This window comes from Cotesia glomerata, linkage group LG2, assembly GCF_020080835.1.
Source record: "Cotesia glomerata isolate CgM1 linkage group LG2, MPM_Cglom_v2.3, whole genome shotgun sequence".
NCBI lineage: Eukaryota > Metazoa > Arthropoda > Insecta > Hymenoptera > Braconidae > Cotesia > Cotesia glomerata.
Genome location: NC_058159.1, coordinates 23765498 through 23997504, shown reverse-complemented (window position 1 = coordinate 23997504; position 232007 = coordinate 23765498). Strand labels below are relative to the sequence as shown.

General features: G+C 27.6%; 20 protein-coding genes and 3 long non-coding RNA genes across 41 annotated transcripts; 13 read left to right on the top strand and 10 right to left on the bottom strand.

Annotated features, from left to right (window-relative positions):
- Positions 1-1947: 1947 nt before the first annotated feature.
- On the bottom strand, positions 1948-20473 carry LOC123275533 (rho GTPase-activating protein 190). 5 transcript variants are annotated; one of them, XM_044743695.1, is made up of 23 exons: positions 20057-20469; positions 17864-18105; positions 17312-17772; positions 14984-15894; positions 14432-14641; positions 14284-14295; positions 13894-14080; positions 13703-13818; positions 13431-13583; positions 12767-13005; positions 11516-11888; positions 11155-11406; positions 10810-10988; positions 10525-10708; positions 9585-9793; positions 9069-9476; positions 8344-8577; positions 7944-8126; positions 7685-7737; positions 7195-7591; positions 4872-5003; positions 2629-2776; positions 1948-2546 (listed from the first exon to the last, which is right to left on the bottom strand). In XM_044743695.1, the coding sequence occupies exons 3-23, from the start codon at positions 17492-17494 to the stop codon at positions 2348-2350; spliced, it is 4962 nt and encodes a 1653-aa protein (XP_044599630.1). In that variant the 5' UTR covers positions 17495-17772; positions 17864-18105; positions 20057-20469; the 3' UTR covers positions 1948-2347. The 5 variants fall into 5 exon arrangements, with proteins under 5 accessions (XP_044599630.1, XP_044599632.1, XP_044599634.1 ...); XM_044743697.1 differs by having other exon boundaries at positions 9585-9775; positions 17312-18105; XM_044743699.1 differs by having other exon boundaries at positions 9336-9476; positions 17312-18105; positions 20057-20466.
- A 593-nt stretch (positions 20474-21066) lies between these two features.
- On the top strand, positions 21067-24755 carry LOC123258786 (transcription initiation factor TFIID subunit 12). Its single transcript, XM_044718998.1, has 4 exons — positions 21067-21228; positions 21314-21423; positions 21532-21724; positions 24601-24755. The coding sequence occupies exons 2-4, from the start codon at positions 21340-21342 to the stop codon at positions 24726-24728; spliced, it is 405 nt and encodes a 134-aa protein (XP_044574933.1). The 5' UTR covers positions 21067-21228; positions 21314-21339; the 3' UTR covers positions 24729-24755.
- A 233-nt stretch (positions 24756-24988) lies between these two features.
- Positions 24989-33021, bottom strand: LOC123258785 (DNA damage-regulated autophagy modulator protein 2). Of its 2 annotated transcripts, XM_044718997.1 has the most exons (7): positions 32760-33021; positions 31611-32257; positions 30686-30807; positions 30150-30376; positions 29435-29573; positions 29091-29242; positions 27333-27731 (listed from the first exon to the last, which is right to left on the bottom strand). In XM_044718997.1, the coding sequence occupies exons 2-7, from the start codon at positions 31691-31693 to the stop codon at positions 27645-27647; spliced, it is 810 nt and encodes a 269-aa protein (XP_044574932.1). In that variant the 5' UTR covers positions 31694-32257; positions 32760-33021; the 3' UTR covers positions 27333-27644. The 2 variants fall into 2 exon arrangements, with proteins under 2 accessions (XP_044574931.1, XP_044574932.1); XM_044718996.1 differs by lacking the exons at positions 29435-29573; positions 30150-30376; positions 30686-30807; positions 31611-32257; positions 32760-33021 and having other exon boundaries at positions 24989-27731; positions 29091-29219.
- A 1399-nt stretch (positions 33022-34420) lies between these two features.
- LOC123258723 (28S ribosomal protein S29, mitochondrial) lies at positions 34421-39563 on the top strand. Its single transcript, XM_044718908.1, has 6 exons — positions 34421-34566; positions 34728-35057; positions 35184-35276; positions 37384-37520; positions 38772-39119; positions 39209-39563. The coding sequence occupies exons 1-6, from the start codon at positions 34554-34556 to the stop codon at positions 39449-39451; spliced, it is 1164 nt and encodes a 387-aa protein (XP_044574843.1). The 5' UTR covers positions 34421-34553; the 3' UTR covers positions 39452-39563.
- Positions 39564-39886: 323 nt separating this feature from the next.
- Positions 39887-43839, bottom strand: LOC123258722 (sequestosome-1). Of its 2 annotated transcripts, none has more exons than XM_044718906.1 (3): positions 43486-43827; positions 41783-42840; positions 39887-40248 (listed from the first exon to the last, which is right to left on the bottom strand). In XM_044718906.1, the coding sequence occupies exons 1-3, from the start codon at positions 43658-43660 to the stop codon at positions 39991-39993; spliced, it is 1491 nt and encodes a 496-aa protein (XP_044574841.1). In that variant the 5' UTR covers positions 43661-43827; the 3' UTR covers positions 39887-39990. The 2 variants fall into 2 exon arrangements, with proteins under 2 accessions (XP_044574841.1, XP_044574842.1); XM_044718907.1 differs by having other exon boundaries at positions 40232-40283; positions 41750-42840; positions 43486-43839.
- Positions 43840-44571: 732 nt separating this feature from the next.
- LOC123259263 (glutamate receptor 1-like) lies at positions 44572-54272 on the top strand. 3 transcript variants are annotated; one of them, XM_044719607.1, is made up of 9 exons: positions 44572-44787; positions 47748-47857; positions 48650-49149; positions 50324-50644; positions 50966-51128; positions 51234-51442; positions 53016-53105; positions 53390-53550; positions 53640-54272. In XM_044719607.1, exons 3-9 carry the CDS (start codon positions 48679-48681, stop codon positions 54001-54003), a joined length of 1779 nt encoding a protein of 592 aa, XP_044575542.1. In that variant the 5' UTR covers positions 44572-44787; positions 47748-47857; positions 48650-48678; the 3' UTR covers positions 54004-54272. The 3 variants fall into 3 exon arrangements, with proteins under 3 accessions (XP_044575542.1, XP_044575543.1, XP_044575541.1); XM_044719608.1 differs by having other exon boundaries at positions 47734-47857; XM_044719606.1 differs by lacking the exon at positions 44572-44787 and having other exon boundaries at positions 46681-47857.
- Positions 54273-59646: 5374 nt separating this feature from the next.
- On the top strand, positions 59647-78792 carry LOC123260202 (probable serine/threonine-protein kinase ndrD). 3 transcript variants are annotated; one of them, XM_044721211.1, is made up of 6 exons: positions 59647-60277; positions 61481-61763; positions 61806-62554; positions 73113-73349; positions 75621-76889; positions 78267-78792. In XM_044721211.1, exons 2-6 carry the CDS (start codon positions 61519-61521, stop codon positions 78479-78481), a joined length of 2715 nt encoding a protein of 904 aa, XP_044577146.1. In that variant the 5' UTR covers positions 59647-60277; positions 61481-61518; the 3' UTR covers positions 78482-78792. The 3 variants fall into 3 exon arrangements, with proteins under 3 accessions (XP_044577146.1, XP_044577145.1, XP_044577144.1); XM_044721210.1 differs by adding an exon at positions 61017-61264 and having other exon boundaries at positions 61481-62554; XM_044721209.1 differs by having other exon boundaries at positions 61481-62554.
- Positions 78793-80474: 1682 nt separating this feature from the next.
- Positions 80475-82347, bottom strand: LOC123260204. Its single transcript, XM_044721214.1, has 4 exons — positions 82125-82347; positions 81738-81965; positions 81420-81633; positions 80475-81085 (listed from the first exon to the last, which is right to left on the bottom strand). The coding sequence occupies exons 1-4, from the start codon at positions 82189-82191 to the stop codon at positions 80551-80553; spliced, it is 1044 nt and encodes a 347-aa protein (XP_044577149.1). The 5' UTR covers positions 82192-82347; the 3' UTR covers positions 80475-80550.
- A 2515-nt stretch (positions 82348-84862) lies between these two features.
- LOC123260203 (mitotic apparatus protein p62-like) lies at positions 84863-90385 on the top strand. Of its 2 annotated transcripts, none has more exons than XM_044721212.1 (6): positions 84863-85007; positions 85701-85795; positions 85887-86081; positions 86875-86964; positions 87053-87221; positions 88851-90385. In XM_044721212.1, the coding sequence occupies exons 2-6, from the start codon at positions 85720-85722 to the stop codon at positions 90115-90117; spliced, it is 1797 nt and encodes a 598-aa protein (XP_044577147.1). In that variant the 5' UTR covers positions 84863-85007; positions 85701-85719; the 3' UTR covers positions 90118-90385. The 2 variants fall into 2 exon arrangements, with proteins under 2 accessions (XP_044577147.1, XP_044577148.1); XM_044721213.1 differs by having other exon boundaries at positions 84879-85007; positions 85704-85795.
- Positions 90386-90968: 583 nt separating this feature from the next.
- LOC123259477 lies at positions 90969-93348 on the top strand. The gene is made up of 3 exons (XM_044720018.1): positions 90969-91375; positions 91450-91740; positions 92898-93348. The coding sequence occupies exons 1-3, from the start codon at positions 91243-91245 to the stop codon at positions 93275-93277; spliced, it is 804 nt and encodes a 267-aa protein (XP_044575953.1). The 5' UTR covers positions 90969-91242; the 3' UTR covers positions 93278-93348.
- Positions 93349-93529: 181 nt separating this feature from the next.
- Positions 93530-95605, top strand: LOC123259478. Its single transcript, XM_044720019.1, has 2 exons — positions 93530-94195; positions 95309-95605. Exons 1-2 carry the CDS (start codon positions 93653-93655, stop codon positions 95537-95539), a joined length of 774 nt encoding a protein of 257 aa, XP_044575954.1. The 5' UTR covers positions 93530-93652; the 3' UTR covers positions 95540-95605.
- Positions 95606-96721: 1116 nt separating this feature from the next.
- Positions 96722-99207, top strand: LOC123259077 (salivary glue protein Sgs-3-like). The gene is made up of 3 exons (XM_044719344.1): positions 96722-96734; positions 97712-97798; positions 98510-99207. The coding sequence occupies exons 1-3, from the start codon at positions 96722-96724 to the stop codon at positions 99091-99093; spliced, it is 684 nt and encodes a 227-aa protein (XP_044575279.1). The 3' UTR covers positions 99094-99207.
- Positions 99208-103404: 4197 nt separating this feature from the next.
- On the bottom strand, positions 103405-105076 carry LOC123259404 (probable U3 small nucleolar RNA-associated protein 11). Its single transcript, XM_044719901.1, has 2 exons — positions 104946-105076; positions 103405-104232 (listed from the first exon to the last, which is right to left on the bottom strand). Exon 2 carries the CDS (start codon positions 104216-104218, stop codon positions 103457-103459), a length of 762 nt encoding a protein of 253 aa, XP_044575836.1. The 5' UTR covers positions 104219-104232; positions 104946-105076; the 3' UTR covers positions 103405-103456.
- A 3351-nt stretch (positions 105077-108427) lies between these two features.
- Positions 108428-139709, bottom strand: LOC123260016 (myosin heavy chain, non-muscle). Of its 3 annotated transcripts, XM_044720914.1 has the most exons (9): positions 139256-139709; positions 138498-139179; positions 121633-121789; positions 119130-119248; positions 117747-117770; positions 117481-117510; positions 116935-117027; positions 111825-116860; positions 108428-110611 (listed from the first exon to the last, which is right to left on the bottom strand). In XM_044720914.1, exons 2-9 carry the CDS (start codon positions 138852-138854, stop codon positions 110479-110481), a joined length of 5949 nt encoding a protein of 1982 aa, XP_044576849.1. In that variant the 5' UTR covers positions 138855-139179; positions 139256-139709; the 3' UTR covers positions 108428-110478. The 3 variants fall into 3 exon arrangements, with proteins under 3 accessions (XP_044576849.1, XP_044576851.1, XP_044576850.1); XM_044720916.1 differs by lacking the exon at positions 117481-117510 and having other exon boundaries at positions 139256-139708; XM_044720915.1 differs by lacking the exon at positions 139256-139709 and having other exon boundaries at positions 138498-139249.
- Positions 139710-141303: 1594 nt separating this feature from the next.
- Positions 141304-143150, top strand: LOC123259293 (probable low-specificity L-threonine aldolase 2). Of its 3 annotated transcripts, none has more exons than XM_044719656.1 (5): positions 141304-141359; positions 141721-141759; positions 141823-141940; positions 142003-142086; positions 142154-143150. In XM_044719656.1, exons 2-5 carry the CDS (start codon positions 141727-141729, stop codon positions 143038-143040), a joined length of 1122 nt encoding a protein of 373 aa, XP_044575591.1. In that variant the 5' UTR covers positions 141304-141359; positions 141721-141726; the 3' UTR covers positions 143041-143150. The 3 variants fall into 3 exon arrangements, with proteins under 3 accessions (XP_044575591.1, XP_044575590.1, XP_044575592.1); XM_044719655.1 differs by lacking the exon at positions 141304-141359 and adding an exon at positions 141407-141605; XM_044719657.1 differs by lacking the exons at positions 141304-141359; positions 141721-141759 and having other exon boundaries at positions 141841-141933.
- A 369-nt stretch (positions 143151-143519) lies between these two features.
- LOC123259076 (leucine-rich repeat-containing protein 45-like) lies at positions 143520-146753 on the top strand. The gene is made up of 4 exons (XM_044719343.1): positions 143520-143523; positions 143854-144049; positions 144538-146496; positions 146561-146753. Exons 1-4 carry the CDS (start codon positions 143520-143522, stop codon positions 146631-146633), a joined length of 2232 nt encoding a protein of 743 aa, XP_044575278.1. The 3' UTR covers positions 146634-146753.
- A 1040-nt stretch (positions 146754-147793) lies between these two features.
- LOC123259631 (hybrid signal transduction histidine kinase I-like) lies at positions 147794-182200 on the bottom strand. 2 transcript variants are annotated; one of them, XM_044720249.1, is made up of 2 exons: positions 181887-182200; positions 147794-151202 (listed from the first exon to the last, which is right to left on the bottom strand). In XM_044720249.1, the coding sequence occupies exon 2, from the start codon at positions 151155-151157 to the stop codon at positions 149448-149450; it is 1710 nt and encodes a 569-aa protein (XP_044576184.1). In that variant the 5' UTR covers positions 151158-151202; positions 181887-182200; the 3' UTR covers positions 147794-149447. The 2 variants fall into 2 exon arrangements, with proteins under 2 accessions (XP_044576184.1, XP_044576183.1); XM_044720248.1 differs by lacking the exon at positions 181887-182200 and adding an exon at positions 162459-162722.
- LOC123259075 (prion-like-(Q/N-rich) domain-bearing protein 25) lies at positions 176336-190859 on the top strand. The gene is made up of 6 exons (XM_044719342.1): positions 176336-176528; positions 189294-189349; positions 189437-189527; positions 189966-190217; positions 190287-190532; positions 190590-190859. Exons 1-6 carry the CDS (start codon positions 176336-176338, stop codon positions 190850-190852), a joined length of 1101 nt encoding a protein of 366 aa, XP_044575277.1. The 3' UTR covers positions 190853-190859.
- A 2734-nt stretch (positions 190860-193593) lies between these two features.
- Positions 193594-196820, top strand: LOC123259666. The gene is made up of 3 exons (XR_006508296.1): positions 193594-193631; positions 196103-196402; positions 196490-196820. It is a non-coding gene; the product is annotated as an uncharacterized LOC123259666 (long non-coding RNA).
- A 6949-nt stretch (positions 196821-203769) lies between these two features.
- Positions 203770-208374, bottom strand: LOC123259667. The gene is made up of 3 exons (XR_006508297.1): positions 207646-208374; positions 205272-205401; positions 203770-205143 (listed from the first exon to the last, which is right to left on the bottom strand). It is a non-coding gene; the product is annotated as an uncharacterized LOC123259667 (long non-coding RNA).
- Positions 208375-209501: 1127 nt separating this feature from the next.
- On the bottom strand, positions 209502-209701 carry LOC123259665. The gene is made up of 2 exons (XR_006508295.1): positions 209608-209701; positions 209502-209533 (listed from the first exon to the last, which is right to left on the bottom strand). It is a non-coding gene; the product is annotated as an uncharacterized LOC123259665 (long non-coding RNA).
- A 14178-nt stretch (positions 209702-223879) lies between these two features.
- On the top strand, positions 223880-226760 carry LOC123259652 (decapping and exoribonuclease protein-like). Of its 2 annotated transcripts, XM_044720284.1 has the most exons (6): positions 223994-224038; positions 224080-224417; positions 224505-224728; positions 225174-225541; positions 225671-225907; positions 226633-226760. In XM_044720284.1, the coding sequence occupies exons 2-5, from the start codon at positions 224128-224130 to the stop codon at positions 225869-225871; spliced, it is 1083 nt and encodes a 360-aa protein (XP_044576219.1). In that variant the 5' UTR covers positions 223994-224038; positions 224080-224127; the 3' UTR covers positions 225872-225907; positions 226633-226760. The 2 variants fall into 2 exon arrangements, with proteins under 2 accessions (XP_044576220.1, XP_044576219.1); XM_044720285.1 differs by lacking the exons at positions 223994-224038; positions 226633-226760 and adding an exon at positions 223880-223941 and having other exon boundaries at positions 224128-224417; positions 225671-226082.
- Positions 226274-229350, bottom strand: LOC123259644 (coiled-coil domain-containing protein 112-like). 2 transcript variants are annotated; one of them, XM_044720272.1, is made up of 5 exons: positions 228930-229350; positions 228741-228844; positions 228395-228664; positions 227138-227756; positions 226274-226993 (listed from the first exon to the last, which is right to left on the bottom strand). In XM_044720272.1, the coding sequence occupies exons 1-5, from the start codon at positions 229091-229093 to the stop codon at positions 226732-226734; spliced, it is 1419 nt and encodes a 472-aa protein (XP_044576207.1). In that variant the 5' UTR covers positions 229094-229350; the 3' UTR covers positions 226274-226731. The 2 variants fall into 2 exon arrangements, with proteins under 2 accessions (XP_044576207.1, XP_044576206.1); XM_044720271.1 differs by lacking the exon at positions 228930-229350 and having other exon boundaries at positions 226274-226677; positions 226760-226993; positions 228741-228911.
- Between the last annotated feature and the right edge of the window lie 2657 nt (positions 229351-232007).

Sequence of the window (232007 nt, the reverse complement as noted above, 5' to 3'; positions counted from 1 at the left end):
CGAAGATAGAAATTTGTTTTTTTTTCTTTATAAGATTCATGAGAATTACAACGAGACAATAGTCAATAAACTTAGACAATAGATGCTTCAAGTACACAGTGAGGAAAAAATAAGTCAACGATCGCTCATCATTTTTTCATTTGCATCGAATTTGTTTAATTATAAAACTTCAAACGCGACACACATTATCACTTAATATTTTTTTTCATTTTTTCAAATTTTTTTCTATTACACTGTTACATGTTATATTATGTATGTACGAATGTATAAAACCTCGATACTACTAAATTGGAACAATTACAAATCACTGAGTATTCATCAAGTACTCAATGGTATTCTTAGAAATATTACATTACAATTTTTGTATTTTTTTTTTTTTTTTGTATTTTAGTATAAATTTAACACTGATCAAGCTTCCAAGCGTCTATGCAAATCCTCGAAGACGTAATATTTAACTTTTGCATTTGATTATTCATATAACTATCAGATGTTAATTTTTAGTAATTCATTAACACAAAATTAAAATTTTTTCAACCAAAAATTTAATATCAATATTAATCACTAAGATTATGATTAAAAAAAAATTAACTAAATATATTTACAGATTCACAGAAAAAAATATAAACAAATATATATTAATTACAATTAAAATTTGCAAAAAATTTTGTTCCTACAAAAAAAAACATATGTTTAACATCTGATAATTGAAACAAAAAAATTAGATTAAAAAAATAATCTTACACAAAAAGCATGACATAATATTAAACATCCGTCTTCAAAGCAACAAAAAAAATTTCTCGAGCATCACGCGATAAATATTCCCACAAAAACTTAAACAAAAAATATTTTTAAATTCTAGTCAAAAATTTAACTCTAGCTCCAAAATTCGTTAAAAAATTTCTTCACTCATTAAATTCTTCATCTTGAGTTTTATCCTTTTTAATATTTTTATTTTCATCATTGTCTTCATAACAATAATAATAATAATCATCACCATCATCATCATTGTTAATCTTTATTTTATTTCAAGGACAATAAATTGCCTAAACACATTTGCATTGTTACGATACTTGGAGGCAGTTATTGTGCGTCATTATTTAAAGACCAGCATTACTATAAAAAAATTTTTTTTAATCTCAAATGTGGTCAGACATCAAATCACCAAAAAGGGCAATTGACTATTCATTTTCACAATACCAATTTGTATAAATGGCACATATAGTGACAACTATTGTCCACATTTGCTTGACCGAGGCATTTTGTCAGACTAAGTACTCGAATTATTATTATTATTATTATTATTATTATTATTATTATTATTATTATCATTTATTATTTTGTTTAATAATAACCTTGACCACTTTCAATGTCAAACCATCGACAGCTAATCACTTTAGTCTACTTTATTATTTTATTTTTTAATTTATTATTTCGGGACAAACGTTCTATGCCTGAGCCTGTTTTTTTTTTCTTTATTTACAAGAATTTCAGATGCACTGACATGTTTCTTTTTTTGCTATGGATTGTCCATAAAATTGGTTTATGAGTAAAAAGTACTCTTGGTTTGGTTTACTTAATCACTCAATCATTATAATTATTAATTATCAATTATAATTATTAATATCATTATTAAAATTATAAAACGATTTACATTAATATTAAAATCGTTTTATTTACTTAATCGTCATTTATAATTATCATTTTTCTTAATTAGACGGAATGGTATAAGCAAATAGATTATATATCACCGCCGTGCATCGATATCTACTTCTATTAAAAATAAGATACGATTGGCATGGCACAACCTAAAACATGTCTTTTTATTATTTTTATGAAATAACTTTACTATTGATTTAATTTACAAATTTTACCTTTTGTTTTTATTTCTATTATTTATCAACTTTAATGCTGATGTAAGCATTTTTTTTTATTTTAATTTTTTTGATATAAATAAATTGCGAAAAAAAAATTTGAAAGACGCTAAAAAATTATTCGCAACTTACATCCTAAAAATGATTAGTATTTGAAATGAATTAATAAAACCGTCAATATATATAATATTTCTAAAATACATGCATACTTATATGACACCATGATTGACTCGTTGTTATAACTCGACCGATGATAATATATTTAAAAATTTTTTGACGCTTCAAATTATGACCGATTTTTTAACCCAGTACAATTGGACTAGTGCAAATTTATTTGCTTTGTATATTTTAATGATTATTATTAGTATTAGTATTATTATTATTAAAAGAGGAATAAAACCTCTGTGATTTAAAAATGTACTTTTTTCATTAATATAGATCCTAATTTGTTGTATATTGATAGTGATAGTCCATTACTAGACCATGACGATAGCTTCTTTGTCACAGAAAAGAAAGGGATACTGATCGATCATCGTTTGAACAACGTCCTCCAAATAAGGTCTCATGGCTTCAAATCTACCCAAGTCGTTAAATTCTATTGGCAATAACGTCGGCCACCAACAAATTGCCAAATTTTTACTATCCATGCTATTTAACTTACAGTTCTCAGCCACCCTGTAAACATTTTGTTTAATTAATATAATTAATATAACAGTTAAAAACAACAATAAAAAAATATAAAATAAATAATAATTACTTTACGAAATGTTGAAATATAAATTTCAAAACATCAAAATTAACTGGGTTTAATTGGTTAAGCATTGATCGTAAGGCGAGTAATCTACAGCTAGGATCTTCCATATTCATACCCGTTGCAGACATTGGCTTACTTGTACCCCTTGCACCTAAAAAAAAAAAAAAAAAAAAAAAATCATTTTTATTATTTGATTCTTTAGAAATTTGTAAATTTTTTTATAACCCATGCAAAAAAAAATTCTGATTCAGAATGAATTTAAGATTGAAATTCATATTTTGACATGAATATGAATTAGTTTTGAGATCAATCCAAATTTGAAATTGATTTGTAAATAGAAATTAGCACGTCTGTAGAACTTTCGATCCTGCTTCAGAATTTTAATAAAGACTTAAAAATATTTAGGATTAATTTTATATATAAAATATTCTTAAGTATTTATTAAAATTCTGAAGTAGGATCGAAAGTTCCACAGATGTGCTAATTTCTATCTACAAATCAATTTCAGATTTTGATTGATCTCAAAACTAATTCATAATTGTGTTAAGGTACACGGAAAGAACAAGATGACACTGGATATAATTCTAGATTATACTCAGTGATATCTGTGGTGAAAAAAATTTCAGATAGTAGCTAGCAAAATCTAGATTATACTGCGTGGTATCTGGATTACACTCATTGTAATCTGGATTATACTCATTGTAATCTGGATTATACTATCTGAAATTTTTTTTCGCTCAGTATAATCTGGGATGATATCCAGTGTCATCATGTTCTTTCCGTGTAGTACTACCGTTACCACAAGAGTCAAATCCCGAAACCTAACTTTATTTGATTAACGTAGTAGATTTCCCTATACTAAATTACGTTGGAAAAAGAGAGACAGAGATAAATTCTGAATTTTTTTTTTTAATAAATATTCTTATATTCTCGGAAACCATAGTGATTGTTATTAAATATATTCTAGATGTTATTTTCTCTCGTTGTCTTAATTTTTATAAGAATATGAACGTCCAGTTTTGTGAAATAAAATAAAGTCTGTGATTCTCCATAAGGATCAATGGTAAAAGCAAAAATATGTAAATATTAATATCTTTTTTTCAGACTTGTCAGGCTTCCAAAAATTTTACTATTTAATTATGATATTATAAAGTACCAATAAGGTAAAAGCCCCAATTATTGACGGGGGTCTAAATATTGACACCCTAAATTATTTTTAAATATATTAAATTATCTGTAATAAGAATAACGATCAAATAAATTTTTATTAAATTCTAATTAATTAAAAAATTGAAAAAAATCACATTCAGTTCAAAATATTAAATATTAATTAAAAAATAAAGTTAGCACCAGTTCATCAAATCAGCTTACGAGCGTCTATTTTCTTAACAACTTTGGTTAGAAAAGCATTTTTTTAACTGCCGAGTTTAAATTAATTTTTTCATGTAATTATATGATCTATTTTTTTTTTTAATTAACAATATATGAAATATTTATAAAATTAAATAATCGAAATTAATTGTATGCTTTATGATATTTAAATAATGGGAGTCAATAACTAGTTCATAATTTTTATGGTGAATCCCATATTGACAGCCAGTCGACAGCGCTATGACGCCTTTTTTTTTAAGTATAAAATACGTTATATACGCGATTATATTCAAGGCTTTTAACTGTCAAATAACTCGGCGTGTTTTAGTGTTAAATAAGTTTTTAAATAAATATATTTTTCATAATAATTATTCATTCATAGAAATTATTATTAACTTTAATAATATTGATTACTTTGTATCGTTTTTGATAAATAACAATATAACCAAATGATTCGACGCATGTGCAGTAGGGGCGTCAATAATTGGGGTTACGGTATGTCAATAATTAGATCAATCAGTTTTTTAACCCGTCAATAATTGGTGTATCCAGATCATATATTTAATTATTTAAAATTAATTAGTAAATATCACTGATTATCATTTTAAAAAAAGAAATTGATTAGTTAAAACATTACTGAAGACATTACCACAAACAAAATTCATCGATATTTATATTTGATTGCTTAAAAAAAATGAAATCATAACTTTGTCTCTTATAGCGTCAATAATTGGAGCTTTTACCTTATGCCAAATTTCATTCAATTCTGAACGTCAATTCTAAAACCGGTAGTACTACCTTAAAATATGAATTTCAATCTTAAATTCATTTTGAATTAGAATTTTTCTTTGCACGGGAACTAAAATAATACATACCAGAGATATTTTCTAATTCAATCATACGTTCCTTGTCAATAAGTGGTGGTAATCGCTTTGAAAAGAAGTCCTTGAGTGCTGTTGCAACTGCGTTTACCGGAATGTCCAATAGATGTATATCAACATTACCATCTGAAACAATAGAATTGGGATTACATTAATTAATTTATTTATTTTACAATGTTCAACTTCAACTTTGTAACAAGATTATACATAATCTTTGATGACATAGAGGGATTTACTAAACTAAATACTTTTAAACTAAACATCTAAAGGTTTATTATTCGACTTCCTATTGTACAGTTCATGAATTTAATCTTTGGAATTAATTGTGTCGAAAAATAATAAAATTTGTTTCTCTAAAACCCTTTTACTCTATTCAACTATTGTTTCAGGTAAAACTTACAAAAGCAAAATCAATTATAAGGAAAAAATAGTATAAGCGCATGAAGGTTTTAACATTTAGTTATAATAACTAAAACTATACGCAAAGGTTATGGTTAATTATTCCTACTTTCGGTAAAACGCCGCATAAACTTCAAAGGTCTCAGTTCATTTAATAATAAAAAGTAAATTATAATTATTAATTACATACTTTCACTGTGAACTATAGAGAAAGGTCTTTTGTAATTTTCTATATCGAGTAATAATTTAGTTTCATTTACAATTCTAAATATATTATGCCATAAAATAAGTAAAAATCAATACTGAGAAATTTTTATACAGTTAAAAAACAATGCATCACTTGAAAGTAAGCGTTATATCTTGCAAATTATTCTATGTATTATTTTTAGATTTTTTGCTGTCATTATTGCACTTCGCGGTTATGAACAAAAACAGTTGTAATTTAGTCAATCGTAAAACGTTGCCAAACTTTATTTCAAAACAAAATACGGAAGTGAATTTAATAAAACACCGCAAGGTTCTACCTACAAACTTTAATATCTTTTTTATCTATCCAGTGGCCTACTTTTTTTATGGTATCATCAAATGAATTTTCCATTAGTTTTAGATATGAATTATTCGATTGAAATTTTATTTACATTTCTTTTTAGAATTTTTTATATGATTTTTTAATTCTTAATGTTTATTAGGTAGACTTCGTAGAAATCTATCTATTGCATTGGTCCATGTCAGAATTCACTTAAAATTCGGTCATAACACCACCTAAGTAGTCGAGTAAAGCTCAAAAATGGCATTGGCTTCAAAGTTTATATATGTAATATAACCCGGCTTGTGGACACGATAGCTCCTACAATTCTTGATGAATCTTAATGAAACTTGGTACATTTATTCCTTGTATGAATACCTTGAATAAGTTCGAAGATGAGCAAAATCGATTGATTAGTTCAGAAATAGCAGCCATATAAAATTATCAAAATAGTAAAAATTGAATTATCAGTCACTTTATCAGTAAATAATTTTTGATTACAAAGAGACAACTAATTTCTGAAAAATTCACATGAAAACTTATGAAATTATTTTTAATTTGATCTATAAACCATTTATTTTACAATAATTTTTAGCTATTTTATTTGGGTTAAGAGTCATAGTGAACCAATTTTAGGTAGATGTGTGTTATAATTGACTTATGGTTGTGATACCACCGAAAGTTCTAAACGCATTACAATGAAACTTGTTATACTTATTTCTTGGACTAATATTTCAAATTAATTCAAAGATGAGGATAATCGGTCGATTAGTTCAGAAATGGTAACCATTTAAAAATAAAAAATTGTGAAAATTGCATTTTTGGTCACTTCATCAGTGAATAACTTTTGATTAAAAAGAGATAACTTATTTTAATCTAAATATCTAAATTGTAAACTTAATTTTCAGTTAAATCATTAAAATCATTAAAATCAAAATTATGAATGTTGCAAACTATTAGCAATAATTTACATTCAAATTGTTTCTTACAAAAATAGTATTTAAGCAATATTACTTTTACTCTAATTTTATAATGTTTAAGTATATATAAGTTTTAGTAATCCTGTTAAAACTAAAAAATTAAAAAATTTAAATATGAATTGTATTCACATAATGTATATTTTTTCTTTTGTCTTTTAGCCAGTGAAGACTTTGGCATAAATCAATCAATTCAATTCAATTCAATTCAAATTATTTTTCAAAAATGTAGATTGAAGCTTATGAAATTGCCTTTAATTTGACCGATAAAAATTTACTCCAAAAGTTATTGGAAAAACATAAAGATAATTAATTTCTGAGAAATCTACCTTTCATCTCGATTGAGACCGAATGGCGTTTTTTATATTATAAAATTTAACGTTTTAAATTTAAAATATAAAAATAAAAAAATTACCTTCTTCGAATTTCTGGAAAAGTAACTCAACATGAGCCCGATTTCCAGGAACCCTGTAAATTCCCTCAGAATCCAGTCCCTCTTCTTCAATAAACCGCACGCACTTTTCCAAAAATAAGGGTATCCGGTTTGTTTCACTCTGTGCGAAATCTTCAATGAGTGACAATTGACTTTGACCCGTTAAAGAGGCACCTGCGCCCCCAGTACCACCAGGTCCTTTGGTTTGTTTAATCTTCTCCTGCTTCTTTTTCTCGCGCTCTCGCTCTTTTTCTGCATGTTTTTTGAGTTTCTCCTCTTTCTGCCTTCGCTTTTCCAACTTCTCGTCCTCCTTAGCCTTTTGCTTGTCCTTCTTGCGCGTCAGCTTGTCACAGTCCTTACCCTTCGTTAATATTCCAAACTGTAATTTTAATCACATTTAACACTCTCATTTTACGCTCTAACTTTACGCATTAATTATCCTACAAAGATACCAAAATATTAAAATACTTACACTAGGTGAATTTATTTCCCGAGGTGAAGAGACGTCCAGACTGGATTCATCATCTGCAATAAAATTGATAATTATTAGGATTATTTTTAAACATAATTAATTCATGCAAAGATGCAATTTACAAGGGAACAAAAATAATAATAATATTAATAGTAATAACAATAAAGTATTAATATTAAAATAATAAAAATTGAATTTTTTTGTCACTAGTGACTACAATTCAATTGAATTTTTATTTTAATTTTATTTTGGGACTCACAGGACACACTGAACATATCCTGAGTCACATGTTTTAGGTTGAAGGGATGCTGCAGCGTAGCCGCTGAATTTCCAAATCTCTTTCTCACACTAACCGCACCGGCATGTTTATTTGGTTTTAATCTTGATCTTGTACCGTGCTCTGGTTCACTTGACTCAGAACTATCTGGTGTTTCACTTGATACTATTGAATATATAATAATAATAATAATAGATTGACTATACTATCTTGGGTAACTTTATGTCATTCAAGTAACACATAGATAGTCATAGGTATTTACATTAATATATAACATTTATACTCTGTTATATACACAGTAATAGTATATATTATTATATATCATATATTATGTATGCATTATGTTATTTAATATAATACAAGAGGTAGCTAATTATCTTACCACGTTCAGTTGGATCAATACGCCAATTCTTGTCGTCCTTGGTGAAATTGATACCAATGCTACCGTCTCCACTGACCATACTAGCTAGAGAAGGTACTTTTGGAGTTGCTACTGGTATTGCGGTACGTTTCTTACGTGTCCGCTTGTAACTCGAGGGTTTTTTATTCGTCTTGCTGAGAGCGTCCGCCCGCTGACGCTCCAGTGAACTCCACTCCGAGTCGGAATCGCTGTATGCTGTTGACAAACAAATAAATATTTAGTATATTTGCATAATAAAATTATATTGCATCTAGATTTATAAAAAATTGCTGGATAATTCATCTTTAAAGAATTAATATCAGAAATAATGAGCTTTCAGATAAAATTACTACATAAATTTTTATTTTTATTTTCATTTTTTTTTTTTAATGTTTAAAGCTCGTTATTTCAGTTTCAATTTTTTACGTCATCTATTGGGAAAAGGATAAAAAAATGTCAGCTGTGAAAATTCATACAAAGGTTGTGGAACGCCTAAATTATTTAAAATCTATAATTCAAAACTTTAAAATATATCATATTGAATAGTGAGATTGGAAAATAGACTGAAGTAATATTGAAAAATTTTCATATGACGATCAAAAATAAAATGAGATAACAGCCTTTTTAGTAACTGTAAAACTAAAATCGATGGACGAATTATCAACAATTTTATCTATTGATTAACTTTTCAAATAAAAGAAACTTACAAGGTTGACCTTTTTCACGTCTATGCCGTAATTTAGATTTATTATTCGAAATAGAATCCTGCACAAGAGCGTACGCATACTCTCCCTCGTAAGCCGGATAAAGATTAGTCACAACGTCTTTGGGATGAGCGTACTCAAGATCTACAAGTTCCGGAGTAGCTAGCGGCGCATGGCCCATCATTTTCGAACCATGCTCCATTTTTTCTCCAACACTCATACGTGCTATCGCATCCGTCACGTTAGAAAAGTCTTTTAAATTTATTTTACCCGGTTGTTTTAACGTTTGGCTGTTGCCTTTCGGTCGTGACTTTGTCTGCGAGATGTTTCTACGGCCTGTAGTAAATGCTCGGTGCGAGTACGTGTTTGATACTCCATCGTGATGCATATTGAATGTATCTTTCACCCATCCTATTCAAAAATAAATAAATTACCATTTAAATAAATTAAAAGTTCAAGTTTACATAAAATATAAGTATTTCTTTTTATATTATTTAACAGATAAATAATTAAACAAACCTGTTAACTTATTAGCAAAGTCCCCGCCTTTGAGTAACTCACGTTCTCTTTCTTCCCGATGAAAATCAACTTGACTGTAAATATCACTGTCATCGCTAGGTGTGGCCCGATGATCATTAAATTGTTCATTCAATACTGTATCTCCGAGTTCACCATCAGGCGTCAATTGCTCGTACGACTCCGATCCACTTCTGAAAGTTACAGACATACTGCTTTTCATTAGATTTTTAGATTACAATAAATCAGTTATTTTTAATAATTACTAATAAGGTAAAGTACCCAGTAGTTGAACAGGTTTCAAAGTAAAACTTACTTGACCCTACTTTTAATATATAAAGATGTAATTATTAGTTCAATTATTAGTTCAAATTAGTGATTTTCATGAAAATATTGAACGCTAAAATCTAATATAAAAATTATAGTTTATGTCTTTGCAAAAAATATATGTTATTGATGATATACCGTTTTTTTTTACTGATTGTTCGGTTTACGATTTATTACTTTTTTCATGAAAAAAATAGCATTTATCGGCGATTCTCGACATGTCAACTTTTAAGTTAATAAAAATATAATTGTTTTGATTTATAATTGAAAAAACTTACAGAAATCAATTACTGTATCATTTAATAATTATAATATGCGCACATTACTCATAATAAATTTAGGGATTTTGTATTATAACACAATTGAAAAATCTGTTCAAGTACTGGTCCCATTTTTATAAGTGTTCAAGTACTGAGTACTTTACCTTACTAAATCTAAGCTCATTATTTTTTTTAAATAAATAAATTTAACCCTCAAAAGTTCAAAATTAGAACAAAGTGTATCTTTCAAGGGTTAAAAAAGCAATAAAAAATTCATTTTATCAAGCTTAAATAAATTAAAATTTTAATTAAAACTATCTTCAATAAATAAATAAAATTATTTGTAGATGCCTTACCCATCGTCTGGAGTCTGAAGATGATAACTCTCATGCCTTGGTGGTGGCATCGGATGTAATGCCGAGTATTCCAAAGTACCTTCACCACTGTCATTTAAATTACTGGGTTCTTCCATATTAAAAGCTTGCTCGATTTCGGGTTTTTTCTCCCAAACTTCCTTGAAGAATGGCGTGTAAAATGCCGCTGTAAATAATTGATTAATTTATTTATTCATAATTAATATATTTTTAATTAAAAAAAAATTTTTATTTTAACAAATACAATAGAATATAATTAGTTATTACTTTTTTGTTGACAACTAGAAGCTGAAGTCATGAAATGCGCTTGAAGTCGGTCTGCGGTTGCGTTTCCTTCAGTGATAAGCATATGAGATAGATCATTACTGAAGAAAGCGTTTGCACCGCCGGTGTCCGTTACTGCCATTATTTGAATTGGTAGATTTGGGATGTTCATTGAAAATGCACTGTTATAGACATACAACAAAAATTATTAATTTTTTAATCAGTCTAATTAATTAATAAAATTTAATTTTTAGTATCATTAATTTTAAACTTGACAAAAGTTGGTGAAACATTGTGATTAATTTTGATACGAAAAATTAAATAAAAAATAAATAAAATAAAATATACTTGAGAGTTGCTAAAGAAGCTTTTCTTTTAGTTGAGTAAACTAAAATAAAGCCATGAACTAATTCATCACGAAATGCATTAGCACCGTGAAAGCTCGATATAATAACTTCAACACGTCGCTTAGAGTCGCCGAGAAATGTTTCAAGAACAATTGACTTTTCACCGCTTAAAAAACAACACTGATGGCTTAATAGAGGACCCAGAACATTTTCCACTGAGTAAGGATCACCGCAAAACATACACATTATTATTCTGTGTAAAAGAGAAACAAAAACATTACGGTCAATATATTAATGTATGAATATTAATTACTAATTAATCACATTGATAATGATAATGATAATGATAGTTGATAATTGACCTGATATCGGGTTCCAGGCATTCAATAACACTTTGGTAAATATTTAAAAAACCAGCACGATGATTAATCGACTGTATGAGCTGCTGAAGGGCCTCTTTGACTAATGAGTGAGGAAAGCGCTTATCTGGCTCCAAATCTTCGACACAGACGTCGATGAACGGACACTGTAAACTGTCAGATAAATTTTGTCCCTCCTCCCGTAGTCTCATTGCCTCCATTTCGTCAATAGTTATGTCAGGTACGAACATTATTACTATTGGTAATCCCTGAAATGGCAATCGATCTTCCTGCTCCAAATTTGAAAGCAATGTTTTTTCCAACGACAACCGTATGTATTCAAATGAGTCTTCATTTGCGTAGATACAGAATGAACCTACAATGAATAATTGTTTGTCATTGTAATATCAAACTTTTTTTTCTATTCACTATAAACAGTTTTCTAACTCTGATAAAAAAAAAGCACTATTCGGCGAGGCCTAATATGGATAGGTATCTACCATATTAATCAGATAGAGATTTATTTAACGATTATAGAATAATTGATAATAAAGATGAAAATACGTTTATTAAAAATTTCTCAAATTAAAGATAATTGTATAAATTTGACGATTAATTGAATAGATTTTAACTATCTCACATGGCTGAAAAATTGTAAGAAGATAAAACCTAAAAACATGTTTATTAATTAATTTTTAAAAATTTTTCAAGTCACAAAATAAATTGAAAAAATCATCAAAAGTGGACAAATGATAGCTTAAATTAAAGATAATTAAGTGAATTTTGAGATAAAATTAATAAATTTGAACTATATTTTACAGTAAAAATATTATTTCGATACAACTGAGAATATTAAAAATTTTTTGAAAATGAAAAAAATTTTTTAACACCCACAACTCCGAAACTAATTTTGTTCATCTACGCGAACTTGATCTCGGTATTAATTCATGGAAGAAGCCCACAAAATTTCAAAGTTTCATGGGGCGTTATATCATATGTATAATAAACTTTTGAACCAATGCTATTTTTCGGCATAACTTGACAAAATAAAATATATTATAACAAAATTTCCTTTAAATTCTAAAATGAGACCGGCTACAATAGTTACATTTATAAATAAATCTACCTAAAAAAAAAATATCGTTATGAAATAAAACACCCTAATGTAATTTTGATGTTATTGTTGTTGTTTCTATAAAATTACATAATGACATTGCTCTTAAATTAATATACAAGCATAAATTAATGACTCACCATGTGGCATAAAATCCGACGTTGTAAATGAATTGTGCGGTAATCCAACGTCACCGTCAATAACTCGATAACCGAGTGTATATAACTGACAATCAATTTCCACTTCATCGTCATCTGTTTGCATTTTTATTTCCTGAGCGAATTCACTTCCAAGTCCATTGCTACCTAGTATTACTAAATTTAATTGATTATTTTCGGATGTTAATTGCCATTGACTGCTGTGATTCCATGATGACGGTCTATAAATAAATGATTCATTAAATTAATAACTAATAGTTTCCTCTAAGACACTATTTATTATTATTAAACATTCAATTAATATAAACTAGTTGAATTTCACTTAAATTCTATTTTAAATGAAAATTTAATTGATTTAAAAGTTTAATAAGTCTTTAATAGAATTTCAATAAAGTTTAATATCTAGATAATCTTTCACTAAAAAAAAGATTCAACTATTTAATAATTCAATCGATTACTTTTAAATATTTTATTTTGCCGAGTTTAAATTTCAGTTTATTCGTAGAAAAATATATGATTAATATTAGATATCTTAATAATATAGTACGAGATTTAAACAGTGCTATGTATTATTAATTAAAAAAAAAAAATTAGTTAATATTTTTCGATAATAATGAAAAAAATAATGTCTATGTCAATAATATACCTGTGAGCCTTAGTGCCAAGTATTCTTTCAATAAGAGCATCCATACAGTTGGGAAATGCCGGACAATGTTCTCTAATTGGACAATGAACGAAACCAAGATGTTGGAAAAGCATCAATTTTCTATCCTGATCAAGTCTATCCAATGTCTTGTACCTTTTGAAATAATAATGAAAACATAATTAGTATAGTTTATAAAATAATAATGATTAAATATTACAAGGTACAGTTAAATAATTATCAAAAAAATAACTAGAATAATACTATGGAATTACCTAAAGTCATCTATTAAAGCGTCTGTTATTTCCTTAATATCATCTTGCGTAATAGTGCCAGACGGAGCTATGCTTTTAAAGTGATAAAACAAGTCCGCGTGCTCGAGTAAAAGTTCCTGGTAAATATGAAATATTTGATAAATATAAACAATAAACAATAAAAAAATATATAAATATAAATATTTTTATACTTGAAAATTATGTTTAGCTCTCTCAATTATTTCTTTCTGATGTTGCTCGTAAATTTCTTGACAATCATGATGAGAAAGTGCTTCAAAACATTCGCGACCCATGAATAGTACTCGTACTTCTGACAAATGTTTTCCAGGCGTTACGTACCCAGTTTCCTCTAGCAATTGTTTAAATTGCTTTTTCCATCTGATAAAAAAATATTATGTATACAAATATAAATATATACATAAATACCAGATATTACAACTTTCAAATCATTTTTTACTTCAATGCTTTACAATTTATAATTTCGTAAAAATAAATTATAATATCAAATTAGTTTCCTAAGCATGCTATTAGTGAGACAAATGATTAATTAAATTTAAGCAATTAATTAACTAACAAATTACCTCTTTGGAAGTCTGCTCAAAGAAACGCCACCCAAAATAAAGCATAAGCATTATTATATTACATTTTTAATTACTATAATTATAATTTATTATAAATGGATAACTATTCATTTGATGAAATAATTAGCAATTAAAAAATCATAATTACTCTAAACGTCTTTGTTCCTGTTGCAAAGCGTTGATGTGATTTTTAAAGACTGTCTCAGCTTCCGGTGTCTCAAGAACTTCATATGGAATTTTTGAGGTATTATTTTCACCAAAGTCGTAATCGATCCACGATATGTCTTCAGGACATTCGTAGAAGTGTTGATGAAAATCTGGATGTTCTTTTATAAATTGTTGTACTGTTGACCATTCTCTATTAAATTAAAAAATTATTTACTTCAATAAAATTATCAATATATTAATAAATTTTATACTTTAAAGTTATTTTATAATTTATAGTAATTTTTATTGCTAAATAAATTTGGGAAATGGAATTTTATCGCTTGAAGTTTTTATAATAAACTATTAATTTGAAATGAATTTTTTTATTGCTACTAAAAAATTAACTGACACAGCAATTACGAGACTCTGCTAACTACTCCAGTTTTCCGATAAAATTTATTGTAAGCAATGACATGACATTTTTAATTTATTTTAAATATTTATAGATTTTTCGAGTAAAATTATCGAAAAAATAGATAGTAATAAAACTTACTCATTAATAAGACTGGAAATGTCAGGACAAATTTCATGAAGAATATCTGGCAACATATCTAAATACCCTTGTATTTTTTTGGCTATTTGTTCATCCTTCAACTTTTTAATATGTCGCCTGAATAGCCTCTGCGTAGCGTCGATACCAAACAATTCAACAAAGTTATTAAACTCTTTGTGCTGAGCAAGTTTTTTCGAAGCTTGTGACCATAGTGCGCGGTAATCCGTAACATGTATACGAATTAATCTTTGCAAGGATTCTGTTGAAGCATCTAATAGCTCTTTTCTTAATCTAGCGGCTTCACTAAAAGGTATTATCTTACTCCTAACTTTAGTTTTATCAATAATTTGTGCCAGGACTAGAAATGCAGCATCAATATTTATGTTCTCGTGAGATGATGTTTCGACAACAGAAATAGAACTCTTGTACTCTTTGCGTGATATTAATTTTTCAGCCTCCTTTACGTACTGTTCATTAGCGTCGTCGTTTTTGGTAGTCACTAATACAATTGGTTTTTTAGTTTTTATCAAATTATTCAGAATATTCGATACTATTTCTATTTGTTTTTCTATTGAACGATTCGGTACCACGCTAACGTCAAATACACATAAAAAACCATCGATATTTAATTTACCATCAGGCAATACTTTTTGTTCGTACTCTTTCTCTATTCCTAATTGATTCTTACAAATGTACATTAATTTTTCAGCGCTGGTTATTTTAGTAGCAGCGCATCGCTTGGCATACGGCTCCATTTTCCCGCCTTTGAATGGTTGAAATGATGCATCGTCTATGAATTCTGATTGTTCTATTACTTGAAATTGATACTCTGTTCCATCTTCAGCAACTTTTGTCACTTCTCCCCAGTATAAAAAGTGATCATTATTTACAACACGACCACTGAAATCCGACTGAAAAAAAAATAATCATTTATTTAATAAATATATACATTATTCAAACCCTTAAGATACCATTAATATAACTATAAAAACTATATAAGAAGTATAATTCCGGCTAAAAAAATTAATCGATCTCTTTTAGTGCTATAGTCTGTTTTTGATGGGCAATTCCGATTTATAGCACTTTACGCAAAGCCTTTTTTATAGGCGGATTCAGAAAGTTAAATTTAATAGTGGTGAAAAAATCGAGGGATATAGTTTTTGTTTCATTTTTCATCGTTAGTATCAACCATAAACACTAAAGCACATTAAAAATAATCGAAATAGCTTCTGAGGAGCTCAAAATGCCGATATTACAGAGAATTGAATTTGCAAAGGTTGAAATGAAATAAACAATATTGAATTTTAATTTTTAAATACTTTCTGAACAAACTTTAAAAATAACTATAGAATATAAAAAAAAATTATTTTATTTTTATTTCCAGTAAAAATATTTTAAAATTAATGATTGTAAGGTATTTTTAGATTGTTTTCTTTATTTGGAAAGAAAATAAAGTCATCTGCACTAGTATTAGAAAAAAAAATAATAAAAATTAAAAAATAACATTTAGAGAGAATTCAAAGTCAATGCTGTGTATGATTGCAGCCATAAATTAATTTTTTTTTATTTTGAAAAATGTGCAGAGGTTCATTTAAAATTACAAAAAAATCTAAAAAACTTAAGAATTATTTTAAGTGATTTCAAAACTAATTCCGAACTACATAAAAACGTATAATTAAACATTTATTTTAATTAATTTTTAAGTCATGATAAAATATTGACACAAGTGTATAGTACTCTAGTATACTTTATCGTAATTAACAATCAAATATAACATAACATGAAAGTATTAACGTTAAAAATAAATGAAGAAGAGTTTAAACATAAATTAAAACGCCAATAAAACAATAATGACTAGACATTTTAAATTAATTTGTCCATCAATTACCTTTTGTTGAAATACCTTTTTCTATAAAATATCGATGTAGCTAATTACAGTTTGGTGATATTGAATGAATCGTGAAATTGACAAAGGAGTAATGAATTATTTCAATAAGTTATTATTATACTATTGAGTATAACCAAGTACATTACATTGTTTGATAATACAATACATGAGCCATGCTATATCACACGATTAATCAAGTAATTCATCAGAAAACGATATAATCTATTTTAAACTAAAATTTATATTGATTAAAGATTTATTTATTTTTCATTTCAATTAGTCAAGATATTTACATGATGGACATTGAATTCATCGTCATATTGAAAAAAAAATCAGCCAATATTCTACCAACTTACAAAATAAAAAATAAACAATTCTACTCAAAAATTATGCTAAAAAAATTAATAAATTAATGTGGAATAAATGTGATTATTAATTACCTGTGATAAGACAGAAATATGATCAACACTATAGTCATCGCTAAGTGATCTCATAAATCGATTGCAAAGACATGACTTCCCAACTCCAACTTGTCCTTTGTCTTTTTCAGTACCAGACAAACCAACGACCGCAATGTTAATACACTTAACATTATCACTTTTACGTGCCATGTTAAAACTCATTTGTTGTTATAACTATAATAATTGTTATAATAATTTTTTTCAGCTTAATTTAATTAGCTAGCTGTTTATAATTAGCAAAATTATTATCACTCGCCACTGGATTTCAATGTTAACTCTCTTAGACACAATATGGCCAGCACATCCCAACAATTATTGTTAACTCTCAAGTCTCTGCAGCTTTAACTATCTTTGGTCGTTGTATTGCAATCTTTATATAAAATTTAAAAAAGTCCCTTTTGGCAACATTTTTGCCATTTTATGTTTCTAAAATCACTACTCTAATAGTAATATTACTATTATTAATTTTATTATTTAATATTATTATTGTTATTATGGTAGTTATTAATTTTATGATTAATATTATTGTACCTCATTTTAATTAGATGTCATCACTTAATCCACTCATTAATTCTTGTTCGTAACATCACATTGATATATTTTAAAAAAATTCGTTGCATTTGTTATTATTATCAATTTTTTATTATATTATTTCTATTATTTAGTTAAATAATTAATTAATCACTATTAAAGAGCACGATTACACGCTTAATAATTATTTAATTTCAAATAATGAGCAATGTGATTTTGAGAATGGCACTGTGTTAATTTACCTGAAATAAAATAATTAAATATTGAAGTAAAAAAATTCTCATGTATGTTCATATGTACACAACATATGTTTAATGGAAAATTTTAATTAAAAAATTCCATGCATTTATATTCTACAGCTATTATCATTATACTTTAATATTAAATTATGTTAGTGTTGATTTTGTGGTCGTTATAGCATCTTTTTATTCTTTTATTGTCAAGGAAAAATAGTTTAGATCTAAAGAAATGAATTACATGTTCTACTTAGACTTTTATAGAGAATATAATGCTTTTAAATTAGATCAGATGACTAACAATTGCGCTCCAAAACTCATAGTTTGAATTTATATGGATCAATAATTTTTTAAACGTTCATGCAGTGCTTGTGAGTCGAATAAATAAAAAAACTGTCTACATACTTCATTTAAAGTTTAAATTTAAAAAATACATTAATTTTTTAACTTATTTAAAATATTAATTTTATTTTTTATTCAACCATAAACTTCATGCATGAACATACTGAAATTTTCTCTCCAATTTCATCAAATCTAATTTATTTTTTCCAGACTAAGAAAGTTATAGTGTATAATTAATTTAATACATGCGTTATTTTAATAATAAAGTAATTAATTAAGATAATTTGAACTGCAGAGGTAAATAATTTATTCAATTAGTTTAATGTTTTTGTATTATAATTAGTAATTACACTATAGTAATAGATAAAAAAAAAATATTAAAATTAAAATATTGGTTTTTATTATGAATTAAAAATATTTTTATCAACAATGGTTAATTAATGAAAGAGTTTCAAGTGAAAATTTATAATGGAATATTTTAATTCCAAACTAATTTAAATAATTTTGATCCAATGCATAAATATAACGGAGCGATAGTTAATTTTTTTATTAAATTTAAACAGAGGGATAAATAATTTAATTTATCAAAAATTTAACCAATTGTTATTTTGAATTATTAAATTAAAAGCGTAGGTTTTGATGAAAGAAAAATAAACAAATTAGTTGTTTGTGTGATTCATAGAAATTTGAATAAAATGAAACGCAATAAACATTTTTAATCCAAATAAAACTCTATTTTTAAAATAACACGGCTAAATTTATTTTTTAGTCACTTTATGTAATAAATGAAAGTAACTGATGGATTGGAAATAATTGATTTTAAAAAAATTGAGCGTCTACAATAATAAAAAACAAAGAAATGAGTAAATTTTTATAATTAAAACTCAAACAATAAAATTCATTGAAACGTAAATTAATAACAATAGAGTGTAAAAGTGTAATAAAACAGTATTTGACATTTAAAAACCAATATTTCAATAAAAATTTCACGGTCACAATGAAATACTATCGATATTCAATGGCAAATAAAATGAAAATAACTAAAAATAAAGCGCCTTGTCAAGTTATAATTACTGATCACGATCACAATGACATTTTTTTATTATAAAATTTAAATATCGCATGTATTAAAAATCTATCGATTACTCGGTACACCCAATTTTAAAAACACAAACTCGGCAATATTTTCAAAAATAATTCTTGTTAATAAAAATAAAAAAATTAAAAAAGTTAATCGAGAAAACCGCTCTTTACATATTCAATTATTTAAGCCGAATAAAAGGAAGCGTAATTACAATTTACAATTTACTGATAGCATTTGCATACTCAAATGTGGCTCTAAAACAATATCCTGAAAAAAAAAAAAAAAAACTATTAAAATGACAGGCATGGATAGATCAATATGCTTTTGTACACAACCGTGAAATGTTTCAATATACTAATTAATAAAATTTTTTTTTTTTGATAAAAAAAAAAATAATTCTAAATTTCAACTAAGTGCTTCGAAGTATCAAGGATTTTTAACGGGTGGTTATTGTTAATAAACAATTGAGTCAAAGCTGAAAATAAAATAATAAAGTTCTAAGAGAAAAGTTCGATATTGCAATACACTGACCTGTCTGGCACGCCAACCGGCCGTTTTCTTGTTAATTTTTATTTTAAATCCACAATTACCTTATTATTACACTTATTTACCAAAAAATAATATTTGTTTAATAAGTCTATAAAACAACAGAACTTCTACTGATGATAATGTGTTACTGTTTAAGTAATTAATAGTTGGATTTATTGTAAATAATATCACGTCAAATGTGTAGATTATTAGTGGTACTGAGCGGAGCCATCTTGCTCTGCTGGGTGGGCTCTCACTATCAGAGCACACCACACTGTGAACTGGGATTTATGTTTTCCTCTCGGTTAGTATAGTACTTCCAGCATTTACTCCATTAATGCCTCCAGTGGAAGTGGGACAGATTTATTCAAAAAACTGAAACAGAATATTATTAAAAATAATTATCTCACTCTGCTCCTCTCGCTTCTCGCTCATACTTATCAACGCTCCGAACATTTTGTTATTATTTTATTATTCAATTTAAATTTTGTCTATTTTATTATTCATGCCGTTATTATTTGCTTTTTTAATAATCAAATGTATGTAAATCATTTTATTTACATGACTGGTTAATAATGATAATAATGATGATAAAAAAAACTTCGGATTTTATGAATGAGCCTAATGACCGTGAATTCATTCATGTTAATTTTATTTTTAGGTTATGAAAATTATTGTTTAACAAAATTTATTTATTTATTCATTATTTTTTAATTAATTATTTATTCATTATTTTTATAATTATTATTCTGATAAAATAAAAAAATTTTTAAAATGCATCGAATGTGTGCCAATTTTAAAGTTATTATTTCTCATAATTAAAAAGTGTTATTTAAAAAATATATAATAAATATATAAATGGGTTAAACTTTTGATATTTTTGTAAAATGTAATTATGAAAAATTTTGTTTTTGAAACTGAAAAGCTGCGCGCGCTTGACACAAGCGCTCTCGCGAGAAATTTGAAAACTAAATAGCGCGCGCATGCGCAGTTTTGTTTGGACATGTTACGCTTGATTTCTAAATTTCTAACCTAAAACTAAAATATTTGTATGTATAAAAGTGCATAGTGCGCATTGAGCGTATTTAATAATAAATATTTAATATTTAATACAATTATTAACAGAAAAAGTTATAAAAATTTTTAGAGGTGTTAATATTAAGTATTTATACAAGGTAAGATTTATAATTAATTTTTACGTCATATATATGAGTTCAATTGTTGATTTCTGAAATAATTAATGTTTTTTAATAATGACAGGTTACTTTTAAATTTTATCAATTACAATGGCTGATAATAGTTTCGATCATGGTCAAGCTCAAAATCAAGAACAAGGGACAAAGTTAAGTTCATCAGCTGAAATTCCTCAAGTAAGTTTATGACAACAGTACTTGAAATATCTCCAGAGCATTCAAGTACTTAATATTACTATATACTAAGTTAGTGAATAAATTTATTAATAATATGATTGTTTTCAGTTTTTAAGCAAATCAAAATTGCAAGATTTAGTAAGGGAAGTTGACCCTACGGAGCAGTTGGAAGAAGAAGTGGAAGAAATGTTGCTCCAATTAGCCGATGACTTTGTGGAAACTACAGTCAACGCGGCTTGTCTTTTAGCAAAACATAGGCATGCCAACACCGTAGAGGTCAAAGACGTCCAACTTCACCTAGGTAAATTATTTATTTTATTTAAAATTTTATTTTATAATAGTTACATCAACTTATCAATACCAGCTTCTCACTGTTGGGTCATTTATTTATTTATTTATTTATTCATTTTACGCCAAGCGGCAATATACATTAAAGATATAATAGTATATTGTGTGACTAGGGATGAAACAAAACGATTTCAGACCAGAGTGAAGTTGCCTGGCATCACTCGGTCTGAAATCGTGTTTCATCCCGCGTCACACATTATATTTTTCATATAAGTTGCATTAAAAATACTAGTTTCAATGTCTGGAGCCAACCAGAACTAGATAGTTTCAGACGAATAGCGAAAATACCCTTTTATTATAAAACTTATAATAAAATAGAAAGTAATGGTTTATTTTTTATCAAACATTATTCGTAAATTGAATAGTTTTCTTTTGTCATTCTTATTTACGCTTAATAATAGAATTATGATATATCAATACAGTTAACGGTTAGAATGACAATTATAAAGGTATAAAATAAACAAACAATTGATAGGATTGAAAATAAAGGTGCAACTTCATCTCGTAAAACTCAATTTCACCCTGAAGAGAATTTACTATTTGGATGTTTTTATGTTTTGTGTTTTTATTTATGTCAAGCATTCATATAAAATTTTATTTTTTTTGGTAATTTGAGTTGCTTGTGATTTGTTTCTCTATAAACTATCAAAAAATGCAATTATTTTTTCCTCACCAGTCATACCTATGCAATAATTTTTTTTTTTCTAATTACTTTAAAGTCGTGATAAATTACTACGTTGTGATAGATTATGTGAATAAAAATAATGACATTACAAAAAATAGTATTCATCTAATATGATTATAACTCAATTAGTAGTTCAACTCATGTGATTTATTTTTCATTTAACGATTGCAACTATTTTTATTTTCATCACAAGCTATATACTTCTGCACATACAGTTGTCGTCATTGATTTGTAACGGTTGGCAATGATTCGAGTAAAATAAAAAATTCTCAATTTGGACATCTCTCACTAAAAATTTCAATTAATAATATGTTTGGAAAATAAAAAAAATAAACAATATCAAATAACTATAGCTAAATATAAAGACATTTACTAAAATATTAGATCATATCATTATACAAAATTAAAATTAAAAAGGCCTAAAATTAGAAAATAGACCATTAAAGCAATTAAAATTTTTTAAAAATGGAAATATAAACAGAAGAAACAAAGGAAATTAAAAAAAAAATGACAAGCCTAAATTCAGACAATTCGAATAAAAGACATCAAGGTTATTTGACATATACACAAATGAACAACTCTGAATATAGAAAAGCTTTACAAATGAACATCTCTAATTATGGACAAGAAAATTCGGAAATCTCTCAATATGGACATCTCTCATTAAAGAAAATAAAAAAAAAAAAAGTACAATATTTATAAATTAAAAAATTAAAAAATAAGTAATAGTTCAAAAAAACATGCTTTAACATATAACCAAACTAAAAAGTAAGAATAAATTTTTTGGATAATTCAAAATTAAGTTAAAGTGATTAAAAAAAAAAAAAAAAAATCATTTTTATGTATACAAGTGTGGGGATCAGATAAAAACATTTATTCAAGGGTAATATACTCTGCACCAAGACATCTTCTTCGGAGAACTTTGCTGAAAAATTAATTTTTATTAATTATAGGTAATGTACGATTCTTTAATTTTTAGTTAGATTTTTGAGGGGTTAGTGCCGATTGAGTATCAGCACCGGCACGTGCCAGAGTCGCGGCTAATTGCGCGGTTGTAATTACCATTACGCCGGTACACAATGATCCGTTTTGATGATACTCTGAATTTGATGATTAAGACGAATCGCCCGCCATCTCGTCGTCGCTCAAATTGTCCAGGTCATAGGAGTACGCGGTTGATGCAGCGTTCATCGCTGATGACTAGAGTCAATGACGAGGGTTATTTATATCAAACTTTTCTTTCTTGACTACTAACGTGATAGTATAATAAAATTCATAATGATCCGTTCAATAGATCGATTTCTAAAAAATCTACCTAAAAATAAAAAAATCGTACATTACCTATGATTAATAAAAATTAATTTTTCAGGAAAGTTTTCCGAAGAAGATGTCTTGGTGCAGAGTATATTACCCTTGAATAATTGTTTTTATCTGATCCCCACACTTATTTACATAAAATTATTTTTTTTTTTTTTTTTCAATCACTTTAACTTAATTTTAAATTTTCCGAAAAATGTATTCTTACTTTTTAGTTTGGTGTTATGTTAAAGCATATTTTTTTGAACTATTACTTATTTTTTAATTTATAAATATTGTATTTTTTTTTTTTTTTATTTTCTTTAATGAGAGATGTCTATATTGAGAGATTTCCGAATTTTCTTGTCCATAATTAGAGATGTTCATTTGTAAAGCTTTTCTATATTCAGAGTTGTTCATTTGTGTATATGTCAAATAACCTTGATGTCTTTTATTCGAATTGTCTGAATTTAGGTTTGTCATTTTTTTTTGATTTCCTTTGTTTCTTCTGTTTATATTTCCATCTTTAAAAAATTTTAATTGCTTTAATGGTCTATTTTCTAATTTTAGGCCTTTTCAATTTTAATTTTGTATAATGATATGATCTAATATTTTAGTAAATGTCTTTATATTTAGCTATAGTTATTTGATATTGGTTATTTTTTTTATTTTCCAAACATATTATTAATTGAAATTTTTAGTGAGAGATGTCCAAATTGAGAATTTTTTATTTTACTCGAATCATTGCCAACCGTTACAAATCAATGACGACGACTGTATGTTAATCAACTGTTGAAAAAAAAAAAAAAAAAAAAAAAAAAAAATGATAATTTATTATTGAATTTCAGAACGAAGTTGGAACATGTGGATTCCTGGATTTGGCACTGATGAGGTGCGGCCGTTCAAACGTGCAACAGTCACGGAAGCACATAAACAACGCTTGGCTTTGATTAGAAAAAATATAAAAAAATATTAACTATAGACATTAATTTAATCTTAAAAAATCTTTTTTATAAATATTAGTTATAAATATAAAAAATAATTGTTTCTCATTTTTTTAAATATTTATTAATAAGAAATAATTAAAAGAATACATTGGTTATAACATAGATTTGAGTTTTTTTTTCTTTTTTTTTTTTTTTTATATAAAATAGTTCTAATTACATAAGCGTTTATAGAAAAATTTTAGCACCTATTTTATAAATTTAAAATATATCAGTTATTATTTTTTTTTAATTATTTACTATTAGACTAGGTTGATAGATAAATAAAGTGATTGTAAAATATAATTTATTTGCAATCAGGCCTTTGGAATAATTCACGGCACTTATTCAATTTTTTATTTTTATAATTGTGTAGGCTCTATGAAATTTTAAAAACAAAAAATATGTGTTTTTTTTTTTTCATTCTATCCACACTTGCAGACTTATTTTCAAAGTTATTGATATCTACATACATCTTTATTTTATTACAAAACTGAACAAAGATTTTTCTACAGCCATTGAATTTATTAATACAATATGTTTTTAGTGAAAAATATCATTTTTATCTGCAAATTTTGGTAAATATTAAAACACAAACAATTTTCACTAATTAATCTTAAAAAGTACTGAAATAGTTCTACATTTTTATATTTAAGTTTTAAAAAATTTAATGGAAATAGCTAACTTTAATTAGTGAGTTTAAATAATAAAAAAAAAGTAACCATGTTTTAAAAAATTTTTGATATTTTTTTTCGAATATTGTTTGAATATTTAGTTTATTTGAATAGTTAAAACTATTGCCATTTTTGCTCATAAAATATAAGAAAGAATCAAATAAAATATTTATAATTTACAAAATAAAGTTTTAAAATTTCAAAGTTATCTTCCATTCGCAGTATCAAAAACTCCCACAAAATCACAGTTTCTCTAAATTAAAATTTATCATAAAAACTCAACCTTAAAATTAATTAACAAATTAATTTAAGCTCCACAATCAATGGCTCAAAATCAGAATCACATTAAAATTATTCGCGTAAAACATACTTATCAAAAGTAACCGAGCGAAATGTGTCTTCAACGATATCAGCAAGACAACGCACTGCTTGAAGTAAAGCCGCTAACAACAGTGAAAAAGACAATGACAACAATTTACTCGGCACAAGAGCATTATTATCATTCGCCTGCAATTGATTTTTCATGGAATTCTTCAATGGTTTGTCAATCACCTTCTTTTTATCATCTTCACTCTTGGTCTCGCAATCAAAATCCTGGATCATTAAATTTCTTCCCTTGCTATTACAAGCTTGTAATTTTTTGAAGGACATAACAATATCCTTTGTCGTCGTGACAGTTTTAAATTTCTTCCTCAATAAATCACTTTTACCATTTATTTGATTCAACAACCCATCACTGGAAGTATTATTAATACTTCTCCTGCAAATATCGCGTTTCTTCTTCCTAACTTTGAATCCATTATCACGCGTATATTTTTCAATAGCACCCTGCGATGAAGTTTTTCTACTATTTATTAACGAAGAAAAAGTAGAAATACTATTACTCTTACAAAAATAATTACTCAACGAATTAATACGTTTCTTCTTACCCGAAATTTCTTTAACCCTCTTAATATCATAGTCTTCATTTTCATAGTCATTATCATTATCATTATAACTATTACAACTATTATTATCAAATGAATTGCACAAATTTTTACTATTTATCAACTTAATAGATCTATCTAAACTATTACTACAATTCAAATTAATAAAGTCACTTTTTATTTCACTGAGCAGTTGAATTTTTTTAAAATTATCCTCAATCAAAGTCTGAGATTTCTTCAGCAAAGAGGAATATTTATTGTAGCTAAAATCATCGTTATCCAGACGACAATCATGCCGAGGTGAATTTAAATAAATATTCTTCTCAATGTCGATATCGCTGTCCGAGTGTGAAAGCCTCAAGCAACTTCTAACCAACGAGCTGGTACTGTTATTATCAAAATAATTGCTGTAATTATATTTTGAGTTTTCACTAGAAGGCCGTTTGTAAGTACTCAGAGGATTTATCTGGTATTTATTTACGTAATCATTATTACGATTGTAATTGTTGATAATAAATCGGTTGTTCAGTAAATTATTGAGCTGTGGTATCTCAAGATTTTGAACGTGAAGTAAATTTTGTTCGATATTCAATAGGCTTTCTTCAATCTGAATTAGGCACTGCTCTATATCACAGCAACTCATTTCGGTATCGATGTCCTCGTCACTTTTTATGGAAGCCGCTATTGAATTATCGGTGCTATTGCTGTTACTTGTGCTTCTAATTTCAATATTATTGTGGCTTAATAGCATTTTATCCTCATCTTGGTCATTATTCAGATCCGATGAGAAAATTTGATTATAATCTTGATTATTTGACTCGGTTAAACAATTTATTATTTTACTACAACTATCGCTACGGGGTAACTCAAATTCATAATTTATGGAAGATTTTTCAAATTTATCAGTCGTACCGTGATTATAATTTAATTTATCACTTTTTTCCGGAGTCAAAGTCCCGTAAATTGTCTGGCAAACTGCTGAAGTCGAAGTTGTTTGATGTGATTCTGTTGTTATTGATGACAATAAATAATTGTGATTAGGGCTATCATTGCAATTGTAATGTCGGCTTTCCGTTCTCAATCTGCTGACCGCTGGATTAATTTGCGAATTCCCGGAATCGAATGTTTTGTAAGCTTGCGGACGATAATCGGCCTCCGTTTGGAAGCCGTAAGTCATTTGGACGTTGAGCAGTCGCGAAGATTCCGAATCCCGTAGTGGAGTATCCTGGCTGTGAATTTCGACGTACGGAGTATTCATCGGAGACTCAGACAGGAGATTCACGTAACCACGGGAACTGTGAATGAGAGATCAAATACTTGTTGTTGGACTGACTGAGTCTGGTGATGCATTGAATAGGCCATACATTTTTTTAGCGTAGTCTTCTTTGTAAGTTACCTGAAATTTTTTTTATATTTATTTATTTATTTATCAACATACGCCTATCGGCAATATACATCAATAGAGAGTATTAAAATTAAATAATATTAATTTAAGAGAGAAATTAATTAGAATTTAATTAATGAAAAAAGAAAAAAGTCTTTGTAGTTTATACATAAATGAGCAATTGTTTTTTTGTATTTCACATATATGCACTAAATATTTAGATATACTTATTAATTTTATGCAATATATATACATTAGTTTTTAGATAATGATCAAAAACTGACTAACCCACACTTAATTCAATAAGCGAATTATATTTTAATGAGTTACTTATAAAGATTTTGATTTAAAAGGTCATTAGTCATTGTCACCAGCAAAAAAATTTGATTGAAAAGAATAACTTTTAATTTTGTATTAACAAAAAATTTCTTTGCTTTAAACATTAAAAAAATGACAATAAAGCAGATTCTTTTTAATTATATTCATAGGCAAATAAAACTGTGAAGTAATCACATTGAAATTTTAAAATTAATCTTATTTACTTTTTACTTGACAAAAGAAAAAAAAAATTGAATTGAAATCTTTTAAATTTCTATTTATCATTAATGATTATTAGGTGATAAATTTATGTAACATCTTCACCTAGAAATAAAATTTGAATGTACGTCATGAATTATGATTTATGAGTTAAAATTTCGTAAATAATAACTTATACTTTATTTCACGGTCATAATATGAAGGAAAAAACTATTTCGAAAGATGAATTTAAAGTTGACCGTCAAATTATTAAATAATTATATGCTAGGTAATTATAAACTATTTTTCGTTTCTAACTCTGAATAATTCATTTTTTTTTTTTTTTTACTTGAAAAACAAAAAAAATTAATTTTAATTAAGAAAGTATGAATGTTTTTTGTTAATAACTAATTTCGCATGCAAAATAACTGATAATTGATAGATCGTATTTTTTTTTGTTTAAAGCTAAATATGCAATTAAAAAAATAATAATCATCGTTGACAATAATGATAAATTGAAAAAAGAGATGTATGAAAGAAAAGTTAAGTAGGACATGGTCATGATTAAAACGTTTACATTCTATTAAACAATGATACATGAATTCCTTTCATATAAATTTCTATCAAGTTTAAAAAAACAATTATTAAATTCGACCTTTAAAAATAAAAAAAGGGAAAATAAAGGTGAATTTATTAAATATTTTAACGACCGGAGCTGGATCATTTTTATTTATTCAAGTAACTGATGGCTTGTTGAGTGGAAAATTAAAATGTCAATTTAAATCAAAGTCTTGCTAGTTAAATTTTAATGGTTTATTAAAATTGAATTATTAATTAAAAAAAAAATTTAATTACCTTAGGATAAGTCATTTCTATTTCGCGAAATTCGTGGGTGAAACTTAGAAGAAATATACAAGTCGCAATAGCGAGAAGCCACTCGGAGATTGTACTCAGAAGATGCATTTCCCAACCACCGTCCTCCGGAGACCATGTCCTCGGATTGTTTCCTGTTTGAATATATAAAAAGGTATTATATTTCTTTATTAACATATCAAAAAATATTTAAATTACACCCATTATAATTTATTATTTTTCGTTAACGATTTAATCTGGAGTTTTTATAGAAAGTGTAATAAAATATTAAGTAGACCTTGAGTTAGTATAATATAATATTTTTTCAACAATTATTTGAAATTCACCTTTGTAATCTTTTAACGCAAGTCCAGCTCCAATAATAACGACGAAGAAACTAATAGTACAAAAAATTGATAATCCCAGTCTTAAAATTGTTATTTTCGGTGAGCAGCCTAAAGGTTGAAGTCGATATGAATAGACTGCCTGCAAATAAAATATTATTGTTATTAAAATTAATCAAATGGAATTTAATTATAAAGTTAAATTATCATCAACTCTAAGAAAAAAATTTTTAAATATTCTTGGTGAGACATCTTAACTTCAATTTTGTTTGTTTTCATTATTATTCACTTATGAAACTTAATAATTTTCACTTAAAAGTTTCTTGATTATGTTGAGTATATTTTATAATTGACTAATGAGAATATATTATTGTATTTAAACATTATTTGCATATTGAATTGAAATAAGCTATTTGCTTGTGAAAAACTCGTAATTATCAAGCAATTAATATTAATAATTAAAATTAATCACAAAAAAAATTTATTTTGATGCACGTTTGATAATTATAAATTTTTTGTTTTTAAAAATTATAAATTTGTCTTTGAATATTGTTTATAGTATAGATAATAAAATTTAATATTCAATTTCAGCAAATTGATTTCATCATTATTTTAATTTTAAAAAGATTGATTAATTTTTTTTAAATCAAACAGTGTTATCTTAATTTTTTAAAATCAAATCAGATAAAATAATGATAATTTTAATAAAAATATTTACTTGTAACGAAATGTAAGCAGTCCCACAGCCAAAACATGTAAAAGCACCACATAAATGTATAATTAAATTAGAAGTTTCTTGAAAATTTCCAGCTATAGACATTCCAATTGGTGTAATCATGCCAAGGATCAATGTAATTTTATTTATTTTTTGCCAGTACGCTGACAGTTGATAAGTTGAAGAAATTTCTTTCAATTGACCGTATCTAACGTAGACAGAAATAGCCACTGAAAATACAAAAGTTTTTATTATTATTTCTATAGCAAAAAGTAAATAATAAATTAATCGAATTTTTTTTAAACAGGCGTTTAATTTAAAAAATAATAATTTTTACTTATTTCGTGAATTGAATAAATATTTATTCAGCAAAGTTAATAACTCAGTAATACTTCATTATCGATAAAAAAAATCGTACTTAATTTTAAATTTTACATTTAATATTTAAATATTAAAGGAATCAATAACTTTAAAGTTGAGTTGATATAAAGAAATATTTAACTTCAGCTAATTCTGGTAAAGAAATATAACATACTCACTTATAACAGCAATAATATTTAAAAATTGTGCAAATAAACAACTTTCTGGTGGATAAGTGCCCGTATCTGAAATGTAAGGAAATCCTGGGACAACATGGCCTTTTATAACCGCAATAGTATATCTATAAATAGTTTAAAAAATTATGATCAATTTTATAAAAATAAGAACAAAAAATATTTATAAAATACACTAAGATTAATTTTAAAAAATCAAATTAATAATTTATTTTAGAAGTTTTTAATAATATAAAGCTTTTAAAATGAAGATTTTATGAAACATTGTACAGAAAATTTTTTTCACTACTTCCTGTATCATGTTTAATTTAATTCACTGAAAATAGATTACATCCGGCAATCTTTTGACTTTTATAAGACACATTACTTATTGTTAAAGAAGAATTATTAATTTTAAAAATATGCACAGTATGATTTTAAAATATCCAGATAGACAAGGATTAAATTTTCCTTTATCGTTTTACATGTCTGAAAAAATTATGAATTAACATCTTATTTGATTAAATAAAAAAAATGTCTTCTTTCACTGATAAAAAATTATTTCAAAAGAAAAATTTTGAATGAAAATTTTTAAGCCAAGTAAAATTTACGAAATCAAAAAAAAAAAAATTTCTTCGCTCAAAAATTTTTCAGCTTCACTCAAGATCATCAATTTCTTCAAAATAATTTTTTTAGATGAATATTTTTTCTCTTAGGTCAATTTAATTTTTTTATCAGTATTAAAAATGATTTTTCAACCAAAAATATTTTTCATAATTTTTTTTAACACTTCATTCACCAAAAGAATTTTTCAGAGTCTTCTACTTTAAGTACAAATTAAAATCAAATTAAATAAAAAAAAATTAAACTTTATAAAATTAATCTCAGTGCAAGTATAAATAATAAAACAAAAAATCTAAATAGTACTTACGTGATAATAAAACTTGCAGGTAACGAAACAAACATAAAAATCGGCAAGTAGTGTAAGTTAGTAAATATTTCTTGCTTCTCCATGACAACAACAAAATAATGACTTAAGAATTTACAATGTAGAAAGAACAAGATTATAATGATAAGAAGAGTGCAGATTGGCTGCAAGAAGACAACTAAGTACCAACAAACTACAAACCGATGTTTGTCCTCGAAGAATGTGTCAGGGGTATCGGTCTCTACGGAAAACCGATTGTACTTCTAACCACTGACACTCGGATCAGTACTGAGTCTGATTAATTAAAGCCCGTCGGTTCTCGACTCTACTCAGTCTGCATCAGACTGAGTCAAGTACTACGTTTGGTTGTAAGATACCATACGACGTGCCGAGGACAATGCCCAGTCAATATTAAATAATAATCATTTGCTCTCGGTTCTCGTTAGCTTCAAAATGTCATGTCTCTGATTGTTGTATTGCTGCGATGTCTTCCATTTACAATAAAAATAACAATAATACGATCCAAAATAATTATTCCGACTGGCCATTGGTTTTTAATTATAAATATTCATTAATTTATTATTTGTTATTCTCTCTATGTCTTGTTATTATTAATCTTTTCATTAATTTGTCGCGACGATATCCTGCAACTTAATAGATTAGATTCTTTTATTATATATTTTTCATGTTCTCTAGACGTAGTTGTTTATAAAAATTGTAAGCGATAACACTTAATAACAATTTTTATCTACGAACGTGACTTGACAATTTAATAATACACAGAAAAAAAAATTAACTTGAATCAAGTAAATAATTTTGAAGAAGTTCAGTTTCTTGATTGAAGCAGAAAAATTCTTAGACATAAATTTTTCTTGGTTTAAGTAAATTTTACTTGATTCAAGACAATAAAACTCTTCAATATTATTTTCTTGGTTCAAGAATTTTTCTCTTGATTTAAATTAATTTTTTTTTAAGGCTTTATTTTCTCTTTTAAAAAAATAAAAAAAAGTATTAGCTAAAATTAAAAGGTTTGACTTTTTTTTTAAAATTGCTTCATGTCACGTTCATTATTTGTCACTAAATGATTAGATAAATAAACTTCTAGTTATTGTTATTGTTATTATTATTATTATAAATAAAAAAATTACGTACCTGTAATGTGTTATCTGACCTCAATTTATTTTATCGCAAATATTTTCCGCAACTAGTATAAGCGTAATCCATTTATTTAAAACCTTTGGTTAAATAATATAATACAATTACGTTATAAGTAACGATGTATAATTGTTTGGTGGTGAACTTTTGTACTGTCGATTTTTATTGACACTCTTTTTATTTATTTATAATGATAATGGTATTAAGAAACGAAGAAAAACAACCCTTAACCTCGAGCAAATTCTGACTGAGCTACGAGAGTGCGCAAACATACACCCACGTAAACGCCCATGCTGCTTTTTTTTATTATTCAAATTATTATTTAAATTATCTTATAAAAGTATTTTTCTTTTGCGGGGTGAAGAAATACACTTGAGTTTTTTTTTATTAATTATGCAAACAAATATTTCTTCTTATTTTTTAGCTTATAAATTTGATAAACTTTATAAAAAAGATAATTTTAAACTTTTAATTATTTTTGTAAAAATTTTACAGTTTAGTTACGAAAGCGTGTCATTGATTTTTTAGTAATTATTATAATTATGTTAACAAATTACTACATTAAGAACCTGCATTATTGATTTAAATTTAATAATTTTATTGCAAATATTTTAATTATCAGTTAAAAACAATTTATGTGTTTTTTTAACTTTTTCCGGTCACAATGCACTTTGCAACATTATTGGATTGTCTTTTATCACTAAATTATTTTATTAAGTTATACTTAATCAAAAAAGATACTGGCAATCTATTAATATTACTTCATTTAAGTATAATTCGACATTTGATAAATACATTTTCGGTAATTATTTACAAGTGGGGTCAAAACCATGCTGAGCCATGTTAAAATTTTTTTTTTTAATTGTTCGTTTTTTTATGTACTTTTCAAAAAAAAAATATATAAAAAACATCAAAAAAAGATAAAAAAGAAATTTTATCCAAAAACATGAAAACCAAAATTTTTTCCAACTTTTAAAGGTAAAAAAACTATCGAAATCTTTATTTTTTCCTTTCACGACATTTTTTATCATAAAAAAAATTTTTTATCAAAAAAAAAAACATTATTTATCATAAAAAAATTAAAAAATGTTATTTTTTCACCTAGTTATGGTCCAAAATGAGGTTGACCCCACTTGTAAATAATTACCATATTTTTTTCTACATTTTCACTAGCGCTAATATTGAAGTAAATAATTATGAGTAGGTTTTTTGTGAATTTTTCCTATAAACTATAAAAATATATTATCAAAATTATGTAAAATATTTCAATACCAAATAATAAAACTAAATCAAATGTTAGTAAGAAAAATAGATATGGAAGTACATCTATAACAATATTAAATTTACAAATTATAAATATAAATAATTCATAAATAAATTAAGTCAATAAATAATAATTTTGAATTAAAAAAAATAAAAAATTTTGAAGTGTATTTTAAATAGCACATAAGAAATTTTTTTAAATTTGATTTTAAAATGAAATAAAATTATTTATTAAAATATTTACATTATATATTATATATTATATATAAAAATAAATAAATTAATTAATTAAATGTAATTTTTTAAATATTTTAAAATTTTTTCTACAAAAAAAAATGTACTAGAAAATAAAATTCATAGTTCGCGGGTAAATAAGGCCGATGACGTCATTTAATTCTTGAATCCCTCTACACATGTGATCAAAACAGTGAGCAGGAGCAATGTATTGAAGTATAACCTATTTGTTGTCTATAAATTTAAATTTAAACTATATTTTAAATAAACAAGCAACAAATAAATATATCAACAATGATTCCTACAAGTAAGTAAACTAAATAATATTTTATTAATAATAAATTACAGTTTTTTTAGTAGTTTTAATTTTGAAATAATTAATTGGTGTAATTGAAAAACGAAAGATATTGCTTGATAAGTAATCAGTAATCATAATTATTAATCAATCTAATGAATTATTATTTTTAGGAATGTTACTGAGACGTATGTCGAATAATGTGCGACACCAATCAATATTATCTCAGAGAGCCGAAGTACAACAAGAAGAGCCGATCCGAATAATTCGCACCACTGAAGATAATCCCCAGAAACATAATCGCGACCACTTGAATCGCTTTTACACGGTACCTAAAAATGCTGTGAGTCAAGTAATGCCTCGGACATCAATGCCAAGACGTCTTCATATTCAAATAAAAACATTTAGGGAGGCATGTATTATGGTACGGGAGCCGGCTATTGAGCTGATATCATACCTTGAGCAGACGGATTACTCCAAGCCTCCAAATAAATATGTGCTGTGTATCCTTTAAATAATTGATCATTTATTTTAGTTTTATTAATTTATTTATTTATTTAGAGTATAAAAATTATTTTATAATTGAAATTATTTTTCCTTATTTATCAGTCATTATTTGTGATAATTAGACGGACCGGTGGGAAGCGGTAAAACATTGACGTTGATGCATCTATTACACTATGGATATGTTACTCAGAAGATTTTGGTCCATATACCCTGGAGTAAATATTTATATTTAATTATTATCGTTTGTTGAAAAATATCATTGCTGGATTCAGAAAATGTTATGATACTGAAATTAGCAGGCACTTGACAGTTTTTTTTATTTTTCTTGTAAAATTTCACTAAGGTAAAAGACCCCATTAGTGGCAGGGACCCCATTACTGACACTTTCTTTGATTTTGGTATTTATTCAATTAATGAAATCATTAATTTCAATAATGAATATATTATTTCTAATCTTTAAGACTTTTAGATCAAAAAAATTTTTAATTTTTATTTCAAGTAGAACATTTTTTAATTGAAAGAAAAAGTGCCACTAATAGGGGTTAAAGGTGCCACTAATGGGGTCTTTTACCTTAGGTATAGAAAATTATTGGTAATTATTTACTAGTGGAGTCAACCCATGCTGGACCATGTTAAATTTTTTTTTTTATTGATCAGAATGATCAATTTTTTTTTTTAATTGTTCGTTTTTTTATGTACTTTTCAAAAAAATATATCAAAAACATCAAAAAACGATAAAGAAGAAATTTTATCCAAAAATATAAAAGCCAATTTTTTTCCAACTTCTAAAGGCAAAAAAGCTATCGAAATCTTTATTTTTTCTTTCACAACCTTTTTTATCATAAATGCGACGTAAAAACAAGCAGAATCAAAAAAAAATTTATAAATGTTAATTTTTCACCTAGTTATCGCCCAAAATGAGGTCGACCGATCCCACTTGTAAATACCCGTATAAAAAAATCATCTGATATCATGATGAGGTTCATTATAAATATCATAATGAATATATATCAATATTCATTTGAAATCCGTAAGAAGTAAAATATTTATGTGAACGAATTTTTTTTAAGTAGATTAGTATAATTTTCATTTTTTCTGTTACTCAGAGGAAAAGTATAATAATTGAAAAAAACAATATTTTTATCATGCACTATACTGTTAAACTACTTTACTTTTTAATTTCTTTCTTGATTTTCAGAACTTAGAAGAATATTTACGAAAACACTATCTTGGTTTAAAAAAAATTTTTGACTGACAAAATTTTTTCGTCTTAAGATAATTATTTTTTATTTTGAAAACAATTTAAATCCTCTTAAAAATTTCTTTAATTTAATTAATTTGCATTATTTCCTATATATAATTATGACTCAATAATTTTATCACTTCATTATGAATTCATGTTGATATCATAATAATTTCATAATCAAATTACTAGAAATTTTCTTTTTCTAACAATAAAAATACAAATTGTACAATTTGGTTAAAGAAAAAATTTGTTCCCGTAATTATTTTACTTATTACGTGTATCAAATGTATATTAATATGGCTTTTATATGAATCTCATATTTGTGTCAAAATATGGGATTCATTATGATATTCATAATGAACCTCATCATTATATCGGATGATTTTTACACGGGTATAATTATCAAATTATTTTTAAAAAATTGTACTTATAATTTTTTAGAGATTTTAAAGATAGAATTTTTCAAATAAATTTTTCTTGCTATAATTTATTTGTTAAAAAAATTCTAAAAATTATCAGATATTTCTTAATTTCAATATCATTAAATATTTGGTAATTCATCGATATTCTGAATGTTTGTAAATGCAGCAGACAGTTATTAGATTTTAGGCTAAACTATTACAGTCGACGCTCTCTGTATTTGACCATATTCTTCCTCTGTATTTGACGATTTTACACAGCTCTTATGGACAAGGACGAGTCAAATACAGAGAATGGTCCTGTACGGGCGAGTCAAATACAAAGAGCGTTGACTGTAATCTAAAAAAAGTACAATTATAGAGAAATATAAATATCACTTCAAATTTTTTAAATTTACTTTATTCTTTTTTAATTTTATTAATTTACTTGATAATGAAGAAGTACTTGAGTATTGTAGATTTAAATTGTTATAATTAACATAATCAATTGATATATTTTACATAATTTACTTTATGAATTTATTTAAAAAGTATTATTGAGAATTATCAGAATCGTAAATGATGAAGATAAAAAAATAACATTACAGATGGTAACATAATATTTAAATTCCTAATTAAAAAGAAATAATTATGCTAACATATTTTATTATTTAACAGTCCCAGATTGGTTTAGAAAACGAGGACCGTCAAATCCGTGTCAACGAGTTGAAGGGTTGTTTGATTTACCAGTCGCTGGAGCTCAATGGCTAGTACGTTTCAAGTCCCAAAATAACCACTTGCTGAGTAAACTTGATGTAAGTATTTTGTTTTTTTGTTACTACAAAATTTAACTCACATTGAGAATTTTCCTTAAATATTTAAAAAAAAAATAAATGTTTTTCAAAACTTTGTATGTCAAACATTGTATAAACTGGAGCAAAATATTTACTTTTGATAGTTAATTATATAGTGACTTATCATAATAATAATTTTAAATTAAACACTTTGTATTAAATTGTATGTAACATGGAACCCGATTAATGGCTTTGCTGTAGGGTTCATTGAACTTATAAAAATAAAATAAAATAAAAAAATAAATGTGATGAAAGTCAAAATTTTAAAGATAAGAATACCAATAATCAGAAATAATTTAACTTTAATATAGAGTTATTTAAATCATGTTATCTTGTAAAAAATTTTTTTTACTTAGTTTAATTATTTACATAACAATTTTATTTTAAATTTAATTACTTTGTAGATTTTCATCCATGTTTTACGAAATATTAGATAACAAATATTGGGAACGTGGACAATAACAATAAAATGTTAAATTTTAAAAAATTTAACATATTATTATTGTCCACGTTCCCAAGATTTGTTATCTAATATTTTATATTTAATTTTATAAATACTAGCAACTATAAAAACTATAAAAAATTAAATTTTGCTTTATTAAATAATGACTTTTGTTAAATTGCACTGTACTTTCTTAACTATTGACGTTTTTAAAGATATAAACTCATCTCGATGTTACACTTATCAAGAGCTATCATTTGAGTACCCACATGCATTTTGATATATTTTTCATGTATACATATTTATAATATATATAAATATATGAAAAATTGATGTGGGTACTTAAATGAAAGGTCTTGATGAGCGTAAACATCGGAATGAGTTCATATTTTTAAAAATATCAATAGTTCACAAGATAAAAGGTCATTTCTTAATTATGTATCTAGAGATAGAGCATTTTCGAATGCACTCTAAAATACTTGTCATAATAAATTGACTATCGGTGAGAATGATATGAAACCTTGAAAAGGGACAATTTAAAGTCAAGACCTTTGCAATAACACTAAATTTCACTAAAAAAACCGATTTTATCATATGACTATCCTGAACACAAAATTTTTCTTGTTCTCTTAATAATATAGATTTTCAGTACTGAATATATTATTTAAAATATTATCATGATTGTTGAATTAGAAAGAATCATATATAATAACACAAAAAAAATAATAATAGTAATAATATATTCATTATTAATTGAATGTCAAAAACAGATCCGACTATCAAAAAATTACGTCTGGAACACGAGAGAGCAAAATTCAGCAGGAACGCCACTGCAAGACATGATAGATTTTGGAATAGGACGTGGCAAATATACATGCGATGTGATCGATGCGCTACTCAAAGAGCTTAAAATAGCAAGTACTTCCGGACATTGTAATACTCTAGTTCTTCTTGACGGCGTCAATGCATTTTTTGGTGAAGACACTCGGGTAAAAGACTCCACCTTCAAACCTCTCTATGCACAGCGCGTGTCTTTGACTCAATCATTCTTGGATTTCATAAAATACGATTGGTGCAATGGTGCGATTATTGCAACAGTTGATTCACTAGCAGTTAAGGTACTTCAATTTTCTATAATTATAATATGCCAATATGATTATTCTATTTTATAATCATAATGAATTATTTTATTTTGTTCAAATTTTAGGGCGAGAATCAGTTTGATTCAACATACCCTCGGTTTCTTCTCGGCAAACTAGGTTTCGAGCATCTGGACCCATTCTTACCAATCGAAGTCCCTAATTACTCAGAAGATGAGTTCGATGCTGCTATCGAATATTTGAAAGACAGAATATGGATTAGAAACTTAACAGAAGCTGGCAAACGTGAATTGGAACTATTGTCCAACAGAAATCCTTACAAACTTATGAGACTTACAGCGTCTATATAAATTATAATTATTAATTTTAGTTAGTTTTTAAACTTACTGTTTTATAATCAATTTATTATTCATAATATTAAATTGCTGAAAAATAAATTTGTCTATAGCAAAAAAATGATTATAAGGTAAAAGACCCAGTTATTGACACCGGCCTAGTTACTGACACTTGTAATTTTATTTTAATAAAAAAAAAAAAAAAAAAAAAGAAAAATCAACTAATAAATTAATAAATCTAAATTTTGAATTATAAATTTTAAGATAATTGTTTATTTGAGAACATTTTATTTTTTTAATTAGAGTAAAATTGCAAGTGTCAAATAACTAGGCCAATATCAATAACTGGGTCTTTTACCTTACAAGGAACTTTTTTTTTATAAAATCAAAAATGATGCAAATAAATTAATAGCTGGGTCAAAAATATTTAAATTAGGAAATAATTACAAATTTTTTTCATTTACTACATGTTTTATTGCAGTACCACGTACAAATAAATGAATAATTAGAGGAATGCAATAAAGTGTTTACCAGCGGCACTAATACAAACATAATTAGCGGCGTTGCAAAGCATCAAGAGCACGGACAATGTCACCCTCCTTAGTAACCAAAAGATTAGTAAGCCATCCGCTCTCGTTTGAAAATCCCATCTGGATCATTGCTTCAACAGCTTTCTGAATTTTAGGATCAGAGTGATAGAAAACGGGAGTAGGGTTTGCCTTCGGTAGCTCTGGATAAATAGACTTTGAAGATGACAGTGAAGACTCTTGGGGAGCTGACGGTGCTGATTTTTCTTTTGGCTCTGGAGTGACCTGAAAAATTATTTTACATTAATTATAATTAATGACTAGCAATCTTGCAGTCAATATGTGACTTCCGTGACTTGTGAACTATAAATAAATAAAATTTTGCTTTATTAAATAATGACTTTTGATAATTGCACTGTACTTTTTTAACTATTGACGTTTTTAAAGATATAAGCCCATCCCGATGTTACACTTATTAAGAGCTTTCATTTGAGTACCCACATGCATTTTGATATATTTTTCATATACATATAATATATGAATATGTATATAAATATATGAAATATTGATGTAGGTACTCAAATGAAAGGTCTTGATGAGTGTAACATCGGGATGAGTTTATATCTTTAAAAATGTCAATAGTTCACAAGATACAAGGTCATTTCTTAATTATGTATCTAGAGATAGAGCATTTTCGAATGCAGCCTGAATACTTATCATCCTAAATTGACTATTGGTGAGAATGACATGAAACCATGAAGAGGCATAATTCCAGGTCAAGACCTTTCTAATGATACCAAATTTAACCATAAAAACCCATTTTATCATATAAATACACTGGCCAAAAAATTTTTCTTATTCTCTTAATAATATAGATGATCAGTTGAATCATTTATTTGAGAAACCCCATAAGTCAGTGTTTTATGGGGTTTTTCAAATAAACATTCAATCTCAAAACTCCAAAAATAAGTTTCCTTTTTTTTTTTTTTTTTTTCCAAAAAAACTTTTTCTGAGTAGAAAAAATTCAGTTCAATACAAAATACTTCAATTTTAATAACTTTTCCGATATTAGTTTAAGAAAATTAAATAATATTAATTTTTTATTGTTCGATGTGATTTCACTGACTTTAATTTTAAAATAATTGATTATCAGATAATTAGAAACTAAATTCACTTTTAAATACTTGAATTTTAATGAATTTTGCAATATTTGCGTAATAGATTAAAATTAAAAATATGTTGTTTTATTGTTGACTCTGATTTCACTGAGTTAAATTCTGAAATTAATGATTACCAAATAAAAATACATTATATTTACTGTTAAATACTTTGATTTCAATAATTTTCGCAACTTTAGTTTTATAAAGTTTGGTTGTGATAATTTAAAATTTTGTATTATTGTTGACTCTCAGCTCACTAATTTGAATTTGAAAATAAATGATTATTTATTATTATTTTCGTTAATTGTCGTTTCAATACATATTTTATACTTTATTTCATGAATATAATAAATGATTGACGGAGAAAGATTGATAAATTAATGATTTTAGTACTATTTTGTTCGTTTTGGTGAGAAACCCCATAAGTCAATCAACTTTAAATCATTATTATTAATAGTAGTAATTAACAATTAAATTTTTTTATGCTCGAATCTTTTTTAGGGATGCTAACATTATTATTATTATTCATTTGTTCATGATGTTAATGCAAACTTAACCTAGAAAAATGTTTTTTGCTTCTCCTGAAAAATTTAGTATTTTTGACTTATGGGGTTTCTCAAATAAACGATTCAGTTGTATTAGTAATAATGATAAAGTACCTCTTTAATGACAGTCCAGTCCAGATCATTTTCATTATCGCTAGATGAGCTCGAGGGTCCTTTGCTGGCACTGCTTTTTTCAGCACTGACTTGCTCAGGAGTTTTAGGCCGTGATGGAGTTGCTGAATTAGTAGGAGTAGCTGGAGTTGGTGACGAGGTTTTAGACTTCTCAGAATTCTTAGCAGAAGGTCCAGCAGCTTGAGGCTGCTCGTTGGTTTTAGTAGCTCCAGAAGTAGAAGCAGGAGCGTCGTTAGTTTTTATTTGAAAGTTAACGTCAATTCCAAGCGGGTCCAAAAATTGAGACAAATTTTGTCCCACTAATTTAAAGAGCTCAATGTGTGGATCTTTTCTAGCATCCTGAGATTTAGATTGCTGTTGTTGCTCTTGTTGTTTCTCCTTAGGCTGCTCTTTAGCTTCTTGAGCTTCAGCAGGTTTGTCAAAGCCCGGTTTCTTCATAGGACATTCTGCGGGAATATTTGCCCAATCATTGAGATAAGCTGCGAGCGAATCAATCCAACCACCGGCATCAGTGACCGCAGCAGCAGCAGCTGCAGAGGCGGCAGCAGATGCCGCGGCAGATGCTGCATCCGAGACCGGACAATGACGACGTCGTTGAGACCGCGGGCATTTCTTTGATGAATCGCCAGTATTTCCACAAATTCCTGCGGGTTCTTCGCACTCGTCAACCGGAATGAAGTTCTTGCGAACGAATTTATTCATGTGACGCGACAAACGTCTTCCGTGGTGCGCCTTCCAGTCAACTGGAGTGACGATGCGCAGCATGCAGTGATCGGAATGGATTCCATGGCCATGACACTTTGAACAGAGATCGTAGTCCGGGCATTGGACGCACTTGAATCGGTAGCCCCGTACTACTCCGTTACATCCATCACAGGATATTCCTGGATGCAGGATGCTCGATGACTCGGATTCTGGCTCCGGTGAATAGTCGGAGCGCAATTTTACGTAGAGCTTACGAACTGATTCCAAACCTGTCTCGTTCAAGGCAATCTGCAATTCTTCATCGCTTGATATCACTACGTCATCACCATCAGAATCTAGAAAGTTATATAAAACATATGTTCATAATCATACGGAAAAAATAATACTGATAATCATACTGTTTTTTTTTTTTTTTTTTTTTTTTTTTTGTCATAAATAATAATATTAAAGTTACCTGTCACTTGACTATTTTTTAATTTTATTTAACAAAAACATTTGTTCCGAAAAATTGGATATTTAATTTATTAAATTTTCTAAATGTCAATTTCTTTTCTTATTATTTTTATGCAATAATTTATTTATTAGAAAAATTCTCTAAATTATTAAATATATACTAAATTAATTTTCATTAAATAATATGAAAAAAAAATTTTTTCTTTTTGTGTATATGTTAAACCTTCTTTTTTTATTTTTTTTTATAATTAAAACTCATGATTGTTAACTTAAGTATGATTCATAAAAAAAAAATTATCTTCACTGTTATAATAAATATATTTAAAAAATGACACTGGAATATCAGCAGACACTTGTTCAATTTTTGGTTTTTTAAAAAAATTACTATTAAGAAAAAAGTTAAAAAAAATTTATTCATAACAATTAAAAAAAAATTTACTAATGAAGTTCTAAAAATAATTAGGTGTCAGCTAATACAAGTATTATAAAAAAAAAATCATAGTTTAAAATAGAATAAGTGTAATTACCTTTCCAGAATATCTCGAAACGTTTACCACGAATGTTGGGAAATATATTTTGTAATTTTTCACGCAAATAAACGTAATTTGTCACTACGTCAGAATCAATACCAAAGCGCCGTATTTCTTGATATGAAGCATCTGCTTCATGATGCAGATAAACTTTGAAGCTGACAGTTGCCATTATTTTGATGCAATCTTTCAAAATGTCAAAATCAATTGCTGATTTATCGCAACGTTAGTAAATAGGTGAGTGTTGAATAACAATTACGTAGTAGAGTAATGGACGTCTAAATAGTTAACTGTGAACTGATAGCCGTGAATAGGCATCAGCTGTTTTTATACACAGACTAAGATCGATAGAGAAGGGGCAGAATAACAACAATATTTAACGCTGACTTGTGTATTTATGAACGGCGCCATCTTTGTAAACATTTGAGACCGGTTATTTAATTATCTTCAGTGCAGTCGTGATCGTAAATGACAGTTCACAATTCACAGTTTACGTATTGATAACGTGTTAATGAAATCATTTCTCGGAGAAATTTATTAGTCATTAAAGGAGTTTGCTTAATTTAATATGTTAATTTTTTGTTCAAGATAAAGCGCCATCTTTTTGGCTGTGAAGACTATGCGCATAGAAATTCAATTGATTTCTATTTACATCACATTTTTAATTATTAATTATATTAAATCCAGTTGTAATTGTTAAAAAATTATTATTTTAATAATAACTAACTCTGAAAAATTTTTTTATTTAATTACATTTAACATAAACAAAGTAAATATTTAAAAAAAAATAAAAAATGCTCCTAAAAAAATGAAAAAAAAAAAAACATGAAAATTAAGCATATATTTAATAATTTAAAAAATTTTATAACAAATAAATTATGGCAAAAAAAATTGACATGTAGAAATTTAAAAAAATTAAAAATGCAATTTTTTAAAAATAATTCTTTGGAACAAATTTTTTTGTTAAATAAAATTAAAAAATTGTGAAGTGACTGGTAACTTTAATGTCAAAAAAACCTGCAGTGTTTTTTGTTTAAATAATTTAATTTAATAGTATACATTTAATATGTAAAAATTATCTAATGCTTAAAATTTGTTAAATTTGTGAATTTTTAATTATTGAATGATATTTTTTAGGAAAAAAAAAATTGGATTGAAAAAGATGATGAAATATTGAGATGTTTGAGGAAAATGACCGCCATGTTTGAATGAAACGCTGAATTTGAAGGATTTATCACGTGTACCACTACCAATCGTCCACGACTTTCACAGTGTGATGTCACGATCAGCCAATTAAATGTACGCTGATGTTCTACAGTTACTTTGTTGTTTTTTTTTTTTTTTTATTATTACGCCGATCTTGGTGAATCATGACCAACATGAGAGTTGATGATTATGAGCGATACAAATAGAGAAAAAGTAGTTGACATGCTCGAGTTGGTTCTAGAGAGTACGCTCGTTATTATGTCTATTAACTAACATTGCATCATAGAATTTAATTTTATTTATAATTTAATTTATTTTTTCTATAAACGTAAATAAAAGTATTTAATTTTCCGTTAAGATGCTTCGAACATTAGAGCTTGTAATTAAGAAAAAATAGATGATTGCAATCACTTAGTAGAGTTAATTATCAGAGTGCAATAAATTGTAAATAAATATTTATTAAAAAAATTGGGTGTTTAAGACGTTATGTCAGGCGGATGAAATAGAAAGTCTCGAGAAACTTGCTGAATTTTCTCGATTATTCTCAACAATGACGATGCGTTTATTGATAAACTCTATCGTCAGGGTATGAGTAATGTATCAACATACGTACCCGCATCGCCGAACATGGGTTTCATTTTTTTTTTTTTAAGTTATCGTATTGACATTTAAAAGCCATTGTTATTGTTAAGAGAATGTTAATTTTAGAGTTACAAAAACAAGCAAGGCTAAAATTTATGCAAGTAGTTTGATGATAATTAAATTATATAAAACGTATTCTTATATTTCAAGTATAATATTTATATTTTATATTTAACATGAATTGGTTGTCTTGTTTTCATTTTAATAATTTTAAAAATATAATTTATACGCATTATACGCATTATAATTCAATTCACCTATGGTGTTAAAAATATTTTTAAATTTTTAATTATTTTGTTAAAAATTTCATTCAAAAATGAAATTGTTCAACGATTTTTTTCTGTGGTTGCTTTTAATACACACTGAGAAAAAAAAATACTTTTACTCAATTAATAATTTTTTGGTTCAAGAAATTCGATGACGATCAAATATTCTATTATTATTAATTATTAATTTCTGAAGAGAAGAGCATCAATATTTATCTTTGGATAATAGATAAACAAGAGAATAGCTTTATTTAAATTAAGTAAAAATTATTTCAATCAATTTAATAAATTCTTGAGCTAAAAATATATATTCTTGAAAATTTTCGAAAACATGAGTTCTTGTATCAAGAAAATTTTTTTAATAAAAGTATTTTTTTTTCTCAGTGTACAGTAAATTTTTTTTTTGTAAATAATTGCAGTAACAATATTTTATTCAAGTATTATTATACAACATTTATGTGATAAAATATATATAAAAATATTTTTTGTTTCAATCAAACTTTAATTTTTAATTATAATAATAAATATACGTATGTAATAGATAATTTTGTGTGTTACTAGGTTACCTTCAGGTGATATGGCAGCACTAGCCAATAATAATTTTAAAAGCCTCTATTGAACTGTCATAAAGTTTCCAGTCAAAATTTAGAGTAAAATATTGAAGATAGAAAAAAATTGTACGAGATGTTTTTTTATAGAAAATTCAATTTTTTAGAATTGTGATCCTTATCAATTCTGTTGTATCTCTTATTACTTAGCTATAACTTTAATTCAATGTATCAATTTGAAAAATTAGGGATTCTGCACACTTTGTGCACATTAAAAAATTTTTTCCTGAGCTTTTACTCTGATAAAAGGATTTGTTTATAGTTAAAAATATTGATTAATATTTAATAAATGAATATCAGATTTATTAAATACAAACAAATCATTTTAAATACTAAAAAATATTTGTTTAATACTAAAAAGTGGTTTCTAATAAATGATTTGTTAACTATTAACAAATATTTTTTAATACAAATAAATCCTGCTATTAGTGTAATTTCCCAAAACAAAACTTTAATTAAAAATAAAAATCTCAAGTAGACTAATGCCCAAATTTATTCATAAAAAAAATAAAAAAAAATTGTGTCAATTGTATAAGAAGTATGCGGAAAAGGTTTAAGGATGAAAATTTTTATATAACACGTATTACTTCTATTGTATCAATAAACATTAGACTTTTATTTATTAGATAATCCGACTAATATTTTTATTCATAAGATTAAACAGAATTCACGTAATAATTAAGGCTAACGTACGAGCGTAAATATTTATTTACATTTTACTGTTCACTATTTACTGTTAAAAAACTAATTACTAACGAGATAACAATGTGAATAAAAGTCAAAGAATAATAAAAAGAAAATAATAATTTAAAATGGTGAGACTGAAATAATTATAAGTCAAAACGGCAAACAATTATTGCCGGTGGGAAGCTAAATAATATTAAGAAAATCTTGTTATGTTTCAAGTGCTATATTCTATCATTATTATTATTATATTATCTGTGAGATAATTGGAGCGTTACTGCATTAGGCGTTAACGTTAACGATGGAAACAGGGCTGACAGGATGTTTATAAATTAACGATAGACTTTATGTCTTTCTATTTTATTTATGAATTATCGATGTGTTGAGAAATGTCTCACGTCATTTTGTGCTAACGCAAATTTTTATTTTTATTTACCAGATAAACAGTAATACACATGTAATTGATTTATCTTCAATAATAGCGTGTAAGGCTTTTATTTTACTTTGTAAAATATTTGACCTAGAGAATGTTTTTATCGGCAACCATCGCTTGTCAACCTCATTATTAATTTATCGCAATAAATGCAATAGAAGCATGCAAACCGTTAAAACATGCGCGAACTATGTAACGAGGTGTGAATATAAATTTATCTTAGATAAAGTTTCGTCCTGGATAAAAGCTTCGATTTTTATTATTCATTATTTTATACGGGATATCAGTATACTAAATTAAAAAAAAAAAAAAAGTTCATTTTTAATATTACTACGGCTCGAACGGCTAAATGATGATTTTTTTATGCCCGGAGTACCGGGAAATAATTATTGTCGTAATTATGAAGGTAATTTTGTCAAGCTCATCACAATCGCAATCCTGCTCGCTGGATTACCGACCACTTGTATTAAGCCTTAATAACGAGTATCGAACATCCGGTATTTTGTTTACGTCATCGAAAAATTATTTATGTAAGTATTGTTTTTTAATATTTAAATAATTGTAGCTTAGAAGATTGCGCTTAGATTTGTTAATATTTATAATTAATTTATAATGATTTGAGTCGGTTATTAATGATTATTATAAGCAAAGATAGTTCGACGGATTTTTAAATGTAATTGGGATATCAAATTTTATTTGATGTTATATTCTATGGAAAAAATAACGTTAATTAGAGATAAAAATTTTTATCGGTTTATGGGTCATAAAATAGCGATTTTGGATTTTTTTTCTTTTTTCATTGAAATTGGTAGGAAATTTTTAACGACTGTTAAAGAATTTATTGTCTCGTAAATAGAGATTTAGTAGTTAAGATTTTGTTGGGTAAAAAATATTTATCGGATCGGGTTTTTGAAAAGATTATTTGGTTTATTTTTATGTTAACTTTTGATCAATTAATATTATTTGTTGTAAAATAAATCAAAGAAAATTATAGTAAAAATTTCAATTTAATAATAATTGAAAGAAAAACAAAATTTTCTTTCCTTTTAAATGGAGTAAATTGACACAAAAAATTTAGTCATTTAAAAAATTAAACATACTCAATTTTTGTATTAATTTTTTTAAAACTTAAATTTATTAAATTGATCTTTATTTAAATATTAAAAATTATTTTAAATAAAAAATAAAAAAAAAAAGTTTTGTCAACTTTTAATTGATTAAAAAATGTCAATTAATTAATTTTATAAATCCTAAGATTGATTATAAAAAATTTATTATCTGTTAGTTTCATTAATTATTAATTGAATCAATAAAATAAACAGCAGATGAATTGTCCACATTCGTCGGTAATATGATAAAAAACATATCAAACAACGGGATACTGTCAACAGTAATAGACTACAATGAATTAACAACCGAGATTGAATATTATGAATCAAAAATAACACGTCCGCTGTTAGTATTTGTCATCAATGAAGAACGAGATTTAATAGTACTCGAAACACTATCAAAAACAATAGATATGAATTATCCAGTCTGGCTGATTATATTTACCGGGTCATCGAAAAATAATTCAATGTGTGATTATTGTCTCAACACGAGCGTCAATGAACTATCATTGAGCTTCCGAACAGAGATGATCGTGTGGTGTTGTTGCAATCCAAATTATCTTCACGAATGGTGGTCGATTGACGGAAAAATTTTTCGAAAAGGTTACTTTGGTAATTGGTCATATGAAACAGGAGTACAGGGCGTCGATAAAAATTCGCTGTTTGCGGTCCGTAGTGCTGTTAATGCGCCTCTTCGAATCGCATATGTTACGGTAATTATATCAATTATTAAATTTCTTTGTCTAAATAAATTTTATAATAAATAATAAGGTGGCGCAAAAAAGACTATTTTTATTTTTCAAGTCTTCTATGAAAATATGCTATATAGTTTATCGTGTTTTAACAGCCCTCTGCGAACATCAGCTCAATAGTATATTACGCACCGAGGGAGGAAAGTAGAACATTCCAACCCGCGTGTAAAATTGTCTCCCGAGCTGAAGGCGAGGGTAATAAACACGCGGATAAGGAGATCCTACTTTTTTCGCTGGCGCGTATACTATTTTGCATCATATTTGTAACCAAAAATTTAAACTTTGTGCTCTTATATAAAATATATTTTTGTGGGAAAGTTAGTGCAAATGTCAAACTGTTCATTTCTTTGTATAATGTTATTCCGTAAGGTAAAAGTCGTACTTTCTTTTCGCAAAACAGAGCAGAAAGTTTACTTTCTGTGCAGATATGATAAAAAACATTTTTCTTCAAGGTTGCTCAAGATTCTAAAAAATTTTCAAAATCATTTAAAAATTGGATTTTTTTGTTTTTTAATTTTTTTTCGTCATATTCAAGGTTTAAAATTATGCACTCTGAAAAATTTCAAGTCGATATTTTGATTCTTCAAAAGTTGCTCAGCATTTTTAAAATTTTTAAAGCAGTTTACTTAAAATAATTTTTTAGCCATACTTCTGAATATGAATATGAACGAACTTTTTATTTTTTTTTCCTAAAATTTATATATTAAAGAAAAAAAATAAAGTACGAAACACAAATAAAAGTCAGAAATTCAACTATTACATTGTAATTAGCAAATATATTTCTAACATCGAATAATAAATCAATTTACTTCATTGTTTTTTTTTTTAAATCAATAATTAGATACAATTTGAATTGTGACCTTCCAATTTTTTCTTAAATCAAAAAAACCTGTAAATTAAAAAAAATCTTAGACAATTTTTAAGAATCACAGTATCAACTTGAAAGTGAAAGAATATATGTAATTTTTAGCATTAATAATATTACAATAAAAAAAATTTTTTTTAATTCAATATTTTATAAATTTGAAAATTTGCAAGGATCCTGAGCGATTTATAAAAAAATTTTTTAGATATATATAGCTTTTAAAATATTAATTAAAAAAATGTCACATTAATAATTAATATTATTTTTCAGAATTCAGTATTTTTCAAGTACAAAAATGGAAAAATGGGTGCATTCATGGGTGATATACTTAGCGAATTAACAAAGACATTAAACATCACGCCGCTGATGAAGAGTGAAAGTATTTTTGGGATCTATAATAAAGACGAAAAAACATGGACAGGTATGGTGGGAAGTGTTTGGCGTCGTGATGTTGATATGGGTGTTGGTGAAGTAACAATGACAGTTGAAAGACGTGAAATATTAGACTTTACATTACCATTGATTTTATCACCCTGTCGTTTATACTTCAGAGAACCAAATAGCACATTACAGTGGTCTGCTTATTTTGAGGTTTATATTTTTATTATTATTACCATATTAATTTATTCTAAATTAAGTGGGGTCCTTACATTAGAAGGTCTCTACTCTACCAATGAGAGGATGTTCTCATGATATTTTTAATCATGATCTTTCATAATAGAGTTTTTTCTTTCTCGAGTGGTCTCTTTTAAAATAAGTCGTTATCGACAGTCATCTAATTTGTTTTTTGATGCGTTTTAATTGTCCATCATTGGAGTATGCCTCATGCCGTATAATTATTATTATTTTTATTTTAATATATCAATCATGTCTGCATTAGCTTGCCTTTTATCTAATTTAAATACTTTCAAGGCATTTAGCAGTGATATTTGGATGATAATGATTTCGATGATTGTCCTGATTCCCGCTCTAATAACGTTGATCAAAATACATCAAAGTAAAAAAATGATTTCTCATATCATTGCCGAGAATTATCTCAATGTTTGGGGTATCTTTTGTCAACAAGGATTGTCTGGTAAAAATAAAAAATATCTTTATAGATTGAAGATTACAGTCACAAATATTTTTTTATCATGTTGACTGTTTATTATATGTCTGAATTATTCGATTGTATTTACAGAATTTCCGGCGAGAACATCGCTGAGGATAGTTTATTTTGCGATGCTTGTATCAGCGTTTATACTATCAGCTGCATATTCAGCCGCACTTATAAGCTTTTTAGCGGTGTCTCAAGATAAACTGCCATTTTCTTCTTTGGACGAATTTGTAGAGGACGGAACTTATAAGTTTCTTGTTCTCAAAGATAGCGCTGATTACGATTTAATTACTGTAAGTTAAAAATATAATTATTCATTCACATTTTAGCTATTATTTCATCAATTAATAATTATTAACAACTTGCAGTCACTGTGCGACTATCGAGATTTACAAATTATGAACAAGAAAACTTTGGCTTAATGATTTTTTTATAATTCTAATCACACTATACATAGTTTGGGTACTTTTTAAATAAATTTTAAAAATAATTGTGCTATGACAGGATCAATTATAAATAATTTAATGGACAAATGTGACGGAACAAATTTATAGAATCAGCATACTATTTAAAACTCCTTCAAAAACTTATCAATAATTGACTATCGCTGAAAAATATATAAAACCGTGAAAAGCTTCTAATTTTTGTCAAGATCTTTTTAATGATACCCAATTTAACTATGAAAATTCCTTTTAAAATAATAATGTGCTTGTCACAAAATTTTCCTTACTCTCTCAATTATTTAAATTTTTAATGACTATCGCTGAAAAAATATAAAAACCAATTTACAATAAAAATATACCCGTTACGAAAATTTTTTTATTGCCAGTTTTTCAATCCGGGATAAAATTCTATCCAAGATATAATTATTACTGTCAGTATACCTATATACCTAAAATATATAGATATATTTTAGCATTGAAAAAAATTCTTGATTCGAGTAGAATAATTCTTTAAAAAATTTTTCTAGATTTAAGTATTAAAGCAAATTTTTAAGGGAGTTGGGAAAGAACGGATAGGGGAAAGGGGGGACCTACTCAGTGGGAATTTTTTTTTTTTCCGTAATTGAAAAAATAATCAGACAGCCCAGACTGGGAATCGAACCCAGATCTCTCTGTTACGCGCCAAGGGCTCTACCAGTTAAGCTATCCGAGACAAGTACTGACTACTTTATTCAGTCACGTATGTAAGACCCACCGAGCAAACAACGCCACCGTCCATCTTACGGTAAAGAGCCATATTAAAGCAAATTTTAAGGGAGTTGGGAAAGAACGGATAGGGGAAAAGGGGGGACCTACTCAGTGGGAATTTTTTTTTTTTTTTTTTTCCGTAATTGAAAAAATAATCAGACAGCCCAGACTGGGAATCGAACCCAGATCTCTCGGTTACGCGCCAAGGGCTCTACCAGTTAAGCTATCCGAGACAAGTACTGATTTAAGTAAATTTTATTTAATTCAAGGATTTTTCGCCTTGATTCAAGACAATGAAACTCTATTACAAAATTATTTTCTTGATTCAAGAATTATTCTCTTGATTCAAGTTAATTTTTTTTTTTTCAGTGTATAAATTAATTTTTGGCATATAATCACATTCACATGCACAAAACAAAATAAATAAATAAACAAATGACGTTTATCGCGAAATTTGGATCTATTCAAAACTACTTCGAAAACCTATCATAATAAATTAGCTATTGCTGAAAATCATATGAAACATTGAAAAAGTATAAATTCAGGTCAAGACCTTTCCAATGATATTAAATTTAATTTAAAAACTTATTTGATCATATAAACGCGCTGGAGACAAATTTTTCCTTATTCTCTTAAATATATAGATTTATGTTTTTTTTTTCTATTTTTAATTTAGTATTCAAAAGATCCGATATGGGTGGAATTGAAAAAATTAATGAAAGCTGAGCCACTGTTACCACCATCGGTTTATGAAGGATTCTATCAGGTTTCATTTTTCTTTTATATTATTGATTGTTAGTTTGAAAAAAATTTTAAGTTATAAAAATGAACAAATAATTTTTTTTGAAAGAAGAAAATATTTATAAAGTTATTATTGGAGTAATTTTATAAAAATTAAAGTTATTTATTATTTTTTTAGTAATGAAGAAATATTAACTTTAAAAAAAAATGTTTTTTTTTATTAATAATTGTTATTACTTTTTTAAAACGTCTTTTTCCCGTAAATTTATTTATAAAAACTGCTTTTAATGATATTTATTTATAACATAGGTATGTATAGAAAAGGCAGCATTCTATGCAAGCGATGCTATGAGAATGTCAATGAATAATACTTTTCCATGTGATATAACGTACATTGAAACAGGAAGATATGATAGTCTTGCCATGGTACTACCTCATAAAAGTCCTTACACCGGAATACTTAATCATCAGTTAACTATATTTATACTAATACTTAAAATGAAATATATGTTCATTTATAAATGCATTATATTTAATGACAAAATAATTATCGTTTTAGGATTCATAAATTCCGAGATAGAGGAATACTGAACAAATTCATTCAGAAACATTTCAACAAGAAGGAGACTAAAATTAACACGTATAACGCAGTAACGATACGAGGTGTTGCGCCTATACTTGTTGTTTTTACAGGTGGAATAACTTTTGCAATCATTTTACTTGTTATTGAAAAAGTTATTTTTTTTTACGCTCGTTACACGGCGACAACGCGATCTGGTAGTGTAACGCCGATTAATGTTCAACACTTTCAACATTCTTTCTCTTTCAAGGTAAAAGGACATAACAATTTTATCAATGGTGCTACTAAGGTCAATAATGATAATGACAAATTTTTATTTCCTCTAAAAAATTATTATCCGTAAACAATTATATAAACTACGATGTGTAAATATTATAATTACATTTTATAATAAAATGTGTTGTTGTTATATGGAAAAGAAGAAAACGTATAATAATTAGAAAAAATAAACCGAGTTATTATTGTTATTTTAAATAACATTAAGAGAAAATTCTTACTCGAGTGTAGGTCGTAGGTCGGAAGTAGCAGCCTCAATGTTCTATGCAAATGTTCAATTTATGACTGACAAAGTGATAAAATTATGAAGAATAAAAAAATATATATGAAATTGATTTCACACAAAAATGAAACTTTGATGGTTATTTTTGATAAAATATATGAAAAAATAAATAATCTAATGTATTTATTGTATATTATTTCAATACATTAAAAGTAATAGTGTTTTAAATGAAAGTCATTTTTTATTATACATTATGTTATCTGTATAAAATGTTAGAACAGTAATTGCCGGTTTTCTCATCATGATGAAATATATTTTAAAGTTAAATTTATAATCAATGTAAAAATTTTTTTAATTACGAAAGTGTTTAATTCTTGATAGTTTTTTTTATACTCAGTAACCAAGTATGAATTGCACAGAAAAATTAATCATTGAACTAAACATAAATTAAACATTGAAAAAAGAAAATCTAAATAATTATATTATATAAAATTTTTAAATGAAGTAAAATTTACTTGAATTAAAAGAACAATTTCTTAAGCTCAAGAACTTTTCTGCTTTTCCCAAGATGGTCAAACTCTTCAAAATAATTTTCTTCGTTCAAGAATTTTTCTAAAGAGAAAAAAATTAATTTATTTCTTTTTTTCAATATGAATAAAAATACAAGATAAAGTGTGAAAAAATTTTTAAGCAATTCCCTTTTTTTGTTGTAAATTCAATGTTAAATTCTTCAATCCATAATAAAGTTATTATAGTTAATATATTTTTAAATATTCATTATACATTTTCAGCTAAATGTCAGAGAAAATAGGCACTATATGAGGTCTGTAATAAAAAATAAAAGTTTTAATTTCAGTATAATAAATTGAAAATTTAATAACAATGATTATAATCAATAATTACAATAACAATGATTACAATATAATTATATTGTAATCGGAAATATTGAGTAGTTAATAGATGGTTTGAAAAAATAATAATTGAAACATTAACTAAAATGATTGACAATTGTTGATTATAAAATTATAACTATTACTTACTGCCTAGAAGCAACCATCAAAATTTGAATAATTATTGACATCAGTCGGCGTAATTGTAATCCTAGCTAGATAATCATTCTATCAATAGTAATAGTAGTAGTATTCGTGCTTGTAAAAGTAACAGAGACTTATGATGATTTTAACCTGGGCAAAGATATGTTATACTATAAACTTCTTAATAAACGTAACAAATCATTCATTCCAGTCGTTTTTCGTTGAGGAATTTCAACGTGTCAGAGATAAATAATAAATCATAAAGAATAAAATAATGATAATGAACAGTGGTAGGGATACTTTTAGTGCCGCAAGACAATTATTCTGATCGTAAACAGTAATATTTGCCACATAAATTTGAAAGTTACAATCTCAAAAGAGGATTTATATTACGGAGATATTGTAAACAATATTCATTTTAATAATATTTACTGCAAAATAATTGTTACATAATTTGTTGGGTGATAGTCATTAAAATTATTTATCGATATTTTAAATTGGAAAAATCGGCAGGTATGTTACTGGCTTCTATCGTTAAAATATTAAAAATTTTATTACTGTATAATCACGGCTGTAACAACTGTAAATTTAACGTTAAAATTTTCTGAAATTTTAGAATTATTATTAATTTGGGATTAAAAAATTCTACTTTTTTTTAGAGAAAAAAATTTTTATTCTTCTTTGTCTCCAAAAATTAAAAATTTGATTATTTGTCTTTAAATTTCAAATTAAAAATATTTATCATGTGTAATAATTAAAATAAATTAGATCTTAATATTCATAATAAATTTTAAGGTGTCAAAATAAAATTTTATCATATTAAAAATCTCAGATTTTATAAAATTTCCGAGACTTCCTGATTGCATAAAATCCTTTGAAAATTTTCCGATAGTCGTTGTTTTCACGGTTTGTAACCCTGTTCTCTGAATTAATTAAACGATAAATTAATTTTATAAAATTTAAAATACTTTTACTTATTTTTCAAACTTATGTACTTGAATATTTTTAGAGAAAGAATAAAGGCTTCAATAGAATCATAATAAAACCAAAAGTGACTGATAATTAAAATATACAAGCATCTGAAAATACTAACTCACCCAATACGAGCAGCTGGATCTTCTAAGCACATAAATAACTTTCGCCGCCGCTGGTTTACGCACTGAATTAATTTAACGTAATTCAGGGACAAAGACCCTTTGGTTAAAGATTTAACGATAGGCACAGAGCTATAAAACGAGTGATCCAAAAGTTATTAACATAAAAATCTCATATGCGCTTCAAATACCGATCAAGGGTTAAACATATTTTAAAATACTTTATATTAATTCAAAGTGATGTATGTATGCGGGTCGTAAAATAAAATAATTTTTTTTGCAAGGACTATTGAGTAGGAAAATATTAAAAAAATTATAAATCATAAATGTCAGAGAGTTGAATTTAAAAATTTAAAAAACTAGTGACCAGTGTATTATTGTCTGGAAAGTAAATTACGAGACTAATTGTAAGATAAGTGTATAAGGTAACAATAAAAGGTACAGATTGTTCATGATCCCGGATATGGTTAAGCACGCGTTCCGCTTCCGTTTTTTGCCATAACACATCCATGCAACGGAAACGTCCCCATCAAGCTTAAAACCCTGCACAGACTTATTAAAAATTCTACTCGCATGCTTCCTTTCAAGCCTACGACCAAAACTGCCTACCAATAAATATATGTATACACATTTATTATTACTATATCTATATCCACTTACACTCGAGTATAATTCACCCGACTCGCTAGATTGAGTACCACAATAATAGCAAATCTCATGGTCAGTGAACCCTTTAGCGCCGAAATTCTGATGCGTATCATCCTTCATCCTATCCCTGAAGAATAAAATAAAATAAAATAAAAATTTAAAAGGAAAAAACCCGAAACGTGGGTTACAGTCAAAGTTTTACTCAATACCGTGCATAGCACCTACAGTTTGTGAAGACACCAGTGGAAAACTCAACAATTTATTGAGGCGCTCAATGAATTTACATGCAACCGCACAATAGATCGTGTGTAATAACGTTACATAGCTAATCAACGCACCGCCATAAATGGTAACGTTTTGATCCCGAGAATGTTTGTATATATTAACATACTGAGGTTTTAAAGCTGCAACTCTTTTACAAGAGTAAACGGCCTTGGGGGTGTGCCGTTTGAACACCGTCTAAACAAGTTAATATAAAACTTATTCTTAACTTCCCACTCGTCTACTTCTCAATATAAATATACTTGTAATAAATTTATCGCTTAATAAAATTCCAGAGTTGCCAATTTTTATTTTTAAATTTTACCGTTTTTGGTTTAATTTTTTTTTATTTTTGAAAAATAGATAATCAAATTTTTTTTATACATAAATTCTGTGTTACACTTCTTCTGTGTGTTACACTTAATTGAAATAAAATAAAGACTATTTTATCTACATTTTTAAAAAAAACTAGTTGAACCGTTTATTCTAGAAATTTAACATATTTCTTTGGTGCGTAGGAAGTTTTTTAGATAAAAACATATACAAGAAAAAAATAAAACAAACTATTTACCGTTTCACGCAATAACGCAGCACATCGAATGCGAAATTGTAAACATTACAGTTTCAAATACGTAAGAATTTTATTGGTTACAAATTTTAGTGCAGAAGCAATTTTCAAATTATAATTGGAGATATTTCTTCTTTCATTAATTTATATCCAATTAATAATTGATAGTCAGCAAAAAATTAATTGGAAATTTTTTAACGCAATTACAATGATGAAAAATTAACTTAATTTAAAAGAAAAATTCTTGATCATCTTGAATCAAACAAATAAAATTCTTTAACTGATTTTTCAAAAATTTTGCTGTTAAATTAAGTTAATTTTTTTATTAGGATACCATTTATACTAATCATTAATTCCAATGATACGATTGTCGGAATCTATCGGCTATTAACTATTTTCCACAATAATCTACCACCATTCATATATAAATCCCCAGCTCTAATAAGGTGAATGACCCTTTGGTAGGTATATTTGAATTCTTTATTCCCCATTTGTACAAACAATTGACCAACACAAGGAGTGTCAAGTGTCCTCCCGTCTGTTAGAGTAACACTATTGTCCTATTGTACATAAATATTAGAAAGGTATATAATAGTATCGGCGATAAAAACTAGCTCAAACATTCTTATTCTCCGACCTACGACTTTTTAACCGTCTCTTTCTTCACTATCTATGTTCTGTATATACATAATACCTACTACACTGTTCAGTTACCGATTATTAATAATATATAATGTAACCTATAACTAATACAGTGGAACAGTGCAGTGGGAAAAATTCTTCACGGAAAAAATATACATAAAATAAAAATTTCTACATGCGTATCTCCGTCGAAAACATTTATATGAATTATTTTTTATATATGTCGCTTATTATATGTATTGTATGTGAAGATAATATTTATATTACAGAAAGTCGACAAAAATTTCAATTTTACAGCTAAAATAATTAATTTATTTATTTATCAATTAAAAAAATAATATTGAAAAAAAAAATTTTGAATTAAAAATTTTATAATTTTAAAGAGTTAGATTATTTTAAATCAATAATAATTCTTGAACTAAAACATTGTTCTTGATTTAAGTAAATTTTACTTGATTCAAAAATATTGAAAACGTTTTTAGTGCAAAATTTTTTTTTCTTTGATTTTCTTATCAAAGTAAAAAATTCTTCAGATACAAAAAACTTTTTAAAAAGATCTAAATTATTTTTAACCAAGAAGAAATACTCTAAAAAATAAAATAATACTTCAACAAAAGCAATTATCGTTTTCCTAAATACTTTCTTGACTGAAGAAAATTAGTTCTCGAGCAAGAAATGAATCTATATCTGTGTATATATATTTTTTCCATGAATTTCCAATACAAGTACAGGTAAAAGCGGTTCTGATAATTTCATTAGTTTAATATCTTGTTCTCTCGTAATGTTAAAATTACAGAGTCAATATAATTTCCAGTCGAGCACAGTAGCGACTGTTAACCAGGAGCAAATGAAAACCTGTAAACAAATATTCATTACTTTAAACACGAGCAATTTATAAAAATCCCAAGAATCGTTACTAATAAGAACTTGGATAATTTATTACAAAAAAAAAGGTAAAAAATAAAAAATAGTTGTTTTATTGTATGATATAAAAATGATTTAAGGTGAACTTGATGTGTTAAAAGATAGAGATGAGTTGATTCAGTGTGGTTGTCGTATTATGTGTACTTGCTCGGTGCAAACGGTTAAATCATACTATAACCGGGGATCGGGGATAGTAAACCTTGGGGGCCAGTGGGGGACAAATAACGAGGCGTTGCGCATCGTGCCCCACCGTTTGGTGTGGTTCCCCAGCTGGCTCGCTCCTTCGCTTTCAGGTAATAATTCTCCAGCTCAGTCGCTCTTTACTTCTTACAGCACTTACAGCTACAGCTAACCTGTCTATACCCATAGAGGAACATTACACGGTTTACTGCTAACTGCTTGCAGCAGGCACCAGCCACCAGCCACCAGCACCACCAGGAGTAGAAGTAGAGAGATGCCGATGGAAAGGAAGAGGTGTACAACCAACACAACACACACAAGACAACACACAACACAGCACAACACTACACTAGTAAAACTTGGCACCGCGCCATTGCGTTTCCTTTTCCCCGAGCTAAGTAAAGCTAGTGTAGTGTAGGCCACATCATCATCATCATCATCCAGTAGACTTTAAGCTACCAAACCAACAACTTATTCCATCCTTTATATTTTCATTTAATCCTTAACTCTTAATCTACAATATACTCATCTCATCTCAACTCAACTCCTTGCTCCTTACTCCTTTCTGCTTGCTGTTTGCTATATACTTGTTACTTGTTACTTGTTGCGAGGATTATTTAACACTCAACACTACAATTAGTAACGTCATAGATTGTGTTAATATAAACTCGACTCATTATCCTTGGCTCGTTAGTCGCGATGAGACAAGTGGATGATATACACGTGGGACGTGTCATTTATTTATTAATCCTTTGAACCATTTATCGGTAAGTTTTTTTTTTTTTAATTTATTATTTTTTTTTTGTGATTATTTGTGATACTGAAATTAATACAGTTGACAATTTTTAAGATTTTTTTTTAATTATTTTGAAAAAAATTAAAAAATTTTTAAAAACTTTCAATGCAATTTTTTAGAATTAATTTATTAGTTTGAAAAAAATTAAAAAATTATGTCTGTTTATTTTAGTGATTATTTATTGAGTTTTAAATTTTTAATTATTATGAAAAAATTAAGAAATTTTAAAAAACTGTCAATGAAATTTTTTAGAATTAATAGAATTAATAGAATTAATTTTTAGAATTAATTTATTAGTTTGAAAAAAATTAAAAAATTATGTCTATTTATTTTAGTGATTATTTATCGAGTTTTAAATTTGTGTTTTTTCTTTGGAAGTTTATAAAAAAAAATATTTATTAGAAATTAGGAAACGTTTTTTTTTTTTTTTTTTTTTTTTTTTTTTAACAAAAATTGAATATTCATAAAGTGAAAATTCAAATAAAAATTTTACCAAGTTTTATAAAAGTGACAGTTAAAAATATTTGACTTAAAATAATTAAAAAATGGATTTTTTTTTAATAATAATAATATTTTTCTGATAAGAATAAAAAGTTCATAATTTAATATTTACTTTTAAACATATAATAATATACTACATAATAATATTTTATATAACTAACAAAGTATTACATTATCAATAAATAAATAAATAACTATTTTATATCCAGGGTTTAAAATAACAAATTTGTTAATGTGAGTGATAATACTAATAGCGGATGATTAGAGCCGATATAATAAATAGTGAACATCTTAACTAGTGTCGTAACATATCTTTGGCATCTGGACGACCCACGCGAAAAGTCACTACCAGCCCACGTTATTTAAACAGTAATATGTAATAATATAAGCATGTAATGTAATACATATAATCACAACCTACGACCTTTGCCAATATACCTAGCAGTGAAAAATGTGTGTACGTATATAATAATAATAATAATAATAATATAGAGATACTTTTGAATTGGTATATCAGTAAAGTGGTGAAAGTTAATATAAAACCCTTATCACTCTAGCTTGATCGAATTTCTCGGCACTATGCATGCTTGCTTTCATATTTCGAGTATTTAAATTAAAATGGATTTATTGTGCAATGTGTTCATTAAAGAATGTTATGTGTTTTTGATTGCAGCTGTAATTATAGAGTTTTATAAGGCAACAGTGGCAAAAATGGTGTACCGAGGGCTTCTGCAAACAGACGATCCGAGAGACGCGCCTAAATTGGTCCGAATAACTCCTTTGCGTTCAAGCCGACATGATGCATCAAAAACATCAACGCGCACGCAATATTCATCAGCAATTAATCATAATAGCTGTAAAAAAAGTGATGGATCACGCGGAGTGTCTGCTGTCAAGATGGACGCCAAGATATCGGCTCCTAAATTGAGGAATATCAGTGAAATACGTGAAAGTGTTACGAGTAAAATAGTATCTACGCAAAGTATTAATAGTAATGCTAATAGTAACAATAAAAAAGTTAATGTTAATAGTAATAACAATAAAAATTTATCGCAATCCAGCAGACTGTCCCAGAGCTCAATGCTGGCTAATCTGAAGGACCTCGAGCGTCTTCGCAGCTTGTCATTGAATGAAAGTGAGCGTGGTAGTAATAATAATACGACAACAAAATCATTGTTATCGCCTTTAACAGGTACTATTAATCAGAGTGAGGTGAGCAAGACCACGCGATTGCTAGCACAAAAAATATTAGAAGCAAGCCGTCTTGACTCTTCTACTACTATTAATCGCACAGCCCGTAATAACACGATACTAGGGAAGAATAATTGTAAGATCGAGAAAATAATAGCTCAGGCACCAGCTGGTTTACTGACACCCCAGTCATCCGAGGAGCTGGAGAAAGAAATAAGAGAAATAAGAACAAATTATACAGTGGTGCCAATCCAACAATTTCAACATCAGCATCAGAATCTTACTAAGAGTTTTAGTCTCAATCAGAATCAATGTCAAGATCACTTGCAGGAGCTGGATCAAGATCAACCCAAAGCACCGGTAAGAAGACGTCGGGAACAACGACAAGCATCTATCGATCGCAAAGAATATCGTACAAGTGTACATACTGCAAGACCGGATATATTAGATGGTTTAATAAAAGAGTCTGATCGGCAACTCGAGCTATTGAAAACCGATCTTCGTACTGAGAGTTCGACGACACTTAATAGTGACTCTGAAACTGAAGAGAAAAAGGGTATGTTCAATTTTTTTTTAGTTAGTGGTTAGATTATTATTATTATTAGTTTTATTACTATCATTATTATTGTAGTAATTGAATAAAAAAATTTCTTGACATAAGATACTGGTGTTTTAAATAAAAATCGGTAGATTATTGAACCAAAATTTAAATATTTTTATTGATAAAAAAATTAACTTGATTGAAAAGAAAAAAATTTGAACTTGAAAAATTGTTTTTAAGAAATTGGAATTTACTTGAATCAAAATAAATTTATTAATTGATTCAAAACAAAGAAAATTGTCAAAATTACTTTTTAGGTTCAAGATTTTTCGTTTATATCAATTTAATTTTTTGGAAATAAGTTGTCAAAAAAATTTTTTTCACCAGTAAAAACTTAAAATTTTGGTTTAATGATTTGTTAATTTTTTATTAAAATTTCCTTATCCTATACCAAGAAAAATATTTTTATTCTTCACTCCAAAAAAAAATTTGATACGTCTTCAACAAAGAGTAGAATTATTAATTTATTTCTAACTCCAATAATTTGTTTTCTTTTATAAAAGTAATTTTCCTATTAACGTCCAAATCAATTATTACTTTGTTGATGTAATTGGTATTAAATCAAGTATGTAAGAGGCTGATTTTTTTTATCGAATAGAGACGTGATTTTCATGTGGAAAAAGCAATGTTAGGGTGTAAGGATGTATTTTTGGCTGTAACAGAGGACACGAACCCCTGGGCAGGAATCAACGCCCCAATATTGATCCAAAGTTCTTCCTGTCTTCCCCACTCTAGTGCCTTTGGATGAACAGAGTTAGCGCGAGCTTGAATACTACTAACATTACATTACAATGAATCGCCCCCTCTCCTAAACTAATACCATCCCGATGTCGCCCATATGCCGGTTGCTGGCGCAGTGCTATCTTAGCTGTCAAACTGTTTAGTTAAAGCTTAATATTTAAATTTTATAAATTCTCAAAATATTTTATACAATACAGAATCCATCCAAAGAAAGGAGTTTCAATGACTCAATACTCAGTAATTCCGTCTCATAATCATTATCCTACCGTTTAAAAGTTAACATGCCGTTTACGTCGTGATGATACATCTAAATGTTTACAATAAATCGCTTTTTTAATTTTTCTTTTTGTTTAAAATAAACTTTGCTTAAATGCCGGTTTGTGGTTCTTGAAAAATGGTACTGTGCGATGTCTGCGAGAGTAAAGGTGAGATACTTTCTAAAATAAATAGTTTTTAAATGTTAATAAGTCGCTTTCTCGTTCAGATATTTATTAAGTGAATTTATTAATTGCCACAATGATTATCGTTATCTTAAAGGGTAATTATTTATGTCAAAAATAAAAATAAAAATACAGACTTTTTTTTCGGTATCTACGCCAAAATTGTGTTACACTGATAATGATTAGCAAAAGTAGATCTATTGTTCTTATTTGGGGTAAAATACATGTTATTTTCTTGAAAGCAGATAGTTTGTTGTAATGAATAGGCGCCTCTGGTTATCATCAGTCCCGTTCTCGTAAAAACACAGGCTATCGAGAAAAAAGTGCACGATACGATGCAGTTGTCTGCTATCTTTCAAATGCTATATATACACTTAGATATATACACACATACATTTACCCTCTAGTCAGTATATTTATATATATTTACTAACATGTAACCTCGATAGACATCGTGTCGGTTTAAGTTCTCATGCTGGTTAAGATGAGAACGGAATATGTATAATATTATAGTACATATTATAGAATTTAATTTTAATTCCACACATTATGCGGGTGGTTCTATTGTCAAATCATCCTCTTTTTGTTAAATCAATTTAAATTACCTATCTTTTAGTTGTTTTTTTTTGTTCTAACGCGATAATTATTTATGCCGGTAATAATTATTATATTTTTATTAAATTTTATATAATTAATACCATTTATGGGTGTTCAAAGCCATTTTTTATGTATCGGTTAGGTACTAATTATGGTGATAATTAAGCTGTCTGACGGGAAAATATTATGAACAGAAAAAATTAGTATATGACTAAGCAAACTAATGATACTTTTTTTCTTGTTATGTGAGTCAAAAATTAACTGATAGTGAATATATGTGTTACTCATACTCATAACCATAGCGTACCCGTTTCATAATTTTTTTAAAGATAACTTTTTGTTGAGAATTATTCGTATGTGTGGGATATTTGATTAGTAGACAAAGAGGCTAAAAATGATTTATATGTTTTTATTTTATGGTAAAATCGGCCTTGAAATTTACAGATCTTTTATTAATCTCAATTTTCCATTAAAGGAATTAATAGCCTTCAATGGAAAAAAAAAAAAAAATTAATATTTAATATTAAAAAAATTTATTTTTTAAACATCCAGTTTCATTTTTTATTTTAATAGTCTGGATACAATTGAAAAAAAAAAAAGTAACAACTATCAATGACAAGAACAAATTTTTTTGAGCAATAAAAAAAAAGTTATTATGGCTTAGGAATTTTTTTAAATTAAAATTTCTATTAAAATATTGAAGATAAGGATAAATTATTAAGATATTATTTATAGGAAATTTAATTATCTATAAAAATGTAGGAAATAAATTTTTTCATATCTCTCATTCTTTCCACAAAATATTAAGTCAAAGTCAAAATTCTAATATTTCAAATAGTGCAAATTTAGAATACAGCTAAGAAAATTTCACACCGAGATCATGTTCAATTTCTCAGTGTACTATTTCATTAAGTTCGCAGTTTTATAAATAAAAATACAAAATAAACATTTTGCTCCAATGTGCGAAACGAGCCTACTGTAATTATCGAGTTACGTAATTGTAAAAATAGTACAATCTAAACTCGTGAAATTAAAAGTTTAAAATTTACTTTCAACTGCATAAACTCTCGAAATTCCAGAGATATTATTAAGAATTCTAAAACTGGCAGCGCTACACGAAAAAAAGTACTTTCTACAGTCACAGGCTCAAAGTGCCGTATCGCGAGTGAAACTTTAATTTTGGAATTTCCTTTTGAAATAAAGTAAAAATAGGTATATGCAGATGCTCAACAAAGTTTTAAACTTGAGGCAGCTGGCGACAATTAGTAGCATTAAATCCTACTGGATTGTTATCTCACAAAGTCAGTTTTACTACAATATTATAACCTTTAATTAAATTCTTATAATTATTCTAATTAGTATAATAACGCGCGGAAAATACTTTGATAATTATTTATTACTTAGTCTTTCAATAGAATAATTACGTCACAACGTCGCTGAAATTAACCATATTTATATTAATAGAAAAATTGTTATCCATACATTAAGGCAATAATTATTTTCAGTGTAATTTACACTCATTATTGAATTAATGGTACCAATGATAGGCAATTTCAGTTTTATTTTTATACTACTCAATTAAAAATTTTCTATGTAAATAATAATTATTTTATTAATTGCTCATTGTGAACAGTAACTTATTATGAAAATTGAAAATAATATTTTTTTAATTTACTGTCATTAGTTTTAAATTTTAATCTTTATCTTATCCGCGCCATTAAAATTTTTTTCTTTAATTAATAATCTTTAACTATTAAATTCTATGTTTAGCAAATTTTTATTATTTTTTAAATTAAATAAAAAATTCATTTTAAAAAATCAAAAGTATAAAATGTGATGAATATAGCTTTATAAATAATTTATTAAGAAAAATTTTAGCTAAATTTAATTTCGGAGTAATTAAAAAAAAAAAATTATGACTAATTTCATGTTAAATTTTAAAATAATTTTATTAATTTGAATGCATATGAACTATAAAAAATAAAAGTAAATAAATTTCAACTCCACTATATAAATAATAAATTTCAATAACTTCCATAATTAATTTTATTTTCATGAATTAGATAACAACCGTTAGATATATCTACTTAAAAAGTCATAAAACTAATATTAAAAAAAAAAAAATTATTGCAATTTAATATGTTTCATTAGAAACAAAAATAGTCGTGTTAATAATCTTGTAAGTTTTTTTCAATTAATTAATTACTATAATTCAACTGAAATGAACATGTAAAAATGGTACAGTAAATGTATATGCATGTATATTGTTCATATATGCAAACCGGTAATATTAAAAACCATAAAAGAATTTAAAAAAATCGTGTAGGTAATAAACGGTTTTAAAGACCTTGAGTAAAGTAAAAATTGCAAATGCTACATATTAAAGCTTAATAATCAAGGGCTGTTATTTTTATTATTTTTGATTTCGCTCTCCTTGACAGTAGATTCACAAGGCCATTGACGCGTCACTCTTGCAGAGCATTGCACCACGTTCCGTCGTTAAGACTCTGCTCTCAACATACTTTATTTATGCACATACAAACATACATTCATTCACATATACATCCTCTTCATATCAACAACTATCCATATAATACATACACAAATCCATCTTAATATTTAGCCATAAACATACATATTCAATTTGAAACCCATACACACAAAATAATACGGAATACAGTAGATTCGTTGTAGCTTGTAACTCGCTCACTCGTGTCTTCACAAGAATAATCGGGTAACTGTATACAGACAATGGCTGAGGCCAGTCGGTACGCATCGTTGACTCTAATTATGCAAGTAGTTCTCAACTTACCGCTTATATTACTAATCTAATGTACACCTCTTACTCTGCTTACTTATCAATACTTTTAACTTATTTAACATTAACATTACATTTAGTTATTCATTTATTTATGTATGCATCGATTTTTGACGCAAACTTTCTATTGTGTGGTAAAAAAATCTAATTCTCAAGTCAACTTTGTTTAAATTTTGTTACGTAGATTAACTTGATTTGATTTACAACAAACTGAGTCATATACGTTTTAAATAATTAATAAAAATTCTTTGTAAAAATTCTACCACCGGTATTGGATAGAAGCTATTCCACATAATAGATTAGTATAGCGGTAATAATATGTTACTTGATAAGCAGAGTTTTCTATTTTTTATTTTTTTGAAAAAAAATTAACTTAACCGGCGACGGTAGTTACAGAGTATACAGATATAGATACAGGGTATTGTAACTATACATGAGACATGGCACACCCGACAATCGCTTACGCATTCCATTCACACATGCAACAGCCACGTACTTTTGTCCTATTGTCAATAATATTTTTATTTATTTTATTATTTATAAATAACTGATTTTCTCACTCGTCAATACGAGCGTTGATTTTTCAGAGCTCTTTTTATTCAGGTAAACAATTATATTTTTACGCAATAACGCTGTACTGGTTATTGTAATTGTAATTATATACTTATGAAAATTTATGTCATTGAAAGGGATGGGTAATTTGATTTTATAAAAAACAGAGCTCATATTTTTATGGGTAAATGGTCTTTTACATAATCCCTGTCCCGTTATTATTGTTGCATCTATTTATAAAAAAATAATCAATACATCTTTCAAGCTTTGAATTTAAGATATGGATTATCAAGGATCTCTGAGGAATTTTTAAAATTTATCTGGTTATAATTTTGGTGACACACCAACATATCCATCGATAAAAAACACCGTAACGAAATATTATCGCTGCGCGTCAAAATAAGTATTATTCTTTTGACGAAAATAAAAAAGAAATGAATCAAAGGAAAAAATCTTGAGGTATTTTTCAGTAACCGATTAATCAAAAGAGATTATATAACACCCTTAGAGTAATTTCAATAAAGAAAAATTGAATAATATTTTTATAATAGAAATTTGAATTCCAGCTGGGAAAAATTAATTTTATCTATTTAATAGACAGAAAATAATTTTAGTTATAAATAACTATGTAATTGACTTTTTGATCCCCATTAAATAAAATTATATTTATTCTTGACACAAGAAAGTATAAAATTAATAGTAGTTTAAAAAATTTTCGATAAATAAATATTTACATTATAGTTTTTAATGTTTTAATTACAATAATTAACTCTAAATGTTTTTTTGAGTGAAAGAAATTTTTACTAAAAATAATTTAAATCGTTAATTAAAATCACATCTTGAATAAATAAGAAATAAGTTGCTCTCTCTGATCCTTAAAATATTCTTGATTATTATAATTTAATAACTTTTCAAAGGAGGCTGTGTCTTAAAAATTTTTTTCTTAAATTACTGTAAAATAGTGTCTGTTGAAGATGGAAAAAATGAATATCCGGTACTCAAATCCACAAGAAAAAATGACTTGTTTGAAAGAGCCGTCATGGCCAGATCTCCCCTATATAAAAAAAATATTAAACATTAAGTATATTATTGAATAGAGGAAATGAAAAGTCGAGTATTACATTTATTACAGACTCTAAAAAATTTCTTGTTTTTATTCTTCTGAATTATTTATAAATATTAAATTAATACAAAAAAACATATAAAGGGTATTAGGTATTTTTTAGTCTCTCATAAAACCTTTAATTAAATACGTAGTACTTTTAGCGTTTAAAATAAATAAATTTAAAATTACGAGGGTTGAAAAAGGTTTATCTTCATATAATATCAGTATACTTTTATACGGAGTAATATATATAATATAGGTATATAGTGCTATCCTAGGGGGATTATGAATAATGAATTTAAAAATGTTATTTTATTTGGACAGAGTTCTGCATCAATTAACCATATAAAGAATGGGGATAAAGAACGGTTTTAAACGCACGTGGAGAGAAATTATATTGTTATTAGTTATTATGTGACGGGTGATGGTATATAGAGCTTTATAAAAGACAAAGGAACCGCTATGTGACGAACTTAATTGGATTACTTAAGGTTATGGGGTGACGTGAGAATTCTCTGTTTATTTTTATTCTTACTTACATTGTTGCAAAGTAAGTATTATGATGTAGTTTTTTTTCTTGGTATGGAGTAATAAAATGGTAATGATAATGATGAACTTAAATAAATGTATGGTGGTTGTAAGCCGTAAGTTGTAAGGCTAACTTTTTCTCAACCATGTCCTCGACAGCGTGAATCGTGACATTCTGGCTGAGTATTTCTATGACCTCTACTTATACTTTCTATTTCCTGAAAATGTACAATATACAATATACCAGACACATGCCATTAGTATAAGTACTGTTTAGTGGATTTCTGTAGATGTACGAGGTATGGAGTTTTTGTGTCGGATAAATACCTAAGTTAAATGTTTACTGATATGATAAATTCGGGGGATTAATTGCCGGGTTGTGGAAAGGACTTTTAGGTCGGGACTTTAGATTGCGCACTGATTAGATTATTTTGGAATTTCCTTAAGTGACGGGAGAAATTGATAAAACGAAGTTCTTCGATTAGGTACAAGGCTGTTTTTTTAGGGATTTTAAGATTGGAAATCTTCAAGTGTTATCAAGTTTTTTTTTTTAAGGTAGTTTTAGTTTGAGATTTTATTATTTTTTGGATTTATCTTAAATTTTTTAAATTTATACTTTGGTTATTGTAAATTAAAAATTTTTTTAATAATGTATTTTATCATACTTTCTATAAAAAAAAACCTAAAAAAAAATTTTTTTTTTTTTTTTAAAATACTAAACATGAAGGATAGTTTTTTTTTCACTTTTTGAAGAATCTATATTAATTTTATTATTAATAACAATTATATATTTTTTAGCGAGTATTAAAGCAAAATTATGAATCATTTTAAAAAATTTTTTTTTAATTAATTAAAAAAAATTTTTTGTTATTATGCTTATGTTGTGGTTAAGAAATTTTTATTCACATCAAAATTAGAAAAATTTAGTTATTAATTTCTTTTGTCTAAAAAATTAACTTCAAAAGAATTATCATAATTATTGTTATAAATTAATAACTTTAAATCACTATATCGAGATAAAATTATATGTATTTATTTGGAAACATAACGAATATTTTTTCTTTGGTTTAAAAAAATTTTTTTAACGCTAAAAAAGTATTGAACTTACTAAAAAATTCAGTACCTTGTGAAGATTGAAATAAACAAAAAAATTTACTGTTTTTTTTTTATTGATTATGAATGTAAGAATAAAATAATGTCTCAAATGATTTAATTAATTAAAAATCATAATAATGTAAATAATTCATTATTATTCGATTTTATTTTCGTAATGAAAAACCTATTCTTTGAATAATTGACGGTAAATAAAAAAGTAATGACTTGCAAATAATAGTCAATAACGCATAAAAAAATTAGCTTAATTAACAAAATTTTTTCTATCAATTTTCAATGTTTTTTTTTTTTTGAAAATTAATAAATTGTAATTTAAACAATGACTTGCTCAAAATTTTCTCAATAACGACATAACACTTAAAGAGCAACAATGATTGAAAAAAATTCAATTTTTTGCCGAATTTTTTTCCTTACGATTCAAATAATGATTTGCAAAAAATAATTTATAATAAATTGGAGCAATAATTACAAAGAGATTTTTTTTTAATGAATAATAAATCATTTTTTAATTATAAATTGGAAATACTGTAAATAATGACTTTCAATTTAATTAAGTCAATAATAAAGCATAGAAAAAATGCAGAAAACTTTTTTACATACGAAACTATTTAAATAACTTGCAACTTTATATCGTAATTTAAACGAGAAAACTTTCCACTAAAACAAGTGGCATTTGTTAGAGTTTAAAACAAGTCTAGAATAAATAATTAATCCTGATGACTACACGTAAAAAATTTAAATTTAAAATAAATCCTCTTGTATTTAATTACCAGCAGTCATTAATTCCATTAAATCATTCAGCGAATAAAAACTGTAGCGAAAACTAATTAGCAATAGATTTTTTTTTATAAAATTAGCATTAAAAAAATGTTTAACAAAAGTTTTAAAATCCGGAAGTGCAACTAATTATACAAGGGTAAGGATTTTAAATAAATAAACAGTAAGGTGTGCCTGCAATTGTTTGGAGCAATAATGCATGCCGGTCTGTATTACTCATAGATGCACGTGCATCGTGCACAACCACTGCACACACAACAACACAGACACTAACAACCATAAACCATCAAGAAAAAGATAAAGATACTCGATGTACTACTGCCGATAAAGACCCACTGAATAACTTTAAAGCTGCGCGCGGCTGCTATGCTGCCTCTCTATACCACACATACTTGCTTACAACTCAAAACACACATATATATATACATACAAAAATATATATATAAATATATCCCCACATAAAGCCATGTGTATGTGTATGTCGCACGGCGTCGTTTTTCTTTAGTCCAGTCTTGAGCGCGAGTGCGTACAGTGTAGTTGAGTTTTTTGAATTTGAAAAAACACCGTACTGTTTTCAACCCTTCGTTCTATAATTATTCTATCTTTATAAAATTAATTCACGGATAAATTGTCAAAGGATCGAGGACTTGTATCTTAGATCTTGACCTTTTATATAAATATAGAATATAAACATTTTTTTTTTTTAAATAATATTATTAAGTAAAAATTATTTTGAAATAATGGTGGCAATTGTAGTTGGATTTTTTTATTTTTATTTTCAAATTCTTCGATTTGAAATTCAAATGGTTGTTGAACCAAATCAATATAAACTTTCAAAATTTGTTTTATAAATTAAAATAATAATAATAATGTGTCAAAAAAAATTATCAGTTTAATTTGATCAAATTTTAAAAACACAATTTTTATGTCAATGGAGGAAAAATCATTTTAAAAAAATGAAAAATCAAAAAAAAATAACCGGAAATAATATGCTGATGGCACACGAAGAATCGAGATCGTCTGATAGAAATCAGTGGTACTTAGAGAATAAAACAACAACTGTTTTATAAACCCCGGTCTTTATTTGTTGGTGAAGCTGAGTAACAGCGTGTATAAATTTGCCGTTGGATAAAAGTGAAAGTATTCTTGTAAATATATCTATATATATATATATATATATATAGATACTTAAATGTATTGAACAAAACTATTTATTCGGTGGCTGGTAATAATGTCCGAAAGATCATCAACATTAAACTCATTTAAAGAGACCAAGAACAATGACACGATGAGAGATAATAATTTACGACGGAAGAAAAAAAAGAGTTAAAAACTAATTATTTAAAACCTTATATTATCTTTCTTCTCATTATCATCGTCATAAGTCATAATATTACATAATTATTGCTTTTGTGTCGATAATAATAAACACGAGGTAAAAATCGTACTGTCATGTTGGAACACTTAATTTGAAATTATTAGCATAATTAATGAATTTAAAAGGAATAAGTTCACTGGTTGGTTTAATTTAAAATCGTTCGAGTGGTTGTGATGTATTTCGTCTGGCATTTAATATTTATTGAATTAAAAGCGACTTTATTCGGTGACCCCCAACTATTTTTTTAAATTTCGACGTCAACGGCATAGTTAATCGGCATCAATTATTTATCAAGGCGTCGTTTATTCAAAAAAAAGTCATCGGACGATTGAGGCCAAAAGATGGAAACTATTATCAATTGTATATATTATTTATTTTGTTTTTCTAATTATTTTTTTTTTTTTGTATTGTATGCTGATTAAGAGAGACTTTGATTTATGACGATCGCTTTTTTTGCTATGTAGACCTCAGTCTGTGGAACAAGAGTATCAGTCAGAGATGGAGGAAGCTGAGGCGCAGATGTTCTGTTCAAGAGATATCCGAGCATCAGGATGAATCATTGATACAAGGTGCTTCCAGGGTTGGTGTTATTCATGGCGTCAGGTCTACGCCGACTAGTAGAGAAGCCTCTCCGGCACCCAAGTCCAGAGATAGATGTTCACCAAAGAAATTATTGCAAACAAGTTCATTGAGATTGCCGGGTAATTTTTTTTACTCTTTATTTTTTAAAATAAATTTCACTGAAATTCTCAATTTTTTTTTAACAAAAAAAAACAATTTTTTAAACTTATCAAATTTTCTATTTCTGCATTTTTTTTGAAAATTTCTTCTCAAAAATAAAATGTCAATTTTTTTAACTTCAGTAAGATTCTACTTTTTTATTATTATTAATTAAAAATAGTTAAAAAATTGTATAAGATAATAAAGTATTGTAAATTTAACATGAAAGAAAATTTTTGTTACAGTTACTTTACAGAGAAATAAGACTCAATATTAACCAAATTTTTTTTCTTCCATACCAAAAAAATTTGAAGAAAATTAAAGATTAAGAAAAAATTATTTTACTTGTAATACGCGTTGGATTCATTGATAAGTTACAATAAAAATTTTACACAAAAATTGTAATAAATTTAAATAATATTCGAGTTTCTATTTTCAAATAAAAAAAAAAACTTTCCAGGAATTCGATTGTTTAGAATAAGTTTTAAAAGAAATTTAAACAGTCTCTTGTTTTGACTTCATTTTACAGTCTTGGACCAATTTTAGAACTTTTATTTTAAGACACATTATTAAAATCATTTTATAGAGTAATACTCAGCAGTAAAAAATTCTCCAAGGATGGACTCAGTAAAAATAAAAGTATTTTTTACTAATATCGCAGTAAAAAATTTTACTATTATAATGAATAAAAGCACCTTGAAGAATTTTGAATTTATCTAAATATTCTAACAGTAGCATGAAAAGTAAGAAACTTGATTGCACTATAAAAATTAAAGTAAAAAGGTACATAGTAAAACCTTTAAATATTATAATAAAAGTGAGCACACTAAAACTTTAAATGGTCAGTAAAAATTTTTACTTAAAAATTCGTGTTAATTGAAATTTTATTGATTTTTTTATTTATTACTCCGTAATCGTACAAATCAAGTTATTTTCGTCTGAAAAAAATTTTCGTCTAAAAAAATTTTTTCGAACAGTGTCTAACTCATATTTTTATCTACTTCTAAAGTCAAATAAGAGACGAAAATATTTATCATGTGATAGTGAGAAGTATAATAAAAAAAAAGACTAAAAACGTTTGATTCTTATTTTATTAAAATCTATAAATTTAGTATTTTATTTTAATTTAACCCTATAAATTAATTTAAATAGATAATTAATTACGCATATTTACAGTGATAAATACTTATGGTTATTATTACAACTAATCTCGCTGATAAAAATAGTAATAATTAAATAAAGACTCGAGTATTTTCTGAAAAAAAATGTTCTTTGAGATTATTATTGTGATCGAGAGAACTAATAGACCAGTCTTTCATCACTCAAAAAAAAGCAACACATAATATAATAAGTCTTATAAATGGGCTCTCATTTTAAATAATTTTATGATTAATGTGTTTTGTTGATATTAATAACTAATTTTTATTTGTTAATAAATAAAAACATCAAACGCTATTTATCAAAGTTGAGGCTAAGAAAAATATTAGTATTTTTAAAATAAGTTTGTATAACGTCTACAGAATCATCAACACTAAAGTATATGGAATGTAAAAAAAAAGTCAAGATCGTTGGACGTACTAAAATTCTCATGAAAGTAATTAAATGTTTCATTAAAGTTGTTTGTATTTTAGTAAAGCGAAACCTTGGAATTTTTTTTTATGAAATAGTAATAAGTTACTCCAAAAATTGTTAAAAAAAAATTCTTTTTAAATTTCAACTTTTTATTTTTTTAATTACAAAATATTCTTCCATATACATTGTAGACAATTTATTAAAAAAAAATTTTTTTTCTTTGAATACCTGATGAATAAAAACAAATTTTTTTCGCGCCCACTTAAAGCTTCTTTAAAATAAAATAAAAAATAGTGTATAGTATCAAAGTTCTTAAAATTTTTTTTTTTTACTAATCTTGTTTTAACGTCTCTTCTTAAAACTATTAAAATAATCATTGTAGCAAGTAGAATAATTTTCCAATCAATCGCAACAATTTACAAAAATGACGTCAGTTCTAAAACATAATACATTGTCAAAAATTTTTCTACAAAAAGTATTTAAATAGAAATTTAAAAGTACCTATTGTTATTTTCAACACCTCATGTAACATTTAAACTCAAACCCCATTTTTTCCGTGTAGTCTGTTCTTAAAAGTTTATTAAAATTCAAAGAAAAAAAAGGCTACAAAAAGCATAACATAAACCAGTAGATGAGTAATATGAATAATTTAGTTATTTATACATATGTATTTATTGCAGGTACTAGTAAAGGGATCGCAGACATCCAGAACGTGCTGAGGAGTAAATTAAGCAAGATAAATGCCGGCATAAGGAAACGCAAGGCACTGAGCGTGACTGAGGTGTTTCCGCCCAAGGACAACGTCTCCAATTTCTACGTTCCAAGTCCCCTGTCGAGTTCAACCAGTGAAAAATTCGATACACGGGTCTCCACGGATCACCAGCTTCACCAGGCCTCGCTGTCGGCGTACACGCTCAATGAGAAATTGACGACCCTCGCGGAAGCCAGCGCGCCCAATTCTCCGAGGTATCCAGCCGAGGACGACAAGAGGACCTTTTCTTACTCAATTACTGCTAACAATAATAACAATAATAGCAGCAATAGTAATCATAATCACAATCATAATCATAATCATAATCATAATCATAGTCTTAATAAAAGCAGCAATAATCATGACCATGAAGATTCTCTTCTAAATGACAGCAATGATTCGCGGATTTACGAGACCGGTGTTTTCGTGGACACTCTGCGCAGAAGCAACTCGGAACACCGCGGAACTGATCATCACGCGTATGAAAACGTTCCGTTCCAAAGATGCCGGCGCTCGGCGATCTACTCGCCAACGGACAGCGGACCAACTGCAACGAATTTGCAGCGAGAAAATACGCCTGCGAGTAATCGGCGACCTGCTGATAATTCTTACGAAAATGTAAGGTTTGAAAAATCGCTGTCGAGCTCCACGCGCTCGAGAAGGCTTTCCAGGGACGACGATCTTGATGAAATTCACATCCCAAGAATCAGTCCCAGGAAGAGAAGTACTGATTTCGTTATCGGCGGGTCTGTGGCCAACTACTCGCTGATAAATGGAAGCAGTATTTATGGAAACGTCGAACACGGACCTTCAAGTTTGGGAACTGATAAAAGCCCTGGGAAGAAATCCGGCAGACGACTGAGCAGCAGAAGTGTCGCGAATATTGCTGGTTCCTCAGGACCTGGGCTGAAAACCTGGCAAGGACAGGAGACTGACGAGGGGCTGAACTCTGACAGCGAGCTGGAAGACATTCAAGAGGTCGAAGGTGAAGAATCTCGGTTTTGTACGCTCCCGAGGCCGGGAAAAGGCACTGCTTCTTTCACTATTCTCACGGCGAGGTTTTCTAAAGGTCCGGGACACAAAGGACTCGGGTTCAGTATTGTGGGGGGCACTGACAGCCCCAGGGGCAACATGGGAATTTATGTTAAAACTGTCTTTCCTAACGGACAGGCCGCTGATTTGGGAACTGTCAAAGAAGGTAATCTTTTAAACGATTTTATTTCTTTAAATAACATGAGAAATATATCTGTGACATGCAAGCTGTTAAATTGGCTGGCATGTGTGTGATTTTCTGTTTTTTATTTATAGTTACATGTAGGTTTTTCAGTGTGGGGATTGGAATGTTACTTTTGTAGTATAGATAGTGTTTTTTTTAAACATGTGGGAAATTTATTCGATGATTGATTTCTGGTTTTTAGTAGGCATTTAATTATTGATGAGATGAGTGACATGGAAACTGACATCTGTGTTATGATACATCGTAGTATAACTGTAAAAAGTTTTTAAATTTTAATTCTGGTGGATTGTATAAAAGATGATATTGGTTTTCATTTGAATAATGTGCTTTGAAAATTTATGTATAGAGTTAGGCTTTAAAAGTTTGAATTTTAATAACGTTGTTGAATTTTAAACTAGTAGTAAAATTTGAATAGAGACTATGGTTGTTATAATATATTCTTCCCAATTTTTTTTATGTTTTTTAAACGATGGTAATTCAAAAATTTTAATAGAATATTTTTTTTCAAAAAAATAAAATTTGATTATTTAGAACAAAGTAAAAATTTTGAATGAAATTGAGTGAATTTTAGAAAAATAAATTCAATTATTAAAAAAAAAAATTATTAATAAATACAATTATAAAAAAAAAAAGTATGATGTCACTAAAATTATAGTAATTAGTGTTAATATATTATTCCCAATTTTTTTTGTTTTTTAAATGATATAAATTAAAAAAAAAAAAATTTGAGTCAAACAAAAAAATTATTTAATCAAGTAAAATTTAATTGAGTTAAAATTTTTTAATTGTACAATTTTTCTTGAATTAATTTAATTTTTTTTAATCAATAAAAAAAAATAAAATTTTAACAAAATATTTTTTTTTTTAATTTTACATAAAAAATTCGAATATTTTAAACAAAAAATTGACGAAAAATAAATATAATAATTAAAAAAAAAAAAAAAAAAAGTATGATGTCACTAAAATTATAGTAATTAGTGTTAATATATTATTCCCAATTTTTTTTGTTTTTTAAATGATATAAATTAAAAAAAAAAAAATTTGAGTCAAACAAAAAAATTATTAAATAAGTAAAATTTAGTTGAGTTAAAATTTTTTAATTGTACAATTTTTCTTGAATTAATTTAATTTTTTTTAATCAATAAAAAAAAATAAAATTTTAACAAAATATTTTTTTTTTAATTTTACATAAAAAATTCGAATATTTTAAACAAAAAATTGACGAAAAATAAATATAATAATTAAAAAAAAAAAAAAAAAGTATGATGTCACTAAAATTATAGTAATTAGTTTTAATAACAGTATGATTGTATTGACACTTGTGTTTTTGTATTACAGGCGACGAAATACTGTCGATAAATTCAAAGCCACTCCACGGCATGACGCATGCAGAAGCAATTGCTGAATTCAAAGCGATAAAAACCGGCGATGTAATATTACACGTGGGCCGCCGGGTGTCCAGAAGAAAAAAAGAAAATACAACAGGAACAGCAACGGCAGTAGCAGCAACGGTCGCCGGGAGTTCGAATGTGGTACGACAAGCTGTCGAGTGAGCAATCAACCGAGGAAGCGATGGAATCGCTTTTAACGTTATACTCTTAACGCTATCATTACGCTACTGAAATTATTATTCATTTATATATATTTTTTACTTGTACGATAATCAATTTCCGTTGACGTTAATGATAGTTAAATTATCGAAGTTTTTGCTATCAGCCAACAAATTTATCCAACGCAGTTATTATTTAACTTGAATTGGCCGTTGCTTATGATCAAGCCATCCGATATTAAATCAACGATCAAATTTATTACATTAATAATTTATATTTCAATAGGAGCCTAAGAAGAAATCGTACGATCCAAAGGTTTTTTTTATAAAATCTTTTTTAAAATTTTTATATTATTACTAAATTAAATATTAATTATTAATATTATTATTAATTATTGTATACATATATATATAGATATTTATATTTATATAATAACTATAATCACCCAAAGATTAAATCCAAAAATATTTTTTACTGTCACGCAGATCCGATATTTTTTTCTCTAAAAAAAAAAGTAAATTTTTTTCATTGTTATTATTATTAATTACTTTTTTAAAAATGACAAACGATATTGTTTAATATTAGTTATCTAGTCGACTAGTAATATTTTGCTCTGGAAGCCGATATAAAAAAAATTTTAAATCGCATGTATATCATTAATTTTTATCATTATTATTATTATTAATTATAATAATCAATTATAATTAAATAGATAGATTTATAAGGTGATGAAAAAATGACAATTTTATATATTTCTTATATAATTTTAACTGAGATAAGATAGTATATTAAATTAAATAATTTTTTATAATCAAAAAATAAAATATCAAATTATATAGAGTTAAAAAAAAATTAATAGACGTCCGGTAGAACAAAAAAAATATAATTACTGCCAATAGATTTTGTCTTCCAAAAATCGAAAATAATAAAAACATTCCACTTAAAGATCGTAAATTAAAAAATTAATAGTTTTTAACAAAATAAAGGACGTAATAATAATAAAAATCATGAAACTTGACTATCTGTAATCCAATAATGCAATAAGAGAAACGGGTGCTTTATTCTAAAGGAAATAAATAATATCTAAAAATTGTTTTTTAATTAAGCATCGTAATTGATAGAATGAATAGACGAGTAATTTTTGCAATAGATTAAAATGTATGTTAAAAATGTGCAACGACGCCGATAAGTAGAATAGTTTTATAATATTTAATTAACTGACGAACAAATATGTCAATGATTATTTAAAATAAAAATTAATAAAACTTTAAACGTTAAATATTGAGTGTAATTAAAATGCTACTTTCTACAGTAATATTTTTATTGATCAATACATAACGATATATCTAACATAAAACACTAATTATTAATTAATTATTTTAGAAAGATAATAAAATACAATGCGCAAAGAAATATATTTGTAAGAGTTATTCATTTGCGGTTCTGGCGTCTTACAAATTTTTGGTTACTGTAAAAGTTGAATTTTTTTATTGTAAAAAATGTTCTCATATAATTTAAATGATTTTTTCTTATAAATTTTATTATTAAAAAATTTTAAAATAAATAAATTAAAATGGTTAAAAAATTTTTGACGCTTAAAAATAAATTTTTTATCAATTAACGTATGAATAAATAAAATAACTAAAGAACATTTTAAACAATAAAAAAAATGGTTAATTACCGAATTTCCCGTAACAAAATTTAGTTTATCAACAGAGCGTAAAAAAAATGTCACGGACAATTAACAATGAAAATTTTCTCCATTGTATCATTCCTAAAAAAAGAACAACAACAATGATGATAATAACGAACCTTAGAATAACAGAAATGAAAATTTTAAACCAATCGATTTATCATTCTGAATAAAGTATAGCTTTCTAACATGACGATTGACTGGAATTATAATTCCACTTTCTATTGCTTATCATACTTATTATTATTATTATAATTATAATTAATATTATTACAACTATCCTATACGTTATTTTAAATTCCGTTGTCTTGAGGTTTTTATTTAAATTAAGCATTAAGTATATGAATTTTTAATAACTGGGATATAAATCTGTCAAGCGTCACACTTCGTTAACATGCTGATGAATATTGTAAGCACGTCCACCGCGACGTGACTCCCTTGGTACAATCGGTAGATTTATTTTATGTGGGCTGTCAACTGACTGTTGTTTCTGTTGTTTTTGTTGGTGAGCGTAAACAAAAGTCGTCCTGCCTTCATCAGCGTGCCCGATTCTCGCCGATTCTTTAACAATATTGTCCTGTGCACTCAGTAATTGTTTGAATCTCTCATCACTTTTTTCTTCCAGGGTAAGATAGTGATCAAACATACGGGCATTGCGTTCCGTTTTATTATTATTATCATCATCGTTCGAATTATTTGTTACTTCTTGTCTTGAAGCAGCAGTTTCTTGTGTATGTTTATTGTTGCTGGTGAGATTTAATCGAGGATTGAGATTGAGGCCGAGCCAATGTGAAAAAAGTGCAATGCCTTGTTCAGCGCTTGCTGATACCGCGGCTAATATCGCATCGGTATTAATTTCTTCATCATCATCTTCTTCTTCCGGTGTATCAGGAGCTTCTGTTGTGCTTTCGATGCTGCGTTAAAATAAACCAACCATCAAATAAAAAGTAGCCAAAAATTTAACAGATATATCGACGTTTTAATTAGTAAATTGTCTAACTTCATTTTAGAGAATCTTCTATTTGAACGAAAAAAACAATTAGTTCAAAATTTATTATCACTCTAAAAAACCATTTAATATCTAATAGAGATATAATATTTAGGTTTGAATTATTCAAATAATTTATAATTGGATTATTACTACATCAAAATGTTAAAAAATGTCACCCTCTATAAAAAATAAGGAGTTCGACCAATTGCTAATTAGACCGTCGATATATTAAAAAATTAAACATAATTTCTAGTTACCTTTCTGGAGGAGTCTGAATTTGCTTAACATTGTGATTAAAATTAAAGCAACCGACGTGATAAGTCGCCTGTGGGGATCGCATCAATGCTGGTTCAATAACCAAACAGCCATCGTAATCTGATTGGTCGTGTCGCTTGATTGACGTAAACTTGGCGCACAACTGGGCCAAATCCGAAAGTAGATTCATACAGGTCGGTTTGTTAGCCGCGTCCGCTGTTCAAATAATACAACAAATTACATTAGTCTACATTGTGTCACGTACAAAATAACAATAACAATAATTATTATTTATTCAATTATAAATTAGTGATAGTGACCTATCTTTATGGTTGCGTTGTGTACAGGATTGTCGCCGTAATTTAGATTCAACGATACGTTGTCTTCTTTCTGTCTAATATTTACACAAGCCGGGCCACCGAGATCGATCGTTGACGTTAAATTAAGATCGACGCAACACAAACAACCGGATGTTTGGCAAAGACACTTTGATTGAGGCATCGATGATCTTCCTTCTGTTTCGTGTAGGTCCCATGACAAAAGTGTTTCTATATTTCAAAAAAATTAAACAAAAATTCAGGTATTAAAAATAATCTTTAAAAATTAAAAATTTTTTATCAAAAAAAGGAAATCAATTGTAAAAATTTTTCCAAAATTTCCAGGTGATTTGTGATGGTGGCAGTCTAATTGTAAAAAATTTTTCTTACCGAGTATTCCAGCAGATGATACAGCGACGATAGCACAAGAAATAATAATTAATAACTTGATGGCCATATTTTGGTGATCTTAATAGTTAGGACAAGTTGGGACACACGCGATTAGATATTAAGAGTTAGTCTTATAGTTCACAACACTGTCAGGCAGTCAGTCAGCCAGCCAGCCAGCAACACGGCCCAGAACTCAGACAGACTTCTCTTGAGTCTCTCGAGAGAATCAAGAGTAGAGAAGAGAAGGTAGCCAGGTATGAGGTATAAGGTAGAAGGTAGAAGGTAGAAAGAGGTACAAATAACCGTCAAGGATCGGCGCCACTCCTGGTGAGCGCCCACCAACCAAACGGACCCAGAACCAGAGACAACTGTCAGAATAAGTGTTTAATGACAAGGAAATGGTGAAAATACATTAACATTTAACTGGCCCAGCGATAAACACCTATCCGGAGAAGAGTTTCTGGGTCTGGGAGAGAAGAAAAGAGAAGAAACGTTTATTATTATTTTATTTACCAAAAGGCGCTCCGGGACTGTAATTAATAATTGTAATTGAGTTATATTTAATAAGTTACGGGTTTTATTTTAAATAATAGTGGGGAGGATTTGGATTATTTTAATTTTTAATGTCAGTGTGTATAAGGAATCTTCTACTGAGTTGACACTGTATGTTGTCATTTCTGGTGTGTGTGTTAGCTACGAGCTGGCGACTCCACACTCTACACCAGAAGATATCCAGGTGTTGGGTGTCTGTACACATGAGATGCCTTATTTTTATTGGAGGACAACTGCTGGTGAGAGTACGTCATTGGATGAGGATTATTTTCAAGTTTAAGCAGAGGGATTGGAGGCTACGGGCAAGGAACCTCATGTAGGTTACCGGGTGACCCTCTTCTGGTGAACCCGGTACCAGTTGTCTCGACCCAACACACTCCTACGTTTATATAAGTATTTATTTTTACTATAATTTTTATCTTTTTTTTTTAATTGTCATAAAGAAATTTGTAAATAAGACGTTTTCAATTTTCACCCACTGTAATCTTCAATTATAAACAAATTATACTTTATGTGTTTCCAGAAGCTGCGAATAACTAGTTTGGAGTGCAAATAAATACATTACTGGGGAAAAATACTTTATGCATTAACCTGGATGTCCGTCAAACAAAAATTAATGGACGATTGTTGACTCTTGATGTTTAAAATAATAAAAAATATACTAAAAATTTATTCTTTATTTTACGGATAGTAGATGTTTGATTGAGACTAAACAGACTAGAATAATAACAGTGCAAATTTGTTTTTTAATTTGCAATTATTGAACTAGACCTCGTTATCTGTTCATGAATGCTAAATGAAGAAATTCAAAAAATTATGACTATTTTGAGACTGTCATATTAAAAAAAAAAATAATTGTACGAATTTTTATAAATATTTATTGAATTTTTTTAATGTAAAAAAACTACTAATGAAAAAATTAATAGTATTATTATAATTATTATATCTAATTAAATAATTTAAATAAAAGACATCAACCCCTATAGTTAATTACTCGAGACAACTAGCAGACAGTTATTTCCAATTAACACTAACTATTATTATTATTTTAATGGTCAAGTTTTCTTAATAGAGTATTCTAGAATGCCGGTAAAAAATAAATGCCCAAGGTTTTGTCTTGATTAAAATTTTTTATTATCCAGTAAACCAAGAAATCAATTAACGTCTGTTTGTTTTGTTTTTTTTTCTTCTTGTAATTTAATTACTTAATTTTGCTAAAAAAAAAAAAAAATATTTCCCCGAGTCCTGAAAGTTTAATGAACTTCATATTTAAATATTTTCTTTTACGTCAGTGCTCAACACATTGCAATTTTTAAAAAAACTCATTTAAATTTATAAACATTTCATTTTTTAAAAGTAATTATATTCGACAAGTGAGTAGAGGTAAAAGTGATTTATATTCATATTTATAAATAACAAAACCTGATTCAATTAAGAAATCGTAATACCAAAAATATGCATCGCAATCATCATCTTGATCTTCATTGCTATCATAACAACAGCAGGTCGATACATACATACATAAATATTGACAAAGTTAAAACGGAAGGACAATACTTTTCCTTATACTGGATTCCGGGGTACGATAAAAGATTATTAGCCAAGGTAAACCGCTTCGGGCCACTACTTTCTTCGACCCACTGACCAGAGAAAGGTAGTAGACGATGTGTGCCTCTCCAAATAAAATACTAAATCCATTCTACTATAACTATTTTCAAATATCAGCTTATATCCATCCCATTATACGGTACCTGTCCATAAAAAAAAATTTTTTTTTTTTTTTAACATAATCTTCACTCTAGCGGACTCGAACCCAAATCAGTAGTTTCTAAAAAAGTTGATACAAAAATAACAGTGAATGTATTACTAATGCAGCGATAAAAGTTTTATTGGCATACCATTGCATCAAGCTTAAACTTTATGTCCATCATTGGCCAGCATAATGACAAAGTAATCAGTTCAGGCTCCATTCAATACTTAGACTTATAAACAATTAAATATACAAGTCAGCAGTCGACAGCCGACAGTCCTTTCTCGCTTCCGCGCTTCGAACTCTAAGGCATCAAGTCATATTTATATTACCTAGAAGCACATAACATTAGAATGCTTAATAATTAAATACGGTAAGTAATGGTATTTGTCCAGTGGAGGTGGCTTGACCGACTTTAAGAGCAACCTTACCAGGGGGAGGGGAGCCGGGTGGCATCTTCAGTTGGATATTCGACTTCGTAAGATTAACAGTTTTAAAAGAGTTTTAACCGAGAGGATACACGACTAAGTGTTAATATTTTTTTCTTCCAAGCTTGATCAATTAAAGTTCAATTATTACATGTAAGTTTTGTTATTACTTGTTTTTTTAATTTCTTCTTCAACTGTAATTATAATGTTAGTTTCTTTCTTTGAAAATTTGAAGATAGAATTTAATTTTGATTAGTTTTTAGAGCAAAGTGCCCGGAAATTAAAGAAGAAATAGATAACTGTATGTGCAATAAATAGCAGTTGACCATTTTTAGTTAGATAATAATAATAATAATGGCAATTAAATTGGACAAGTAGCACCATAAGCGTGATGTATGAGGACAGAATGTTTCAAAGTCGTAACTGAGCTAGTGGCTTTGACCGTGACCGTGATGTAGGCCAACCTGTTGAGTTTTGTAGTCAAGAAATTTATATATGTATAGAGTAGAGTAACATCTAATGAAGAAATAGAAATTTAGTTTTGTTACTCTGTGACACGTCATATATTCAGACATAAGAGCTTTTAAAAAAAACGGTTAAAATATAATAATAATAAATGTAAATTTGCTTGAAATAATCTTCATTGTTATTCGCTCCATAACTATCAGGATCTTTTTATCTTTCTGCTATTCAAATTCAAACTATTTAACTCGGTAGACCGTGAATTTTCTATGCTAACTATTCTTCTTGTTCTCATTCTTATTTTGCATTCTTGTTTGTCAGAAGTTAGAACACTTGGTGTTGTTAGTTGTTACATTTATATTCATATTTATTTTGTTGTTTCAGAAGATAAAAGAAGATAACAATGCGGTTGTCCACGGTGTTTGAGTTACTGCTAATTTTTTTATTGATAGCCTTCGCGGCTTACGGAAGAGTTATCGGTAAGTTTTTATGCTTAGATCTTAAATATCAATAATACTGAAAGAAAAGTATGAAGCAAAGAGTTATTTTTATTGAGGAGATTGATTTTAGATCGAGATGAAGCTACGAGTCTCAGAAGAGTCGCTAGAGCTGCTGAAGGAAGGGTGAAACAAGGAAATTTGGGTGTGTCGATTATGTCACTCAAGCAAGCCACTGAAAATCTTAATAATTATTGTAAATGTGATAACGATGTTTGTCAATGTTGTCGCGATTTTCATATTCCTGTTGTAGTACTTAAAGGACCAGGTATGATTTTTATTTTTTATTGAATCAAGTTTTTAGTAGAAAATTTATTATTTATGTTTTAAAGAAGAAGTTGCTTTCTTTATTCTTTCTTTATTTTTTTCTCTATCGCTCATTTTTTATTAAAAAAATTAATATATTTAGAATTTATTAAAAGTTACTTATTTAATTTTACTTTGGATTTAATTATTAAACATTTAAAATTTAGCCAAATTGGGCTTAAAAATTTTTTTATTTCATTTTTTTATATTTTTTATGGACAGTGAGCGAAATTTTTTAATTTTTGATTTTTTTTTTAATTTTTTGGTCATTAAAAAATTAATTTTATTCTTGAATTTTGAGCTTGAAGACTTAAAGATTAGTTCAAGCTGAATATTTATTGTAAAATAAAATTTACGAGTTTGAATAGATATCCTACTTTCTCACTTAGTGTGATTTGCTATTTAAATAGAAAATTGAAAAAATAAAAAGAATAAACGCTTTGTATTGATAAAATAAATATTTTTAGTAAAACTTTCTAATATCTTAAAAAAGTTTAATGGTAAAAGCGTTAAATAAAATACTAAATTTTATCAAATAATTGAAATTATTTTTATACAATTGAAAATAAATTACTATGATGAGTAGAGCCGTAATTTTTTTATTTGAGAGTCGTATTAAAAAACAGTTAGCTAATGGGCTAATAGGAAACGGAATTATTTTTACCGTTAGGAGTTAAATAAAAAAGTTGAGCCATCAACTTAGACACTCTAAGATTATATCTATATTTTAGAAATATTTTTTTTTTATATTTCAGGCTGCGCCTCTATAAGGTACTTTGAGAAAGATAATTTGGAATTTCAGTTGAGTTTCGGTGATAATCTTTTGTCAAGCACCGTTGTTAATGGTAATTATTCTAATTCTTTGATATACTTTTAAAAAATAAATTATATTATTCATGAAAAATAATAATTATAATTATTATTACATTATAGGTAAAAAACCTCGAACAATTTGCGTACCGATGCCTGGTGGTTTCTCCAAATTCTGCGGAAGAATATACTCAATTCAACGGGAATCAGACAGTAATTTCAAAGCATGTCTCGGTTTAGAATTACAATCAAATTATGAAGTTGAAGCATCACTTCGTGTTAGCTGTTTTAGGTATTTATTATTATTAATTAATTTATAAAAATACATATAATTATATATTAAATATACACAAAAAAAAATACTTTTTAATTTTTCATTTTTTTGAATAAATAATTATTGACTATTTTTTATTAAAGTCAATTTTTATCAATATTACAATAATTATTTAAAAAAAAATAAAAATTACAATTATTGCAATTAATCATACTTAAAAAATTACATACCCACTTTACAAAAATTAATTTTTAACTTCCTGCTAAGAAAATTGAAAATTTTCAAAAGTCGGGAAGTTATTGTTTTCACCCCGTTTTTCGAAAATCGAGTTTTCATCAGATCTCGACGTTTTGAGGTCCTAGGAAGCTTTCCTGACTATTTCCGCGGTGATGTCGCCGTGTCTGTATGTGTGTGTGTGTGTGTGTGTGTGTGTGTGTGTGTGTAAATCTCTCATAACTTTTGAACGGATCATCCGATTTGATCGAAATAAGCGGCTTTCTGAAGAGAGTTCCTTTGCCCCTAGAATTCTGATACTAATTTACAGAATTTGAGTCGATCAATTTTGAGAAATCTCAAAAATAAAATTTTCAAAAATTCGTTTTTTTGAAATATCTTTTAAACGGCTGAACTGATAAATTCCAAGAACTAATCAGCTCTTAACCTCAAAAAACCACGTCAATTGCCACCAGCCCGGTCAAAATCGGTTGATTTGTTCGTGAGATATCGTTGTCGAAAAAAATTGAAAAAAATATTTTTTTCAGAATTTCTATGAAATTTTTAGTCTGACCAGTAGTTTACGCTTAAAAATTTTTCAAAGGACTCAAAAAACTGCGTTGAATACCGTAAACCGCGAGAAAATCGGTTAATTCATTCAAAAGTTATTGCGGTTTGAAAATTCAAAAAATAGTCTTCTACGAAACTTCCACTAGCCTTTTGAGCTTGAAGAGCTCAAAAGCACAGAACGGCGATTTATTTGAGCTCGGAGAGCTTAAAATTACACAAAAATTATATTTTTAAGCTCGAAGAGCTTAAAAAATAAGTGAATTGTTGAGCACTTAGGTATGGAGGTAGCGGGAACTTGCAGGGATGGTCTTTAGGGTCAACCGTTTTCCTAATTTTTTTTAGTTAATATTATTTTGTAAAAAAATTATTTTTGATTAATACTCAATTTAAAGTTAAAAATTAAAACTGACCGATCAAGAAAAAGTAATTTATTATTTTAATTTCACTTAAAAAAAAAAAAAAAAAAAAAAAACAAATTACATAATTATTAATATTAATTCAGAACAATTCTTATAGATCCTACACGGAAAGAACAAGATTACGCTGGATACCATCCCAGATTATACTGAGTAAAAAAAAATTTCAGATAGTAGCTAGTATAATCCAGATTACAATGAGTATAATCCAGTTATCACGCAGTATAATCTGGATTTTTCTAGCTACTATCTGAAATTTTTTTTCACTACAGATATCACTGAGTATAATCTGGAATGATATCGAGTGTCATCTTGTTCTTTCCGTGTAGTTTTAATTAAACAGCCCATAATTATTACATTAATTATTACTTGCCAGTAATTATCAACATTAAAAAAATGATATCCCATCATATTAATTTACAAATTAAAAATATCAAACTTCTTTCAGTTTCGGTCCCGAGGGTTTGAAATTACGCCCTGCGGAAGCTTTCCCTCCAACAGAACTAAGCGAGACTGAAGACGAAGATGACGACGATGACATCGAAGCAATATTCGATTACGATGACGAAACCGACAACAAAAAAGACATAAATCAACTGCCGTCTAAAAACACCGCGGTAGCAGGTGGCATTCAACCAGCTGACGAAGAAGAAGAAGAAGATGATGATGATGATGATGATTATTCATTAGGCCTAGATGCTATTTTTGACATCATAACCGGAGATGACGAGACTGAGAAGAAGAAGAAACCAGCTACTGTAGCTCCGTCACCTCTTACTGTTCTTCCACTTATCAACAAACCAACTCGTAGACCGATTGTTGCTCATCCAACCACTAAAGCTCCTAAAGTTCAAGCCGAAACTTCGACTACTGAAGCACCGATCGTCGAAATCGTTGGTCCAGTTGGTTTCAGTGCTGAAAGTTCAACGGAGGTTTCTTTGAAAAACGAAACTGAAGTCGCGGAAGAAGAAACTACTGAAGCTATCACCGAATCTTCAGTAGCTTTAGAAGTAGAGTCCAGCACATATGTCTCTGAAATGAGTGATTCTAACAAGACAGAAGCAGTACTTGAAGCTGCTGCGTCTGATGATAACAAACAAGTTGTCAAAGTGGAAAAAGTGCCGGCGATTAAAAAAATAATTGTCGGGGTTACTGATAAGAAGACTAGTATCACTTCAAACAGCGTTAATGCGATAAAAAACGACGTGAAGAAACCTGTAGCCAAACCTGCGAAGCCGGATCTTGTTCCTAGTGCTGATTCTCACAATACTGATAGTGAAAATGATGATGATACCGAAGATATTGAGGATGATGATGAAGACGACGAAGATTTGCTCAGTGAAGCTATAAGTGACGACGATGATGAGGAAGAAGAAACGGAAACTAATGAAGATGAAGAAGATGATAATGATAAGCTCGAAGCTTCTTCAACGGAAGGTGACATCAAACGACCAACTGATGATAATCATGAAGAAGTCAGTGATGAAGATTTACTCGATGACGATGATGACGATGATGATGATGAGGAAGAAGCTAACTTGATGTCCGAGATTATTGGTGACGATGATGATGATGAAGGTGATAAAAAGAAGAAGAAGAAAAATAAAAATGTGTCGACTACTGAAGCTTCTAAAAAAGACGAATACAGCATCAGCGATATTTTGAACAGAAAAATTAGCAGGCGTGGAAGACAAAGCAAGGTTATGAGGCTGTAAATTTATTTAAATTTTTTGCGTTGTAGATTGAAATTATTTTACCACCGGACTATAGTAGAAAAATTAATTGGGGGTTTTTGGTACCTAAGGTATCAAGGAAATTTATAATTTGGGTAGTATTTAATTATTTAAAGTGCAACGAGTTATAGGTCAGCCATATTTTAATTACTAAACTCTTGTAAAATAATACATGTATTTATTTATTTAATTATTTATATAATTATTTAATGTATTTAAGTAATAAAATAAAAGCAATGATTAATTTTTGTATGGATTTTTTCTTTAATAAAAATGAAAATTTTTTTAGTAAAAAATAGAAAAGTATAATCATAACATTTTTTTTTTTCAATTAAATTTTTCAATTCAATGAAAATACTATTTAAAATAAAATTTTTGCTGGTAAATTAATTTATCAGAATTCTTTAGATAAGTTTATAAATTTTTACAAGAATTGTGCTCTTAAAATTTATTGAAAATTTCTTATCTAAAAATAATTTATTTATGAAAAAAAAGTGTCATTTTTTTATTCAAAATTAATAAAAAGGCCAATGCATTTAAAAGAAAATTAAAATGAAATAAATTTACATTAGAGACAATAAAGATTATAATAAATTTCTGACAGCGATAATAAATGTAATTTACTACACTAGATAATTATAAAACTCAAGTAATCAACTTGAACTTGCATTAGACAAAAAGAATTGTAAATATGATTAACTAACAATTTAAAGTCACCTTTACTATTGTGATTTGAATACTGTCTAAAAAACTAATAATATCATATATAAATACTAGCATTATTTGTTATGTATGTGTGTCATCAAGAGGATAAATCAGCAAGACCACAAGCATTCGGAGTTAAAAGAGCGGTTTGCAAAACTTTCTCTGGAAAGTTATTCATTTTTTTTTATTATTTTTATAATGTTACATAGGGAGTGTGTATATTAATGTGTGAGTACCATCCTCCCTATAAAATTACCTCTCGAACGGTACATAACAGGGTAAGCGGCAGTACTTTTCAAGCACTCGTAAGCTTATCATACACTTGACTGAACTTCTACTTATCTGTTGTTTTAAAATAAACGCTTTTAGTTTTACTCTTTTATTTATTTTTATTCTTTCATAATGTTTACCTCAAAATTGTTTCATTTTTATTTGAGTGGTTTATCTTTTTTATTGATAACAGTGTTTTTATTTCCCGACTCCGTTCAATCACAATCTAACGCAACGATTACGCCGTCAACTAAAAAGTTTCCATGTAAGTATATATTATAATAATCATTATTTATAATTAATTTTCTTCAAGTAAATCTTTTGATTATTTTTTTTTAGTATTGATGCCGAAGAAATCAATTTATTATGATTTGAGAAGTCGTAAGCCGTATGAATTAGAACTCGACGATACAGAGAGATTTCCAGATTCACCTTTAAGATATGTATCACGCAGTGCTAATGGATGCAGCTGCAGTAATTTGACATGTGGATGCTGCGCTGGTGTTAATTTAGAATTTTTCAATTTTGACCAAAAAGCTTGCTCGAATATCACAATGGTTCCCGAAGAATTTGCTATGGATTTCCGGCTAATTATTAATGACAATGAAGTTATGAAACAACGTGTCACTGGTAAGATCACTGTAAATGTTAATAATTTTATTTTTACAAATTTTTTATTTTTAGTGTGAAATTAATAATTTATTACATAAGAATTGTGATTACAAATATTTTGATATTAAAAATTACAATAATTTTTAATATTAAATAAAAAGAAATATAACTTAATTAATAATAAAAATGAAAAATATAAAAGGGTATTCTGGTTTAGAAATTTGAAAAAATCAATTTTTCATATTTTCAAAGCTTAACCCTTTAAGAATATGTTCTTAGAAGGATTTTAGAAAATTCGAATTATTTTAGAAGATATAGCTGTTTTTCTGACCTGGCATCTAAACCGGCCCGGCCGGAACTAGACTGCGAGAAATTTTACGCGAAACTTTAAACGCGTTTTTCTAGAAACTGTCTTTTTTAAAACGATATTCACGATTTCTCAAGTTCTACTGAACCGAATCACTTGATATCTATAGTAAAAATATTGATTGCCTTTTTTTTACGGCACTTCAAAATTATCTCAAATTTATGGTTCTAGACCAGAATACCCCCTTAAGTCGAAAACTTATATTTCCTCTTAAATAGATTTAAAAATGATTGGTAAAGTATTTATTTCATGAAGAAAAAAAAAATAAAATTACAGTTTATAAGGTAAAAGCCCCAATATATGATCATGTACCAGTATATGATCACTCCATGTATTTGTATACCTATATTTGTGAATATAGATATACAAATACATGGAGTGATCGTATACTGGTACGTGATCATCTATTGGGGCTTTTACCTTATAGTAATAAAAGTCGCTTTAAAAATAAAACTGAAAAAATTACAGTTTGAAATAACATCTTTAAAAATTCAATTTTAAATATTAATTTTCACATCTTTAAATATAATTTTACATTTCAAAGTATATATTAAAAAATTTGTAAAAATTATAATCTGAAACTGTAATTGCTCCAGTTTTTTTTTTTTTTTTTTTTTTTTTGAAGTGCCACGTTACAATATAAAGTTTAAATTTTTCTTTTTTCCGTATATTTATCGCATTAAAAAATGTAATAAGAAAAAAAAAAAAGATAAACCAACGAATTCGTGTTTTTATCATTATTGTCGACTTCTAGTATATAAATTATATTTATTAAAAATAATTATTTAAAAAATAAATATGTTTGCAGGAAGAAATCCTCCGCCGTTGTGCATGCCATTGAGTTTCTTACCGATTGTAAGTTTCTGCGTCCGTGTCTACGATATCGGCATAATTGATAGAAAAGTTCGTGCATGCGTTGATTTCGAGACTCGCATAACATCCTGGCCAATTTTCGTTCTTCATTTTAATTGTGTCAAAGTGGGGACTGACGGTGTCACCTGGGTGCCAACTACAACTCACAACAAGCCAACAGCAGCTCTTGAAACGAGTTTCAATCCTACGAAGCCCGGGTTTTTGGTGCCTGAAGTCTACGATGAAGTTAATTTTGAGCAATCTGACCAGATAGTCGCCTCAAATGTTTCAGAAATCGTCACCGATGATCTACCGATTGGTTCTCTCAAAGTCTAGATTATTAAAAAAAAATATTTATTTATTTATTTATTTATTTTATGTTAAAAATACAAAGAACTTTTCTCCTTTTTCTTGTTAACTTTTCTTCTCATCTTTTATATTTTATTTATGTTTGTATTAATTATAATAAAACAATTGAAGTGGAAAGTATTAACTATCTGTATACACAAGGTGAGCAAATAATGAGTTGTTTTATTTTATTTTATATATAATGAACCTAAATTTCTCCTTTTGTAAAATGAGGCCATCATCTCTTGGAGAACAGTCGTGAGCGGTTCGTCGTTGAAACCACTTGACTCTTCACCGATTAGTAATTTCATAAAATTCGCGCTTTTATTTATTAATTTATTCTAAATTAAACCTGTGATTCCAATGGCTCGATACTTTTACTGGTTACTTTCGACGATAATTATTAATTTATCGTTAATTAAAAATTCAGATAATTCTGTGGTAATAAAAAAATCAGTGGATGGCTCGCAAAGTTTAATGGCAATAGCTAATTATTCAAAGCAAGCCAGCCCGGTTAATTTTAACAATACTTCTGGAGTTTCAACGACTAATAATAATATTGTTAATAACAATACGACTGAAAATAAAGAAAGAGCGTGTAAATGCGGCGGCGGTGTGTGCTCTTGTTGCTCAAAGTTATTGTACGACAGATGGAAACAAAAAGCCTGTGTTGAAGTTATTTATGAACCGGACGAATTCAGTTTTACGGCAAAAGTAATGTTCAATGACCGGGTGCTCTACACGAGGAGCGTATCCGGCAAAAATCCGCGGCCTATTTGTGTTCCGTTTCCTAGAATTCCTCTGGTGAGGGCTTGCGTTAGGTTTTATAATATTTACTTTCAAGGACGTAATGTACATATGTGCGTCAGCATGGAGGGAAGGTTCGATGACACCACGCTCGTTAAGGTAAACTTCCGTCATTACTTTTATTAATTATGAAGCTTAAATTGCTTGCGATATTCTAAAATACTTAAAAAAAAAAGATCAAGATTTATAATTATTCATGTTTCTCTAAAAAAATTAAATAATTTTTTTTTTAATCAGATTATTTAAAATAATATTGCTGCCAAAAATTTTCAAAAAAGTCTTTTTATTTTTCATTACAATATCTGAATTTAAAATAATTTTTTTTTCTTCAATATCTATATTAATAAATGAATAAAAATTTTTTTAAATGCCTAACTGGAAAAAATATAGAACCGATCTCTATAAAACTTAAAAAAAAATAGTTGCAGTCAAAGTTTTAAAGAACATTTTAGTATTTTATAGATGATCGATTGCTCATTTGTAATCTACATTTGTTGGATTATAAAATAATTAAATTTGATTATAAATTTAATGTTTATTTGAAATACAAATAAAAATTCAAAGATTTATTTATTGCTCATTTAAAAAGGTCCCTTCGCTCTAGTTCAGTCAAATGAAGTGTATTATCCAAGTGTTGACAAATTAAATTAAAGTACAAATGATAAATAATAAAATTGAAAACTTAATTTTATGAATTGATATTGAAGTCAAAAGAATTATAATATAAAACAAAAATTATTGATAATTTCAAAACTTTATTTCAAATATAAAAAATCAAAAACGAGACGGTATTCTTACGAGTATTTATTATAGTACACTGAGAAAAAAAAAACTTTTATTAAGAAAATTTTCTTGATACAAGAATTCATGTTCTTGAAAATTTTTAAGCATGTATATTCTTAGCTCAAAAACTTGTTAAATTGATTGAAATAATTTTTACTTAATTTAAATAAAGATATTTGTTTATCTGTTATTCAATGATAAATATTAATGCTCTTCTCTTCAGAAATTAATAATTAATCTTGAACCAAGAAATTGTTAATTGAGTAAAAGTGTTTTTTTTTTCTCAGTGTATTTTAATTTTTGGATATGTTGCTATAAAAATAAAGTGAATGATAAAAGATGAACAATTATTCTACTAAAAAATTATATTAATATGATGTTTAAATTTTATTTCAACTACGCAATCATAAATTCAAATAAAAATTGCAGGCTGGACTAGATTGCATAAGAATGGGCGCTAATGGTGTCGCTATAGTAAGACCTGAAGACGGTACTGGAATAGGACAACTGGAATTTTTACCTGATTCACCAGAAGACAACCAAGGTGATGATTATAGCGACGATAGCGGAAATAATAACAACAATGCTGACAATGATAGTGATGATGATGATGAAGACGATGGAGATGATGATGATGACGATGACGATGAATATCTTTGAGTAATATCACAAGCATAAATTAATATAAATAATTATTTATTTGTTATATATTAAAAATTTTGTTAACAAAAATAAAAATTGATATTTTACAACAATTTTTTATTATTAAAAACTACACAAAACCATTTTCACAAATCCATGATGAAATAACGTCTCTCATCACTAAAAATTTCCACAGTTTTGTTGTAGTATCCCAGAATGCATCGATAAACGAAGCGATTTGCAGTAAACAATAATTGAATTTATAATTTTGGATTTTGTAAAATATCATTTCGCTTAGCGCGAATAAAACTTTTATACTTTTGTCAATTTATGTTAAATAAAGTGATCACAGATTTTACTCGCTTTTATATCAATCCAATGAAGCTGATAATATAATTTGTCTATGAAAGAATAAAAAATAGTTCTATATATTGATATTTTAGCATGTGTATCATTGGCCTGATGAACTTTGCTCGATAATTCGTGATCTCGTGAATCGTACGCACGATCAGACAAATATTATCGTATGTAATGTGATTGAATTGTAATAATAATTATTTATTTATTTATTTATTTATTTATTTATTTATTTATTATTATTATTATTATTATTATTATTATTATTATTATTATTATTATTATTATTATTATTATTATTATTATTATTATTATTATTATTATTATTATTATTATTATTATTATTATTATTATTATTATTATTATTATTATTATTATGTATACTGAAATGAATAATGTGTGTAATGACCGTAGCGACTTTCACTGCCTGTTTCCCAAATAAAACAATTATTTTCCCGGTACTCGAAGTGTCGCATCAATTATTACTTCCTAGCGACAATCAGCGAGCTGGCAAAAATTTAGTTTTTGAATTGCTATTTCCGATGAAACACCTCTGTCAATGTGACCTGTTTCATTTCTTCTGTTGATATTTTTAAGAGTAAAAAGTATGATAGAATGTTTTCCAATATATTTCTTACAATGTTTGTAATTAACGTTTATTTAATAACTAATGGAGGTACTGATCATGTCGGGATTTTAAGTTCGAGGCAGAAAGTTGTAAATCGCAAAAATAGTAGGAATTTATTTTTTACAAGATCTAGAGTATTTAATGAAAGAGCTTGTTCGTGTATGACAGAATTATCATGCAGTTGTTGTGAAACGGCTTTCATGCTTTTTCATATGATGAATCGTAAAGGTGAGTAGAACAGTAACATTGTAACAATGAGCAAAGATTTCAAGAAATTGACGATTTCGTCTTTAATATACTTACGAACTTGTTAAAAAAATTTTTTAATAATTTGATCGAGTGTTCGTTGATTCCCACATTGACGGATTAAGGAACAATTTCAGGAAATCAGGACCTTTAGAAAATCTTTAGAAAAAATTCAAAGAAATCGATGAAGTATTGCTTAATCCGCTCATTGGTCGATTAAGAAAAAATTTAATGAGTTATTTCGTCATTTGCTTGTTGGTAACTAAAGAAGAAATTTTTTAATACTTCTAATATATTTAAAAAAAAAAAAAATTTTGAAAAAAAAACGAAAAATTCTTCGAATCAGGTGTAAGCGATGTAAGAAAAAATTTTCACGATTTCTTCGACAAGTTTCTTAATCTGCCAGCCACCTGATTAATCCGTAGTGGTCATTATAGGTCTAGATGACCCGAGATAATTTTTGAGTTGCTCTTGCTTTGAAGATATCATTCAAAATGGTATCTGTGGTACCATCTTGTATTGTTTGAAGATTTTTTGAGATTCATGGAAATTTACGATTTCAATTGCACAAATTAATATACTTTTGAAAAGCTCGACATGACACCACTTTTTTTTCAAAGTATGCGATATCCGGAGTAGAACCCTGAAGGTCATTTTTATTTATCTTACAAAATGAAGTTTTTAGAAAAAAATTTTTCGAAATTTGACTTTCTCGCATTTTTTTTATAATCAAACAATTAAAAAAAAATTAAAAAACGATTGAGTTATTCAACGGAAGTATTAAGAATTACTCTCATGTACGGTTCGAGTGAAAATATTGAAAAGAACGCAAGTAATAAAACCGATGATATATTTTTTAATATATTCTCACGATGATATTAAAAAAAAATTTCAAGAAATCGTTGATATGTTCCTTTATATAATATACGTATTAATGTTATTGTTGACTACTTTTTCAGTGTGTGCCAATATTATGTATCAACGAAATGGCCTGAACATCGATCTTACAATTGACGGAAATATTCTCAGCTCAATGACAGTTACAAGTAAGTAGTAAGGAATTAATTTTATTTCTTTCTACGTTCTTCAGTCATGGATACGAATATACCGAGAAGAAATAAAAATTATGTCCAGACACGGATTTTTTTATCAAAGAATTTGTTAGAATGAATAATTTAACACATTAATTTTTTGACAAAAGAATATCAAGATCTGTTTTCATTATTATAAGCTAAAAAACGAACAACTTCATTTGAATTAAACAAAAATTATTGTAATCAATTCAACCAATTCTTTAGACAAGAAAAAATTCTCCCAACAAAAAAGTGAATTATTGGAAATTTATAAGAATATACTTTCTTGTGTCAAGAACATTAATTTTTACAAGTATTTTTTTCTGAGTATATAATAAATCTATTTATTTAAATGAAAATGTTTCGCCATTTCTAAATAGTACAATTAATTTTTATTCATTTAAGTAAAATAGATCAATAATATTTATATCTTCGCATTATAAATGATTACTAAAAGTTTTTGCGTCATAACTTTGCAAGATTGTTCATTGGTATCAAGTATTTATAATTAAAACAACGATTATTTCCAAGCTTGTAATATTGTGAGCTAAAAATTTTCATAATGATATTATAAAGTATTGATATAAATAATCCAACGTTAAGTATTAAGTAAGACAAATTTAAGATATCAATATCAAATAATTTATTATTTCAGTCGAACTTGACATAGATGTTTTTTTTTAGATTACATGCCATTTAAAATGTGTTCATTAATTCCTGGAAGCTTATCTTCAAAAGTTTGCTTGAATATTTTAGAGCTAAACATCTTTTCTCGATCAATAACTGTCTGTCCGAGACTGGATTTTATGACACAAAATCACCGATGGATTTTAACTTACACTTGTATTAGTATATCAACTCTTCTGCCTGACATGAACATGGCAATGCCGATAAATTCGGCGATGATAGTCAAGTTTACTACAAATCGCCCTCAAAGTTCCACAAGTCGTTCACCAAGTCAGCAAATACAAACCGCGCCAACGTCGAATCAAATGATATCATCATTGAGCGTAAATTCACCAAGTCCAATGGTTTCAAAACCACAATCAACTGTTGGTTCATCAGAACCAACCTCTGCTAAAACTAAATCAACGAGTCCAATAGTTACAACATCGACATCTAAAACTAGACCAGCTTCTTCAACGGTCACAATGATGACAACTAAACCAATTCCAAGTAAAACCAAGCCAGCTACTGCACCCATGAGTACTACGAAACCTACTGAACCAACTTCTTGCAAAATTACTTCTGAAAGTTCTCCGAAGTAATTATGGAAAGTTAGGGTACTACACTCGGTTATATAATTATCGTTCACAATTTAATGAGACTTGTTATACTAGTACATTATATTATAATAAGATAAGAAACCAATTAAATTTTTGAAGGGCTGTAGAGAATCAGAAATAATATATTAGAGTAAAGGAACCAAATATTAACCAGGTAGTAGGGGTGTATATTGATATTCGATTCGAAATTCGAATCGAATTATTCGAAATTCGACGAATAATTCGAAAAAATTCAAATAATTCGAAAATTTTCGAATAATTCCCGAATAATTCGAACAATTCGCGAATCATCGAAATATTACTAGATTTTCTATTGTTTCCAATTTGAATTCGATTACATCGTGTATAAAAATATTATATTTATAAATTTATTTATTTACTAGCTGTTACCCGCCCGCTCCACTGGGCATTTTATAGAATTGTATTTTTAGATCTAGATATGAAATTTAATTGGAGTATTGTTTTGACTTGCACAGATTTCAAATTCCATCGGATTGGCCTGTCCCTTTTAACCATGTAATTATTCTATAGTTAATATTTATTGTAACGTTTAATATGCAATCACTGTAACATTCCCGTGGCTTTCTTTCAAAAATGAATAGTAATTGACACGAAGAAAATAATTTGAAATGATCATTGAAAGTTTCAGTTAAAGTAATTGCAGGTCTCATAAGTGAAGTTGGAATCTGCCCAGCTTAAAGTGCGACGAATTTTCTGTTAATACAAATCTTTTCCGTGACATCTATTTTATATAGAAAACTATAAAATTGAGCGCGCTTCTCCCTTTGTATCTTAGAAAAAGTTAATAATTAAGAAATGACGTTGTATTTTGTCTACTGATGATATTTTTAATGATATAAGCTCATCCTGGGGTTACACTTATCGAGACCCATCATTTGAGTACCCACACGAATTTTTCCATATGTTTTATACATATGATATTTCTCATATTTGTGAAATATATAAAATATATAACAAATTCGTGTGGGTATTCAAATGAAAGCTCTCGATGAGCGTAACATCAAGATGATCTTATATCTTGATAAATGTCAATAATTAAAAAATGACGTTGTATTTTGTCCATTCACAGTAAAAAATTTTTCGTCAAATTTAACACAAAAATTTGTGTTGATAACTTTTTTTACACAATCTGTGTTGAATCAACATACTAAAATGTTAAATTCTACACAAACATTTTTACACTTTACACAATGACGAAAAATTTTTTACTGTGTTGATGATATTTTTAACGATATAAGCTCATCCTAGAGTTACACTTATCAAGATCTTTCATTTGAATACTCACACGAATTTTATATATTTCACAAATATGAGAAATATCAAATACATGAAAAAAATCGTGTGTATACTCAAATGAACGGTTTCGATGAGTTTAACTTCAGGATGAGCTTATATCTTAAAAAATGTCAATAATTAAGAAATACAATTTATAAAAATATTGATAAATTCAATTGTCGATAATTAACATGTTGGCAAAAGCGCGCTCGATTTTATAGTTTTCTATATAAAATAGATGTCACGGAAAAAATTTGTATTAACGGAAAATTCGTCGCACTTTAAGCTAGACAGATTTCAACTTCACTTATGAGACCTGCAATTACTTTAACTGAAACTTTCAATGCACATTTCAAATTATTTTCTTCGTGTCAATTACTATTCATTTTTGAAAGAAAGCCAAGGGAACGTTACAGTGATTGTACATTAAACGTTACAATGAATATTAGCTAGAATAATTACATGGTTAAAAGGTACAGGCCAATCCGATGGAATTTGAAATTTGTGCAAATCAAAACAATACTCCAATTAAATTTCATGTCTAGATCTAAAAATAAAATTCTATAAAGTGCCTAGTGGAGCGGGCGGGTAAGGGGGCGTCCATTAATTACGTGAGGTGTTCTAGGGGGGGAGTGGATCATGCTAAATCTTACCAAATCTCACTTAGGGGGAAGGGGGGGGGGATCTTAACAAATATCACGTAATTTTTTCTCTAGCAGAAAACAGTGTAAAATTGCGTGAAATAGTATTTCTATAATAAAATATGGCCAAATTTGACACAATAGTGTTAGTCGTATTCGTCTGAACCCTGCAGAGCAGCAAAGTAGCGCTAGTAATTTGATTATTGATCGATAGAATTCACTAATTTTTTAGGTATAGATTTCTTTAGAAATCTATCGGTGGTAGCCGGTCATGTCGTAATTTTAATACAATTTTGTCATAATATGTTTAATTATCTTCAATTTAAACTATTGTTCGTCGACTTTTAATACTTTTTTCAATTTATTTCGTAGTTGAGAAAATTAAAAAAAAAATCAACAATAAATTAAATTTTAGCTTTTATCATCAAATGACTTTTATATGTAAAAAATCCTATTTTTTAGGTAGATGTCTTTAAATATCTATTTGCTGTAGTCAGTCTCATATCGTTATTTGCAAAAATATAATAAAAAATAAATTTTAGGACATTACGGCCTTTTAATAACGTGTTTTTTTCAATATTCAGACAAGAAATCTACCTATCCATTTCGGGTGTAGCCGAATGGCACTTTTTTTCTCAATAATCCAACCCGTTTACAGCCAAAACATAAATTTTGAACAATCTCGCGTGAGATTAGGGGAGGGGGGAGGGAGTTGAGGAAAATCTTACGAAATCTCATCAAGGGGGGAGGGGGGGGGGTTAAAAAATTCTCAAAAATGCCTCACGTAATTTATGGACGCCCCCTAACAGCTAGTAAATAAATAAATTTATAAATATAATATTTTTATACACGATGCAATCGAATTCAAATTGGAAATAATAGAAAATCCAGTAATATTTCGATGATTCGCGAATTGTTTGAATTATTCGGGAATTATTCGAAATTTTTCGAATTATTCGTCGAATTTTGAATCGAATATTAATATTCGATTCGGAACGAATAATTCGTAAGTTCGAATTATTCGTACACCCCTACCAGGTAGTATAACAATTTGATTTAAAAAAAAAAGCGCCACACCCGACATGGATAGGTAGATTTCTCGTTTGAATATTGAAAAAAAAAAAAACACGTTATTAAAAAGCAATAATGTTCTAAAATTTATTTTTTGTTATATTTTTGCAAAGACGATATGAGGCCGACTACAAAAAATAGATATTCTTGATTTTTTTTTAATTTTCCCAACTACGAAATAAATTAAAAAAAGTATCAAAAGTCGACGAATAATAGCTTAAATTGAAGATAATCATGTGAACTTAATATAGACTTAATATTAATGAATTTAATAGATTTAAGCTAATTAATATAGCTTAAAGATTATTTAAAGAAAAAGGGCCGAAATAAGTTAATTGAAACATTTTTTCAAATTTTCAAAATCACGGGATAAATTAAAAAAATCATCAAAACTAGACGAATAATACCTTAAGTTGTAGGAAATTAAATGAAATTTGAGATAAATTTCATAGATTTCATCTATCTTTTACATCTGAAAAATTATTTCCATAAAATATACGAAATTCAAAATTTTTCTAAAATGAATATTTCATAAAAATTTAATGTTATATTCAATACTTAATTATCATTTTTTTTATACTTCAAATTAAAATTTGCACATGCACATAAATATATGCAGTTATAATAAAAAAAATAAGCTTATGAACAAATGTCAAAAAGTTGTGAAAATTAGTCATTAGAACTTAATTTTGTCGTGTTTGGTAAGTACATTTATTATCAATTTATATAAAATTAAATATTTCATAATCAATAAATAAGTATTTGTTAAAACAATTGAATATAGAACATTAATTATAAATAACTTTTGTTATGAAAATCATGTTAATAATTGAAATAATACTCTGATCAACAATTGGTGTTATAAATTATTCAATATACCTACTATTAGTATGAATTCTGCATATTATTATTGGTCACTATGTGGAACATAGACGGTCAATGTTTAGTAAGTAATCGTCAATATTCGGAGCAGATTTTATTGCATTTCACAAAAAATACCGTCCAGATTTCAATAAAAGTTTAGATAATCAAAAAAAAATAACATTAAATAGTTTGCATAATTAAAAAAATAGATTCAGAGCATATGACAGAAATAATTAATAAAAAAAATTATCTCTGTATATTTTTATCTAATGCAGCGTTACATAAATAAATCTATTAAAACTTTTTACTTAATGTCTGACACTTGTGATAACTGTGGTACTACCTTAATTTAAAAAAAAAAGTATGACAATTGACTATTAGAAAAAAAAAGAATTGCCTTGAATTAAAAAAATGATAAGTATATATTTAATGAATATACTTTATTTAAAAAAATATAAATCAGCTAAAATCAATTATCGTTTACGCTGCAACGTCCATTTGTAAACGGGAGCCGATGTTTTGGAGCCTTGTTTAATAATTTTAGGTTTCGGTAAAGTTTTATCTTTCAAAGCTCTTCGCATTTCCAATTTCTGCTGGACGATTGCTAATTGAGATTCGCGCTCGACCCGCTTCTGTAGCTCCGTATAAGCCATGTGTTTCTGCTGTTCGATTTTGGCAGCAGTCGTTTCATCAATTTCAGGTAATTTGACCTTTTTCAGGACACTGAGTTTCGGTCTATTTGTCTTGCGGGCCAGAAGAGCCGGGTGAGTCTCCAGACGCTCAGCGACATCAAAAGATTTAACCTCCTTGTCATCGTCGACGAAAAAAATGTGTTTGTTTGGCGTTTGATCGGCCGCGTCGATCATATGCAACTGGCTCTGAAGTTTTTCAATTTGCCGTGCTTCCAAATGTCTTTTGTAAGCGATGTACTTCAAATCCTGGGTTTCCATCAACTTTATCTGCTCAAATGTGTGATCTTCTTTTTTTTGCTTCTCCCTATGGACACCTTTGTCCATCTTTGAATTTATCATATGAAAGTAAAACTCATCTGGGTTTTTATTCAATGCTCGTTTCCGTAAAAGCTTCAGAGTCGCTTGCTTTTCATTGTAATCATCAGCACGCAATTTGTAATCTTTCTTCTTTTCCAAAAGACCTAATCTTTTACGTTCTTCGGGCTGATGACGTTCAAGATGGGTCCTTTGACCAGTTTTGGCAGCTTTTTTCCACGACGACATTGTTTATTTATTATCTGAAATAAATAAAGGTATTTTAATAAATTATTTTTAATTAATTAAAACGAGTTACATCAAATCATGTTTTAATTTTTTATCTCGCAAAATAAATAATACTGAAATTAATAGAAAACTATCAATTTTTTTGATTATTGTAAGAAAATTTTTATAAAAAAATTCGACATCTAAAAATTTTAAAAAATTACAAGTGCAAATTTTTTAAAAATATTTTTTTATTATAACCGATTTTTAGTAAAAATAAAAAAAATTGTTAGATGTCTAATAACTTTTTTTTTTATAAAAAAACATTGATGATACACAGTAAAAAATTTTGCGTCAAAAAATTTTGTGTTAAATATTTAACACTTTTATGGGTAAATTTAACATTAATTGTGTTAAATTAACACAAAAAAGTGTTAAATATTTAACACAAAATTTTTTGACGCAATGACGCAAAATTTCTTACTGTGTATCGAACTTTTTCACATACAATTGATAATTATTTGTTTTTAAACATAAAATTGTTTTTTCAAAGATCAGACGTGCAATTTTTTTCATTTAAAATAAGTAAATGTATTTTTGTCGTAAAGATTTTTCTTAAATATTAATTTTTAAAAAATCTTTAGTAATATGCTGTTAGAATATTCGCAATTTAAACAAATTAAATGTCAACTATTTGAAAAATATCATATAAATAACTAAAAATGTAGTAATTTATGTTATTACTTACTTAATTCAAACAAATTCCTTAATAATTTATTCCTTTACAGTTTATTAAGCTTAATTGTTGTTAAACAAATTCAATGATATTCGAATCAATCACATGTGTTTATGCGTATAGAAAAATCAAATTTGGAGGTTATGTTGAAGTATTTTTTAATTTTTTTTTCTAGTCAGCTCAGCTGGATAACTTGCAAGCTACACAACCGGCTATAGATAAAATTCAAACGTCAGATTTATTCTGTCACTTTTATTGTTTACATTTCTAATTCTTAGAATATTCGAAGACTACTATAATTAATAAAAATAAAAATTGATAAGATAATTTTTATTTAAAATTGCAAATAAAAGAAAAAAATTTTTATTATTTAAAAAGTGCAAATAAATAAAAGAAAAGAAAGTAAACGGCTTAAAAATATCAAATATTTTGTTTTTTTATTTAAATATCATAATAAATACAAGTTCGTCTAAACAATTTAAGTAATCTTGAATAAATTAATTTTAAAGAATTAATAATAATCATTTAACTAGACCTTTTAACTGGATTATTTTAGCAGCACTCCAGAGCATACTTTCACGAATTTCAATTCTTCGTTACACCTTTGATATTCAACCTGTATTGGTACCGTCGGCAAACATTCAATCAAATAATTTTTAAATAATCCACTATGCCGTACTCCTTTGCATAGTACATATCTTGAAATGCATCGAATTTAAGAAAATAAGGTAAAAGACCCAGTTACTGACACCGGCCTAGTTATTAATACTTGCAATTTTATTCCAAAAAAAATAAAAAGGCCATTCGGCACCCGAAATGGAAGTAGATTTTTCAAATAAAGAAAATCGATTTTTAATAAAATAATATAAATACTAATAACGTATAACTTAGTTTATGAATTAAAAACAAAATTCAATAATAAGTTTAAAACTATTTAGAACAAATTTTGGAAAAAAAATTATCTTGTGAAGAAAAAGTTTCTCAAATATTTATCAAACAATTGCAAAGATTATAAGATTTGAATTATAAATGTCCAAATTTTAAATAATCGCTTAGGAACAACAGTTTCCAAGTTAATCAGAATTTAAAAAACGGACAAAATTTTAATTAAAGAAAACAATATTTAGAACTAATTTGTGACATATTTACTGACGACCTACCCAAAAACATTACACGAAAGACTGATCAATATCGTAACTATTGAATTTACATCATGATTAAGCTATGATGCAGACAATAATTCTAAAACGGCTGCAACAGTAAAACTGTTTCATTAAACGAACTCTAAAAGGAGTAATATTGAGGCTATTACCACTTCTGAGTAGTGAAAATTTAAGCTTATTAAAAGACCTTTACGATGCATTTTACCGAATTTTACTATCTTGTCTAGTTCAGTAATTATACCAAGTTGCAGTAGTAAAAACAGCAATTTTTACGATTTTCAAAATTTCAAAATCCTGTAATGTTCAAATTACTCGCCTGATTAAGCTCATCTTAGAACTTAACTTTGGTTTTGATCGATAGATAAAGCATGTTGAGTTTGAGAAGAATCGGTTATAAATTGAAAACGCTATCGTGTTGACAAGCCGCGTTATATCGTATAAATATATATATATATATATATATATATATATATACATATATATATATATATATATATATATATATATATATATTAGGGTGGCGCAAAAAAACCGACTATTTTTTTTTTTTTAGTCTCGAGTGAAAAAATGTTAGTTTTTGATGTTTTAAGAGCTCTCTCCAGAGGACAGCTTAAAAAAAAATTTTTAAGATATCGCTCCAAATTTTTTTAAATTTCAAAAATCGTCAAAAATCGAATTTTTTTTTTTTTTTTTATTTTTTTTCTCGTTACGGGATAATTTTATAGACTAAAAAAAAACAAGTTTCTGAAAATTTCAGTTCAAAATTTGAATTTTGAAAAGTCGCTCATAATTTTTTTCAATTTATTAGTGCATTAGTTTAGATTTTTTCGAGCGACCTTTTACTATTCAAATTAAAATTCCATGCATTTTTCTATTTTATTTAGTACAATAATCGATAAAAATACATCACGAGATGAACTAAAAATCAAGCACAACATAGAAAATATAATTTTTTTTAATTTAATAATTTTATTTAATCAACTGCCAGGCGTGGGTTCGAATCCCAAGCTGGTCTTAGAAACCAGCTTGGTTGAAATTTGACCTTGCCGCGTAGGTTAAGATTTTTTCAAACCAAAAAGACCCCAACGTACCACTCCCAACACTTCAAGTCGGCGATATGACTAATTAAAGAAAAAAAAAAAAAATTATGAGCGACCTTTCAAAATTTTAATTTTGAACTGAAACTTTCAGAAACTTATTTTTTTTTAGTCTATAAAATTATACCGTAACGAGAAAAAAAATTTAAAAAAAAAAAAAATTCGATTTTTGAAATTTTAAAAAATTTGGAGTGACCTCTTAAAAATTTTTTTTTAAGCTGTCCTTTGGTGATATATGTATATATAAATACATACATGTATAAATTTTTGAACTATATGTATTTTCTGACTCAGCTCGACAAACTGAGTCAGAAAATGGCTAAATTTTTTAAAAGTTGCGCCATGAGGACGGCTGCAATAGTTAGATTTTTATAAAATCTACTAAAAATGAAAATTAATTTCGCAGATACTCAATAATTTTAAGAATTTTTGTAAAGAATAAATTATAGCAAAAAAAAAAACGACAAGTAGAAATTAAAAAAATTTAAAAATGCAATTTTTAAAAAATATTTTTTTGGAACAAAAATTCGTTAAAAAAAATTAAAAAATGGTCAAGTGACAGCTAACTTTAATGTCATAAAAAAAAAAAATATTCTCAAAGAACCAATTATCTCAAAATTTATGGCTTAATTTGACAGTTGAGTAGACTAATGACATATCTAATAATTATTACAATTTTATTCATTTCAGAATTTCACTATCTACTTACTTTGCTATTATAATAACTCTTTCCAAATATTTTCATCACAATGAATCACATCTCACTTGCATTATACAGCTGTTGTTTTGATCTTTTTGAGACAATTCTATTTAATTTTTATTGATAGTAATTTATATTTTTTGAATTTTGTATTTTAAAAATGAGTCATAAATGATATAAAAAAAAAATTGTGGAAATTTTAATTGACACAAACATCACATTAAATTAAAAATATAAAATTAAAATCCGATTCTTGATTCTTATAACATTAGTTTGACAATTAGACTTCTTAGTTATCATTATAAGTGCTGTAAAGTGTCAGAAATAATATTAATATTAGTAATGTGGATTTGCAGACTCAAGTTAGATTAAAATACATGATTTTTATTTGAAGCAAGATGCGAAAAAAATAAGAAGAAAAATCCGACAGATGGTTGACCCCAATAAACATAATAATCCTACAGATTTCTTATTGTCACAGATACTTCTACTGAACTAGAGATTTAGAAAATATATTAATACTACAATTTCTCGAATTTACGGAAGCTCGTATCAATGTAGCAATAACTAATGAACATTATTAAATAAAAAAATATTTTAAAGGGAAGCTTATTACTCGAGTCTACGAGAAGGGTTAATAACACTTTTTAGCTCGCTAATTAACCTTTATTCAAATGAAGTATATTAATTCTCTATATAATTAAATTAAAGTAATAAAAAATCTTAACATATATTTTTTTTTATTTATTTATTGTTTCTTCCTCATGTATTCTAGATGCAATCAACCCTTTTATATTCATAATTATTAATCAATAGTACCATATATAAAATGTATCAAAATTTTACTTCACTTTTTTCCATGACATTTTTCGTAAATGTGCCTTTATTTGTTCAAATGTCGAGACAATTTTCGTTAATTATAAATCATATTTGAAATATTACATGCATTTTTTATATAAAAAAAAATTATATATACGTCAAAGAAAATAATTATTGAAGCCGTTCGATTCAATAACTAATAATAATTATAAATTAATAATGACATTTGAATATTTATTTAAACGAAAGTCTTATATATACACAATTGACAATTATTCGGATATATATATCGCATTCGAAATCTATTTTTTTTATTTTATGGCGTATTTTAATATTTAATTGCAAAATTTTTAATTAAATTGTTTCTATTGTATTAAAGGCTATTTTTAATAAATGCATTTCGTCTGTAAAAAATTACTCCATTATAAAAAGGTGCATTCAAAAATATACTATCGATGTACATTGGTTTGTAGAGTTTAGTTTTTTCTTTTTTGAAAAAGTCATATCAAGACAAAATTTTTATAAAAAAATTTTTGTATAAAAAGATTTGATTTTTTTTTTAATTTAATCAATTAAGTTGCGCTTAATTTCATTCCAAAAGGTTACGATAAAATCGTAAAAAAAAAATTAAGTACAATTAAAAAATAAAAATTCTATTTTTTAATACAAGTCCTTACCTCATATAATTAAATGCATTGGTACATTGGATTGTTTAACAAAAACAATACGTTGGAAAAAATGTTTAATGAAAAAAAAAAAAAAGTAATTTACGTACGTAAGACCTTTTGAAATGAAATTAATTTTCAAATAAATTTGTATTTTTTAATAATTTGATATTAATTATTTTTGAATACGGTTGATGCTTTCATACATACGCGTAATAAAATAATATAAACATTAATGTCTTAATTACTACTTAAGATGGTTATTTTCATTCTTTAGATAATAATAATAATATTTTAATAATAATAAAAATAAAAATAATTATAATTATAATAAAAATAATAATAATATAATATAATATAATAATTATGGGGGAATCAGCTCCCTCGAATTTATCAAATTGTCTTTTTCCATTAATCACTCCCTACAATTGTTTTATCCTCAAATCATTCTAACTTTTAATTAATTATTCAATTAATTATTATATCAACTTATGAATCAATTAAACAATTTCAATATTTTGTTACTTTGAGTTAAATTTGATATAATTAAACTGAATAAATCAATCACGTATTTGCATTAAAACCGCTCGGCGGTTTGTTAGAAAGCAATAAGTAGAGTAGTTATGTACACGTTCTTTTTTTTAATTCTTTTAACATATCTTTTCTCGTCTCGATGGCATCTTATACGAAGTATAATATACATACAACTATATTTATATTTATATATATATTTACTTCTTATTGTAAGTTGAAATAAAAAAAATTAATTATATAATAAAGAAATAAATTGTTTTTTTCTTTTCTTTTTTACTATTACCAATTTACAAAACTTGTAAATAATATATATATATATATATATATATATATATTTCTTTTTTTTTTTCATTCAACTTTTTTGTCATGAATATCTTCATGAATTGCATTTAAAAATAATCACTGATGTAATTAAGAAAAAAAGATTAATCTCTACGTTTTTTTTTGTTTGTTTTTTAACTTTTTTGCGGTCGAGCGTTAGTTTAAACATTCTATTATGCGTTATGAAAATTTTAATTAATTAATTATTTTTATTGCATTAAAAAAAAAAATCTGTCACTACACGCTTCAGTTGATACTTTCTTCGCCATCGATGCTTTCGTCCTGAGTTGTTGAGTCATCACCAGAACCACCTGTTTGTACGGATCCACGTTTAGTTAATCTTGATGAGCTTAAACCAATAGTTGCTCCACCTCCTCGTCTAAAATTAAATAAATAAAAAATTATAAATTCAATAAATCCACTAAATAAAAAAAAATATATGTGTGTATCAGAGTACTCAGGTAAGAAGTGAAACCTCTTTATGACATATAATTTTTCTACTATTTACAGCTTTACAGAAATTGGGTAGATAAGGCTTCAGAAAAAAAATTTTTTTCGTATTAAATTAAGGCTATTTTAGTATAATAGACATGCATACAAATAATATGAATAATTCATTTTATCATTGCTCTTATTATAATTATTGTATTTCATCAATTATGATCGCACCATAATTACCATTGTTGTAATTTATTTAGACTTTGCCATAATTTAATCTAAAAATTAGTTAATCAGTTTAAAAAAATTATATAAAGAACTTTAATATTCATATTTCATATCATAACTTAATAAAAATAATTCAAAGCAGATATTTAATAACTTACTCAGTTACACAAGTTGTGAGTAAATAATTGGAATTATCTATTCAAAGTAATACAGTTATATGATGACAGTCCATCTTGTAGACATGCAATGATTTTATAGAATTCAAAATCGATAAATAAATCATTAGAAACGATTAATTTAAAAAGATTTACGTATACATATTTTCATTTTCAAATTGTGTTTTGTTTTATTTTTAAATCATTCTTTTACTTTTTTTTTTTTTAGAGTTAATAATATTTATTAGATTTATTCTTTACGTCGCTATACTGAACTTTGATAAAAAAAAAAAAAAAAAACAACATAGCGCGTAACCGAAAATCGTACCCTGATAGCCAACGCTTTCTCAGAAAGTAGTTGACTTCTAGCAGTTACGGTTAACTTAACATCAAGTTGGCGTAAATTCTTCACTCAACAACAGTTGTAAGCAAATTGACGGAAATCTACGGCCGCAACTTGAATACAAGTTAACAATCAAACTTGTAGTTAAATTTTCTTTCAACTTTACTACAATTTGACTGAAATACTTGTACAGCAAGTTTTGACGTTTATTTGCAGAGTAACTTATAGGTAATCGCTTGCTTTGCCAACCTTTTTCGTCAATTTTGCTTCAAATTGCGGACGTAGATTGACAGTAAGTTATAGGTAAGATGGCTATCAGGGGTGACGATTTTTTTTTTACATTGCTACGAAATTTCTCTCATACGTCAATAAAGAAGTTTCATTTAAAAAAAAAAAAAAAAAAAAAAAAAAAAAAAAATTACAATTACCTGAGCTTGTTTTTAAGATTAGCAACTTCACGAGACAAATTTTCATGTGACTCAATCATTTCGTCCATTTCCCTTTGGGCCTTGCGTTTGAGAACCTTGTGCCTGCTTAGCTCTTCCTCAGTCTCATCCAACTGTCTCTTGAGAGTCTTGACGCGAGCGTTAGCCTTTTCGACTTGCTCCTTATACTGATCAGCGTTTCTCCTCTCGTCTTCGAGCTGCAAGCTCAACTCCTTCAGCTTCTTGTCCAGCTTCCTATTAATCTTCTGCTGAGCGAACCGTTCCTTAGCCTCTGTCTCCAGCTGCTCGTCCAAATTACTGATCTTCGACTCAAGTGCCTGAATAGTAGCCTTGGTTTTCGCACGCTGAGCCGTCTCGAGTTCCGCGAGTTTCGCCTTCAACTCCTTGTTCTGTCTCTCAAGCAACATTCTTGAGGATTCAAGTTTCTGAGTGCTCGAGCGCTCGGTCGCCAAGTCAGTGGTCAGCTGCTCTATCGTGATCTGTCCTTTTCTCGCGCGGTCAACAAATATTTCGCTGTTAGATTGCTCCTCCTCGAGTTCTTCTTCCAGCGTCGCGATTCTCGCCTCAAGCCGCCGTTTTTCGTCAAGCATCAGCGTACCCTTATTCGCGTTATTATTCACCTCTTCCTGGAGCTCATCTCGTTCATTTTCAGCTGTACGTCTAGCACGTTCGCTACTAGCCAGATCTTCAGTAAGCTGGAGTAAATCAGCCTCAAGACTCTTCACCTTCTTCTCAGTTTCTTTAGCACTGGCCGCCAGCTCATCACGAGCAGCACGCGCCTCCTCTGTTTCTCTAGTGCAATCCTTAATCTGCGCCTGCAATTTCTTCAGCTGCTTAAGAGCGTCTTCCTTAACCTTATTATGCATCTCCAGCTGCTGTTCAACGTCTTTGTAATCAGCCTCCAGCTTCTTGCGAGCAGCAATAGCAGCTGCGCGTTGTTTTCTCTCATCTTCAAGCTCTGCTTCAATATCACGCAACTGTTTAACAAGTCCTCTGCGTTTTTCTTCAGCCTGCTCTTCTTTAGCCTGGAGATCCCGCTCGAATTGGGTTCTCAGCGCCTGCATGTTAACTTCCAGACGCAACTTAGCGTCTTCAGTGAACTGAAGCTCGTCCTCGAGCTCCTCGACTTGCGAGCGCTGTTCTGCCAACTGGGATTCAAGTGCTCGCTTAGCTTTCTCCAACTCATGAACATTTTTATCAGCAGTACCCTGGTTATTAACCAGCTCATCAAGTTCGGCTTGAAGACCGCGACGTCCGCGTTCAAGCTCTTCAACTTTCTCATTGAGTTCGTCCAATTCGCGAGTCAAAGACAGCACTTTAGTTTCCTTCTCACGTGCTTCTCGTTCAGCAGCATCACGTTGTTCGGCATACTGCTCAGAAACAGCCTTTTCTTCAGCCAAAACTTTGTCAAAGTTTTTCTGTTTCTTCTCTAACTCAATAACTTTAGATCTCTGGACTTCTAATTCGATAGTCGAGTCTTCTAATTCCGCCTGAATCTTCTTCTTTGATTTATCCAATTTATCATTAGCAGCTTGAAGCTCTTCTACTTGTCTCTGCAGAGCTTCAATATCTTTCATGCAGCGTTTCCTAGCCTCTTCAAGCACTATCGCAGCTTCAGCCTCTTCATCTCCACGTTTCTTAGCCTCTGCCAATTGAAGATTCAACGCAACCAATTGTTTATCAAGCGCGCGCTTAGCTTCTTCTTCTTCCTCCAACTGATCATGCAAGCTCTCCTTTTCACTCTCAAGAGCACGGAGTTTTGAGCTAAGCGCCAATTTCTGTCTCGTCTCTTCCTCCAACTGCTGTTGTAATTCAGTAAATTGGGATTCACAAGTAGCAGAAGCTTTAACCGCTGCAGAAGCTTTCAATTCAGAGGCCTCCAACTGCTGGGAAATAGTCTCAGCTTCCGTCTGAAGTTTGATAACCCGTTCAGCCAACTCTTGCTTAACACGGTCAACTTCGGCAAGCTTAGCGTTGAGTTCAACGAGCTGCTGCTCGGCCTGTTTGCGCCGTCGATCTGATTCCTGTCTACTGGCACTAACAGATCTTAATTCGGTAGCCAAGTCAGCATTTTCAGCTTCTAGAGCGCCTTTAGCCTTCTCAAGCCCGGCTTTGGCTTTCTTCAGAGCGTCCATCTGTTCATTGATAGCTGTCAGTTCTTGCGTGTGTTTGTGACGCATGTCAGAAAGAGTACCCTCGTGGACTGAAGTCTCTTCCTCTAAGTTCTTCTTCAGCGTAGCTAACTCCTGCTCGCGCTTGCTTCTCAACTCCTGTTGGGCCGCAGTAGTATCCAACGAATCCAACAATTCATTTTTCAGAGCCTCCAGTTCCTCGTTCAAATCACGTTTGAGCTTCTCGGCTTTACTTCTTGCAGCTTTCTCCGCCTCGAGGTCCTCTTGGAGCTCTGCTAACTGTGACTCCAACTCTCTGAGAGCCTTTTGGGCCTGAGCTTTAGCAGCAGCTTCCTCGTCAACTTTCAGCATCATCTGGTTAAGTTCTTCTTCACGTTTTCCCAACTGGAGTTGAAGTTCTTCTACCTGGACTTTTCTCTCGCCCAACTGATCTTTAAGGTCAGAAACTTCAGTCTCGACTTTTCGTTTCGAGCGGTCGACTTCTTGTCTCTGCTGATGATCTTTCAACAATCTTTCTTCCAAATCAGCAATGGTAGCTTCGTGCTTGGCTTTCAATTTAGCTAAATGCTTGGCTTTTTCTTCCTCCTCAGCCAAAGTCTGCGACAAGTCATTAGCTCTTTCTTCCAGCAACTTTTTCTCTTTCAACAACTTTTGATTCGTATCATCCGATAAAGCCAAATCTTCTTCCAACTTTTTAATCTTAGCATCACACTGGACTTTTTCCAACTGCAATTTTTGACGCGCCGCTTCTTCCTCTTCCAATTGTTCCTCCAAATCACTGATATTCAGCTGTAATTTTTTCTTTTCCTGATTCAAAGCATTGCTGCGTTCTTCTTCCTCTTCAATACGAACTTCCAAGTCATGTAAAATTTCCTCGAGCTCCTGTTTGCGTGTAGCCAATCGCAAGCGCATTTCTTCAGCCTCCGCACACAATTCAACTTCAGCTTGCAATTGCTCGGCCAGCATCGTTTTCTCTTCCAATGCTTGCTGGTATTTACGTTCATACTCCTGGGCTGAGTTTAGCTGCATCTCCAATTTGTCGCGAACTTGCTTCAATTCATCCTCCTTTTGCGTTAATTTTTCTTCCTGCTTGGTAACCTCCAACAGTGGCTTAACTTTGGTGTAGAGTCGCCACCACTGCCAGTTACGTAGTTTCAAGTAAGCCGCGCAATTACGCTGTATAATACGAATAGCATTTAATTGCTGAAGACGCTTCTGGTAATTCCGTCTAGCAAGGAAACCACGACAGAACGCCTGGAAGTTAACAATTAGATCTGTTATCTTGTAATCACGTTCTTCTTCAAGATGCGCTAAAACACCAGCACGGAAGAAAATTTTTGACTGTCCCACACGGTACAAGTTCGGGTCAAGTTCCAAAGCTTGGATCATTTTCTCGCATGCTTTTTTACCATCCATGAAACCCTTTGGAATAACATTGGGCGTGAGTAATTCGTACCGCTGACGGAATTCTTGGAACGGAATACGATTAGGGAATCCTTGCCGGCAAATACGTATTCCCTCGAGGACACCATTGCATCTCAATTGATCTAGCACCAACGGAGCGTCTATTTTACCCGCCCGTTTTTCGTGATTTGGAATAATACAACGTACAAAGTTAGGATTTGTATTGCGCAAGGTGACCATAAGTTTAGCCAACTGTTCTTTGTACAACTGCGACACTGTACGGAACATTCCTTTACGCGTTCTCGCACCGAATTGCGTGTCAGTCAATGCTTGCTGAGCCATACCGACAATTTCCGCGTCTTTCCATATGTGACAGACGAATGGATCCTGCGAGGCCTGCAATAAACTTACAATATTTTCATTAAGCGGGTCCATGTTCTTCATCAACCATTTAGCTGCCGAGTAATCGACTTTTCCAGCGTAATGAATAATCGCAAAGTCAGCGACTCCACGGAAGTCTGTCTTCATGAATTTCGGGTGAACGCTGTGAGCGCTGACCAACTTTTCAACAAAAGTTTTGTCAGTAGCTTTCGGGAACCAACATTCTTCGTCCAGCAGAGCCATAACTCCCATTGGTTTGTCAATCAAGTCTATTGTTGGCTGCAAATCGAGACCAAAGTCTATGAATTTCCACTCAATGCCTTCGCGCTGGTACTCTTCTTGCTCTAAAATGAACATCGTGTGGTTAAAAAGCTGCTGAAGTTTTTCATTAGTGTAATTGATACACAGTTGCTCGAAAGAATTTAATTCGAATATTTCAAATCCAGCCATATCGAGAATTCCGATAAAACTGGCACCCTGACGTTTGGTGCGGTCTAGCGAACGATTTATCCGATTGACCAGCCAGCGGAACATACGCTCGTAACAGGCTTTTGATATTGCTTCGACGGCGAACTCGACTTGTTCCTTTGTCTGGGCTTTGGTCACAAAATCACGGCCTACTTTGATACGTGGTTTGAGGAAGGCTTTTGTCATTTCAGTAACACTCAATCCCAGGAGATGGGAGATCTTTTGAGCGACTGTGTTGTCTGGGAGAGTTGCCTGGTCGGAGTTACGCTCCTGACGGAATTGCATCGACCCGAAAAGCATCACAGCCGATACAATACGGAATATTGATGAGAAATCTTCATTAGTCATACCCATTATGTGCATTGATTTAACGGTCGATGAAAATTCAGATGCGTCATCAACGCCGGGCACTGGCAGCGCGCCATTCGACAGGAATGGATACAGTTTTGGATCTTCCAATATAAATTCTTTCTTTTGTTCTGGTGACGCGCCAGCAAGTAACTGATAAAATATATGAAACGTTCTTTCTTCCTTTGCTTGACGTATCGCTCGTGATTTTTCCAGTAGATATGTCTCGATATTTGCTCCGGCTATGTAACCACTCGCGTCGAAATTTATTCTGATAAATTTACCCTGAAATAGAAATAATAATTTAATAAAATATTTTTAATTGAACTTTTAAAAAAATATATTAATAAAATACTTACGAATCTTGAAGAATTGTCGTTTTTAACTGTCTTAGCATTACCAAATGCCTCCAAAATAGGATTCGCCTGCAGAAGTTGTTGTTCCAATTCACCCTAAATAAAGTAAAGAAAAATTAGTATGAAAGTAAAAAAAAATCTTACATAAAAAAAGTCACAGATAATCGCAAGTTACAAAATATTTATCAATTTTCTAGAAAAAAAAGTGACATCATCAAGCAAAGAAAATTATCAGACACACCTTCGTATTGCGATAATTTAAAAATAAAAATTTTTAGTATTTCAATATCAATATCAGAACTTATGATTATCGTGACTCATTTTTTAAAAATAATAATATGCAGACAATGCGTAGATGAAAAAATAAATGAAACAAAATTGATCCAAATGACTCAATGAATGCAAAGGTCATTAATTTATCAAATTAAAAAATTTTTTTTCGACAATTTATATGATGCGTTAAATGTATATTAATATCATGCCATTAAAATCAATTATTTTTAATAAAAAATTCGAAAATGCGAGTACACCAAAAAATGTAATATTTACCGCAAATTTCTCCATAGTATTTCCAGTCCCCTGGATCCGCAGGTAAAAAAATATTTAAGCATTTTGTTAGTCAATCATTCAATTAGATTATTATTATTATAAATTAATTAAGGCATATTTTTAATTATTAATGATAATAATTAATATTTTAATCTATAAATGTAGCATTTTAAATGAGCAAGCAATTGGAAAGCAACTTAAACTAACATACAAAAAACAAAAGCATATTTTAAAAGTTTGATTTAATACTTTACAGTTTAACTTACTATTATTAATGCTGGACTTGGGGTCTATTGATGTAGCAGCAAAATCAGCACCGAAAATAAAAGGTTACAATCTTATTAATTACATATTTTTTTATCGAGCAACAGTGTAATTTTTAAGCTAATTAAAGTGGTTGATTATTAATTTTTCCGAAAAATAATAATTTTTTATATTAAAATAAAATTTTTTTAAATTACTAAGCTCAAAGTTTACTAAAAATTTTCTAAACTAAATTTTTTTAATAAAAATATTTATAATAAGCATAATTATTTGTTGAAAAATTAACTACTGAGTACACTAAAAAAAAAGTCCTCAGCTAATTGATTAAATACAATAATAATAATTGTATGAAATAAAAAAAATTCCGAATAAATGATAGTAATTGAATGTAAAAGTTTTAATAAATAAGTTAATAAATTTGTCAGCGGTAATTACAGTGTAGTGAACATATGAAAATAAATAGTTAGTAAGGAAGGGAGAGAGAAATGAAATGGAACGAATGGGACGTATCGAGATTCTTGACCTGGATCAATCACGATGAATAGCGAGAGCGAGATCGGATGACGCGACTGTCGATCGATTGCGAAATATATACGGGTGGGTTCATGATCCGATTGATCATGCTATTGCCATAAACTGTTTGATATACTAAAGTTAATGTGCAAAGTTACAGAGAATCGATTCCTTATAAAGGTTTTTATTTTATTTAATTTGTTTTGTTTAAAATTATTTAAACTTTATTTTCATTGCGACAAATTAAATACCATTGAGTTTATTTTATAGGACGAGTTGGAAGCAATCAAGGCTAGCGCCAAATACGGTAATTTCAGCTTGGATCATTAAACAGTTAATTTCACAATTTAAATTAGTCCTTAAATGTTGGCGTTATGAATCACGGTTGTACTTTCGTCGCTCCACGTCATTATATTATGGAAATTGTGGGTTAATAATAAAAATAATATAATATGGGAGGGAAAAGAGAAAGAAAAAAAAAAGAGTAATTTGTATTTAGGATGTGGTTAATGAGATTTCCGATGATAAATTTATTATTCTTAAAATATGTCTGCTGTTTTATTTACGATTTGAATTTTTTTTTATTTATAATCACTGTGTCAATCTCAATAAATTCTTCTTTTTTTCTTATTAAGTGAGTTATAAGATAAAGATTTAAGAATAAAATAACTGTAATTTTGTCTTTAATAAAATATAACTTTATTTTTAATGTCAAGATTAATTTTTATTTTTCATTGGATAAGCTCGCGGCTGTAGAAAATTTTATGATTATTTATATGAGTGATGTTTTTTATTTCTTTTTTACTCAATTCATTGTTGTGATTGTGATTGTGATTATTGAGCAACTTTGTAAAAAGTATTTTATAACTTACGGCGTTTGATTTAGGTTTTGAAGCAGCTACGTAAGCTAGATACTGAATAACTTTCTTTGTATTTTCTGTTTTGCCAGCTCCGGATTCACCAGTACATAATATGGATTGATCTTCACGATCTGTTAAATAAAATAAATATTATTAGTAAAAAAAATCATAAACATTAATAATCTATTGAATAAAAATATTATAAAAGTAAAAAATATTTCGTAATAAAAATTTTTTGTTACAATTAATAAAATATTACTCACATTGAAATAATATTTTTTGTTAATTTATTTATTTATTTATTCAGTGGTCGAATAATTATTTTCGATTTAATCGTAATTGAATCAGTCTGGTTTAAAAACAACCGTTTGTGCATTATATGTACACACACATAGGTTACTTTTTATTAAAGACAACGAAGAGAGGAAATTGTAGATGATAATTCGAGCAAGGCTGAACTACACAGCTGCAAGTAAGCAATCCTACGCGAAATAATGTTTATTCTTACAATTACAAAATGTAAGATCAATAAATCAACAAATATTACTAGCTATATATTCTATTTTTGATATTTATTTATTCAATCTATTTTTATTCCAGTTAAAATTTAAAACTTTAGTCAACTGAATTTTACCGAAAATATTTTTTATAAAATTTTGCTTATGGTTTTATTACTGAGTAATCAGTTACATTAGTGTTGCCATTTCAAATGTCTTGAGTTTCTCTGTTTAGTCGCCGGAGGAAAGTAAATTTACGCTATTTAATTGCATACAAAAATACTCTAATACCGTTTTATTGCTGCTAGCATTATTAAATTTTACTTTCATATTGTATACTTGCAGAATCAAATTACCGACTAGATAATAAAATTTATAATCTTTTTTAAATCAATTTTCTTTAGTATCAATGAAAATTCACATAATTCTTATAATTTTCAAACAAAAAATTTTTTTTCTAAAATTTTTTTACTTCAAATTTTTTGCAACGGGTGTGGTGCATACCAACACAGAATTTGTTTCCATTTTGAAAACTTACAAAATTTATCTCCATACGAGACAAGCTAATACGTTTCTTTTCACATAGAAAAATCTATATACAAAATTAATTCTATACCGCGGCATCACTACATACATAAAAATAATAAACAGAATATATATGCACAAGAATATTTCTTAGATTTTAAATCTCTACATAGTTTATCGCTACACAACCCTAACTTTAAATTGTAAGCGCTTGACATTCGATTTAAGAAAAAAAAAAAAGAATAAATAAAGTATTAACATTGATACATTAATAAAAAAAACTCCGCGGCGTGAATTCTTTATTTCTTATATCAGATAAAAATGAAAAAAAATATTCATTTTAAAAATACAAAATACATATTTAGAGATTATTTAAATTAATATAATTTTTTTTCTTAGTTTGATATAATAAATAAATTTTAATATTAAGGAAAAATTGCATCAATATTTTTTTTTTTATTTCTACAGGTAGCATTTTTTGATAAATGTTTTCTATAATAATTTATTTGTTATTAGATCCTAAAAATTGCTACATTCATTTAAAAAATCTCTAAATATGCATTTTGTTATTTTTAAACGAATAAATATTTTTTTCATTTTTATGGAATAAAAGAAATAAAGAATTCACTCCGCGGAGATTTTTTTTACTAATCTATCAATGTTAATACTTTATTTATTCTTTATTTTTTTTTCTTAAATCGAATGTCAAACGCTTACAATTTGAAGTTAGGGTTGTGTAGAGATAAACTATGTAGAGATTTAAAATCTGAGAAATATTCTTGTGTATACATATTCTGTTTATTATTTTTATGTGTGTAGTGATGCCACGATTTAGAATTAATCTTGTATAGGGATTTTTCTATATGAAAAGAAACGTATTAGCTTGACTCATATAGAGATAAATTTTGTGAGTTTTCAAAATGGAAACAAATTCTGTGTAGGCATGCACCACACCCTTTTGCAACAATCTATAAAACCCTAATTAATATAAATTGTTTTTTTATTTCGTAAGTCTTGATTAAAAATAACATTTATACTCGGATCTATAATAATAATTTTCACAAAATATTTCAAAAAAAATTTCAACGTAATCTTTGTAATATTAAAAATAGCAGATACTTGAGTATTTTTAAACAATAAAAATTAAGTCCTAGTAAAAAAATGCAAATAAAATTTTTGAAATTTATACGTGCGTATTTTAACAAATGTACTTATAATATGTAATTTATTCATAAAACCACAAAAAATTTTTGCTGTCTGCTATTCTTAGTATCATTAAATTCATTTCCTCTAAAAAATAACTTCTTCGAATTTATAATGGCAACCTTCGAACTCTTAGCTTGATTAAACCAGCGAAACCCAATCAGCAATAAAACCATAATAAAAAACAAATACCTGTAATTTAATAGAAAACGAATGTTATTAAAAAATTAATAAAATAATTAAATAAATGATATTTGTGAAGAAATAAAGGATGGTTAAGTTAAATTTACCTTGTAACATAGAACGGTAGGCAGTGTCGGTGATGGCAAAAACGTGAGGAGGTACTTCGTGTCTTTTTATACCCTTATACCGTTCCATTATTTTCTCTGTATAAATCGGTAACCTTTTGTAAGGATTAACGACTACACAAAACAGCCCAGAGTATGTCTGAAAAAAAAATATTAATTAATATTTTATAAATTACTATGTATAGTATTATATTTAAATAACTTTCAATTTCATTTTTTGATGTGCTAATTCAGAGTTTTATCTATCTGCCTCTTCATAATTATATTCAAGGAAATGAGTTAATAAAATACCAATAATAATAATTATAATTAAGTGGATTCATTATTTATAAAACTAATGGTTTAATTAAAGCGTCAGATTATAAGCATAATTAATTGCATGAAATTTTTTCGAGATAATCGCGATGCTGTTGTATACAACATCGTTCTATAGAACGGACTTCCTAATAATGATGTTTAACCAGATCATATATTATATCTATGCAAAAAAATGAAACAGGATTTTGATACCGTAAATTAAAAAAAAAAAACACACGGTAATTTTTCGGTGAAGTAAATTATAAACTTTTAGGAATACGTAATTTTACTCTTCCACGATTTTTTGGGAGAATTCAATTTTATCCTTAAACTGACTGGCTTGGCTCGTCAGTGTAATAATGATCAAAAATATGAAAACAAGACAAGAATTACACACACAAGTTTCATTTTGTCTGAAATATTTGAACTAAAGTACATAATGTTTTGAAATTTAAAAAAAAATAAAAGAGAATAGAAAATAAGGGAAAGTTTTAGAGCGTAGTCGTTTCATTGATATTTATATTTACAGTGCCTCTTTCATTTTGTCAGCAGTATACATATATTTGCTTTTTTCTCCTCATCTTTCTTTTATTTCCAAGCACGTCAATTTTCCAGATTGGCTTGATGCAGCTAGACTGCGTTATGTTATGTTATACATTACTCGAATCCGTGCAGAGTCATGAACGCATAGCAAGGGCGTGAAAAAATCCTGCTAAATTTTTCAACATATATTTGTATTGTACTTGTTGTATGTACCAGTAGTATGTAGTATGTCGGGAGTAGAGCATAAAGAAAAGAAAAAGAGAACCAGCATGTACGAAAGTAAGTACTCAGTCTGGTCTGAGAAATTTTATGGACGTATGATTCGTCAGGAGGTGGAGCGTACACGCAACTTGCAAATGGGAAAGTAGTGGAATGTCAGATCAATGACGTCATGTGAGCATACATGCATATTAATTTTTTATATATAGATTAAATATTCTTTTAAATTCAATTTCTCGGTTTAACTTCCTAATTTTTGCTTTTTATCGCCCGGTTTACTTTATTTTATTTGCTGTGTTGGAAGTTTTTTAGCTTTTGGCTTTTCCACTTTTGCCGCCCAAGACCATAAATCTGCATAGCGCATCAAGACGCTTACCTTGACGAGCGTACACACATGGCCGAGCTTTGAAATACTTATGAATGCATTTTCAGAATTATTTTTGAATTTGTTAATTATTTATAATTAATATTAATTGAGGATTTAACGATGTGTTTACTTGACTCTTAAATTATTTTAATTAAACAAAAATATTTAATGTGTACAGACAAAATTTTTTTAACCTTAGTGTTAATTTTTACTATATTTTTTATTTGTCAGAATGTTTTTTGAAGGTAAAAAAAAAATTTTATTTAATTATTTACAAATCAAATGATTAATAAAAAAAAAATTAACTAGAATTTAACATCGAAAAAAAGTTACTTTCTTTGATTTATAATTTAATAAGAGAAAATTAAAAAATTTTTAACTAAAAAAAAGGCAATAATAAATTTTTCTTCATCTCAAAAAATGTAATTTTTTTATAAATAAAAAAAAATTTTTCAAATTAAAAAAATCTGTTTCAAAAATCAAAAAACCTTGCAAGTGATCAATTAAAATTACACGCTAAAAGATGAAGTAACTAATTACTCTTCTCTATTTTTATCCCAATCAGAATCAGAAAATAAATATCCTATTAAATAAATAAAAAAAAAAAAAAAAAAAAAAAAAAATGAACATAAATACTTAATCATCAGAAATAAAAAGTATTATCATTTATTACATTATTCATTAAAGCAAACATTCTTGAAATAGCTGGCAACTCTTTAACTGAACTAATAATTTATTTTATCAACTATCACACAGCCTAGATAAAAGAGGATATAAAAGTAACTGGAATCGATGACATTTTGAATTCCTCACAAATGAATCAGTAGTTAATTCAAGGGGAATTTAATCCATCAGATATAAATAAAATAAAAGGATATAAATATAAATATAAATAAATATAAGTATTGAGAAGTGTACATTTTTATTTAAACTTTTTATACTACTTGTATCCGCATTTTTGTTCTATGCTACTTAAGAGAATTATAAGTCTTGAGCCATCAAAGATCATCAGAGACCATAAAGTGTTACATGTTTCACAGAAGAAATCGTTAAATCTTTGCGTAATATATAATACTAATACGTTTACATGTGTTATATGTTATATACATATAAACACTAATACTTGTATTACTGAATAATACCTCCAAATAATAAAAGAGAACTGGGTTCTTTTGCATCGTCATCATGATCGCTTCCTCACATCCATATCATGATTCATCCGATTGCTTTCCCCATATGTCAGTGTTATAAAGAAGTTAAATACTCTGGGCATTCGTCATATCAGACAATATCGCTTTCAACACAAACTAAATCCCTTATAAAATTTTAAATTTTTATTAAAAATTCTTAACTTCCCGCTATGAAAATCAATGATTTTTAAAAAATCAGAAAGTTATTGGTTTCATCCCGGTTTTTGAAAATCGAATTCTCATCAGATCTCTACGTTTTGAGGTTCTAGGAAGCTATTCTGGACATTCCTACGAGGATGTCACTGTGAGTGTAACTCTTTCATAATTTTTGTAATAACTTTTTAACAGGTGTAACAATCAATATCAAAATCTAATCAGCTCTTAAACTCGAAAAACGACGTCAATTACTGCAAACCACATTGAGATCGGTTGATGCGTTGAAAAGAAACCGTTAACGAAAAAAGTATTTTTTTAGATTAACTCCGAAATTTTTTCTCAAATCATTTTCGATGTAATAAAATAACCATTAGTGCTTAAGAAACTGTATCGAACGCCGCTAATATGATCAAAATCAATCAATTCGTTCATAAGATATTAGACTTTTAAAAATTCAAAAAATAATGAATAATATTTTGGTGTTTGAAAAACTGCGTCAAATGCTGTAAATCCCATCAAAAACGATTGATTCAATCGAAAGATACTGCAATTAAATTTTTCAAAAAAGTACACTGATATAAGGATTTGTTTATAGTTAAAAATATATGTTAATATTTAACAAATCATTTATTAGAGACCACTTTTTAGTATTAAACAAATATTTCTTAGTATTTAAAAAGATTTATTAATATTTAATAAATGAATAACAGATTTATTAAATACAAACAAATCATTTCAAATACTAAGAAATATTTGTTTAATACTAAAAAGTGGTCTCTAATAAATGATTTTTTAATGATTAACAAATATTTTTTAATACAAATAAATCCTTCTATTAGTGTATGCTGTCAATATCCAGTAGATTTTCGACCTCGAAAAAGTATATGAGTTGTGTTTTTGAGCTAGAAGAGCTCAAAACTTCGGAATGGATAATTTCTTGAGCGTTTTGAGCTCGTACATAGCGAGAAATTCCACACAGATTTTTTTAATTGAACAAAGGCTTATATAAACACTGATAAAAAAGTCAATTTGATTAAAGTGAAAAAATTCCTGAACCAAGAAAAATTTATTCAAACCAAAAATAATTTCTTGGCTCAAGATTTTTTTTTCTTCACTTAAGAAAATAATTTTCTTTAAAATGGTATTTTTAGTCCAAGGTTTTTTCTCTTGAGTCAAGTTAACTTTTTTATCAGTGTATTATAATAATAAAAATTTTCTTTTCATTTATTCCGCAGTACAGTATTTATTCCTCAGTACAATTTATTTTTACTGATGGCGATAAACAGAACTTGATTAAAGTTAAAAGCTTCGGAGAATGGGCTGTAAATTTGCATGCAAGTGTTCCGTTGTCCAGCTTCAGCTTGAGGTTCAAAAAGAGCTGACCAAAAACCTGAGAGCAAGACGGTAAGGTTCAACATTGTCTCGGTTCGTTATTATTATATTAACTATAGTTGTATATGTACGAGTGTCCGAAGGTCCCCAAAACCGGTCCCTCGGGGTCCTGTGTCGTCGACCTATTCGACATTCTTCGTTGGCTTACGTACATCTAACTGAGTAGAACTGAAAGTCCCCCCAGCGTTAATAAAAAAGCTGAGAAAAAATAATAATAAAAACTTATGGGCCCTCTTCTTGTGAAATCGTTTTTTATTTATTTTTGTTGCTGGGGTTTTCTTATTTTTTTCTTTACGAGGATTATATCCTATCGGTTGGTACTTTTCTTTTAATTCTGGGTGGGTACAAACAGATCCAGCACGCACTGTATAAGGTTTTTTGTGTTGTAATTATAACTATAATTATTATTTACTAGCAAACCGGACATTTAAAAGTATATGTAGTAATTTGTGTGTTGAAAAGTTTACAATTTTCTTAGTGAGAATCAGAAAAACAGATCAAGACTTCTGATTTGTTTATCTTATAGACAAAATTTAATTTGAAATTAATTATAATGTTATCATGCAGATAAACGACTCAATTAAGTAGAAAATTAATTGGAAAGATTATAGAATCTTTAAGAAATAATTTCTTAATCATCTAATTTGAGAAGATCTATCTCTAATCGAACGAAGTAATTAATTCCTAATAAAAATGAATGCGTTACTTTATAGAGAAGGAGTTTAATTATTTTAAACCATATCGATGGTGAAATTTATCACACAATCCTCTTTTGCATAGATTAATACTGAAATCTACGGAAACATCTAATAGTTTCTAGAACTTTTTTTAATAGATAAATTTTTAAGAAAAATTCCACATGAAATAACTTCAAAAAATTATGAATGCAATTTTTTTTATACTAATTTATTTTTTAAATAAAAGCCAAAAATTTCTCAGAGATTTGCTAATTTTGCATCTTTAAAATGGTTACAATTAGATTTTTTAACACGCTAATAAAAAATTGACTTGATTTAAAAAAATAATTTTTTAACCAAGAATATTATTTTCAAAAGTTTTATCATTTCGAAGCAAGCAGAAAAATTTTAGATCCAAGAAATTGTTCTAGGTTGAATTTAAATTCACGTGAAGTAAATTTTATTTGATTAAAATAATTTTTTGCTTGATTCAAGATGGTCAATTTCTTTAAAATAATGTTCTTGATGAAAAATTTTTTCTTTTGAATCACTTTAATTTTTTTTATCCGTGTATTTATGAAGAGAAAATGTATTTGCCAAAAGCATCTGTATTATATAATTTTAAATATCTTATTTATTCAAACATTTGAACTAGTTTTATTATAATTAATTGTAAAAATTTTACAGTTCAAAATTATAATCGAAAACTTAACTTTTGAGACCACGAATACAAAAAGAAAAAGTTTTTTTTTGTATCTACCAAGTGAAAACAACTTTTTTTGAACCTTAATAATTGAAAAGTTAGCTAACATTCAAACATAAATCTTTCGACAAAAAAAATGTTTCAAGTTCGTAAACATTTTTTACCTAAAAGGAATATCGAATCACCAACCCACTAACTAAAGGACGAATACATTTTTAGAGCAATTAATAGAATCAATTTTAAATAATCAAACATATTTAAAATGCGAATTAAAAAAAATAATGAACTTAAAATAAATTTCGGAGTACAGTCAACTGATAAAAACGCAAAAGGAAAAAATAATGATATGTATATGTCGTAACTGGTCGTATTATTTCATTACTCCAATACGGGAATATGGGTTAACCATAAAAGGAAGTAGTGGCCCATGGCGCTACGAGACAACATATCACATCACAATTGTGTACATACTAAAAATACATGGATAACAACAATACTCGTTTGTATTAGCCTTAATATCTTAGTCGTCGAGGATCTTGTCTTCTCTTTGCTTGTTACTCTTTCCATACTCCATGCCACATTTACGTTTCTTATTCTGGCTAACAGTTCTCCAGTACGTATACCTAACATAAGCACTACTATGATATCCAGGTTAAGGACACCTCATATCCTTATAAGGACTCGACTTTAGCCATAGTCATTCTACTTACTCATCAAGTATCCTTTTTTTTTATTTTATTTTTTCGTCCATGTTCTCTAGTATTATACACGAGTATTGACATCTCCTGATTTATTATGTATTGCCTATACTATTTATTTACGCGGCTCCATTTCAAACAAAAGTATTGCTCATACATACATATGTATTATTTGTCTCTCAGTACAAAAGTCAGATTTCTTTTTACCCTATTTTTTAGTGTCAACTTATTTATTATTAATTAATTCGTCTACTATTTTTATCACAAATTAAAATCGTTGAATTAAGTAATTGGATTATTATTTTTTTTTCCAACATAAATTTAATTAGTGAATAGAGCAAATTAATTTGGAAGTTTATAGCTGGTCTTATCGGTGAGATAGGAAAAACATATTATTTTTGACGTCATTTTTTTTTAAAGAATCACATAATTCTTTAAAATTTTAGAACTATTACTATTTTTTATTCAAGTTGAAATTGGAAGTTGAATTTATGGATTTTTTTATTTTAATTTAAACCTCAGATTTTTATAGCTTTATTTAATCAATAAATATTTTTATTTAAAAGTAAATTCTGAATTTTTAACTTTCTAAAAAATTTTATTTTTTTTTAAATTAAATTCTTTCAAAATAAAAAAAATTGTTTCTATTTAAAATTACCAGCAAAAAGATTTTTTTAATAAATTAATCAAATTCATAACTCCAAAATAAATCTTATTAGCGCACATAAAAACAATAAATGATTAAATTTTTTAACTAATTTAAACTAATAAAATTTTAACACTTTTTTTATATAAATTTTAGCAAAGAATAAACCAAAAAGCGCTTAAATTAAAAACGACACACGGTTGAATCTAAAAGAAAAAGTGAAATTAGTAAATAAATTATTTATTCCATTAGCCAAGAACTGTTAAGTCGAGATAAGAATACCCGAATAATAAAAAGTAGCAATAAAATCTAGTGACGTCTTTGACCAAAATATATTTAAGTGTACGAGAGTATTATTATACATATAATACATATTTATATATATGTACAAGGAAGTAAAATAGGTTAAGCGACAGCTTGTGGGCGAGTTTGGAAACGATTTCATGGCAAACACCTGCCGGTTTTACAACACGCTGCTCTTCACTTCTGCTACACTCGCAGCTGAAATATTTTCTGAATTTATTATTTTAAAAATAAATTTTTTGCATTGCAATTGCAGTGAAGCGATAAACGATATTAATAATAATAATAATCATCTTTGAATGTTAATATCTATTTTTATTAATTTCGATTTTCTACAATATGTTGTAAAAAATAATGAAGTTTAAGACTGAAATGATGAAGAAGCGTGGTAATGGAAAATGAAATTACTATTGCATTGTGGACTGTATTATGCAAAAAAAGTAATTGTGTAGAATAAGAGTAGAGTAGAGGGAAAATAAGACATCTCTTGAATCGTTTTTGGTGGGTTTTTTCACCAATTAAACTCCGTACTAGTACCTAACAGGTATGACATCAGCTTTGGGCTTCGAGCATTGAGTAGAGCGTCTCCGGACAAGGCTTGCCGGTTGACACACATGGCTGGTCCTTACTTGTGATTGTTTCGTGGTAAACGGCCTTCCTCACATCAATGTACACACTACACTAATATAATGTAATGTGTGTAACTTACTCGGTATAAATAAAAGGTAAGTAATGCAGGGACTAATACACGCCCGTCTTTATCTGCGGCCATGTGTGTATAAATGTGTGAGCGTGTGAGTAATATGTGAGCTCTTACTCACACAGGTGATAACTTTTTAACGGTTCGCTCTACTCATAGGATTATTTAAGAAAGAGAAAAGAAATGAATCATGGATATTTACCATTCTGGGTATGTATCAGTAGACAAATGTTTTGAATATATTTATTATCAAAACATAATTAGTCTATGATGAAAGAAAACTTATGCTTTTTTGCTGTTTCTAAGTCAGATGATATCACTAGAACAATTTTTGGAAATGAAGGTTGGAAATTACGTCTTTAAAGAAAAATTTTTTATGTTTATAACGTCAGCATTGACCGACATTCTTAATGATTGCTCGGAATCTAATCCAGCAAAAAAGTTATAATTAGAACAAGTAATTAGCGACAAAAAAGCACAAAATTTAATTCTATGAATAAATTTTGTTGGTTGAATAATGACCGAGATACTGATTGTCAATGCTAGGTGAGTCAATGCCAGCTTTACTGATGTAAATTTTTTTATTTTATGAAGTTTGGGTTTGGAAATTTAAATTTGAGGTTTGGTTATTAATATGCAAGAAAAATTGGTGAAAATTTGGTTGACTAAGTTTGAAGAAAAAATGATAATTAATTGAAAATTATAAAGAGCATTATGAAAAATAAGCAATTGAATGAAATGTTGAAATAAATTTTTAAATAACAGAGAACAGTACAAAAAATTTATAAATTCAAATGAATATAGCGAGGAATTATGGAAATTAACGACTATTTTCAAAAGATCTAAGGATTAAGAAATCGAAATTACGTGAAGAAAAATAAGCGAAAATTTTGAGAAAAATTAATAGAAAATGTATAAACTTTATCATGTTAGAAGTTTAAAATTAAAACAGATTGGCAACTTTGATGTTTTTATGATTATATTTTTATATTAATATTTATTGTATAAAAAAAAAATAATACTGGTTTGGAAAATTTGGACAAACTCGAGCTTACTTGAAATTATAAAAAAAAACTTCACTATTTATTGGACAGTAAAATAGTTATTACAATGTAAGATAATTACAACGGCTATTTTTTTTTGTTCAACATTAAAAGTTATTTTATCAAAATTCTTGAAGTATTTCAAAGTGAATTTAACTTTTTTAAAATTGACTGTTATATTGAATATATGAAGTTTTTTAGACTGATGGATAGTTAAAAAAAAAAACTCAAATTTTTAGAAATTATTAAAAAATATTATAAAGTTTAAAGCTACAGCAAAGTTAAAAAATTTTTAAAATTGAAAAATTTTCTAAAGCTTGAGTTTAAATATTTCAAGTAATGTATTAAAAATAAGTCAGCATTTATTTACTTTGGATATTTAATGATTATTAAAGTGTTTTTAAAATTATTTCAAGTGTATGATGTGATAACGAGTAAATATTGATAAATAAATATTACTAATGTATTGAATATACACACTTAAAAATTTTTTATTGGTTAATTTAAGTGAAAAATAATTTCAAAGATACTTAATTCCGTGACATAGTTTATAAAAAATGCTTACAACAGTATATTAATGGTGTTTCAATGATAATAGAATAAATATTTAAAATATGTTTTCCAAACAAACATATTACAGCAATATGTGATACAAAAGAATAATAACAATAAATAAAATTTCTTTGATTCACAGTCATTTATTAGCCTCTGAACTAGTCGGTGAAATACAAAGTTATAGAAAGAGCCAAGATGGCGTGTAAGATAAAAGGACACCGATCTGATTGTTGATTATACTATTATATATTGAGGACAGAGTCGCGTATTGTCGTCCAATATAAAAAAAGGCAACTTCTGATAGTATAGAGAGTAGAGCGGTAAACACTGAAACTAAGGGTGATTAAATAGAATAGCTCATTGTAATTCACTACACGCCGGGCAGACTGCCAAAAGATACTCTGGACTATTGAAGATATCTTCACTTTGTACACACAAATTTATACGCCCGCAAATTCATCCCAAACAGCCGGATAATTGTTTTTACTCAAGATGGCCTTTTATTTAAATGTTCTTTATCATTAAATTAGTCCTTGATTCAATTATCGGGAGAGAAGTAATATTTACTGCAAATATGTCGATTAAATTCAAAAGAAAACTTTGATAAGTAAAAATCAACAGCCATCAGTTGAAAAAACAATAATTTTTGGTATAAAAAAATTAATCGAGCTGTAAAATACTTGATTAGTAAATTTGGACGGTGCAGGGAATTGAACCCAATCTTTCTACGCTTCAGCGATATCCATCAATTTTTTTCTTGATTTTTTGAATTTCGATTGTTTTTCAAGATTATCTTCAGATCATAAAATTAAGAAATTTTAGATTAAAATAATAAAAATGTCAAATCTGAAAAATAATTATCAAAAGTGAAAAAAAAAAAAAAAAAAAAACAATTAAATATTTAATTTAATTATAAAAAGTTTTTAAATTTTACTTTTTTTCGAATTTTTAATAAATTTAATTTATAATGATGAAAATGTTCTATTAAATATAACATCGACATCAAGAGAACTTCTCACGAAATAGAAAATATTATTAATCATAAATCATAATGATTCCATTTTGAATGTTGCATAGATTGGACGATTTAAAACGGAGCAAAAGTTTATTTGATAGTATGAAGATATATTGCGAACGAACTTGAATGCAGACATTTCCCCCGAGACGCCAGCATAAATTCTATATTTATCCAAGTCGTCTATTTTGGCGCCACATTCAAAAAGTTGGCGTAGACTTCGCGGAATAGAAGGTGGCACGGACTATTTTTGACCCGACCACATATCGAACTAACCTTATCCTTAACCTCTTCTCGGCCATTACATCCGGACAAGTGCATTCACCCGCAATTACGATGAAAATTAAGTTCACATTAATTTTAAATTCAAAACTCTAGTAAAATCCTTTTCACGCGTAATCAGAAGGCCGAAGGTTTGATTCCAGTTCGTGGGAGTGTAAAAAAAAGCTCTTTTTTTTGTATGTTCATTTATATATACGGGATTGATATCTTTTGAATGTAAAGTATGATCTACTAGAATATCTAAATAGTGTCTGATTAGTGGTCAGTTTTCTACCGCCGTCTCATCTTCAGAAAGGTATGCAGTAGATGCATGATACACACTGATACACACCTAGTCAGAGAGTTAGTTCCTGGCTGTGGTGTATGGTGTGAAATTCCTGGTGATGAGACATGGAATATCGATTTGTTACTGTCTTTCAAAGCACATTACGTTACATTAAATCCTACAATCAGCTGTACTTGTGTTATGGATAATATTATAATGTTGACATCTATCAGCGTGTTATGGTATTAGTTAACTGCTAATATAACTTATATGCCCCTCGCATATAAATTCTTACTAGAGAAATGAATACTATTCGAACTAATAATCATATGCATCTCAATTTTCATTTATTGTACCAAGAATTTCCTTCGGGGAATTTAGATTATTTTATACTTTATACTTGATTATTATCTTTTCGGGCCGTTGATTGTAAGTGATAAATGATAAATTTTTAAGTACTTTAATTTTTTACTCGGAAGAGATAAAGATAATAAAAAACTTAGCTCCTTTTTGTTCAATTAATGGTTTCGGTATTTTTAATTGAGCTTAAAATATTTATTTTATTTTGGAACTATAATTTTGTTTAATGAAAAAAAATATTGAATTGCTTTTTTGAGAATATGAAATATTAATAATTTAGTGCAAAAATTTAAATTATTTTGAAAATTTTTTTAATTAAAATTTTTGAATATTGAAGATACAAAAAAAATTTTCCCAACTTTTTGACTGAAATTAGTTCCTCATTAAAAATTTTTAATTAATTTTATTACATCTCAATTTTTGATTTAAATTTATATAAAAAATATCTCTGTGAGTAAAATGTATATAATTAAGCCAAAGAAAATTTTTTAAAATAAACTATTTTTTTTTTCCCCAACAAATGAGCGTCTGATAATGATAATAAATAAGAGTTTATTAAGAAATAAAAAACTGATTAGATGTTCTCATATTAATAAAGTATCGCAAATATATACTTGATATATTTACATGTTTGAACAGGTGTATGAACCTGATGGTTAACCTCCTACGGCAAAAGAGTGCGGAGGAGAGAAATCAACCGACAATATTATCATTATCACTATTATTATTATTATTATTTATTCAACCTCCTACATATTTAGCGATAAGAGAAAACCATTTGAATTTAATAACTACGCACTTACTCATAATGTCAACAATTAATTCCTCTAATAAGTATAATCACAAATTTATTATTAGATCCATATGTAAAATATTCATATTTTAGACGAGTATCATCGATTAATCATCTATTTTTTTTTAAATAATAATCAATGAATTCCTTTCGACAAGCGTTCATTACGTTATATTTTTATTTAAAATTCTTCGAGCAAGTCGTCAAAGTTTGACTTGCATAAATATAAAACGTTAATACGTGCATTTCATTATTCGTATTCATTTTAATCTGCTGATACTGCAAAAGTTTAAACAGAGTAATGAAAAAAAAATATAATAAGCTGACGTGGTGTAATTTAATCAGATCGACAAATCTAACAACAAATTATTTTACGTGGACAATAAACTTTTAAATATGCTTATTTCGTGACCTTTTTCATTTGATTTATAATTATAATTATAATAATAAAAAATGCGTCAAACGTTAATTTTTTGTTCATGTAAAATCAAATTCCATATTGAAAAATTTTAATTATAAAAAAAAAAATTCAACTTGCCTATCACCGACATTGATTTAAAACATTTATTTACTTATTAAAGCAATTTATAATTTTTACTTTATTTAATCTCACAAAGTAACCACATCTAATCATCTTGTCTACTCTTTTCTCGTCTCCCCAGCTAACATATCAGTCATGCATGAGTCACTTTGAAAAAAGATCTATAAGGAACATGAAAACAACCTTTTTGCCTTATATATTACATATTACTTTTTACCACGCATACTGTACAACATAAATTCAAATAAAACTATCACTATTACTAATTAGTATTTTTAATATTTATTTTTTGTTCTTGCAATCATTAATAATAATAATGAGAAAAATTTTTCAATTGACTAATAACTGATAAGAGGAGATAATAATCGATAATTGGTGAACAATAAACAAGATATATCGTCGTCTAATAGTCTGGTCATATTATGTCTGCATTGGTAATCTATCCGCAGCATAATAATAATTATAATGCTAATTAATAGCGATGATAATTTACTGCTCAATAAGGTTTTCCGAAGAGACATAGCCATCAAATTAAATCCATGGGTGGTCGTGTCAAATCCATTTAATCTACTGCGAATCTATTCAGTCTTGATATTGAGAAAAATATTTTTTTTTTTTCGATTTAAAATTTAAAATATAAAAATGAAAAATAAAGGGTAAATTTATTTATAATGTGTAATAAATTAAATCCGAGAGTATTTAATTCTAAAAATAATAGAGTTATAGTTTAAAAGCGAAACGAGACGTGACGAAATGACAACATGACAAGTAGTTACCGGGCACAGAGAGATGAAATATGTAATGAAATAAAAAGGAAAAAAATTTTTAAAAATAGAATAGACAAACTAAACTATAATATATGATGATAGTGATACTGTTACTGATACTTAGTGTGTGTTTATGTATGTATGGGTTAATATATATATGTACATATATTAGACACAGCTGCATAGTTATCTTATCGTGTTCGTATCGGTTAATATCAAGCGGACAAACTTCTGTAACTACTTTACCCGCTGAAAAATTGTATGGGTGTGGACTATGCAGATAATAGTAGCGAAAGTCTCGAGAAGGAAGCTTACTTTGTCAGTCATATACATGATAAATGTATGTGTATATGATGAATAAAAAATTATGTTTATGTTTATGAGATTGGAGACAAAGACCATTGGCCTTAGATTAAGTTACTATCGGAACAATTATGCGAACTTTGACATCAAATGAGTCTAGTGTAATTGATTTTAATTAAATAGTCGTTGTTGTAAACATAAGTTGTGTTGTTGCTGATTGTTTATTATTAAAAATGTTTATTTATGAATATCAAGCAATAAATGTTTCTTTTTTTGCTTATTAAAAATTTTTTTTCCTTATTGCGATTGAGTTAACTGAAAAAATATTATTGATGATAATAATTAGATTAACTTTTCGCGAATGGAAGAAATATTTGTCGCTTTTTAAATTGAAGCGTTTTAGAGTATTTTAATGTTAATTAAGTTGCTTAGTAAAATTTTGCCGTTTTAATCAAAATTTCTCATAAAATGTGGAAAATTTTACTACTTGCTATTTTTGGACAGTTTGTAATTATAAATAAGGCAGAAGCTTTTAGAAAAATAAAAATTCCCATAAATGTAAAAATTAAAATTGTTATTTTTAATTTATAAGGCTAAATTTTTTTTCTAGTGTCGAGAAGATGCACCATGTGAAGATTAATTTTTTGATATAATTGATGGATTTGGTATATAATTTACTTAGAAAATTTTTTATACATGTTTGATTCAATTAAAAATTTTTGTAATATATTGATGAACTCTAATTTCAAATAAAAATCTTTAAAAATTAAGAAACATTGTTTGTTATTTTTTTTTCATAGATGAAAAATTAAATACAATATTTTAGCCGTATATTTTTGTATTGATGATATGGAATTAAAAAACTTTAACGTTAAAAAAAAATATAAGCAAATTCTAGATCTGACTTTCATATTTAAATTTCTTTGTTATAAATATTTATGATAATTTAAAAGCAAGTTTTTATTTTTTCAAGATTAGCTATGTTAAGTTCATAGTAATAAGCGCCATATCAAAAATGAGTCAGAGCTAAGAGCTGACGTAAAAGGTGAAATCGATGACAAAAATGTTAGCAATAATTTAGAAAAAAAATATAACAATTTCTTGTAATGTAAAGAGATAAAAAAATACAACAAGAAACATAATGACGTGTAAAAAACGTGCTACAGGAGGGTACTCGTGTAAATTACACCGCATTTAAAATTTTTAAATGCGAATTACAACTTTAAACTCATATTCGCTTTTAAAACTACGCATTCTCACGTGGTATCACATAGACAACAACTAAATGATTACCACGACGAGTCGGTATTCAAGCTCTCCCGCGTTGTAAATGACGGCCGGCTGTCATTTTATTATCTCATTGAATAATTAAAACTTCTACTTGTTATTTACCCAACTCTTTAATCTAACGAGTAATTAGCATAAAACCGCGTCAACTTTGCTAAGAGTTTTTTTAATGTCGCTCCAATAACTTGGAATCCAGCTTTACTCCATTGATAGAAAAAATATGGACATCCAGGATTAAATATAATGTAGCTGGTGGTATGTCTCTGAAGAATATATGTAGAAGAAAAAATCTATAGTATCGTAAACCAGTGCTCCTTATTTGTCCAAGGAATGACGTAAGCCCTTTCATATCCGCAGACCACCTAATACAATAATTCTCTACAAAATATATAATGCTTATCTCAAAAAAAATAGTCTGGGTATTAATAATATAAATCTTCGGCTAAATCTAAAATATGTACGCATGTACACACATATTTGTAAATAAATTATGAAGGACAAGGTCATTATTAACTTGTCTGTGCAACGTCAGAGCTTCAATTGGAATTTAAATCTAAAGTGAGGCCTGTTCTCACGAATTAGCACATCATCTACCATCATCTATAAAAATAAATCTCCAAAAAAAGAATAATGTTAATAATAATACTAGTATATAAAATTTTTTTATTAAAGACGTTCATGTGGATTTGTGAATCAAATTAGCTTACTGTTTACAAAGTTCAATTGTAGTTCATAAAATTATTAAATCCTTCACTTTGACCAACTCCAAATTTTAATTAAATAGGATACACCTGTTAATATTTAAAAAATATTTTTTTCTAAACCTCAATCGTTCTAAATTAACTCAAATTAATTTTATAAACCGGGTATTGAATTTTCATGATTGTTTTTTCTGTTTTTTCTTTTAAAATTTGTTCAGTTCTTCAAATATTTTGACAGCTACAAAATAGCCTATGTTTTAACATTTTTTTTTATTCCGTGCGCTGTTGCCTATTTTTAACACGGCTACAAACATGTCATCGTGATTTAAATTTTTTCCATTGAAATCCTCAATAAATAATCCAGAAATTTTAAAGCACTTTTTTTGAAAAAATAATTTTACACTGATAGAAGGATTTATTTGTATTAAATAATATTTGTTAATAGCTAACAAATCATTTATTAGAGACCATTTTTTAATATTAAATAAATATTTCTTAGTATTTAAAATGATTTGTTTGTATTTAATAAATCTGATATTCATTTATTAAATATTAATAAATCTTTTTAAATACTAAGAAATATTTGTTAAGGACTAACAAATGGCTTCAAATAAATGATTTGTTAAATATTAACAAATCTTTTTAACTATAAACAAATCCTTCTATCAGTGTATTATTTTTTTAAATCTAGAATATACTTTAAATAAAGCTTAGATATTCTTATTAGTTTTTTTTTAAATAATCCAAATAACAGATGTCTGACAATTTAATTTTTTGGAAATAAATTACCACAAGTAAATAAATTTTTTGACAATAATTTATTTGTTAAAAAAAATCAGAAAATTGTCAGACGTCTGCTCCGTTAAATATCATATAAAATTTAAAAACAAAAAGTAACGGATATATGATCCAAAAATAAATATTTAATCGCTTTCAACTTTGTTCAAACTAACGATAACCCAATGCTAAATGATCAACGATTAATAAGCAATAATTAGTCTCGTAATATCACTTATGAACGTCCTTAACAATATAAAAACTTACATATATGAGTCCAGAGTAGTACCGGTCCTTGAGATTGTGAAGTACCGACGCCTCATTGAGACAGGTTAATTCAGCCATATCCTCGACCTTATCAAATTTAGGAGGGTTCATCTTTTGTATATCATCCTTGGCGACTTGTATCCGCTTGCCGGTCTCGGCAATTTCAACCTCGACCTCATCACCGCGCTCTCCTTTGATACCAGCGGCGACAAATCCCTGTGTCTCGTGTGGGACCCAAACCAATTTTTTCTGGGTCCATTCTGCCTGTGTAGCTGGATCATTAAAATTATTCCTGTCGACAGATAGATAACGTAGCTCTGGATCCGACCGGTCTACCCTCGAATCGCCGTCCGCCATTTTTGTTTAGCGTACTCTACACTCACACACACGGATAACACAAAGTATACATACACACACCAATACACACACTGAATATTCTGCTGCTGCTGTTGCTGTTGCTGTACTACTACTATAGTGCTGATGTAGAAGAGAGAGAGAGTACACCGCCTTTCTTGTCTTGGTAAAAAAAATTAAACTCACGCGCACGTATATCTTTTTCTTACACCCAACAATTCAACTGTCTTTATTTATTTTATTTTTAATTTCAAATCGAGATGGGAATTATTTTTTTAAAAAACCACCTCTTCTTTTGCCACGGGCTTGCAGTTGCTGTGACGCCGAACTAAAAAATCAAACCGTTTTTTATTTTAGTTTATTTTATTTAATTAATAAGAAGACTATTTTTTTAATTTATTTACCTGAATTGTTTTATTATTTGTTGTGTAGTTAGTAATAGTATTTGCGATAATGTGTTGGTACGAGTAGTATGAATAAAACCGCACATGTAAAAAAACACAATGCCGTGATTCTTAATCGTTTAATTTTCAGACTCGACTGTCGACTGACGACCGCTGCCGTAGTGTACTACTACTCACTACTACTAACTCCAGTCCAGTCCCAGTCCTCTCCAACTCCAACGTCCACGGAACAGAGTCACTTCTCTTTCTCTCTCAGTCTCAGTACCGTTCCCCAATCCAAATCGTCAACGCCGATTTCTCTACCCCCATGGCACAGACGTAGACGTACAAAGCGATAACTTCTCCCTCTTTACTTTAGTTTTTATTAAGCAAAGATAAAGTACACATGCATGGACCAGCCCAGCTTTCTTGTTTGTAATGCGATGTATAACGTACACTTTCTTTCACTGTCGATTGTATACTCTTTAAATCCCACTGTCACGCTCCCTCGACTGCTGTCTCCGTCTAGCGGCACCACAGACGCTAATTCAAATTTTAACGGTCTTACATAGAAACTTGCCGTAATTTTTATTTATTCTTTATACTTTTATAAAAAATAATTTAAATATAACAAATTAGTGATAGCTGTTAAAAATTTACAGTCGAATATTAATAATTTTTAAATTAAATATAAATAATATATTTATTAACAGAAAAGATATTTTTAGTTTACAATTAACGAGTTTTAAATACCGGCTCAAATTTTATTGGTTTAAATTTTTGGCGCGTTTTAGCTCGGAATTTAAATTTATAAATTCCTAACAAACTGAATTATCGACTGTGGTTTACTTTCTGACGTTATTAAATTTAAAAATTGTTTTTTTTATAATAATGTTTAATTTTTTTTTGTTATAAATCAATCTTTTAAAAATAATTATTCAAAAAATTATATTTTGAAAAAAAAATATTCACATTATTGATATAAATTTTATAATACTAATTTTAATGTAACATATCTTTTAATACGCTTAAATTATAATTTTGAAATGAGTATTAATAAAAAAGTAAATTAATTTTCAATGTTTAACATATTTTTGATTGGTTAAAAAATAAATAGAGCAATAAATCAAAATAAATCCCAAGTTCGCAAAACCGGTTGGCCTACAATACAAGGTGATTTTAAAAAATATACAAACATATGAGTCATACAATTAGTTACATATTTGGTACTGTATGAGATTACCATTTCAGATAAAATTTTTTACATTATATTTCATGTTATCATTATTAAATGATTAATTCATAAAATATGTATGACATTATACCAATAAATTTTTTTTATCTCAAATATTGAGCATTGATGTTTGAATAAATTAATAATTAATTACAAAATTAATATTAAAAATTATTATAGATGGCGCTAAATTTAATTTAAATTTAATACGATTTATCACTTATTTGGATGTGATTCATTTTCCATATGATGCAATTAAAATACGTATGTAGGTTAATTCCACGTAAGGTAATTCACATAAGTACAATAAAATATCTTTTTGCGGTACTTCTTTATAAGAAAATTTAACGACTAAAACCTAATATTTAGAATTTCACATCCGCGAGCTACAGAAATTTCTCTCTGACAATTATTTCTACATAATTAGTCAATTATATAATATAAATAAGTAATTAATTAACACATTTAAGTATTGAAATTATCCTTAATCGTTAGCAAATTAATTTGACCTAAACCTAATCCAAATATAGACTAAATAAAATTGAACACGTCGATGACTAAATTGAGAGATGAACGATTTAGATTTAATGGTGTCTGAGTACTTGAAAACAAATATATAAAAAAGTATGTCTATATATATAAGTAATGCAGTATTAAATGCGAGTACTTTAAAGGCGGGAAATCATTTGCTCTTAAGGTAACTTTTCATGAATGCTTCATGTACTATTACGGTTGATATCACGAAGCTTAGATAGAGAGATGCCTTGGATAACTTCTGACTATGCGACGTGGTTAAGATCAACTGTATCAACATGCTCTCTTTTTTTTTCTTTTTCAGTGGTATTCATATCAATAATAAACTGACTCATCTCAATTGCTTCATCTTTTTATGTAATCCATCATTATCATTAATTTAATCATTATTATAATCGATAAATTGCTGCGTATTATAAGATTAGTTCTTGTAGAGTTCACCTAGTATTCTGTAAAATTTATTAGTTTAAAGTCTGCTGCATTGCTATTTTAAATTCTACTTCTTAAACTAGTACCGTTAAAATAAAAAAATTTTAAACAAATACAATTCGTCTGATTGTTCTGTAATTTGAATTTAAATTAACGCCTACTTGCCAACATATTGTACGCTTAAAACACTTTATTTTTTTTTCATCCTTAATATTTTTATTTCTTACTCAAGAATTATTCATTTAAATTTAAAATTTATTTTTTTTCAATTAAATATTTTTCTTTTTAGTGAAAAATGTACTCCGTAGAAAAAAACAATTCCGACGAGGTAAGAATTTGTTAAATTTACCTAAAAAAATAAAATTATTTAATTACCATTAATTTTGTTTAGGTAATGGTTGTCAACTTACGTAGTGATACTTTTACAAAACCGAGTAAAGAAATGAGACAAGCGATGTTTGATGCTGAAGTTGGTGATGACGTCTGTGAAGAAGATCCAACTGTTATAAGTATTTTTTATAATAATAACTAAATAAACTGAATGATTAATTCGTTTTAATAATAATTTTAGAGCTACAAAAAGTTGCTGCAGAATTATTAGGAAAAGAAGCAGCACTTTTTGTCCCCAGTGGATCTATGGGAAATTTAATTGCCAGTAAGTTCTTTTAATAAAGCATGAATATCAATTAAATTTACCAATTAAATAATTATTTTTTTTTTAGTAATGGTTCATTGTGACCAACGTGGCTGCGAAATTTATCTGGGTGAAGACTGTCATATAGTTCAGCATGAGCAAGGAGCAGCAGCCCAGATAGCCGGTGTGACAATCTCAACAATTCCCAACAATTCCAACGGCACGTTTAATATAAACACGATAAAAAGTAGACTGCGCGATTCAAAAAACGTCCATCATCCAATATCAAGAATGATTGCTGTTGAGAATACTCTAAATGGTAAAATCTTGCCGCTAGAATGGCTAAAAGAAGTTGTGGAATTTGGAAAGAACAACAATTTAAAAGTACATATGGACGGCGCTCGTTTATGGAACGCCGCGATTGGTAGCAATACTTGTGTCAAAGACATCGTTCGAGGCTTAGACTCGGTGACATTTTGTCTCAGCAAAGGCCTGGGTGCTCCAGTTGGCTCAGTACTATGTGGGAGCAGCGAATTTATCATCAAGGCACGTCGTTGTAGGAAGCTACTGGGTGGTGGAATGCGCCAAGTTGGAGTTCTAGCTGCTGCTGGTTTGGTTGCCCTGGATGGTCGCTTCAGATTACACAAGGACCATGAGAAGGCGACTGCTATGATGAAGGCGATCAATCAAATGAATTCGAAGATTATCAACGTTAACGCTGCTAGTGTCCAGACTAACATGGTTTTTGTTGATGTCAATAATTCAGAGGCTATTGATGCTGAGAAAGTGGTTCATAGACTTGGGACAGTTGTTGATGATCATCCAGATGATCAAGTTATTGTCAAAGCTTGGGCTGAGTGGGAAGGTTGCCTGAGATTAGTTTTTCATCTTGATATTTCTGATGAAATGCTCAATGCTGCCATTAAAAAGTTCAAGTATGTCATTTCTCAGTTTGATCCTGCAATTATTAATTAGAGAGATTATACAAATGTATTTAACTAAATATTATAAGTTAATGAAAATTAATTTAGCGGATATTTAATCATTTTGAAGATAAATAAATTATATTAGCAAAAAAAATTATAAAAAAAAATTGACATGTAAAAATTTTAAACAATAAAAAATGCAATTTTTTAAGAATAATTTTTCTGAACAAATTTATTTGTTAAAAAAATTTAAAAATGGTCAAGTGACTGCTAATTTTAATGTCATTATAAGTTATTATTTTTAATTATAATCAATACATTTGTTGAAAACTCATTTTGACTTTTGAATAAAATTTTAATAATTATTAAAACAAAATTTTTTAATTCAACATTATAAAAACTTGTCAACTTTTTACTTTATGAATAAAAACTTTTAAAAATACCTACAATAAATAACTAAGAATAATTATTTTAAAATATTGACGTATAAAGTTTAAAAAATTCTAAATATGTTAACGTTAAAATTTTATGAGTGAATAATACTATTACTGTCATCTATAGTTTTATTTGAATTGTTATTGCCTGCTTTTCTAACCTATCAGCTCCTTATTTGCGCTCTCTTTTATCAATTGTTAGTAAAAAAAACCTACTTTGACATTTTTCATTAATTCAAAAAATTATTTTAAATACTTACATCAATGAAAAAAAATTAAAGCAATTTTTGTGTAAATAAAACAATTAATATTAATAAAACTAAAAAATTTAATCATCCCAATTATTTTCTGAACTGATAGTTGACCTTGACAGCTGTTTTTTTTGTCTACCAACTGCAAGAAATATTAAATAAAAATACCAACATGAGTGACACTTTGTTTTCAAAACAAAAATAAAAGCGTCTATATTGTTTACATTTTTAAAAACTTATTTATCAACTATACTATTAATAATTGTAATAAATATTTAAGAATGCTGAGTGACTATGAATTATTTACACAATTGTGTGTTAAACGTGGAGTTTTTTCACCGCCAGAAATTTTGGATGCCATGAAAATAGCCAGGTAAATTATTTATTAGCTTATGATACTGAAATTGAGATACATCTGATAATTTTTAGAATTTTTTTAATAAATAAATAATAGCAAGAAAAATTTATTTAAAATATTTAATTTTTAAATTTCAAAAAAATTATAAATGCAATTTTTTAAAAATAATTTTCTATACCTAGTTTATTTTTCAAAAAAGATAAAAAAACTGTCAAGTGTCTGCTAAATTCAGTATTATATTAGTTTAATAATTAAAAATCAATAAAATAAACCAATTTTAAAACTTTAAAGTTCATGATATTAAAGTTAGCTGTCACTTTACAATTTTTCAATTTTATTTAACAAAAAAATTCGTTCCAAAAAATAATTTAAAAAAAATTGCATTTTTAATTTTTTAAAATTTCTCCATGTCAATTTTTTTTCTTATTTTTTTTTGCCATAATTTATTTGTTATAAAATTCTTAACATTATTAAATATGTGCTAAATTAATTTTCATTTAAAGTTCAACAGGTGAGTTACGTTTGCCATGTCAGTCAATAGTAATACCAGTTTGCGAAATAATAAGTCGTGTGTTGATATCAAGCTCGACTATAAAGTCAGTGGACCTGAGTGACTGTATGCTCATCACCAAAGGCATGAGTAAGCTTCTGGAGTCACTTCGTGACGGTACAAATATCACAACGCTGAATTTAAAAGGCAACAACATCAGCGGGTTGATAGCCAGCCAGCTCGGGGAAATTTTCCAGCACAATAATACACTGAAACATCTTTACTTACAATGGAACAACATTGGTTCCGATGTAGAAGCATTTGACAAATTTTGCCAGGGTCTCGCCATGAATTACAATATCGAGGAACTGGATTTAAGGTATAATCAAATAACGCCTCATTGCGCTGACGCTTTAATGAACTTGCTGAAAAAAAACAAAGCGCTGAAAGTTTTGAACCTCGAGTGGAATACGCTAGGTTTCCATGGCGGACAGTCTTTGCTGAATGGTATAAAAGATAATAATAGTATTACTAAGTTAAACTTACGTGGTAATTGCGTACCTGATAGTATTGTTGATTCAATTGATAACGTAACTCTGAGGAATCAGAGTAAAAAATCAATTACTTCTTCGAATATTACTTCTAAGTCTACAGATAAATTAACTGGTAATTGTTTCAGCAAAAATGATAATTGCATAATGGTTTTGTATGAACGTGCTCATAAATTAAGTCTTCAAGATACGGAAAATAAATTGAATGATTCAGAGTCAGTTGATGAGTTTAAATTAAAGGAATTGGGCTCGAATTTCAGGAAGAAACGTTTGAGACGTAAAAAAAATTCAAAGTCTGATAAATTATTAAACTCTAATTCTGATTCTGACTCTGACAGTTCTTTTAAAATTAATGATAATAGTGATAAAGGAGGTAAAACTGAATTTAACAAAATAATGGAGTTGAATAAAATTTTACATGACAGAAGTGAGACGATTAATGTCTTGACAAAGCAGATAAATACCAAGGATGAAGAAATAAAATCCAGTAATGAGTTAGTGGAGAAACTTAGATATGAAATTGATGAATGGAAGAGAAGATTTGATGAAATTGTTGAGGAAAAAAAGAGGGAAATTCTAGAATTGGAGGAAAAGCATAAAAAAATAGAAGAGGATTTAAAGAAAAATTGTAAGACAATTGAGGATAAATATAATATATGTCTGTTGAAAAATAAAGACTGGGAAGGAAAAATCCGTTATTATGAGAAGAATATTCATAAAAGCTCGTTGGAGGTAATTGCGCTGAGAGAAAAGTGGATGAGTAAGTCGAAGGAGTATGAAGATATCATTGAGATTAAGAACACGGAGGTGCATAAAATAAGACGAGAGTACAAGGAGAGAGACAATAAGTACAAAATTGAGGTGAATATTTTAAAAAGTACGCTTAAAGAAACCACAACCGCGTTGGAGGATTGTCAGGATCAATTACAGAAATCACGCAATGAGTTGCGTGAAATGGGAAGTAGCTTGGCGACTTTCAGAGCTAAGGTTGATGAGCTAGAGGGCATTGATTGTAAGTATGGCAAAGTGGTAGAAGTTTGCCAGAGAATTAAAGATGAAAAGTTTGGCGTTGAAGAAAAATTAAATGACGCTCAGAGAATTATTGCGGGTCTTAAGAAACGGGTGCAGAGTTTGGAGAGCGAGCTGGTTGATCCCCAGAGGAAATATGATTTGTTGAAGGCCCAGCTGGATGAGGAAAGAGATAAATCGGCGAGGTTGAAACAGGAGCTAGAAGATGAAAGAATGAGGATTAGGGATCAAGATTCCCAGCTGCAGAAAATGAGCCAGCAGGTGACGGTCATGTCCGGGCAGATTAATGATATTCAGAAAAATTATGCTGAGGAATTGAGGGAAAGAGATAAAGACATAAAACAACTTAAGGAAATTATTGCGGGGAAAGAAAAGGAATTTAATGATTTAAAGTAAGGATTTAATTTTTATTTTTAGAGTTGTTAATATCTTTATTTTATTCTTATTGTTTTTTAGGGCTGAAGAAGCGCAACGAGCTGGACATTTACACGCGGCATTTAACAAGTACCTGAGTTCAATAGGACCTTGAATTACAAATTTATAATATATTTCTTTATTTTTTTATTTAAATATCAATTTTATTAAAATTTTTTAGTAAAATTTTGCAGAGATATTTAATATTCGTTACAAACGATGCGTAGTATTAATTTAAAAAAAAATCATGGAATTGATTAGTTTTTTTAATTAAAAAAATAATAAAAAATCGAATCAACGGTTATTACGTACTTTTCGTACTCGGAAATATAAATATTAATACTAGAAAGGTAATTCTTAAATAAAAAAAGAAATCGGTGTAAAATTATAAGTGACGTGACAGTTTCACGGAATTTGCGAGAGTTAGACTGCATGACGCTGTCGCATTAAAATAAATATAGTAGTTATTATAGAATAGGATAGAGCGTTAACCATCACTTATAAATAATTATCTTTTAAGAATTCTTGTTAAGTGATTTTCATCGCTTTCCTCGTATTATTAGTTGCTAATAACTAATTATGTATCATGCGATGTTTATTATGGGATATTTATAGCTATTGATTTATTTGTCAACTTCAACCAGAGTACTCTGTTGATTGATTAGTTTTATACCCAAATATTTTTTAAAGAGTGTTATTAATAAACAATATTAATAAACGCTAATTACTATTTTTATTTACGGATAATTTATTTTATAGTTTTGTGTTTTATACTACTTGATCTTACGTAAACATAAATAATTATGAAAATACTTCCAAGTTATGAAGAAATTTTTTTATGTTAAATTTTATTTTTTATCATTCATGCAGTATTATTATTTCAAAGCATATTTCTTATTAAAAAAATAGCTGTTTATTTATTTTACAATCATCAGAATTTTTTCTTGTTCAAAACAACAATAATTCATAAAGAAAAATTCCTAAAAATATTGGGGAAGATATTTGTAAATAAAAAAAAAAGTTCATATAAATAATAAATAATTTTTTTAATAACTTAACTTGTAACATATTTATTGTTTATAATTATAATTATTATAAGTTTAAAAATAAAAGCAGATAATGTTTAAACAGTGAAAATAATTAAGATTCGATTTGAATCGTGTTTAATATACCAGTGTTTCAATAATTTAAAAAATTGAAATAAAATATTGGAACACTAATTATTTTACAACCTTTTTAACAGATACTTGTTCAATAATTTATACAATGTTTATGTATTTTTTATACAATTTATAGTGACGAACTTAATAGTACAATTGAAATGGCAGTTATGATAATAAGTCTCATTTTAAAATAAAAAAAAAAAGCTATTAATTGACAAAATAAAAGCAACTGAACGAATTTTAATTACACGTTTATTTTGTTTGTTAATAAGATTTAATTAAATAAACAATTAATAATAATGTTACTATTTATTATTATTATTTATCAATCTATATATATATATTTTTTTTTTCATCTCTAATGTAGAGACGTCATCAATGCTACATTTTACTAATGCTCAGTAGCATATTTAAATTAAGATTAACATTCATACAATATTTATACACAATTATTAAACATATCAATTTGAATATATATATGCACACATTTATGGTGTTAAGTTTGACGCGTGGGTGGCCAACGCCTTAGTTTTAAAGGCACGTGATTTCTTATCTCGCAACGACATAACATTTATTAATATATCTGCGACAAGTAATATGTATATTTTTTTAAGTTAAGACAACGGCACGATCTAGATATCATTTAATCGCAGTCACATGCTTATATTTAACTTCCTTTTCCTTTCCATTGTGATAAAAAATAATATTTAAATTATATACGATAATTGAAATCATATTTAGTGTACTCATACTTTAGCTATTGGCTTTGTTTTTAGGTATAAAAGAAAAAGAAAGATTTTACTATTATTTTGATTTATTGTACGTAAAAAGGCACATGTTATGTAATTATTTATTTATTTAATAACTATTTTTATATATTGAAAAATGAAGACAGAAAATTTAATTTTTCTATGTATGTTCAAATTAAAAAAAAAAAATTTTATTTTTTTTAATTTTGGGTATGTAAATGGTACCCATTAATATTTCAACTCAAGTTCATGAAATCACACGCTAATTTCATTATATTAATTTTAGTTATATAGTTGAACTAATTAATTCTTTTGACTGATTCAGAAAACTCTAAAGTGTAATTGATTTTTTTAGTCAATAAATTTATATTACAAATCGCAATTACACAAATATTATGCTGCTACTGACTAAAATTATTATAAATTTATTTATAATTTTAGTAAGTTTTATATATGTTTATATATACTTAAATATTTTTGAATAAATAAGAAATAGTCCATTGTAATACTAAGTCAGGAGTTCATTAATTTATTTTAAGCTATAAAAATGAATTTTTTTAAGTAAACGCTTATTATAAATTTTCTTTGGTCGTAATCATGACTTTTTGTTTAGTTTTGTACTAAAAAAAAAAAAAAAAAAATAAAATAAAAAAAAAAAATAAAATTCAAGATAATTTTATACAATAATATTTTTCATCAATTATTTAACATGTAAATAAATAATTACGTTAATTGAATGTACCCGACTTAGATTACAGTTCCTCATAATTTAATAACTCAACTAATTTATAATAATTTAGCTTAAAAAACTTTTTACATATTCTGGAAGATATTAATCATTACGATAGGTTTTTATAAGCAATTTTATCTATAAATAAATAAATTTAATTTAAAAATTAAATATTTACTAAACATTCACTTGTTTATAAAAAATTCCAATACACAATCGCAAATATTTCCTATTACTCTAACAAATAAAAAACATTGAAAATTATCTACACAATTGAACTAATAAATTTAAAATGTATAAGGATACTCAGCGATATAATTTTTAATAGGAATTGGTAAAGATTTAGTATCTATTTTATGTTTATTAATAACAAGCCTAGCAAGATGTGAAAGCGTACCAACATCTTTAACAACCGGCTTTGTTAAATAAATTTTACTGTACAGATGTCCAGTCAAGTCGACCCAGACTTGCTTTAAATTTCCATTGCCGTGTTTCGACACATAAATATAATAATCAAGCAATTTTATCGGACAGTCGAACTGCGGCATCGTCATGATAAGCTGAGGTTCCGAATCGAGTCGGAAATTTCTGTTGTAGAAGTGAACTCTGACAGAGGTCGGCCCGCGGTCAGTCTGGACAGAAATAGCAAAGACAAATCTACTGTCCGAGCTGTCTCTGACAAGCCACCTGCCGATTTCCATGTTTTTAAGTAAGTTTTCGCTCTGCTGCCAATTCATGCCCTCGTAATACCACCCAGTACTGCTCAACAATTTCTTGATGTCTGTTGTCTTGGGGAGACCTCTTTTTTGCGAGTACCCTTCGTCGTAGTTGTAAGACACCGGCATCAACCAAGACACTGGTGTCGTCGGAGTTGGAGTTGAAGTATCTTCACGCCTCTCATTCTCGCAGCTACTTCCCGTTTGCTGGGTGTCCATTTGTACTAATATGCAATTTCCAGCTTCTGATGTTGTAGTAGCTGAATTTATTCCATTTACGGTGGTGATGGTGTCAACATTGTTCCCAGAACTTTTTGTTGCCGTGATATTAAGCGTGCATTGATCGACGTTCGCAGGCAATTGAATTGTCGCACTGACTTTTATTTGTACAGCACCTGGATCGTCGGTCGATGATTTACGCTGAACTGTTTCTGACTGTAAATTATTACTACAATTATTACTATTATAATTATAACTATAATTATTGTTATTGTTATTATTATTAATGGAATTTGATTGTGATGAACAGCAACAGTTTGAATTTTTTCTAGATTGCCTATCACCAGCCGCTGGATTGCAATTATCGTGAATAGAATTGTCAGGCCTAGGCTGGATGAAGGAATCACGACGCATTCCTGGCAATTCTTGACAGCCGCTGGGCGGATGAACTGACGGAGTCACTTCTTCTTTGGGGAAATCACGGTGATAGTTGAAGTTAGCGAGTGATTGAAGCAAATCGTTGTTAGAAAATAACAATTGGGAACTATTATCTTCGGACAGTCTCTTCTGAACTAGACACCCACCACCAGACAACTTGGGCCTGATTTCAATCCTCGGAGAGTGGATCAGCGAATCAGAGTCTGTCGGCTGGAGCAGGTAACCCCCCGATTGGATGTTCGGGGTGGTTATCGTGACAGTGCCGCCGGTGAGATCACAAGTCGTGTTTATCTTGCACTCGGAGTTGGACGGCTTGGAGATGTTCCAGTAGTCGACCAAGAATCCGGGACTTGGTATCTGAGCGGTGCCCGAGCCTTGATTGGATTGAATTATTGTCGGCCCGTGGATTATTGTCGGAGCGTTTATTATGCAGTTGCTCCCGTAACTGCGTGGCATCATCAGTCCTCCACCGCAACTGTAGTAATTGCCGTAGGATGATGCCACTGGAGATGATGATGTTGTGGTTGATGGATGCATTGCTGTGTCTTGGAGTCGCGAGTCTGGATTACAACATCCCGGGGCTGGAAAACGATGCCGGCAGTTTGGGCACATTACTGTCAGCATCTTAGTAAAGGTGATGGTTTTTGTCCCAGCATTATTTTATGTAATCTGAAATTTAAGAGAATTTATTAGTTTTTTGGCAATCAATTTAAAAAAAAAAAAAATGTAAAATTTTTGGTAAAAATATTTTTATTAAAAACTAGCAACCTTGCAGTCACTATGTGACTGCCGTGACTTGTGGACTATAAATAAATGAAATTTTGTTTTATTAAATAATGACTTTTGTTAAATTGCACTGTGCTTTCTTAACTATTGACATTTTTAAAGATATAAACTCATCCCGATGTTAAACTCATCAAGAGCTTTCATTTGAGTACCCACATGCATTTTGATATATTTTTCATATATATAAATATATGAAAAATTGATGTGGGTACTCAAATGAAAGGTCTTCATGAGTGTAATGTCAGGGTGAACTTATATCTTTAAAAATGTCAATAGTTCTCAAGATACAAGGTCATTTTTTAATTATATATCTAGAGATAGAGAATTTTTGAATGCAGCCTAAATATTATCATAAATTGACTATCGGTGAGAATGATGTGAAATCTTGAAAATACACAAATTCAAATCAAGACTTTTGCAACGACACTAAATTTTTCTAAAAAAAAAACCGATTTTATCATATGACTATCCTAGACACAAAATTTTTCTTATTCTCTTAATAATATAGTTTGAAAATTTGATACTAAAATTGTCATAAAAAAAGGTTGTTAAAATTTCTCATTTGGAAATTAAAAAAAAAACTGTAAGTGCAATTTTATTTTTAGTAAAAATTAATTTTAAAAGTAAAATCAGAAAATTTTTAAATAATTAAAAAACGAAAAAATATTAAATAATTGATATTAAAGGATATTTAATATTTAATACCTATATATAGATTTGTTTACCATAATATTGATAGATATAATAAAATAATAAAAGATTAATTACAACATATAGAATAAGAGACAAAATGACCGTTAGACTATTGTCACAAGATAAAATATGCTATTTTATCCTACTTAGAAACATATATGTATACAATTAAACTTTAAACTGAGAATTTATTAGTTACGTATAAAAGAGGGGAATGACATTGAAGACAAACATAAATGATATTTCTATATCTACAACAAAATATATACGTATCCTGCTGATGTATTACAAATACGATAACGAGTCTATCAATAACTGTTAACAAAAAACTGGATTAGATACATTTATTATCATTTTTATACGTATAATTTTTTTTTCGTAGAAATATTTACGAGTTAGCAGTATCTAAAGCTGTCTCTTCAGGGAAGAATATCACAATTTTGATTATTATTTATGTGATTCAGTGATAAAAAAAAATTTATTATTTTCTTTTATTCCAAAACTTTGGCTCTATTCTAAAAACTACGCAATCAATTAATCATTCAAATTGAGTCGTTAAAAAAAAGGAATTAATTTGCATAAAAATTATTAGTTTTGCGTATCAATGGAATTATCAGTCAAGTGTCTCGTCCGTACAAGTGAGATGTAAATATAAATATAAATATTAAACGGGGAAAAAAAAGCATCAGCTACCGGTGGAGGCGGAAACACTACTAAGTTTCTCCGAATTCGTCATGAAAGATCAAGCCACGCTTGACAGTTCATAACATTATATATGTGTAGAAAAATATATACGTAGCAGTAGCTACATAAGCCGGTATGATTCCAGGAATGACCTATTGATGAAGCGCGACGAAGGACCGCTAAAGGTCTTTTGCACGCCATCATACTAAGCCCGCTTCGTTTTGTTATATTAGATTATTTTATTTGCTTATATGTTTAGATATATATTTTTATTATTACATATATTGCTTTGAAAAAATTTCAATACAGTTAAGTGTAAATTGGATGATTTTTCAAAATTTAAAACTTTTTTAAATAATTACAAACATAATACACAAATTTTTAAATTATCTATCAATTAAAAATTGTAAAGTCCAAAAATATCATATTAAAAAAAAATAATTAAAAAATGTAAAATATGAAAGAAATAATTAACTTTTTAAACATTTAAAAGATTTCAATTTTTTGAAAAATTTAAAAACATTTAAAAAATTTTTTTTGAAAAAAATGAGCAATGTTGTAATAAGAAATTAATTTGTTGAAAATTTTAAACAATTTTTTTTCTCAGCTGAAGAAATAGAAAATTTTTCTTATAATAACTTTCTTATTGAAAAATGTTTTCTAAATTTAAGAAAAGCAATTTTGGATAAAAATTCGTAAGTTGTTTATCTAAAATTGTTCTTTTTCAAATCAAAAAATATTTATTTTAACAAGAAAGTTATTGTGAAAAAAATTGTTATTTCTTCAGTTAAGAAACAAAATTGTTTAAAATTTTCAACAAATTTATTTCTTACTACAACATTGCTCATTAACTAATTTTAGATTGCCGGTTTTAAGCTTTTTTTGATAATTATAATCAAATGACAAGGATTTAGATAACAATTTTTTATAGAGTTGTCATTTAAAGCCATTTGAACATTACAGAAAAAGAGGGAGTTGATAAATAATGTTGTTAAGAGTTATTGTGATTTAAGAGTTTCATAAATGAGAGAACAGACTTGAAAGTACTTATATCAGAGGACTTTTAATTTTTTTTCACATAAATCATATGTATGTAATGAGGTAGGTATATTTATACTATTCTTTTCCATTATTATTACTGTCATTATATTTATATTCAACTGTAGATACATATAAATATAAATGAGTTTGGAGCTACTGTATCATTTACTGTGTTCTCGGAATTAAATAATAATCGTTTAGCTGACATTAGAGCGAGTGGAGTATTGTATGGAATAGAAAGAGTAAGATGGATAAATTGGAGGGAGAAGTAAAAAATAAGAAAAATAATCAGGAAATTACGACATGCAATCAAAAACACATTTTCTCAACGGAAATGAAAACATTAATGCTAAATGTTTAACTGAAGTCGGTTAATCTAACAATAAATGGATTCTTGTGAAATTTATGAATGTTATATATTATGTATGTAATCATTTCAGCATAAATTTTATGCAAACAAAGAAGCAAGTGATAAGATTTGGTTGATAGTAGTCATTAATTATTAATATTGATAATAAAGTATTTTTCTTGGTTTTGTTTATTTTTTTCAAAGATACATTTATTCGTATTGTTTGATATTATGTATGTATGTATGTATGTATGAGTAATTTTTCTTTGTCCATTATAAAAATAAATCTTGATAATAAAACGCCGATTCTTATTATACTTTTGGTGCGTTGCAATTATGTGCGGTATTCAAGGAACTCGTTTACTCAGTTCTTATTTTAATTGTGAAAAATCATTGCTATCCTTGACATACTTTTATTTATTTTCTTTTTTAAGACTAAAAAATATTTTTAATTAAAAGTATCAATAGATCGTTTGAATAAGTACTTTTTTTTTTACTTCAGGCGATTGTTCAATTGTGTACAAAATTTTCACTTTATTTTTTTTTATTAAAAAAAATTATTTTTACAATTAATCTTAATTTTTTCTAAAAATAGAAAATAATTGATTTTAATAAATATTAAAAATTATTATTTAATAAAAAATTTTTTAATAAAAAACAATATTTAAATTTATTCAAAATTTTTGTTTTTTAAAATGACCTAAATATTTATAATAAAAAATAATTATTTGTTTTAAAATAACCATAAGAATGTTAGCACTGTGATTTATAATAAATAATTTTCGGAAACAATTAAAATAAATAAAAGATCTAAATTAATCAACAGTACTACGTAAATCATTGACGTTATTGTCGGCACGTGTGTCAGAGAGTTGATAGTATTTGTGGAGTAACGCGAAGGCAAGCTTCCGCGAAATAGAGTCCCGAGTCCGCCAAGCGTCGTTCATACATACCTTATGTTACTCTGACATTTGCAATAGTGAGTTTGTGATTTCATACATATAACATATAATACATGTATATATCTATATACTTCACTTTAGCGTCTCGTGTGTTATGTTGCAATGTCAGAAGGCCAAGCCCCCATTTAAAAGTCTATCGTGGCCATATCGTAATGTATATGAGTACATGTGTGTACTCACACTAGCATTACGTACTTATATATTTATTTTTTAAAAGTACTTACAGCTCCACATCATAAACACTGACATCTCTTTAACTCTTTAAATTCATAGTTTAATTGTCCTATGTACTACTATATCATATTATTTTTATGCATTTGATAATAAAAGTTCAAATTATTGCCTCTATTTATAAATTTTTGTTATAATTTTTCATTTTTATTAAACAATAATAACAATTTTTTCTGTCTTAGGACTTTTTTTTACACAAGAAAATAATTTATAAGTAAGGTAAAAGCCCCAATAGATGATCACGTACCAGTATATGATCATCTATTGGGACTTTTACCTTACATTGTAAAAATATTTTTATCAAGTATGCCTAGTGTTCGACGAATTTGTAAATCGTTAAAAGTAAAATGTTGCGATTTTATAGCCTTTTTGAAATAAAACTAAAAAATATGTCAGTCATAATTTAACAGCACTAAATCAACGTTGACATTGTATGGTTTATGGTTTTATCCGTAACTTTAAGAAACTAAAACTAAAACTAACTTTAAAAAGTCTATGTTAATAAATTTCTTCGGTTAGTAATATAAGTAAAGTCTGGAGTAAGATAAAAGCTTGCTCGTACATAAATATGTACAAATAATATTTATACATCAGTACAGTACAGGATTTATTTAATTTTTGAGTAAAGACTATCAGGCAGACGTAGACAGGAATGTAATAAAAATTTCCGGAAACTAATTTCGATAATTCGGAGTAGCCATAAAATTCCGGTTTGGTTTCTTTCCTCTTTCTCTTTATCTTATTTTGTGCTAATACTGTGCAGCCCAACTAACGTACAGTAAGTAATTCTAAAAAATTTTCTTGTACTTATTTTTCTAAGCAGACTGTAAATATTTATTATTATTACTTTTCTTCTTTGGTGTAGTGTATTTATACAAGGCTACTTCTTGTTAAATGTTTTCTTCACTGATTCTTTGCACTTAAAACTTTAAGCCGAATGGTTTTAGTTAAAAACGTTTTATTCCAAGTATTACGCGGTCTCGTTTCTATTCAAAGTAACGGTCACATTACAAATGACAAAATTACTTACTGGCTTTCACTTTGATTTTTTTTTTTTTTTAATTGTAATTTGACTTTTTTATTGTTAGAAACATGTTAAATCATTTTTTTGCTCTAACGTTAGTTAGAAATAACAAAAATGATAAAATAAAAAAAAATTAATGATAATAATGAAAATTTTACATTATTTTTAATTTTTTTTACTATTAAAAAGCCATCCTAATTTTTTAATTTGACGTCATTTTTATTGAAAATTTTTAATCCGGTAATGAAAATAATAGAGCACTCGGCATGTAATTGTAGAAATCTAAATTCAACTCTTGGCATTTTCTGATCCTAATATTTTTTTTAGTTCATTTTGTTTTTTTCAGTGAATTTATGTTATAACTTTCATTGTTAATTTATCGAAAACCACAAAAATGGCAAAAATTGTTGATAAAATGTTATGATTAAAATTTTAAATAAAAATAACCTCAAACTGAAGGATTGGGAGGCTCTAATATTATTAATTAAAAATTTACCAATATTAAGTACAATACTAACTAATAATTTTTATTGTATTTAAAATAGAACTCAAAACTACAAACATTGACATTAAATTAAAAAAAAAATTCTAAGAATGCAAAACATAGAACAAAACTAATATATTTTCTAAATATTAAATTCCAATATTTTCCGCTACTATAATATTCGGTGAAAATATTTATGAACGCATCCTCTTCAAATTCCCTGGTAAATATTTACGCGTAACAGTGCAACAGTATTAAATATTATTATTACTATTATTACATACATCCTATCCATGTCTTCAGTACATATATTCAACAAATTTTTAACGCTAGAGTTTGAAATGTTGTTAATGACTCTATTCATTTGTTAAAGAGTACTCGGATACATAAACGCGTGTGTATTATAACAGACATACATTAAATTGACATGTATGAACGCATACTGCACGTGCAACTTGGCGTGTAATACTTGCATTAGGCGGAAATAACTGTTTTGTAAAACCATCTCAAATTCCCGGAATAGCTGGGCAATTGTTTATAGTAAAATCCAATTATTATTTTATTACTTTATAATCATGTACTGTAGGTTGTATTACGTCTAATTTCATCGGGTAATCAGGTAATTACTTTTCGATATTCACTCAACAATTAGATATTTTAATTTTTTTTTTTACTATGGAGAGTATTTACTGTGGAGAGTAAATTACAGATTGCTTGTTACGTCAGAAATTAATCAATTTTTTAAAATTAATTTATAAAATTACCATTGAGAAAAAAAATTATGTTAATTCATTGTATTATAAATAAAAATATGGTTAATTAATATGTATTGAAAAACAAAATTAATTGTGATGAAATTTTCAAAACATGAAGACCGATTCTGGAGTTACGTAATTTATTTAAATTATTTCTTTAACTGCACCAGACAAGTTAATGTCAGCAATGTCTATTGAACTTGACACATAACAATCATTGCAAGTACAATGTTATAATAGTTTACTATTCTTGGAAGGAAATTTTCTCGTGAAAACTAGAATAGGTCACTCCTATTTATTCTCAGCTACCTGAATATTTTTCTATTGTAATATTTCAAGGTACTAAACACCTGCTCCTGTTAACACGTTACTTTAAATTGTTATTTTACTACCATGACAATTGGAATTGTTTTTAACTTTTTAGTCTTTAGCTTTTATTTTTTAAGAAACTAATCGAAATGATAAATCGTTTTTTTCACCGCGAAATCTTTAACTACCTCTTTCTTAGTAAATTTACGATCAAGCTAATAATTTTAAGATGAAAATACTTTTAAATGACAATTTCTTCTTGTTATATCGGTCAATCTTTAATCAATTTTGTCTTGTCATTTCAAGTAATTTCTAAGTGAAAGTTAACCACAGGATATTTTATGTTTCAATAAAAAGTCAAATAAAATTTGCATTTATATAAAAAAGTAAATGAAATTTTTTGTTGATATTTAATTTTATACTTTAACCTAGCTGCATTTTAATAATTCGTCTTATAAGTAATCTAAACTGAAATAAAGAATAACAAAAAAATTAAACCAATTTCAAAGATTATATCGGTTGTACATTTATTAGTAATTTCTTTATAGTAAAGTTTATTTACTTAAATATGTGATGGTTCCTGAGATGTCAGTTGTACGCGCGCGAACACTACCTATTTATTTATTATTTTATTTTTTTTTCAATGATTAAATTTAAAAATAAAAGAATCAATCTATCAATAAAAGAATTAATTGGTCAGTATCTTGTTCAAAATTTAAATATTCACCTGTTCTACATGTTCTTAAAAAATTTAATCATCTTATTCTCTGACAATGTATTAATAAATTGAAATTTTTTTTATTTAACTTACATTTTTTTTTCTGATTAAATTATTTTTGTAAATTTTTTTTTGTAAAGTTAAAAATACCTCAATCTTGGCTAAAAAAATACAAAAAGAGATTGGATGTAATATAAACGGAGAATGGACAGAAAATGTGACATTTTCCAGGTAGGACTGCATTTAAGGTACTTAAAAGCAGATGATAAAAGGATATTTACTTAAAAATTCTCTCCGTGTAACACGGTAAGAAAAAAAGAAACTAAAATATTGCAATTTCCAGTAACACCAAATGCTAAGTAAAATAAAGAAAAAGGAATACGCGGAAAAGTAACAAAAGCCCGTGCTAGGTTTGTGTTATTTTATATTTTTTCAGGAAAGATTCAAAAAGTTTATACCTGCTACAAAAAAAAAAAAAAACGTTCTAGGGAGTTCTATCCGGTTGATTTTACGTATATTTGTACATACTGCATTTATGGTGATTGAGTGTAACTAAAGGTCGATCCTTCCGAGAGAAGTTTTCACCGGCATAGTATATAGGTGTATACCAGGAAAAAAATATATAAAGGAGAATCGAAGACAAGAAAGAAAACAAAAAGAAGAAAAGGAACGAAATATAATGTATGTATCTTCGACATTACCATAACTAACCTCGCCCAATCTTCGGTAACATACACACTTTTAATGTATGATATACAGAAATTTGCGAGTAATCATATACACGTACATAAATGAGTCATAGTAAGTACATAGAATAAGATTAGTATAAATAAAGCGTATAAAGTTAAGAAGAGTTAAAGTAAGTTCTTCTCTTTTCTACTTAGCTCTAAACATTAAAAGTCCTCGCGAGTAGAGGCTCGACGGTTACAGCCAAAGAGAAGATTTACAACTCTGCTAGTATTATAAAATATAAAATAAAAATAAAATGAAGAATAGACAAGAGCTATTGGTTGTGTATGGTAGTTGGTAATAGTCAGACCGATACACCTGGACACAGACAATATTTATCGTCCAGTTTCATACCCGTATTATGGATATGGAGAAGATACTTTTAAAGTAACAACCACCAGTAAACATTACTCGTATTGCATTAACGTATGGAATGCTGTAATGATTTCACATATATACAGCTTCGAAGATAAAATATATTTTTTTTTAATTATTCGCTTTCACGCGCGAATTTTCATTTATCTCATCTTATCACTTAAACTCGAAGAAAATGTCAAGTGATTATGATTAAAAAAACTTATTTTGAGTCTCTAAATATTATATTAAAAATTCTGATGTATTTTATTTGAGGTTCCCATGACTTCTTTTGGGATTTTTCATTTCTTCGAAAAAGAATAAAAATTTAGGATTGTCCTTTTTCAAGAAAATTATTCTAACTGGTTTTTTTTCGGTACTTTCATTCTCAGAATTTGAAAACTCAAAATTTTAATATTTTTATTATAGTGATAATTGAATTTTTTAGGGAGAATTATTTTTTTTTTTTTTTAAATATTTTATACAATTAATACATTTATACATTAAATTGTTCACGAAGTTTAAACTCTAGAAAGTTTTATAATTACTTGTACATTATCGAAAATTTTCTTGGAAGAATTAATTGTTCGAGGAAGAAATTAAAAGATCTATTAAAAGTAATGAGGGTTATATTTAATCTGCATCTTAACGAAAATTCAAACGTTTAAGTAAAATTTATTTTTAGAAACAATTTTTTCGTGAAAAAGAATAAATAAAATTTCTCTAAATATTAAAACTTTCAGATTGAAAATTTTTCTACAATTTTTTTTTTAATTTATTAAAAATTACCGACTCCAAAAGTGAAGTTTATGCAGAACAATTAAATTAAAGATCAAACCCAAAAAAGGAGCAGCTGGATGGTAAAAAAAATAAATGAAAATTCAATTTAAAAATTTTTCGAATGAAAGCAATTTATGTTAAAAGCTAAAAGCAATCAAGACCAGGAGGATAAAAAAAGGAAACGTTAGAATGAGATTTTTTTATTTGAGCCGGAGATCTTTACAGCATTCGCTTGAATGCAGGGTCGTTGGGCTTATGGGTAAAAATCAGCGGGCCCCAGACACCAGAGTGCACATACAGATCATGTGTGAGTGTGTTATGTTGTATGTATCACGAGTGTAGAGTAAGAGCCAGTATTGGCTACTCTGAAAAAGGACCGTTTGTTGCTGGCTACCTGCGTCCGACTTCTCGGCAACAATTATCAGAACAAACGTTGTAAAAAAAACAAAATAAAATAATAATAATAAGACAAGACAACAAGACAAGGGTATACTCACTACTTTTCTTTTTGTTATTACTTTACTCTTATTTTTTTACCGTTGATTGCAAGTTAAGTTGCAGGAGTGTAAGATTCTCAATTTTTTGATCCAGAATTAATCGCTAACTTTCGTACTCAACTTCTTTGTGTACTTGTATATTGCCTTGCTCGCAATATACAAGTAGTCTTCGTTGTGTACGTATACATGCTCGTAAATATGTGTTTGTCTGTATGTACTGTTAAAGGAATGCGGAGAGAGCCTCTTAGCCGTTGCTTTACTCAAACGACATCGTTTTAAAACCAAACAGCACAGTATGTACTTTTAATACAATATTGCATGTATATTTTGTGTATACCGAAGATGTATAAAAGACTAAGATAATATAATGATGATAATAATAATATTTTTAATAAATTTTTAGTGGGAGAGTTCAAGAAATATTACACTGTCGTTTCATTTTCCAAGAGAGAAAGTTCATTCTTGGGATCATCATGATTTCAAATAAAACTGGGTAAATATATATACACATACATTTTTTTTATACTTGTGTGTAAGTATATAAAAATTTTGTCCTTTATAAATAAAGTTCCAATAGTCCAGTATTTAATTAGTGTTTTTTTTTGTCAAAATTGCAAATATTTGTTAATTAAAAAAAAAATTTTATTTTTGTATAAAAAATGTTTGGAAAAAATTGAAATTTTTCAAATAATAAATCATTTAAAAAATTATTGAGATAATCTAATTATAAGTTCTATAAAAAATTAAATATTTAAAAAATAATTGTATAAACAAATAAAAATAAATTACAGAAATTTTTTACACTGTCAATTTTTAATAATTTCTTTTTAAAAAAGTTTTTAATAACACATATGACTTTTAAGTATAAAAAGAGCAGAAATTTATTGAATTTTTACACTTTTGACCAAAAATTTTGAAATTTCTATTATTTATGACAGTAAATTTATCACACTTGTTTTATTTTAAATATATATCATAATAACTCAATACAAAGTTGAAAAAAAGAAATTAATTGCATATTTTCTAAACTTTTCGACAAATAAAGTAATTCATTAAAAAATTCTAACTAATACCAGATGTTTAGTATACTTTTAGAAGCATCTGTTATTTTTTTTTCAATATGTTTATACACATTATACATATCATATATGTATAAAAATAGGACTCATCGGATATGTATGTTAAAGGACACAAAATTTTCACTCCTAAACACTTCCACGCACATTTATATAAAAAAAAAATGTACATGACTTTCAAGCCAAGTGATTTAAATTTTAAATTGATGCATGGTAAGTTTTTAATTATATATTGATATTATTATTATTATTTGTATCATATTAAATACATATGCATGTATATATGATTAATAATTGATACTTGATAACAATTTAATTTAAAATTTCAACAACGTGTCGCTTCAATTGACATTTTAAAATACAAAATGCGAACGTGTTGAGAAATAATAAGTTCAACATTCCAGAGGAGTTATTAATTAAAATATCGAGTAGATACTTTTATTTAATGCTCACCTAATAATATTTTTTAATTAATCCTTTTGATTAAGACACTGCACTATTATCAACACTAAATGGTGAAAAATTTTCAATTGTTTGTGTAAAGTTTGTACACAGAAATATTCACGATTCGAATTTGTTTTTTCTTATAATTATTATTTTTATTTATGTTTTTGTTATTATTAAAACTGGAGTTTAATAATATTCTAAATAACTGAATGTCAAAATGATAATACGTTTATCGCCCGAAGGTTGGCGGGCAACTGACGATTGCGATGTGACTTGCAGTGAATGAATTTGAAATTTTTCGAGTGAGCGCGCAGCTTTTGCTTGTGGCGGGAGTGGGGAGAATTATTTGAAATTAAGAGAGGGAGTAGAATGAGAAACACTACGTGTAGTACGGAGAATGTATAATAAAAAAAAAAAAAGATCAAGATAATAATGATGATAATGATAATGATAATGATAAAATGAGTAAATAAATAAATGAAAAAGTTGAATTGATTTAATTTTCATTATGCGATAAATTATACATAAATTAACCAGGTGTGTGTTTACTTTTTTATTTAATTAATTTTTTGTTAGAATCTTTTAATTCTGATAAATGTGTTTAATTATGATTAATGGTATTTTTTTTTAAATAATTAATTACTACCGAATTTTAGTTTCAGATAATCGTAATAAAAAATTGTAATATTTAATTAAGGCCATACGATAATCATTGCGCATTGTTGATGCCGAGTTTTATGGAGGTAAAATATGCAATTAGAAAGTAAATTACTTGGATTTTTTTTTGCAAGTAGCTAGGTATGTTGTCATTAATGACATTTAAATTGTTTTGTATGCTGCTGTATGTAATTTAAAATTATTTTTATTTTTTTTTTTCAAATGTTAATGACATTTTTGATTGATTTTTTAATTTATTTATTTATTGTGAATTTTAATTTTAAGAAATAAATAATAAAAATTAATGAGAATTTTTTTTTTTTTAAATTAATTCGTTGTAAAATTACCCAGTCAATTTTTGAGAATGTAATTTATAAAATTTATGACACGTGTACTTCGAAGAAACTTCATGTTATTTCATTTTTTGGAACTTGATTTATTATCAATGATGACAACTTGCAAGTTACCAATAATGTTTTGATTGTTGATCAATTAAATAACTTCAAAATTCCCTCAATAACTAGTAAAGTTTAAGTAATTATACGTCGTAAAAAAATAATTAATAACTTTTTATTATACCAGGAATTGCCCAAAGTAACTAATTAAATAAAAAAAAAAAATTATTTGTTTTCTTTTTATTTTAAATTATAATTTATACTTTGAATTTTTAAAACATTTTGAATTGAAATTTTGTAATAATTGCAGTAAATTTTTATTTATTCTTTGAAATATATTTTATTAATAATTAATAAATTCAAATACTGAAGTTTGTGATTCATGGAAGGTGACAAGAATAATTTAAAATATGTAAAATTTTCAGAAAAATACTAAATCATTACTCAATTCTTGTAACACATTTTGTCAAACTTAAATCTAATCATTAATTATTGTCAGGGTGGAAAGTGGATTATGTTAATCTCGTTTTAAAGTGTTTAAATTCTCTAAGCTGTCACTGTAAGAAAGGTTTAATGACCGAGAAAATCTTGCTAGTAAGGATAAAATTCTCTTCCAAGAAGTCAAAATTATCTTGTAACAAGAATATTCAAGTTTCTCTAAGATAACTTCGCATAAACTGTATTGAGAAATACTAATTAACAAATTAATTAATTTTCTAGTAAAAAATTAATTTTTACTAAATTAATTTGAAAAAGATCAAGCGGACACTTCAAAGATCTTCAATTGAACTTTTTTGAACAAATTAAATAGTGAAAAATTTATAAAATATAAAATATGAAAACAAAAATAAATAAATATTAGTAAAAATTATTTTTATTTAAAATTTTTAACATTATTTGTTAATATGAATTTTATTGTTTTTCATGAAAAGTAAGTCTTTGAAAAATTTTCCCAATAATAATTGCTGATAATTTGTGATATAAAAATTTGTATTTTTGGAATATTGAAATTATTAATTTAATTATATGTCTTTACTTGTGGACAATCGATAAAAAGCTAATAAAATTTTTAACAAAATAAATACAAAAAAAAAATTAAAACGACGGTAAAAATCGATACTATAACTGAACATATTTAAAGATAAGGAGTATAATGACCGTATAAAAGTATGTCCTATTACGGATACACTAAAAATCAATTGCTATTATTAGTAACTAGTGTTATGATATTTCAATGCAAATGTACAATATTAAGACCAGGAAATAAACATAAAAGGTTTTATTGATTGAAGTAGTGGGAAAAGTGTTTTAAAGTCTGAGAAGTTAAATAATATGTACATATAATTTAATTGAAGCGCGGAAAAACCGTAGTGTAAGTGTGCAATGGCAAAAGGTAAAAAATAATAACAATAAAAATAAAAGAACAGACGAATTAAGAAATAAAGTATTAAGTGTATATGATAACAGAAAAAGAAAAGTGATAAGTATAAAAGGATGGTGTTTTAAAAGAACGCAATCGAGTTCCATCTGACTAACCCCACGTAGCATTCTTGTCTGTCTCTAAATATAGATCTACTCATGATTGGTATATACAGTATACATACTGAGAGATAGATAGATGTTAAGAGTACTCGTAAGAAGTTTGCTGATGTGTAAGTAATATAAAGAGAACAAGATACTTATATGTAGGTATATAGATCTTTATTAAGATACGAAAAAATATTTTTTATTCATCAACGTCACGTCTTGCAATCGAGGATTGATAACGACTAATTAAAGGATTCTTGTTACCGGATAACGAGTTCATTTTGTCTAATCAGCGCTTATTTAAATCTCAAGTATTTTGTTTTAGTTTATTGATTGGAATTTTTAAATCGATGAATGAATTTTCAGATAATTCCAATCACATATTGATATTGTAAATTATTTTTATTGATTTTGTTTTGTTATTAAAAAATTTATAATTTTAATAATTTTTTTTTTTAAGAGAGCGATAATTAAATAATTGGAAAAAATTTTATGAGTGTAATTAAAAAATTTTATTGCAAGTTAATTATCAAAATATTTAGGAAATAATTTTTTAATTAATACGGAGTAAAAAATTATTTTTTTGACGACAATTAATAATTAGTAAATAAATAAAAAATTGCGTGGGAAAAATATGTCATCAAAAATGAAATCCAAGAACCGTAAATTAAATAAAATAACTCTAATTTCAATTACTGGAGACTGCGAAAAAAGCATAAGTGTACTTAGTAAGTAAAATAATTAAAGGGTTAATACTTTCAGAGAAACGCATCGGGTACATCTAAAAATTCGATCAATAAAAATAAATTAATGTAGTTAGCTCAATTAACTTACTGCGTAAAATAGTTTTAATTAGAAGACATAAAAATCAAATGGATAAGTGAAATAAAATGAAATAGAATTTAATTAACTCTTTCTCAGTAGCTATTAAAAAGGAATTTATATTTTATCACTAAAACACATAAAAAAAACGGTGACCTATATAAGTAATGGGTAGTTTTGTCAAGGTCGAACGGACATTTCCGTGTCCGATCGTGGACGAGATATTCTCGAGTTAGTGTCAGAAACCTAATCGTTTTTACGCTTCCAGGAAGTATTTTACAACTTTTATTTATGCTCACTATTTCACTACTGGATATATTTTCAACTGATACTGCTATACAACTATTTGACTTAGATGAACGAATAGATTCATAAATTATACATATCATTGATAAGGGAATTCCTTTTATTTGAACTTAATTAAATTTATTAAAATTTTTATAGTAAGAAACATTTTATCAACCGAAGTACATTAGATATTTTTTAATAGATAATAAATTATTTGCGTAAAATATGTCTTGTCTCATATTATTTGTTTGACAAAATTCAAAGTATTTTAATACATGTAATGTATGAAACTTATTTTTCTAATGAAAGGCTAAAAAATAGATTAATAAATTATATAGATATAGAGTTCCATTTTATTTAGGCTTGATTAATTTCAATATCAAAATTAATATTTGTGAAATAGTTTATCAGAATGAAAATACTGCGTAAGATATTTTTAATAGATAATAAATGATTTATTATTATTAAATATCATCTTTCATTTGATTTTTTTTGTCGCAAGTCAACATATATCAATATATATTAACTTATTTTTCTACACCAAAAAAAAATTAATTTAATTCAAGAGAAAAATTTTTCTCGTGACGAAAGACAAAAAGTCGAATAAAATTTATTTAAACCAAAAAAAATTTCTTAGTTTAAGGATTTTTCTTTTGAATTAAATTAATTTTTTGACAGTATAATAAAGGAGTTAAATGGAGTTAAATAATTGGAGTTAAATGAAAATTATCTTTGATAATAATCATATTAATTAAAAAAATATTTGTTATTTAAATTTAATAATTAAAACAAAAACATTTTTCTAATTTAATTTTTTTAATTAATCCACTCTTAATAAACTAAAAAAAAAAAAATATGCGCTTGTTAAAAAAAAAATTATGTTACATAAATTTCGAATTAGGAAATTAAAAATAAGTATTTTGACTTGATTTATCGATTTTTGTAAAAATTAAAGCCGCAATGTTGAGGAAGTATCTTGATTTAATCATAATTATTTACGGTTTAATTTAAAAGAAACTTTTTAAAAGAAATTAAATAAAATTTGGTTGATAAGAGACCCCAAATAAATTGTTGTATCATATTGTAGTTATGTAAGTAGCCATATAATATTAAAAATAATAAAACATAAATTACGATTACAAGTGGCATGATGGCCGAGCGGGCTAAGTCATTATCCCGTTAGTTCGCTTGCACATCATGCCGTGAGGCGAGGGTTCGGGCCCCGACGGTTGTTCGAATAGTTCCAACACCAACCGTCGGGGGTCGCTCCGGTAGCCGAACTGTACTGGCATGGGTTTTCTCTGTGGTTTCCCCATCGCCACTATTCCAACAACCGATAGAAAGGGGTGAGGAATAGGGTAAATACAGTACAGAAAGCACAAGTCGGTCCACAGCCGCAGTGATAATAAAAAGTTGAGAATAAATGTGCGAAAAAAATAAGGTTGATTATAGCAGTGAAATACAGAAGTGAAAAGGGATGTGCTGGGGTCCAAACGTAGTATAAAAACAGGACAGTATAAAGACAGGATGGTGGCGCACTCGCTGAATGCGACAGTTACCGTCTACTCAGCCTTGTAAAAACCAAAGAAACGGTATACAAGTAAAAATCGAGTATATATACGATTACAATGCCTATATTATTAGTAATACTTCCAAAAAAACAATCTATTTGTTTTGTACACTGTAAAAAAATTTTTGGACTCGGTGTGGTGTAAATGATTCGGTGTTAAAATTTTTAACACGAACGGTGTGAAAATCACACTAAGTGTAATGTTAAATTTGAATGGTGTGAATCCTAAATTTTACACCACCAAGCGTGTAAATGTATTTCCTGAAAATTTCTCATTAATTAATTTGATTGTTTAGTTTCAGACTTGTACGATATTAAATTATAAATATAAACATGTAGAAATAAATATTTAAAAGTATGTTTTTTTTTTTTATATTATGCTATTTTACGGAGTAAAATCATTCCAACGTAAATCTTAATATCATTGGAAAGTCTGCAAAAAGAATGTTAATATTCAAGTTGTTAAAAATTTATCTAATTATACGGTGGATTCTATATTAGAGTCTATTGATAAAAATGCGAATGTTTATAGTGGTAAATATATTTTTATATATTTTTAAAGATATAAGCTCATCCAATGTTACACTCATCAAGAATCTTCATTTAAGTACCCACATCATTTTTTCATATATTTATATATATATTACACATATGTATATATGAAAAATATATCAAAATGCATGTGAGTACTCAAATGAACGCTCTTTATGAGTGTAACATCGGGATAAGCTTATATCTTTAAAAATATCAATGATTAAGAAATGACCTTGTATCTTGTGAACTATTGACATTTTTAAAGATATAAGCTCATCCCGATGTTACACTCATCAAGAGCTTTCATTTGAGTACCTACATACATTTTGATATATTTTTCATTTATACATAAATATAAAATATATAAATATATGAAAAATTGATGTGGGTACTCAAATGAAAGGTCTCGATGAGCTTATATCTTTAAAAATGTCAATAGTTCACGAGATACAAGGTCATTTCGTAATTATTGATATTTTTAAAGATATAAGCTCATCCCGATGTTACACTCATCAAGACCTTTCATTTGAGTACCCACATGCATTTTGCTATATTTTTCATATATACCTATATATAATATATATAAATATATGAAAAAATGATGTGGGTACTTAAATGAAGATTCTTGATGAGTGTAACATTGGGATGAGCTTATATCTTTAAAAATGTCAATAGTTCACGAGATACAAGGTCATTTCGTAATTATTGATATTTTCAAAGATATAAGCTCATCCCGATGTTACACTCATCAAGATCTTTCATTTGAGTACCCACATGCATTTTGCTATATTTTTCATACATACCTATATATAATATATATAAATATATGAAAAAATGATGTGGGTACTTAAATGAAGATTCTTGATGAGTGTAACATCGGGATGAGCTTATATCTTTAGAAACGTCAATAGTTAAAAAAGTACAGTGCAATTCAACAAAAGTCATCATTCAAGAAACCAAAATTTTATTTATTTATAGTTCACAAGTCACGGCAGTCACATAGAGACTGCAAGGCTGCTAGTAATAGTTATTAAATTTTCAAAGTTATAAATAATAACACGGAATAGTGTAAAACAGTAAATTACACCGTGTTAAATTTACACGAGTGAAAATTTCACACGGAGGAAATTTTACACCGACATTTCACACTTACACAGCGGTGTAACAGTCCCTGGGTCCAACTTTACACCGAAAATTTTTACAGTGTACAATCATCTTTTTCCAGGAAGTTTGCATTCCAGTAACGGAAATGCCGGTAGGGGGATTTTCGGTTAAATAAAGAGGAAATTAAGCGAAGATAAGGCGTTTGTAAGTATGAAATATAATATGTATTGACTAAAGTCCTCCCCTTACACCATCTGCCGAGTTTAATAATTTTCTTCTGTTATATTATATTACATTGCATAGAAATATTTTCTCACTTTCCATTATTATCCAATCGTGCGGACTTGTTTGCCTTTTAATTAATTGTCAATACAAGATAAAGTCGTTATAAATAACTCTTGAGTATAGATGATTTGACGATGCATTGAGGAGTGATGTAAAAAGTGTTATTATGTATACATATGTATATGTATATGCAATGTGTAAATAAAAGGTCCGCTGATATATCGCATGATGTGATTGGAGATTTGCGGTGGGAAGTTTCTTGGACAATGGAATGCTGCTCAAGTCTCTCTTGGATTCCAGGTGGTGATCGCGGTATATTTCAACAGACTGAAAATAAGAAACTCAAGAGAATGGAAGTTAATGTATATATACGTACATATATACATATATATTAATAATAAAAAGAGAAAAGATAAAATACTGAAAAAAGAAAAATAAATAACGAAAGGAGTATATAAAATAAGGTTTACGTTGTTTTAAAATATGTGTAAATATTTTATGCTATATATATATATTCGGATTTGCAGGCGGGATGCCTTACACTTTCGTTTTTTAATTTTTAAGTTCGGTGGTAGGGTAGTTGATGTTTTTTTTTTTGTAAATTATATCTTTTTTTACAAGCTCGTAAATGAGGAGTTTATTTTTGTCCGGACCACTAAAATTTATAGATCATTTTTGCATTTAAAGTATATGGTGAGACTTGGGTTCAACAAAATTTTTATATTGCGTGCCTTAGAAAAGACTTTATTGCTCTAAATTATTTTTATCGTTGATATAATCTATGTAATTGAGAGAATAAGAAAAAATATTGTCTTCGGTGAATTTATATGATCAAATGGAATTTTATTTTTTGTATTTAAATTTGGTATTATTGAAAAATTGTTGACTTTAATTTAACTTTTCAGGTTTCATGTGCTTTTCTAAGATAGTATATTCATAATGATAAGTTATCAGAATAGTTTTAAATATATTCAATTTCTAGAATAGATAAAATTTATTTAATTTGTTTTGTACATGTCAGAGTGGTTATATGTCAAATATCAACCTATATAATTAAGATAATGAGGAAATTTTTTAACAGGCATGTTTTTATTTTAAAAGAGATTTTTCTGGTTAAATTTAGTAATATTAGAAAAATTTTTACCAGAATTTGTGACTTCATGATTTTATATTTTTTTTATGATAGTAAATTTTTTTGTTTAATTTTTGGAGCAATTGTAAATAGTTAGACAGAAAGAAACCTCATATTTAAACAAACATACTTAAAAAATGGATTAAAAAAATGTATTAATTGAACAAAAAGATTTTATTTTCAATTAATTAACAGAGCAAAAATTGAAAATCAATTTTATTACTGTGGAGTATGAAAATTTCTTCAGAAAAATAAACGACTATTTTACAAATAAAATTGAATTTTAAATCGATCAACGTTATTCTCGTGAATTTTTTTTTATAACACATAATTGGAAAAATTTCCAACTCTATCGAGGTTAAATCTTCCGGTGTCATCATTTATAGAAACCGGATTAATAATTACCAAAAGGATAGTCTTGTTTAAATTTTATAAGAATTTATAAACATCCAAACCCATTTACTTCTAAAAAATACGAAGCTGTCTTAGGATAAATCTCATTTAATCCTCAAATAACAAATGCTCTGCGCGAGGTGAGCCTCATTTTAAGATTTCAAGTCTGAACAAGTCTTATTTTGTTCGAAACGACCTTTTATACACAATAAGACTGTCAAAAGACAAAAACTTCAGTTGGGTGATTTTATGGCTCGGATTAACCCTTCAGCACTCTCGCTATCCACAGATTCGGTAGAATCTGGCGCCAAGTTCCGTTCAAATCCGTTGTAAACGGAGCGCCAGACTACCGACTATGTTTACTGTAAGCAGAACGGTATTTTGAGGTTGCAAAATTTTATTTAATTCTACGGTACTTCTTATTCCTAAATTTTATATTATAACAATAATTCATGCTTTATTTTACTGATATTAATTAATTATATTCAATTATAATAATTAATCTACTTGAAATTATTAAATTTTATCAGCACAAACTATAGCAAGCTCAAAAATTTCGATCCTGACTTTTTTTCTAAGTAAAAAGTGACATGCCACAGACTAAATAATTCGAGAATGCATGGTAATCTTCCAATAGATGGGAAACTACAGTTAAAAAAATACATTTCAAAGCTTGCATCGACATTCACCAGGGTGCGCTGGAATTGTTTTTGCATAAACTGTAGCTTCAAGAGGATAGTTTGCTATAAAAAATGCAGCCAACGCGAGATTTAAGTTGGTACCAATTGTAAATTTTTATTATAATTACAAAAAATACTAAAATTCGAACAAAAACAGTTTCACTGTAAAAAAAATCGCGCCAAGTCCACGTTCATAAGACTATTAAGAAAAAAAAATTTCTTATTTCTTTACAAAAAGATATAAAATAAAAAAATTAAAAAATCCAAGTAACCGATATGATTGTATTTGATTTTCGGAAATTAAAAAAAATTTTATTGTAAATTTAAAAATTAAAAAAAAATTTTGGAACGTACTTGGTGTGCGTCATTGTGTATTTCAATTTTTTAAAAGTCCTAGTAAATAGATTTTACGAATTTCATTAAAAGTAAAATATTTTGCAACCACGCACACTAAATACGTTCCAAAATTTTTTTTTAATTTTCAAATTTACAATAAAATTTTTTTTAATTTCCGAAAATCAAATACAATCATATCGGTTACTTGGATTTTTTAATTTTTTTATTTTATATCTTTTTGTAAAGAAATAAGAAATTTTTTTTTCTTAATAGTCTTATGAACGTGGACTTGGCGCGATTTTTTTTACAGTAAAACTGTTTTTGTTCGGATAAGATTTTCTCTCACGCTCATCAATAACTCAAATTTTCTTTCAAATTTCAAATGGAATGACTATGTGATTTTTTTTCTATCTGCCAAAAAATTAATATTATTTCAGATTGCAATATTATTATTTTACTTGTTCTATACTATAAAAAAATAAAATAAATTTTATTAACTCTGTGAGATATTTTCTCATCGCAATAGTAAAGTAGGAGGGTCAGAATTTAAAAAATCGGGTCTGATCGGTACGGTTCGGAGGTTCCCGTAAGAGTGCATTTGTGTTTGGATGTATTATTATTAAATATTATTTTTAAATAAGTCAATTTTTTTTTGTTTTAAAAAATTTATCTTGTTTGAGATTTTTTAAATTAAAGGGGCTATAAGCACGCGTGCGCTTCCACAAAAGGCGTGAGAGTTTTTCTCATCGCGCGAGTAATGATAGTAAATCGTTTTGCGAGAGTGCTGAAGGGTTAATAGCTCTCAAAAATATTCTTAGCTTCGTAAGTTTTTCCTTTTAATAAATACTGTTATACATTATAATTATAACGGATATTTTTTATCTAAAATTGATCTTGAAAACCTAGAACAATCGATGGTTCGATATGGAACTTAACAAAATAGTTGACACTCAGGAATTAACTTTGATTACTTTTCCAACAACCGAGCCAGACATGACAGCGGAGAAATTTACCGTACCAAAGTTGGATTGATGGGTAAAGGTAAAGGTGTTGCTGCTTTTAAATATTTAAACAATGTACTCGTATTATTATGACAAACATGCACAGTAAAAAAATTTTCGTAAAATTTAACATAAAATTTTGTGTAGATGTTTTTTTTACATAAAATTTATGTTAATTCTACACAAACGGTTTGTATTGATCAATCCATCCATTTTTTAACACACTCAAGTGTTAATTCAAAGTAAAACTACACTTTTTTAATGTTACTGGCCAACCAACACAAAATTTATGTTAAAGAATTCTTCATAAGTATATAGTCACGTATGCCACACAAGATAGACATGTAAATGTGATAGCCTCAACGTCATTTTAATTTGGTGGATTTTGATTTGTGTCATTACGTAAAATACTTAAATGCAGCTAATAAATATACAATTGTAGTGTATAGCAATTAAAAACTAAGTAAATAAAGGGTAATTTATATTAAAACATCCGATAACAGAATTGTAACCTTAAAATTCATTACAAGGTTAATGTCCTTTCTAGTGTGAATCTAGAAGACAGAATAAATTTTAAATTATGAGGAAATAAATAAAATAAGAAAAATTATAAATTTTATGATTATGAATCTAGCAGACAATTGATTTTTTTTGACAAATTATTTACAAGTTAAAAAATACTTAAAAAAAATTACACGAATAATTCTTCAAATTTTCTACAAGTGAAATTTTTTTTTTTAATATTTTTTTCATTAAAAAAAATTGTAAAAATTTTCAGATGTCGGCTAACTTAATTTTCATTTATTTTTTTGAATTAGACAAAAAAATAAATAATTGAAATTAATAAATTATTAGAAAATAAACTTACAGTTTTTTTAATTTTCTACATGTGCATTTTTCCTTTAATTTATTATTTTCAATTGCTCATGTATTTTTTTTAATCACAAAATATATATATATATTTAAATTATTAGTAAAACTCACATATTTGACAGCTGATCTGAGTAACACAAAGAAAAAGTTACAATCAACACTTTATTTGTGTTATGGATAACATTTAAGTGTGTAGATATCCGAGAATCAGCCAATGAAAGTTTTAACATATTTTTGTGTTACTTTTAACACAGAATTATGTTGATTTCATCAATACAAACAGTATGTGTAGAATTAACATAAATTTTGTGTAAAAAAATCATCTACACAAAATTTTATGTTAAATTTTACGAAAATTTTTTTACTGTGTGTGCTAAAAATTCAGTAGGTTAGGAATTCTCTGAAGTAGCTAAAGTAAACAATGTAAATAAATAAAAAGCACGGTTATATTAGTATACATATAACATATATAATAAAGGTGTAGCAATGTTTAGCTCCTCGTAATGGTTTCAATGTCGTCCAAGTGAATAGCGTGTTAGAAAGTTATAAAAAGCTTTAAATCCACGTGAATTGTTACCTGTTACCAGTCAATGGCAGCTTTAATTTTAAGCCGAACTAAACTGTAAATGCTCTATTGATTAAGTAAAAATATGCTGCTTTCCTTAAATTCGGGTTATCTGGTACACGATTATTTATAGCTCGAAAATTACTTTTCTTAGGAGTATATAAGACTCATTAGAAGTCATTAAACTAGTTTTAAAAATCAATAAAGATACACTAATGCGTCTGTACCTATTTTTAACATGTACAAATAAAATATTGATTCATTAGCAATTTGCAGTTACTGTTATTAAAGGAAATTTGGCTCAATGATTTGTTAGTATTTTTATTCACAATATATATCATTTCTATACTATTAAAATAAATTTTGGAGATGATATTAACATTATAAGGTCAATTATCGAAAATTTGATGAGAAAAATTTATAGAAAATTTTTCTATCAAGGAATAAATATATAAACTATTCACAACCAAAATTTCAAATCGATTCACTCCACCGTTGCTGAGTAATTCTAAAATAGAATATTTATGATTGACTTAAAATTAGTTTTGTATTAAAATTATCGAAAAAAGTGCATCCCCATTTCTTACTAATTAGGATTAGAACGCGCAATTTAGTCAATTTAGCTCTCTGGTTAATTATTAAAAATGTTTCTTATACAAGTCGAGGTATAGATAATAAAGTTAGTATGATTTCTATTTTATCGCGTGAGTACTCAAAATGATATCAGCTTTCTAGAGCCTCCTTAACATTAAAATTATAATAAATTATGAAAAAATATTGATTTAAATTTTATAGTAAAAATTTCATAATAAAATTCTCTTTATTCCCATTATTATGATACAAAATATTTAAACTTTTCATATGCCATCTAAGATATGTTAAATTTTAAAATAAATAAAATTTATTTCACAAAAGCTAATCAAATCTAAACTAAAAAATTTTTTATACTTAAATGGTCTTGAAAAATTTTACGCAATGAAATTTGAAGAAATTGATGGTAATATCTTAATAAAAAAAGTTTTTTTTTTTGTAATTTTCTCATAACTGCCCATAGTTTTAATAAAAACTTTTTCAAAGTTGGCAAATTTTTTCCTAGAAAAAAAATTTTTCAAAACATCTTTCATTATACTAATTTATGCTTCAGTTCTCTGAAGTAAATTTTATCCAACTTCAAATTTCATGAATAATTCATACCTTTGTTCTTCGTACCGACTTTAATGCTCTAGACTTTTCATACTCTATACAAAGATACTAAAACAGTTTAAGCCTGTTATAAAAAAGTTAAAACACGAATAATAGATAATAAACCTTATCAAACTTTGATGCTATATACGCAGTTCTGAGAAGTTATTTTCAATTCCAACAATGGTTTATTTTTTAAATCAATAGAAATCTTCCCTAGGAGTTTAAAAATAAAACTACTAGTAAGTTTCGAAAACAAATTTGATAATTGTTTTCCGAAATCCTCGAACAAATAATACGACTGTTTCTCAGAAAAAATAGTATTTTAAAGTATTAAGTATAAATAACAGACTAAAAACTAAAACTAATCGCTGTATACACAGATTACTTGTATTCCAGGAAAAAAATCAGATTAACGTGTCTTATAAATTTTATTTAACATATCACATATATACAAGGTGTAGAATGCATAGCCTGAAGAGTATTAGGAGGCATTAATCAAAAGCCAGAGCCAGAGTTAGTGTAGCAGATGGGTTAACATGAGCATTCGCTCCGGGAGAGAAGTTCTCTATATAATACTCGATCCGTGGTATTATATCCGTGGTCCAGGCTCCAGACGAGCGCTCACGTGGTCGCTTTGTCAGCTAACCAACCAACATGATGAAGAAAAGGAGATTCTCGAAGTCGTTTCGGGGGGTAGTATAGTTGCGGTGCCCGCGATGCCAGCGCAGGGTGGGCGGCCAAGTCTTCTAAGAATCGCGCAAGTCGATCGATCCGGCAAAGTATACCCGCTGCTCCGTCTCTACATTCGACTAATATAACCGTATAGAGAATAAGGGGGTGGGTTATGTTATATATGTACATCCATGTAGACGGTATAAAGCCATGTTGGATATTCCTTACATGTACACGTGTACTCTCATATCTACTTTATGCCATAGCTTCTATTCACTGATAGAACAACTTTTTGGGAGCAATAAACCAGAGTTATTTTATATTATTTTATGCTACTCATATCAATTCAAACGAATTAGTTTTTTCCATATTAAGAACAAAATTTATTTATTTCAGAAAGTTTTAATTTTGTGCAAAAAATTTTAATTTTGATGCAAATTAATAATATATCTTGATTCAAGAAATGAATTACATTTGATTATTTTATTCGAAAAATTAATTAATATTACAAAAATATTTCTAAAAATTTACATTCATAATTTTTTTTTTTAATTTAACATGTAAATTTTATAAAAAAAATTTTTTTTATAAAAAACGTAATAAAAATAATCAGATGTTAATTTCAGTATCATAAAAAGAAATAATTTTATCATGAAAAGTATTTTGATTGAAAAAAAATTTCTTCGATTCGAACCTACGCCCACCAGCGTCTGGATAAAATCACGACAACCAAATAGTTCATTAAATTATTTCTTTACTATAAAAAAAAAAAAAAAAAAAAAAAAAAACATAATTTATAATAAGTATAAAAAGTTATTCTACCATAGTACATATAGTAACATCAATAACCTTTATTATCATAGATTGCATTAGCCATCGGACAGGGCCATTAGGTAAGGCGGCGGATGCAAACTATACTGGTGATTATCAGGGTTTGGATTTAGCAATAACAATACACATAAGTATACAATATACCAGCGACGAACATATATATGAAGTGCAGTGCATTGGATTTGTTGAGTATTATCACCGTGACTCTTGCACGAGTGCACGAGTTCCAGGAACTACAGCACGACTGCTCTTCGCCGGATCGTGGCGGCTGCATAGGCGTGGCAATAAAGCCTGCTTCTACGGATACAATCCCTACAGTCCGCCACATAATGTACTACACCACATATACACCTCTATATATGTATATGCATGTGCAGTATCGCTAAAGGAGATCCAATCTCCGGTGTATAGTATCTCCTCTTCCTTTCCCTCATCCTTACTGCACTTATTATATATGTGCAGAATAAACGCCTCCAAGATTTTCCTCTCCGTATGTTTAGTTATTTTTTATTACTTCTCTTAAAAATTTTTCTCGGTTACATCGCTTTTTTATTTACGGCAAATTACTATTTTTACCTTTTTCGGGTCTACTCCGTTAGTATTGGTTTGCCTTTTTTACGAGACAGAAACGAGCACGGTTATTTAAAACGATTTTATCTCCGTCTTCTGCTACGATACTGGGAGGATTATGGATCGACCATTTCGGCAGGATACCTTCAAGCTAAAGAACGATAACCCGGACGTTTACATTTGCTACTACATTTTTTATATGATGGGACAAAAAATAGTTTTGGATTTCGAACAGTTATAAAAAAATTCAATTAATTCAATTCTAAAGAAAAATATTGAACCAAAAAAATTATTTTTAGGCATTAGATCTTGAACCAAGAAGCAAATTTATTTAATTGACTAAAAATTATTTGAACCAAAATCAATTTCTTATTTTAAGAATTTTGTTACTTGGTTCAAAGTTATTTTTTATTAGGAAAGGTAAAAATTCAAAAATTTATTTTTTTTTTTAATAAATTTAGGTTGTTTTTAATTTTGCAATAAAATTGAAAATTTTATAAAAATTTTTAAATTAAAAATAATTGATTTTTATGCGAATTTGATGTTCCTCTAAAATTACAAAAATAATTTAAAACGCTCCGAATTTTAAGGTGTGCAATCCTGTCTATGGATTTCATCAGCATCAAAATCAATTATCAAATAATTAATAGTTAAAAACTAATTTTTATTGTATGTTAAGTCCATCGAAAAAAATGTAAATTGGAGTACAGTTTAGGCATCAGGTAGAATAGTTTGGTAAAAAGTGAAATGAATTCCAGAATTGAGAGCGGTAAGTTTTAGTTTTTTATATCCTTCATATATAGTTTTTGTTGAATGTTTTTATTTTTTATTTTGTGTCTAGCGATGAGCATTTCACTCAACGGCGGGAGAGTGAATTAGAAAGAGAAAGAAGAAAAAAGAAGAGATGAGAAGAGAGAATTGAAGGGAACTTTAAGAGCTCTCGCAAAGCGCAGCTGATTCTCGGAAGGTTTCATGCCCCGTAATCTTTCGCGAATAGACATTTCGTTTTATTTCTCTCAGTGCCCCGTCTGTCCGTCCATCTACTCTCTTTTTCCCTCCGTCCTTTCTCTTATGGTTTAGCTACAACAGAATTACTTTACTTCTAGAAATATGATCCCCCACTGCATCTCGATTGAAACTCAATCTCCGGGTTTGCTTTTTTTCATTCTATTATACTATTTTTTTAGTTTGTTTATCAATTTTTTTAATCCCTTGGTCTCTTCCTCGCTATTTATCTTCTCTGGACCATTTTAGTCAGTATTAAAAACTCGTTTTATTTAAATTCTTGGACACAAGAGTCGATTGCAATCTCAACTTGCCTGTCAGTGTCCAAAATAATCGACATTGACAACTTATCATGTTTTCTGGTTTTTTTTTTTTTTATTTTATTAATTGAATCCATTAAAATTCGAATTTTTTATTTTTTAATTCAAATCATCTTTTGACCAATTGAAAAATTTATTATATATTTTAAACGTAATATAAAAATTTTTTAAAGTTTAAAATGAAACATAAATGCAAATTAGGAAAAATAATTCATTGATTTTTAAATATATTTTTTATATTTAATTTAATTTATTAATTATTTTTTTTTAATTATTATTATTATTATTTCCAAGTGATTTAACCAGATCAAAATTATATCACTCATAATTATCATTATCTATTTTTTTTTGTAAAAAGCAAATTATCATTGCGCTCCGAGAGTAAGAGTACGTTAAGATTGTTATCAATTGTTTATTCACAGAATAAAAGAATTTTATCATGGATACATAAATGAATTATTTTTATTTTTAATGACTAAATACTTATATGGATTATTCGTATGGAGTTAAACGGGTGAGGAGAATATTTAAAGTAGTCTCGTACGGTTTAGTTCGTCGACCTTTGTACCTATATATACATATATACGACATTATCCCGTACGTAGCATGTGGGTGTCACTATATATATTGTACTATCTTTATTTTATTTAAATATATTCTTCTATTCTATCGTCTTATTATCATTATCGTTACCTTGCATTTAATTTAATGAAAAAAAAAAATTATAATAACAAAATAAATTAAGCTATGAGTTTAGTAATATTTATAAATAATTATTTATAAGCTAAATTATTGATGTATTATTTTTTCATCTGGTATAGCGGTTAATAATAAATCAAAACTTGAAAGCCATGTATTTGGCTTTAAAGATATATCTGAAGATTGCTGTGTATACGACAATAAAAGCAAATAATTATATATACGTACACGTTGATATCTATGTATATAGTTTAAAATTACGTACATACGGCGCCGTAATCTTACTCAGAAATTTATTAAGTCAACATTCACGGTATAAATAGTTTATAAAAATGTTTAAAAAATTTATTAATAAAAAACAAATTTCATTATTTTTTATCGATATTGTTATCGCTTGTTTTTAATAAACCTTGATCTTTTTTTCAATTTCATTTTTTGCTATCAAAAGCAATTATGTATAATCGCTGAGATTAGCTTGAAAAAATTTAAACTTGTATTAAAGAAAAATTGTGATGAATAAATAACAGATATTTTATACATGACTAGAATAATAATTTTTCAATTCAAATTTTATTTTTTTTTTAAGAGCTAAAAAAACGTCAAAAATTCCATCAATAATTTTTTTTTATGTTTTAACACTCGTAAATTTAGTAATATTTCGAAATTTAATAAAATTGAACAAAAGACCTTAAGTGAAATTTTAAATCAATAATACAATTTAGCAGATAATTCATTTTTTTATAGTCTATAAATTTAAAAGTCAAAAAAACTTATTATAATAATATAGAAAATTTTTTATTACTGCCCATAGAAAATGTGAGAATTCAAAATAAAAAAGCTATTTATTTTTCCTAAGCCTCCGGAATCGTCCCACATTTAGAAATTTTTTCGTAATGACTCACATCGATTTCAGTCACTTATATTCGCCTGAAAAACTCAAGAATATTAATGAATTAGAAAAAATTTTGATATGATATTTTAAACTATAATAACATTTTTCCCAAAAAACATTAAAATGATAAACCGAATTTTCGCATAGGGATCAAAAACTTAAAAATAAAACATATAATTACTCCTCAATTCTTAAGTCACATGAAAGCGTATGATTACAAAATATATATAAGAGTCGAGGTATAATTATTACAATGTGTAATTTGTAATTGAGTTCGAGGAAATTTATAAAAAAATTTAAACCCGCCCACAGGAACTCTCCTCTGTATTTTATTTAATCATTGCTCAATATATTGCATCAATAAAAAAAAGTTATTTCGATGATAATGAGCTGAATATTTAAATGAAATAAAAAATAATATTCATTTTTATAAGCGGAAAATATTAAAAACCTACATAAAATACCGTAATAAACTATCGATCCTTCTATTCGGTATTTCTGTATTTGGAGTATTAAAAGCCAAGGTTAGAATATTTGTTGAGCTGAACATAACGTCTGTGCTATTTTCTCACGCACACACGTTTTCGCTTAACATTGTTATCATTATTCTCCTCGACTTAGTGTATTGCGTGTTGACAAAAAAGGTCGAATAAATTTTTTCTGCTAAAACTAGTCTAGAAAAATTTTAATATTCAACAATTAAAATCTTTTTAAAATAATGTATGGCAAGAAAAAATAATAAAAAAAAAAAATGAATGGCTGTAAATGCAAAAGTCAGTCCAGTTCAGTCATAAAGAAACACTTGTAGTAATTCGTAGTAAAAACAGTCAGTTGGTCATACTTGAATGACTATCATCAGCTAAATGACTTAAATCATTTGTTTGCACGGCAATGTCAATATCGTTTTTTTTTTTTTTTTTTTTATTGTTTTTAAACAATTGACTACCTTTTATACCTTTTGACTAAATTATATAGCCTTAACTTTCCTGCTTGATAAAATAAAATATAACAATCAATTAGACTTCAATGATAATAATAATAATAATAATAACCAACTGTACAATTTAATTATTTAATTATTAATATTGTATTATTTACCTTTAAAGTCGGATTGATATTTCCATAAATTTTGAGTTTATTTTAGTGAAGTTTTAATTAATAAAACACTGCATTAGGCGCCTGGCAAAAGCGTCGCAATCCGTGATCGCGTTACCATTTGATTTTTACATTAAGTGAAACTTTACGAAGACTATTTATACATTTATAGCGGTTTTTTAGTATTTGTGAGATTGCGGGAGTCCACTGTAATTATTTTTTATTTAACTGTCAAACATAGCACTGATTATTAAAAAAAACTTGTAATTATTGACAAGCTCGAGGTGTTTACGAGCAACACAATCCCATACTGATCATGGCGTTGCTTCTCACCAGGCGGCGGTGTTTGAACTGATTCTAATGCGCGGGAAGTTTGAAAAATTTCATGTGATCTAATTATTTGTCAAATTTTTTGTGGTTATCAGGATAAACTTTACTATTTTTTATTGTTTTAAACATAGTATATTACACATCTAGGGCAGTAAAATAAAAAATGTCTCAGATAACATGTAATTGTTGTCCGAGGCGAAGCCGAGGTCAATAAACATGTGATCTGAGGCTTTCTTATTTACTGCCCGTGGTGTGTATACTATTTTTCTCCTCGACGGAGGCGGAAAGCGGCATTTTCGTTTAGCGCAGCGGGAGGAAAATTGACGCTTTCCGCCCGGAGGTGAGAAAAATAAATTACTACTAAGAAAGTAATAATAAAATTGCCTTTAAAATTTTCTTTATGCCTCAATTTTTGAAATTTTTTAAATAATTCATTTATTTGTTATAAATTTGACTATTAATTTTAATATAATAATATAATAATTATGCAAGTCATATTAAAAATTTAAAGGCTAAATAGTTCAATAACTATTTTTAAATAAATATTTTCATCCGTTGAATCCCATTTAATCAATGTTAAAAATGAACTGTTTTTACCGTCTGCTGTAAAATTTTCTAAATGTGGGGTACGACGTATTAATGGCAGTATCAATAAGTACATTTTTATAATCAGAAGAATGTTTTTCTAAAAAAAAAATGTTGAATTATTATCATTGTTCTAAAAACTATAATAAATTAAAAATTATGCAAAGAATCTAATAAAAAAAATGGTTAATAATCAAATGTTTTGAAATTGATACAATAAATTTTAAAAATTTCATTATTATTTTAATATTATTTATAGACTTTTGATAAATTATGGTGACAGTTAGGATTTTAATGCAAATATTTCTTCATTTAGATTTTTAGTCATTACTTCAAACAATTACTAATCCCAATTTTAACATAGAGTTAATATAGTTATTTATAGACCAAAAAAAATCAAAATTATAAGGATAAAGTTTAATAAATAATCAACTGTAAAATTATTATTATTTTTAAAAATTTTAAACTAAGTAAAACTTCAAATATTCAAGTACAACCAATAAACCTATAAAATAATTTGTATAAAAGTTATTAAAATATAAAAATTGATTGTAGATAGTAATGAAATTAAGAGCGGTTTATAGTTGATTTTCAAACGTGTTTTTCTCATGTATGTGATAAAATTTCGAAAAAAACGCTTCGCTCTTCGATAGATAATTTAATTTTTTGGAAAATTTTCATTTATTTATGCATAAAATCCGTTTTAAGATTCCATTTGTTGTACAAGTATGACAGAGATACTTTCATTTGTCCAATAGAGGGCGAGAGAGAGAAAAAATGTAAACCCTTCTTAAATAAAACAAATTGAAATTTGTCACATGAGTAACGATGTAATAACAGGGGTAAAAAAAAAACATACGTGTTAATGTGATGATCACTTTCACCGTAATTGGCATCGGTCCATTATTAAACATCAAGAGAGGTTACATATACATATATGTATATATAAACGCGTGTATTTATATAAATGTACATACACTACGAATATATATATCCTGGAACTGATTAATTTAATGCAAATTACCCGGTCGAGTCGAGTTTCCGCGTACGGCTTTGTATTCATTCCTCTTTCTACATACTCTTGTTATATCCTGGGCGCTGGGCAGCACACATCGCACATTAGCGTGCATGCTCTGTTACAAACAACATTGACAAATTTCTAGGTAGCAACAGACATTAATGATGTTTGTACTTTTATCATGATTTTCGCATCATGCCAGCTGCTAGGTGTCTCTTAATATATTGTCCTATCGATCGGATGATCATGTGCATTTTACGCGTCTGGTTGTCTACATTATATACATGTATCTAAGTATTAAATTAATATAATTGCATGTTTGAAGTATGATACATGCGATAGATTGCTATATATGTAAGTATAGGCGATGTATATCGTGATTCATTCGAATCAATTAATAATTTTAATTCTTTGTATTTTCTATGGAAATAAAATTGATGGGCAATATTCGATTATTGTAAATAGTATCTTTATTTATGCAGGTAAAATTGATTAAATTAGCCTTTTGATTTTTTTGAATTTTATTTTAATAAATAAAGTTGTTAAATTTGATCAAGTAAAGTGAGAATTTAAAGTACAGTTAAAAATTTTTCTGTGTAGAATTTTGAATTAAATTTTTGTAATGTTATTTTCGGCAGCAATAATTTTTCAAATATTTATTTTTCTCAAAATTAATAACTGAAAAGATAATTTAAAAAATCTTGATAAAAATTAAGAAAAATATTTTTCATAAAAGATATTTTGTCATGGATAAGATTTTTTAAAAATTGTGTTAAATTTTTTTCCTAGCATTTAAAATAAATTTTGATCACAATAAACTGTTAAAATATCTACAAATTATATAATCACGGAAAATTACAATATAATAAAAACTTTGAGATCGATAAAAAAATAATTTGCCATAAATGAACTGAAAACTGCCAAGTTAACAATAAGTTATATTTTAAAACAACTTCCTTCCAATTAATAGCTATCAGACATAAACATCATAAATTATATAAGACAAAATGAATTAAAAAATAAAAAATTTTTCATTTTTTGCTTTAAACTGATTTAATTGAAATTGACATATAAACTTGATATAAATATTAAAAAAAAAAAAGATTGCAATTTTTCATTAAAAGCTTTTCTTACTTTTGCTTGAATTCATAATTATATAGGTCATTTATCATTAAATGTATGTACACTATATATTAAAGAGATATAAATCGCTAGTGATATAAATGACTCAATGTATGTTAGCATAATCTTGATAAAACAAATAATAATAAGAATAGCCTCGAGCGATAATGCCTGAAAAATAAAATAGCGCGCAGAATATGTAGAACCGACAGGATGATACGTGGGTATATAATGGACGAGTACTAGGAAATAATTTAAACAACTGTCAGATATAAAGTTTTATTATCGAAATAAAACGTTCAATGGATTTGTCACGCTATGTACGGAGTAAACCGATTCATAAGAATGATGTAAACAACTCTTTGCTCGTTAGGGTGAGCTATTTAATTCACACTAATGTGATATGAAGCTAAAGAGGGGATTAAATATTAAAATACGGTATTCAAATTTTATGCATATACATTCATTTATTTCGTGTAGGATTCACTACGCACGTGGGCACCGTAATTTGCATTTTAATCGAAATTGCTTTTGTTCTTTTTTTTTTTTAATTTATTCATTTTCCATGAAGAGATAATAAAATTTTAATATTTACAATTACTTAATACTTGAAAATAATATAACTCGTACTCGGAAAGTCAGAATTACGGTATATAGATCACGGCATATGCCCTCGAAGTCTGATGGGTGAGTGAGCTTTCATTGAGTGATTTCTTGGTAACTCCATAGTGCCCAATGACATGTCCAACGGTTTAAAGTCTTGTATTTAATTGTGTGTTAAACTTATTATAAAGTCCACGTGCACTACCAATACACCAGAGCCCACATATAATGTCATAATATCGACGTACAAGTAGGATGTGGATGTTGGATATATGGAGAGTAAGAGTAGGAGTAGGAACAGGACGTAGAACCTTGGGTTTCTGTATTATAAAAAATAAAAATTAAACAGTAGGTATATCTATATGTGTAAGGGTTAAAGGAAGGAAGACACGTATAGCTTTTGCGTGATCACCTGTGTGTTAACGAGTGAGCCATTTCCGTTCTTCTTTTCTTCTTCGAAACAATTTGTCCCAGCGACAGGCCATCTTATTATTACATTATTTAATTTGTTAGTACTCGTCATACGTATCAACATACGAAAATTTTTTATCAGTCATGAGCAAACGAGGTTCCTGAAAAAATTGTTTTTGTTTTTAATTGTTTTAATGAGAGATGCGTATCGGGGCGATGACTGAGACATGGTTTCATTTTGTGATAATTTGCTATTTTTCAGTCTAATTATGATTTAAAAGATAAAAAAGAATAATTTTGAGAATACTTATTCTGAATTAAGTTAAAAGAGATTTTGAATTTTATTTTTTATAAAATTGTTTATTTGGGTATAAAATTAATTTTGTTAAAAAAAAGTATTTATTGTTCTTGAGGGATATCACCTACGGAAAAATTATATGAGCAAATTTTATATGTTTTCATATATGTTGAATATATCCGTTCATATGTGAAAAAAAATTTTTTATTTTCCAAAAAACGGTATTTTATTTTTGTATGAAATGATACATGCAAACATATAAATTTTTCATATCTTTGCTTATATGTTTTCATACACTAAAAAAAATAATTAACTTGACTCAAGAGAAAAATTCTTGCATCAAAAATATAATTTTGAAGAATTTCATTGCCTTAATTTAAGTAAAAAAATTTTTAAATTGAGAAATTTTTCTTTATTTAAATAAATTTTACTTGATTCAAAAATTTTTCGTTTTGACTCAAGACGATAAAATTCTTCAAAATATTTTTTTTTTTGTTAAAAAATTATTCTCTTAAATCAAATTAAATTTTTATTCACTATATATATCTTTTCGTGAGGATAACCTTTTTGTTGTAAAAAAAATTTCACGATAACTTGACATTGGTTTTACTTACACTTGTATAAAAATATAAAAAGAATAATTCAAAGTATTTGAGTTCACAAAACTATATTATTTCTCCTAACTCCCCGTTGTTCTGCTTCTTCGTAACTTTTTTTTTTACAGAAAATAAAGCGATACAAAAATAACCAGAACAACTGTCATTTATAATAATTATTACAACCCTAACAATCATAATTATAATTATAATTGCAATAATGTTTAAAATTAAAGTTCAGAGCAGCGACATGTGGAAAATACCTAATTATGTGTAAAGTGATTTATGTGGGAATTATTTAAACTGCAGTTTTAATATCTTCTTAGATGTATAGAATTAGCAGAAAAGAGAATAAATATGTTAAAGCAACATACATATATGTAAAAGACAATGGGAGTTTTTATTAGCCCACGTGTTACGCGGAACTGTGAAAGTATTAAAGAATAATTGTAAGGTTGAGTATATTGTCACGTGATTTCTCGGGAGATGACTAATAATTATGTAAAAATGTACATAAATCTTGTTTCAGAGAAATACTTATATGGAGAAAGAAGAATAGGGGAAAGGCCAGATACAGAATTTATAAAATAAAAAAAAAATATATATTTTTTTTTCCCATAAGAAGAATCTTAGAAATTTGAAATCTGAGAAATTATTCAACAAAAAATTTATCGAAAAAAGTTACCCGTCTTACATCATAATCCTTTTCTGAGAAGTTAAATAAACAAAAGATAGGTGATTTAACATGTGAATAGACTGTTGTTGTCCATCAGTGAGTCGATATTAATGTAGAGAAGAGTAAGAGCATAAGAAGCTGAAGATGAAGAAGAATAACTAAACTTAGCAAAAAAAAGGAAGAAGCTGAAGATGATGAAGAAGAAAAAGACCAAGAAGATAATATGTATATAAAAGAGTAGAGACTAGTTTTGAGAGGAGCATTGTAAGGCCCCGTACCGTGGTTTGGCTGTTGGGCGCATCTGTCGAGACGTCCATTGAGAGATTTCGTGGAAGTTGAAAACCGGAGGGAAGCCTTTATTCAAATCAGGCCCACATCTGCTGCTTTTTCGAGTAGGATAGTTATTTCTCACACACTTTTGTACTACATTTTATATGTATCTCATATATGAAGTTATAATGACGAGGGAAGTATATATATATGCACACACATTTCTTCCCAATACACGTTCACACATTTGGACTTATATGGATGTGTGATTACTAAAACAACAAAACTAAACTAAACCCTGAGATCTATACGTGTATCGACAATAAATAACTCCTCAAATTAAACAAAAGAAAGACTGTCAAATAAATCACACTCTAACGAGAAATGAGCGAAAATGAAAGGATAAAAAAAAGAAGAAGTATGCTATACTACACTCATGTATATGCGGATGAAATGTAGCCAAAAATAAATATATGATTAATGTCCACACGTGGATTCTTGAAAACGCCGGAGGGCTGACAGGTTGCTGCAGTGCATTAATAGTATTAGTATATTACACCAAATGGTAATGGTAATGGTAATATATAAGTGTGTACAACCAATGAAAGAGGATGTGATAAAATGTCGGATGATTGTGGAAGCAGACTAATTACTCAGAACAAGTAATCAAACCATATAAGTATAAGTGCATCAAAAACCAATTTCGACAGAAACATCTGCCGTTTCTTTTTCCTTTGTACGGGTTTTAGTTTTATTGTTATTATTTTTTTTTCCTCCATGTACATACTTAACGTATACATCACGCGCTTATTTTTATTATGCCACAGCTGTGAGAGCTATTATATGCAGTTCAGCTCTTACCATGTATATATGTAAGCTACTGATGTTTAATTCGACATTTCTCAAAAATTAAACTACTGAGGAATAAAGCTGCATGTACCTGGAATAGTTTATTCAGGGAAACAAAACGCACTGCGAACACCCGGCTACTAGTTTCAACTGAGCTCGGCGGTGACATCCTGCAGCTTTCCAAATTTCAAGGAAATCCGCATTAATCACCCGCTTTGGAAAATTTTAGGTATAAATAAATACAAGTTCTGTTGAAATCAGTAGCTAACAATAATTACAATTGTGAAGATAATTACTTATTATTATCACTTTATTCTATCATTAATAATGAGCTAATGAGACAATAAAATAGCTGATGATTTATAAAAATAAGTTCTATTTAATTGAACAAAATAGGATGGATTTAGATAAAAAAATCTAAAAAACAAGTATAAAATTAGATTTTTATTGGCTTTATTAATGATTATTCGAGCATTTTTGTTACTAATCGTAAAAAGTAGCTCACTTTTTATTATAAAAATTTTTTTAGTCACTCTACAGCCTTTAACTGTAAAACTGTTTAAACACGACGAAAAAATGAAGAAAATATCACTCGAAAGATTATTATTTTTTAGTGGTATTTTTGTTTTAAATTTTTCATTAACTGTTTCAGAAATAATCCACTTTCAAAAATTCCAAAATTATATGTCTGCTAATTACGGTCACATTGTAAGTAATTGTGTTGAGTAACAATATTAGTAAATTTAAGAAAAAATAGTAACTCACATTTTTTTTTTATTTTTTAAATTTCAATAGTGTGATCCTACGAATGAAAAACCCTGTGGTAATTCAAGTCTAGAATGTAAATTAACAGACTTGAATAACGTTTTTACATGCACTTATAAAGGTAAGTTATATATTCCACCTAACCCTACATTAAGAGAAAAAGTTTGTTTTGAAAAAAAATGGCCATTGTAGTGAGAAGAAATTAATTTTTTGAAAATTTTCAACAATTTTATTTTTTAGCTGAAGAAATCCAAATGTTTCTCTCAGTAACATTTCTATTGAAAAAAAGTTTTCTAGATTTGGAAAAAAATAATTTTGGAGAAAACAAGTTGTCTATCTAAAATTGTTTTTTTTCAAATCTAGAAAACTTTCTTTCAACAGGAAAGTTATTGTGAGAAAATTTTGGATTTCTTCAGCTAAAAAATAAAATTGTTGAAAATTTTCAACAAATTCATTTCTTTTCACTACAATGCCCATTTTTTTCAAAATAATCTTTTTCTCTCAGTGTAATTTTCTCAATGATTACCCTTCATTTTGGATTATTATTTTTATGTTCTAGTACAATTGGGACAGCTCTGTAAAGTTGATGAAGACTGTAATGAATATATATCACGTGCAGAATGTTCAAAACAAAAAAAATGTGTTTGTAAATTAGGTAGTATCCAAGCGGGTAAAGTATCATGCTTCCCACTGTTAGGTGAGTTTTGTGAAGATAATGAAACATGTCAACCGAATAATTCCATTTGTTTCGATAATTTATGCCAATGTGATAATGGCTATCTACCAAATTTTAATCGTATATGTTCACCAAGTAAGTTTTGAATTTTTTATAATTGTTAAAAATTGTAATAACACTCCTTTAAATAATATTTGATTTTAGTTTTGCTGGGAACATATTGCGAAAATAACAACGATTGTATAGGTATAAAATATGCTGAATGTTCAAAGGAAAATTATTGTACTTGTAAAGATCATACAGTTCAAATTAATCCATCTAGATGCGTTGCGACCCCGCATTTCATCTGTGAGTCAAATAGTCAATGTGAAGAAAACAAATTGTGTATTAATTATAGATGCCAATGTAAGCCTGGATTTCACTTAAGCCCTGCTTTTAAATGCGTTTCAGGTAAAAATTAAAAAATACATCATTTTTGCAACTATTAATATTTTTTGTATGTTACAGGTCATTTAGGGATGAACTGCGAGACTGATAATGAGTGTAGTAACTTGATAAGACATTCAATGTGTTCTGCAGAAAAAAAATGTGAATGTGATCACTTTCATTATCCTATAGAAGATTCGGTTTGTGCTTCAACTATTAACGATGCTTGTAAAAATAGCGAACTATGCACAAATGGATTTACTTTATGTCTCGATAATAAATGTCATTGTCAACCTAATTATGTTTATAATGGGAAAAAATGTGTTCCAGCGTCTAAAAATTGAAGTTAAAAAACAATCGTATTTTGCATGTCTCATAGCGCGAAGCGCGTGATGTAGTGCTTCACTCCCGACTCGTCAAGGTCAAGCAATTTATTTTTACATTACTGTAAAATTCAAAAACTTTAATTCTAAAATGTCTGTAATTTCTGTTAGACGTACACGGCCAATAATAATTACATTTATAGATAAAGTTTACTCAATATTGTCAATTTTTTTTATTTTTAATCATTTCAGATAACAGGCAACGTAATTAATACTTTCTATAATTGTTTTGTTTAATCAGAACAGGACGTGCTTGTGTGTAAAAAAGAAATAAAAAATCTAAAAAAAAAAAAAAAACAGAATTGGATTCTACTTATAGGAATTTTTGTTAAATCTTCATTGACTAAACCCTTAACAAAATTATTACTTAAGATTTTTTGAACATTCTTTAACTAATATACAGTTTTCCGATTGTTTAGTTGTTCAAACAATTTAAAAAAAATTGATCTGACCATTTTATTTATGCAGAACTTGATTGCTGAATTATTAAAAAAAAATATGTAATTTTTATCGCCACATCATTACGTCGAACTGAAAGAATTTTTCGTAAAGATAAACGAATATTATCTTTAAGTTAATATGGACATGATCAATGGCTGATATCTCGATATTGATAAAAATCCATTCAAAAACACTGCTCCGAGAAATTCTTTATACTTAAACTCATGAATCACTGAAAAAGTGCTGCTAATGGTCATCCTTTGTGGCTTTAAAATAACACTGGTTCATTTTTTTCTATGAATGATAAACTCATCATTTATATCAAGGCATTCGCGACAATTGAAGCCATTAGTGAATTAAAGGTTTCGTCGAGACGGATAAAAATGACAAAAATATTTCTAAGACATCATTATCATGATCAGTTGGTCCAAAGATTTAAGTTAATACCTCCAAGAGCCCACAAGAATGAGAACGAAAGATAGAGTGGAACTTAATCGTCCAGGAGACAAAGTATAGGTAAGTCAAAGTATAAAAGTATGAGGGATGGGAGACAATAACACTTTATACTTATATATATTCGAGCAATCGAGCAATCGCGGCAACCTGAGACGTCTGATTGTTTACAAGGAAATCGTAGGCGGTCTTTTGGCTTTTCTGCGATTTCAATCGACGCTACATCCTGTAGTATGATTAGACGATGTCCAAGACGCAAAATTGTGATTTTTTCACTACTCTATTAGATAACCACAAGGCTATACTTATAAAAAAAAAAAAAAAAAAAAACCTTGCCGAGAGAATTTGACATACCATAAAAATTATAGGATTTATATAAAGAAGATATCTTATAATTTTTTTCCTGAAATCAAAATGACGGATATTTAGACGTAAATTTTCATCTAGATTATCTCATTAAAAAAAATTTTCGAGATAGCAGATATAATTTTGGTGATTCTGTCATTTCATATATCCTATATACATTAGAGAGAGTGTGTTACGTTCTTCTAAGAAGAGCGATCCATAAATAGCTACGCGAAGATTCAGCGGGTGCACTACCTGGAATCTCGGGTCTTATATTCCCTCTACATCACGTTAGTAGACTAAGTCGAGTCGATTGAGTCATGCGAGCAAGTGGGAATAAGAGACGATCCTCGACTTAAATTTTTTACTTTTATTTCTATCTTTTTTTAATTTCACTTTGATATAGAAGAAATAGTTTATAATATAATACAAATAAAAAGGATCAAAAGACTAGTCTAAAAAGGTAACCGGCGACCTCTTGATGACGATATTACACACCAATGTGAGTCAAAGCCAACCAAACCAAACTCTGGAATTTAAGACTCGTTTAAACTTGTTATGTATCGGCAGGTCATCCAGGTCTAAGTACACAATCATACACATTATATATTACCAGAATTTAATATGCGTTTACTTTCTATAGAAGCTTTACTTATGACACTTCGACGAACCGAGCTAGTCAAATTACCGATTTACGAACAAATAAAACAAGAAGTTGTTTTGTTATAAATTAACTTTTATCGCTCGGTCACAAGTGCAAATGTGATAGAAGCTAACAGGAAATATTTTTATATAGCTTAACCTCTTTTTATTGGTGTCACTAGTTCAAGTAATAAAGTATATCTGTTTCACTGCATCTCCTTGTGTTTAATGATTTTTCTCTGAAATTTTTGCAATTAATCAAATTTATTTTCTGCACACCTCAAAGAGGTCTTTATTCTTGTAAAATTAAAAACTTGGATAACCATAAAGATTATAATTTACAAATTTTATGCCCTTTAAGTCTCTCACTACAAATAGTTACAGAAAAAAATCCAATTGAAAAATTTTTACATATTGAAATATCAAGTACGATAACTACATAAAAATCAGCAATTTTAAAATCAATTTACTAAAAATTTAGTAAGTCTACGGACTATACTTTCAAATTAGTTAATATTTTTTACTAATTTAAAAAGTTAGAAGATCTAAGTTCACCACAGAATCAGTAGAAAAATAACATTTTTATTTGTTGAATTTAACATTTCAATTAGTGAAAAATCTACTAATTAAAAATATCACTATTTTCAACAATTTAAAAAGTTGAAAACTATTAATTACTAGTAGGATACTTTGGATGTTTCTAAAAAGTAACTATTGACTGACTATCAATCAGTTATTTTTTACTAATTCAGCTTTAGAGAGAACATTTTCAATTAATCTACAGATCTTTTGAAAATTATTCCTGTTACATTTGATAATTTTTTATAAATAAATAAAATACGTAAATTTTTGTGCAGAAGTAAGTGATTGCTTATCAGCTAATATGATAGATTAAATGTGTATTTTGATTGAAAAAACTTGTAAAATTGTTAAAACAAATACAATAGTAAAATTTTAACAAATAGTCAAAGATATGTATATGTAGTTTTCGGTCTAAAAGAATTGAAATGTATAAAAATTAAAGCTTATTCAAAAAACTTTCAGATATAATTTATATCAATTTGATAAGTTATTGCATTCGAAAGTTATTTTAAGAAAAATCTACAAAAGTATCATTTTTTGCAACTTTTGAAAATTTTCAATTGCTGTCGTTTTTCAACTAATTAAACAATTTGACTCGTTTTCAAACTTGACCTTATATAGGGGAAGGGGGGGGGGCAAAATGGGCCCCTTAAGAAAAAAATGTTGATATCCTCAGTGTTTTTCTCTGGTTTTACTTTTTTTTTAGTCCCTTGCTAAGTATTTGACCTCAATTTGCTCTGTTCATTAAAAATAAAAAATTGAAAATGTGGGGCAAAATGGGCAACCTTCAGAAAATTTTTATAATATGAGTTTTTCAGTTCGTTTTACTTTTTTTGGCCTTTTACTGAGTTTATGGTATTAATTTTTTTGTGTATATCGAAATTAAAAAATTGAGAAAAGTGGGGTAAAACGAGCCCCCCAAAAAACTCAATATGTTTCTTACTTGTTTTATATTTTGAATTTTTTTATTATGTATTCAGTATAAAAAATTAGGATAACAATAGACCCTAAAAGCCATCCCTGCAACTTCCCGCTAACTCCATACCTAAGCGCTCCACATTTCACGCTAAAAGCAATAATAAATCAGGTAAAAAATGTCGGAGTAATTTAAAAAAAAACGCGTTTTTTGAATTATTTCGACAACGGTATCTTTCAAACTAATCAACCAATTTCAGTAGCGTTAACGGCGATCAACGCGGGTTTCTAAGCTTAAAAACCGATCAGTTTTTCGAATCGATTGGTGAAGCCAATAAAAATGTATCACAAAAAAAAACAATTTTTTAGAATTTTTTTGACGATATTTCACAAATGAATTAACTGATTTAAAAAAAATTAAAGGTATTCTATGCAGTCTTTCTAGAACAAAAAGATTATTTATCACTAACCAAACAATCGAACGTGAAATTTCAAAGATGTAATAAAAAAATACTTTTTTTAATTTTTTAAAATTAAATATCTCTTGAACCATTCAACCGATTTTGACGTTATTGGCAGCGATTGAAGTGATTTTTTAAGCTCTAAAAATCATCTTGTTGAGTCAAAAATGATCCAGGAATAAGTGTCGGAGTTATGTAAGAAAAAAAAAAAACACTTTTTCCCTGATATTTTGTTCACGATACCTCACAAACGAATCGACCGATTTTGATCGCGTTGACGCCAATCAACGCAGTTTTTTAAGCTTAAGAGCTGATTAGTTTTTGAAAACGATTGATTCAGCAGATTAAAATTTATTAAAAAAAAAAAAATTTTCGGAAAATTTTATTTTTGAGATTACTCAAAATCTATTGGCCCGAATTACCTTAAATATTATAAAATATTTAGGGGCAAAGAAACTCTTTCGATTGCTGTCAATCCCGTTTGAATCGGTCGAGCCGTTTAAAAGTTATGAGAGGTTTACGTTCATACACACACACACACACACACACACACACACACACACACACACACACACACACACACACACACACACACCATCGCAAAAATAGTCAGGGAAGCTTCTGTAAAATAAATAGTTTTTTAACAAAAAATACAGTCGACGCTCTCTGTATTGGACCTCTCTGTATTTGACCGCTCTCTGTATTTGACCACATTCTTCCTCTGTATTTGACGATTTTACACAGCTCTTACTTATGGACAAGGACGAGTCAAATACAGAGAATGGTCCTGTACGGGCGAGTCAAATACAGAGAGCGTTGACTGTATAGTAAATAATGCTGTTATTTAAATCGTGACCTAGTTCGTACTTTACCTATATAATTTTTTCTATAATTCAAAAATTCTAGAACACGTTTAACTGAAAAATATTCTTTGGTTTTTAAAGTCTAATCGGCCTATTATACCTCTCAAACACTTCGAGAGTTGAAAGTGTTGGAGGCCCATTTTGCCCCCAAATATTTTTGGATATTGAAAATTTTAGGGGGCCCATTTTGCCTCTAGGGGCCTATTTTGCCCCCCCCCCTTCCCCTACATCTATCAACTTTTATATTTTTTTACCTAATTATTCGACGAGACGGAAAATAGATGAACTTTTCATAAGTTCTGACATTCAGACCATTACAATAGTTAGATTTCTATCAAATTTATTAAAAACGATTATTAATTTTTGTATAGTAGTCTTTTCTACCATGTATTAGATTTAAACAATTAATTTTAATCAATAAAAATTTTTGCAAACTTACACACTTCAAAATAGACTAAATAAGCTAATTCGTTAACGATTTAATTGAAATTTTTTTTTTTCATTCAAAGGATAAGCTTTGATTTTTTTTAAAGTCAACAAAATCGGTTTCACATTCTTTGGAATATCTGAAGATGTCCTGTAAGCTTATAAATAAACATAAAAGCCAAGTGATAACTTCCCACTCAGCTTTGCTCCGACCCATCTTTCAAGTAAGCCGCAGTTAACGAAAACTCGTTACAGCTGATATCGGTAACGACTTATCAGAAACACTGAGCTGAGTGGTTTGGCATAGCAGTGACTCACAATTTGTGTACATACGTAGAATATGCTCCGACGGAATCGGGATTGGAGTACGTAATACAATAAAAGTAAGTGTCTACATACATCTATAGTATACTATATCTTGTTCTGAGGTTTACGATTATCATTGATTTCTCATTTATTTTTACTTACAGGTAAAAGTACACCGTTCAGCTGTTCAAAGAGTGAATAGAAATGGTATGTAACTCACGAAGCAACCTCGTCAAGATATGATAGCGTCGATTCCGACGAAACGTTTCACGGACCACGCCTTATTTAACCGGATTTTGCCGTGACGATGTCTCGTGCCCGTTCCCGCCTTCTGAGAATGATATTTAGTCCCGAGAAAAATAATATACAGGGGGCTGGTGCTGTTACGCTGCATCGAAAATCGAAAGGTTCACATATTGTGTCAGTATAAATATATTGGTGAACAAGATTGGCTTTTGTCAATATAAATGATAATAAAAAACACTTTCGACTTTTTTTTTTGTTTTTTTTTTTTTAATTTTACTTTTTGCTTCATTTACAACTATAAATAATATTTTTATTTATTTTAGTGTAATAAATAAAAATAATCATTTATTTTATTTTATTGGGCTTAAAAACCGGTAGCCAAGTAAATTGTCAATAAAAAATATGACAAATTAATTTTTAAAATACTATGATTTAACATATTTATTAATAATTCAGGTTTATTTGGACTTTAAATATGACTCTATTTATATTTTATTTTTTTTTAATAAATAAATTATTTAAAATAACTTGAGGTAGATTTTTTTTTCATTTACATAAAAGTAATTTTATCAGTAGTTAATATTTTCTGAAAATGTATAATTACAAATGACGTTATTATCTCACTAATGATAGCGATTAAATTTTCTACGAATGAATTTAAAAATTACATAGTAAATATATATACTACATATTTATGGCTGTGATATCATTTTTAATTTATTGAATTCATTGAATATTCATAGAATTTTTTATTTATACACGTAATAATAGATAATAATCAATTAAATACCAAGTAGCGGCTATAAAAGTTAGTGTTAATGTTGGTGGATTTCATTTCGTTGCCGTAATAATAACGTCAGAGATAAATCATACAACACGATTATATATCTACGCACATTTAATGATTTAGTGTATAAATAGAATTTTTTGAAATATTTTTTTTTTAGTAAATCCTTGATGGTAATACCTGAGATTCTCGTTTTACATCGTGCATCCATCATCTACAGAAGTTACGGTCTGATGCCTTTTTTTTTCTCACTTTTTCAAATTTTTTAGTCAATCTATTTATCGTGTCCTTCCTATCCTTCTTTTATTCGTAGTCAGTTAATCTTTTTTTCTCTCTCTCGTTATTCACAAAACACTATTCTTCACGATGTTCAATCGATTCTCAGTACAATCAGAATATATTACAGAATAAAATTTTTTTTCTGTTTTCTGCATAAATTTGCAATAAAAAAAGTCATTTCCTTTCTCAGGTTTAATCGAAAATAAAGAAAAAAAATTAAAGTCTACAAAAAAAAAAAACATTGACAATAAATAAAAAAAAAATAACATGATTGTAATTATACATTTGTAAAATCATATTATACAATACTCGAGTTATGAAAAATATCCATCGCATGAGGCTCGAACTCACGACTTTTCATTTGCAAAATAGACGGCGCTCCGTACAAAAAGCTATTATACACATTACACTTTAACAGGACTATTAAAAATCATTTTTCAGCTTGAAAAAATGTTAATAAAATGTTAGTAGCTTGTGTTTGACTGTAAATATTAATAACGCTACTAACTTGTTATTAAGGAGAAATAATATCGCATTAAAATAACCCGAAATAAGAAAATGAGAATAAAAAGTGGGTAGAATTAGTGGTATATTTTTTCCTGGTTCTAAGAACTGTCGCAATTAATTTTTTGTTCTCGGCAGGAGATTTCAATTAGCTTGGTGGACCACCGTTTCAAGTGACAGCTATTGTATTATTGTTCTTTTATTTTATTTATAATGTTATGTATATATAGTGTGTTTACCCACTTTCTGAGAATGTATTCGTTACTGACTTTTATCTATAAGAATTCCTATAACAATTGATCTTGACGATGATAAAATTTGTCCTGTCATAGATTATATATATACATATATATTCGACGGAATATATAACATTAGCGTTTTATCGCTGTATTATTTTATAGTAAAGTATATAAAAAATAATAATAAAATGATACTAGTGATGAAAGATGAGGAATCTTACAGATGTACATCTAAAGAAGAAATAAAAAATAAAATGGCTAATGTAAAATCGCTCAAAAGTTTTGATAGTTTTTATTTATTACTCTTTTTAAATTTTAACCTACATACTTAGCATTCGTATTTTCTATTTTGGCAATTCCGAGTATTACATACACGACCGAGTTTTTAGCGCATACACTTAGCCAGCTGGCAAATTTACCGGACTTTTAACTTTTAATTTAATGTAATAATTTTCGATCATATCTTTATTGGACGTGAAATTACTTACTTAATTAACGAATTATTATATTTATACACCCCGAGTGTAATAATAGATCATAGATGCTTGAAAAAATATTAAGTACCTTATAATTCAAATCAAAAAATTTATTTTAATATTCTACAAAAATATACATCAACTTACTCAATAAAATTTTTCGTCTATTAAATGTAAAATTTATATAAGCCAATTTTAAAATTTTACGAATAAAATTTGTTCTGGATACCCCCAAAAACAATTTCTCTTCTTTTGATCCGATGACCCTAGATTTTACTGTCAATTTACGATAAATTTTTTTATGTGAAATCATTTAAATTTTTATACTCGTTGACCTATTCTACCTTTTGTGTATCCTTAAGTCGAAGAATTTATATTAAAATTAATTTCAACAAAACATGTTTTGCTTAAAGATAAAAATACAAAATAAACTGAATTTTCATAGTAAAAAATATTCACTCTTACTTAGTATTACTATATTTATTAATATATATTTTCTCTCAACCAAGCGATTGTATTATTTCATTCCAAAACATTTAAACGCAAAAGTTATTATTTTGTAATAAAATTTGATGGCTCAAGCTATTTTTGTAACTCCACCGCGAAAAAATATTTATGTCAAATAAATATGAAAGATATATTCAAACATAAATGATGAATCTATTTTTGCTCAAAGCATATATGTCCGTAAATAAAAAGTATAAATACATTGCATATGCTGAATGTATAAAGGAACACGAATGAAGAAACATTAATTTTTGCTAGTGAAAGCAGATTTATTTAGGTTAATTTGCTTAATCATGTATGAATTCAAAGGATAAGAAAACTTTGAAATTTTTATTATCAAAAAGATAGATAAATGTTTTGTTTACTGCCAAAACTTTATTTTATTCATTGCAGCTTTGAGAGATTAATTTTTAATTTCACATGTGTAATTTTTTGTTAAATATTCGGTGTAACATTTTGACAGGCGCATTATTTAACAAGCAATTGAGAATAAAAAAATGTTATTTTGCATTTCACAAAACGTTTTTTATACCGCTTTTGAGGTGTGTAGAAAGTCGATAAGATTAATATAAAATCAATTTTACCGCGCAGGTGCTATAAAAGATTTCATACTAATCTTATCGACAATACTTTATATCACACGTGTGTAAGAAGTCAATTCAAAAGTCATTGTTCAAATGCGGTGTATGGAATAAATTTGAAATTTTGGCTATAAAATTTTTTTCCCCGTTTTTTCAGCATATATTTTATGTATACAAAAAATTCATAAAGGTAATTATTAAAAATATCAAGGACCAAACTTGTCTTAGGCAAAGTAAAAATTTTCTTGGTTAAAGAAAATTAATTACCAAATTATTCACACAAATTTAAGTTGTAAATCACGTCCGATGTATTCACATTCTTTGATAAATCTGAAAATATTAAAGACGTAAAATATTTTTGTTTAAATTTAATCATCGTCCTTTTATTTCAAACGAATATATAAGAAGCAAATGGGACTTTGGCCAGTTGATTTAGTAAAATGATAAAAGCAACTATAACGGCATTATGAAACATAAAAAATTCAATTCAATAAATCATTAAAAAAAAAGATATTTGCGTGTCAAAGTGACATACGAAAAATATAAAAACTAAATCTTTAACATAAAAGGGTTACAAGGTCATAGTGTATTAGTTTCGACATTGCCATTGCCTTCGCATACCACTAACTCGGTTAATAAACACATTTATGTATCGCGTGTGTACTGACAAAAAAAGAGTATAATAGATTCGCGTAATAAAAGCGAATTCCCACAGCCGAGTTGTTATGGCATGGAAGAAAAAAACTATAAATAAATAAATATTAAATGAGGATCGCGACTGTAGAAAAATTTTTTCATTACATTTTACATTACGTGTATGTTACATGTATACACGTATGTTACACATATATTACGATAGTTGAGGTTGCGTACATTTAATAGACACTATTTTCTACGAATTGTCGACATCACCGAGAGCCTGACTATTTCGAAGCGATCTCCGTGACTTCTAAGAAGCGCTTACCGACACGCAGGTTAATTCAGTCACTGAAGACAACAGTATAAGTGCTTCTGTACACGAGCGTGTCATACGAGGTTTCTTCTTTACTGTCTCATACATATATATCACTATACCCGTCACTAGAATCCCTCATAAGAGATCGTTAATCTAATCGGCACACATGCGTCTATTAAATATCAAAATTTTTTTTATTTAAATCTGAATAGATATATAAATACAAACTTAGTTTTTAACAATTATATTTTAGCAATAAATCTTTTAACGAGATATGATAAGACATAAAAGTCAATGTTTTTTTTATTATTAAATTATCACCGAAAATATAAATTAACAAAATAATATTTTCTTTGAATTATTTATTGTATCACTTATTTATTTTCTTTTCATTTGATTAAAATATTGTGAGATAAAATTAAATGATTTTTGGAATTATCGTTATTTAGAGTATGCAAAATATGCTTAAAAAAATTCTGGAAAACCTTATATGTTTTGAGTTATGAGAATAAGAAATTAATAAGTTTTTCCATCTTATAACTTTATCATTTTAGCAAGTTTCGATTTTACTTTTGTTTGCGTTGTTAAATTTACAATTATGATTGCAATTACAACCAAGAATTTGCTTTTTACTTGTTGAAAGCATTATCTGTAGATAACGTTTGTATATTGACGCATTTGTTCAACAAGCAAACTTTTATATTACTTTAAAATAATCCAATAAAATTTTTTGAATTTTAAAAAATTAGGATCTAAAAAATTTTAATTAAATTTTTTCAGATTTTGGATGTGTTGTTTATTTTGAGAGTATTAAAAGAATTTAATTATTACTCATACCCTCAGAGCTTTTGAACAATGTAATTTTTCTGAAAGAAAATAAAAGAAAAATGCAGTAAAATTTTTAAGTAGATGATTAATAATAATATTATCCATCTTATCATCAAAATCAATTTGTAAAAAAAATACCAAAAGCGAAAATTAACTTTTTAATTTGTTCAATAATTGTTTCAAAAACTCCAGAGGTCTTAAGGTAGTTATCATTTCATATAATTTCAGAACTAATTAAATAACAAAAATTATAACTATATTTCATTATTTTTACTTTTCCAAGAAAACAATTAATCAAAATTATGTTATTTTAATATCTATTAATTCATATCAACAATTATTTTTCGAATGTTCTATATTTATAAATGATTGACAAGACAATCGTTTGATAATAATAATAACAAAAAAAAAAAACCGTAAAAAACAAAATAATTGCCGACACATATCAGAATCTGACAAGTGGCTATTCGTAGAAGTCGTTACGCGTCAACGCCGTACGTGAAATAGATTTATAAGTACTCGACATTTTAAAAGAAAAATCAAAGTTTTTTAATTTATTAATATTTATCTAAAACTGTCATACATAGAATATAATAACCAAGTATATTATGCATGTAGGCTGGTCTATATAAACCTAATAATTTATTCAATACTACGAACTACGATTATCCTTACTTTGTCTTGTCGTGTCTGGTAATTATTACGTATCATAAAATGATAGCCAATTCCCTATTCCCAGAGTTTGATATAAAACCGCTATCACATATCACATAACATTTATTATTATTTTATTTTTTAGTTTTATTATTATGAAACCTAAATGTTCCACGAATTTAATGTACGTAAACAAATCTAATAATGACATTCCGACTTCGATCTGAAGAAATACTGAACGTCGATTAAGTGTAATTTAATTATTGGAATATTTGGTAATTGTTATTACGCTCATGGCTAATAAGATAACTCAATATCATACTAGAATAATCATGTGCACACAATATACAGACCAATTTGATGGAATTTGGAATCTGTGCAAGTGAAAACAATCTTCCAATTAAATTTAAAATCTAGATCTAAAAATACAATTCTATAAAGCGCCCAGCGGAGCGGGCGGGTAACAGCTAGTATCATATAAATGGTCTCTTTTTATTGGAACGTGCTAATTTATTAAGAATGCAATGCGCTGGTTATTTGTGTGTTCATTCGTTATCTTTCATGCCTTGGCACTGCCTTTGATCAATGAGTAGCAATGTAGGTTAACGAGTTCATAGGAGTGTCCTTCACGATCTAACGATTAAGCAAATGAGAAAGAAAAAATAATAATCGTAATTAAATTTTATAAAATTTTTCAGACGTCTATTAATGACTGTTATTTATTACTTTTTTTTTAGCTACTTCTTCTTCTTCTTCTTCTTCTTCTTCTTAGAACAACTTTTCATACTATTTTTAAATTGTTTTTTCTATTATAAATATAAATATAAATATTACTTTTATTTATGATTGTGTATTCATTTTTTCTCGTCGATAATAATTTATTTGATTGTTTGTAGAAATAGTTATGTAATTTGCGGAATATTTTATATTAGTTTTCCAACTATTTCTACAAGCATTAAATTTTATAAAATCGATAGCAAGAAATAATATATAATGAAGAAATAATATTAAATTTATAATGACAGTGATTAATGTTTGCTAAATTATTTATGGAATTTTTTTTAATTAAAATTAAAATTTTATTTAATATATCGTTGCAAAATTAATCAAATAAAAACGTATATATATTTTTTATAACTAAAAATCTTATGTAGGTCATGAATGCTAATAAATCATATACTTAACCGAAAATATAAATCATATCTGTAAAATGATTGGCGGAAAAAATTAACAATTAATCTTTTTTAAATAAATATCACATTTATGACGTTAATAAATGTTTGTAAATTAATAATTAACGTCATCATTTTGTTTTTAAATCTCAGTTCTACGAAGTTTAAATAATACTTGGCCTTAAAACTTTTTATCTATTTTTTATGTAGTGATAATTTATCAAACAAATAGACTTTATCGCGAAAATGATTTAAATTCCGATATATCTGCTTTGTAGAACACGTTCATTGATTTTTACGAAATTAAATTACCAGATGACATATATAGTCTACAAATATGACGTATGTTGAGATTAAAAATTAAACGAGAGACGTAATGGGCTGAGAAGTTTAAATATTGCGATGGTCAAAAAGTAAATAGACTTCCTAAGAAATGAGTAAGAAAATAGATATCATCGAATTATACATCTATATATATATATTAAAAATATTAGAGGTGAATTTGTTGGAGTGTCTGACAGACAAGAGTTGCCAGAATGTCATTGTCGATCGACGTTATAACAACCGGCGCCATTTATTTTTAACATAAAAAATTTCGACGAGACACCGTCGAGCCAGTTTTACTACATTTGTAATATATATGTTTTAATTTATATAGATAACTTGTTTTTTAAGATCATAAATAAATAAAATAAACTAAAATAAAAATAGTATTTAAAAAACTGCCATAAAATCAGTTATCTATTCCAGTAAATGGTTTATCTATAAATGATGCGGTCGGCGACTTGTGGAAATATTTTTTAAAATAGAGAAGACAGTAAAGTAGACACTTGTATATATCATTCTCACCGGAGTGTTGAGGAAACTAAAACTACTGTATACATATAATAAATACGTGTGAGTAATATATAAAGAGCACCAGATTCTACGACGTCAATCGGTCTGTTAAATGTGGCTTTGACGTCGTGACGAATTCTCGTAGTTCAACCTACGTAAAAATTTTAAAAAAGAAATTCAGTTCATTTATACATAATTCGTAGAATTTAAATTATTTTTTATCTTTATGACATCTAGCTCTTATACATCTGTACTTAAAAGCATAAATTCCGAAATTATTATTTCTATTGAAGTTAAATAAAAGTTGTATTTAAAATTCACTTTAATTATCTGATAAAACAATATATTAACGATAAAAATAAAAAAGCATTCTTTAACATCGTTATATTGATTAAATAATCTTGGAATCGATAAAATATGGTTCGTGTGAGCCGACAAAGTCACGTACTTACACGTATATATATAATATAAGATTATCACATGATTTCTCAGTACGGAGAACAAAAAGGATCAAGCCTGGGTCGATCGTCAAGCCGAGTATAAAAGAGCGTATTCTTGGTTTAGTTGCAAGGGCAACTGCTTGCTCGCGGAAGATCACGATTCCTCGTAAACCTCTATCCTATCCTCTATACACAACTTAAACTCAATATACTCTTCTCAGTGTCCGTCCGGTCCATGAACTCTTTAGGGATTAAAATTTCGTTAAGATAAATGAGAGTTCAGAGTAGAGAAGACTGACTAAAAGAGCTGAACCTGAGACAAGAAGAATTAATGTAGTATAGCCTCTGGGCTGGGTATAATGACCTTATGATGACTATTGCTTCACCCTTTACTTTTATTGTAACAAAAAGTTATTTTTTTTTTTATTTTATTTAACGTACCTTTATACTCAAGACATCCGCATTCGTTGAATTATCATTACCCTCATTCTTCACACAATCATTACACGGATCCGATGAAAAATTTTTTTGAATTCCTCGATCATAAAATGACTGGATAAAATCTCTTCACCTGAAAGAAATAACGAAATACATTATCATTGCGTTAACATTATTCCTAATGGAATAAATAAAAATAAGTTTGGTTAAATTTTTTTTTTTTATTTGATTATTATTGTTAAAAAAGCTATGTATTTATGTGATATATATATATATATATATATATATATATATATATATATATATATATATATATATATATATATATATATATATATATAAATTTTTTTGTATCTTGTCAGGGTAGGACTGAAGACAAAATTTACTTGGTCTTTCTACGAATTTAAAAGTAAAGGCACAGGCATCGGTTAAAGTTAAGTCTCATTTCGCGGATAAAAAGGAGCAAAAAGAAGGCCAAGAAGGAGGAGAAGAGATGTAGGATGGAAGAATGAACATGGATTTGGTCTGTGTGCATGGAAACCCTTTGTCGTCTCTGACAACTAATATGTGTAGTATGTAGTATGTGTACCACAAATATTCGTATGTGTACAGAGAGAGTGAGAGAGAGAAAGAGAGAGAGAGAGAGAGGTAAATAAGAATGAGATGTTGAAAAAAAATTTTAAAAACCAAGACACAAGATTTACACGGCAAGCTGTGCCCATCCTTTCAGAGTTTGTCTCGAGAGTATCTTCCGGGAATGGGATCCATATACCAATACCAGTTTACAGTGCTATGGGACACACAAAATGTACATAATACATCATACATTTCAAAGAATTATTATAATAATAATAAGTTATATTTTGGCTGCTCTAGCTTATTCTATTTGTACTTTCAATCACTCGGCTTGAATTTTTTTCTATTTTTTTTTTTTTGACTTTATAGTCCTGTCTCGTGGTTTTATTTGATATGAGATTTTATGTTACGTTCTATTGATAAAGTAAGAATAGAAATAAATTTACATTTTTTCATTAATAAAAAATGATTGATTATCAAATTGATTTAGGTTCAAAATAATACAGAAAATTTTTTGTCAATATTCGCTTTGAATATTTATGTTTAATTTACAATTGGGGAAGTTGGAATATTTTTTTTTTTAAAATACCAATCTGAAGATTTAAATTTATAAGTTGATATTTTAAAAAATTTTCTTAACAATAAAAATAAAGTTAAACATCTATACTAGTATTTTTTGATTTGAAAATCCGAATTTGTTCAATACAAATTAATTTTACGAGAGAAATTTAATATGCTAGTTTTTAAAAAAAAAATTAGGAAAACGGTTGACCCTGAAGGCCATCCCTGCAACTTTCCGCCAATTCTATACCTAAACGCTTGAAATCGCACTTATGACTTTTAGAGCTCTTCGAGCTCATAAATACAATTTGTGTAGTATTTTGAGCTCTCCGAGCTCAAAAAATAGCTTTTATATGGTTTTGAGCTCTTCGAGCTCAAACGTTTGATAGAAGTTTGATAAAACACTATTTTTGGTAGATTTCATAGAAATCTAACTATTGTATTGGTCCTCATGACGGAACTTTTGAAAAATTTTGCCAAATTTCGACTCAGTTCGTCGAGCGGATTCAGAAAATGCATATGGTTCAAAAGTTTATATATGTATGTATTTATATATATATATATTAGGGTGGGTCAAAAAAAACTTTTATTTTTTTTTTGATTTCATACACAAAAACTTGTTGCTAAGCACCTTTAGAAAGTACTCACCCAGTATGGGCTCTTAATATTAATGGGAACATTATCCTCATCATAGTTTTCTATTTTCAACTTAGTTTGGTATTAAAATGGTCATATCTCATTTCCAATAGCTTGTTAAGCCCGTACCATCATCAATATTTGTAGCAAATTAAATGCTCTACAAAAATGGTCTCTTATACTTTTTCGATAAATCTTACTATTTAAAAGATATTTAAGGTCAAAAATTGAAGAATTAAAAAAAAATAAGTTTTTTTTCTGAATTTTGTTACTGACTGAGTAATAATTATTATCGAATAAGCTGCATTGATTTTAGTAGGAAATTTAACGCTCTACAAAAATGGTCTCTTATACTTTTTCGATTACTCGAACCATTTCGAAGATATTCCCATTCTAATTCCAATATGCACTGATATTCATAATTTTTTGATAATTATTTTCAATTTAGTTTTTTATCAAGTTTTTTATTCAAGAATTATTATTGGGTACATAACTAGAATAACAAATTCGGTTTCATCATATGAAATTTTATATTTTAATATAATAATAATACAAAAATATATTAATTTTTTTAGATTTAGTTATCAAAATTGACTTTTATTACAGTTAGGGAATTTCGCTCGATGTTCTTTGACAACTTGCAGTAAATATTGAAACTGGTGTTCGTTTTTTGTCAAACACTGATTGTATTCAGATACCAACGCTACTCCACGCTCTGCAACGTCATTAACAACTTTCAATTGCTTGAAATATTCTTCATTTTCTTTATAACTCTCATCCGATGTCTATAATTCAATATCGACATCAAGAATCATATGATAGATCAAAGATTTTGAACAAATTTAATGATTTTTGAGAAACGAAATCACTCAAATCTTTTTGAATAATCGAATTGATGTTCTTTCGGTCAATTTCAAATCTCTTAACTTTAGAATTTATACTATCTCGAGTTTTCACAGCGTCTACTATCCATTTGTCTTTTCCATTTGCCATGACATCGAATGATTCTTTGCACTACATTATTAGTACCAGAAGTCGGAATGTCATTTTTTTTCCATAACTGTATAACCTCATCAGCTACATTTTTAGCACTTTGTTTCACAGAATATTCAAGAAAATTCAGATGATGAAAAAAGATACACATAACGTCTTTCACTGTAGGTAATTTAAGTTCAAGAATTTTTGGCATCGGTTTGCCGATTAAAGGGATTTCTTTATTGATATTAGGTAAATATCAGGTAATTCACAATTATTGTAAATATATTAAATCATAGCTGTTAATTATTTAGTTATAGTTATAGACAAGAAGACACAACTCAGAAGCTCCAAAGACTTTGTACACAATGTAGAAATACACACTACGTCTAAGACAGCGAATGCCATCTGTCATCTATATTCAAATCCGTCAATATTAATTTTACAAATTCCATTCACATTTTGTACATTAAATTAAGTTAAAATAATTCATTTCATTAACATTTGCAACTAATTACATTATATAAAAATATTAATATTTAAAATAAATTGAGACAGTGCATTTAAAATATTACCATTATCTATCGGTAGTTCTGTTATTCATTACTAGTCATACTAGCGCCATCTGTGGGATTAAATGATATATTACATGAGATATTCTGAACGTGAACTAACTGGGATACTTGTCTACGTATTCTTGATAATTTGTAATCATAAATTAAAGTCACAATTTTATCTCGGTTGAATTCCAAACTGTAAATGTAATAAATTCAGAATTGTAAATATAATGGATTCTATAAAAATTTAAACTTTCGTTAAATAGATATCATTTGTAATTACTTTTTCAAAAATATATCTATAAGAAAAGTTTTTGAACGTGTTTTAATAAAAAACAAAATTTTTTATAAAAAAACTATTTTTATTTTCAACCTTGACATTTTTGCTTTGATTACATTAAAAAGTAATTTATTTAATATAAAAATTTAATACATGCTTTAATAAAAAGTTACGGGCTTAACACTCCAATATAGTTAACAATTGCATTCAAATGCACTTTAAAATTAAAATACTGTTAGCCCTTGGCACTTAAAAAGTTTTTTTAACGTACAGTATAAAATTATTTGTATTTTAAAAATTGCTATCGCCTTATAAAATCTTTCAAACTAACGATAAATTTTTATCTTTACATTTCTATGTTATTTATTATAAAAATTAATAATAAACTAGAAACATCCAGAAGAAATCATGTCAATCATGCCCTTAATTCTTATTTTGTTGTCTTAATAAATTTAACTCACTTAGTTCAGCTGCAGCGGTTGCTGCACGAATCTCTAAATTATACTTTTGTTTCAGGTGTTCTATTGTTAGATTATGTATCTCTTCTTCATGTTGAAATTTCAGTTGAAATAATTCCTCTTCTTGCTTTATTATTTTTCTTAACCTTTCGCTTCTATAGAATTTCTCGTCTTCATTCGGTGGATTTTCTCTTCCTTTAGTTCTTTTCCTAGATTGTTGAGCTAAAATGATTTTAAAAATATTAATTAAAATATATATTTTAAGTATTATGGCTAATAAAACTATTTCTACCAACGATTTTTTAGTAACAATAGACGATGAGGGTTCACGTGGTAATTCTTCATCATCATTGCCATCATTCTCATCATCTGGGAATAGTTGTTCAAGGCTTATGTATTCTTAACATTCCATTGAGTCAACAGCATTACACTTAGCTAGATGAAAAATATTTCTCATAATTTCATTAATAGTGAACGATTAACCAATATATAAAAAGTCAGAACAGCACATATCTTAGTAGTTTTAAAAATAAAATAATTACAGAAGGAAAAAAAGATGAAAACGTCCCAGTAACTTCTTCTTCAGACATATTTGAAGAAAATAAAATCGGTGCAGTTTTAATTAAGTTTGGGGCAATAAGTGCAATATCAGGATCAACTTCAGAATCTGGAATTGATGGACCGCCCCCAGTTGCAAAGCGATGTTGCTTTTCGGTTGTCAGCGCATTCCGTTGTATTGTTTTTAGATTTGACCAAAGTTTTTTGAGTTGATCTGCGTTTTGCTGCAATATTTTTAAAAATTATAAATTCGGCATACTATGTATTAAAAAAATAAAAATGAAATTAACAGATAACTAACAATTTTTAATTGTTTCTCTTTGAAAAAATCATAATAAAACACAGTTAACGAAAAAATTTCACATCCCAAGCGGCACAAATTTTTTTTTGTTAATTTTTGTTAAATTGAAGTTGACAATTATTAATTTTTTAACTTCTTGTTAAGTGAAATCTACCAAAAAGTTAACATTTTTCTTTTGTGACGCTTGGGATGTAGAAAATTTGAAAAACTACAAGTCCAATTTTTCAAGAAAAACTTTCTAAAACTAATTTATTTGTAAAATTTAATTAAAAACTGATCAAGTGGCTGTTAATTTTAGAGTCATATTAAAAATTTAATCTCAAAATCTACCGGTCCTAATCGTTCCAAAGTATATACGAAATCTAAGTTTGGTCAATCCCTTTCGAATGGCGCAAACCGCGATCAAATCGGTCAAGCCGTTCAAAAGTTATGAGGTTTACATACATCCACACACACACACACACACACACACACACACACACACACACACACACACACACACACACACACACACACACACACACACACACACACACACACACACACACGCACACACATACACATACATGCACACATACATACATACATACATACATACAGATACCATCGCGGGAATAGTCAGGGAAGCTTCCTAGGACCTCGAAACGATGAGATTCGATGAAAACTCGATTTTCGTAAAACGGGGTAAAAACAATAACTTCCCGATTTTTTAAAATCTTCGATTTTCTTAGCGGGAAGTTAAAAACAGATCTTAATGTCTTAAAATATAAAAAAAAATTTCGAAAGCTTTTAACAGAAGAATTTCCAATTTAGAAATTTAAATAATCGCGAAATTAACAGACATTAGATAGTTTTTAGGATTTTTATAAAAAAGTCAATAGTGATAAAAAAACGTTTCAAATGTAAAAAGTATTAAAAATTATGGATGCAATTTTTTTTTTTATAATTTGTCAGTTCTAATTTATTTGTAGAATAAAACTTAAAAATGATATCAGATGTTGGTTGATTCCATTGCCATAAATTAAAGCATAAATAAATCTCAGCGGATAAATAATAAAAAGTCTATTTTGTTTATCGCAGGACCGACATGCTGATGATAGCCAAGTTGTCCAATTTTGTCTTTTTTGTAAATTATTTTTGTTTTGGCGACTGCAGTGCGTTTTTTAGTAGATTTCATAGAAATCTAACTATTGCATTGGTCCTCATGATGGAACTTTTAAAAAATTTTGCTATATTCCGACTTAACTCGACGAGCTGAGTCAGAAAATGCATATGGTTCAAAAGTTTATATATTTATGTGTATATAACGCGGCTCGTCACGACGATAGCGTCGCCAATTTACAACTGATCTTTACCAAACCCAACAGACTTATTCTACAGATAGATACTGAAGTCAAGTTCGAAGATGAGCTTAATCGGTCAAGTAATTTAGAAATGCCAGGAATTCAAAATCATAAAAATTTATATTTCTCACTTTCTTATTCGAATAACTTTTGAATGGGATAACTTATTGAATCGCTGCACGGAAAAAAGTGAACTGTAATAAATAACAGTCGATTTATAATAAGTAATGATCAACTGCTAAAAATTACCATTTCAAACAGTAAAATCGTGATTTTACTATTCACTTTATAATATTTACCATTTAAACGTTACAATTTACTCTTTATATGGAAGAAAATACTATTTCAAACAGTAATATTCGCTATGTAAATGTCTAAAATATTAAAGTATAATAATTAAGAATTCAGATTTTGATATATTTATCATTTCGTATCTAAAAAATGATCTTATGATATGTAAAAAGTATAAAATAAAGTTAGTAAATTTCTAATACAAGCAACGTCAATATTTACAAAGTAAAATGGTAAATTTTAAACGTAACGCTAGAAATCAAACTGTAATTATTGACTTGCTTGGACTGGTAAAATATATATTTTAAAAGTATAATTTTTACTGTTTCAAATGTTAAATTCTCCCAGAGTGAGACCCCCTTCTCTTTCATCTGAGTTCCCCTTCTCCTCATAATATGGACTATATATTGAAATGGCAATTTTTACTGTTTGAAACTGTAATTTTTTAAGATGAAAGAGTCGTTATTTACTATAGTGACAGCTACTAATCACTTATTTTGGATATTAAATTATAAATTGTGGCTTTTATACTTTCTACATTAAATTAAGTTCTGTAATATTTATATTTTTGCCACCCTGATGTCCACTTTACTGTTTGAAACTATAAAAATTAACCGGAATCCGACTGAATATTACAATTTACTTTTTTCCGTGTGTAAATTGCATCTGAAAGCTCTTTAAATAAGCTTCAATTTGAGTACCATATCATATGTGTAGTCTTAAAATTAAGTCCTATTCTGCTATACTAATTATGAAATTTGCTGTTGCATTCATTTTTTCTCGAAGCTACTGAAATTTTAAAATTTCTAAAACTACTGAGTATCAAATCGACTTCCATTTCGGCTGCCGAATGGCTTTTTTTTTATTCTGAAACAGTCACTTTATTCGCTCTGATTGGCTCATCGCTCTTTTCTCCTATTAGTTGAGCAAATGCGCGGGAACAACAAATCGGGCAGTAGGTAAGATTATTTTCTTCTTTGTTGATTGGAGTTTATTATTATTATTTGTTGAATTTGACACAACGCGCAGTTATAGATGTCCAGTTTGCACAAATGAAACGAAGTTCACGTAAACTTGCTGTCGAAATTTGACGTAAAGTTTACGCTAACAGTAAGGCATCAGTTGTACTTACAACTGTTTACCTGAAGTAAACTTTGAGCGAACATTTTGGTCAGTTCCGGCAATAGATTTACGCTAATTTGATGCGTAAGTTAAAGTCAAGTTCTGGGAAACTGTTGCAAATGCAAAAGTTGACGCGAACTTAACGTAAAGTGTTGACGTAAACCATTGAACATCAACTAGTTGATTGTTACTCGTGCTAACTATGGAGGGTAGAGGTACCTCTACCCTCCATAGTGCTAACGGAGTGTTATACCCTGATAGCCACCTTAACCGTAAGTTTCCTATTAGTTGATTGCCAACTTATTTAAAATCTATGGCCGCATTTTGACGACAACTTGGCAGTAAGAGTTGATGAGCAAGTATTACCGCTAACTTTCCTTCAACTTAAAGGTAATACTTAACAATACCGCATTTTGAGGAAATTTGACAAATTGCCCTGATAGCCAGCGCTTTCTCAGTAAGTGTTGACTTCCAGCAGTTACGGTTGATTTATACATCAAGTTGGCGGTAATTCTTCACTCAACAACAGTTGTAAGCAAATTGACTGAAATCTACGGCCGCAACTTGAATACAAGTTAACAATCAAACTTGTAGTTCAATTTCCTTTCAACTTTACTACAATTTGACGGAAATACTTGTACAGCAAGTTTTGACGTCTATTTGCAGAGTAAGTTATAGGTAACTAATAGGTAATCGCTCGCTTTGCCAACTCTTTCCGTCAAGTTTGCTTCAAATTGCGGACGTAGATTGGCAGTAAATTATAGGTAAGGTGGCTATCAGGGTGTATCCACTAGTAGATCATTTACCAGTATTCTCGGTAACTATTTCTACAAGGCATGCTTACTTATCGGCACACATGTGAAATAGCTAATAGATGGCGTTATAACATTAATAAAATTTAAAATAAAACCGTGAAAATGATTAAAAAGTTTCAAAAGAAAATTAAATTATAAACTACAATGAATAAAACGTAATTTTTTGAGTTAATAACAGTTATTATTAGTTAAAATTAGTTGTCATGAATTATAAATAATATAAATATTAGGGTGATTTTTTTTTTGCTTGACGTCTCAAAAGTTTCTTTAGGGTAAGAAAAAATTTTTCCCGCCTGAAAAAAATTTTTAATTCCAATTATAGATTAGCCTCAAAGGGGCGTCCCTTTTCCCATTTATATAATATGGAAAAAAAATTTTTTTAATCTTTTTATGTGCATTCATTTAAAATCCATAAAAACTTGTTCCAACTTTGAGGACCTATAACTTTTAAACCGTTCAAGTTATGAAAATTTTATATCGGATCAATTTTGTAGAGAATTTAACTTCCTACATTTGTCAAAGAATTTTTACTATTTTTTTTAAACAAAAATTTTTTTTCCATGTTATTTAAATGGGCTAATCTATAATTGGAATAAAAAATTTTTTCAGGCGAGAAAAATTTTTTCTTACCCTAAAGGAACTTTTGAGACATCAAGCAAAAAAAAAAACTTTTCAAAAAAATCACCCTCATACATATATAAGTCGTTCGGTTTCGATCTGCTAGATGATGCGAACATCGTATACCTCTTACAACTGCTCGTCTTCACATTTGTTTTAATATACAGAAATTTCCATCTTTTACTCCATAGACAAAGATCTGAAGTAGTTTAGTCAAAGCGAGGAATTACAAAATATCTATTAATTATATTTCACAAAGAAAATAAATTTAAAAAAGTGATGTACAAGAGACAATTAACGCATTTAATCTCGAATCAGTCATTTTTTGATTTTTAAAACATTATTAGTGAATAGGTATTTAATTTTTTTACTAATAAAATTATTTTTGTAAGTTTCTTGAATTATGAAGATTGTTTATAAATTTGTACGATCACTATTAACACTCTAAATAATAAAACCATGAAATAAGATAGCTCGTCAATAATTGGACCCCCGTCAAGAATACGTACTTTTATCTTTTGTTGACAATAATTAATTAATTGATTTCAATAGTTCATTGGAGTAAAGTACTACCACTATAGCGTATTATTGTCCCAACTAAATTTAATATTGTTCTGAACAAAATACCGATATTCTAATAATGGCAATTACTTTTTATTTTGATAGGAACAACACTTTTTTTTCAGAGTAACCACTTGACCTTAAAAAAAAATTTCATAGCTATAATACACTTAAGAAAAAAAATTTCTTTTGAAAAAAATGAGCAGTGTTGTAATAATAAATTAATTCGTTGAAAGTTCGAAACAGTTTTATTTCTTACCTGAAAAAATCAAAATTTTTCCCATAGCAATTTTCTTTTTCGAAAACAATTTTCTAGATTTAGAATAAAACAATTTTAGATAGACAACTTGGGAATTTTCATTCAAAATTGTTTTTTCCAAATCTAGAAAACTTTTTTCAACAAGAATGTTACTGTGAGAAAAATTTTTATTTCTTGAGCTAAGAATTAAAATTGTTTAAAATTTTCAACAAATTAATTTCTTGTCACAAAAATACCCGTGTTTTTGAAAAGAATTTTTTTTTTCTCAAAGTAGGTATTCGTTGATTTGAGTTACGTTTAAAATGAATGAAAAAATAGTATATTACACTATTAGGGCAGAAAGTTTGAGATTTCTTCACTGCGCGCCATGATGCCCTAGGCGTAGCCTAGGGCATCACGGCGCGCAGTTCAGAGCTCTCAAACTTCTGCCCGTGTAGTGTATACTAAGGTAAAGTACCCAGTACTTGAACAATTTTAAAAATGGTCCTAGTAAGGTAAAAGCCCCAATAGATGATCACGTACCAGTATATGATCACTCCATGTATTTGTATATCTATATTCACAAATATAGGTATATAAATACATGGAGTGATCATATACTGGTACATGATCATCTATTGGGGCTTTTACCTTACTTGAACAGTTTGGAAATTCTTATATTATTAAAAAACTCCGGCCGTAAACATTAATATTTAATGTATATTAAGATAACTTGATGTCTTAGTTAATGATACAAGAAATATTTTTTAATGTTAAAGCTAAATATTATATTTTATTTAATATCTAATGACGGGATCATTCAAAGTGTCGATTATTAGTATCCATTTTTGAATGAAAATGATACTCACCACCACAATAGAAAAATGACGAAATAACCCAAAATATTTGAGCATTCAATAAAAAAAACTTAACCAATCAAAAATATAGATCATTTTGCAAAATATTCTGTTGTTAATAAGGTGTTTTAATTATTTTTTTATATTTAATTTAGCTGTTCAAGTATACTTCCCAATTTCAAATGTAGGACCCAAAAGTTGAACGACATAGCGCCGTGTGTTCAAGTATACCGTCTCTCATTTTTCGTGACTGGAGTACTTGAACTGTCTAACTCAATGTTAAATAAATATTTTAAAGTGTTTTAAAAATACATTTAATCGTATAGTAACAAAAAAATTATACAAATAAAGTAAGTAAAAAAAAACTATAAACAAAATTTATTATTTTTAGGGCGAATATTAGTGTTTGAGAAATAAAAAAAAAATTACACGTTCTAACCTCACATTGTAAACAAAAGGTAAAAATACATTTGAATGTTTCTTAATGTAAAGGACTTAAATGTATGCTTAATGTTAATTTTATAATATAATTTAGCAGATATTTGATAATTTTAAGAATTTTTTTACCAAGTAATATCTTTTATTAAGTCACTTTGATTTAGTTAGTTATGATGAAATTTACGTGCTAAAATCGTGGTCAAATACAATACACTGTCAAATCTGTTCAAGTATTGGGTACTTTACCTTATTTTTCTTTATAGCCGGTCGACAGTACGTAAAATATTTAATGTACTGCATCGAAAAAAAATTGATGCCTGCCCCCGACATTTGCGGCACGAGCGAAGCGAGTGCTGCTGGTCGGGGGGAAGGGGGGGGGGGCAGGCATCAAATAAAAAAAAAAATTAATGTAAAATCAAATAAAAAATAATTAACAAACATTTTTTTTGAAAAATTTTTAGATTAAATAAAACTGAAATTTCTTGAATTCAACAAACATAATAAAGATTATTCTCGGTTAAAAATAAAAAAAAAAACGAGCATATTATCTGAAAATTAACAATAATTAATAAAAATCAAATTAAATAGTTGTTACTGCGTACATTTTTCTAAATAATTCATTAATTAAATAGAGTTGATCCATTTTACATACGTCACTGTCAAACTGAATCTTATTGTTAGTACAGCACAACCTGGTTATAAGTTACATCGGATGATCTACTCACTCTTACGGCAGTTATATTTTTATCTATATCTCCATTTATGCATAAAATATTTCATGTAAGTAGAAGAAAGAATAGTATATTACACACCTAGGGAAGTAAAGTAAGAAATGAGTAAGATCACATGTAATTGTCGGCCGAGGCGAAGCCGAGGTTGACAAACATGTGATCTGAGGCTTTCTTATTTACTTCCCGTGGAGTGTATACTATTTTTTCGCTCGACGAAGGTAGAAAGCGGCACTTTCGTTTAGCGCAGCAGGCCGAAAGTTGACGCTTTCTGCCCGTCGAGCAAAAAAAAAAGTTCTTCATTTACATTGTAAATTGATAAATAGACAAAATACTATCAAAAGTATTATTACAAGCTTAAAAAGTTCCTAGTTTGCTACATTTTTACAATCCTTGAGAGATATAGGAAACACGGTTAATGATTTGAGTGATTCTTAAATAATTATAAAATGATATTGAAAAAAGATAAAACATAAGAATTAAAATAAGCATTTTTTATTACACGCTCATTTAAACTATGAGGCTTATAATCCTCGTAATATAACTTTTTAGAAATGTTCGGCAGTACTCTATCTCCTTTTTTTACGTTTCTGTATATCTATTGAAAAACAGTAAATTGGTCAGCCTCAGAATCACAACAATGATGTTAATACAATTAATAATCAATAGTTATTGACAGAGATAATTAACAATATAGATTGATTGACGTCATTTATCAAATATGTTTATTCTTGTTTTCGATAGAAGGAAGGGTTAAATAACCATTTAATTCAGTTTAAGTTTGACAGTCAACGTGAAAAGAAGTTAATTAATAAAGAGTGTTTCTTCAGGATACAGAATTTAATTCTAAATATTTTGTATAAAAAAAAAAAAAATTCAAACCATTATGGACGGTAAATCGAATGCTGAAAAACCAGCCCTTCAATTAGAAAAAGGTAGAATTTTATGCAAATTTTGTCTTAATTAAATATTTTATTATCAGCAAAATTGTGAATTTTTGGATCAAATTTTGACACTATAACCATTGATTAAATTAGTGATCTCGACAGGTGACTCAGAATTCGAAATCGTAAGTACCTCACAGCAACAACAGCAGCCTTGTCGCAATGAGAAGGAATTTGTACAATTTCAGCACTATTTATTGTGGTTGATGAGAACAGAGAAAAAACTGCACGATATGAATGAAGCAAATTTTCAGTCTTGGTGTCTGATTGGTTCGCATTACTTAACAACGTGTAATAACGTAGTCGAAGTTTTAAATGCTGATTTTGGGTATTATTTGATCCGCCTTCAAGGTATATATTTCTGAAAGGAAAAAATATTTATACATAATGACTTATGATTCATCGATGATAAATTCTAGTTTTTGATGGACATAGAAATACTGAAGGATTACGAATAAAATGTCTTATGCTTGATTCATATGAACTGATGATGATAATTAGTCAATCCCTTCAACGTATTCATTTAACTTTTACAAAATTTCTAAAAGAACAGAATAAATTTTGCTGGAAATTTCGACTCATTAGGTCATATATTCAGGTCTATATGTTGCATTTGATTAATTATTTCAAGTTATCAAAGCTATAAGAGCGCATTTTTCGGAATTGATGTAATATTTTTCTAAAAGTACAATAGTGCAAGAAACAATTTTTTTTCAACATTAAAATTTTTTCATCAGTAGAGGCATAGGGTAAATACCCCAATAGATGGACACCCCCCAATAGACAAGTATTATTTCCAGAAGCAATTACGTTAGTTTTAAGAACAAAAATCTTAAGTCGTTATTTTTAACTTCCCGCTAAGAAAATCGAAGATCTTCGAAAAATCGGGAAGTTATTGGTTTTACCCTGTTTTGCGAAAATCGAGGTTTCAACAGATCTCGACGTTTTGAAGCCCTAATAAGCTTTCCTGACTACGAAGCTTTCCTCCCTACATCAAAGAGTACAATTCTTTGCCCTACATGCCGGACAGATAAAATTTGCTGTCATGCAAAGATTGTCTCACTGTACTGCGGATGGTAGCTAAAGTAAATTAATTTTTTTTCTGTCAATAATGTATTTGAGCTTTTTATTTAGCATAACATTTGAAGTTATGTTATGCCTAAATAAAGTTATATAAGTATTATTAAAATTAGTCTCCTTAAAGTGTCCGACTTTGATTTTTGATTTAACTAGTAGTTCTCGCTGCGCCCGTTGGGCGCCGGAATACATGATAAAAATTGTTATAATAAATATTTAAAAAAGATAAAGATAAATTCACACAGCATTTTACTTTTTGTCACTTACAGTTATTTATAATTTCTCACTCGCGCTAATGCAACGTTTTAGTAATATGTTATGTTGTATTAGCGCAACGCTTTATCGTCAAGCTCGAATTGTGAAAAATGAAGGGTTAATGTCTGATCTCGTATAGTAATTAAAAATTAAACTCGTTAATAGTTGATTCCTGTTGATGCATCATTTTCGTTATTTAGTGGTTCAGTTATGTTTCTGAATTATATATCAATCTTAATATCATTAAAAAAATTAATTTATCAATGATTTAATATAAAGTTAGTTATTTAAACTTTTATCACGTATACATTGACTTTACGTGTCTCATAATATTATTTATTTTAACACAATAATTTTATGATTATTATGATAATTTAACTTGTTCTTTAGTTCTAAATTTAAGAATTTTATTGACAATGAAATTCAAGCAACTTGTAAAAAATTTGCTTTTATCTACATATTTTTCCTTTCAACGTACACTTTCATATATAATCATTTTTAATATTGCAATAATTGTTTCTTAATTCTAATTACAAATTTTGTACTTTTAATAACAGCCGAATATTACTTATTTTTTAATACAAAAATTAAATCTTATTAAATAAAAAAGGAGTGAGAGAAAATATTATCAAATAAAAAAAGTCCAGAAATTAAGCTAACTTGAAAGATTTATTGATTACTAATACCAATAGTACAGAATTAATAAGGAAAAATAAATTTTTGAGATCAAACAATAAATAAAATCAATCTACAATTAATAATATGACAAACATTAAATTACACCAAAATAACTTTTGAAATACCTTTAGAAATCAAAACAATAAAAAATATAATCTCTCTTATGTGTGCTCTTAGGTACTCTTATTCTTATGTGCTCTTATGTACTCTGATTATAAAATCATTTCTCTTATTATTATAATTATCTCATTGAAATTAATTGTCTTTTAAATTTTCTCTCTAAATCCCAATTGGTTGGCTGAAAAAGGAATAAATACATGATCAATTTTTAAATTAATATTCAATTATATCACTTTTTTTTCATCAAAATAAATTTTACGGTATTCGTACTTCTAATGACAAATAAATCGAGAAATTTTTTTTTTTTACGTAAAATTTATTTATTAGAAAATGAAAGAAATAATGTTTATCATACAAAAAAATAAATAAATAATTCATAGACAAATAATACATGTAACCAAATATTCACGATAAATTTTTATTAGCTTGAATTATATTTTTTAATGCACACAATTGCCTTATTTTTTTATTAAAAATATAATTTTATAAGGATATAAATAATAATCAATAATGATATGATAACGCTGGTTAAGTTTTACAATTTAATAACAAACCTCGAATAAATAAATAAACTGAGTCCGTATCATAAATATAAAGTAATGCGCCACTTAGATTCGAGATGACAAACAATCAATCGCTAAATAAGTTCACGTGTATAATAAATGTATGTAAATGATTTACCTAAAAATAAATAACAAATATCCAATATCTGAGACAGTTAATGTTTCATTATCATTATAATAAGGAAAAGTTTATTTTTCAACATTATTAAAAATTGTATTTAATCATAAATCGAGAAACCAATTCATTGAACAATAATGTTTAATATAATAACATAATAAAATGAACTAACTGATAAGGAAAAAAAAAAAAAAAACTAAACTTCAAAAAACCGCCAAACCGACCATTTTTATCCACAACATCCGTCTTAACGAAAACGGACCAATGACAAACCGAATAAAAAGGTTACGGAAATGACGAAACATCTGACCAATCAACTATTTAGAGAAAGATTATTACCTCAATAAATACTCTATTAGAGACATATTTTCATTTTCCATTTATTCTTATCATTTAATTTACGCCGATTCCGAATGTGAAATTTTCTTTATACGACCTTATTGCATTGGTAATGCGATTTTATTTCAACAACAATTGATGATATTCACTAATAATTTGTTTGCTTTTTTTTTTCATGTTTCACAAATCAGGACTTGGAAAAAAAAATGAAATCTACTGATCAGTGCATCAAAAGTGTTGGAAATACAATAATGACAGCTATGGACAAATATGCCTAGATTTACATTTTAAATTTCTTAACAATATTTGAAATTTCATCGAGAAAGATTATTTTCAGATGTGGATTTCTCAATGTTTTTATTGTTTAATTGTATTTGCTTTAAACTATTTTAAGTTATTTATAGTTAAAGTCACCATATAATGATTTATTTATAATAATATACTATTTCGAGTTAATATTAATTTTAAAATAAGAATCAAAACATTTAAGATTGGAAAAAAAAGTTAAAAGGCCCTAATAAAATTATAGGAAAGATCAGTCTCAAGATAATTTCAAAATTATGATAATAATTATTGTATGCTTGCCATATTTAAAAAAATAATAATTATGAATATAAATTTAATTAATTAAGGGATTATTCTGGTCCTGGCGCTTGAAAAAAAGCAAATATTCATTATTGTTTTTACACAGAAACTATTATAGATATAAATGTAAACTTTATTCAGCTTATTAGTTACCTATAAGTTACTTTGCAAGTAGACGTCGAAACTTGCTGTACAAGTATTTCAGTCAAATTGTAGTAAAGTTGAAAGGAAATTTAACTACAAACTACAAGTTTGATTGTTAATTTGTATTCAAGTTGCGGCCGTAGACTTTCGTCAATTTGCTTACAACTGTTGTTTAATGAAGAATTACCGCCAACTTGATGTTAAGCCAACCGTAATTGCTGGAAGTCAACTACTTTCTGAGAAAGCGCTGGCTACATATTAGGGTTAGTTGATTGTCAACTCGTGCTAACTGTGGGTCGCCCCTGATTTGTTTAAAAGTAGTTGGATTTCAGCAGTTACAGTTAACTTAACATCAAGTTTGCGGTAATTCTTTATAGTACAACAGTTGTAAACAAATTGACTAAAATCTACGGCCGCAATTTTAATATTAAAATAGAGATGAAATTCATGTGAAACTAATTTATTCGTGATGTGATTGGTCGAATATATCATAAAGATGAAAGGGATGCAAACTCTATATTCAGGCGCGCGCAAATTAAATTCTAGTTTGAATAAAAATTAACACCAAACTTTTGGTTAAATTTCCTTTCAACTACACTACAACTTGACTAAAATACTTGTACAGTAAGTCAGTAAGTCTTGACGTCAAATCGCAGTGTAACTTGTAGACAACTTAATTAAAAACTTCTTGGTTTGCAAACTCTTTCCATCAAATTGGCTATAAATTTCGACAGTAGATTGAATAAAAGTTTGAGTTAAAGTGGCTATCAGGGGCGCGATGTTTCAAATTAACCGACATTATCGATTGTAGCTAAGAGAGAAAATTTACAATCCCTATAGAACAGACACAATATAACACAACAATGGAACTCTCATCTGTGTGTTAAGGTAGTTGTAGCGTGATAGGCATTTCAACAGAAAATTATAAAATTTTTTTTATCGAAAGATAAATATATTAATAATTCACTACCAAAATTTCAGATCAATTGACCTGAACTCTTGGAAAGTAACTCGGTTGGTGTCAACTTGTTCACCAAGTTGTCACCAAGTTGTCGGCAAAAGTTGCTCTGAAACTTTTTCACACCAAGTTGACGACAAGTTTCTCAAGAAATTTGGCGACATATTGCGGCAGTAGATTGGTCTCTTTTTTCTCAGAAACTTGTAGCCAACTTGGCGCCAACAGTTACAAATTCGGAAGTTGACCGCAAGTTGTCGCTAAGTTGGTGGCAACTATCTGACACCAACTTGGTTGGTCTGAAACTGTGGCTATCAGGGAAGGTATAGAGAGATGGTAAAGTTAGTATGAAATCGTTGGCCCGCTCGAGTGGTACGGAAGATTTCATACTAACTTTACCATCTCTCTATACTTCTACGTGTAAAAGATGCAATTTCGAAAATTAATTACTTAAAAACGGTGCGGTCATTTGATCTGAAATTTTGGTAGTGAATTATTAATATATTTATCTTTCAATAAAAAAAATTTCATAATTTTCTGTTGAAATGCCTATCACGCTACAACTACCTTAAGTATCAGTATGGAGGGTAGAGGTACCTCTACCCTCCATAATTATCAGTTACTTACATATATTATACATATGCTCTGATAGCCAAGTTGGTGGCAACTTTCTGACAATCTACTGCCGCAACTTGTTCACCAAGTTGTCAACAAAAGTTGCTTCTGAAACTTTTTCACATCAAGTTGACGACAAGTTTCTCAAGAAATTTGGCGACATATTGAACATATTGCGGCAGTAGATTGGTCTCTTTTTTCTCAGAAACTTGTAGCCTACTTGACGCCAACAGTTACAAATTCGAAAGTTGACCGCAAGTTGTCGCTAAGTTGGTGGCAACTATCTGACACCAACTTGGTTGGTCTGAAACTCTGGCTATCAGGCTATATATCAGGGTACATATGTATAATTCCATGACAACAAAAGGTAAACATGTGTTTCTTGTATATGTACTTGTTTATAATAAATATTTTTGTGACTTAGTAGTTTAAAAATTGTGTTGACGTTTAAAAATTAAACATAAGTAATTTATTCAAAAGATTTTTTAGTTTGTATTTTAGACGGGTAATTTATTTAAATTTAATATCTTAAACATATTGATGAATTATTAAGATGGTGTACCGAATAAAAAAATCATGGGATAAAGATTTTCCATATTTTGAAAGGCCAAAAGCAATCGGCTACTACAGTATTGATAGCTCAAGATCAATATGTTTTGATTCATCTCAATTGACGTATTATAACCTTCCAAAAAATTATGAAGTAAATTTTAATTTGAATCAAGGAATCGAATCTGTACGTCGTAAAATTAAACCAACAAAGCATGAAAAAATCGACACATTTTTGCAATGGATAGTTAACAATACCGACAAAATTCGTGCTAATCCTGAAAGTGGACGAAGGTAGATTACAAACATATTTTTATTTTACAGTTATTTTAAAATAAAAAAAAAATCTAATTTTGTTAATGATGTAATTTTTCATTTTAGTTTACAACCAAACATTGTTTGTTTTCGTGGTTTGTTATCGCGGCTGATGAAAACAGCATACGATGAAAGAGAAGGCTGGATTATATGTGCGGCTAAATGGAAAGGAACTATTTATTTAATGGCTTTTGACACTGAAGCTGAAAAATTTGAAATACTCAACCAAACAGAAAAGGATTTGCAGTTTTCATCTTGGGGATTTAAATTTGAACAATATATTCTATCAGGTACTTGTAATTATAAATTCAACATGGTATAATGCAAATTTAAATTTTAATGCAATTAATTAAGAGAACAGATTAAATTCAAATTGGTCTACTATTTTCTTTTATTTATTTAACATTTTACACAGTATCAATATATTTTTATACATACAGTGTTTAAATACAATATTTTTCTTCCATTATAAAGTAACTACTAATAATGATTAAATAATATAAAAAAAGCCATTCGGCAGCTGAAATGGAAGCAGATTTCCTATCTTAATTTCAGATCTTTAACAAAAATAACGAGTATTGATATAAAATTTTATTCAACTATCTAGCTCAAGATCTTAATAATTACAGTTAATTAACTTAGCAAGAATACAAATAAATTGAAAAATTATGATGTAATTCGGATTTTCCAAACTTTTTTTAAGTTTATAATCCTAATGTAAAACAATCTTCATAGATGAACCAAATAAATTGCCAGATACTTCCAAGCCAGTGGATGAACGAGAAGAATTTTGTTGTGTATTCCAGAGCCATTTAAATAACAATAAACTACTTTATGCTGCTGAAATGGATGGAGTGTATTCGGACAAATTGCTGTCAGATCCATTGCCGATCGAAAACTTGAGATTTATTGAATTAAAGACCAGTAGGTTGGTAGACAATGAACGTCAATTTTCAAATTTGAAAAAATTTAAATTTATCCGATGGTGGAGTCAAAGTTTTTTAGTCGGGATTGACACTATTTTATGTGGATTTCGAGATGATAAAGGAGTCGTGCGGCGTTTGGAAAACTATCGAGTTGCGGATTTACCAAAAATTTCGGAAGTAAGTTGTAGTAAAATATAAGTAGCTAGAGATATTTTTAACTTCCCTGATGGCCTTTAGGGTCAACCGTTTTCCTAATTTTTTTAAAAAATAATCATTTGTTTTCACTTTTTTTTCTTTTCAATACAGAGGTTTTGGAGTGCATCAGTCGCAATGAACTTTTGTGATGAGTTTCTGAATTACGTGAAGAAAACGGTTATAAAAAATTATGATAATACGATCTACAAATTTGAAAGAATTCCGCACAGTCATATTGTCATGACGGAAGTTCCACCAACTTCGGAATATGCATTTTTACCTAAGTGGTTTCTAGATTCTATTGATAAATAATTTTTGTAAGCATTGATTTTTGATATCAATAATAGATTAAGGGGGATAGGCACTGTGAGGATCGAAAAAATAGGTGATTTTCGAGAATTTTTTTGACTGGGATAATAAAGGAGTTTGGGGATCGGGTTTTTTTGTTTTATAAAGTATAAATTAAAGAATATTCTTCTAAATTTTTATTAAAAAATATCATGTTGTTACAAAGTTATTAGCATTTTTGTGGAGGACCAAAAAAATTTCCCCCACCACGATGCGAACTCTAACTCAAAAACGGATCATCTAAAACAAAAAAACGAAACAGCGTTGTAATCTGCATGCATGTGGTTATCTTTGTACGTAGGGGATTTTGAAAATTTAGATTTAAAAAAAAATGGCGACATATTAAAAATTTTTTCGTTTTTTTTCCTCACTTTTTTGGATTCAAACAGCCCTAAAAAATCTTAAAAATCAAAATTTTCAAAATCCCCTACGTGCAACGATAGCTACTGAATAAACGAATACAGGAAAAAAAAATGTTGCAAATCGGTTCATATTTATGCAAATTACAGTTCGCATCAGTTCAAAAAAAGTAGTTTCGAGAAAAACGCGTTTTTGTCAGAGCGCCGCGCGTGCAATAGTCATTCAACACACTTACAAAAATGACTATAATTCGAAAAAATATTCGGATTTTTTATATAAAACTCTAGACACATATTTTTGAATGTATAAACTTTGATTTAATGCAAAAAAAATTTTTTTTTCAAATTTTACAGTGGTTATCCCCCTTAACTTATGTAAAAGATTCTTGATTTCTCCAATTATGTCGCAATCTGTAATAATGTTTTGTAATTACACATATGTAAATATTTTTTTTAAAGAAAATTTTATAAAGCTACATTTATTTTTACGTACAGTTTTGGAATATCTTTAATATAAAGAAGCGGTTTTTGATTTTCCAATGTTTCTTCCTTCCTACACTTTTCATCCCATAATATTGTTGATTTCATTAAAGTTGACTTAGAAGGATTCGATTTAAAACTAGTTGATTTATTATCATTATTAGTTTTATAATTATACTTCATAGAATTTTGATTTTTCAATTCTAAAAGATGTTTCCTTTTATTTATAAATGCATTGTCTTTTTGTCTGTAAATACAAAAAAACTTGAGATAAATATTCTAATTTATTAACAAAATTTTTTTAATGAATAAACAATTGAATATTTCTTTACTAGCTTTATGAAAAAAATGTAAGTAAATTTAATTTTTAAATATGAATAACTAATCTTACCTGAAACTTTTAATAATGGTAGATGATTTTACAATTTTATCGTTTTGTTTATTTTCATGACGCAACGATTGGACTTTTAGTATTTTATCTTGTTGATATTTCAAAAGCGCCTCTTTACTCTTCATTATTCGCGTTAAAAATTGTTTTTCGCGTAATATACGTTCATTTTCTAATCGTTTTTTTAATTCTATCTCACTTTCAATTTTAGCACGTGCTTTCTCAATTTTCCATTGTTTAATTAATTCTTTTTGATTATCTATTACATTATCTTTTTTCAATATTAATATTTTTGGTGACTCACTTTCGTTATCGCTAAATTCATTGCCACTTTTTGATTCATATTGCGGACTAATATTTTTAAGTTCATTATTTTTTATCGATTCGATTTTTTCTTTTTTCTCTGATTCTTTTTTTGCACGCCACAATTTGACACTATTGCGTTGCTTTTCTCGCAAATTAATATAAACCTTGTACCATGCTTCATGATTAACTATTTTATCTGTTGATAAATCAGGATATTTTTTTTGAATCTCCGTCACCATTGCTGGTATACTGCGAAACTTATTTCTAATTTGAATAAAATAGTTATGGTCTTCCTCTTTCCAATGCTGTGTGTGACCTAGTATAGAAAAAATTTTCTTAACTCTTCATTAATAAAATTAAAAATTAAAAAATTGGGAATTTTTAAATATTATTTGACAAAATTACATTTAATTATTTTTAATTACTTAAAATTTAATTATCATTTACTAACTAAAAATAAATTTAATTTATAATCCATTGACTTAAAATTTCATTTATTAAAGATACTTTACTCATGTAAAGGCAAATATATATTTATAAAATTTGTTTTTCGTTACGGTACAAATATTATTACTAAACAAATTGGAGTTTTTATTTTTTAACGATTCTTGAATTCGCACTAGTGACGCAATTGAAGTTATTTAAAAATAATTCATACGTTAAACAAATAATTATGTTAATTTACATTATAGTCATATGCGAATTCATAAGAATATATGAATGTATTGTAAGTTACAACTGTTCAGAATTGAGTAATTTGCCCACTTATGAAATTTAGTTTCAGTAAAATTAATTCTAAAATACTTGACATTTTTTTTTAAGTAAAATAATTTTAAATGAAGCGTAAAATCTAATGATAAAGCGTATTGAAGAAAGGACGTAATTCTCACACTAGGTCATCGATGTCAAAATAAAAAATTATAAGTAATGTTTGGATTATTAAGAAAAAAATACCTGTCTTCACAATTAATGATTCAAAATCTTTGACTTCACTGTAATCTGTATCAATTTTATTTATATTCTCAGATGATTTCCTGATTATTTTAGATTTTATTGGCGTTGAACTTTTCTTACTTTCGTATTTTTTCAGCGTCACTTTGAAATCATACAAATAATCTTCCAAATCCTTCTGTTCCTTTTGTAAAACTTCCAAATCAGAATCGTGACCGAACTTTTTTATTTTTTCTAATAATTCATTCATTCTGGCTTTACAATCATTAACATCTAAATAAAATTTCACAAAATTTACTAAGGTCTAAAATTAATAATATAAATTTTTATAAATCATAACAAACAATACCGATTAATTTTCCATTATTGAATTGGTTTATTATAGCTTTAATATTTTCAAAATCTGTATTTATTTCAATCATTCTACTATAAAGATGTTTTGTAGTTTCTTCTCTATGTAACAAAAAAAAAAAAAAAAAAAAAAAAATGACCAATATAATTATTTAATAATTTAATTTTCCAAAATTTTTTGTACTACCTTTTTTTGGTACAACTTTTATATTCTTCCGTGAAGTTTTTTAAAATTTCTGAGTCCGACTTGATATTATTTAAAAACAATTCAATTCCTTTTTCGATTATTTCTTCTTGTTGTTTCAATTTAATAAAATTTTTTATATACTCTAACCTTCCGGATAAACTCATGTTAATAAACCGTATAAGTCTAATCGAATTAGATTAATATTTTATTTTTTAGTCTGGGGTTGTTGTCACTGTAAGTATACTAATAAGTAATGAGTATCTACAGTAAGCAGACTGGAACTTAGTTTTGTGAATAATGGTTTCCATAGAAATAAATATAACAATCCCCACTCTTTAATATCAACCAGTCTAGCCAGATGTTCATTTAAAATTAACAAATTATAACACAGTTCAATAATCCCACAAATTAAAATAATTTCTTATTTTAATACCGGACCTTAACTAAAAATAATCGAGTCCATTTAAATAATCTTTTAAGTAGTATATTTTCACTTTACAAAATATATTTTTGTTAATTTTTTATACAGCATTTTATGAAATATATAACGATGATTGAAATTTATCGTTTAAATATTTAATAAATTTATTATATGTAATAAATAACAAAACGGTTTTCATAACACTAATTTTCAATTATTATTTGTAGAGTTGAGTTTCTGAATTCGGTCAGTAGATTTCCAGTTTATTCCTTGTTCTAACTTGGGATTGCGCAACCTTCATTCACAGCCAACCTAAAAGTATAATAAAATTGTAAATAAACTGAGTTTAATATTTGACTTTATTATTTTCTCGATGATTAACTTACCATTATTTATATACGGTGTTTTGGAGAATGACTAACTAAACTGCTTTGCGTATTCAGGACTGTTTTATATTCCACGTTGACCATCCATCGTGAGTGATTGCTCTTGTTGATTGTTGTTTTTCGATACAGCTCGTTTCTCAATTAATTCGGTTAGTGTAGGCACGTTGCGTGCCCAATAAACCCTGAAAATTGACAAAAATACAAACAGCAAGACAGTACAAAATTTATTGATTCTATAAAAAAAAAACCTAAATTAAACGCACTTCTTAACATTTCGCGTTATGTAATGTGTTCGATAATACATATTAAATTTTTTTCAATTAATAATTTAATTTGAATTGTTTTAAATGATTTAATTTTAAAAAATTTCTTATATATAAAATAATTGATTATTTTTAATTGATTTCAATTTTGTTAAATTAGAGTAAAAAATCTATTTTTAATGATCTGAACAACTAATTTTTTATCGTTAAGATATTTTATAATTTGATTGATCAAAATAGGATGATTAAATAATCTATCTTATTACTTTATGTTCTAAACTACTAACCATTATGTAAGTTTATAATTCATTAAACAAATAATACATGCTTACAATAATAAATCTATGACAACAAATGGGATTCTCAAGGAAATTAGTTGCTGAATTTTTCATCAGACGTTACAAGAAAAAGTGGCCATGGGCCACATTATTATATTAATCACCATTATCTTCATTATAATTATTATTAAAATTCTATTCTGATTGTCTTAGGGTTGTCATCCGTCTTGGTTTACTAGAATATGTTTGATTTTTGAGTTGTCCAGAGTAATTCAGGAAGGTTTTATAATTTTTTTTTTTCGTTTTAGATTTTTGATAACTACTAAGGTCTTATTATCATATACAATTGCTGCTACAGATAGAACTGACCAATTAATAAAAGAATAGTACTAATAAATTTTTAATAATTTTCTGTAATTTCTTTGTAACTAATTTAAATTATTATTTAATCAATATATATTATTTTATTCAATTATTAAACTTAATCATAATAAGTTCAATTGTTTTCTTCTTAATCTATTGGTAATTAAATTAATTAATAAATTTAAAAATCATGACAAGCATAATAAATATAGTTTTACTCAAAATAAAAAAGAAACTTAAGATTACTTTAATTGTGGTTTGTGTGGATATTAAAAATTTTGAGTTGTTCTAGTTTTTACCCTCTTTTAAGAAAAATTTTTATTTGGAAAATTCAAAAATTTTGTATTAAAAAATGATACTGTTTATTATTGCGTTAGAATTTAAGTATGTATCTCTACAGCATATATATCACTAAATAATAATAAGTTTTCTCAAAACGATTTATCAGTAATCATAGCCAGCATTCAAATACTACTCAACATTTTCGGGTTATTAGTATGCAGTATATCAAACGTTGTATCAAATGTTTTATATGCGAATCATGAGCGGGACTCCGTATTACATCAGAATAATGCAGCAATCATATGTTCAACCAGATATTTTTTTGTTTTTTATTGTGCTAGTGTTATAACTGCATGCACGCTATGTGAACCCAACTCATAAATTGTCATTTTGATGATTTTTCTTTAATTTCAATTTGATAATATTCAAAATTATTCAGTTTATAAAAATGCCTTTAGAAGCGATCAATAAAATTATATCTAAATAATAAATGAAATTATGAGATTAAAACGAAATTTTCCTCTTTGATATATGCTCCGAAATTGGCCATTTAAGGCTATAAACAAATTCGTAGTAAGTATAATATTATATGCTCTAAATATATTGACAATTTTATTTAGTTGGTGTTATTAAATTAATTATCACACAAAAATAATAGGCGTAAGATATTTATGTATAGTCGTATAAGATAGTTTTATGTTAGAACAGATTAGGTTGAATTCTATCTCTAGTCACGTTATTAAAGACAAAAAGAGAAGGCATTGGTTTTCTAGAAGGGTGCTCGGATTGGCAACACTACCAAAAAAAACTTATGATGTCTTTGAAGCGGCCACTCTACTCGTACTTTCGAATAACGGCTTTGTTAATTAGAAATTAAAAAAAAATTTTTTTTTTTCAAAATAGTTTTTATTTAAACTCAAAATACATATTGTTTTTAGCAAATTCAAAAAATTCGACAAAATAATTTAAATTGTTATTGTGGTTCGTTGGACTGGGTAGATCTCACTTATTACTTCAAATGACTTCAAATCCTTAGTCATTATCGTTAATTCATAGAAAAATCCCGCAAATAGAAGATCACTAAT

Excerpts from the sequence above, each read along its gene's own strand:
- LOC123275533 (XM_044743695.1), bottom strand. The coding sequence starts at position 17,494 with ATGAGTTTTAACATGGCACGTAAAAGTGATAATGTTAAGTGTATTAAC. Across the intron at positions 9,794-10,524 it reads CTTCAGACTCCAGACGATGG|TATGTCTGTAACTTTCAGAA; the intron begins GTAAGGCATCTA and ends AATGAAAAGCAG. Across the intron at positions 2,777-4,871 it reads TGAATTAGAAAATATCTCTG|GTGCAAGGGGTACAAGTAAG; the intron begins GTATGTATTATT and ends TTTTTTTTTTAG.
- LOC123258786 (XM_044718998.1), top strand. The coding sequence starts at position 21,340 with ATGGCTGATAATAGTTTCGATCATGGTCAAGCTCAAAATCAAGAACAA. Across the intron at positions 21,424-21,531 it reads CATCAGCTGAAATTCCTCAA|TTTTTAAGCAAATCAAAATT; the intron begins GTAAGTTTATGA and ends GATTGTTTTCAG. Across the intron at positions 21,725-24,600 it reads AGACGTCCAACTTCACCTAG|AACGAAGTTGGAACATGTGG; the intron begins GTAAATTATTTA and ends ATTGAATTTCAG.
- LOC123258785 (XM_044718996.1), bottom strand. The coding sequence starts at position 27,593 with ATGAATACTCCGTACGTCGAAATTCACAGCCAGGATACTCCACTACGG.
- LOC123258723 (XM_044718908.1), top strand. Across the intron at positions 35,058-35,183 it reads TCCAAATAAATATGTGCTGT|ACGGACCGGTGGGAAGCGGT; the intron begins GTATCCTTTAAA and ends TGTGATAATTAG. Across the intron at positions 39,120-39,208 it reads TTGATTCACTAGCAGTTAAG|GGCGAGAATCAGTTTGATTC; the intron begins GTACTTCAATTT and ends TTCAAATTTTAG.
- LOC123258722 (XM_044718906.1), bottom strand. The coding sequence starts at position 43,660 with ATGGCAACTGTCAGCTTCAAAGTTTATCTGCATCATGAAGCAGATGCT. Across the intron at positions 42,841-43,485 it reads TTTCGAGATATTCTGGAAAG|ATTCTGATGGTGATGACGTA; the intron begins GTAATTACACTT and ends ATAACTTTCTAG. Across the intron at positions 40,249-41,782 it reads ACTGGACTGTCATTAAAGAG|GTCACTCCAGAGCCAAAAGA; the intron begins GTACTTTATCAT and ends ATAATTTTTCAG.
- LOC123259263 (XM_044719606.1), top strand. The coding sequence starts at position 47,677 with ATGATGATTTTTTTATGCCCGGAGTACCGGGAAATAATTATTGTCGTA. Across the intron at positions 49,150-50,323 it reads TTCGAATCGCATATGTTACG|AATTCAGTATTTTTCAAGTA; the intron begins GTAATTATATCA and ends ATTATTTTTCAG. Across the intron at positions 53,551-53,639 it reads ACCGGAATACTTAATCATCA|GATTCATAAATTCCGAGATA; the intron begins GTTAACTATATT and ends TTATCGTTTTAG.
- LOC123260202 (XM_044721209.1), top strand. The coding sequence starts at position 61,519 with ATGGTGTACCGAGGGCTTCTGCAAACAGACGATCCGAGAGACGCGCCT. Across the intron at positions 73,350-75,620 it reads AAGTTCATTGAGATTGCCGG|GTACTAGTAAAGGGATCGCA; the intron begins GTAATTTTTTTT and ends TATTTATTGCAG. Across the intron at positions 76,890-78,266 it reads TTTGGGAACTGTCAAAGAAG|GCGACGAAATACTGTCGATA; the intron begins GTAATCTTTTAA and ends TTTGTATTACAG.
- LOC123260204 (XM_044721214.1), bottom strand. The coding sequence starts at position 82,191 with ATGGCCATCAAGTTATTAATTATTATTTCTTGTGCTATCGTCGCTGTA. Across the intron at positions 81,966-82,124 it reads ATCATCTGCTGGAATACTCG|AAACACTTTTGTCATGGGAC; the intron begins GTAAGAAAAATT and ends TTTGAAATATAG. Across the intron at positions 81,634-81,737 it reads CAACGCAACCATAAAGATAG|CGGACGCGGCTAACAAACCG; the intron begins GTCACTATCACT and ends TTATTTGAACAG.
- LOC123260203 (XM_044721212.1), top strand. The coding sequence starts at position 85,720 with ATGCGGTTGTCCACGGTGTTTGAGTTACTGCTAATTTTTTTATTGATA. Across the intron at positions 85,796-85,886 it reads GGCTTACGGAAGAGTTATCG|ATCGAGATGAAGCTACGAGT; the intron begins GTAAGTTTTTAT and ends GATTGATTTTAG. Across the intron at positions 87,222-88,850 it reads CTTCGTGTTAGCTGTTTTAG|TTTCGGTCCCGAGGGTTTGA; the intron begins GTATTTATTATT and ends AACTTCTTTCAG.
- LOC123259477 (XM_044720018.1), top strand. The coding sequence starts at position 91,243 with ATGTTTACCTCAAAATTGTTTCATTTTTATTTGAGTGGTTTATCTTTT. Across the intron at positions 91,376-91,449 it reads GTCAACTAAAAAGTTTCCAT|TATTGATGCCGAAGAAATCA; the intron begins GTAAGTATATAT and ends ATTTTTTTTTAG. Across the intron at positions 91,741-92,897 it reads TATGAAACAACGTGTCACTG|GAAGAAATCCTCCGCCGTTG; the intron begins GTAAGATCACTG and ends ATATGTTTGCAG.
- LOC123259478 (XM_044720019.1), top strand. The coding sequence starts at position 93,653 with ATGGCTCGATACTTTTACTGGTTACTTTCGACGATAATTATTAATTTA. Across the intron at positions 94,196-95,308 it reads ATGACACCACGCTCGTTAAG|GCTGGACTAGATTGCATAAG; the intron begins GTAAACTTCCGT and ends TAAAAATTGCAG.
- LOC123259077 (XM_044719344.1), top strand. Across the intron at positions 97,799-98,509 it reads CAGCTCAATGACAGTTACAA|ATTACATGCCATTTAAAATG; the intron begins GTAAGTAGTAAG and ends GTTTTTTTTTAG.
- LOC123259404 (XM_044719901.1), bottom strand. The coding sequence starts at position 104,218 with ATGTCGTCGTGGAAAAAAGCTGCCAAAACTGGTCAAAGGACCCATCTT.
- LOC123260016 (XM_044720914.1), bottom strand. The coding sequence starts at position 138,854 with ATGGCGGACGGCGATTCGAGGGTAGACCGGTCGGATCCAGAGCTACGT. Across the intron at positions 121,790-138,497 it reads ACTACTCTGGACTCATATAT|ACATACTCTGGGCTGTTTTG; the intron begins GTAAGTTTTTAT and ends TTTTTTTTTCAG. Across the intron at positions 119,249-121,632 it reads CTACCGTTCTATGTTACAAG|ATCGTGAAGATCAATCCATA; the intron begins GTAAATTTAACT and ends TTTATTTAACAG.
- LOC123259293 (XM_044719656.1), top strand. The coding sequence starts at position 141,727 with ATGTACTCCGTAGAAAAAAACAATTCCGACGAG. Across the intron at positions 141,760-141,822 it reads AAAAAAACAATTCCGACGAG|GTAATGGTTGTCAACTTACG; the intron begins GTAAGAATTTGT and ends AATTTTGTTTAG. Across the intron at positions 141,941-142,002 it reads AGAAGATCCAACTGTTATAA|AGCTACAAAAAGTTGCTGCA; the intron begins GTATTTTTTATA and ends TAATAATTTTAG.
- LOC123259076 (XM_044719343.1), top strand. Across the intron at positions 144,050-144,537 it reads GATGCCATGAAAATAGCCAG|TTCAACAGGTGAGTTACGTT; the intron begins GTAAATTATTTA and ends TTTCATTTAAAG. Across the intron at positions 146,497-146,560 it reads AAGGAATTTAATGATTTAAA|GGCTGAAGAAGCGCAACGAG; the intron begins GTAAGGATTTAA and ends ATTGTTTTTTAG.
- LOC123259631 (XM_044720249.1), bottom strand. The coding sequence starts at position 151,157 with ATGCTGACAGTAATGTGCCCAAACTGCCGGCATCGTTTTCCAGCCCCG.
- LOC123259075 (XM_044719342.1), top strand. The coding sequence starts at position 176,336 with ATGAGCATTCGCTCCGGGAGAGAAGTTCTCTATATAATACTCGATCCG. Across the intron at positions 189,528-189,965 it reads TTTTACATGCACTTATAAAG|TACAATTGGGACAGCTCTGT; the intron begins GTAAGTTATATA and ends TTTATGTTCTAG. Across the intron at positions 190,218-190,286 it reads TAATCGTATATGTTCACCAA|TTTTGCTGGGAACATATTGC; the intron begins GTAAGTTTTGAA and ends ATTTGATTTTAG.
- LOC123259652 (XM_044720284.1), top strand. The coding sequence starts at position 224,128 with ATGGTGTACCGAATAAAAAAATCATGGGATAAAGATTTTCCATATTTT. Across the intron at positions 224,418-224,504 it reads AATCCTGAAAGTGGACGAAG|TTTACAACCAAACATTGTTT; the intron begins GTAGATTACAAA and ends TTTTCATTTTAG. Across the intron at positions 225,542-225,670 it reads ATTTACCAAAAATTTCGGAA|AGGTTTTGGAGTGCATCAGT; the intron begins GTAAGTTGTAGT and ends TTTTCAATACAG.
- LOC123259644 (XM_044720272.1), bottom strand. The coding sequence starts at position 229,093 with ATGAGTTTATCCGGAAGGTTAGAGTATATAAAAAATTTTATTAAATTG. Across the intron at positions 228,845-228,929 it reads AAAAGTTGTACCAAAAAAAG|AGAAGAAACTACAAAACATC; the intron begins GTAGTACAAAAA and ends TTTGTTACATAG. Across the intron at positions 227,757-228,394 it reads ATCATTAATTGTGAAGACAG|GTCACACACAGCATTGGAAA; the intron begins GTATTTTTTTCT and ends TTTCTATACTAG.